Source organism: Triturus cristatus, chromosome 5_2, assembly GCF_964204655.1.
Source record: "Triturus cristatus chromosome 5_2, aTriCri1.1, whole genome shotgun sequence".
Classification (NCBI taxonomy): Eukaryota; Metazoa; Chordata; class Amphibia; order Caudata; family Salamandridae; genus Triturus; species Triturus cristatus.
Genome location: NC_140588.1, coordinates 917950888 through 918239245, shown reverse-complemented (window position 1 = coordinate 918239245; position 288358 = coordinate 917950888). Strand labels below are relative to the sequence as shown.

Below are 288358 nucleotides of genomic sequence, written 5' to 3'. Positions count from 1 at the left end.
TACGCATCCCATTGGGTCAAAACGTTGACATGCTCGTGATAATCCTGATCCACTTTCTCCGCCCCACGTGAAACAGAAATTTAAAACCAAGCGGCGCAGAACTTTGTGTACCATGGGACGGATGTCTTTTGAATGACAAGTTTCATCATTTCGTACAGCACTGTATCTATCCTGTTCACATTCAGCACTTTTTTCACACCTTCTTTCATCATATCACTTGCACCGTTGGAACAAATTGTATGTTCATGAACTTTGACACCTATCTTATTGTGGGGCACATTCCTGAGCCTCTTTGTTTTGGCGCAGTGCAGCGCAGCAATATTCTTTGTGGGCTGTCCAGTCCCAAAACCTCTGAAATGAGGCCCCAAGTGTTTGCACCAATTTTAAGTCCAGCTATTTTCTGGTCTTATAAAACTGCGTCTAACTGATTTTAGAGGCAGTTTTTGGGGGCTTGCACCATACAAGCAATTCCTTGTGACTATCGCAAAGTGGGGTTAGCAGCAGCTTTTTCACAGGAACGCCCACTTTGCCTCTCATTTTCGCTAACTCTCGCTAACAGAAGTGGCGATCTTTAAAATTCACATTTTCACCAGAAAAGTGCCGCTGACTCCAGTCAAAAAATGGACGCTAAGGATGCTTTAAGTTCTTTTTAATATGCCCCCAAGTTTCCCATTTCACGTGCAGGCTACATCTTCTCCCAGTGAGCCTCAAAGTAAACAATTTCCTTAATATATAAGTTTAATAATTATTACAAAACAGAAAAGGCTTTGCTGCAGAGACTACTGCTTAGTTCGACAAAAGAGGGACCAGAGAACTTTTGATCTGACTAGCATTAACAGGCTTTACTTCAGACCCCCTTTTGACAGCTGTAAGAGCAGGTTTATAGAAAGGTTGCTAACCCCAGTTAATCTGATCCTCCATCTATGTTTTTTGAAGCAAGGTAACATTAGAGATAGTAAAAAACAAAAAAAATCTCCAGCCCGCTTTCATGAATATTCTATGAAAACCCACAATGTTCAACATTGTAGTGAGTGTTTTTTTTGGGGGGGGGGAAGTAATGCAGTCTACCATGGATGTTTGACATTTGGAAGTGGAATGTGATGCATTCCCTGTAAATAGGATCCTTTGCTGTATGTGGTATTGGGTGCCTCAAAGGTTTTTTGGCTTAGGCACTTTATCATCCTTCCTGCGTTCTAATCAAACTGTGGAATTTGTTTTGGTTTTAGCTTTTAATAAGGAAGCCTTTCAAAAAAATAAAAAAAGAAGGACCCCACTTACTTACTTATTGTATATGCTATCCATGATTTCCAGGCAAATGCAGCAGCTCAGGACGATACAATGTTATATAGTTAACGTTTTACAAAAGATTCATCACTATATACTAATACAAAAGATTCATCACTATATACTAAATACCTTCATGCTGTGTCGCAGGTTGTCTTTTGACAACGCAAGCTTGATGATTTGGGTTGTTGAAACCTTTCTAGAGTTTTAATTTCCCTGCCCTGATTTTTAGACTAGTTATTAGTAGGGACTAGCATAGACATAATTGGACTACCAAGATATTTAAGAGATTGATTATCATTGAAACTTCTCTGGTAAGATTAAACAATGTTTAAGGTCCACATTAACTGCTTCAATGGAAGTCACCTACCCTGCCATTGGACCATGCTCCTTCCTCAGACCAATAAATGATTATTTCCAAGCCTCTTTTTTCGCCACCTGTAATAGATTTTGTTATTGTCATTGATTGTGTGGGAGTTGGAGATACATTCTTGTAGGCTTATGTGTAATAGTATAAACTGTGTCAAGCCAGGTAGACTGATATCGTCCCCTGCGTTCCGCCCACCGCATTATGTTGCAATGGTCGGAGGCAGCATGCGGAGGGACCAACCGCTGAGATTCCTGAGCACGTTGGCCCAGTAGTCAAAATTTAGTCCCTACAATAGAGCGGTGCCTTCAAAGGCACCGCCGTTGGGATTATGATTACTCTTTCAGTCTACCTTTGCATGGCGGTCCGATCACCATAGAAAGGCAGAAGGAAACAGACTTTAGGGCCATTAGCCCTAATTACGATGCCGGTCAGACGAGCGTCCAACCGGCATCGTGTCAGAATAGAAACTGACCGACATGCAGTCGGTAGTTCCATTGGACGAATTTTGATGCAACCGCCCATGAGGCGGTTGTAAACATCCATTTACCTAATGCGGTTTGTGCAGTGGGTGGAAGACAGCTGATGCACAACCTGCATTAGGAAAATGGATGCTTGCAAACATCCATGCACCCTGTGGCAGGCACAACATGGTGCTTGGGGAGAGGATGTAGCCTTACGGCTAAAGTGGTCAACTTCAATGCTGTAAAGCAACTGATGCTCATGTAAAGCACGCTGATACCTTCAGGTCAAGATCACGCTACATAAAACTCCGGAAAGAAATACATTTAAAAAAAGGTGCATGGATGATTGGGGGGGCACCACAGAAGGGTGAGGAAGGATGGTGGCCCTGCTAGGGCCCCCAAAGCCCATTTCTGTTTGAAAGGTTTGTAAAGTTACTACTCCTAAACTGAGAAAAATCCTAACTTTAAGACTTTCGTTATTCACAGAAGGCATTTAGGAGTCCTAAAGTTAGGACTCCTAACTTCTGTGAATACCGAAATGAGTAAGTGCCTTCTGTGAATACCGAAATGATTAAGTGCCTTCTGTGAATACCAAAATGGTAGTAAGTTTAGGATTTTGTCTTAAGTTAGTTCTGTGAATCGGGCCCAGTGGGCCCAATGTCATTTAACTAATCAAGTCACCCCTTCCTAATCAGTGCATGTCATTGAGGGATGTATGACGTTACAACGCACACTTTTACAACGCATGCACTTACAACGCATTTTTTACAACGCATAATCCATTACAACGCATGACATTACAACGCATGACACTACAACGCATTTTTAAAAACTACCTTTACAACGCATTTCCATTACAACGCATAATACCTTTACAACGCATACCATTACAACGCATAATATTAAATTGCATTTAAGGTAAGTATTAGATAGTATAGGGGTAAAAGTTACTTTTCTAACTCCAGGGGGTGCAACAGTAGGGTAAGTGTTGGATAGTATAGGGGTAAAAATTACTATTCTAACTCCAGGGGGTGCAACAGTAGGGTAAGTGTTGGATAGTATAGGGGTAAAAATTACTATTCTAACTCCAGGGGGTGCAACAGTAGGGTAAGTGTTGGATAGTATAGGGGTAAAAATTACTATTCTAACTCCAGGAGGTGCAACAGTAGGGTAAGTGTTGGATAGTATAGGGGTAAAAATTACTATTCTAACTCCAGGGGGTGCAACAGTAGGGTAAGTGTTGGATAGTATAGGGGTAAAAATTACTATTCTAACTCCAGGGGGTGCAACAGTGGGGTAAGTGTTGGATAGTATAGGGGTAAAAATTACTATTCTAACTCCAGGGGGTGCAACAGTAGGGTAAGTGTTGGATAGTATAGGGGTAAAAATTACTATTCTAACTCCAGGGGGTGCAACAGTAGGGTAAGTGTTGGATAGTATAGGGGTAAAAATTACTATTCTAACTCCAGGGGGTGCAACAGTAGGGTAAGTGTTGGATAGTATAGGGGTAAAAATTACTATTCTAACTCCAAGGGGTGCAACAGTAGGGTAAGTGTTGGATAGTTTAGTGTAATATTATGCGTTGTAATGGTATGCGTTGTAATGGTAGTATGCGTTGTAATGGAATGCGTTGTAAAGGTAGTTTTTAAAGATGCGTTGTAGTGTCATGCGTTGTAATGTCATGCGTTGTAATGGATTATGCGTTGTAAAAAATGCGTTGTAAAGGTAGTGCGTTGTAAAAGTTGCGTTGTAAAGGTTGTTCCCCGTCATTGAGGATGGGACTTTAGATCTTCAAGTAAAAGCTTCTCATAATGCACTCAATTTCTTATTTTTTTGGAGAAAATATTTTTATTGGTTTTTACGAAATAAGTAACATTAGCTTGTGACAACTTACAGAGAGGTGCAATAATGCCGGACAGGATATCCATTCTGGTTCTGCCCGAGTGTTTAGCAAACAACATAGTGTCCATGTTATACGTTGAACTTAAGCAGCTGTAGATTGTAACAATGGGGCAACTGGGAACACGCATAGAAGTTGGGACGATACAGGCTTGCAGTGTGTGAAGTGCAAACCAGGCATTGTGACGGGGATGGGTGAAATGACATAAGGGGCTGTGGTAACGGTGTATGGGTGTGTAGAGGAGGACTGTGGCTAGGTGCTGGTGTAGCAACCTCCAAATGGGGAAGCGGTTATGGTGCATTTGGAGAGTACAAGGTGTGTTCATCATTTCCCACCGCCTACTGGAAGTGCATGAGTAAGTAAGTAAGTAAAGTCTTTATTTTCTTGATTACTTAAAACCATTCCATAGCAAAGCAGCAGTATTAAATTATCTCCAAATTCACAAAACCATGACTTGCATCTAAAAAAACCCTTATGTTTGTAAAACAGCAATATACAAATTGACTAAATTGAAACCTTTAGGCATGTGACAGTAAGTACAATTCGTTTTGTCCATTGTGTGTGTAAAACACTAATATACAAACAAACCATATTAAAACCTTTAGTCATGTGCCAGCATTTGCAGTTCATTTTGGCCAAGGCAGAGTTCTAAATTTTTTATCCAGTAGGTCCATTAAGTGCTGGTTTTTAGCTTTGTTCCTACAGCACCCATGAAACGGACCAGGCGGTGACTAGCTGGATATCACCTACTTCAAAGCATACTTTTACCCTGCCTACATGTTCTTATCCCCTCTTTCGTCAGGGCCACTAAATGTAGCACATCCTCTTTTGTTTCTATGCATAACAGACACTGAGTTGTTGACTGTGGTCGTTTCCATGGGGGCAGATGCAGCAATGATGGCATAATACCCAGCCTCATATTCAGAAATCTTTCCTTCATTGCTCTTGTGAAGCCTGGGCCTAGGTATGTTTGGGGGGAGCATCTGGAGTAACTCTGTATGACAAACCAACCGTGTGCCTTTTAATGTGGCTTTGTCCTCCACAAGGGACATAGGGGCAGATTTACAAGCCCCTTGCGACACTTTTGCAACGCCATTGCATCACTTTTGTGATGCAGCAACGGCGTAAAAAATGCGGCCAATCTACAACGTGACACATCTAGGGAGATGCGTTAAGTTGTAAAGCCCTGCGTCACATTATACTTGCTTCAGGTATAATGTATGCAGGGTGGTCATTCCCACACAGAAGAGCCTTGTAAAAGTGACGCAGTGAAATCCACAAAATTTCACTGCGTCACTTCTAGGACGCCACTTTGTCAAAACCTTACGCCTGCTTGAAGCAGGCGCAAGGAGTGACACAGTGAAGTGGGTATAAGCCTCAAAATGCATTGATGGAGTTGTGTTGTGCTAGCACCCCGACTCCAGCAATGCGTGACTTTTCCCCCTATAGATGCGTCAGAATTTCGGATGCATCTGTCAATCCTTGCGACATGGTGCGCTGTATTGTAAATACGGGGCATCCATGGTGGCTGAAGTGTTTCTCAGTGTGGCGCAGGAAAGTGACTCATCTCTACAGATGAGTCACTTTCTTGTAAATCTGCCCCATAGTTTTTACCATTCTATTTACAAGTTTTTTAAACCTTTTGTGGGACTCAACGTTCTCCAAAGGATCACGTAAGACCTGACTGTCTATTGAAGTTTATAAGTAGGTCATGGCCTCGCTCTCTTTTTTTTGCTTAAGCTCGTTCCAAAGATACGCATTCAAAGTCCCTGATCATCTCCCTTTATTTTGTGCTGTTTGTTGGTTCTGTAGACACAACTTTAATCTTATTTGTGCCGGGAGGTATACTCCAGAAGGTTGAATATTATTCTCATTGACCTGGATACTGTATTGTCCAGAATGCCTGCATCTGTTCCTCTTAGGCACTTGCTTCCGTAGTTAATAGTGGGAGGAGCCTTGCTTGAATCACCTGCAACGTGGGCATTCAATCTGTGCCTTGGAAAAGTAGGGGTTTTGTCGAGCCGGGGTTAATTATGCCCTATGGAGTAGAAAGAGCTGTATATTCTTAAAATGGTAATTATGAGAGACCAGTTTGGGAAAATTGAGCACCCAATTCCATCCCTGTTATGCAGCACCCTCCCAAAGTCATCCTCCCAATTTCGTCACAATGCAATGAGGGGAGAGTCCGCATGCTCGTGAATGGCTTTAGAAAGCCAGGTAATAAGGTGACGGCTGTCACCCATGGCGAAGATGGTCCGTAGAACCGGCTGTGGGGCAGGTCCCCACTCCGAGAATTCCCAAATGGTGTGGCAAGGATGACTGACTGGGTCCTGTCCGTGAGTGAGATACCCCACTCTCGAACCTCCCGGTACAGTCGTATGGCAAGGGGTTCCATTTCAAACCTGGATAGCAGCGGGGCAACCGGTAAGAGGGCTGAGACAAGGCGACCCAGGAGAATCAGTGAGATGGGATTGGAGTACAGTAGTCGAGTGTAGGCTAGAAGCCTGGGCCCAATACCCATACGGGTGGGTATTGTGAAAGGATAATGCCATGTTAGAGTATCGAACGCCTTTGACAGATCGAGAATGAGACAGGCTGTTTGTGGGACCCATCCTCTTACTTCATCTTGTACATGAAAGAGACAGCAGATGTTCTGAGAGGTGCTACAGCCAGGAACAAAGACATTTTGGTCTGTGTTGAGGTTCTGGACTTTTTAAGAGTCCAGAGGTGTCAGGGAAACAACACCCAAAGACCCCTGAGTTCCTTCCTGCCTTGGTGCACAAATAAACAGAGACGCGGGCTTCTCGATGGTGGCGTCAAAGACCAAGATTTATTTACTGCAGGGACACAGAAGTCATAGGAACCACACAAAGGCAGAATCTACGAGACTGTTCAAATTGCAAGAAGTGGGTTGCTCCTTAAATACACGAAATATGTCTTTAGGCAACATTACACGAATATTTTTCATGCCCAACCCGGTATCCCAAACAAACAATAAACAGACATCAAACAATAATTAGTCGTAGGTTTTCGGTATTCGATCAAGTCTCTTTGTCAGTTTTCCATTCTTTGCCCGATCCTCCCCATCATAAAAATCGTATCCTCCCCATTGTAAAAGCCCGGAAGGAGAGGAGCAGAGCCAGGTGCAAGGGATTGAAAAGCAGGATAAGAGGTGTTTATGGATCGTAAACGGGCACGGCTACCGTATTCGGCCTCTCGATCAGGACAATGGACACGAGAACCAGTATAGCAGGGCTGGCCTCAGGCAGGGGAGGCAGCTTGATTCTGCCTAGTCACGCAGCGTCAGCTTCCTCGGGCTTGAGCTTACGTGTCCTAAACAAGGTGATTCTGCCGGGGTCATCGCTCGTCCATTGACTATGTGAGGGCAAGAAACAAAATGGGTGCCGTATCCAAAATGGATGCCATGATATTACAACAGAATGCCCTATTTCTCAGTGAATTCATGCTCGTAGTGCGGCGAAAACACTGTCATGTATTAAATGGATCATTTACGGTTCTTTGGTACCAAAATCGTGTCAGTACTACGATACCGAATACACGGGTTCGGATCGCTACAGAACCTCAGACCGCCCTTTTGCCCTTACATAGGCAATAACTTACTCTACATCAGAGTCCATCTCTATGTTCATCAGGTCACTGATATGTTGCTGGAGCATTATTCTATCTCGTGGCGTATCTCCAAAAACAGGTGGTCTTCTTACGCATGTTGAAACACAAAGGCCACATAAGGCAGGACCACACTGAACAATGAGACAGCACGAGAACAAAAATACCAACGCAACACCAGCGACCATCAGAACTTTCCATCCCCACGCAGATAACAGATTCCAGAACCATCCCATTAGTGACCAGTCACCTTCCTCTACATGAATAGAGATTTTGTGTAACTTAGAAATGGCCTTATATACCGTTGGCGCATTATCTGGGATAAAAACACAGCAACTCGATTGGATCATCTTACATACCCCACCTCGATCTGCAAGTAATACATCAAGGACCATACGGTTCTGTAACGTCATGAGGCGATCCGCTTGAAGTTCAGCTGTCAGGTTACTAAGGGCACCCGCAGTTTCGGTAATAGTGGATTCAACTACCCGTGTTAGTTGACGTAAGTTTCTACTGTTGGCCATAGGCCCCCAGAACGGAAGGAAACCTTTGAAGAAGTCTCCTGCCTCTTGGCCAGCAGTATCTTCCTTATTAAAAACACCTCTCACAACTCTAGTTTTGTGATAATCCGGTGCAGCAGTGTATGTCGGAGGCAGCAGTTGAGCAATATAACATGAGCCTGAAAAGTCAGCAGGCAGCCATGTATATGCTCTGTCTTTGCAAACAAAATAGGTGCCCTTAGCAGCTAAGAATGCAGGAGAAGACTGTGACGGGAAAACGTATGTTTCGGTACAGTCACTCTTCCCTAGTCGAGCTTTCAGATTCCTCCCATTTCCTTGCAAACAGACCTGACCTTGGTGGGGTACGACCCAGATCGGAGTCGAGCTCTTACGTTTGTTCTCACCCAAAGTAATGCCGTATTCCGTAACATTCCAACCCATGTAAACTCGCAATTCATCCTTGGGAATAAACGGAGTGTTATTGACGTCTCTAACCATGTCAGTAATTCCCTTTACCAAGGCTCTATTAGCGGAGTTATACCTAGTGGAACGCGGAGGTCGTGGGGGATAGGTCTCTAGAGCATAGACGAACATGGTCTGAAATGCCCAGAATGATCCATTATAACTAAAAGGCAGAACCAGATAAGGGATACCCTTGTCCATGGTATGTGGTATTAAGCCACACACCCAGCAGTTCGTTGTGTTTACCACTAGTTGGTGTTGGTGCAAAAGCTGAATGAAAGTGTTATTTATAAACTCGGAGCGTCTAGCTTGCTCATGTGCAGGAAAAGGATGGAAAGAATGAAAAGAAACAACAGTCGGAGAAACAGAAACATGGGGAGATACTGTAGATGTAACAGGTGCAAAGATCAGTTTAATACCAAAAATAATTCCGCCTACCAGCGTCATTAAAACAATCAGAAATGTCAAGGCACATTGCATTAGGAAACATTTGCTATACAATATTTCATACAGTTTTGTCTTGCGGGCATTTATGACAGTAGCCCGTCGCAGTTCATGAAGCTCCATCTTCTACAACCGTTCGCAACGGATGGTTTGTACCCGTTAAAAAATTGCCTCTGTCTACCCTGGGAGTTCCCAAAATAAACAGAAGAAACCGACCTTGTGTCTGGTTCCCTGCAAGTTAAAACAAGGCACACGTTACGACCCTACGGTAACCCAGATGGCAAGGTGAGAGAACAACAAAAAAAGGATAAAATTATAGAGCGAACTTCCTGACTGAATGGAATGCGATAAGATCAAAACAGTTTTCAAATAGCAATGTCATTGGTTCATAGAATGAGAACGTAGGTTATATCTGTACTTTCCGGGTCTTGTCTGATCTTGAAACAATTCTTCTACAGGTACAGTAATGTTCGAGTCCACAGGTGACGAATGTTCGCCTTATATGACACTCTGTTCAGGGTTCGAAGGCACAGTTCCTGGTGGGGTATCAGAGTTCTGTGTTTCAGTTTGTTTGTCCGTTATGTACTCTGCATCACTGAAGGGAATGAGCCTAGGAACAGGTTCTGTCTCGGATACACCAAATCCCTGTCTAACCCAGTTGTCGTAGGGGAGTGGGAGAGGGACACGCTTCGTATGGCTAGCGTGCACCCAATTCTTCCTTCCAGCTAGGCGTACAGCAGTTCTTGTGGCCAGTAGCACCTGAAACGGGCCCACGAATCTTGGCTGGAGGTTCCGGGTTCGTTCAAAATTCCGCACCACAACTTGATCACCGGGTTTCAATGTATGACCTGGACTCTCTGGCAGTTTAGGCAAGGATTCAAATACCTGTTGATGAATAAGGCTCAATTTAGCAGTCAGGTCAAAAAGGTAATCAATCAACATTGGATATTCGATCTGTTTGAATTCCTTTGGCCTAGGGACTCCCCAAACATTAGCAGGACGACCAAACACAATCTCATATGGGCTAAGCCCTACTCGAGAGTGTACAGTCGCTCTGGTGGACAGTAAAGCTAAAGGCAGTGCGTCTGGCCAAGATAGACCAGTGGAAGCTTGAATTTTAGCAAGTTTCAGCTTCAAAGTACTATTGTACCCTTCAACCAAACCTGCTGACTGTGGGTGATTTGCACTGTGGAATTTCTGGGTGATTCCCAGACCCGCACACACACTCTTTATAACTTTCCCTACAAACTCACTTCCATTGTCCGACCAAACAATCCGTGGCATACCATACCTGGGGAAGTACTCTTTGAGGAGGATTTTGGCAGTAGACATAGCAGTGTTATCCTTTAACGGATACGCTTCAATCCATCTTGAAAAGGCACAGACTACCACTAGGACATATTTGAGATTATTACACCTGTCCATGTGGATAAAATCCAACTGAATCACTTCAAAGGGACAAGAAGGGGAGCAAAGTGACCAGTTGGGGTTGGGGTTCCCTTGCCAGGATTATGCATCAGGCATATCATGCAATTTTTCACCACTCATTCCGCACACTTAGTAATTCCATCGTTCTTCCATACTGGAGCTAACATTTTACAGATCCCTTTCGAACTAATGTGCGCCACTCCATGCGCCATCGTGACTACCGCAAGCACATACGCATCAGGTAACATCCAACGCTGCTGCTTAGACAAATCAACCCAACATCCACTTGAATCCATTTTACCCGTTTTCTCCTTCCATTCATTCTTCTCGTTTTTAGTTGCTTCATTCTGGATTGCCTTCACACTTTCAATCGTATTCTCACACATCCCTGATTCAGCAATCCATCTCGCAGATGTTGCAATGTACATTCGACTCATCATGTTCTTGGCCGTCTCTTTGGCGACCTCATCAGCAAACGCATTTCCACGGCCAACATCATCCGTAATCTTTCGATGTGCACTGCATTTCACAATCGCAACTTCATTCGGTAGGATCAGAGATTCCAACAGGTCGTTGACTAACTGTCCATGTTGGATCTTAGTCCCATGGGACGTGAGAAAACCTCTTTCTTTCCACAGACGTCCAAAACTATGTGCTACGCCAAAGGCGTATTGGCTATCAGTAAACACATTCACTCTCTTTCCCTCAGCTAAAACACACGCTCTTGTTAATGCAATTAATTCTGCAGCTTGGGCAGAATTCTGACTCACTCTTGCGGTCTCAACAATCGTACTCAAAGTCGTAACTGCATACGCGGCCGTCACATCACCATTCTGTAGTTTAAAACATGACCCATCGACGTACAAAGTGCCATCTGGATCTAGTAACGGAGTATCTTTTAAATCAATCCTACCTTTTGTCTCTTCCTCAGTTCTAAAACAACAATCATGAGGCTCTGAATCACTCGACTCTTGAGTAGTCGGCAACAGCGTTGCTGGATTCAATATGTTGCATTGCTTGATCTGAATGTGACTTGCCAAAAGTGTCAGCTCATAGCCTGATAGTCTAGCACTGGTGAGGTGCTGAGTTTTCGTTCGATTCATGAGTGTATCCACAGCATGTGGAACCATGACTACTAACATGTTGTTCATGACTGTCGAATAGACACTGCGGCTGCTGCTGTAGCTCTCAAACAACTTGGCAATGCTCTGGCTACCGGATCTAATGTGGATGAGAAATACGCACAAGGTCGCTGTTTGTCACCAAATTGTTGCGTTAATACACTCAATGCACAACCTTCTCTTTCATGGACATATAAAGTAAACGGCTTACTGTAGTCAGGAGTACCCAACACAGGAGCTGAACACAGCGCATCACGTAAGTCGGAGAAGCTCTGTTGACATTCATCAGACCATGGCAAAGGGCTCGGAACACCTTTTCCAGTCAGGGCTACCAATGGTTTTGCCATGAGAGAAAAATTTGGGATCCATTGCCTGCAGTATGATGTAATACCCAAAAACGCACGCACTTCTCTCTGTGTGCTTGGTACATTCATCTGCGAAATTGCTTTGATTCTCTCTGGGGTCAACCTTCTTCCCTCCTTTGACAAAAGATGACCTAAGTAGGTCACTTCTTGGCAACAATATTGCAGTTTAGAAGGTGAAACCTTGTGATGTAAGTCTGACAAATGACGTAATAAAGAAATTGTAGCTGTTTTGCAAGTTTCCTTGTCATCAGCAGCCAGTAAAAGATCATCTACGTATTGGATCAGAGCAACACCAGGAGGAAGTACAAGAGCATCTAATTGACTTTTCAATGCTTGGCTGTAAATTGAAGGGCTCTCACAACAACCTTGTGGAGCGCGCTTGAACCTGAAACTGCGACCTCCTAAGGAGAAACCAAAAATGTCTCTACTTTCCTCGGCTATCGGAATGCTGAAAAAGGCATTCTTCAAGTCGATCACCGTAAACCATGTGGCTGAGGCAGGAATCAATGTCAATAATGCAGTGATATCTGGTACCACAGGAAACTGCGGAATCACTATTTTGTTAACCTCTCTGAGGTCAATCACAAATCTGTATATTGGAGGTTTGGAAGGGTCAGTGCGTTTCAAAATCGGCAGAACAGGACTATTGCAGACATTTCCTCTAGTTTTCTCTATCACATCTTTCTGTATTAAGTCCTTCACGATCAGTATAAGTGCACGTTCACCTTCATTTGAAATCCGATACTGTGGGATTCGTGGGAATTTAACATTCGCTTTCAGACTTACCACATAAGGGGGAATTTCCAAAAGACCTACATCATTAGGACCAGTCGCCCAAAGAGTATCAGGGAGAGAACGCAGCTCCGGTGGGAGCTTATTCATTGACAGGTACATTGGAGAAATGACTCTCTTACCTAATGTGAGCTGTACTCCCGAAGGAGAACAGTACAGTGTTGCATGCAGGCGTTTCAACAGATCTAGACCAAGCAGATTTTCATTACAACCAGTTGTTAGAATCAGGGGTGCTTCTAGTTCGCATGGCCCAACAGAAATTGTCAAAGGACTAGAAACAGGATTGTGAACAGGGGCGCCTGAGAAACCTACTGAAGTGTTCGTTAAGCCAGACAAAGGTGCGCCAGGGAGTTTCGCATGCATAATTGAACTTTTTGCCGCACCAGTATCCAACAGAAACGGTTCGACCACGCCTGATGTAACTACTGCGACATAAGGTCCACTCTGATCAACTGGAACTGATACTACTCCCTCTCTTTGCCTGTGGCTGTCCTAGTAATCACTTTTCTGAATCTCTTCATTATTTTCATAGTAATCCTCAACATGATACTGTGGAGATCTACCTAGGTGTGTAGGTTGTACATTTCGCTGATCAAAATAATTTGATGGGCGATCAGCCTGTGGAGTCATTGTACCACGTCCTCTACCTCTAGGAGCTTGCATAAACCCACCATTACCTCTCTGAGCTGGGACACCACTGGTCTGTGCGTGCAGTACTGGACACTCGTTCTTATAATGGCCCTCCTTTTTACAATAGGCACACTGATTCCATGCTAACTGTTGTCGAGGAAATCCATAATTAAATCTTTGGGACGTCCCTTGTTGGAATTGTGGCTGTTGCTGAAAATGGGGTCGCTGCTGTGAATCTGACTGAATTGAGCGAGGCGGATACGCCTGTTGCAAAAGAACTTTAGTCTTCAAATCTTTTGTCTTCTTTTCTGACTTTTCCTTCTCTTCTTTCTCTCTATTCTTGTAATACTGAGCAGTTGCAAGTATTTGTGCTGTCGTCGACACTGCCCATGCACTCTCAGAATCCTTTAACTTGTTACTAAGCTCAGGCAGTAAATTAAACACAAACTTGTTGACAAACAACCTCTGACCTCCCTCAGTACTCATATCTTGCCCACTGTGGCCTACGAAGGTCTCTTCAAATCTAGTGAAGAAGTCAGAGACGCTTTCGTCCTTCTTTTGCTTGCATGCTGATAATTTATCCCAGTTGACCCGTAACACTGGCATCTGAGTTTTCATCAGATTAATTATTCTGCCAGGTAAAGCAGCAATCAGAGGCTCAGGTTTAGCACCACCAACTTGTTGCGCGTCTGCCGCTATAATAGCTGCTCAATCACCTCCTAGGGCGACTGGGTGGTTCTCTTGCCGAATATTTGCCCATATAGGCTGTGGCACTACATTGCCAAATAGCATTTCAATGTCTGCCAAATTCATGACACACGCTTGAACTGTCTGCGTTAACTCTTTATAATAACCAGCAGGATTTTTACGCGGGTCCGGCAATGCCTGTTTTACTGCTAATACTTCTGCTCGCTTCCAAGGGATGTGTATCCACACTCTATGGAAATGTGCCGGAGCAGCTGCAATACCATTAACCGCATCAGCTTGAACTGCTTCGCGCCATATGGGTGGAAGTTCCCTCATCGGATACTGACCTCGTCTTTTCCTAGTAATCGGTGAACCATCAGAACCCCTTAGAGACTGAAGAGGAGAGTCATACCTATAAGCTAAAATCAGTTCTATCGCTTCCCTTACTTCTGAACCTATCACCATTCCTGCGGCGAACTTTTGCTGAATATTTATCAAATCAGAGGGGACGGAATCTGAGTCATCATCGTCCCATTCCTCACGCACAAGAGAACACATCACGTCAAAGACATAACGTTGAGTTGGTTCATTCCATTGCATAAATGTATCTGGCACTCTTCGTGCATCATACTTCGCAGCTTTCGACATCCACCTAAGAGCTGTCGAATCTAACATTTCTCGTTCCTGGGGACCAGGAAACTGGCTACGTCTCTGTGTAGAGTCAGAAACGGGGGTCCCAATTAAAGACCTGTAGAGAGGAGTTAAGATATTAGTTACAGAGTCGGTTATTTTCCGACGAACAGAAAGTGGAGTCAGAATGTTTACAGAGTTCGGGAACAGGGCAGCCGGAGCAGATGAAATGGTAAGGGTGGGAGTAGCAGGTAAAGCAGTTTGCGAAACGACAGGCAAAGGCGGAATAGGCGACCCAGGAAGAGGGGGTGCCGAGGGAACATTAACCACAGGAAGGACAGGAGCTTGAATCAAAGGAAGTGGAGCACCTATTCCAGGCTGACCAGCAGCTGGCTGCACAACAGGTAGTAACTGTGGTGCTGTAATACCCTGTGCATACGGTGGAGGTGATCTCAACAGATAAGACAACATGGGATCCTTTTCAGGGTCCTCTATCGGCTTAGCAGGACAAGCTGGCAAGACAGGGTAGCATTTGTCAATCGCCAAATTATGTTTTCTATTCGCCATCTCCATTGCTTTCTCAGTCTCGTTGACATGCAACTGCCTAGCAGACTCCATTAATGTCAACCCTTTCTCTTTCTGTTCCTTCTTCGTCTTCCTAATTTCTCTCTGTTTAGCTTCTTTACGCCACACACGAAAAGAATCAAACATTGCCGGCCGGGCTTTCTTTTTAAACAACTTCATTTCTAGATTGTCTAGAATTTCAATTTCAAAGCTACCATGCGGTGGCCAACTAAGGACACCATCTTTTCTGGTATAGCGGACCCACACTTCATTATAAGCGATAGGACCTACACCATGTTTACAATAGAGCTCATATGTAGGAGTTCCAATCGGAGGAACCGAACACGGATCCTCCAACCGGGAATCCCCGTTGCAACTTAACCAGGACAGGAAACAATTACTACTGTTAGTCATTATAAACTAAGGACAAATTCCAACCAAAATGCGCAAAAACTTAGGCCTACCAAATGAACCAATACCAAAATAAAGATTATCTAAACAAGAGCAACCAATGATAATCTACGAATTCAAAAACAAACGTATCCAGAGAGCAAAACAAGAGCAACAAAGAACAACCAAACTGAGCGCAACCCACTTAATACTTAACTGAAATGTGGAAGACGTCACCAAGGAGAACCCGTCTACGTCTCGCCGTACTAAGGTCTGCACCTCGGGTCCAAGACAGGGCAACAGTCAGGGCAGCGGTCCTCTGTAGCCGTCTGAGAACGGGAACCCTCGTGGAAGAGATCGTCGGGCCACTTTTACGACATACAGGGATCGATGAAGCGGGGTACCTCCCTCCGGAATCTTCACACGAAGCTCCTCGAAATTTTTAGGCTTTGGACCGGTACCGGATGACGTCGCCCCACGTTGGGCGCCAATTTGAGGTTCTGGACTTTTTAAGAGTCCAGAGGTGTCAGGGAAACAACACCCAATGACCCCTGAGTTCCTTCCTGCCTTGGTGCACAAATAAACAGAGACGCGGGCTTCTCGATGGTGGCGTCAAAGACCAAGATTTATTTACTGCAGGGACACAGAAGTCATAGGAACCACACAAAGGCAGAATCTACGAGACTGTTCAAATTGCAAGAAGTGGGTTGCTCCTTAAATACACGAAATATGTCTTTAGGCAACATTACACGAATATTTTTCATGCCCAACCCGGTATCCCAAACAAACAATAAACAGACATCAAACAATAATTAGTCGTAGGTTTTCGGTATTCGATCAAGTCTCTTTGTCAGTTTTCCATTCTTTGCCCGATCCTCCCCATCATAAAAATCGTATCCTCCCCATTGTAAAAGCCCGGAAGGAGAGGAGCAGAGCCAGGTGCAAGGGATTGAAAAGCAGGATAAGAGGTGTTTATGGATCGTAAACGGGCACGGCTACCGTATTCGGCCTCTCGATCAGGACAATGGACACGAGAACCAGTATAGCAGGGCTGGCCTCAGGCAGGGGAGGCAGCTTGATTCTGCCTAGTCACGCAGCGTCAGCTTCCTCGGGCTTGAGCTTACGTGTCCTAAACAAGGTGATTCTGCCGGGGTCATCGCTCGTCCATTGACTATGTGAGGGCAAGAAACAAAATGGGTGCCGTATCCAAAATGGATGCCATGATATTACAACAGAATGCCCTATTTCTCAGTGAATTCATGCTCGTAGTGCGGTGAAAACACTGTCATGTATTAAATGGATCATTTACGGTTCATTGGTACCAAAATCGTGTCAGTACTACGATACCGAATACACGGGTTCGGATCGCTACAGAACCTCAGTGTGTGCAAGTTCTGGGAGGATTTATGTGGAACATTCTGCGACGACTTTTCCCAAGATTGTATATTCCGCTCAAAGTATGGCTATGGGTCTGTAAGATGTCAGCAGTGTGTGGTCTCTATTTGGGTTAGAAAGGGAGATGAAGAGGGTCTCCCGGACTGGTGCTTAATGCAGCATCAGACATTTCTGCAGGGCGTGGTGCCAAGAATGAAGAGAAAGTGTTGTAATATTTCAGGGGTAGACCATACGGTTCCAGTGTTTTGTTCCTGGCAAGGTTATGAATCACTTGTTCCACATCAGTTGCTGTTATCGCCGTATCTAGGGAGAGTTGAGCTGAAGTTGAAATACGCTGGAGAGTAATGGCTGCAAGGAATGCATCAGGATGACCCACTGAGCCATCCGGTGGTGACCTGTAAATGAGCTGATAGTAATTGTTGAAGGCCTGTAAAATGTCAGTTTGTGTGCAGGCGGTAGTGCACATGAGGGTGACCACTTCAAGGATGGGGTGAGCTTTGGACCCCTGCCTGACTAGCTAGGCCAGCAGTCTGCCAGATTTGTCACTTTCCCTATAGACTTTTTCCACGTGATCCATAAAATTATAGTGTTGCAGGTTTTCTAGAAGGGAGGTTTAGGAGATGCATCGAACTTCTTATACCCACTTACATGCATTCGATTTTTCATACCTTAAGGCATGCTCAGGAAGCATCTTTGTACACCTCTTAAGCTCTTTATCACCTCTATGAATAAAGAGGTATACAGCTATAGACAAACATTGGTACTACTAAACTTAGCTGCCTGGGTGAATGAAATTGTATTACTTCTCAATTGTAGTGCTATTATTAAAATATTTTACTTTAAAATGGTTCCCTGTGGGAAATGTTACTATGCAGTTGACAGAAGTTCCTGAAGGTCTTGGACACCTTTGCCACTGTCAAAGTCTTTTATAAGGAAAACTTTCCAGGTGCTATTGTGTTTAGCTTGAGTGTCCTGGTAATAAATTAATGTTACCTACAAGTCATATCTGATTGTATGCTAACACTAGAGTGCTAACTCTATATAGTGTGTGTGTGTGTGTCAGGTGTAGGGCCTAGAAAGCAAAAATGTTTAATGGTAATTGTTGGTTCTGGCCTTTTGTGAAATGTCTCCCCCAGATTTGCGCCTTCTGTTGCTGATCCTGTTTTTGTTGACATTAGGACTCTGTGCACTTTTTCAATGCTCATCAGTGGGAAAGTCCTTGTGCTTTCTCCCTAAAACATGCTAAAATTGGCCTACACCTAATTGGCACTTGAATTGACCCGTAAGTGCAGTAGCGGCCCGTGGAAGGAGTTCTGCAGGGCGGTGGGGTGGGGTGGGGCGGTGGAGGGGCAGGGTGGGGGGTAGTAAACTCCGGCTCACGGCCGACCTGAGTAATGTAAAGAAATAAATAAATAAAACGGATTTCATTGCGCGCTCTGAAACGCCAAATGCGAGGGGCGAGGGAGGCTGTATATTTCAGATATTAGCAGCGAGGGAAATGAGGTGAGGCCTCTTTTCCTAGCAACTTTGTCCCGTTCCACGAGAGGGGCCTTAGTGATATGTGACAGGTATAGGCTTTTGGGGTGTGCCGATTTGGGAAGGAAGGGAATCTTCCATGGGGATTATTCCACCACTGTCCTGTCCATGAAAAGCCACTGCTTTTCAGATTCAGGGCATGACCACTTCACAAACTGAACTGCCTTAAAATGCTCCTGCAGATTTGGTACCCCCAGACCTCCCTCTTTCAGGGGCCTGTAACAAAGGTCACTGTGTAAGCGAGGCCTCTCTTCCGCTCATACAAAGTGGTCAATCTTTCATTGCATAGAGTGTAGAGACCTGGGAAGGGGGCTCCACTGGGAGAACTTGAAAAAGGAATAGTATCTTTGGTACTATAGCCACCTTAACTGCTGCCACCCGGCCCACAAATCAAGTTTTGAAGGAAATAAAAGGGCAGCATTCTCTTGCCTTCCTTATGCTTCTCTTACAGATGCACTGTTAGTGTCCCGGAGCAATGATATGACCGTCCTTGGAGGAGAAGGTAAAAAAGAGCACATAGGACTTGGGTTGGACAGACTCAAAGATTCATTGGTGGAGGGACATACTGGAATACCATTATTGGATGGCTCCATGAGCTATGCCTGGGTACTTACATAGCAAAACATATAAAGAGTTAAATAATTGTAATGCCAATTTTGGCTAGTCAATAACCATGAAGCTGATGACATATATATATATATATAGATAATAGGTAGGGACTAGAATAATCTTATGGAGAGAGTAAGAATGCGTGATGTAAAATGGCTGAGGGGAATCTAATATTCACCTTGTTTTAGATTGTGACTGCTGAGATTACTGTGATAAATACCATAATTAAGATACATACACTATATGCAAAAAAGTGGATTATAAATTAACTTCTATTATAAACTACTAACAACTGTGTGTGTCTACTATTTTTACAGTGGCCACCGTTGGAATCAGTACCTGTACACAATATCCTCCTGTAGATGTGCAGTACTCTGACATGGCTGTCTTATTCCTAACACTTCTTATCCGTATAAACATAACTCATTGTGGTGAAGAGTGAGGAACAACTGACCATTCTTCTTTTCTCTAAGATGGTATGCTATATATTATTCCTCCTAGGAGATTTCCTAGGAAGATTTACATGGCTGTGACCCCCAATAAATAAATCGGGTTCACAACAGGGTGACGTGTCAAATTAATTGAATGTACCAAATATTGTCACGTGAGATAATGGGCATGTAAAGTTTACCTGATATGCCCTTGATTAGCTTCTTTACTATTGAGTAGCAGAAAAGCAGCCAATATGGTTAGAGTTTGAACGACGTTGCTGTAAGGGAGGATCAGTTTTCATCAGATTGAGTTTGGTGCACCCCATTGGGACAGACAAGTGTATATGGGTATTCCATTTGATTATCCAAAGATACGTATCTCAGAAAAATTATGACAGCAACAATTCAGCCTGCAGCAATTAGTAATTTTAACAACATATTGATGTAGTCCCGGATTTACTATGATTTTGCATCAGAGTTGAGTCAATTTTGTAGATGCAAAACAAAGGGTATGGGGTAAATACAAGTGCACCTATCTCAATATTGGAAATAGTATTATCTTACAAGGGTGCAAGGAATCAGAGGTTCACTCGCCCTTAAACCTCCTAGGATATAAATCCTATAGCATTACAACAGAAAAAATGATTCAGCACTCCATCATGTGAAGGAATTAATAAATTCTACAAGTACAAATCAAGTGGAAAGAAGAAGAAGCACATCAATTCCGCAGGTACATATTTCTTTGTTTCTTTATTGGATAAAATCTTCTTAAAAAACGACTGTAGCCAGCGCGTTTTGACCCAGAAGGTCTTCTTCAAGGCATTAACAATAACAATAGTCACTCTTGGTTCATTAAGATTTCTTATTTTCTTTCTTTTTTTCACTAAATGCGAGTGCTCACTAGACCTCTTATTCTTTTAAGTGCACCAACAAATTAAATATCGCTTGTTCAGTGATTTCTTCATGACCTATTGCAAATAGTTAATTTCAGTGCAGACATTGGTTTTTAACACATCTCTATTTGTTGTCTGTATGAGAACGCTCCCACCGTGTAGTCAGAACCGTCACAATCAAGTTATTTTGCCAATTTTGTGGCGCTACCCCGATGAAAAATAATTTTTGGCATTTACTAAATCAAGCAAAGCCACTCTGCAGTACACATGGGAAGAGAAATATGCCTCAAAGGATTAATTTTGTTCAGGAAAATGTCCCTTCCAGCACCAAAGTAATCCTGTTGATAATGCAAGCACCCTTGTGATGCAAGGGTGCCTGCATTGGCGCTAGGTTGCACATAGTGCGCAAGTGCATGGAGAAAGCAGAAATCGTCTATATCTTTGGAAATCTGGAGAAATTCTGCACTCTCAACACAGCGCAGCACGTTCCCTAGCTGTGATGCGTTGCATGAAATAATAGTAAATGTGCCCCATAATTACTATGACACCAAATATATCTCAATATACATGTTGTGTCTTACAGCTAGGACCACACTGGTCCACCTCTAATTAGGACAGGGTCAAAAAAATATAATCTGGAAAATGTGCTTTAGACCAGTAACGTTCTGAATACATTTCTGAAGGGACCCTACATTGGAAGTTTATCTTGAAGCTATTAAAGTGGCATTACAGAGTTGTGTGAAACTCCTATGGTTCATATGTATACAAAATGATCAATGTGATTGGTTTGTGGATATTCTTGCACAAGCAATCTTTAAATGGGCAAAAGGTCATTCTTGTTCAAAACTACTGTGCTCAGATTTGGTCAGATTAACTTGCCACCTTCCAGTTCAGGAGGCAGGCTTAAAAATCTAATACACAATGGCAAGGTAAAGACCATAATGCTATGTACAATATAATGTTCTAAAGAAAGTCATAATTTGACACAGTATCAAAGACAATTATTGACTTCCATTGGTTCTGATTTGACCATCATCATTTAGAAATAATGAAGACCACTGACTATATTTGGAAGCAAACAGACATCTGAAGCTGTATAAAGATCATGCTTGGGTTTCCAGAATAAATGGGGGGATTATTCGAGGGCCACAATGATGATTATCTCATCAGTAGAGGAGAGAGATTCCTTGTACATCTTATATCAAGTCATTCTGACTTTGCAACCTCTTCCAGGCATGATTATAAAAATCATTGTATCTTTGTGATAACAACCTCAATGGTCATTGTGAAGGAACTATTGCATGAGTTGAAGGATGCTAGAAGTTACATATGCTTGCGTTGCTCTGGTGATATGGTAGATGGTTTGTTTTTGATTTGGGATTGAGGGAACGAAAACAGAGAGTGTGTATGAAAATGCATTGAGAGGAACTGCCATCTACTACTAAACCCTGACCATTGTGAAGGTGAATAGTTTAACATAACTCTCACTATACATCACAATAAGGTAGAAATATGTATTTAACCAGACATTTCTCACAGTGAGTTCTTTCTTGTTGGTTAGTATAGCTTGGAACTATGAGCATGGTTTGTCTCTTTTTGAACTGAGCTGTCTGAAAATAATGCACTAACCAGGAGGAATAGCAGGTTAAATTAACTGACTTTATACACAGAATAAGATATTCTCAAGAACGTGTGATAACCATCGCAAAAGTAACTTAACACAGCCTTCAACATCGCAGTCCATCGCGGGAAACTTACGCCATGTTAACCAAGTATTCACAACACGGCGGTACCATGCGATAGTCTCCAAATAACGCGTCAAATGGCCGCGTTAAAATCAACGCCACACTGCAAAAATGCGAAACACGAATGCAAAAAAAGCTGCGATGTGGCCAATCGCGATACAAAAATCAGCGAAAACCAGCTACAGGCCTGCAATTCACACGCATCAGGCAGGAACAATCACAATAAAAGTATTTTTAAAAAATGACAAACAAATGTCAAACAACAGCGAAGCACAATGGACGTTTCCGGAGCAAGTACGGAGGAGAACCAGAACCCCACAAGCCCCCCGGAGGACTAGCCTGGGACCTCGGGAAGAAAATGTTCAGTCTGTAGGAAAACAGGATTCTGATAACAGAGGTGACAGAACACCATCAACTACTGTTCGTCACCTCCACTGTGTCATTGGCAACAAAAAATGGACTATGGCAGTGCATCATAGACAAGGTGAATGCAGTCAGAGTGCTGAAGAGAACAATGGAAGAGGTCAAGAGGCGCTGGAATGATGTCAAGCGAAGAACCAAGCTGAAACTCACCAACAACCGGAAGGCAGAAATGCAGACTGGAGGTGGGAGCCCAGCACCACAGGAGGAGCTGGACGACATGGAGGAAATGGTGGCCACTGTCAGCAGTGGGGAGACGGTTTCAGGAGCTGGGGGCCTGGACACTGCACAACAGGACCGGACACAACAGCAACAAGGTGAGTAACGACCGGAGCCTGGGGGTACGGGGGAGATGGGCACAATGGCACACATGCACAAGTAAGCATAGCACATCTTCAGACAAACCATGCCCCAGACCACCAACTCCTACCAAGAGACCAATGTACCCAAGTATGCAATATGTCAGCACTGTACAAGCACAGAAGCCAAAGGCTGCAGGGGCGCCTCCCCCAAAATGGGGCACACACACATTACATGCAGAGCACATCAACATTGATAACTATGTGGTACAAACTGCAACATGTCCACAACAGAACAGAGGACACAACTGGTGCCGCTTGGGTGCAGACACTGGCCAATCACATTTGGCATTGCAGGGAAATGTGAGTTGATAATGCACAAGTACAAACACACACACGTCTGTTGTCGAAATGTCCACTGTCTCCAATCAAATAGGCAGCTCCTCCCAAACAGCCACAATGTACCCAGTCATGATGTCTGAAAACATGTACAATGTGACAACATACATGTGGACACATCGTTAAACTGCATCTCCCCTTCACATTGCAGAGGGCAAATCAACACCTCCTGCAGAGCAGCCCGACCCTCTCTTCTCTGATGACGAATAGTACCACTACAGCTTTGAATCTGATGCCCTCCAACTGCTCGTGGAGATCCTGTGCAGCCCACTTCCAGGAGCTTGGCAGCCCAGCTGCTATGAGGAGAGCCCACCCCCTGCGCAGAACACACAGCAGGCAGCACACCCCACCACGGCTGCCCTCCAGGACCTCCATGATGAACACATGGCCCTCCAACTCCATGTGTTGGGGTGCCAGGAGAATCTGGCAGAACAGGTGCGGGTGGGCTTCGATCGCATGGCAGACAAAGTAGATGCCATACGTGGGTGTCTAATTTCTATCAGGGACCACTCACGGTCCCTAACGGACATCCACAGTGCGCTCCATGCACTCCAATGGACCATGGCTGACATAGCTGGAGCCCTGACTCAGAGAATAGAACAACTGTCTAGTCAGAGTGTCTCTAACGATGTCACACGGGAGTTGGGAAACATGCGAAGGTTAATGGAGACCATGGAGCGGGCAAATGCGGAAAGTGCGGCTGCCACAGGTGCACACCAGCGAGAGGTAGCTGGGTTCCTCAATGACCTCAGGACCATCCTCATGGCATTGCTGCCACAAGGCCTGGCACTGATAAATGCTGCTGCTACCACTCCATCCACATCTCCGCTCCTGAAGTGTCAGTGCCACACAGTGCTGGAGACAGAACACCACCACCCACACGTGAGGCACATGAAACAGCAGAGGACGAAGATGCGGATGATTCCTCCCTCGTGGTCAGAAGGACGCAGTAGCATGCATCTTCGCTATAGGGCCGGCTTCAGCTTGGTTCTGCCCTCTGCATCATCACATCCCACTGTCCTCAGATGCACTTTGCGACACTTGCCTTGAACCTTGACATGGACTGCCATATGCTGTTTGATCGCTAATGACACAGCAATCAGATTGTGGAGTGAACTCTTCCTCTTCCTTTGGACTCGTCATTCCCTGAAGGACTCTTACTGGCCCTTCACGGGCCAACATCGTCATGTGGAGTTTGCATGGCCCTGTACTGCTCCAGAAGCAACACTCCACTGAATGTGCATTAAACATTCATATTCACACAGATGTGTCATGTCTATGGTCTTTCAAGTGTGGAAGTATGGATGAATGTAGGCTCACTGGACTCCTCTTGTGTCCATGTGGCTCATGTCATAGAACAGGGGTCACAGAGTGACACATTGCCAAATGCGGTCCAGGTGGCGCTGCCACAACAACAGGGACAAATGCATTGTTACTTCCTACTCCATCCCAGTACGGAACCACGCCCAGGGCCCTGGGGTTATTTACAAACCCTTAAACAGGACTTGCGACGCCAGAACAGCCCACTCCGCTTAAGCTCACAGGGGGGACGGCAACGCTACATGTCCCGGGTCTGCCCTGTAGTAATCTGCTGATCACAGGTCTAGTTGTCATCATGCCACAGCCACTGCCTCATGGCTGGTACACTACACCCATCCAGCACACGCGTCACAGGACATGTGACCCTGCCAATAAAAAGGGCCGGGCGCACGTGCTCGATGCCATTTCCACTCTCTATATGGGTGCATCCGTGTGGTGTTGTATGTAGGCATGAGGGCCTCGTGCCCTGCAGCATCACATTCCCCAGGACTAGAGGTGTCATGATGGCGTCCGCAACACGATACCCAATCATACAGGGTCAATGACTGTGGGGGCACAGACATTGTGGCACCAGATACATTGTGTCCGGCACAGGCACAAAGCCACAGGACGGTGAATTTGGGTGCACTGAGGTAGGGGCACCTTAAGTGCTGAGCGGGTGTGCAGCCTGCGATGATGCCCCGTCCAGGCTGTCTGGACTGCTCAGGATTTGTGTGCCCTGCTGGACCGCAGTGTAGGCCAGAGCCAGCGGGCAGCGTGGGCCTACCTCCACGTGGTGTCGCATCACGGATTACAGATTTAGTGGCACCTCAAGGGCTGAGCGGGTGTGCAGCCTGCGATAAGGCCGGTTGCACTGGTATTTCCTCTGCCATGGCGAAAATCTGACCCAGAATCAAATGTGAGACCTGGTGGCTTGCGGGGCGGGGCTGCATGATGTGGAGGGTGCCATGTCCACGGGCCACGTGCATCTGGCTTGCAGCGGCACGTGGTGGGCCCTCATTGCTATACTGTATACAAAAAGACCTGTTCACAATGTGAACACTTGTTTAATATATCCGTTTTAATTATCATAAATTTTAGACACTGTTTTAGCTTGCGATTATTTCGTCTAAGCTGTTAAACGGTATGGTTCACTTCAGAAAGAAAGAAAGAGAAATTTTGCATACGAGGTAAGTTAAACTAACTATCAGTGTGTCTTAAGCTTATGTCTCCAACACCCAATGTGGTGAAAAAAAGAGTGAGGAGGAGTGTTGGTGCCTCACGGTAGCGCCACCAGAGAGGGTTAAGCAGGATGGTACTCGCCTGCTACCTCAAAATCTCATCATCAGCTACCAACACTCCAAAAGCATGAAAATTGTGTGGAGAAAACAATAATTAGCTGTACAGGTGCTAAGGTGTGTGATTGAAGATGAAAAAGAAATAAAGAACTGTGCTCTACTGTGTGCACCGTATCGAACCCCATAAAGATATACACTGATATCGTAAAAAGAGCTAATTCACACTGGCTTGCATATTTTATTCTAAGCTGCGTGATGGCTCATATGTTTAAAATGCCGATATGTTTCATTGCCACTGGACAAAACTCACGGCAATTTCTTCAGGGCGTGGGGTTTGTTCGTTTCACCCTGCACCTCAATTTATCAATTAAAAACAGTTCTGTAGGAGACAAAAGAAAACATACACAGACATAACAACACAGATCAAACTTGGTTGGTAACCTGTTAACTTAGGACAAATGTCCTATGTATTGTGTTACAGAACACGCATTAACATATTTACCGGGATCTTGCCCACCATGGGCATACCTTTACCCTCTAGTCCTTGCAGCTATATGTACGCGTTCAAGGCTCTACGTATTCCACATCACTCGTAAATCTGTAATATATAATGTACAGTGAGGATAGCATGATTGACAGTATTTGGTGTCTCAATCATTATTAGTGCGGAAGTATCTCCCTCCTGTTTCAAGTGGTTCCCCCCATCTCGGGATTTGAATAACAAATGTCTCGTGTTTGGCATCCTATTAAAAAAATGTTGAAAATGTTAAAAAATGTTCCCTTTAATATGGCAGACCCTTTATGAAGTTGTAACCTGGCCCATTAAACTTCCAAGACTCCCGCTCTAACCTTGGTGTCCCAAACTGCCTGCTCTTTGGCCTGAATCAAAACTAATTCCCCGATTGAGAACCGTCTCTCGAGACTCACCGTGATAGTGTTCGTAACTGGCGTTGACTCAGCCCAGCAACAACACGGGCATTCAATTGCGCAGTTTAAAAACGTCATTGCGTGTACCACGTGACTAGCCTACGTGGGACCCATTCAAACACAAGGCTTGATGTGCTGTAAAAAGGGGTTGCCATCTTGGAATGGGAAATGCCGTATTATGCCTATCCCCATCGATCTACGCAGACAAACTCCTGCATGTATTTATTAACCAGTGTATAATGATAATCACTGTATATACCCCCCCCTTTATTGACGGCCTTCCAAGACACCAAAATGGTGTATTTCATGGGGCGCTCCTACACGTGTGTGTCTCTATGTAGTTTTTCATTTGAGGTATTACGTGATTGGATGTCACGGATACCATTCAGAAGGCTTGGTGTAGTATGAAGGAAGTTGCCATCTTAAAATGGGGAATATCGTGTTATGTCTGTTCCCATTGTTTTGCAAAAACGTACTACTGCTAGTATCGGCTACTTCCCAGTGAAGGGTACTGAGGAATGTGTGTACCTCAACCAATTTACCACCTTAAAAGCACCCGAGGTAACGTATTTTCCTAAGATGTTCCTACAAGTATATGTCCTTATGTAGTTTTCCATTGGGAACTATCCGAGTCATAAGTATGGTTAATCCACCCTGTTTGGTAACCCTCGTGTGTAAACGGCTAATACATTGCTCATGGCTTGGCACTGAAGACTGGTGACTCTCAATGATATGGAGGAAGGGGTCCATGAATCATACGTTCACCTTGCTCCATTCAATAAGGTCATTTAGTCCATTTTGGTCCACACCCTCTTGATAAATCCACCGTGCTTCCCTGCTACTCAGTCTGGATTCAATATTAAACTGGTCGCCTGTAACTCTTTCTAGCACTGTCCAGCGCACTTCTTGAGCAGTATGTTTTTTTGTTTGAAAATGTTGTACCAGTTTGGTACTCAATTTACCTGCACGGGGTTGGTGGTTGGTGACCAGGGTTCATCATAAGTCAACAGACAAAAACTCCCTCTTACATTACAGACCCTACCATCCTAGGGCCCTCCGTGACAATCTGCCCGTAGGACAGTTTTTAAGATATCGTCGAAACTGCTCTGCCATACAGGAATATTCTGCACAATCCAATGTATTGGCTACCAAGCTACAAGATCGAGCATATCCCAGGAAGGTCATAAGACAGGCAAAAAAACAAGCATACAACACGCCCCGTGCAGCCCTGTTGGAAAAGACCTCTAGGGAAAAAGGTGAATGTATTCCAGTGGTCACTACCTTTGGACCACTTTCAACCAAAATCAGGCAGATTATCCGTAGGCATTGGCATCTGCTTAGCACTACCAATATGCAAATGCCTCCACCCCGTTTTGCATTCAAAAGATCTGCGAACATCCGGGACCGGCTGGTCCACACCAGACCTAAAATAACTCCACGTGAGACAAACATCCCCCCGGGGCATTACCCTTGTGGAAATTGCTCTGTGTGCGCATTTACATCGCCCACTAAAAATGTTACTCTTGCAAACAACAAGATCTGGTTTTTAAACAAATTCAGCAACTGTAACACCTCGCATGTTATTTATAGACTAACATGCCCCTGCGACCTTCACTATATCGGCCTTACCACCAGGAAGGTAAAAACAAGAATACAAGAACATCTAAGCACACTCCGTGCAGGTAAATTGAGTACCAAACTGGTACAACATTTTCAAACAAAAAAACATACTGCTCAAGAAGTGCGCTGGACAGTGCTAGAAAGAGTTACAGGCGACCAGTTTAATATTGAATCCAGACTGAGTAGCAGGGAAGCACGGTGGATTTATCAAGAGGGTGTGGACCAAAATGGACTAAATGACCTTATTGAATGGAGCAAGGTGAACGTATGATTCATGGACCCCTTCCTCCATATCATTGAGAGTCACCAGTCTTCAGTGCCAAGCCATGAGCAATGTATTAGCCGTTTACACACGAGGGTTACCAAACAGGGTGGATTAACCATACTTATGACTCGGATAGTTCCCAATGGAAAACTACATAAGGACATATACTTGTAGGAACATCTTAGGAAAATATGTTACCTCGGGTGCTTTTAAGGTGGTAAATTGGTTGAGGTACACACATTCCTCAGTACCCTTCACTGGGAAGTAGCCGATACTAGCAGTAGTACGTTTTTGCAAAACAATGGGAACAGACATAACACGATATTCCCCATTTTAAGATGGCAACTTCCTTCATACCACACCAAGCCTTCTGAATGGTATCCGTGACATCCAATCACGTAATACCTCAAATGAAAAACTACATAGAGACACACACGTGTAGGAGCGCCCCATGAAATACACCATTTTGGTGTCTTGGAAGGCCGTCAATAAAGGGGGGGGTATATACAGTGATTATCATTATACACTGGTTAATAAATACATGCAGGAGTTTGTCTGCGTAGATCGATGGGGATAGGCATAATACGGCATTTCCCATTCCAAGATGGCAACCCCTTTTTACAGCACATCAAGCCTTGTGTTTGAATGGGTCCCACGTAGGCTAGTCACGTGGTACACGCAATGACGTTTTTAAACTGCGCAATTGAATGCCCGTGTTGTTGCTGGGCTGAGTCAACGCCAGTTACGAACACTATCACGGTGAGTCTCGAGAGACGGTTCTCAATCGGGGAATTAGTTTTGATTCAGGCCAAAGAGCAGGCAGTTTGGGACACCAAGGTTAGAGCGGGAGTCTTGGAAGTTTAATGGGCCAGGTTACAACTTCATAAAGGGTCTGCCATATTAAAGGGAACATTTTTTAACATTTTCAACATTTTTTTAATAGGATGCCAAACACGAGACATTTGTTATTCAAATCCCGAGATGGGGGGAACCACTTGAAACAGGAGGGAGATACTTCCGCACTAATAATGATTGAGACACCAAATACTGTCAATCATGCTATCCTCACTGTACATTATATATTACAGATTTACGAGTGATGTGGAATACGTAGAGCCTTGAACGCGTACATATAGCCGCAAGGACTAAAGGGTAAAGGTATGCCCATGGTGGGCAAGATCCCGGTAAATATGTTAATGCGTGTTCTGTAACACAATACATAGGACATTTGTCCTAAGTTAACAGGTTACCAACCAAGTTTGATCTGTGTTGTTATGTCTGTGTATGTTTTCTTTTGTCTCCTACAGAACTGTTTTTAATTGATAAATTGAGGTGCAGGGTGAAACTAACAAACCCCACGCCCTGAAGAAATTGCCGTGAGTTTTGTCAAGTGGCAATGAAACATGTCGGCATTTTAAACATATGAGCCATCACGCAGCTTAGAATAAAATATGCAAGCCAGTGTGAATTAGCTCTTTTTACGATATCAGTGTATATCTTTATGGGGTTCGATACGGTGCACACAGTAGAGCACAGTTCTTTATTTCTTTTTCATCTTCAATCACACACCTTAGCACCTGTACAGCTAATTATTGTTTTCTCCACACAATTTTCATGCTTTTGGAGTGTTGGTAGCTGATGATGAGATTTTGAGGTAGCAGGCGAGTACCATCCTGCTTAACCCTCTCTGGTGGCGCTACCGTGAGGCACCAACACTCCTCCTCACTCTTTTTTTCACCACATTGGGTGTTGGAGACATAAGCTTAAGACACACTGATAGTTAGTTTAACTTATCTCGTATGCAAAATTTCTCTTTCTTTCTTTCTGAAGTGAACCATACCGTTTAACAGCTTAGACGAAATAATCGCAAGCTAAAACAGTGTCTAAAATTTATGATAATTAAAACGGATATATTAAACAAGTGTTCACATTGTGAACAGGTCTTTTTGTATACAGTATATTGAGTGGGGGATGACCTGTTCTCTGCCCCTTTAGCTCCTTATTGTAGACTGCTCCCCTCATTGCTATACGCCAAGGGCAGAAGGTGAGCAGTGAGGCCTGGGTGTGCAGGGGTGGGCATGCACCGCGGGGTGGCGGGAGGGGCTGGGGTGCATCTGCCTGGGTGCGCAGGGGCAGTCAGTCGATGATGTCTTGTGCAATTGTATGTACTTTGCCATTCATGAATCTGGACTCTGTTTCAGATGACGGGTCTGTTTCAAATGTGTGACCTGGTGCAATGCACTACATACCGGCATGTGGTTGGAGACACACCGGTGGCAGCAGGTGAGCAGTGTGGCGGGGTGCGCATTGTCGGCACTCTCTCTTCCTGTCCATCTCCTCTGTTATCTGTGTCTCACTCCCCCTCTCTGTCCGACTTTCTCTTGCTACCCCTCTCTGTCTGTCTTTTTCTCGCTCCCCGTCTCTGTCCGTCTTTCTCACGCTCCTTCTCTCTGTCTGTCTTTCTCTCGCTCCCCCTCTCTGTCCGTTTTTCTCTCGCTCCCCCTCTCTGTCCGTCTTTCACATGCCACCCCCTTTCTGTCCGTCTTTCACATGCCCACCCCTGTCTGTCCGTCTTTTTCCCACTCCCCCTCTCTGTCCATCTGTCTCTCGCTCCCCCTCTCTGTCCGTCTTTCTCTCGCTCCCCCTCTCTGTCCATCTTTTTCTCGCTCCCCCTCTCTCTCTCTCTCCTTTGCCTTCTCTCTGACCTTTGATGTGTGCAAAACACACCTTCTCATCATGATTGTTGTTTTGCAGGCTGTGACCTACAGATTGTCCCGAGGGGAGCTGCCATGTGTCTTCATTTCTGTTCTGTGTTTATTTGAATACATTTTCTTTTGTTACATCAAAGGTGGATGTGTGATGCTCATTTTTGTGATGACACATGCATGTCACCAAATGTGGTTGTGCGACATCAGGCAGAATATTTGTTACATGATTCCGTTTAGTTGATGTGGCATGTGTTTGGCCGGGGGGTGCCCAGTGATGGGGGGGTCCTGGGTGTGGTGGGTGTTGTGGCCCTTTTTGGGGCTCAGAGCTGCATGATCAGTGGCTCCATGACATCTGTTGCCCATCAGGTGTGGCTCTGGGCTGGGCTCCATTTTGTGGTGCAGGCAGTGGTCCGACTGTTAATTTCTTGCAGCTAACGCACCTTATCGCGATAGCTGCGGGGGTCATCTGTGGCGATGTTTTTTGCTGGTGCTATCGCGGGTAAACTGGTGTTATGGGCTGTGAACACCAGCCAGTGAATGGGGCGATAAATTTATCGCAACTTTGGCTGCGATAAAGTGCCGTTAACTCGGCGATAGCTCCTTGAGAATATGCCCCAGTGTTGCTTAAGATGTGAGCTTGGCTTTCCACTGAGTTAGGAAAGCCCATCATGATATGACTCTTAACAAGGCTCAAAGGAAATTAATGTAATCCAACATCTCTATGAGTTACTGCTTTATTTTCAGATAGTGTAGCTCAGAAACTGTGAGTAAGGCATTAAATCAAATCAAATCAAATCAAGGAGCATTTATTTAGCGCACACATCACCCGAAGGTCTCTAGGCGCTGACGGACGACTCCCCTGTTATCAGCAAAAAAAAGAGACAGAGCTAGTGTTCAAACAGCCAAGTTTTTAAATTCCGGCGGAAACAATTATGGTACATCTGAATGCAATTTGTTCCATAGAGTGGGAGCAAGAAAAGAAAATCCCGACCCCCATTTCTGACAGTACGTATTGAGTGGAGTGAGAAGAGATTTGTTACAGGATCTCAAAGGCCTACTTGGCTGGTACCAGCTAAGTTTTTGTTTCCAGTAGCCTGGACCCCTACCATACATATTTTTATGTGTTAGGCATAAGATCTTAAAACATTTTCTCTTCTTCACAGGTAACCAATGAAGATGTCTAATGCTAGGCACTGAGGGGGTTCTAGATGGAAGGTTTAACACCAGCCTGGCTGCAGTGTTCTGCAAGACCTGGAGTCTAGAAAAGAGGTCTGCATTTAATTCTGACAGCAGAGCATTACCGTAGTCCATACGGCTGACAATCAGTCCCTGTACGAGTGGTTTCCTAGCTTCTAGCGGGATCCACTTAAATACCTTACGCAGATTGCGCATAATACCAAAACAGGTACCAATTATGTGGTTAACCTGTTTTTTCATTGATAACTGATTATCAATTTGGATTCCCAAATTCCTCACTGTCTGCTTAGGGGAAGGACAAGAGCCCAGATTTTGGGGCCACCAATCATCTGACCAATGCTCATGGGCTTTACCAAAGAGTACAATCTCGGTTTTACTTCCGGCTTGCCTCTCACATTTTCAGCTGTGCTTTCTGTCTGAAAAAAACATCAGTGGGACAGAAAAATATTGGATTGATTGAATTCACTTTACTTGTCCAAAAGGTGGGAGGAAGAGGAAAAAGACTGGGTTCACCCTATCCGCAATTATGTACTCAACAAATAGAAAAAAAACAGTCAAGGAGAGGTAGCTAAAATCTCCACCTCTATGGAAAAGATCAGTAAAAACGTAGTTTTTCCTGTAGAACCCGCACCCACCAGGGTTGTCCTTTGGTGGCATGCTTCATCATTGGGGTTCATCTCCAATTTTATGTGAATTGCGCATTGCATGTAAAACTTACTGATCCTATAAGAGGACAGCACGGGTTGGCACCAGTAGGAACAGGTTTCCTATCGGTCCTGAAGAAGAGCCATAAGGGGAAAGGCTTGAAACATGTTTACCACCTTGAAGAGTTAAACCCATTACAATTACCTCTTCAAACAGCACCCCCTGTTTTTAACTATACTGACTAGAGGCAGGAATAGAGTAAGGGTCCTACTAGTCAGGAATTTTTAACCTGTTAGCACCTCTTCCCCACTCCCTTCACCAATACAGTCTTTATCATAGATGTTATCTCTATAGTACGCATGCGTATATTTTTGGTTGTAGCACGCCTCGATCCGCAGCGGATCGGGCTAAACCCCAATGATGAAGCATGCCACCAAGTGGCGACCGTGGTGGGTAAGGGTTCTTTAGGAAAAACTATGTTTTTTCTGATCTTTTCCTTAGCAATAGAGGTTTTTGCTCCCTTTCCCTGAATTCACTCTAAGCACTGCGGGCGCATAAAACAGGCACTTGGCTCTGAGCTGCACCACAAAGCCCATCTTGAAACGTCCTCTGTGTGTTGTACTGATATGCAAACCCAATGTTTTCTTTCTTCTGTATAAAAGAAAGAACAATTTTACTTCTGGCAAGGTGTGTTAGCCCTCATGTACTCTCACATGAATCAGACTTTGAAAGGCAGGAATGTGTTCTGTGCTCGGCCATGCGGCGCGCACACAGAACCGCATCAGTATGACGCTTGTGAGAGAAAATAGAGTTACTCATCCCTGAAATCTCCATTATGTACCATCTGAGAAAACATGTATATGTGTCAGACATCTAATTTCTAATGCGACAACGAATAAAATATCCCTTTTTCCTTCCTTGTTGCTGATGGGATTTCAACCAAAATTATCCAGATCACTGAAAACTCAAAGTGCAAATAATTGCTCGATTACACCACACCGCACCCCGGTACATTAGTCATGCTTTGCAAAATACAAAAATGGAAATGCGAACAGGCTATTAGTCATGACACTAGAGAAAGGATGATCTATGGATCTCGAATGGGTACAATATCAAACATGCAAGAGCTATTCAAGCACACATGACCTTAAAACGTCAGAACAAACTAGGAAAGAATGTTTCCATTTAAACATGAGTCAAGCATTTTAACTCCATTTAGTAAACTATATTATTACTGATAAATTTGTGATTTGGAGCAAGCAAAGTCCTCTTTGTTAACCAAAAAGAGATTAATACTGAACGTACATCTATTCAGCGGATGATTTACCTGCAGAGATAGTGGCTGATCTGAAGGTCGCTTGTTCAGCACCATGGCACTGACGTCACCCCAACATGTTCACTCTGGAATACCCATGTATGTGGTTGGAAAAATGAGCGCCCCTGAGATGGGTCAAAGCATCGCTCACAGACCTTTGCCTTTGCAGTGTGCACTGGTTATTACTACAGCCCCAGCACATGTTAGAGACGTTCTATGTGCATGAACATCTTTGCTCGCTTGATATGGAATCTGCCTTTGGGCTCTGCAAGAAGAATACAACCTGTTAGGCACATTCATTGAAATCTTCGGCTATCTCCACTTTGCAGAATTCCTGCTGGGGCTGCCACGGTGCTGATTCTGGGCATGACTCCTAGAGGCAAACTTACACTTTTGACTAAATTAAACAAAAAAATCAAATTTGTTCATTTAGATTACAACTGGGGATTGACAAATGCGATCAAACCCATGTTGAAAGTGGTGAAATCAAATTCTGTTACCAAGTTAATCGTAATTTTGGGATATGAAATATAAGCATCCTGAAACAGCCCCAATGTCGTCCTCTAGGATACACTTTTTTGCCTTAAGGGAAAACACTTGAGACTTTTTAACGAGCTCACTCTCCAATCCGGAGGTTGAGGGGCACACACAGTATCAATGCCATTCAGCATGTAATAGGTATAGATAGACATGGGTATGTCAAGGGAACATCTGTGAGTAAGTGAATGGATCCAGGAACATCACCTTCTGTTGAGAGAAGAGGACAAAGCAGTTACAAGTGCCTTTTCCATGTGAAAGACCAAAAACAAAGGCTAGATGAGTATTGTTTTGGATATCAGATGGCACACCTGGAAACTTCATGGGAGGAGTTGAGAGGCAAAGGTGAAGCTGCACAGAACTGTTACAAATATTTTGCACCACACATCACTTTAACAGAAGAGGACACATGCCATACTGCTGTGAAAGTGGAAGTTTGAGGTTCTTTGAATTTGGTGGAAAATGGATTAGGGACCACCACCAATGATTGTCACAATCTGACTGTCAAATGTAATGTTTGAGCTGTAGGTTGGGAAGAATCTGTTTGGAATTTTAGAGGGAGGACTCTCCATTTCCAGTGCCATGGGTCAGAGGCATTACATTTTGGGATCTGTTCGTCACCAGTTACTTTCTATCTTTACATGAAACTGCTGGTAGCCCTACTGGTAGACCTGGATATAAACATCCACCAATACACAAAAGGCACACAAATATACATAAGAATCACTTAACATCACAATAGTACCTTTATTTATTTATTTTATATATTTTCTGAGTTTTATATAGCGCTTACAAGACCCGGGGGGATCAGAGCGCTTTACAACATAAATGAATAGAAAAACATAAACAAAGACAAAAACGGTACAGCGAGTATCATTTGTGATTTGGTGGGCAAGAAGATCTAGGTCATTGGCAAATGGCGGTTGAGGAGAAGTTCTTTTAGTTGTCTCTTGAAGATCGTGAAGGAGGGATTAGTCCTGATGTGGGTAGGGAGAGAGTTCCAGATTTTTGGGGCATTCCCAGAGAAAGAGCGGGAGAGGGCTTTTTGTTTGTGTCTCTTGGGGGGGATTAGGAGGAGCGAGTTGGAGCTTCTTAGGTTTCTTGATTGTCCAGCTTTTGTGAGTTTGGCAGCTAGGTAGTCCGGTTTGCCTGTGTGCAGGGCTTTATGGGTGAGACAGGCAGTTTTGAAGGCGCAGCGTGCTTCGATGGGTAGCTATTTTAGGGCCTGTAGTGCAGGGGTGATGTGGTTGTGTTTCTTGGTACCTGAGACCATTCTTGCTGCTGCATTTATGGTGGCTCTCAAGGGGGCTGTATGTGTTTTTGCTGTCCCCGTTAGTGTGGCATTGCCATAGTCAAGTCTGGACAGAACTAGGGATTGGGTTGCAGTTTTTAGGACATTGGGGGGTATGAAAGGTTTGATTTTGTTGAGGAGTTTTAGGTTGTATAGGGCGCCTTTTGCTGTGGATTTGATGTGCGAGCTCATGTTGAGGCTTGAGTCTAGAGAGATTCCTAGTGATTTGACTGTGTTTGCTGGAGTGAGTTTACAGTTTAGGGAGTCAAGGTTGTTTTACCATTCTTGGATCTGGGGTGGTTGTTCGTGATTGGAGAAGACAAGGATTTCGGTTTTGTCTTGGTTGAGTTTGAGGTGATTAATAGTTAGCCAATTTTCTACTTTTGAAAGGGTGGAGTTGAGGCGGAGGATGTCATTGAGGGAGGAGATCTCGAGGTAGAGCTGGGTGTCATCAGCATAGAGGTGGTAGGCAATGCTAGCTTGTTTTAGAATGGCAGTGAGCGGTTCCATGTAAATGTTGAAGAGTGTGGGGGAGAGGTCTGAGCCTTGAGGGACACCTCGAGTTGAGGAGGAGGTGTCAGACATTGAGTTTTTGATTTTTATGAGTTGGGAGCAGTTATGTAGAAATGAGTAGGGGTGGGTGGAATATGCGAAATCCACTTTCGCAAATTATTGCGAAAATGTTAAAAATTATCGCAAACACGCAGAAATATCGCGAAGATGCGGAAGTTTTTTTCCCGCATGTTCGCGAGATTTTCTGCATGGTTGCGGCTCGCCAACTTACCCATGTTGTTGCTCGCGGGCGCGGCCATCTTGTTTTCAGTTGTCTCGCGGTGCATGATCGCGAGAAGAAAGACGTGATCGCGCGACGCATGACGTCACTGCGGGCGCGAACTGTCGCGAGACAGCGCAAATGGCTAAAAACAATACAACATCTCAAGCAGAACGCAACCGGATCAAGAAAACTTGTCGGCGAACGCAGGGATTCAGGTAAGGCGATCGCGCGCGCGCGAGAATGTATTATTTTATAGCGCGAGCAAGAACCAAATTATCGCTAAGGTGCGGAATGCGGAAATTTTGACATTTTCGCGCTTTCCGCGGAACGCGAAAATGTCAAATTATCGCAATTTCCGCGAACGGAACGAAATTTTAGCCCAGGCCTAGAAATGAGGAGAACCATCTGCTCCGACACGTTTTTGTAGGGCATCTAGGAGAAGTTTGTGATCAACCGTGTCAAAAGCAGCTGAAAGGTCGAGGAGGACAAGTAGGCAGCATCTGTTCAGTGCTGCATCCCTTCCTAAACCCGGATTGGTGTGAGTCAAGTAGGTTGTTAGATTCCAGGTGTTGGTTCAGTTGGGAGAGAACACATTTCTCCAGGATTTTGGCTAGGAAAGGAAGGTTGGTGATGGGCCTAAAGTTTTTGAGGTCATTTGGGTCAGCATCCGTTTTTTTTAGAAGGGGGTTGACTTGGCCTTGTTTGAGGCAGTCGGGCATCAGTCCGTTGTTTAGTGAGCTGTTGATAATCTTAGTCCAGAGAGGGGTTAGGGTGAGGTTGAGCTTTTTAGCTAAGGAGGCGGGCAGAGGGTCTGCGTGATGGTTGGAGGGTTTGGAGTTGCAAATCACATTGGAGGTGTCCTCTTCGGAGAGAGGATTGAAGTCTTTCCAACGCTTGGGAGGGGATGGGGGAAACAGAGGAGCGGTCTCGGCTACAGGGAGCGTGTTGTGAGCAGGAGAAGGGTGAGGTTCCATAAGGGGGGAGGATTTGCCGTGTTGTGATTGAGGGTGGTGGTCTAGGGAGAGCTCAATATTGGAGATTTTGTCATCGAAGAATTTGGCCAGGTTGTCACACTGGAGTTTGGAGGCGGGGGTTAGCTTTGGTGGTCTTGGAGGTCTGTTTCTAGATGATGTTGAAAAGTTCTTTGGGGCGGTTTTTAGCTTTGTCTAGTGCGTTCCGGAAGAAGGAGGCTTTCTCCTTGATTATGTGTTTTTTGTAATTACTGCGTTCTTTCCTGAGCTGGGAGAGGTTGATTGTGGATGGGTTCCCTCTCCAGAGTCAATCAGCCGCTCTTACTTTTCTTCGTTCGGAGTTGAGGTCATTATTGAACCAAGCACGGGAGGGTATGTCTCTGACTCTTTTTGTTTTTAGGGGGGCTAGTTGGTCGAGGGCAGTTGTCATTGTCGTGTTGTACAGTGTAGTGAGCTCAACCGTGTTGAGGTTGTCTGTACAGGTTGGGAGCAGTGATGTTATGGTATCTTGAGGGGCAGGGAGGGGGATGTCATGGAAGTTTCTGGTCCGTTGGTGGGTGAATTGAATTTTGATTGGTGGAGCTACTGATTGATTGATGTTGAATAAAATGATGTGGTTGTCTGACCAGTCGAGAGGGAGAATGTTGTTTATGGTAATGGTTTCGCTTTTGGCTATGATAGCATCTAAGGTAGAGCCCTTGTTTTGAGTTTGACCCTTGCAGTGTTGGGTGAGATCATTTGCGAGAAGGAGTTCATTTAGGGAATGTATAACAGTGTCATTTACATTGTTCCAGGGGAGGTTGAAGTCACCCAGGATGATGTTGTCAGAGTTTGATAGGGAGCATTGGGTTAGTAGGTCCGAGATTTGATCACTGAAAGCAGGAGAATTACCTGGGGGGTGGTAGATGAGATGGCATTTTGTTACTTTGTTGTTTGGGTGTGGTATGTTGGTGTTGAGGTATTCGAAGGTTGGGAAGGAGTGAGTTTTGAGTTCAGATATATTGATGTTGTTCTTATGGATGACGGCAATGCCGCCGCCGCGTTGGTCTTTTCTGTCTTTTTTCGTTTCGTTAAACTTTATTTTCGCAATTATAGCCATAAAAGTCAAGACAAGAGGTAAATACAACATACATATATACAGTTCACGATTAATGAATAAGATATAATTCACACAGTTGGCACGAAATATTTGATTATTACCATGATTAAGTAATACTGCATATAAAAATATAAATAACAGTCATTAAATTAATTAAAAGCCAGAGATTATAAGATTAGTTAATTAGGATTGAAGGAACAGTGCATCATATACCTATACAAGGAAGGGAAGGGGCGGGCCACCTATTAGAATATTACATTTTGTAACCAAGTCGTTTTCTGATAAGGTACACATTATCTTTTTTGATGATGGAGAAGCCAGGTGGTACTAGGAGGTCAAGGAGCGGGTATGATGTTTCATTTAGCCAGGTTTCGGTGAGGAACGCGATGTCAGTGTTGTTACTCAGTATGGCATCAGCCAGCTCTATTGCATGCTTAGCTGCGGATCTGCAGTTTATGAGCATGCAGTTTACCGTATTTCTGTTGGAGTGGGTTTGGGAGGGGGGTGGAGCTTGGGAGATGCTTGTGCGTTGGGAGGGACGTTTTGTGGGCCGAGGTTGGTTGTTGTCTCCACCTATTCCGGTGATTACTTGAATGTTGGAGGGGGGTGTTTGAGTTTCTCTGGGGTCATAGGTTTTAGCGAGTGTTATTGCCTCTCTCAGGGACATATCAGGGATCGTGCTATTTGGTCTGAGGGATTGGGTGTTGCGAGGGGAGGAGCGCCAGCTGGGCGTCTGGAGATTAGGTTGTTGAGGAGGCTCACAGGTGTTTAAGAGGGAGGGGGGTATAAGGTGTTTGGTGGGGAAGGAGGGCACAGTGGTGTTGAGGAGGATTTTGTTGATGGCCTGGGTGATGGTGTTGAGTTGGCTGTGTAGTAGGGACAGGTTATCGGTGATGGTTGAGAGTTGGGGCAGGGTCCTAGGTAAGAGGAAGTTGAGTTGTGTTTCTATGCGTGAGAGGCGCTCAGTTATTACCCCCATGTCGCCGGGGAGTGGGGATGAGTGGGTGGCAGATCCAATTGAGGTCGGGTGTAGGTTAGGCGGGTACTCGAGTTAGTGATAGTAGGGAGGATTATTTGAGAGGGCTCAGGGGGGGAGGGGCAGGAGGCTGGTTCTTGGGGCGGGAGGTGTGGTGGGGGGGGTGAGAGTAGGGGGTAAAGGGCAGTCTGGGCTGGGGGAGGGGGGCAAGTCTGTGGAGTTAGGTAGTTGAGGGCTTGGGGCAGGATTTGTGTCCAGTCTTTCTTGGGTTGAGATCTGGGGGTCAAGGTCAGGATGGATAGGGCAGTTAGGTGGGGTCAGGATGGAGTTTCGCAGCTTGGGGAAGGTGAGATCAAATTGGTGTAGGTTGAAGTCGTTGGCTTGGACCATGACTTTGCCATTTCTGTATAGTGTTATGGTGGTGTTAATTGTGAGTGGGGAAGACTTGGAGATAGTTAGTCTTTGGCCGTGCGGGATGTTGGTAGTTTTGGTAACTTGCAGGTGGTTAGGTAGGTTATTTCTCCATTTGGCTTGGTGGGTGGTGTAGAAGATAAGGTCTGTTTTAGTCTTGCCATTGAGGGAGTTGTGGTAGAGGTCGGCTAGGAGTGTTTCAGGGTGTTGCTTGAGTAGATTATGTTTGAAAAGTTTAGTGGCATTAGCTGAGAGGTTGGATGACCCGCCTTGTTGCCATCAAAGCCAGGTTCTCCAAGACCTAGATCAGGATGAATCCAACAAAGTAAGAGTCGATCCTATCATGAATGCCATCAAACACCACCTGAATGAAAGATAGGTTGTGGAGATGAACCTGGAAAACTTACATGTCAACAGTGACCACAACTTCAAAACACACATTACACACAGGGCTGGCTTCAGTTTTGGTGGTACCCGGTTTGACAATCTTTTTTAGCGCCCCCCCCCCATGACCTCCTCCTCAGATTCTCTCACTACCACACAGCAAAAGTGCCCCTCATCTCTCTGTTGCAAATCTCTCACATACATTTCATTGGTTTTAAAGTGCTGGTAAAGGCTAGCTTAACCTATCCGCGCAGCTATCCATTTAAAAGACAGATCTGTTCTTTGCAGCAGGCATATTAATCCTCTGTGCTACTTAATAGCTAGCCAAAACTGCCACTACCACAAAACTCTCATCTCTCTCTATAGCAGGAACAGTAATCGCAAGAGTTATCTTGACATTTTTATTGGTGACTGAAATCTGAATGCACCAGGAAATCTACATCAGCTGTTTTTAATTTATAAGTTATTGATAAACACAGCAGCCCCACCTAAGGTCAGTGCACATCCTCCAGGTCAGCTCCCAGTGTGGCAGCACTGGTTGCACTGCCCCAAAGCCGACCCTGGTTACACATTAAACCCAATTCGCATGGAATCAACTTTGCCTCCTTCGTAGAGTGAAGCAGCCACGGCCGCTGCAGCTAAGAGCGGTGGGGCCAGCTGGAGGGGATTTCGAGAGACGACTGCAAGAGAACATTAATTATTTATTTCATTTTCTCTTGTGGTCGTCTCTCGAAATCCTCGCAGCCGGCCCCACTGCCCCACCGCTCCTACCTGCTGCAACAACGGCTGGAGTGAAGACGTTCCTGCCAAAAGATACATTTACAATCATCATACAATAGAGATAATCCCCTACAACATGCAGAACTAGTCCCCAGCAAATTGTCTGTTACACTGGCGCAATCTTGCTTAATTTCCAAATATTTGCATTGCACTAGTGAAACACAATTCCTAATATTATGCTATTACACCACATTGCATAATTATGTGCCATATCCAGCAAAACCTGAGCGTAAGTGCATCAAAATAACACAAACTACCAGAATGTGAGTGGCTGATGATTGCATCGCTTGTGTTTTTGCACATTTTGTACTGCAAAATGCATCCTTGACTACAGATGCTGTATTTTCCGCTAGAAAGAGGCGCAAAATGGTGCTTTCCATCTTATATAATTATCTGCAATTCGGGTTATTATTCAAAAATTGTATGTAAATACACAATGCATATCACATAAATTGTGCACACCCCCAGCCATAACATCACCTGTCCTCACTGAAAACTTGGGGGCATATTTACAAGGGCTTTATCTCTGCTTTTTCGGTTTTTAAAGCCAAAAAAGCAGAGATAAAACTATCGCCCTATTAACAAGAGGGTACTAACATGCATTAGCGCATGTTAGCACCCTTTTACCCAACTCCTCCCTTTGCATCTCCAATGAGATGCAAAGTGGGCATTACTGGGCGTACCCCGGATGGACTACCTTGCAAATATCGCTGATGTGTACATCACAATATTTACAAGGCAGCCCACATGATTTTACCAAAATCTAACGTCTGCTAAAATCCTGACTTAGCCATCCCTAACATAGGGGGTGGATTATGCTGATACGACCCTGCGGGTCGTATGAGCAAGGTTATCGCCGTTTTGCAGGGAACATCGCTGGAAAACCAGCGATGTTCCCTGCAAAAGGGCAATAACCTCGCTACCTCTGGAATTCTTATCGCCCAGGAGAAACGCGTTGTTAATAACGCGCTACCAGGGCGATAAATTCCAGAGATAGCCTGCGATAATATTATTAACGCTAAGCACGGCCAGCGATAATTATCGCTGGCCGTTGATAATATGCCCCTTGTTTCTTTCTGTATCACGCCTTTTCAATGTGCCCAAATGACAGAAAAATGCCTAGGCTCAAAGGCATTCACCTGCTTCTTCCACGAGCCAACGACCTCTTCAAAACAAACTGTAAGCAAGCGTGGTATAAAATAGGGTGGGCCAAATTACAGATTTTTTCCGAAAATTTCTGGATAATTATATGAACTTATGCAAAGTGTGTTTTTCTGTTATCCTGCATGACATTTTTTCACAAATGCGTAATTTGTGTCCAAATGTCACAGGAGACAAAGGAGTTCAAGAGTGGTTTGTACAGAACATATCGCTTGGCCCTGGATTTACCTCTCCCGCAGCAAGGTTCCTGCTCAATCCAATGCAAAATTATATAATTTGAGAGGGTTTACGAGCACCACTATTATTTTTTGCAGTCCTATTGCTAAATCGTACCTGACTTTTGAAATCAAAATATCAGGAAGTCTCCTTAAAAACAGCTACAACAATGTATGCAGGTGGAGTAGCGCAATTCAGACTCCATCCCTTAGACATCATCATTGTGCAATTTGCATTTATATTTTGACATTACATTTTCTGTGTGCCTTAATAATATTAACTTGTGTGACCATAAAAACACATTAATGAAATGTATTTGCGGTAGAGTTTTATAAACATGTGCAATAATGTTCAGTTTAATTAGAAGATGTATTTTGTATTGACGCTGGCAATTATCCTGTAAGTCACATTTGCATGCATTCTGAAAGTCCTATTTGAAAGTGTACTCATGTATGCTTTTACTCACGTTTACATTTGTTATTGAGTTACATGTGCAAAAGTATAACCATGTTTTTGAAATAGACATTTGAGGGCGGATTATGATGTTGGTTGAAGTTGCCTCTGACCGACATCATGGCAGAATTGGGACCGACCGACCTCCGGTCGGAGGTCCTGACCACCTAATTACAATTTGATCGCACATGGTGCAGTTGCATACTCACATTTCCCTATGGGAGGTTGTGTTCACCCCTGCGCCATGTGGCAGGCACCTAAGGATGCCTGCAACATGGTGCAGAGATCAACAGGGCCCCCAACTAGAGACTGCATAGAGAAGGGGGCCCTGCTAGGGGCCCCCAAACTCACTTTCTACCTGGCTTTCTGTGTCGGAAAGCCCGGCATTGAAAGCCTGTCGGAAACTGAGCTTCGTAATCCCAACAGCGGAAATGCCATTGTTAGACTTGGCATCTTTGGTGTGCTTTACCCTGACTTTTTGCCTCTACCGCCGATATTTTTGATGCTGTGCCAGATTTTATTTTTGCTGGTTTAGATGCTTTGGGCACTTTGCCACTGCTGATCAGTGTCAAAGTGCAAGTGTTCCTTGTCTAAATTGTTGTTACAATTGGTTCTCCTTAATTGGCATATTTGATTTACTGGTAAGTCCCTAGTAAAGTGCACTGAGTGTGCCAGGGCCTGTAGATCAAATGCTACTAGTGGGCCTGCAGCACTTATTGTGCCACCCACATGAGTAGCCCTGAAAAGGTATCTTAGACCGCCACTGCAGTGTCTGTGCACAGTTTGTTAACTGACATGTCACCCTGGCAAGGGCACCCATTTGCCAGGCCCAAAACCTTCCCTTTTTGTACATGTAAGGCACCCCAATGGTAGACCAAAGGTACCCCCCTGGGCAGGGTGCAGTGTATGTTAAAGGTAGGACATGTACTGGTGAGTGTGACATGTCCTGATAGTAAAATACTGTCAATTTTGTTTTTCACTATTAGAAGGCTATAAGTCCCATGCAATAGAATGGGAAGTACTTGCTAACATCTTACAAGTATAACTTCTCATTGGGACGAGATAGAGAAATAAAGTTTAGTCTCTCTGAACTCAGAATTCATAACACATCTTTTAGTAAAGATGACTTTCAAATTGTGTGTTTGAAAATGCCACTATTAGAAAGTAAGATATGTGGGAGAGTGCACACCTTCCCTTATTCATTATTCATTCACTAGTTATTTGTTTTATCACATGGAGATGCAAGACACTTTTAGCGCGGGGGGATTAAGGATGTTCACAGGTTTACATGAGTTAGAGGGTATTGTTTAAATGATGAGGCTGGGGTAGGTAAAGAGGGTCGTTTTGGGTGAAGAATTGAGTTCAGTAACATTTTATATTACCTAATATGTGTGAATTGAGCAGTGAGTTGAGTTGTTTTTTTCATGTGTTGCAGTGACCCCTGACGAAGGGCCAGCAAGGCTCGAAATGCATTGGGTATAACACAAAGAGCTTTCTTCAAAAAATGGTTGAGCTCACGTGTCACTGTTGAAAGCTTGGATGAGCGGCAGGTGGCATTTGAAACTGGTGAATAAAGCATTCAGGCGCAACCATTCTGTCTCCGTGGTGACTAAATGTGAAAAAACATTGGTAGAAGCGATTTGTATAAAATTTGGTATAAAGTCATTAAAAAATGGTGAACTTTGGAGGAATTGGTTTACGTGGAGGGATTATCTCCCATCTTAGCAGAGCAACAGTTGGGCTTGTGAATAATGTGCCCGTTTTTTGAATCTTTTTATGTTACTGGGACCTGGGACGGTTCCCAGCAGCTGTGTGCACGCACTACAAGAGCATCATAAAAATACTGAAGAAGTAATGAATAATAAGGGAAGGTGTGCACTCTCCCACATATCTTGGTTTTGCATCGCAATTTATCGTCCCACTGAGAGTTGCACCCCACAGTGTTCAAATTGGACCTTTTAATAATTAGGACAGAGTTGAGAACTACGGAGACAGTGGAAAAAGAAAGACTTGTGGTGGATTTTAAACACGGAACAACTTTCATGTGAACAATAAGATTAGATCAAATACGACAGCTGAACTCTGACTGCTTGTGTGGTTTCTGTCAACAATTTTCATTTCATTTTAATAGTATTGGATTCATTTATGAACTGTGAGCACGTTACTGGTGAGCACTGAAGTGACATTATTTTTCACAGATTATTTTTTCATTTTTATGTTTTCAAGTTATTGGCTTCTGTTAGGGCGGGTTTGACCGGGGTAGAATACGTGGGTTCTTTAGGCATTTTATTTGGTTTGGTGACGCTAGTGAAGTGCATTGTGGGATTTAGAGTTTACATCATTATGTTTACTCACACAGGCATAGACGTAGGAGGAATAGATGATTGGGTCAGTTTAAACTAGCAAATCAGGATGTAGGAAGGGGCACACGTGGGAGAACACACTTTAAATAATGGCTTGAACAGCAGGTAGGGTGTACTGGTTCTTGAAGATGCAGTGAAGTGCACGAGGTTGATCAGGCTCCCGATTGAGGCTCTGAAGAGGTAACTTGGTTTAGTATAGATTTAGTGTAACATGGGGCAGTCAGGCTGTTATGGAAAGTGGGGTTGAGTCACTGTTGTAAGAGTGGCAATTAATAGAGATTAGAGTATTCTTTTTTTTTTTTAAACGGGGTGTTTGAGTCGTGTTTTTTTTTGTTTCACTCTCACTAGTTATTTGTTTTATCACATGGAGATGCACGGCACTTTTAGCGCGGGGGGATTGAGGATGTTCACAGGTTTACATTAGTTAGAGGGTATTGTTTAAATGATGAGGCTGGGGTAGGTAAAGAGGGTCGTTTTGGGTGAAGAATTGAGTTCAGTAACATTTTATTTTACCTAATATGTGTGAATTGAGCAGTGAGTTGAGTTGTTTTTTTCATGTGTTGCAGTGACCCCTGACGAAGAGCCAGCAAGGCTCGAAATGCATTGGGTATAACACAAAGAGCTTTCTTCAAAAAATGGTTGACCTCACGTGCCACTGTTGAAAGCTTGGATGAGCAGCAGGCGGCATTTGAAACTGGTGAATAAAGCATTCAGGCGCAACCATTCTGTCTCCGTGGTGACTAAATGTGAAAGAACTTTGGAGGAATTGCTTTACGTGGAGGGATTATCTCCCATCTTAGCAGTGCAACAGTTGGGCTTGTGAATAATGTGCCCGTTTTTTAAAACTATTAGAAAGTAGGCATTTTCTTCTTTAACCATTCTGTGTGCCTCGGCCTGTTTGTGTATTGACTATCTGGTTTTGGAGTGACAAGGGCTAGGGATGTGCATTCACTTTAGACAGCCACTGGGGGTGGTTGAGGTGTGCCTGGCCCTTCCTGGATGACTCAGAGCTGAGGTGAATAGACCTTGGGGGACGTTAGAGGAGATTTCCTTGCACCTGAATAGGGCCTGTCTCCCTTGCACCCCTGTGGTCAAACTGAACCAGCGAGGTCAGAACTGGTTTGGACTGGGCTCAGAGACCCTTGCACAAAGAGAAAAAAGACTTTTGGGGGTATAAGTATTACTCCTGAAACCCCAGAACTTTGGATTACTTCTGGACTCAAGAGGAACCTTTGACAAAGAGAAAAGCTGAAGAGGTGTGTGGAGGAGAATTGCCCCTTTGCTGTGTGCTGTGTGGGATTGGCTTGCAGTTGCTGTTTCGGCAAAAGAGAGGACAAAGACTGGAACTTTGCTTTGAACTTGATTGAAGAAGATCTCCAAGGGCCTGAAGTGTGCTGGCCTCCTGTTTGGAAGTCTCTGGGACACACAGACCTCACCCCTAGCTCCCCTGAACCTTCTTGCTGGGAGTTCAGACCTGCCAGGAGGTGCTTATTCCAGATTTGGGCCTCTGGAGGTTGTTCCCACTGTTGGGAGCTGGAAGAAACTTAAAAGAAGCAAGAAAACCTGTTTTCAACACTGTCAGCAACGTTTCTCAGATGCCGCGACCTGCACCAAGGCCCGGGCCACCGCTCGTCAAGTGAACGACACACTGCCCAGCCTGCTCCACAGCTCTGACACTCTTTGATGCCCACCAAAACCTGAAGTTATCGCCCATGCCCGACATCAGCGCTCACACTGACTCCGTCACTGCCTGCATCCTGATACCTCACTGCCGACGCAACCGTCTTCCCCTTTCCTAGACTCAACACGTTGCCTCCTTGTGGACATGACACCTCTCCTTCCTCGTGGCAGCCAGGAAGATGGCCTCGACCTCAACACCGACGCCTCACCTCCACGATGCATAGACTTCGTTTCCAAGGTACTGTTTGTTGGGGGTCTATGTGACTCGATGCTGGACGTCCCCCTCTTTGAGGTCGGAGTCGTACTTTGCTGTCACAACATCGTAATAGTCCCAGGTGGAGCTGTTTGTTTTCTACAAGCTTTATTTTTTCCAGAACTGTTCTAAAGTCATATTTTATCACCTGTATGTTGGATTTTTGTCGTTTTGGTCTTGTTGAGTTTAGTTAAAAATACTTTATTTTTCTAAACTAGTGTGGTGTCCATTTGTGGTGTTATCAATGTATTACTGTGTGTGTTGAGTACAAATACTTAACACATTGCCTTTGGCATAAGTCTGTCAGCTTGTGCCAAGCTACCCAAGGTGTGAGCAGGGGTTATCTAAACTGTGTATACCCCTTACACTGACTAGAAGCAAGGGTCCATATTTGGACAAAGCTACCTACTTCTGCCAACTAGAGACCCCCATTTCTAACAGTAAATGGCCAGGACCCAGGGGATGGGGTCTCTGAGACCAAAATCAACCTCAGGAGGGGTCCGGCGTGTCCCCTCCCTTTTTATTTTATTTAAAAAAATAAAAAATGGGTCAGGACTTGGGGAATTTGGGGTCCCTGGGGCCCAAAAGGGTCAAGTGAAGAAGTGCCACACAACCCCCCTTCCTAAAATAAAAAAAGAAAACAATAACTCGCAGGAGACCCCACTCCTTCTCTGCACTACACTGCAAACATGCCTCCTGGTGTGCTCTGGGCTGTGGGATGAAGTCCCCTTCACTGCTGAGGGTCATTAGGGGACAACTATCACACCAGGTACCTGCAATAAGCCCCACACAGTTGGATTGGTGGGAGGTGGTAGGAGGCCACACCCCTGTTTACACCACTCTACATGCGCTCCTCTTGGCACACTGCTGATGGGGCGATGACGTCCTCTTGTGTCTGGAGGACCTCAGGACTAAAGTGGACTTCATCCCCCAAGCAGCAATGTGTCAAGAGGCATGTTTGCAGAGTGATGTAAAAAGGGCGTGTGACCTCTGACCACCTCTCAGCAATCCAGCTGTGTGGGGCATACTGGAGGTAACAGAAGGGCTAGTTGGCCCCCAGTGACCCTCTAGAGGCAAGGGGATTTCATACCTCAACCAAGAGCTTGCCAGGATCCGCGTTTACAGAGTGGTGGACTCAGCAATCCTGCTGTGTAGGACTTACTGGAGGTAATAGGAGGGGAAGTTGGCCCTCAAGGTCGTCCTTGGGGGCCAACTACCTCTCCTGTTACCTCCAGTAAGTCCCACACAGTGGGATTGCTAAGAGGTCTTCGGAGGCCACGCCCCCCTTTCTCCACCACTCTGCAAACATGCCTCCTGGCACACTACTGACTGGAGGATGAAGTCCACTTTACTCCTGAGGGACTTTGGGGGCCAAGATGCCCTCTTGGTACCTCCTGTTAGTCCTATGCAGCAGAATTCCTGTGCACTGGTTGGAGGCCCAGCCCCCTTTCTCCACCACTCTGTAAACTCAACTACCAGTTAAAAAAGCATTTGCAATGCAATAGGACTCGCATTTGTGAGAGTTAGAGCTTTTGGCAATGTAAATGTAAAAGTTTTTTACTGATGTTTTTTGTAGTGGAGTCAATGTACTTTGTATGTAGTAGTATCTTGTGTATAGGAATTATGTGGAGTTGTATTATGTGTTATGGAGAGTAATTATGTGTTATGGTAGTCTGTGTTGCAGAGTGGTAACCTCAGGTTTGGTCTTCCTCATTTCCATGGAAGCTAAATTGTAAACTCAATGAGACACACAAAAAGAAGCAACCTCAGAGGAGCACTTCTGGATCTAGTCAGAGGTATGAGCATGGCCATTGGATTTAAGTGACTGTTCGGCCACGCCGATTTTTGCAGAATTACACATTTTCTGCCTTTGCCACATTATCCATCATCAGCTGCACAGTCTGCAGATTAGAACAAAAAAACTTGTTTGTAGCTCAAACGGCTCAACCGTTACCAAAAATGCAGACACATGTTATAGCATGGTGGAAGGCCCTTTGCAAAGCTGGAATGGTCTCCTATTTCTTATTGCTAAATGTGGGTGTTAAATAAGCCTGGGCAAAGCACTACGCTATGCTCGCGTAGTTTGCGAAGTTCGCGCTACTTTGCACTACGCGAATTGCACGTAGCACAGTGCGAACACGCGTAGCGTAGTGCTGCGGTCATATTTTGCTTGCTCGCGGTCCTCAACGTCAAGTTGGCGACCGCGAGCAAGCAAAATGACATCCCGGCGAGACTTTTTCCTTGTTCGCGATCAGCAACATCAAGTTGGCTATCGCGAGCATGGAAAATAAACCTCCCGGCGAGATTCCCAACGCGAGGAGGTCAGGTTTCTCATTGCGAGTGGTCGCGATGAGAAACTACCAGTTCGCGTTGAGAAAGCTGCCGCTCGAGTAAAAATCTACTCGAGCAGCAGAAAACTACAGCTCGCACTGTGCAATATGCCATTTTCAATGATTGCACAGTGCCGGTTGCTTGTCCGCACTGTGCAATCATTGAAAACGACATCTGTGACAGTGCGAACAAGGTACTACGCAGTTCGCGAAGTGCTATGCGTAGCTCGCGTAGTGCGAAGTGCACTTTGCGTAGCTTCGCGAAGTGCTACTTCGCGAACTACGCCCAGGGTTAGTGTTAAATTGGTACTAATGGTGCACAAACTTCTCTTGCCTCTTTCTGCACCACACTTGCCTCTTTCCACACTTCTCTTGCCACTTTCTTCACCCCACTCTCTTTCTTCATCTCACTTGCCTCATTCTGTACCTCACTCTCTTCTTTCTGCACCTCTGTATCCTCTTTCTGTACCTCTCTTGCCTCTTTCTGCACCTCACTTGCCTCTTTCTGTGCCTCACTCTCTTCTTTTTACGCTTCTCTTGTTTCTTTTCTGCAACTCACTTGCCTCTTTCTCTACGTCTCTTGCCTCTTTCTGCACCTCATTTGCCTCTTTCTGTACCTTACATGCCTCTTTTTGCACCTCACTCTCTTCTTTTTGCACCTCACCTGCCTCTTTCTGTACCTTACATGCCTCTTTTTGCACCTCACTCTATTCTTTCTGCACCTTACTTCTGCACCTCTTTCTCTATCTATCCTGCCTCTTTCTGCCCTTCCCTTGCCTCTTTCTGCACCTCACATGCCTCTTTCTTTAACTCTTGCCTCTTTCTGCACCTCACTTGCCTCTTTCTGTACATCAATTGCCTCTTTCTGCACCCCACTTGCCTCTTTCTATACCTCCTTTGCCTCTTTCGCCACTTGTCTTGCCTCTTTCTGCACTTCTCTTGCATCTTTCTGCTTCCCACTCTCTTTTTTCTGCACCTCACTTGCCTCTTTCTGCACCTCACTCTCTTCTTTCTGCACCTCTCTAGCCTCTTTTTGCACTTCTCTTCCCTCTTTTTGTACTTCTCTTGCCTCTTCATGTACCTCTCTTACATCTTTCTGGAACTCACTTGCCTTTTCTGCACTTCTCTTTGCCTCTTTCTACACTTCTGCCTCTTTCCGTACTTCTCTTGCCACTTTGTGCACTTCTCTTGCCTCATTCTATACCTGGCTTGGACCTTTCTGCACTTCACTTGCCTCTTTCTGTACCTCACCTGCCTCTTTCTGCACATCTCTTGCCTCTTCCTGCAATTCTCTTCCCTCTTTCTGCATCTCTCTTGCCCCTTTCTGCACCTCACTCTCTTCTTTCTGCACCTCTCTAGCCTCTTCTGGCACTTCTCCTGCCTCTTCCTGTACCTCTCTTGCATCTTTCTGCACCTCACTTTCCTTTTCTGCATTTCTATTGCCTCTTTCTACACTTCTCTTGCCTCTTTCTGAACCTCTCTTGGCTCTTTCTGCACTTCTCTTGCCCTTCTGCACCTCACTTGTCTCTTTCTGCACTTCCCTTGCCTCTTTCTGCACTTCTCTTGCCTCTTTCTGTACCTTGCTTGCCTCTTTCTGCACCTCACCAGCCTCTTTCTGCACCTCAATCTCTTCTTTCTGCACCTCTCCTTCTTCTTTCTGCCCTTCTCTTGCCTCTTTTCTGCACCTCACTTGCCTCTTTCTCTACCTCCGCTACATTTTTCTGCCCTTCTCTTTCCTCCTTCTGTACCTTACTTGCCTCTTTCATTAACTCTTGCCTCATTCGGCAACTCACTTGCCTCTTTCTGTACCTCACTCTCTTCTTTCTGCACCTCTCTTGCCTCTTTTTGCATTTCTCTTGCCTCTTTATGCACCTCAATTGTCTCTTTCTGTACCTCTCTTACATCTTTCTGCAATTCACTCGCCTTTTCTGCACTTCTCTTGCCTCTTTCGACACTTCTCTTGCCTCTTTCGGTACCTCTCTTGGCTCTTACTGCACTTCACTTGCCTCTTTATGCACATTACTTGCTTCTTTCTGCACATCTCTTGCCTCTGTCTGCAATTCCCTTGCCTCTTTCTATACCTCTCTTCCCTCTTTCTGTATCTCTCTTGCCTCTTTCTTCATCTCACTGTCTTCTCTCTGCACCGCTCTTGCCTCTTTCTGTACCTCTCTTGCCTCTTTCTGCACCTCACTTGCCTCTTTATGTACTTCTCTTGCCTCTTTCTGTACTTCTCTTGCCTATTTCTACACCTCTTGTGCCTCTTTCTGCACCTCACATGTTTACTCATCTCACTTCCTTTTCATGTCACTATTATGTCACAATGGTTGGTCCTGTTAATTGTCTCACATTTTAATATATGTAACACCCTTTTACTTCCAGATAAATGATTCAAGATACCTATTAAGGTATCGTATATGTGCATTGGGAATCGATGTGCACATTGTTTTTATTTTCACGAATACACCTGTCTATTGAAGATCAGTGTAATTCACACACCACATAAACTAGTGAGTGTATATAGGGATCTGTTAAGTCCTGAAGAAGAAGCCTGGGGGGCTTCAAAACATGCTGACTAACCCTGGAGGCATAGCTCATTGAGGCATACACACCTCCGTCCCCACATTTTTAATAATACCAGCGCACATGTATATTAAAAATTATTTTCTAACTGACGAGCCAGGTATTTTTTAACCTCACCCTCCCATTCATTCCTGACCATCCCACTCACACCCCTACGCGACACATAGTCTTCTCATAACAACAGTGCTCCCGCGTATCCGTAGGTCGTAGCATGCCCCGTCCCGTAGAGGGGCGGGAAGACCCCCATGATGAAGCATGACACCAAGGGCCCTTTTGGTGTTTGAGGGGTATTTAAAACACTGCGTGTATTTCCCACCATTGTAGGAAACATGCCCAACCTGGGAGGACACGGCTTTTGAAACTGTTTGAGGGTGTATCTTTGTGGTATACAGACTATATGGATGGACACAGACTTTACAAAATGGCCCCAGGCCACAAGGGAAGTCTCAGCCAAGGAAAATGCTGGCCTACTATTACAAGCACACTCACACACTGGCCAGACAAAGGAGGCATGCTAAACAAAATTACTTTAATGCAACAATGCCAAAACGAAAATCCACAGGGCTAGAAAAGGTCTGCAAGTTACACAACAACCACACATGGAAAAAGTGATATACCAACAAAAACAGGTTTGCAATTCAATCCAATGCCATCCATGCCCTAAATGATGTTTAAATTCAACAGACACCACATAAACAGTTGTTTCATGCACACATGAGCACCTCTGGGCCTACTGGCTGAAAGGCCTATTGACAGACTACTGGGCTAGTGAATTAAATGAATATTGCAAATTGATTTTAAAAGTTGAAGAAAAAGTAGTTAACTGTGCAACATTTTTCCTTTATAAAAGAAGAAAAATTACTTACACAGAAACAGCTAGACCCGTACTGAAACTAGAGGCCACCCACCACAATAAATTTTAAAAAAAGAGGTAAATTAAAAAAATGTAGGCGCAATGCCCCAATCAAAGAAATAGCACCAATTTTCCTACTTACTTGTTTTTTTATTTATTTATTTATTTATTTTTAGAGTTTTATAGAGCGCGAACCAGACCCGAGAGGGTATCAGAGCGCTTTACAGGATTGAACAGGTGGTATACAAAAGGCTCAGGAGGGGAGGATACAATTGGGATAAAAACAGGTAGATACATTATACAAGAAAAACAAGCAGTCACAAATCCCGGATACATGTGATAAAAACGGGTCGATACATTATACAAGAAAACAAACAGTCCCAGATCTCGGGAAGGATACCCAGAAGTGCCCGGTAGGTATCAACGGAAAAACCACGGATAATGCCATAATGGTAGGTGGAATAGAGGCGCTGAGGTGGTTGTAATGCGAGTGTCAGGAGAGGAATTTGCCCCTTAGGAAAGTTTTGGCCTCCTTTTTAAAGCATGCCAAAGACGGAAGTCTTCTGATGGCAGGTGGGAGTGAGTTCCATATTCTTGGAGGGACTCCAGAGAAGGCCCCAATGTATATTTTTTTTTCCCGCAAGCGTGCTGGTTGGAGCAAAAGTTCTCTGGCTGATCGGAAGTTTCTGGTTCCTCCGGACACCATGATTTTCTGGGCGAGAAATGCAGGGAAATTGGAGTATAGAACCTTGTGAGTAATGCAAGCCAGCTCAAGTTGGATTCTGGCCTCAAGGGGAAGCCAGTCCAGAGCTTTAAGGTGGGGAGAGATGTGGTTGAATGTCTTTGAACCTGTTAGGAGTGTAGCAGTGGCATTGAGGCAGGCTTTAATGGGGCCAAGTAGTTCTTGGGTAGACCTGCGAGGGTAGAGCAACCATATTCTAGTCTAGAGATGACTAGCGCCTGGATTGCCATTTTTAGGTCAGGAGTGTTGAGTAAAGGTTTCAGGTTTCTTAGGTAGCTCAAGTGAAGTCTGGCAGTTTTGGCCATTGATATGGCCACGCATGTTCAAGCTGCCATCTAGGGTTATTCCAAGGGATTTCGCAGAGTCCACAACGGTAGGAGGGCAGTTTAACGCTTTGATAGTCTTGATCCATTCCTGAATGTCTGAATTGGTTTTGGGTGGGGAGATTAGAAGAAACTCAGTTTTTTTGCGTTAAGTTTGAGCTGGTTAGAGGTGAGCCAGTGAAGAGTCAGCATCAAGGTCTCATTCAGGGCGAGAATGTCCTCAGAAGAATAGATTTTAATGTAGAGCTGTGTGTCGTCGGCATATATGTGGTAGGAGAAGTTGAGTGGTTCAATGTAAAGATTGAAGAGGTTAGGAGACAGGGTTGATCCTTGGGGGACTCCAACCGTGATCGGCGAAGGAGCGGATAAGGTACCATTGATTAGGACTCTGTTTAAGCGATTCTGGAGGAAGGACCTAAACCATTCAAGAACGGTGCCATCCAGTCCCATCCTGAATTTGAGGCGTTCAACGAGTGTTTCGTGGTCGACCGTATCGAAAGTCGAGGATAGGTCTAGGACAGGTGTGCTCATAGTAGGGCCCGCGGGCCGCCTGCGGCCCGGCAAGCCTTTCTTGGCGGCCCGCGGACCTTGCAGACATCATACTGTTGTTTTTTTTATTTTTTTTAACAGTGTCAGCAAACACAGACTCTGCTCTGTGGGGGCCCGGGGATTCAAGCGATAGTCCGAGTGGAGCTGCTGGGGCGCTAAGAGGTGAAATAGAACAAAGCCTCGTTATCATGCAAATGGTCTCTTAAAGACCTGTTAAGTACTCGGGTGGGGCTATGTGTGTGCCCTGGAAGGGAAGCTGCCTCAGCTGCCACACAAGTGAAGGGGGGGGAGAGGTGACAAAGAATGACAAGAGAACAGCAGGGTGTGAGAGTCGGGTAAGGGGACAGAGGGTGACAGAGGGCAGTAGGGAGAGACAGGTACAGACAGACAGATAGAGATAGAGACTAACAGAGACAGGGACAGACAGAGACAGATAGGCAGAGACAGGGACAGACAGATAGAGGCAGAGACAGACAGAGAGGCAAAGAGACAGACGGAGAGGGAGACGGAGAGGGAGACGGAGAGGGAGGGCGACAGAGAGAGAGGGAGACAGAGAGAGAGAGAGGGAGACGGGGAGAGAGAGGGAGACAGGGAGAGGGAGGGAGACGGGGAGAGGGAGGGAGATGGAGAGGGAGGGAGACAGGGAGAGGGAGGGAGACGGAGAGGGAGGGAGACTGAGAGGGAGGGAGACAGAGGGAGAGAGACTGAGAGGGAGGGAGACAGGGAGAGGGAGGGAGACGGAGAGGCAGGGAGAGAGGGGGAGAGGGGGAGGGAGGGAGGGAGATGGAGAGGGTGGGAGACGGAGAGAGAGAGAGGGGGAGAGAGGGAAAGAGAGAGGGAGGGAGAGAGAGAGGGAGGGAGACAGGGAGGGAGGGAGACAGCGGGGGGAGACAGAGAGGGGGAGACAGAGAGGGGGAGACAGAGAGGGGGAGACAGAGAGGGGGGAGACAGAGAGGGGGGAGACAGAGAGAGACGGAGAGGGAGGGAGAGGGAGAGAGGGAGAGAGAGAGGGGGAGAGAGAGGGAGGGAGAGAGACAGGGAGGGAGGGAGACAGAGGGGGGAGGGAGACAGAGGGGGGAGGGAGACAGAGGCGGGAGGGAGACAGAGGGGGGAGACAGAGAGGGGGAGACAGAGGGAGACAGAGAGGGAGGGAGATGGAGAGGGAGGGAGAGGGAGAGAGACAGAGAGGGAAGGAGAGAGACAGAGAGGGAGGGAGAGAGACAGAGAGAGGGAGGGAGACGGAGGAGGGAGGGAGACGGAGGAGGGAGGGAGACGGAGGAGGGAGGGAGACAGAGGATGGAGGGAGAGGGAAGGAGACAGAGGACGGACGGAGGACGGAGGGAGACAGAGAGAGACGGAGAGGGAAGGAGAGGGAGGGAGGGGGAGGGAGGGAGAGGGAGACAGAGAGGGAGGGAGACAGAGAGAGAGGGAGACAGAGAGGGGGAGACGGAGAGAGACGGAGAGGGAGAGAGACAGATAGAAGGAGAGAGAGAGGGAGACGGAGGAGGGAGGGAGATGGAGGAGGGAGGGAGATGGAGGAGGGAGGGAGAGGGAGGAAGACGGAGGGAGAGGGAGGGAGACGGAGGGAGAGGGAGGGAGACAGAGGACGGAGGGAGACGGAGGAGGGAGGGAGATGGAGGAGGCAGGGAGGGAGATAGAGAGAGGGAGAGAGAGAGATATGTGTATGCTGGGTCCGGTGGCCGCTGCAGGGACCTGTGTTCCACCTCATGGTCACAGTTTTTTTTTGTTGCTCTAGCCCTGCACCCTCCCCAATGACCCGCCCCCAAGGTACGGCCCTCCGCCACAAACCACACTGTAAATTTGGCCCCCAAGAGAAAGTTTGTGAGTACCCCTGGTCTAGGAGGATTAGGAGACAGGTTTTGCCTTGGTCAAGGGCTTGGAGGGCATCATCCACGATGTGGAGGAGGGTGGTTTCAGTGCTGTGTCCAGGTCTGAATCTGGATTGGAAGTCGTCAAGTAGGTGGAAGTTGGAGATGTGTTGGCTCAGCTGCTGTTGCACACATTTCTCCAGAACTTTAGCTAGGAGTGAGATGTTAGATATAGGTCTATAGTTGTCAGGGGAGGCAGGCTCCAGCGTAGTTTTTTTTAGGATGGGGATGACTTGGCTGGCTTTAAGAGAGTCAGGTATTGATCCCTGTAAGAGGGCAGTGTTGATTATTGTAGTCCAAGAAGGGATGATAGCCTGAGAGGCGGCGGCGGCTAATCAGTTAGAGGGGAGAGGATCATTGAAGTGATTGTTCAGTTTTAAGGAGGATAGAATTTTCAAGACAGAGTGTTCATCATAGACTTTGAAGTTGGACCAGTGCACTTGGTTTTTGGGTGAGGTCCGCGGAGCAGAGAGAAGAGGTAGAGCCGAAGGAGTTTGGTGGTAATTGGCGGATTTAAGTTTGTTTCTTAGTGCAGAGATTTTGTCACAGAAGGAGGAAAATTCCTTGCATGATATTAGAGATTTTTGGATTTCTTTGGAGGTTTTTGCCAGTTTGTTGGATTGGTGTTTGACCATATGAAATAGCTTGCAAGGTTTGTTTTTTGCATTCTCCAGTTCTGTTCTGGAGAATTCTTTTATTGAGTTGAGGATTTTCCTATTGTAGGCATTTCTGGACTGGTGGAGAAGTTTTAGATGGGTTGCTGATGGGTGCTGTTTCCAGTTGCGTTCAGTCTTGTGGAGACATCTCCTCTCATTGTTGAGGGATCTGTTGAACCAGGGGTTGCTGTCTTTGATCTGGGTTCTTTTTAGTTTTAGCGCAGCAAGTTCATCGAGAATGTTGGATATGGTTGTGGAATAATGTTCAGTGAGGTTGTTGACCGCAGTGACATGAGGGGGGGGGGTCAGTCTCACAGCGAGCAGCCAGTTTCCCGTGATTCTTAGTCTTGGTGCCACTAACCCAACATTTGGGAATCACGGGTTGTGGTGTCAATGTCTTGTGGGTGTCAGGCAGATGGAAGGTGATAGCGTGGTGGTCAGACCAATCGCATGGGTCTATAGAGATAAGTTTGACCGCTGATTCCTTAGCGATGATCCAGTCTAGAGTGAAATCTCAAATTCAAAAGTCCTCCAATCCAATGATATATGATGCAGCAGACACAAAGAGTGATCCTTCCAGCTCCAAATCCTAAAGAAAAGTGAACAGGAGATAGACAAAGCACTGGGAGAAGCCTGTTGGACAGGAACATGAAGTTGGAGACTCTGAGGCACTTCCTTCCACTTAAAAAAAAAAGTAAAAAAAGAAAAATTACATCTTGCACAAAAAGGTACAGCCAAATGTCAAGTTGAGGAGTTTTTTTAATCCAAATCATCATTTCAAGAAGGTTTTTGTCATGCTCGGGAGAGAACCTTTGCCAGATTGCAGATCTGCAGGTTTGGGATTGCGTTCTTCACAAAACTTCCGCCGGAAGTCCGATGGCGCACCAAAATGTCGTGTTTGTAATCGCATGCACTTATGGGGCCGTGCGGGCATCTACCAAATCTTGTGGCGCTCGCGAACGGATGGGAAATCTTGTCAGCGATTGCAGATACTCAGTAAGTCGCTCCCGCCCATGGGAAAACGCATTTTGAGCATGCAAACACAAAATAAACTGTGCTCCGTTGCGGAGTTTTCCGGCAACTCCGCGTTCTGTGAGTTGCCAAAAATCCACTACATCGCAGAGCGGAGTTTTACCCCCAGGATTACTTCTTGTAGTATGTGTTGTTTTGCCATAAACTAAAGTGTTTTTACTGTTACAATTCTTCTTTTCCTTCTTTCTTCAACTGTTTTAATAAACTGAGAAAAATAAGCTTAGACAGTGGAACCCTACAGAAAAATAGCACCTGAACTGCTTTCCCTAATTATTATGCATATACTAGGAAGTACCCAAGGTTCTGTGTGCACACTGTTAGCGCATCCACTTTCACGGTGCAATCCAATACTGGAATATAACAATTTCTAACAAGAGAAAAGGTGCACCATTAAGAGATAAACAAACACACATCAAAGTATCAGATCCGTGTCCAGAGATGTTTCTTAAGTTCTTCGTTTATTCAAAAAGTTAAAAGCGATCAGGTTGAAATAAACAGCCAACGCGTTTCGTCCATACAAATGTAGTTCTTCAGGGCTGTTGAAGACACCGACTGCATGAGTATGAAATTATGGTGGGTTCATGGTAATTAAGGACCTAGAATGGTTGCGAGCAGCCTTAAGACACATTACTTGTCAAAGGTATTAATAGGGTCAACTTATAAGAGAAAGGAAATTCTCAGTGTTATCCAAAATACAACAGACAGCGGTAAGAACAAAACAGTAGAGAGGGAGTAGGAATACCAAAAGCGCAAACAGGTAGAGAGAGAAAACAGTGTGAATGGAAATGAAAAAGTAGACATAAAGAAATAAACATAATGTGTACAGAAGCTCGTTTTCAAATTTGGAGCGCATGCTACAAAGCCAGATCCATAAGGTGCTGCACCATAATGTGTGAATATGTGTATAGATTGTAAGAACAATTTAGCCAGGAATCTACTTATAGCAAATAATGATAGTGTACATGGTATTTCCAGAGGTAAACATGGCAATCCATGTGAATCCTATACATATTTTCGAATGTGAGGAGCAGTGGTAAACATGCAGAGTTTGGGGGAAGAACCGTAGTTTCACAGAAAATAATGCAATTCTTTGTCACTGTTATGGCCAAGTTCTACACTGCGGAGTTTGTAAATCCAGCCCGCTTTGTTCTTTCTTAGAGATAGTTCCCTATCCCCCCTCTAGGGTTGGCCGGTGTTGGAAACAGCCCACTCCCACTCCGCAGGGTGGTGGTGGACTCCTCGAACACACACTGTGGTAGCTTGGCTCGAGTGGTCAGGAAACAGGCGCAGTGCTAAGCATACAATATACCCATACAATAACCATGCGTGCATCCGTTCCAAAAACGACTCTACACCGTAAAAATTATGAAAATATTCTTCTTTATCTTTTTCTCTTAGTTGCTGATTGGGAAAATAAATAACAATCACAATATACAAATTCTTAAATAGAGCAGGTCAAATAAATATTTGCTGTTCGCTGAAATAAATAGGGGTGATCATAAATAACAGGACATAAATACAAGTGCAATATATACAGACAATTAAATACTTTGAGGTAATAAATACTGTACCAATAAATACTGTACCAATAAATACTGTACACCAACAAGTCCTGTGGACCTATAAATACAGTGCAGCAATAAATAGATAAGAACTTAATAAATACAGTATCCCCAATAAATAATTAGAAGTATACAGCAACACTCATGAATCAGATGACACTTCAATTCTGAAGGGCTGATTTGGCCCAGGCACAGCTTGTAGGGTTGTGGTAGGCTTGAGGGGTACTACTTCCTGGCTGAGGCAAAGGCTGAGGCCTAAACTGAGGTAGATCAAAGGGGGGGGGAAATTCCAATGCCCTGGCTTCCCTCTCCACACAACCTCTCTAGGTTAGTCCCAGTTCACCCCAGGCACAGTCAGGTGGGATTCAGCACCTCCCTAGCCCCTTAGAGTAGTCTCTCAGGTCTCCACAGGGCCTAAGGCGCCCTCTACTCCACTTACTGCCCTTTTCTGATGTTCCGACGCCGCTGGAGTCGTGTCGACGCCGTGAGGCGGTTCCGGTTCGGTCTCGGCGGCCTCGGCACAATGTCAGTTCTTTGACGACGCCGGCAGGCGGTTCCGGTCCGATGTCGGTGGCCTCGGTTCGACCTCTACCTTCGATTCGACGGCGTCGGGCAGTCTCCACACGATGTCGACTTCGGGCGGCTCCGGTCCGATGGCGCTCTCGGCTCCGATGACGTCGGCCGGCCTGGCCTCGTTGTCGACTTCCGGCGACTCCGGGGTGCGATCCTCACCCCCGACCTCCGGTGCTCCTCCTCACAGGTTCCGGGCGACTCCGGAGTGCGATCCTCACTCCCGACCTCCGGTGCTCCTCTACCTCGGTCTCCGACGACTCCGGAGGGCGGACTTCACCCTTCCGATGACGCCGCTCACTCGACCTCGGTTCACTTCCTTCTCGACCCTTGGTATTCCTCTCGACCTCCGTCGGCGCCCTCTTACGACCTCAGGCGGCTCCGGGTACGACGTCTGCTACCTCAGTCAGCGCCGCTTCTCCACCTCGGGCTCCAGGTCTTCGGCTACTCGACGCCAGACTCCAGGGAAACCAGTTCTCAGGTCAGAATCTTGCTGCTTTCTTGGTTCTAAGGACTGTTCCTGCTGTCCAGGTCCTTAGGATGGTTTTCTTCTGACTTCTTCCCACACAGGGCTATAGGCTGGGATCCACCAGTAGGGACAAGTATCAAGGGTGGGTTTATGGACCCCACTCCAGGCACAAGTTTCCACCCCTGCTGCTTCACTCCTTCCTCCTTCACTGTTGTGCTCCTCTCTCTTCACCAGTCAGGTGCCAACTGCCAGCTCCAACTGCCAACACTCTGTCTTAACCTTCCAACATTCTAAACGGTTTCCAACTGTCACACAGTTCTGGAATCTCCTGGAAGGTTCTGGAAGGTGCTGGTAGGTTCCAGTGGATGCTGGTGATGTCACAGGAGGCCACCATTTTGTGCTTCAGGCCCTCAGACAGAAGTTTCAGGGGTAGCTAAAATGGCTCCCTGAATCTGTAGCAACACTAAAAAGTCTGGTGGTTCCCAAAAAGGAAAAATTCACACAGGGTTTGAGGCAAAAGTGGGACAAAATAAATAATGATGAGGAGGGACCACCCAAAGGGCTGACAGGTCTAACACGCGTCCCCCCCAGCTGAAAGTGGGGAGAGCTACCCAACCCCTTGGGAGTTCTCATCACTAAGGCGGAAATACCTTGAGAGACCGTCTGCATTGGCGTGGTCCACTCCAGGCCGATGTTCCACCTGAAAGTCCATCCCCTGTAGGGAAATAGACCACCTCAACAACTTGGGATTCTCCCCCTTCATTTGCATCAGCCAACGAAGGGGTCTGTGGTCGGTCTGAACCAGGAAGTGCGAGCCAAACAGGTATGGCCGCAACTTCTTCAGAGCCCATACCACTGCAAAGGCTTCACGCTCTATTGCACTCCACTTCTGTTCCCTGGGAAGTAGTCTCCTGGATAGGAAGACCACGGGTTGATCCAGACCCTCTTCGTTGAGTTGCGATAACACTGCCCCAATGCCATGTTCTGATGCATCTGTCTGGACAATGAACTTCTTGGAAAAGTCTGGGGCCCGTAAGACCGGGGCCTCGCACATGGCTTTCTTCAATCTCTCAAAGGCTTGCTGACAAGCCTCCGTCCAGATTACCCGTCGAGGTTGTTTCTTGGACGTGAGCTCCGTGAGAGGGGCTACGATGGTACCGTACCCCTTCACGAAGCGGCGATAGTATCCCGTGAGGCCCAAAAATGCTCGGACCTCAGTCTGTGTCTTGGGGGGTTCCCAGGCCATGATGGCCTCGATCTTCGCCTGGAGGGGTTGCACCGTTCCCCTACCCACCAAGTGTCCAAGGTACACTACCGACCCCTGCCCGATCTGGCACTTGCTGGCCTTGATCGTCAATCCAGCTTGTCTCAGGGCCTGGAGAACGGCTTGCAGGTGATGCAAGTGATCCTCCCAGCTGTTACTGAAGACGGCTATGTCATCCAGATAAGCAGCAGAGAAACTCTCCATTCCGGTGAGGATCTGGTTTACCAGGCGCTGAAACGTGGCAGGTGCGTTCTTGAGCCCAAAGGGCATCACACAGAACTGGTAGTGGCCATTGGGCGTGGAGAAGGCTGACCTTTCCCTTGCTCCATCAGTCAAAGAGATCTGCCAGTACCCAGAAGTAAGGTCAAAGGTACTTAGATATTGGGCAGCTCCCAGCCGGTCAATTAATTCATCCGCCCTAGGGATCGGATGAGCATCAGTCTTTGTCACTGAATTCAGTCCCCGGTAGTCCACACAGAACCTCAGTTCTGGTTGGGCACCCGGTGGTGCAGCTTTCGGTACTAACACCACCGGACTGGACCAGGGGCTGCTAGAAGGTTCAATCACTCCTAGCTCCAGCATCTTAGTGACTTCACTATGAATGCTGGCCTTCACCTTGTCTGACATCCGGTAGATCTTGGACTTCACAGGTGGGCTGTCTCCTGTGTCCACGTCATGGACGCACAGGTGAGTCCTACCCGGGACAAGGGAGAACAACGAAGAGTACTGCCCCAGGACCTGGCGACAGTCCTCCTGCTGTTCAGGAGTTAGAGATGGGGAGAGAATCACTCCCTCCACCGACCCATCCTTTTCCTGAGACGCAAACAGATCAGGGAGAGGCTCGCTTTCCACGTCCTCTCCTCCGTCAGTCACCATCATCAAGATGACTTCGGGCCTCTCGTGGTGGGGTTTGAGGCGGTTGGCATGCAGCACCCGCAGGGGCTGACGAGGGGTCTTCAGGTCCACCAAGTAGGTAGCCTTACCCTTCTTCTCCAACACCTCAAAGGGTCCTGACCAGCGATCCTGGAGGGCACTAAGCTCTCCTGGTTCGATCACCCACACCTTCTGGCCAGGCTCCAACTCCACCGGGTGAGCGTTGTGGTCATACCACGCCTTCATCACTGCTTGGCTGGCTTCCAAGTTGTCAGAAGCTTGCTTCCACAACTTAGCCATTTGGCTCCGGAAGGCCAGCATGTAGCTCACCACATCCTGGGGGAGCTTTCTGGGAGTTCTTTCCCATCCGTCTCTCACCAGGTTAAGAGGTCCGCGTACAGGGTGCCCATACAGAAGCTCGAAGGGGCTGAAGCCCACTCCCTTCTGTGGCACTTCCCTGTAAGAAAAGAGCAAACAGGGTAGGAGGACGTCCCATTTCCTCCGCAGGCTTTCAGGCAGACTTCTGATCATGCCTTTCAAGGTTTTATTAAACCTCTCCACCAGACCATTGGTCTGGGGGTGGTAAGGAGTTGTGAACCGGTAGGTCACTCCACACTCCTTCCACATTGCCCGCATATATGCTGACATGAAGTTGGTCCCCCTGTCGGACACAACTTCCTTGGGAAAACCCACTCGGGTAAAGATTCCCATCAGGGCCCTAGCCACAACAGGTGCTGTTATGGTCCTCAGAGGTATTGCCTCTGGGTACCGTGTGGCATGATCCACCAGAACCAGGATAAACCTGTGACCAGCTGTAGTCGGTGGATCTAATGGACCCACAATGTCGATGCCCACCCTTTCAAAGGGGGTGCTAACGACAGGAAGTGGTTCCAGGGGAGCTTTCAGCTTCACCCCTGTTTTCCCACTGGCTTGGCAAGACACACATGTCCGGCAGTAAGTATCGGACGACACTTTCATCTGAGGCCAATAAAAGTGTGGGACAAGACGGGCGAAGGTCTTGTCTTGCCCCAGGTGTCCTGCCAATGGTATCTCGTGAGCCAACTCTAAAAGGAAGGCTCGATAACGTTGAGGGACTACCAAGGCTCGTGACGATCCATGTAGGGGTGCCTTGGGTTCACTGTAGAGGAGGCCATCCTCCCAGTAAACACTGTAGTTCCCTTCAACGTTCCCTGCTGCCTGGGCTTCGGCCTGTCGCCTCAGCCCCTCAAGGGTAGGGCACTCCCTCTGGCCCTGGCAGAATTCCTCCCTGGACGGGCCTCCCTCCACGTGCCACTCGGCCGGGATGGGTAGGTCCTCCAGGTTGGTAACGTCCCCCTCCGCAGACTCCTGGTCCACCACCTCCGGTGGCCTATCCGTCCTACGGGGTGGAGACGCCGAGGCAGGCTCCTCCTGTCCTCGGTTCTTCCCTTGACTGGCAGCTGGCTGGGCCTTTGTTCCAGGCTCCAGCCGGAATGAACTCCCTCTTCGGGTATTCACGGACCTTGTGCTAACACAGGCCCAGTCAGGTGTACCCAGCATCTCGGTATGAGTCCGGTATTCCACCTCCTTCCAAGCGTTGTGCTCCATGTCATTGCCCAGCAGACAATCGACTGGCACGGCAGGGCTTACGGCAACTCGAAGTGAACCTGCAACCCCCCCCCATTCAAAGGGAACCTCGGCCACGGGATAGTGGCCTGTTCTGCCGTCAGCCATCGCGGCTGGGTGGAGTACATCGGGAATTACCTGCTCTGGAGACACCAGTTGGCTACGCACCATAGTCATACTGGCTCCTGTGTCTCTCAGAGCCTCCCCTCTTTGGCCGTTGATGGTGATCCATTGCCCATACTTTGCAGTATTTGCGGGCACCTGGATCTTAGGAACCATCTCCCGTTCTCCCAGGGACACTAAAGTGACTCCCGCCCACTCCCTTCCCTTAGTTAAGGGCATCTCCTCCCCGAGCACTACACTAGCTACTCCGGGGGGCTTTCCTCCAGTGGGAGGGGGTGATCGTTTCTGACACTTCGGATCTCCTTTATAGTGTCCAACGCCACCGCACTCGTAGCAATGGACAACCCTTGGCTGCTGACTCTGGCCAGGATTAGGGTTTCTGGGTGGGTTAGCCTTAGAGGTGAATCCTGTTCCCTTCCCTTGGAAGTTATTTTGGGGGCCTTTGGAGAACTCCTTTTTCTTTTCCCCTCCCTCTTTCTTCTGGGGGGCGCCCTGTCCGGCCTTTTGAGTATCCCCTCCAGTCCCCCTTGTGGACACCCGGGTACTAGCCCAAATGTCCGCCTCCTCAGCAAGCTTCCGGGGACTGGTCAGCTTGCTATCCACCAGGTGTTGCCGCAGTTCAGGGAAACATTTCTCGAGTAGGTGTTCCTTCAATACTAGGTCAAACAGCTCCTCGTAGTTCCTTACTTCACTGCCCTGAATCCAACCTTCCAGTGCCTTCTTTGCATAGTCCAGGAAGTCCACCCAATTCTGTGTGCCCAGCTTGTGACTACCCCTGAACTTCTGTCTGTACTTTTCAGGTGTTAGTCCAAACTTTCTGATGAGCGCCAGTTTCATGGTGGGGTAGTGGGTCTGCTCATCCTCTTCGAGGGCCAATAAAGCATCCCTACCAGCTGGAGGCATGTACTTGTACAATCCCCCTCCCCAGTACTTCTCCGGAACCCCATGGGCCCTCAGTGAGACCTCATAGGCCGCTAGCCACTTGGCGATATCGTCGCCCACTCCATAGCTAGCCACTATGTCCTTTGGCAGGTAAGGTTTGGATTCCCTGGTGTTCTCTTGGGTTTGGCTGCCACCATTAGGAACAGGTTGTGCCCCGATTCTCAAAATCTGAAGATCTATTTCTTTCAGTCGCAATTCATGGGCCATCCTCTGCTCCTCTTTCTCCTTTTCCAGCCTTGCTAAGTCCCATGTGAGCTGTCTCTTCTCTCTCCGGTCTGCTAACTCCACTTCGGATAAGCCCCCACTAGAGACAGTGCTACCCTTCCTAGAAAGTGTCCTGGGCCCTGCGGACAGGTTCCCCACCTCAGGTTGGTACATCTCAGCCCCCTCAGGGTCAGGCTCTCCATCCCTGTCTTCTTCCTCAGCCTTGCTTTCCCTGCGTGCCTCCCCCCAAGCCCTTAAGCTGGTTTGGAGTGCACCCTTCTTTGCTCCTGGGGGACAGTACACCCCCTCTCGCTGGCAAAACTCCCTGAGTTGGGCCACAGTGTACGTGTCTAGATTTTCAAGAACAAACTCCATCTTGCCCACTCAGGTTAGAGGACAGGTTTTGTGTAGTAACACTGCAGGGGGGTACCTTTAGTAATACCTCCTCCCACCACCAGAGTAAATTTGGAAAAAACAAAAACCCACAATTAGGAAGGCCGCTTTGAGAAAACTCCCGGTGTAGGCCTATGGACTACCCACAGTTATTGTTGAGTATACGTAGGCACAGCTCTATCCCACCGCTGCCACCAATTTATGTTGGAAACAGCCCACTCCCACTCCGCAGGGTGGTGGTGGACTCCTCGAACACACACTGTGGTAGCTTGGCTCGAGTGGTCAGGAAACAGGCGCAGTGCTAAGCATACAATATACCCATACAATAACCATGCGTGCATCCGTTCCAAAAACGACTCTACACCGTAAAAATTATGAAAATATTCTTCTTTATCTTTTTCTCTTAGTTGCTGATTGGGAAAATAAATAACAATCACAATATACAAATTCTTAAATAGAGCAGGTCAAATAAATATTTGCTGTTCGCTGAAATAAATAGGGGTGATCATAAATAACAGGACATAAATACAAGTGCAATATATACAGACAATTAAATACTTTGAGGTAATAAATACTGTACCAATAAATACTGTACCAATAAATACTGTACACCAACAAGTCCTGTGGACCTATAAATACAGTGCAGCAATAAATAGATAAGAACTTAATAAATACAGTATCCCCAATAAATAATTAGAAGTATACAGCAACACTCATGAATCAGATGACACTTCAATTCTGAAGGGCTGATTTGGCCCAGGCACAGCTTGTAGGGTTGTGGTAGGCTTGAGGGGTACTACTCCCTGGCTGAGGCAAAGGCTGAGGCCTAAACTGAGGTAGATCAAAGGGGGGGGGGAAATTCCAATGCCCTGGCTTCCCTCTCCACACAACCTCTCTAGGTTAGTCCCAGTTCACCCCAGGCACAGTCAGGTGGGATTCAGCACCTCCCTAGCCCCTTAGAGTAGTCTCTCAGGTCTCCACAGGGCCTAAGGCGCCCTCTACTCCACTTACTGCCCTTTTCTGATGTTCCGACGCCGCTGGAGTCGTGTCGACGCCGTGAGGCGGTTCCGGTTCGGTCTCGGCGGCCTCGGCACAATGTCAGTTCTTTGACGACGCCGGCAGGCGGTTCCGGTCCGATGTCGGTGGCCTCGGTTCGACCTCTACCTTCGATTCGACGGCGTCGGGCAGTCTCCACACGATGTCGACTTCGGGCGGCTCCGGTCCGATGGCGCTCTCGGCTCCGATGACGTCGGCCGGCCTGGCCTCGTTGTCGACTTCCGGCGACTCCGGGGTGCGATCCTCACCCCCGACCTCCGGTGCTCCTCCTCACAGGTTCCGGGCGACTCCGGAGTGCGATCCTCACTCCCGACCTCCGGTGCTCCTCTACCTCGGTCTCCGACGACTCCGGAGGGCGGACTTCACCCTTCCGATGACGCCGCTCACTCGACCTCGGTTCACTTCCTTCTCGACCCTTGGTATTCCTCTCGACCTCCGTCGGCGCCCTCTTACGACCTCAGGCGGCTCCGGGTACGACGTCTGCTACCTCAGTCAGCGCCGCTTCTCCACCTCGGGCTCCAGGTCTTCGGCTACTCGACGCCAGACTCCAGGGAAACCAGTTCTCAGGTCAGAATCTTGCTGCTTTCTTGGTTCTAAGGCCTGTTCCTGCTGTCCAGGTCCTTAGGATGGTTTTCTTCTGACTTCTTCCCACACAGGGCTATAGGCTGGGATCCACCAGTAGGGACAAGTATCAAGGGTGGGTTTATGGACCCCACTCCAGGCACAAGTTTCCACCCCTGCTGCTTCACTCCTTCCTCCTTCACTGTTGTGCTCCTCTCTCTTCACCAGTCAGGTGCCAACTGCCAGCTCCAACTGCCAACACTCTGTCTTAACCTTCCAACATTCTAAACGGTTTCCAACTGTCACACAGTTCTGGAATCTCCTGGAAGGTTCTGGAAGGTGCTGGTAGGTTCCAGTGGATGCTGGTGATGTCACAGGAGGCCACCATTTTGTGCTTCAGGCCCTCAGACAGAAGTTTCAGGGGTAGCTAAAATGGCTCCCTGAATCTGTAGCAACACTAAAAAGTCTGGTGGTTCCCAAAAAGGAAAAATTCACACAGGGTTTGAGGCAAAAGTGGGACAAAATAAATAATGATGAGGAGGGACCACCCAAAGGGCTGACAGGTCTAACAGCCGGTATATGGTCAATACCCATAAACCAAATCTCATTACCGGCGGTATGGTTTTCTTGCATGTGAAAGGTTAGGCATATTTGAGATCACCATTGCGTATTGCATGCAGATGTTCCTGTATTCTTATTTTCAGAGGACTTACGGTGCTGCAAATGTAGATCTTATTGCATGAGCAGCTCAAAATATACGTGACATATTTCGTTTTACAGTTGATCAGATGGTTAATGTCGTATACACGACCAGTGTTAAAACTAAATGTTTTAGTTTTGTCTTTTCCCAGTCTGCAAACATTACAGTTTTTGCAAGTGTAATAGCCCTTAGTTGTATGGGCCAACCAGTTTTCCATCTTTGGTGTGGTGACATAACTGGGGTATAACAGATTTCTCAGGTTCTTCCCCCTTCTGTCTGTCACTCTAGGCCTAGGGGCTATAGTCTACTTTAGGCCGGGTATGTTGGTGAGAAGGTGCCAGTGTTTCCTCAATACATTATACAACCTATTGCTCCGATAATTATATTGTGTATTAAAAGAAAGTGGAGCCTTCTTAGTTTTGATAAGGGTCTTAGAATTCAAGGTAGTTTCTCTGGGCATTTTGGCAATCTTCCTTTCTGCTTTTTGCAGATTGTCGGGGAGATATCCCCTCGCTAAGAAGCATTTATTTAGTCTCATTGATATTCTTAGTAAAGTTCTCATCTGTGCTACAATTCCTCCTCAAGCGTACCATTTCTCCTTATGGGATGTTATTAATTAAATGACGAGGATGTGTACTACAAAAGTGAAGGGTGCTGTTACAGGCAGTACTCTTACGATGAGTCGAACTCTGTATGCAGTTATTTTGCACAAAAAAGTTAATGTCCAAAAAATCAATCTGTTCCCCACTGAAGTTGATGGTAAACCATACGTTAATCGGATTTTCATTTAAGAACGCATGTTATTTCAACAGTTCTGAGGAAGGTCCATCCCAGAGCATAATGACATCACCGATGTACCTGTCCCAGAAATTGATGTGTTCTGTCCAGTTGGCAGCACGACGGCCCCAGGCACGCTCCCGCTTGTACCAGCCCATAAAGAGCCCGGCATAAGCGGGAGCAAACCTGGAGCACATTGCAGTGCCCTGTATCTGTTGGTACTATTAGGCATAGTACAGAAAAAAGTTTTTAGACAGAATGATATCTGTTAGTTCTTTTAGTACCTCATTATGCATATAATGGTCTACAGTTCTCTGTCCCAGAAAGAATTCCAATGCTTCCACCCCAAATTCCTTTTGGATACAGGTGTATAAACTGGCCACATCCATGTTGAAAAAAGGAGGTTCACAGACCAAGTCAGGCCCTCAAATTTATTGAGGATATCTTTCCTATCTTTAATGTAGGCAGGCAAATTGTGGACCAAAGGTTGTAGGAATTGGTCCATGTATTCAGACAGCTTTTCTGTGGGGGAGTTAACCCCCAAGATGATTGGTCATCCCGGTGGGAATGGGCCCCCCTTATGTATTTTGGGGAGTACATATATGCAGGCGAACGAGGGTTCTCTAACCGTCAGATAGTTAAACTCTTCATCACTTATCAAGCCACTCTCCCGCCACTCCACTAGTCTCATGTTGATGTGAGTACTAAGTGCCTTAGTTGGATTTCCTGAAAGCTTTGTGTAGAAGGCTGTATCAGCTAGCTTGTGGTCGATTTCCTGCATTTAACTCACCCTGTCCATAACCACCACATTCCCCCCTTGTCCGCTTCCCTGATTACAATGGAGGGGTCAGATCTCAAACCTTTCGGGGCCTTATTTTCTGCCACAGACAGGTTGCAGTTGATTTTATGATGGGTAGTGTGAAGTTCCAAGAGTTTATGAAAGCCCTGTGTCACCTTCTCTCTGAAGAGATAAATATTTGGATGTGTTCCTACCGTGATGTATTTAGAACGAGATTTCAGACCACCATCAATTTCCCTGTTCTCCTGAATGTTCAATTCAGCTCTTAGCATATTAATATCGACCGTTGGTTCATCCTGTAGTGACATCAACAATTGTAATACATGTAAATCAGAGACAGTGTGCGTCGGTGGTATACATTCTCCAATGTTCTTAGTACACACAGACGAATTACGAGTAAAGTGATCTTTTAACTTTAATAGCCGTGTAAATTTATACAGATCAATAAAAATGTCAACATAATTTCCAAATTGAGTTGGGCAAAAGCCCAAGCCTTGCTCAGGACAGACAAATCAGTTTTAGACAACATTCTGCTAGAGAGGTTCACAATCATAAGTTCCTGTGTCGTACCTCCAGCACCACCCTCAAATACCGCATGTCCTAGGTCTTTTTGGACCTGGTGGTCATTGCAATGGTCTCATTCCGTACTCTCTTGTTTCTGCCTGTATTTTTGCCATCACCCCCCTTCTTGTTTTTGGTCTTTACTCGTGGTTTTGACGTCCAGTCTGAGCCTCTCCAATTCTACTAAAAAGGTAGAATGATTTTCTGTGTCTGATGTGCCTGGTGTCTCCTCAGTAGGAACTGAGCTAGCTACCGAAGATAGGGAGTTAATACTACTAGCAGATGCTAATTCTGCAGTGTCCTCTCGTTGTCTCTTTCCTTCCCCAGATACTTTTAGGTTGTCGCACATTGCAGTGCAAATGTATAGATCCTCCCGTCTCTATAATCCTTGTTATCCCTTTTGATTTTTTTTACTTTTTTGTCTCTCAGATAAATTTGGTAGTCTTCTGGTATTTTATCCAGGATATCATATTTTTTTCACTGTATCTTTTAATTCTGAGGATTCAATCTATGTCTCTAGTTCCTCAATCTCTGAATGTAGCTTACAGCCTTTCTTCTCCGCATTTTTTATTAATATGCGCATCATATTAAATGAAGCATCACAGAGGTTCTCCTCCCACTCCTTGAGTGATTCATGATTCAGGTCCTCAAAAGTTAGGAAAATTAAAATTCTGAGGCATCTCTGTATTTTTTCTTTCTCCATATATTTTGCCAAAGTGGTGCCGTCCCACCACCTGGACATTTCTTGTTTTTTCATTTTCTCAAGTTTCTGAAATTTAGTTTTTAGGCCCTCTGTCTTAGGGGCACCAGTTGTTGTTCCTCCCACATTCTGTTTAGGTGAGAACAAATCTTGAGCAAGTTCTGGTCTTTTTTCTTTGAAACTTGGCATGTCTATCGTTTGGGAAAAAGTTGGGTGCTGAGGAAGTAGGGCAAGTCAGTGCAAAACAGGGAGTGAGTTATTGAGAAAAATAAGCTTAGGCAGTGGAACCCTACAGAAAAATAGCAATTGACCTAATCCCTAATCTAATTATCCCTAATTATTATGCATATGCTGGGAAATACTCAAGGTTCTGTGTGCACACTGTTAGCGCACCCACTGTCACGGTGCAATATAATACTGGAATATAACAATTTCTAAGAAGAGCAAAGGTGCACCACTAAGAGATAAACAAACACACATCAAAGTATCAGATCTGTGTCCAGAGATGTTTCTTTAAGTTCTTCATTTATTCAAAAAGTTAAAAGTGATCAGGTTGAAATGAACTGCCAACGCATTTCGTCCATACAAATGGACTTCTTCAGGGCTGTTGATTTAACAGATACATATACACACATCAATATGGTAAAATACAAAACAACAAAAGAAACGTGACATTTATACAATATTACTCAAACAGTAAACAACATTATGACAGGACTGCTATATACAGAAGTTTCCACCCATTAGTAACCACATATAAAAACTCACCAAGACATAACATTTGACATCCATATATTTGCCAAGACTGTACATAGAATAATAAACATGGCATAATAAATAGCATCTTTAACACCCTATAAAAGAGAGAAAAGGAATAGTGAAGGTAAAATGAAGTGAGAAAGGATCAAGCAAGATATAGGAGATATCCTTATGCACAGAAGCATCACTACAGGGAAATTGTTTTAAGAAACTGTTTAGTGCTTTTACCAGAAGAGATTTTTACCTAAGTAACGTTTTGGTCTTTTTCTAATGTACTCTTTTTACTTTTCTTTAAGTAATACTATTCTCTTTGTTCTCTTCTCTGTTCATGTTTTCTTGCCATCTTCAATTTGTGAACCAAATTAAGAACATTTCTAAGAAACAAAGAACAGTTTCAAACGTTTGTTACATTAATTAAATAAATTACATATTAATATTCATAATAACCACTAAGCAATTACTTTCAATTTCATTGCTATTCTCTTCATCACATATAAAGAAAGAGAAGTGTGGAAATAAGAAAGACAACTGCAGAGAGAGGAATAAATGTGCTGAAAGAGAAAAAAAGGTGGAAAAAGAAAAAGAAAGGTGCAGAAAGAGAGATGCACAAAGAAGCAACAGAGGTACAGAAAGAAGAGAGTGAAGTGCAGAAATACGCAAGAGAGCTGCAGAAAGAGGAAAGAGGTGCAGAAAGAACCAACAAAGTAGCAGAAAGGGGCAAGAGATATACTGAAAGAGGCAAGACAGGTACATAAAGAAGCAAGAGGGATTCAGAAACAGACAAAAGAAGTGCAGAAAGTGTCAAGAAAAGTGCAGAACATGGCAACAGATGTACAGAAAGACACAAGAGAAGTCCAGAAATGTGGAAGAGAGGTGTAGAAAGAGGCAAGAGGAGTATAGAAAGAGACAAGACAGGTGCACAAACAGGCAAAAGAGATGCACAAAGAGTGAAGAAGACTGCAAAAAGAGAGAAGAGTAGTGCAGAAAGAAGCAATAGAGCTCCATAAAAAGGCAGGAGAACTGCAGAAAGAAGCAAGAGAGGTACATAAATTAGTGAAAGAGATGTAGAAAGAGGTAAGGAAGGTTCGGAAAGAGACAAGAGAGTTTTCAAAAGAGGCAAGAGACGTGCATAAAGAGACAAGAGAGGTACAGAAACAGAAAAAGAAGTGCAGAAAAAGGCAAGAGAGGTACAGAAAGTGGCAAGAGACATATAGAAGGATACAAGAGGCAAGAGTGGTACAAAAAGGAGGCAAGGCAGGTGCACAAACAGGCAAAAGAGATGCACAAAGAGTGAAGAAAGGTGCACAAAGGTAGAAAAGGAGAACAGAAAGAAGCTAAGGAGGTGCAGAAAAAGCCAAGAGAGGTGCAGAAAGAGGCAAAGAGGTGCAGTAAATGACAAGAGAGGTGCAGAAATAGGTAAGGGAGGTGCAGAAAGAGACAAGAGAGCTGTAGAAAGAGGCAGGAGGGGTGCAAAAAGCCTCAAGAGAGGTGCACAAACAGGCAACAGAGGTGCAGAACAAGAGAACGAGGGTGCATAAAGAGGCAAGAGGAGTGCAGAAAGAAGCAATAGAGGTGCAGAAAGAGGCAAACAAGTGCAGTGAATGACAAGAGAGGTGCAGAAATAGGTAAGGGAGGTGCAGAGAGAAAAGAGAGGTGTAGAAAGAGGCAGGAGGGGTGCATAAAGACTCAAGAGAGGTGCACAAACAGGCAACAGAGGTGCAGAACAAGAGAACGAGGGTGCATAAAGAGGCAAGAGGAGTGCAGAAAGAAGCAATAGAGGTACAGAAAGGACCAACAGAACTGCACAAAAAAGCAATGGAGGAGCACAAAGAGAAGACAAGTACAGAAAGAACCAAGAGAACTCCAGAGATTTAAAGCACCAATGCTCCCCATGTCACTGTTGTACGTCACATCAGATTCCTGGCATCAAACATAAAGGAAACATACAAATTGTTGTATGCCTGTGTTTCAAACATCTAGCATCTTTAGATGCATTACATGGGTGAGAATACATCTACAATTAGACACATACCTCAGTCAGAAGAACATGCAGATCTTTAAACTTGACAGACTGTACTTCCCATTTCAAATACACAACATGTACAAATACACATATACCTCAGTCACGGTAGCACAGACACCTTTAAACTTGACTCAGTGCACTTCTTATATCAAACAGAGACATACATTTATACACCGTACTTCAAGTACACCTTTCCACAGACTCATAGAAAGGAACATAATCAGTAATCCCTCTGCTAACATCTTTTAAGCCTCAGTTTTCTACTGCATCTTCATTTTTTACTGACTGCTCAGAATGTCAGACCTACCAAATTTAAAACAGCAATCCTTCCCATGTTACTGTTGTAAGCCGCACCCTCTTCCTGGGGGCATGCATGCATGTGTCTGTTCCTTTTTGCTAGTGGCATCATACATAAAAAGAAACATACAAATACTTGAATACTTGTCTGTCAAATGTCTATCATATGCAGACGCATAACACATGTGAGAATACATGTATACGTAGAGACATACCTCAGTCACAAGACCATGCAGATCTCTAAACTTGACAGACTGCACTTACCATTTCAAGCAGTCACCTAAATTTATACTGTGTAGTTCAAGTGTACCTTTCCTGAGACTCATACACAGTACCCAAATCACTAATCTCGCTACTAACATGTCTTAAAGCTCACTTTTCTTTTGCAGCTTCAGTTTTCACCAACTCTTGAGAATATTGGGCCTACCAAAATTTAAAACAGCAATCCTTCCCATGTCACTCTTGTAAGTCTCACCATATTCCTGAAACCATGCATGCATGTGTCTGAGCCATTTGCTAGTGGCGTCATACATAAAAACAAACATGCAAATTGTTGAATACCTGTGTTTCAAATGTTTAGCATCTTCAGATGTATAACATATGTGAGAATACATGTATAAGTAGAGACATACCTCAGTCACAAGACCATCAGACCTTTAAACTTGACAGACTGCACTTACCATTTCAAGCAGACACATACATGTATATGGTCTACTTCAAGTGTACCTTTCCAGAGACTCATAGAAAGTACCCTAATCACTCAACCAACATGTCTTAAAGCTCTCTTTTCCTTTGTAGTTTCAGTTTTCACTCAGTCCTGAGAATGTTGTGCCTAGCTAATTTTAAAACAGTAATCTTTTCCATGTCACTGTTGTAAGTCTTACCATATTCCTAAAACCAGGCACCCTTGCCTTTTGCTAGTGGCATCAGACCTAAAAAGAAACATACAAATCTTGTATACCTGTCTGTCAAACGTCTAACATATTCAGATGTGTAACACATGTGAGAATACATGTTATGTTATGCTAGATCTACTTATACAGCGCACGACTCACCCGGGGGCATCTCGGCGCTGCTTAGAGACAGACCTGAATCTGGGAAATCAGACCATTCAAACTTAAAATAGGTAAGCTTTTAGTTGTTTCCTAAATATACTGTAGATAGAAATTTCACACAGAGGAATAGGTAGTTTATTCCAGTATCTAGGAGCAAGGTAAGAAAAAGCTTTACCTCCTGTACGACTGACGTATTCGGGGCACCTGTAGAAGAGCTAGTTTACTGGATCTAAGATTTCGACAAGGTACATGTTTTGTGAGTTCCTTTTGCATATAGCAGGGACCTTTGCCTTTCAAGGCATTGTAGGTAAGACAGCAGATTTTGAAATATAATCGCTTCCTCACTGGTAGCCAGTGTAACTCTCTCAACAGGGGGCCAGAGGGAGAGCCAGCTGGGCGATTCAGAATCATTCTTGCCGCGGTGTTCTGAATCACCTGTAACTTAGCAAGCAAGGTCTCTCCTACTTCAGCCAGCAGAGCGTTCCCGTAATCCAATCTGCTAATCAGCATGGCTTGAACCAGGGTTCTACGACAATTTATGGGCAGGTAAGGAAAGATCCTGCGCCAGACGCAGGCTATAATAGCAGGAACTAGTTGTGGCAGCAATATGTTCTTTCATTGTTAATGTCTGATCAAGTTTTGCATGTACAAGTAGACACATACCTCAGTCACAAGAACTCGCAGACCTTGAAACTTGACAGACTGCACATCCCATTGTAAGCAGACACCTACATTTATACAACCTACATTAAGTGTGCCTTTTTGGAGACTCATACAAAGTAGCCTAATCCCTAATCCTTCTGCCAACATATTTTAACCACACTTTTCTAGCCAGCTTCACTATTCGCCAACTGCTTAGCTTGTTGGGTCTACCCATCATCATCATTTAACTTTATTTGAATGCTTTTTCGATTCATAAAAGTACAAAATCTTATTTTTGATGTATACGTTACATAATTTTACATTTAAACCTTCATAATATTACATTTAGATCTTCATCTGTGCACATTACCTTGTTGTCCCAATTAATGTTGCTACTTTTTTGGCCAGGGGTCATCCTTCATTCAGTTTCATAAACTAATCGATATAAGAATATAAGGGATTTCTTTCTTTGTATGGCCCGGCTTAGAAAACCAACAGCAGCACAACAGGCTAGTTCATTATCAAGAGTACAGACGAAATTCATAGCTTCTTCACGAAAAAAATATTTCTGTGCAATAAAAATTGGCCGTAAATTTATTTTTCTAATATCTTGATAAAACCTACAAAACAGCATAAAACGCATCGTGGACTGGTTCGCTTTCCCATCACCTGGGCATTTATGTGCTATTTTTTGCAATTTTTCAAGTTTTTGCGAAAGCCAGCAGTTCATAGACTGTGCCCGGCCACAGTCTTGTCAGATAAAATCTATCTTGGGTATTCGTAACTTTTACCAAGTAATTTGGTAGACCAGTCAGCTCAATACTAGCCATATATCTTAATACATGGGTAAAAACACAAGAGTTGTAGTAATGTATGGCGGATCGCACCTCAGGAAACAATATATAATCAGGTTGAGCAGTTCATATGTTTTTCTTAATTTCCTAATTTACACATAGCAATGAAGCAATTTGTTGTGGTGCCACTGGGGATGACAAATGCACCTTACTACCTTAGGTACACAAATACATAGATCCTGTAAACAGTCACTATGTGAAACAATATAATATACAAGTATCCTGGCACTCTAAAGTAATGTCCTATTCTAACCTGTATACGGCCATTATGGACAAACTACATCACTGGCAAAAAATCAATACATCACTGGCAAAAAACACAGATGAGTTTATACAAAAAATACTCTTTTTAATATAAACAAGACATTGTAAAAAACATCACAATTTTTCAAATACGACCATAAAAACCCATTGTCCCTAGACAAGCATAGCATCTAGGAGACTATTCATAGAGGTTATTTTGTAGGTTTACAGTCTTGATCCGAATACGCAACAGCCGACACATGTTGCGTCACACCAAGTGACTTTCTCAAGGCTTATCGAAAGTATTCTTTTCTGTGACTATAACGTTCCTATTGCTCCAAAGTGATTTGCCATTCACAGTCCAGATTTGACCAATATTTTCCTAGTTTGCTAGCGATGTCCGCATATCCCAAATGTTAGGATACCAGAAATTCACCTAAATCAGTGGTTCCAAAAGTATGTCACATAGATCTCTGTTTACATGTCTGTTTTTTCTATGTTTGGCGTGCGTTTTCAGAGCCCGAAAGGACAGATTTAAGTTTGTGTTTACCCCTTTTAAGAACTCCTCTTTTTGTAGTTCTATTACCAAAGGTATATGTAGCCTTTAAAATGTCCTATATACAGCAGCCATTTTTGAATTCCTAATAGGCTATAATAGGCCCACGCAGTTGCTGCGTAGATAGCTTCACCTCAACCTGGCGATAGCTCAGGGAAGGTGGCACCACTTTCTCCGTCAGTACCCCGTGAGTACCCTGAGTGGGGGAATCTGCCTCCAACGCCCTGAAGCCACTGCATTTAACAACAGCTAACCCATATGGAGTGGAGACATATTGCTCATAGTGTGTGTGTGTGTGTGTGTGCATGAAAAACACACTTAACACTACTTTTTGGAATGTTATTCCAGACCTAGGCGCTACACGATTGGCCCTTCACTCATAAGCAGGGCTTTAAGTGGGATGAAAAAACTGAGGGGAGTTCTCTCAAATGGGTGTGGTCGATGTAATTAAGGGCTTGCCTTCAAAACACAAACTACATTTTGAGCTTAGCATAGTGTGTCGCCTAACTGGTATTTTACTGCTTCTGTTATTGCCTCCACATATATAACACAACAAGTAAAATTACACCTACCACAAGCCAGGAGTATAGGCTTTGTCACTGACTGTTAGTTGCATAAGATAAATAAACAACACCTATGGCATTGTTGTATATAATATGAAAATCCTTCAGTTACGAAATGATGAGACCGAGAAAGAACTAAAACAAGTCTCTTTTGAGTTACATCAAAGGCAGTGAAGGGTGGCATGGCTATAGAGTTAAGATTTGTTTTCTTCCTGATGGTGAGGGTAAAAATGGAGAACCAGAGAGCGACCCGTCTCAGCACCTGCTTCACTGGCAGGACCCGGCCCACTTAAAGCACTGTTCATAAAGATGTCTGTTAGCCACCTCTGCCCCCAACCCAGCCCTCTTCGTACCCCTCTTGCACTTCCCAAGGACTTTCATCTAAACCCAACGTTTATGAAAAGACTGATGTGTCTAAATATATATTGATATAATCAACAAAGGCCAAGCTCATTGAAGCAGCTTTTGGAGACATGAGCGCTGCACAATTAACCTACAATGCATCTATACATATGTTTGCACAAAAGTCCCTTAGCTCTGAGAAGAGCACATGGGTTCAGCCATGGTAGAGGACAGCGCTCATACCTTATGCAGACAGCCACGGGTGTCCCCTAGAAAGGCGATTGTGTGTTTGTGCTCCACGTGCACCTCTACAGCAATCAGGCGGGTGTCTTGGCACTCCAAAATGGCAGCTGCCTCCAGAGCGATGCGCTGGACCATCTGACTGGGAGTGTGTTCGGAACCTCGGAGTACATGTCCAGCATCCCCGAGGGCAGATGTTCATAGCACCATCTGGAAAGTAATAAAAATATTAAAAACAGCAACGGGCAGAAACCAATTACTAAAAAACTTTGAAGGGCAAGAAACAGTTAATAAAAAGAGCGGCAGGGAAAAGTAACTAATAGAGGCACAGTTAACACGCCTAACCTAAATTAAGGAACAGCATCCCACAAGTCGAGTCGACTTCATCAACCACGACCTATGGTCTTGCACACCTCTGCTTGGGGGCCCATAAACCAAGCACTTAATTTCCCATGTTCTTGTAGCTCACACTTCCACCAACCTGGCAGCTTCAACTTCCAAGCTCCTATTCTCTTTTCAAGTGGGCATGTATACAACTAGTATCACAATTATTTCCACTTCCTTCAGGCTCCTATTAAGGCTTCATGCCACAACACTACCACTGTTTTCAACCACTTTCATTCTGCACAGACTACATAAGGAGCCCAACTAAAATGGGACCAACCAAACTGTGACTTCTATCCCTGCCTTGGGTCATTTAAAAAACTACAATTATCGAACAGCTCTTCATGTACTTTTAACTCCTTGAGTGACTTCTAGCTGATTTCCACCTGTGATGTGGAAAGATTAGAAAAGGCCCAGCCTTGGACATGAACTAGGACCAACTTTGTGCCTTTGCAACTGCTCCATATCATTTGGCACAGTGTACCACAAAACAGCTTGCCGTCACAAAAAATGTCTGAGTAGAAGGTGAAATTGCCAACCAGTGAAGTCCTTTCTCTTGCATAACACAGACAAATAGGAAATCTTGGCCTTTTCTTCAAGTACCATCCACCATCACCCATAGAAAGTTCCCGATCCCTGGAACCCCACCCCATCTACTAACTTATTACAACCCCAACGGTCTAGACAAAGGCATTATACATACACAGACACACACTTATATCACACCAACAATGAGAAACTAACAAGCAAATGAAGTATTAAGCCACTGACCTCAGCTTAGTGCAATACCATGCAGAAGTCAGATCCAGGACAAGCCAAGCGTCTGGAATTAATTAAAACAATTCACAGAAATAGCGCAGGGGGCGGGGCAGAGGGATTAAAAGAGATTGTCTTCACTGGAGTGGGGGAGGTGTCAAGAATTGTCCAACGCTCAGAAAACACAACAAATCTTGATTACAGGGGAAATCATCGGCGACGGAAGTGCTGCTTACAGGGAGTGTGCACAATCCAACTGGTATTTTGCGGTTTCTGCATCTAGATATATGATACAACAAGTAACATTATACCTACAACAAGTCAGGACTATTGGCGTGGCCAATATATGTTAGTTACATACGCAAAAACTATGGCTTTGTTGTATGGAATATTGAAAATGCTTCAGTTCTGAAATGATGACACTGTGAAAGCACTAAAACAAATCTCTTTGAAGTGCAGTGGTACTGCTGCAAAGTTGAGATGTTTGTATCACCCTGAAGGGAGGGCAAACACTGAGAGCCCGATAGGGATCCATCTCAGTGCCTCCTTATAAGAATTTCCAGTAATGAGCACCAGCAGGACCCGGCCCACTTAAAGTCCTGCTCAAAGTTAACTCTGTGGCAATTTAAATTTTTACAGTGCGCACTGGGTAACAGTCAGGCATGAAGTAACCTATCAAAGGTTTTTTCTTGAAGAGAAGAAGGCTGCACCTCTTTGAGTGTTAACCAGGCCTCGTTTGAGGAATGGGGTACTATACAAAGCGCTATTGGTCTGTCTGTGCTCCAGAGACATTATTAACTATTCGTGTTTCCTTACTAAATATATTGAAATGGTTGTTTTTAAAGTGTGTAATACTGAAGCATCCAGAAATGTGACAATAGGCAGTTTTCTCATGGATCGAACAGCTAAAGCAAGCTCGGGATTCAAGGGTGGGGTATGCAGCCTTTTTGTGACACTGCTTACCTGGGGTTTCCTTGCATGCACAGCCCCAGTGGCAGTCCATCCACAACATCTGAACTGCAAGAAAACAGACTTCAAACTAGCCGGCATTTAGTGTGCTTATCAGGAAGCTGGAATACCCCACCAGGCAGCAGAGAGATGGGCACTGGAACCCAGCTAAAACCATCACCTCATCACGTGAGGAGGTGGACCACCTACATGAAAGAAAATGTCGGATAGTGGCGCAGGTATATTACAGAACTTTTCACTGGCGCACAGAAGTACAACTTTCTCCAGCCTTACCAAATGAAATGAAGCGTGCAGGAATAACTTCTATTTCATTTCAATGCTTTGTTCACCACGACTGTGTAGCATTATGGTCACCGGATAGTGATTAGTGACACGGACATCACTGACTAAGGGTGGGTGTCAAATTCCGTTCCACTCGCGGAATTTGCGATATTTTGACATTTTCGCGATCCGCGGAGAGCGTGAAAATGCCAAAACTTTCGCGATTTGCAGTGTTGCGAAGATTTTTTTCATGTTCGCGCTTTGAAAATGCGTTCTCGTGCACGCGATCGCCTTACCGGGATCCCCGCGTTCGCCGACAAGTTTTCCAATCCGTTCATGTGCTCCATGAGATGTTGATAGCCGGCTGCGCTTACCGCGAGAGTTCGCGATTGCGTCATTCGCCTCGCCATCAGACACCGCGAGAGTCTGAGATCGCGAACACGTCAATTTCTACCGCAAGAGAGAGCCTGAGGTCGCGAACACGTCAATCTCCACCGCGACAGAGAGCATGAGATTGCGAACACGTCATTTTGGACGCGTCATCGCCATCCAGCGGAAGTGTGGTGAAGTTCGCGATCGCGAACACGCCAAATGTTCAATCTGGAGAAGAATATTATCTCTAGCAGCATAAAACCTTCTGTAAATGATGATTTGGATAAAAAAACTCCTCAGATTGACATTTGGCTGTCCTTTTTTGTGCAAGGAGTCATTTTTGGGGGGAGAGGGAGGAAGTGCCACAGAGTCTCCAACTTCCTGTTCCTGTCCAGCAGGCTTCTCCCAGTGCTTTGTCCATCTTCTGTTCATTCTGCCTCTGGATTTTGAGCTGGAAGGATCACTCTTTGTGTCTGCTGCATCATTATCATTGGATTTGAGGACTTTTGAATTTGATATTTACAAGTAAGTTGGTGTTGTGTCTGTTTGATTGGGGGCATTGCAGTTGTTGCAACTACAATTTTGGTACTTATCATTCTTTTTTTTTTTTAAATTGTTGGGGACAGCCAGTAGGCCCAGAGCTAGTCATGGGTGGGTGCATGATGAAGCAACTGTTCCTTTTTGGGGGGGTATTTCTGGTTTTGGGTGTGTGTTAAAGAAACACCTTTGTTGTGTGTGCCTGGTGTGTTGGTGTGCACCCTGCAGACCTTGTTTTGCCCTGTGGATTTTCATTTTTGCATTTTATTGCATTAAGAAGGCAAAGCAGTGTGGTTTAGCATGCATCTTTTGCCTGGCTTCTTTTATAGGCCTTTTGTCAGTTCATTGTTTCCCAGGCCTCCTGCTTGTTGCTTGTGATTTATGAGTGTCCATGTGGCTGGTGGCCTTTTCTGGTGGGAGTTATTATTAGTGTGCTACAATGGTTCTGTTGGGTGAAAAAAGCCTCTTTACACAGATAGCATAAGTCATGCGTTATTCAAAGTTTGCAATTAGTCATAGGCAACACACCAAACAAACTGTAGGGTATTCTGAGATTTTTATATAAATTGCGTCATTCGTATACATACCCAAAAGCATTTAAAAAGCCGTCAAGGTTCAAAGTGATAACAATTTATGACAAGGTGACAAGTGGTGCTCAGTGATAAAGTGCGTGATATGTACAAAGTGGTTGAAAAGGTTGAAAAAATTCTGATGGCCAGAAAACAAGTATTTATAGTAGTCAATAAGTTTTTTCGCAGGCTCTAGTTACTGGTCCAGGGGATAGTGTCGACGTTTCAACCCAGATACTGCACTACTATAAAGTCAGTGCGGGTCTTCATCAGGACAGGGACAGGGGGTGACGGCCTAAGGATAGTTCAAAGTTTAACGTGTTTGGCTCACACCTAAACCATCCTTATAACAGTCAAATCGGGACATCCGATGTAAATCTCAGGATGAAGGCATTATGAGAAGCGTTCCAGTTAATAATCACTTCTGGTAATGTGTCTTTGTTGATTGTAAGTTAGAGGAAGTGGGCAGTCATTATTTCAGGCGCTTCATTAATCTGTCTTTGTCAGAAGTCAAGTGCCGGATGCTGAATCACGGGCGGCAGGCATAAGTCCTGGCTCGTCTGTATAGATTTATAGAACTTTTGTCAGTTCATTGTTTCCCAGGCCTCCTGCTTGTTGCTTGTGATTTGTAAGTGTCCATGTGGCTGGTGGCCTTTTCTGGTGGGAGTTATTATTAGTGTGCTGCTTTTGCCATACAGGCCTGCATGGTTTTTCTATTGGCTTACTGCTTCCATCCATCCCCTTTGCCAGCAGCAGCTCCCTTCCATTACATTTGTATGTTGGTTGTTGTTCTTATTCTTTCCTATCCTTCCTGAGAGTGTAGTGTGTACACTGTACACAGTAAGTAGTATACCATAGCCCTTGTTGCCAAAGTCTCACAAATGGCTACACTATATCTTTTATTTGTTTGTTTGTACTAGTAGTAATTGAACCACAACAATAAATGCACAAAAAGACAGAGGAGGAGGTAACTATCAACATCATCCGTTGTACTGCCAGACAGAAGTCCTGCTGCGCACCACATCATGTCCACGTGTGACCACAGACATCTCTGCAACTTGTGCACCTGCGTCCTGTCTGACATCTGAAGAAGATGGCCCCAAAGAAAGGTACCAGGTCCTCCAGTACCAAGAAAGTTGCCGGTGAGAAGAAGGAACAGAAAAAGGAAGAGGCACTAACCACGACTGGTGTGCCGGCAAATGTGTTTTTGGGGACCAAAAAAATTACGCCTGCAGCAGCATTGTCCGGGAATCAAGCTGGGAGCAGCACCTCCGCACCAGCGGGCCCACCCCACCAACCTAGGCCCAAGCCCATGAGCGTCGCAGAGGTAGCCAGTCTACTAATGAACAGCGATGTTGAAATGTCATTATCGCAAAGTAGTACACAATCAACGCAGGCGAAAAATCAGCAGATAAGTGCGCAGCAGCAGGCGCAGCCGCAAGAACAGTCACAAGAACAGCAGCAGCCGCAAGAACAGCAGCCGCCACAAGAACAGCAGCAGCCACAACAACAGCCCACAATGGTAGTTGTACCTCCTGAAGTAGGGGCATTTCAGGAAATCGAGCTTCCTGCAGACAAAGTGGAGCAAACCACTGTTTCAAAAGATCCATTGTCTTCCAGACCCCCACCAAGGAAAATGAGGGTTAGTCCATCATCTTCTTCTTCAAGCAGTGCTTCTGATGATCTTGATGCCACTTGGAAGCCACCAGCTCAGTCTGACAGTGATTCACGCCACAAGACAAGGCTAATGAAATGGTAGGTTCCAGAAAGACTTAGATTTATGGAGGTAGATGTACAAGAGGGGTATGATGATGATGAGCCAGTCATCACGGACTTCACTCCTGGCCCAAAGAAAATGGAGGCCAACATTATTACCCTATACAAAATGGCTGCAAGGGATGTAGCACGGATACCACCAACACAGGTAACACCACCACGACCTCCAACTTCATTATTTTCATTTGCAAAGGAAAGGCAGGGACCTACATCCAGCTCAACCACCACCTCAGTAGGTAGTGGTAGAAGTCACAGTGTAGCAGCACAGAGTCACATTCAAAGCACACCCTCCAGTTCATCTGGTATTGAAAGTGGTGCATCCAGCAGCACCAGAAAGTTCTCCTCCCCAGTTTGGGACTTCTTTTCGGTTAGCAGTAAGGAGGAGAACATTGCTATATGCTAAATTTGTCGACATGCTTTTAGGCGGGGGGGGGAAAAGAAGCATATGAGTTGGTGGGGAGCTCAGCCCATCGCTTAGCTGACAATACAAGGGTGCAAAATAAGATTTTCTCACAAAAACAATACATTTGTGCCACAATTCTGGATCCACGGACAAAATGGGCACTGAAGACATTAATTCCTTTTTCAGGAATGGATGTGGCCCGGTTTAAAACTTGGATAGCTGAGTCAGCGAGTAAGTTGGAAAATGAACGCCTGCTAATTAAAATCCCGCTAGATAAACCCACAACAAGTACTGCAGCAGGGCATCCGGCTTCAAGTTCAACTTCGGAGCCTGAGGGCAGTGCGTTTGGCTCAGAACACTCATCAACACTATCAACAACAGCAAGAACTGGATCATTAGGCCCAGTAAAATCGTTACACGATTGGTATTTACAGCAAGGCATTGGTAAGTCCAGTGCTGATGAAACGATAAAAGAGCCCAGACAAAAGTTTAGCACCCCTGAAAATTGAGCGGATTCTCCAGGCCTATCTGGACAACCCAACAGGGGTGTACATTGATCAAAACCCATTGCAGTATTGGTATGGGAAAAGGGGCCAATGGCCACTGCTCAGCAGGCTGGCGATACACTATCTGGCTTGCCCTGTCGCAAGTGTCTCTTCTGAATGTGTTTTCAGTGCTGCTGGTTCTATTGTAACAGTGAGAAGGACCAGTCTCTCACCCAAAAACGTGGAGAGGTTAACCATTAACAAAATGAATCAGCACTTTATACCACTGAATCACACAATACATGAATCAAGGAAGATGAGGACAGCGGCTCAGGTGACGGAAGTGGTGTGTTAGATGAAGATTACCTACTTATGGTTGAACTCCCAGAGTTTGAGGATGAGCTATACTTCCCTGACACTTAGGCTTGCACTTCTTACTGTCTTCGTCCCTTATTTTCTTTTATTTGTGTGTCTTTCTTTCTGGTTAGAAACTTCGAATCACAGCAAATCCATCACCACCGTCTTCTACTCGATTTATTGCCATATACAAGTTTCAGCTGTCTGCATTTCACAGTACACTCCTCCGAATCCTGCTCCTCCATCCTCCTGAATCTCCCTAAATCCATTGCCCTCAAGAAGACAGATGATGATTGGATGATGCAAAAGAGAAGAAAAAAGAAAATCTTTCCTAGTCCCTTCAAAAGAAATGGAACATGATTGATGATGACTACTATAGCTATCCTCTTTTCTGATCCGAGAGAGCCTGCCCATTAACTGAAGATGAGAAGGAACAGGTAATGAATGATGCCATGCATTGGACGCTGACTGAGTGATTTTGTTGTTGTTTGTTGTGCATGACGTCACTTCATTGTGTACTTTATGTAATAATCTACACACTAAAAGTAACTCAAGTCATTTTTTCCCTTTTTGTATTTTTAATAACATATTTATACTTCTACTGCAGGCCGATACATTGCATTTTTGAATATGGAATTTGGACTCACTCGGTACACTGCAGACTGAGTTGAACAACACCATCATGATGACCACAGTGAATGGAATAAGTCAGGGCATTTTATGAGTGGCATAAAAGGTAAACAAGTAAACAACAAACACAGCAGACCTAAATGTCTGTGTAGCGGTGGAGTCAAGTGTAGCGGTGGTATGACTGAGGTGCATTGATTTAGTCACTTAAATTATAAAATGCTATGTTGCTGGATATGTGCTTTGTCCAACTCTTTCAAAAAATGTACACTAAATGGAGGATGTGCAAAGGGTGCCGTCACCGTGGTCCTGCTCTGTCCTGTTGGTGTTGTAGGTTAATTCTGCAAACAGACTAGAGTAGAGATGATGCCTCCATGCCGCCTCGGAAAGTATTCTTGTTGCACTACACCATAACTTGTGCATTTTTTTCAACTTGGTTTCTCAATATCCCTTTTATTTTTCCATCTACAGTTACAGGCCGGGCCTTACCCTGTGCTATACTTGGGAAAACAATGCACACTTACCTTATCAATGAATCTACACCTGCCAGGCAGGCAGTGGCGTCACCCAAGATTGATGGACGGTGCATCCATGGAAGGGAGGACCAAGAGAAATGCCGAGATTCAACTCCCCATTTGACCAGGATAACACAGTAATAGTATCAACTTTCATCATCTTTTAAATAATGTGATTCATTTTTTTGTCTACAATCATTACAACAGTGTGTTCTTGTTGTTATGATTATCATTAGGTTTGCTCTCTGTTTATAATTCATCCCTACAGATATTTGAACATTTTCTTTGCTATCTGTAAAAGTAAGCCCGGTAACACTGAACACAAACTGTATGTAATCCGGGTCTCCTTATCATCATCATGCATGCATTTCCTTTTTCTCCCTTAACATATTGATATGGATATGGTAGTCTACAAAGATTCTGTCGTTTGTTGTTTGTCCATGCATACTGTTTTTCTTTCTCAAACCTTTCCCCAAACCTCCCTTCGCAACCATTTGACAAACCCTAACTCTCTTCCCCCGGGCTGTGTGACTTATTGAGGTATGACTAAATTAAATGTACACCAATAATTTACCACACGCTTGCTGGGGCGGATGTGGCAAAGGCAACAGTACTTCAATTTGAAGGCAGGGTGGGGATCTTCTTCTGCTTGCCCACCCATGAGCAGTATATTTGTGAGGTAATTTTTTTACCAAAGGAACCTAATACATCAGCATTAATTGCCGGCATTGATTGGATTAATGGATTTGTTGTCATCCTCCTACACAACACTAACAGTTACGCTTCTGTCCAGTGTACTGTAGGCCTAGTCAAGTGACTCGACACAACTAGAGTTTATAACTCTGTGTACTACTAGGCTATCCCCACCACCACTATGTTTTGTTGTATTTTTGCATATTATTGTTTGGCAGTAAGTTCTGTACTGTACTTCATTCTACTACTCCTCAAAGAGTCTCTCTCAGGCTACTGACTGTCTCATTTCCGTTTTTTGCAAATGCTGCTGCTAATGTCCACTACTGCTACTACCACCACAACCATGGCATGTTAGGAAAGAAAACCATCATCACCATGCAGCCATCGCAGTGCCTAAGTTAAGCATCAAGCAAAGGTAAGAGAAGTTTGGGGGACGGCATAATTAATAATGGACATGTTTTCAATAATTCAATTTCACACACTTCTTTGAGTCCAGTTGCAGAATGCCTAGAGTAGAAGAGACTGACAGTACTAGTAGGACAAGTCACTCAGTGAGGGGTGCCACATCTATCTGTTTGTGTCTTACAAAGTCAGCAAATTATTAAAATCAAACACTGGCTGTGGGCGGCCCTGCACCAGCAAGGAAACAGTTTGATGTAAAACAGTAACCCCACCCAGGAAACATTAACAACATCGTATGTAAAGTAGAAATATATTATTTAATACCCTAACAAAAATAAACTATGTAAAAAAAATCCCACAACACCTGACCCACCCCTCTCCCTAACCCCAACCAATGTCCGTAAAGAAAAAGTCCAGCATAATGTCCAATTGTCCAATGAAAAGATAAAACCCAATGCCCGATTCCCACCCACCAAAAGAATAAGTAAAAAAGGGGCAATGAACAGGGTCTTTTGTTCGGCGGGCTTGACTCTGGAGGACACGTACTTGCTCCACTAGGCGGGCAACATGGCGCTTCAATGCGCTTCAGTTGCATCCATGGGGGGTGGCACTGATGGAGGGGCGTCAGCGGGCGGCTGCCAGATGGTATCACCGTACCACTGGAGGGCGGTGGCTGAGGCCCGGGGCATTGGAGGAGGCTGCAGCTGCTGCCGCCTCCTCCTCTTCCAGAACCACCAGCCGACGGTATTCACGCTGTATGGCCTCCAGCTTCCGGCACCGGGCCTTGGCTGCCAACTCCTTCCTGTCAGGTTTCCCCTTGGAAGGAGTAGCTATATATCAAGACGAAAAAACAAGACTATTGTAAAATATACTCTTAGCAAAGCAGTAAGACAAATTAATTCTACACATAGTGGCACGGTAGCACTAGCAAGCACAGTACATAACATTTGTGGTATGTATCTATCCTCCCACTTTCTTGGACTTTAACATTTGTGGGAGTTTCAGGCATTCAACCAACCATGCATCTGATTCCTATCAGCCACCTATGCATGCATGCATCCCACGTATCCTTCTCTGCTAGTCATAAATATAAAATTTCGCCCGTCCTTCTTCCTTCCACTCTTCTTTCCCTTTTTGTCAACCCATCCATCAAGGTCATCTGATCTGACTTTTAGTCTTCTCCATAAAACTTTCACAGCTGAGTTGAAATCAGATAGAAGAGGCCATTGGTTACTCAACAATCCCGCCGCTAATGCTATTACTAATGCTAAGTAAAGGGTGTCTTCAACCGTTCACAACAACTTCTTACTTAGTAAGTCTCAATTGTACAGTATACAGTACACCCCTGCAGTGAGTGTAATGCAATAAGTAAGGATTAGGAATCTAACTTACCACCGCCCGCCACTGCTGCTGGCTCACCCCCTGCAGCTCCTCCTGCAACTGCCGCATCCTCTCCTCCGTCAGCAGCTGCGTCGCCTTCGCCGCTGGCCCCGGCACTGGTGGTTGGTAGTGCGCCTTGAAAAAACATTACACATTTTTTAGGTGTCATATACACCTCCCCCTATTTTTCACTAGCAAGATTGAAAAATGAGTTAATAGTAATACATACATATAGAACATACGTCACTAGTACAACTCAGGTAGTCGTAGAGTAGGCACTAGGAGTTATATGGTCCCTAGGGTCATTCTAGTCTTTGCTTAGTTAGCCCGAGCCATGATAGCATTTTACCTTTGTGTCTTTTATTTTAGCACACGTGTAGTTACCTCGCAGCTTGTTGTATAAAGAGTGACGCGTTTGAGCCCACATGAGCTCATACTGCTACTGTCTAAGCGCTGTGTACAAGGTCAAACAAAACAAGCCACTTTGTTATGGAGTTCTGGTGTTAGTCCATATTGCTTATCCATAAAAATGCTACACTTTTTGGCTCGACTGAGAAATGCTTGCAATACACTAACGTGCACCATTTTTCTCATAACAGAAAGAAGATTCCGTTTTATGAAGCAGAGCTTTGCAGAGCTTATGATGTAACCAGTACTAGGTTCTTCTAAGGGGAGGGGTCCACAGAATTCGCTCAGAGATCTTCATTTATAATTTTATATAAACTATATTCCTACAAAGGGGATGGTTGTGCTTCCACCACTGTTCAGTTATCATGATTTCACATTTTTCTTTCTTCGTTCTATGGACTTGTATTTGTTGTAAGTGTAACTAAGTGTAACAATGTTTATAGTTTTAATCTTATGCATTTTGCTGTTGGTGCTGCATTATAGAACAACGGACAGAGCTTGTCAGTTGCAAATAAAACTTTTGAATTTACATAGACTCGGTGGTATTTGGTGCGGATGGACTTACACGAGTGAGCGAGCGAAAGGAAGGGTGTACATGTGCATTGCTTCCACGACTGAGAGGTCAGGAGTGTTATGTTCTGGGTTGTCTACTCATTGGGTATCTTGGGGGGGGTTCGGAGAGTTAATAGTAATGAAACACTACTACAACAATATTTCAGAAAAAATATGGTGCAGTAAAGGTTGGTGAATAAGAATTATTAATATTAAAAACAGGAAGACTTACTGGGGCCAGCAGAAGACCCCTCGTTCTGGTCCTCCTCGCCTTGGTGTTGTTGAACTGCTCCCGCCGACTCTGACCCCGTCTTCTTGCCCCTGGGTGCTGATCATGAAAGATATAAGAAAGAAAGAGACAAACATTGATGATTGGTGTGAAACAAATAAAATACTTTAAAAAGACGGTCAAAAAAACATTCATGTAAACAACAATTGCAATAAAATTGACCTATCTAATCTGGTCGACAAGTAGTATCGGGGGATTCGCGGACCGACCAGTTATTATTTATCAACACTAATCCAGTGTTCCATTCTGATTCCAGAATACTAACTAAGCCTAAGTAGTACGTACCACCTGACCTAGCCCACATATTCCATGCGTGCCAATTGTACATTAAGTAAGCATTTCCACTTCTTTTAGTCCTCAAAAATGCATAAATGGAGGACACATGCCTACATTTTTGCATACACCAAATTGTTGGTTGGTTGATGCAGATGTTCTGCTAGTGCTAAGCCTATTACCACTCACTGAACAAACTACAAAAGGTTCTACTAAGGACTGGGGTAAGCACTAGCAGCACTCAGCAGCATGTGACGTAACAGAGGAGGCTAGAATACAAAAGGCGGGACTAGAGAGGCCGTTTACCACCCACGAGTGAGTGGGAGGTCCAACAGGAACAAAGGCCCCTAATACAGTAGTAACAACAAGTGTTCCTATAGTTCCTCAAAAAAGGAGAGTGGTGTCAGCAAGAAGGCTGACGTAAATTAGAAGCACCGTGTAGACCTAATTGGAAAATCCATATGTCGGATTTGAATGCCCTCACACACCCTTGCAGGTGTCATGCTTCATCATTTGGGCTGCTCCTCGTCGGGCCGGCGGTGCAATGCCAGACGGGCTCCCTCGAAGGGGCACTTTAGCGGAGATCTTTAATCCAACTGCCGTATTGGTGAAGTGCGGGTGTGGGGCCTGTTAGATGTAGATATAAGGTAGTGTGGTTAAAAAGAGGTGAGGAGTGCCTAGTGAGAACGAATTTTATTCTGGTGGCCTCCTACCTGGGATTAAAAACGTGTGTACATAGCACTTATACGGGTGTAATGTCCCTGATTAAAGTGGCATATAACTGTCAGAAGTTGGTCAACATGTTTCTCACAAAGAGTATCTCTACTCGCGATTCTTCAGGACCTTATCAAAGGTGAAAAGAAAAAGGTATGGTCAAATATTAAAACAAGTGCTTCCGGTATAAAATGGTTCGTATGACAGCCTTCAATGTGACTCACACTCTGTGACTTAAGTAAAATGTGGTGCAGAGTCGCAGCATCCATCAAACTTTATAAAACGACGAAGTGGTGGATCCCTTGGTGAGCTAAAGTGACTACTCGCCAAAGTGGAACATCTATCAAAAGCAGCAGGGATCCGTACATTGAAGACTCACCCTAATCGGTTATAAGCCTGTCATCAACAGTACTCGGTGGACTGTACATGGGATTGTGTTCCTCAAAGTCATAGGACTAAATTGAAACGAGAGTTGCATAAATCATGTGGTCTGATGTGATAGTTTGTATTGAGCAAAAAGAGGATAAAACACTACAAAGTGGTATGTTAAGCGAAAAAGGGCTGATGTGGGAGGGGCTTCCATGAGCAATAATAAAATACATGGAAACTACCTCTTGTACACAGTGTCTGAAGACAGTTGGGCCTCATATCAACTTAGTTTTTAGTCCCTCCGAGTCTCAGAACACACACATGAACAGTTGATATGAGGCCCAACTGTCTTCAGACACTGTGTACAAGAGGTAGTTTCCATGTATTTTATTATTGCTCATGGAAGCCCCTCCCACATCAGCCCTTTTTCGCTTAACATACCACTTTGTAGTGTAGTGCCAGACTGTGAATAGGCACCCATTACACCAGAGCCTAGCTCTGTGCAGCCTGTGCAGAAGTGTTCATGCACGGCGCCCGTGCACATAACAGTTATGCACATGGCGGGCGCAATAGTATTCAAATCAGCGATCGATTATGCTGAAGCAGTTAGCTTAACAGAAATTGCAACATGCTGCTGCCCACTAGCACCTCCTCATGCACCCAAATGCAGGCAAATGAAATAGTGCCTTGTCCTCTGGTTTGGTAGCAAACACAGATATAACTGTGGCTACCAAAACACCCAACCCCACACACGGAGGCACGTAGACCACACGGCGGGTACGCACCCATCTGCCCCCACAGAACAGAAAAGAAACCCTAGTGAGAGCAGGTGGCGCCATGTGCAGAGAAGCGTAGAACAGGAGGAATTGTGTTGTTGCAGTCTAGTGCTTACTAGACACGTGACAAGCGCAGTGCCTCATGGGATACTGGAAGCGCGCGCTGCATCAGTGAGAGTGCAATTGTATGGGGACACTGTAGAGAGCACCTCCAACGCTCTCCCTCTGTTGAAGGAAATAAAACTTGAGTTACACCACCCGCGGCTCCTGTGATCATTACTGGGGCACTTTGTGTACACCACAGACTGGCGACGAGTCTGTACGGACCTTGCCGGCCCTGCTTTAGAAGATCGCCTTTCCTGCAGCACCCGGTCACCGCAACACAGAGGGATAGCGTCGCACACGCCTGCGGCCACCCACGAGGGTGTGGCTACATTCCAGCGCCCTGTGCATCGAGACTGGAGGTAGGGGAGCAGCGCTCCAGCAACGAGCACACCTATGCATGCTCTGAGCCCTGCAGCCTGCCACTGAAGCCCCATACAGCCTTCCTGCGCACATGAGAGGGGTGCAAGCACATGGTGCACCCTCCATGCACTCCAGCCAATGAGTGCTACATGCTCCTGCTACCACTACGCCTCCACCAGCCGGCACACTGTGTCCTGCACCTACCAGCACAGTGCCTGAGTACTGGTGCCTACCTGGGCAACGCCCTTCTGCCCATCTCCTGCCCTGGACAAGTCAGAGGTTGCAGCACTTCCACGCCACCACTGCGGCCCAGACTCACTAACTGACCTTCAGAGACACCATAGGGAGTGGTCAACGGGCGAGTCCCCTAGCTACCCCGTCATAATCCAACGCTACCAGCCAGGTACCCCAGTGATGTTTATCATCAGCGGACACCTGCAAGTTCCTCACAATGTGTGCCCAGACCTTCTCATTGACCAACCCGGTACCGTTCATTCCCAAGTTAGGCGAGCCAGCCATGAAATGGGCAGATTGGAAAGGGTACTTCCTCAACTATTTATCGGCGTTGGAGGATGAAGGGGAAGAAGAGTTCTCCAGCAAACGCAGGAAGAAAATACTACTTAATCTCGGCCCAGAGGGGTTACAAGTCTACGAGAACATGGTCAAGAAACTGAGAGCGGCAACGGATGAAGACGTGTTTCAACATGCATTGGATGACCTAGATGGTCATTACCAGCCGGTCATTTGCACGGCCATAGATAGATACAACTTCTTCCAACGGAAACAAAGTGACACTGAGACAGTAGAGGGCTACTCAAAAAGCGAACTGTAAATTGCAAGTTCGGCCATCTATACGATGACTTGGTAAGAGATCAGATAATAATGCACACAGTCAACAACAGCATGCAGGAAAAGTTGTGGGTGAGTGGAGAAGCGGCCCTCCTTGAGATCATAGCGATCGTCAAAACGTCTGAACTGTCCAAACGATGTGCTGCAGCTGCCAAAAAAGACAACGAGGTCAAGCCAACAGTGTGCAAAGTGAGCGGCAAGACCACTCCCAGGGACAAACCAAGCCCCACCACAGGACATAAATAGGGCCGACATCCCATGAAACCCTCTGCTGGGCCTCACAGGCCTTCCACTGACTCGAAAAGCTCCTGTTACAGATGTGGCAGCCAGACGCACATGGCCAATGACAAAAGATGTCCTGCCTTCCACGTAAAGTGTTCCTTTTGTGGGGTGACCGAACACTTTGGCAAAGTTGGCAGGCGGAGACCCAACAGCAAGGCTGTTAAGTGTGTAATGTATGACTCAGAACCCAAAGCCAGGGAAGAAGAGGGTGACAACGATTGCATTTTGTGCACAGATGAACAAGTTTTAGGCTTTGAGTGCAGCTCCAGGAGGAACCATCCTGTCTCTTAACCATCAGGGGGGTCCAGATTACCATGGTAGCAGACTCAGATTCCCCATTCACAATCATACAGAATGGCATGTGGGACAGGGATTTTGCCAAAGCCATAGGCTACTACCTATACCCTACTGACGTACATCCTGTCACCTTCAGAGGGGAAAAAATCCCCATGGTAGAGTTCCGACCGCTACAGTTCGAGTTCAAGAGGCGAAAGACAACGGTAAAAGTATATGTGGCCGAAACCGGTCCCTCGGTCCTCGGATGGGTCAACCAAGGAGCACTGGGCATCCAACTCAACCCCAGCAGAGAAACGCAGGTACTAATGATTGATGACACTCCCAAACAGGAGGTAGCCAACCTGCGCAAAGAATTCACCGATGTCTTTGGTGGGACCATCGGGCAACTGTCGAAGTTTACACACAAAATACAGCTGAAGGACGGCGCAGTATCGGTCAGCCACAAAGTGAGGAACATCCCGTTCAACTGCAGGGAAGCTGTATAACTGGAACTGCAAAGCCTGGAAGACAACGGCGTAATAGAACCCATCGAAAGCACAGTAGTAGTGCCCTTGGTAGTGGTGCGCAAGCGTAACAGCAAAGTACGCCTTTGCAACGACCTTCAAGAGCTTAACAAAAACATACTACTGGACAAATTCCCACTACCGCAGATCTACGACGTGCTAGCCCAAACCACCGGAATCAAGTGGTTTTCGACAATCGCTTTAACGGCCGCATACCATCAAATATTGCTTCACCCGTCGTCAATGAAGTTGACGTCCTTCATTACCCAGTTTGGCTGCTACCGATTTCGGCGACTGCCCTTTGGACTGGCATCCACAGCGTTCGTGTTCCAGAAGCTCATGCACAAGTTGTTCAAAGACTGCTGTGATATCTTATACTTCCAGGACCATAGATGCACAACTCAAAGTTGAGTGGTGTCCCTCTGGCAGCACAGCTTACAATGGTGCGAAAAAATCGCTGAGACTCCAAACAAAGTTTAATGAAGATAAACTTGAAAATGTATTCGAGCCAACATATTCATTGTCGTCATGAATACTGGAACAATAAAGTTACTTAGGCAATTCCAATCATTTTAGAAAAAACCAAAGGAAAAAATCCCCAAGGCATTTCGGGTGGGTAACCCTTCGTCAGGAGGAATCCTAAAGGATATGAAGACAGGAGAAAGTGTCACTACCCCTTGGCTAATACAAGCTTATACTGAAAAAACATGTATGTTCTCTGTGGTGAAAACTGAAACAAGAAACCAAGATAAAGAATAGAATCGAGAAACAAAGGAGGAAAAATCCACCCTGGTGAAACCATCAAAGGTCGAGTGCATGATGATCATTAACTAAAGAACATAACGCGCGTCTAAAACGTGGCAAGTGCGCTGGCGGGAGTCGACATGATGGATAAAAAATCCATTTAACCAACAATTATATAGAAAAATCACCGTGATTACCAAAAATACAAATTAATAGATAGAACCGGAAGATTACGTTTCAAAGCAACCAAACCACCGTAAAACACAAGGATGCGAGAGTTACAACTAAAGTAATGCCGCTAACTTCTAGTTTTTACCTCTGGTGTAAATCACAAGCGGACATGCATCGTGTCCGCACGAGTCGAGTAACCAGTGCTAACAGCATATCCCTCATTTATAAACAAAGAAGACGGGCAGTTAATGTAACGCCAAAGTGGCAGCCATCATGGAATGGGAATACCAACAATTGAACGCCACTCACATCGTTTAGTCAAAGAAAACGGACAGTTGATTTAACGCCATCCTAAAATGGAAATATCAACATTGCTCACATCGTTAGTCATAATAGGTTACAATGCATAAACGTGAACGAAAGGAAAGTTTACCGTAACCTGTCAAAATAAAATGAAATAAATCAGAGGATTGGCTGTAAGGGCTAAGAGGAACAAAACAAACAAACAAACCATGTGTGCTTATTAAAGTTTCAAAAAGAAAAAAGTTGTGAAATGTTAATAAAAAGAAAATAGTTATTATAAAAAGGATAGTGGTGAGTGAAAAAAAGAGAACAACAGAGTAAGTGGGAAGTTAACAGAAAAATAAGTAAAACTAATAATGCTTGATATAAGGCATAGTGTATGGCACAATACAAATTCACATGAAGCAACTGAGTTCGATGCGATCATTGAGTCCATCAGGTGCCATGGAGTTCATTTTATAAATCCAAGCTGTTTCACGTTGGATTAAAAAATTTCTGTTGTCTCTGCCCTCTTGTAACAGGACAATTTCACAAACAAGAAAACGTAGTTGGTTGATGTTGTGGTTATGTTCATTGAAATGTACAGCTACTGTGGATTTCAAGTTGTTATTCCTGATGTTACTTTTATGTTCATTCAAACGCGTTTTGATCTTCCTTTCTGTTTTGCCGATATATGCTAAACCACATGGGCATTTCAACATATATACTAGATTTTTCGAGTCACATGTAGCAGAAATAAAAAGTTTGATGTTATAACCACGGGTAGGATGTTGAACAATATTCCCTTTGATGATACTGCTACAATTTCCGCAATTATAACAAGGCATCGTGCCCTTGAAAGATGAAGATGACTGCTTTTCAACAGGTGATTTCAGTAATTCCATCAAATTTTTACTCCTTTCATATGCGAACAATGGTCTTTCTGAAAAACTTTGGTTGAAATCAGGTTCAACTTTTAGCATAGGCCAATGCCTGAGAATGGCTTTTTTAAAACTGAAACTTTCCGTGGAAAATTTGGTGACAATGACGGATCTAGAAGTTGATTTGATGTTCATCTGAGGTTGATCCAATAGCTGTATCCTCTGTTTTGTAGAGGTTTTGTCAATGGCCTTTACAAGAACTTCAGGTGGATAGCAACTGTCTAGAAAATGACGTTCCATGTTTGAGATTTGTTGTGTTAGGTGAGTGGATTCCGAAATAATGCATTTAATCCTTAGAATTTGAGAATATGGTAAATGATTTTTAAGAGAAGGCTGGTGAAAGCTGGTGAAATGCAACAGATTGTTTCGGTCAGTGTCCTTTCTGTACAGATTAGTTTGTATTTGATTGTCTTTGATGTAGATAAACACATCCAAGAAATTGATTTGAGATTCATTGATGTCAAACGTGAACTTTAACCTTTCATTGATCTGGTTGAGTTGATCGATGGCTTGCGTCAACAGGTTTTTAGGACCACGCCAAATTAGAAAAATATCGTCAATGTAACGTAACACTCATCATTATACTTCCAGGACGACATCCTAGTGATGGGTAAAACCAAGACAGAACATGATGAGATCCTCTGCACAGTACTGCAAACCCTCTCAACCAATGGCCTCACCGCCGAACTGGAAAAGTGGCGGTTCAGTTTATGCTCCATCACGTATTCGGGGCATGAGATCGACGAAGACGGAATATCTCCGAAGAAAGCCAATGTCGAAGCCATCAGGTCGGCGCCCAGACCCCGAACCAAAGACGAAGTATGCTGGTTTCTTGGACTGGCAGAGTTCTATAGCAAATTTGTCAGGAACTTTGTGACAAAGACTCACAATTTGCGCCAGCGGCTGAAGGAAAATACACGTTCCACTGGTCGACGGCATCTGCTGCAGAGTTTGAGACCATCAAAAGCGACATCTGCGATGCCATTCCCCCGCAAGGGTTTGACAGCTCAGCCCCCAGCATACTGACGACTGATGCCAGTGAGAAGGGCTTAGGGGCGGTTCTATCGCAGCACTCCAAGTATGGCACGGAAGTTACCATTAGGTTCTCATCCCGCTCCCTTGCGCCTAATGAGGATAAAGTCAGCATCATTGAGAAGGAAATGCTGGCTTCCATCTGGGCCATGGAGAAATTTCGGCAATATCTCTGGGGCTCCAAGTTCACACTCCGCATAGACCACAAACCGCTGATCAAGGTCTTCACATCCAGCGGGCACTCTAAAGCCACCCCATGCATCTCCAAAATGATGCCCCGACTCCTCGATCTCATCTACGAAGTGGAATACCTGCCTGGCCATAAGAACAAAGTAGCTGACTTTCTCAGCCGTTCTGCTGTGATGGAAATTGCCCCACACGCTGACAGCTGGGAAGAATATCAAGTGGCACTCACAGCAGATCAAGAGTCAATCATCAGTGCGCAAGAGTGGCAAACGGCCTACAAACGTGACGCAGATCCCTCCAAAGTAAAGACTTTCGTTACCCAGGGCTGGCCAGAGAAGAAGCACTTGTAGGACGATCTCAGGAAGTATTGGGAAGTGCGCGATGAGTTATCTCTCAGCGAAGATGCCACTTTCCTCCTCAGAGGGGACAAGGTTGTTCCCCCCAAGGATTTGCGGGACCGCCTCCTCAGAATACTGCATGAAGGCCATCTGGGCATCGTCAAATCCAAACTCAGGGCGAAGCAGTCATACTGGTGGCCAGCGATAGACAACGCGGTGGAAAGATTTGTCCCGGCATGCCAACATTGCGCCAATGCAGTTAAAGTGCACAAGCTGTTGAGACCCCCAATGGGAGAATTCACCACACCCACAAACCCATGGGAAGAACTGCCAGTGGACATCCTGGGCCCAATCCTGGACACATGGGGAGTACCAAAATACATAATAGTCCTTGTCGACCAGTACTCGAAATGGTCAGAAGTAGACATTTGCGACTCAGCAGACGCCGATGCCGTCATCACATTCTTGACAAACACATTCTTAAGGGAAGGTATTCCGAGAATCATCACAAGCAACAACGGTCACCAATTCACTGGATCGCTTTCCTCAGGAGAAATGGCATCAAGAACAAACACACTCAGGCAGTGGTCAAGCAGAGCGGTTCAACCGAGTGATCATGGGGTCAATCCAGGCCGCCATTGGCGCAGGCAAGAACTGGGAGACGGAAATAAAAAACACAGTGTGGGCCTATCGCATCACTCCCACACTCACAGAGTACAGCCCATTCTGAATATTGCGAGGAGTGGAACCATTCACGAGAGACAATCTGGTATGGATGGACTTAAAATTGCAAAGTAAATGGTAACCGGCAGTGGTCTGAAGCAACATCCTGAAAGCTCAAATGATCTACAAAGACCATTACGACAAGAGGCATGGAGTGCGGGAAGTCTCTTTAGCCCGAGGAGACTGGGTGCGAGTGAGATTGGGTCACCACGGAAAGAAAGGCAACAGTAAATTCACCCAGCCTCTCCAAATCAGAGACCTGTATTCTCGATCTGCATTACTGAGTGACAGAAAAGTGTGGTCCCAAAGCCGGATGGCGAAGTGCAACAAGGTCTTGCAGTGGAAGACAAATCGCTCAACCTCCACAGTTGGATTCCAAGGTGAGACTGTGGTTCTGGATGACGACGCCTGCAACGACGGCACCAGGACTGGTGCCCCGAAGGAGGGGACAGGTGGCAGTCCTGAGTCCACAGCAGTACAGGACAACCACGCCTTCGCAAAACATACACCAACCCAGATGCCTGACCACACAGACACCGAGACACATACACCCGAGGAATAAGACAGAGAGCATCCACTTCACACGGTAACAGCCTGGAGGGAGAAACATACGAGAAACAGACCTTCGGCACACGCACCCGCACAGGTAGATTAGTGGTGTGACCAAATAGGTACAACAACTTTACCACATAGACACGCTAGGGGCCTTCCCTCCCATCCCTCCCCTGAAGCCCTAGCCAGAGCACATATGCCCCCCAACCATCACGTCCTTTCCCCACCCTGCACTCCACTAGCAACCACAGCTTCCAGCAGACAGCAGCAACGTGACTACAGGGCTCCTCCGCTGAGGAGTCACCATGCAAAGATTTTGTGTTGACTAACCCATGCACAATCATTGTTCCTGTAAGCGTGGGTAGTTGTTTGGACACACATTTGTAATGTTGTTAAAAGGGGGAGATTTGTGGTGTCGCAGTGTAGTGCTTGTTAGACACATGACAAGCGCAGTGCCTCATTGGATGCTAGAGGCGCGTGCAGCGTTAGTGAGAGCGCAATTGTACAGGGACACTGTAGAGAGCACCTCCAACGCTCTCCCTCTGTTGAAGGAAATAAACCATGAGTTATACCACCCGCGGCTCCTGTGATCATTACTGGGGCACTTTGTGTACACCATAGGAATCAGGAGTGGTCTGAATATCTGTTGGCGTGTTTATTGGCAGAACGTGTGAGCTCGCAAGAAGGCAGCGACCCCTCCCCTCAGCCCAAAGGTTTGTTTTACTTACAACAATAACGTTTCTCCATCCAGCTCGTGTGTGTAAACCGCTGTACAGTTGCGCGCGAAGCACCTCGGAGGTGGCAGTACTGAAAATAAAGAATATAGTGCTTACTTCGGTTCTTACACAGTAAACCGGCCAGTAGCTATGGCCGTACTAAGGCAGGACTAACAAGCCTATTAAGGAATCAGAGGCCAGCATTTACGAAGGACAAAGACACAAGCCTATGAAAAATGTGGGTGGGGCTTCTCCTCCATACAGTACCTACCCCAGATCGCCAGAGCAGCGTTTGCGCACTGGCTCAGGCTCGACCTAAAAATCGCCTCTTTGTTTCTGATGAATTTGAGTCAAGACTGGTCTATTTGATAAGCCCAATTACTGTTAAAAGAGTATAAAATACCAAGATAAGAGAAATTCTTGACTTCTGTTAACTTGTAGTTCCTAACAAAGTGGGACTTTCTCTTGGCCCTGCCTTGACCACAGATCATCACGAAAGTTTTGGAAAGGTTTCATTTTAAATCTCTCTGCTTCATGTATGAGGCGAAGCTTTCAATTAGTTTTTGTAGTCTGTTTGCAGTTCTCAAAGTTAGAACTACAGCATCTGCATACAGTAGCAGCGGGGTTGGTCTCGTGCCTATTTTCGTGACATCTGTATTTAGATTCTGGAGGGTCTTATTGTTTCCATTTATAACTCATCACTACACCAACACACAGAGCAGAACACACCCTTGATCCCATCTTCGCTGCAGGTAACAGTGTCCACTTCAGCCACACAACGCAACCACCATGGACCGACCACCACTGCGTACACTTCACCGTCTACAGACCCAAGGCACCAAAAGCAGGCCTGCTGTAAGAAAGTGGCTCTGTATATACTGCACCAAAGTAAGGTTCAGTGTGCACAGAGTCCACAGTCCCCAGAGGTTTGGCAGAGGTTAAAGTTAGATATAACCTTACTCTCTAAAGTGGTAGCTTGGTAGAGCAGTAAGGCAGTATCAGAGGACAGTGTAAAGCATTTGTTGTACACACTAAGTCAGCAAATGGTCTCACACACTCAAGAACTGAACTCTAGGCCAATTGTTTTGTATATAAAAATATATAGTTGTTTTATTTTAGAACCACAAGTAGGTATCAAAATACTTTCTCAGAATGAGATGCTTTAGTTAAATACTTTCAATAAGCAATAGACTTTTAAATGCAATAGTTACAGTTGTTGCAATAGGTAACACAAGTTAAACACAATTATAAGATTGAGTTCAATGGGAATTTTTAAGTAAAGGCAATATAAATTACTTTGCATAGGATTTACTTACTCAGGGCTGGATCCTGGATTCAGCCCTGGTGCATCTCCTGTAAACAGTTGAAAGAAATCGTTTTTATTACACAGGCAATTTTTAAGGAATATTTGTATGTTTCAAAAATCGACACTTAGAAGAATTTCTGGCAAAAACCAGGCAATGGTATCCTATGGAGGAAAGTTTGGTTATCAGAAAATCACAGTTGTAATTGCTTTGTAGGGTCAGTGCTCGGCACAAAGATCCAGCACTTGGATCTCTCCTGATAACGGGTGAGTAATTTCGTTCTCGTTGATCGGGTGATTTTTAGTGAATATTTCAAAGTTTCAAAACTCGACACTTAGAAGAAATTCCAAGTGAAAGCCAGTCAATGTTACCCTATGGAGAAAATGTGAGTTATCGGCTTTCAGGTAAGTACTTGACTGGCAAAGTTAAGGTTCTGGGGATAGACTCAGGGGTCTCCCAGGGTCAGGTAGGTACAGTTGCTACACCCTCAGCGGCACAGGGGCAGCCGGGTGAAGGGAGAGTAGGCCCAATGTTAGCCAATGGCAGGTAGGGGTGCTTTTGGTTGGTGGCTGCTAGCAGGCAGACCACGTGGCTGTGGGAGCTGAGCTCCTGGTCACTTACACAGGGCAAGTGGGGAAGTAGAATAGGACAGATGCTGCACTTCCAGGGGCACTCGGGCGGCTGGGTGCAGGGTGCTTTTGAGCCGTCGGGCGCTCAATGTATTTCAATGGGAAAGCTGCAAGATGAACAAAAGCTGCAAGCTCGGGGACGGAGGTTCTTCAGGTGCGACCACCACTTCGAGAGGTAAGTTGGGGAGCTGTAGATTAGGTAGGCACCCAGGAGTTGGGCACAGGGGGCCACAGGGCTCCGGGTGCAGGGGTGTCTTTTGGCGTCAGGGAAATCTTACCCTCTGCTGGTCGCGGTTGGGGGGGTCCCTGGTTGTACGGCTGCAGGCATCATCAGGAGTGTCGAGGAGGGTCCTTGGCTGCTGGATTCTTGGTCACAGTCACCGGGGGGACGTCCTCGTGGTCTTTGTTCACTCAGGCACAGGCCGGGCTCGGCGGGTGCAGAGTGTGCTGGATTTGCGGTTCCTGGCTGGCACCAGGGGTTGTTGCTTGTTTGAGCAGGACCACTGCTCGTGGAAGTCCCAGTCTTTAGATGAGCAAGGCAGTCAGGTCATCCAGGGTTTTCGAGGTTGCTGACCACTGGAGACTCCGGGGTTTAGCAGGAGCAGGTTCGAGGGTCAACAGGCCTGTAGGGCTGGGGCCAAGTCAGTTGGTGTCGTCCTCTTGGTAGCAGCTGCACGGCAGGTCTTCTTTCTTCTTGTTCTTCTTCTTGTTTCGGAATCGGGATCTGAGGAAGGAATGTTCAGGGTGCCCCTAAATACTAAATTTAGGGGTGTTACAGGTAGGGAAAGGTCAGGGACCTATGGGTCCCTTGCCTGGGGTGGGTACACCCCCTATCCTGCCACTCTCCAGTGGGAGGGGGGCAGGAGCCTAGTCCTGAATTGGTAGGGCTCCCCATCCTCAAGATGGTGAGAGCCTGGATTTGTGCTTTACCTCGCCTCCCCCACCTGAGGGGTGGGGTTGGCAGAGGCTGGCACACCCCCTTTCCTCCCTTGGGTTTTCCCACCAGTTTTTCCACCAGAGTGGGGGTCAGAACCAGTGGGGACCTGTTGCTGAGTACAGCAAGTGGTCTGGAGAGGCTCACAAAGGCGGCATGCCTTTGAAACTTCCCCTGCCCATCCTGGGGGAGGAGGCGTGGCATCTCGCACCAGGATGTGGATTGTTGCAGGCCCATGAGAGCGGATGGCTCTCTACCCAGGGGGCCAGCTACCTGTCTGCTGGGTGGCACCCTATGCAACCTCTCAGTAAGGACACAGGTTGTTGGTTAGTTTCAGGGGCAACTCTAAGTTGCCCTCTGTCATGCATTTTACTATAAATCCCACACTGGCATCAGTGTGGGTTTAATGTGCTGAGAAGTTTGATACCAAACTTCTCAGTCTTCAGTGTAGCCATCATGGTGCTGTGGAGTTCTTAATGACAACCTCCCAGCCCCTTATACTCTTGATGGCAGCACTGCACTTACAGTGCCCAGGAATGGACCTGGGTACAGTAGGGGTATGGGGCTCATGCACCTGTACCCACACCACTGGCATAGTGCACCCAGCTAGAGGGGTGACTGAGGTATGCCAGTACAGTGTGTTTGTGGGCATGGCACAAAGGAATGTGTGCCATGTCGACTCTCTGTTATGTTCTGCACCAAGACACTCAGCCTGCAAAGGCAGTGTGTGTGTGTCAGGGTACAGGGCCTCTAAGAGTGGCACAATAAGTGCTGCAGCCCTTAGGGGCCTTCTCTGGTCACAGGGCCCTGGGTACCTAGGGTACCATTTACCAGGGGCTGACATGTGGCCAGAGATGCCAATTGGGTTTAGGCTTCAATGCAGTTTTAGGGAAGGAAGGAACACAGGCCCTGGGCACCTGATTGGCAGGAGCCCAGGGCACACTCAGTCAAAGTACATCAGCAATTCAGCAAAAAGTGGGGGCATACCATGCAAGAAAAATGGCACTTTCTCACACCCGCCCTCCACAAAGGAACTGGGGCAAGATTACCAATGAACAACTGAACACCACCCGAGACAACCACCCCAGGGCACCCGACACAAACATTGCAGCCAGAGACCTCAACACCTGGCTCTCCAACTGCGCTGACTAGCTCGCCCCACTACGCAACCCCGGCAAATAGCACCCCAGGAAAGCCGCCTGGCTCACCACCAATCTCTAAGAAGCCAGGCACAACTGCAGATGACGCAAGAAGAACTGGAGGAACTCCAAGACAACCAACAACTACTCCACCAACAAGGACGCCAGGACCGAATACCAAGACCAAATCAGAACTACCAAAAGGAACTTCATGTACAACAAAATGCTTGCCAACTCCGCCAATACAAAGGACTTTTCAGTGTCATCCAGGAATTCACCAACCCACGCAGTGAAGCCACAGACATCACCCCATCCCAAAACCTCTGCGACAAGCTGGAAACCTACTTCCACCTCAAGATCAGAACACTCTACGATAATTTCATCAACCACCTGCAAGACGCCACAGCCGAACTCCCCCCCGCACGAAACTCCTGCCAGCCCACCATCCTCAACTGGACCCCGATCAAGACCGAAGATACCACGTCAACCATGAAAAGCATCCACTCGGGGGGCCCCCACTGACCCCTGCCCCCGCACACCTACCACAAAGCCACGGATGCCATTGCACCTGAACTGCAACACACCATCAACACCACCTTCACAACAGGCACCTTCCCAGACGACTGGAAGTGTGCAGAAGTCAGACCTCTGCTCAAGAAGCCCACAGCCAACCCCACCAACCTCAAGAACTACCGGCCCATCTCGCTCCTCCCCTTCGCAGTCAAAGTAGCAGAGAAAACAGTCAACAGGAAACTGACACGATACAACGAAGAGATCAACGTCCTTGACCCATCCCAGTGCGGATTTCGAAGCAACCACAGCACAGAGACTGTCCGACTAGCCACCACAGACAATGTCTGCTCCATCCTGGACCAAGGCCACTCCACAGCCCTCATCCTCCTCGACCTATCTGCAGCCTTCAACACCGTCTCTCATCGCACACTAATCTCCAGACTACAAGACACAGGCATACAGGGAACAGCCCTGGACTGGATCTGATCGTTCCTCACCGGAAGAAGCCAAAGGATCAGACTACCACCCTTCCTCTCAGCCCCCACGGATATCAGCTGCAGAGTACCACAGGGGTCATCTCCGAGCCCGACCCGCTTCAACACTTACATAGCCCCCCTCGCAGCCTTCATCCGGCAACACGGCCTCAACATCGTATTCTACGCGGACGACACCCAGCACATCCTCTCCCTCACCAGAGACCCCTCCACCACAAAACTCAACTTCCAGAAAGGAATGCAAGATGTGGCAGTCTGGATGACCAACAGCTGTCTAAAACTCAACGCAGAGAAGACAGAATTCCTCGTCCTTGGAACCACCCCTTCAGCATGGGACAACACCTGGTGGCCCACTGGCCTCCGAAGCCCACCGACCCCCTCGGACCACACCAAAAACCTTGGCATTATACTTGACTCAACCCTCGCCATGAACAGACAGGTCAACTCCGTCATCTCCAGCTGCTTCAACATCCTACGCATGCTTTGCAAGACCTTCAAATGGATCCTTCCGGAGTCCAAGAAGTCAGTCAGCCACGCACTCATCACCAGCAGACTGGATTACGGAAATGCTCTCTACGCCGGCATAAACAAGTCCCTACTCCGAAAACGCCAAACAATACAGAACACCGCGGCCAGACTTGTCCTAGGCATCCCCCGGCTCGAACACATCAGCCAACACCTGCAGAGACTCCACTGGCTCCCCGTGGAGAAGAGAATAACCTTCAAAATCCTCACCCATGCCTATAAATGCCTACACAACACCGGACCCAAATACCTCAATGACAGAATACATTTTCACGTACCCAAAAGAAACCTCTGATCTTCAAACCTCACACTGGCTGAAACCTCTCGCATCCACAGAGCCAGAGCAGGTGGAAGAGCACATCTCCCACATCGCAGCCACAATCTGGAACGAGCTACCAGTAGACATCAGACACACCCCTCCTTGAACACCTTCAGGAAGACTCTCAAGATCTGGCTCTTTGTCTGAACGGATCTGCAAACCACCCCCAACGCCTTGAGACCCTCACAGGTGAGTAGAGTGTGATCGATTGATTGATGTTTTAAAAATACACCACTTCTAAACATAGTACTGATTTGGGAAAACTTACTTTAGCACCATATCACTTATAAGTTAGCATTTCACATTTTAAAACCACAGTTAAGTTTCAAACCTTTCCCCATTTTGTTTAATCCTAGTTTCCATAGTAACACTTTCTGCAACATTCAACTGTACCAGAAGGGCGCAAGTTCACCATATTTTAAAGTTCAGCACGCTAGCTTACAAATGCAAATAGCAGTTGTGGTTGACTTTTGCAAAATATCACCTTATCCAATCTACTGTACCTTTCAAACATTTTTCAATAACCAGTCAGAAACATGCTTGTTCAGGAATGTAACATGCATCCTATTCTTTAAGTGCACAATGTTTATGACCAACCAATCAGTTATCTGCTGTTTGTAAAACAGCACCATCTCCATCATTTTAGATCCCTCTCATTCCACCAACCAACTTACTCAGCTAGAGATGTCTTTTGATTCCTTCTACACATCCCTTCAAAATGCTTACAGTATGGATTGTAGGCCACAGCTATGTGTTCTGGGACAAATGGTATGCCGAACACAGAGGTATTGACAAAGAGTTACGGTTGCAAAATGTGGATATTAAATGGTTTGCATTAAGAGGGTTAAAGTGGCACCAATTGCTGCCTTTGGTTAGAACCCTTTGGCATCTCCAACCCCCTCACATCATGATTGTGCACTGTAGTGGCAGTGACCTAGGCACATTGACTGGGGTAGGGCTGGATATCATGATGAAGGATACCTTTGCACAACTTATGTTGCTTTTCCCTCAAACTGTCTTTGTATACTCTAGCATATGCCAAAGACAGAAATGGAAGTGGTCAAATCAATTCTGTCCACAGATTTAGAAAGCCAGAAAGAATGTCAATAAAGCTGTTTCTGCTTACCTCAGAGACCATAGAATGGGCTCCATCTATACCAACAATCTACGTTTTGATATGCATGACATCTACAGAAGTGATGGAGTTCACTTCACAGATGAAGGGAACAGAGTGTTTCTCAACAACCTTAAGCTGTGCATCCGCACTTACATGTATCTTCAACAAAGTCATAATAAACACAACGGCTCTTGTTAGAGCCACCCTATAACTCAACAGTGAATCATATATTTTTTAACATATACACTCTTTATAAATATTTTCCACAATACGTTTTACTTTTCATGTTTAACTATTAATTTATATTTTGTATATTATTTTTAACTCAATCAATTTTAATGTGATTAGTAACCTCAATCTCACTAGCTCTATAAAAAAGTTCACAACTGCAACACTACCTTCTGAATTGTATACTATTTAATTATTTATTTAAGGTGGAAAAGCAAATCCACCGCAACATTATACTGGGGGCCCGTGCTGAGAGTTGCGACAGGGTTGTGACTCCTACCACGAGAGGAAAAAAAATATTTAATGCCCCCCAAATCCATAGGCCGATTTCGGCCCGAGGACCCCTTCCCCCAAAGCATGCTTTCTATTTATTATATACAACATTTTTGTAGGGGGTCGTGCGGCATCCCTCCTGAGGCCGATATAGCCCCGGGGACCCCATCCCCCTGGGCATGGCCTATCCTTTATTTTCTCTCTCTTTTTTTTTTTTTTTTTAATCGGTAGTGGGGCCTTCGCAGCCCCCCTACCCGTGCCCATTTTGGCCCCTGGGAACACATCCAATGGGGCTTGGCCTCATGTTGGGGACCACAGGGGAGTCCCAATGCCACGACGGTCCCTTCCGGCTCTTTGCCTCCTGCGGGAGCCGGCATTGCTTTTGGGCAAAGGGAGCTTCTGACATGCAGCTCCCTTTGCCCAAAAGCAATTCTGCTTAGCTTCATGGAAGCAAGAGCAGTTTTCCTGCTCTCGCTTGCATGAAGCAAAGCAGAAGTTTACTATGGGATGGCGGGAGGCAAACTGCAATGTCCCAGGGGTGGGAACTCCAGGACATTGCTGGAGCCGGCATGGGGATGGCAGTCCCCAGGGCCATGAAGGGCTTCATGAGGGGGGGCCACACAGCCCCCTCCTATCTTGTACATAGCCCTGTGGAGATGGTAGTCCCCAGGGGTCCACAAGGGAACCCCACATTTTAATTAATGTATGCCCAGGGAGGTGGTGGTCCCCAGGGCTCAAACCCCCCACACTTCAATTTTATAGATGGCACCGGAGAGGTGATGGTTCCCGGAGCTGTGGGGGACCACGTGGCCCCCCCAAACTTAATCATTGAAGCCCTGGGGCTGCAGGGGTGCCACGTGCTCCACCGCATTTATTGAATATCTGCCCAGGGAGGACCCTCCACTTCAAATTCTGACATTGCCCCCAGGACCTGGTCCATCTGGCAGCTTTAAGAAAATGAAGGCCGGCAGCCAGCCTTTCATATTTATTTTGTTTTATGCCGGATTCGCGGACCCTATGTGAATCCTGACGATAATTGTAAAAAATATGCTTTTTTGGCCCTCAGAGTCCCTGTGGAACCCCCTGAGCAGGCTTAGTGGGTCAGGGTGTTTCTACCCTGCCCCCTTTTTACATTTGTTCACCTTTTTTCTTGTGACTCAGTTCAACCGAGTCACAAGATGGCTGCCAACACTTCCTGCTTGGAACTGTTGGCAGCCAATCAGATTGCAAGGCTCGAGATCCTCCGCCTCCCCAGTTGTATATCTGTAAATATTTAATTTTCTTAAAAACTACCGAACGGATTTATACCATTTAACAGAAAGAGTGCTCTCTGCACCAAGAGCTACCTTTCAGCCAAATTTGGTGTAATTTCATGTAACAGTTTGGGCTGTAGCTGCATCACCAGTTTCTCATGGAAATGAGCATGGAGAAAATGCATTTTAGGACACCCTTTTTTCTCGGCCCTCACTTCACGAATCTCCCCAAACCTTTCAAGGCAGCAGTTGACCTAAGTACCCCATTAGTTTTAAAAATTCACGAAGATTCGTCAAATGGAGCCAAAGATATTGGCAAAAGAAAAAACGCTTTTTGAATAGAAACAAGGTCCTACCTATCACTACCTGCTGGTGACCGCCAACATGTAATATATACATAATTACCTAAAAATACAAAGGTCACAGGGATGTTATAGTTAGGAAAGGGAATTTAAAAAACCTTAAAAATTCACTGAAACAAACAAAGGTTATAGGAACAATATTGTTTGGTTCAGGTTTAACTCATAGAAAACCAATGATATTCAGTGGTTATAATTAGATGAGTTAACTATTACTTGTGCCCCAGCAATACAGTGCTTTTGACCTCACATATTACTTCACTCATGACATGGTCTTTGACATCACTGATGGCATCACTGATCTTACTCTGCCCCTTTCCTTCTTCTTAGGTGTTTCGTGGCACTCTGTTCAACATAGTCCCAAGATGGCTGGCAGCAATTCCTGGTTGAAGTTATAGCAGCCAATCAAATTTCTGTGAGGTTTCAGTAAGCGCTTGGGCTCCGAGATATCTATATTTGTTAACTTATATTTACACCAAATCACAAAAAGCAAACCTTCTGGACCAACATCTAGCTTTCTGCCAAATGTGGTGTAATTCTGTTCAATGGTTCGGGCTGCAGTCGTGTTAAAAAAATGAAAAATCACATACATGGGGAAAACAAGTTTTGGGACCACCCTTTTTTCTCAACACCCAATTGAGAGATCACACCGCAACTTACAACACAGCAGCTAAACCAAAGAAGGGAAGTTTTGTGAAAAGATTGTGAAGATTAGTCAAGTAGTGCCAAAGTTATTGGCAAAACAAAAAACGCTTTTTCTATGCAAACTTTGATCCTAAGTACCTAACTATACCTACCTACTGGTGACTATTTATATATCACCTCCTGGCGGTCATCAGTGATGCCATGAGTGATGTCACTGACATATCATGAGTTATGAAATATGTGAGGTCATAAGCAGTCCATTGCGGAGCGCAACCTATAGTTAGCTGAGCTAACTCTAAATGCTGAATTTCTCTGGTTTTGTACAAGTGAAATATCAGCCTAACTATAACGTCACTGTAACTTTTGTTTTTCTTCAGTGAATTTCTATGGGCCCGATTCACAGAACTAACTTAAGGCAAAATCCTAAACTTACTACCATTTTGGTATTCAAAGAATGTACTTACTGCTTTTGGTATTTAGAGAATGCATTTACTACTTTTGGTATTCACAGAATGGATTTACGACTACTAACTTTACGTCCGCACTCGGGCCGGAAATTTCAGTCCGGAGGCGGAGCTTCCGGCCCAGAGGCGGGGCTTCCGGCCCGGAGGCGGAGCTTCCGGCCCAGAGGTGGAGCTTCCGGCCCAGAGGTGGAGATTTTGGCCATGGCTAAATCTCCGCCACTGGCCGGAATCCCCACCTCCGGCCCGGAAGCACCGCCTCCGGCCCGGAAGCCCCGCCTCCAGCCCGGAAGCTCCACCTCCAGGCCGGAAGCTCCGCCTCCAGGCCGGAATTTCCGGCCCGAGTGCGGACGTAAAGTTAGTAGTCGTAAATCCATTCTGTGAATACCCAAAAGTAGTAAGTGCATTCTGTGAATACCAAAAGTAGTAAGTGCATTCTGTGAATACCAAAAGTAGTAACTTTAGGATTTTGTCTTAAGTTAATTCTGTGAATCGGGTCCTATGTTTTTTATATGATATTTCCTAACTATAACGTCCCTGTAACCTTTTTTTTTTTTTCAGTGAATGTCTAAGTTTTTTAAAATTGGATTTCTTAATTGTAACGTCCATGTTTTTTTTAAGTGAGCCTCTAAGATTTTCGTATTTTCTTTCTATCATTGTATATTGTATATTATATCTATACTATATTCCACTAATTTTTTGATTTGGCCTGTGCTTATCAGAAAGTACATTAATAACTGGTTTTATTTTTAACAATTTTTTTGAGTCAGCCCAACATTGTCGCATTTATTGTGGAGAATCTGCGATCAGTAAATATATTTCACATACGGAAAAATACACTTAAAGACATTTTTTATCTGAAGTTTGAGTCTAAATATTTAGTAAGATATTGTATTAAGTTTTCTTTCTGTGATCAATTTAGGAGAAGACCACCTTTACAAAACAAATTAAATTCGCGACTAGCGATGTCATTGCAGTGCCATTGGTAGTCGTGAAGAACGCGTTGCTTGTACAATGTGTAAAAACTTACATATAGACAAATTCTACAGAATACTTGCCATTAGAGCATTTTATAACTGTACTTTTAAAACTCATATTTTCATAGTGAGTTTCCAGAAAACTCGTCTTCAAAGACTATTTTCCGTTTTTGCAGTAACGCTGTGCGTCGCAAAATGACAAAACAAATGCAGATATTCAAAAGCCGCCACCGCATTCAAAGCTTATAACCGCAAAATTATTGTAATGCACACATTAAACACATTATTATCTAAATGAATGTAGAATAGCACATACAACTCCCTTAATACCTTTATAACACAGTGCATAACTTTTTTTTATGTAATCCATGACTGCATGTATCACTGCATCACTGTATCGCTAAGTCTCTCATTCACTGTATAAATACTTGAGAGGATCTGTGAGATGGTGCATTAGTCTAACAATACTTCAGTAACAAAATGCTTGACTGCCTCAGTAAATCTATGAGTGGGTGCATCGGTTTCACAATTGGTCTGTGATTGGTTGCATAAGTCTTTCACTCAATCTGGTTATGGGCATGAGTGCCTTTGTGCAATTGTAATTAAGTATATAACTGTCTGACTGGATCTGTGAGTGGATACATCAGTATCTAAGTGGGAGTCTGGGTGGGTGGGTGACTGGGTGCATGAGTATCTGAGTGGATCTGTGAGTGAGTGCATGAGTCTCAGTGGGGCTATGAGTGGCTGTGAGAGTGACTGTATTGGTGTGTGAGTGTCTGAGTAGGTCCATGAGTGATGTATAAGTGAGTGGATCTGTGAGTGGTTGTATGGGTATCTCAATGGGTCTGTGAGTGAGAGCATGTCTTGGAGTGGGTGAGTGAATGGGTGCATGCATGCATGTCTGAGTGGGTCTGTGACTGGAAGGGTGAGTGTCTGGATGGGTCTGTGAGTGGATGCATGGGCCTTGACTGGTTGAGTGAGTGGGTGCATGTATATCTGATTGAGTTTGTGAGTGGGTGTGTGGGTTTCGGAGTGTATGAGTGACTGACTAAGTCCATACGTCTCTGAGAGAATCTGTGACCGAGTGTGGGATTGACTGTATGGGTATGTGAGTGGGTGTAGGAGAGTCTCAGTGGATCTCTGAGTGGCTCTGAAAGTGAGTGAATGAATCTCTGAGTGGGTCTGTACATGAGGGGCCGGAACCTCTGAGTGAGTCTGTAAGTGGGTGCATGAGTGTCTGAGTAGGTCTCTGAGTGGGTGCATGAGTGTCCAGGTGTGTCTGTGAGTGGGTGCAAGAGTCTTTAAGTGGATATTAAACTGTACACATGAGTTTATGACTCTCTAAGAAGGTGCATGGGTCTCTGAGTGGGTCCGTACATGGGTGCATCACTTTCTGAGTGAGTCTGCAAGTGGGTGCATAAGAACCTGAATGGGTATGTGAGTGGGTACATGAGTATCTGAGTGGGTATGTGACTGGATGTATAAGTGTGTGAGGGGGTTGTGAGTGGGTGTTATGAGTGTGTGAGTAGATATGTGAGTAGATACATAGGTCTGTGACAGTGACCAGTGAGTGTGTACACATACAAATATATATATTTTAATATTTCCCCCGATATTCGAGATAGTCATGCAATCCCTGTGGCAGTACATGGATGCCATGCTAGTGGTCACCGTGTATTCACGATTAAAAAAAATCTATTTTGGACACATAACATGTGTCACTAACACACTCATTTCTAAAACATGGGGTCAGAGTATCTCCACCCTGACCACTTATGACCACACAAATTTTCAACCCTAGGAACTATTTCCAGATGATAAAATGATGGCTGCAACTTTCTGTTCAGCCAATCAGAGCATTCCCGTTGGCGCGCGCATTTGCGATTCATTGCGCAACCATCGCGAAATATCTGCAGCCAGAGATATATCTATACGTTTTAGCTTAAAATTCTCAAAAACTACTGGACAGATTTGCACCAAATAACAAAAAGCACAATCTGCATAACAACATCTACCTTTTGGCCCAATTTGGTGTAATTCTGTACAGTGGTTCAGGATTTAGGTTCAACAAAGCGCTCCTATGGGAATTAACATTACAAATGCACCCTTTTTTTGCTCCCCTATTTCTCTGTGCCCACTGCACGAATCACCCACAAACTTTCCATGACAACATAGGACCTACTTTGATACCTTTTTTGGGGAAATTTCATGAAGATTGGTCAAACAACACCAGAGTTATAGGCAAATCAATAAATGCTTTTCCTATGGAAACTAGGTGCTAAATATAACTACCTACAGGTGACCCCCAACATATATATGTACTTGGGCTAGTACCTACGCCTGATGCCTGCTACACACGGAAACACACAGTTGGGTCCGGACCACATTTTCCCTGCAGCAGTGCCCGTAGTGTATCCCACCAATCGCAAGGGATCACTGTGTTTTTAAACTGAGGGCGGCAAACAGTTCACTATACTACGGCATCTGAGGAAGTTCGCCAGAACGAAACGCGTCATGCCGAGTGTTCTAATTAAAGCGCTGTTTCTGAAAGCCCCGTGTGTGCTCAGCTTCTTGCCGACAGCGAAGGAGTTTGGTGTGGATGTTTTGGGTGCAGCCACTAGCATCCAGTGAGCGCCAACCTTACAAGTGACCCAGCAGATTTTGTGGCAATTTGGTGTATCAAAAACTTTTTGAACGAGCTGGATCTCCGCTTACCTGGAACAGTGAATGTTGCCATAAACCAATGGACTGCGACTTCGCAGGAGGTGATCGCTTACTTAGGTGGTGCCTTTCGATCCTGTTCCGGGACTCTAGCGGTGAGGTGAGGGGCCAGAGAAACTGCAGCCTGTATAAACATCACGCCCCAGAAGAACTTTGGCAAGCGGGGAAAAGTAGCAGACACCGCCCACTTGGGCTAGTACCTACGCCTGATGCCTGCTACACACGGAAACACACAGTTGGGTCCGGACCACATTTTCCCTGCAGCAGTGCCCGTAGTGTATCCCACCAATCGCAAGGGATCACTGTGTTTTTAAACTGAGGGCGGCAAACAGTTCACTATACTACGGCATCTGAGGAAGTTCGCCAGAACGAAACGCGTCATGCCGAGTGTTCTAATTAAAGCGCTGTTTCTGAAAGCTCCGTGTGTGCTCAGCTTCTTGCCGACAGCGAAGGAGTTTGGTGTGGATATATATATATATATATATATATATATATATATATCGAAAGTTCCAACTCCTACTACTTCCACACAGCGGCGGCGAGGAAGGAGACTCAGACCCCGCTGGACTTCAGGTAAAGTATTTATTTATTTTCGAATTGCAACCCACGCACGACGCGTTTCGGGCTTCAGGAGCCCTTGATCACATGCGAGTTCTAAATCGCCATTACAATTTTTATGTGTTTGCTTAGTGTCCACCTACTTCCACCCTTCTGCATCACGTGGTAATAGACATAACAAAAAGACTTGCGATATGCACTGAATTATGCAGGGTCCATTGTGAGGATGTTTTGCTTTTACATTTATCTTTATGTAATAAATATACTTTCAGGATAAATCCATCAGAACATAAAATATAGCAGCAAGTCTTAAAAAAAAAACGGGCTCATTTGCTGGATAAATCCAGTTTTACCACAGCAGAAAAAAGTGCATATGTGCAATAGAAGCAAGGGAAAAAAAAATTTGATTGGTATTAATGTGCAAAATAGTGCAAAATGTGCAAAATATGTCAATATACAGTGCAATAGACAATGTACCAAGGAAAACCAATTACAGTATAATAAATATGTAAACAATCATAAATATTGATAACAGTAAAATTCCATTCTTAAAATATACTGTTAAAAGACATAATATAAGATTGTACATAAAAGAAAAAACATTTTTTCTTTTTATACTAGAAAAAGGTTTGGATTTAGGGAAAAGAAACCATTTTAAAATGTTTTTTTTTATATATGTGTATGGCGACAGGTATTCTCTTTCTTTGTCAAGCATACATTTTATATTTTTCATCTGTGTAATCTACATTAATCTTATTGATGATTATTGAGTTAAAACCTGGATCATGACAAGATTGTGATGTTATTCTCCCACTTTCTTTCTTATCTTATGGAGTGGCCCTATACTGCAAATACAAAATATCATCTTATCTTATTACTGATATTAAACATTTCTTCTTCTTCTCTTATTTAATGTACCCATTCATAAAAAATTATGCATATCCTCTGTGTTATTCAACCCGTTAGGCCACTTGCTGTCGAACTCCAGGATGATCCTAGTTTCCAACTGTCTTAGCTGACGCTCCCTATTTCCACCCCTCCGTGGCTTCGGGACAGCGTTGATAACATAATATGTGAGACAGTTAATATCATTAGCATGGGTTCGCTTAAAATGCCGTGCCACCGGGTAAGCCGGATCGCTATGTAGAATGGCCCTAATATGCTGCAATATCCTGACGTGCACCTGCAGCTTCGTGCTCCCAATGTAGTTAAGGCCGCAGGTGCACGTCAGGACATATACAGCATACTCAGTTTTGCAGTTATAGTGGCCATGGATTGGAATTGGGGACTCACTGAATGGAGTAGAATAATGGGTCTTATTGCAGCCAAATTTGCAGGCTCTGCAAGTTGCACATTTTCTAAAACCGTTACTAGGCTGTAACCAGCCAACAGTTTTTCTGGTCTCTGGGGAACTTTTGTCAAGAATGGATCCCATCGTTTTGCCTCTTCTAAATGTGATCATGGGAGTTTCTGTTAGCCTATTGCAGAGCACATTGTCAGTCATCACTATGGGCCAATGTTTTTTGACAATGGCTCTAATTTTACGTTCTTCATTGCAATAGGTCGTAATTAATCTTGGAGTATCCACCTTGTATACTCTTGTATCTGATTCACATTGTGTCTCAATGTTGGCATTTTTGAAAAGACTATGTCTAGGTCGTGTGCTGGCTTTACTGATAGCCTCGCCTATGATTTTATCGCTGTACCCTCTAGCTTTTAACCTTCCCATCATTTCGTTAGTGCATGTATTGAAATCTGACTCATTGTTGCAGATCCTTTTGAGTCTCAGGATTTCTCCATATGGGATACTTGCAATTAGATGCCTGGGATGCGAACTTTTAGCATGTAGCATAATGTTCCCTGATGTTGGCTTTCTGTATAATGTAGTAGCAAGTTTACCTTCCTTGATATGCACTAACACATCCAAAAATTCAATTTGTGTCTTATGAATGTGGGATGTAAAGTCTAGGTTCATAGTATTTTTATTGATGTCTTCAATAAATTGATGGGCTTCTGTCTCGTTCCCTTTCCACAATATAAAGACATCATCTATGTATCTCAAGTATGTAGCTATGTGTGACTCAACTGTTGCCTGGTGTGCCATGTTAAGGACCTGTTCCTCCCACCAGCCAACATGCAAGCATGCGTAGCTGGGGGAGAAACAGGCCCCCATCGCTATGCCTCGTTGTTGTTTGATACATATATATTTTAAATGCTAATTTCTAACTATAACGTGCCTGAAACCTATGTTTTTTTCAGTGAAAATATATATATATATATATATATATATATATATATATATATTATCTACTGGCGGTCGCCAGTAGTAGATAGTTATAGCTATAACTCGCGCGACCGCCACTCTATCACAAGGATGATGTCATCAGTGATGTCATGAGTGATGCCACTGACCATGTCATGAGTGATGTAATATGTGACGTCATGAGCAGAAGATTGCGGGCGCACGAGTTATAGTTATCTCAACTAACTATAACGGGGGAATTTCATTGGTTTTTTATGAGTGAAATATCCACCTAACTATAACATGTGTGAAACCTATGGTTTTTTAAGTGAATTTGCAAGGTTTTTTAAATGCTAATTCCTAACTATAACGTGTTTGAAACCTATGGTTTTTTCAGTGACATTTTTTCAGGCACATTATAATTAGAAATTAGCATTTAAAAAACCTTTGAAATTCACTGAAAAAAACATAGGTTTTAGGGAAAGTTATAGTTAGTTGGACATTTCACTCGTACAAAACCATAGAAATTCCCCGTTATAGTTAGTACAGCTAACTATAACTCGCGCCCCCGCAATTCACTGCTGATGACGTCACATATTACATCACTCATGACATGGTCAGTGACATCACTGATGACATCACAGATGACATCTCAAATGACATCACTGATGACATCATCCATGTGATAATTAGACACATCTTCTCAAACCCTAATATAACCTTTGATAAACCTACTCTAAATTACAGACTGCCATTCTCAAAACCATAGACACTCCATCACCAATAACTACATACCCACTCACTGATTCTTAGGTTTACATACACATCCACTCACTCACCCGTACAGTCATTCATACTTATGGTCACTCAGTACAGGACTATCATATACACTCATACACCTATATAGACACTCACACACCACCACTCATCCATAGAGGTACTCACACACCTATGGTTTTTTCAATGAATTTCAAAGGTTTTTTACATGCTAATTTCTAACTATAACATGCCTGAAACCTATGGTTTTTGAGTAAATTTCAAAGGTTTTTTAAATGCTAGTTTCTAACTATGTCTACAGAGGTAGGACATGTGAAGAAAGAAGAAGAATCGCACAGATAGAAGCAAAAGAAATGCAGAAAGAAGCAACAGAAGTCCACAAAGACGAAGAAAAGTGCAGGAAAAAGCAAGACATGTGCAGAAAGAAGCAACAGAGGAGCAGAAAGAGGACTTGTTGAAAAATCGTCCTGTGCCCACAACTTTTTCAGACGGATACTGGCGGTAACTGACTCTGACTAACCAGGCCTAGAGCCAGTGCTATGCTAAAAGACACTTAGAATACAGTGAAAACACCTACATACACTAGTGAATACTATGCGTTGGGGTACACCTGTGATTAGCATGACCTCCTCTGTAAGGCCCTAGTACATAATAGGGCAGGGGGATTAAAACTACCTCTTAAAACGCGCTACCGGGCGTGTTTACACAGTGGTGAAGGGAGGTGGGGGCCAGAGGTGACATGTGTGCAAACACGCCCTGTGGCCATTTTAAGTTGGGAGATTAAGTCCCCTTGAATCCTAAGGGTCCCTGGGGTCCAACTAGCCCACCAGGTACCTAAGCGCCACAGAGCTGCATTGAGAGGTGTAAAAAGGGGCATGGCCTGGACCACTTCTCTACAACACAGTGCAGTGGCGCTTACTGGAAGCACCTGGTGGGCTAGTTGGCCCCCAGGGGCCCTCAGGATTGAAATGGAATTAATTCCCCAACTTTAAATGTGCCACAGGGCGTGTTTGCAATCATGGCACCTCAGGCCACGCCCACTCCCTTCCCACTGTGCAAATGCGCCCCGTGGTGCGTTTTAAGTTGAGGGATAAAGTCCCCTTCAATCCTGAGGGCCCCTGGGGGCCAACTAGCCTACCAGGTGCCTCCAGTAAGCGCCACAGAGCTGCGTTGCAGAGAGGTGTAAAAAGGGGCATGGCCTGGACCACCTCTCTGCAACGCAGCGCAGTGGCACTTACTGGAAGCACCTGGTGGGCTAGTTGTCCCCAGGGGCACTCAGGATTGAAAGGGAATTAATTCCCAAACTTTAAACGTGCCACAGGGCGTGTCTGCACACATGACTCCTCAGTCCCCGCCCCCTCCCTTCACCACTGTGAAAAAGCGCCCGTGGCACGTTTTAAGTTGGGAGATTAAGTCTCCTTGAATCCTGGGGGTCCCTGGGGTCCAACTAGCCCACGAGGCACCTCCAGTAAGGGCCACAGAGCTGCGTTGCAGAGAGGTGTAAAAAGGGGCGTAGCCTCTGAACACCTCTCTGCAATGCAGCTCTCTGGCGCATACTGGAAGTACCTGGTGGGCTAGTTGGCCCCCAGAGACCCTCAGTATTCAAGGGGAATTAATTCCCCAACTTACAACGAGCCAGGGGGTGCATTTGCACAGTGGTGAAGGGAGGGTACGGGACCTGAGGTGACATGTGTGCAAACATGCCCTGTGGGTCCTTGTGGGACCTCCTGAGCAGGCCTATGGGGTCAGGGTGTTTCTACCCTGCCCCTTTTCTTTTTTTTTGCGTTTGTTTCCCTGCTTCCTTGTGCCTCGGTTCTACCGAGGCACAAGATGGCTGCCAACACTTCCTGGTTTGAAGTGTTGACAGCCAATTAAAATGGAACTCCTGATCGGCAGGGTGCGCGGTTCCACTGAGGCCATAGATATCGAAACTTTTATTTTTTGATTTTCTCAGCAACTACTCAACGGATTTACACCATTTAAAAAAAGGGCGCTTTCTGAACCAAGCACTACCTTTTTGCCAAATATGGTGTAATTCCGTTCAGCAGTTTTGGCTGCAACCATGTCTAAAGTTTCCTATGAGAAATTGATTTTTTTACCTCTATTTTTTTATTTTCTCCACAACTACTGAACGGATTTACACCATTTTAAAAAAATGTGACTTTCTGAACCAAGCACTACCTTTTTGCCAAATTTGGTGTAATTCCGTTATGCAGTTTGGGCTGTAGTCGTGTCTAAAGTTTCCTATGGGAATTACCATGGAGAAAACACGTTTTTGGGACCCCCCCTCTTTTCTCGGCCCCTGCTTGCTGAATCACCCCGAAATTTTTAAGACAGGAGCTGACCAGAGCGCCCCACTAGTTTTGAAAATTTCACGATGATTCGTCATCCGGCGCCAAAGTTATTGGGAAAATAAAAAAGGCTTATCCTATGGAAACTAGGTCCTAAATATAACTACCTACTGGCGACCGCCAGTAGGTAATATGTGTGTATATATAATTATAATAATTTGGAAAAAAGCTAAAACTTTACTCTGAAAGCATGCTTTTTGTGATGTGGTGTAAATCTGTTCATACTGGAAAAAAGACGGGGCCCCTGGAATTGGGATACAACCCTACCAAGGAAATTACTGGTTTGAAAAAGAAGAGGAAAACACCAAATACAATTCTGTATTACAAAAGAAGGGCATGTGTACTCTATATATCCAATTGCTAGAACTGTATGTCAATATCATGAAAAATAGAGACACTTTGATCATGTATTTGGTGTTTTCCTCTTCTTTTTCAAACGTGTAAATCTGTTCAGCAATTTTTGAGGAATTTGCATTTAAAGAAGGGTTTGGTGGGCTTGAAGGGGTTAAAAAGTCAGGTATATATGAACTGTTGGTCCTGCAGTATCTGTGGAAGTCCCAGGGTACTGTACATTTAAAAAATGGGACTAGATTGCCTACGAAGCTTTCCCACCCATGGGCCATTTTGGTACCATGGTACCATCATACCCTGTAATCTGATTGGCTGGCCACAACTGGATTCAAATATTTCCTTTAGAAAGGTGTACTTTAAAAAAAGTTACAAAATTACCCCCAACACAATTTGGGGTGCAGGCCCCTGGTATTGAGGGACCCAGTGCAACATTCCCTGTGCTACCAAAAAGCCTACAAAAAGGGTCTGGTGTATCACCACAACAGTGAAGGGCATAGGCCATATACAATGGCATTTGACTGCTTACAGTGGGTTGGACGAAGGGTCAACACACCTCTACATACTACCAAAGGCAATGTGCAGCAGATGGTTGGTGCCCGTGCATGGTTGGGCAATCCAAGGATAGAGAAGAACCTGCCCACTCCATTTCTTTTAAATCAGTATAACTCTTTTTTTATTTCAAAAGATTCTATTGAACATTTTCAAAGGTAAATGAAGTGAGAAGGTAGAAACAACAAAGGAATACTTAAAGTGTCCAGACCTGGTATAGAGGAACGGGGATAGTCGGTTAACATAGGAAATCATGAACATAAAATAAATCTAATGCGGTGTCTTGCCTGGTCTGCTCAAAATACTACCACTCCCACATGATGGCCGAAAAACCCAGAGGCAGAAGACATAAAACACAACACCTAGAAAGAGGTTTCACTTTACAAAATGAAAAGACTCTCTTTTTAGAATAAGGCTTGGTTTTTTTTTTATGCAATGCTCTCCAACAGAAAGGCTTTCCAGATGCCAAATTAACAACATTCAAATGTATATATATATATATATATATATATATATATATATATTCACTGAAAAAACCATAGGTTTCACACATGTTATAGTTAGCTGGACATTTTACTGATAAAAAACCAATGAAATTCCCCCGTTATAGTTAGTGCAGGCAACTATAACTCACGCGACCGCAATCCTCTGCTGATGACATATGTGTCTTTATGAAAAAAAAATATTTGTAATATATGTATAGCTAAAATTTAATGGAAGAAGACATGGGCAAATAAGTGTCTAAATACAGTATTAGCATCAGCAGAGGATTGCGGTCGCGTGAGTTATAGTTGCCTGCACTAACTATAACGGGGGAATTTCATTGGTTTTTTATCAGTAAAATGTCCAGCTAACTATAACATGTGTGAAACCTATGGTTTTTTCAGTGAATTTGCAAGGTTTTTTAAATGCTAATTCCTAACTATAACGTGTGTGAAACCTATGGTTTTTTCAGTGAATTTGTACGTTTTTTTAAATGCTAAGTTACTTTACGCCATTCGTGGCGTGCGTGCCCAGTTAACGCAGTTCGTTCCGTGCGCGCACAGTGAGCACGCGGTGCGCTTCGTGCACCGCGCGTCCACTTTACGCAGTTAGTGCCGTGCACGCACGGTGGTCACGCGGTGCGCTGCGCGCACCGCGTGCCCACGTTACGCTGGATGGGCCATGTACGCAAGATGCGCTTCGCGCACCGTGCGCACATGGAGGACATCTTATGCGCTTCCTTTTGAAAGGTAATCGTTTATATTTTCATATCTTATATATATATATTACCTACTATTACCTACTGGCGGTCGCCAGTAGGTAGTTATAGTTAGGACCCTCTTACCATAGGAAATCCGCAACATTCTATTTGGTATAACTTTTGCGCCGGTCGACGAATCCTCGCAAAATTCTCAAAATAGGTGGGGCGCTACGCTCCGCTCCTACCCTGAAAGTCTCGGGGGGATTCGTCAAGCGGGGGCTGAGAAAAAAAGGGGGTCCCAAAACCCGTTTTTCACATGCATTTTTCCATAGGACCTTTAGACACAGCTACAGCCCGAACGGCTGAACAGAGTTACTTGAAATTTGGCAGAGAGGTAGTCCTCAGGTCAAGGAAGTGCCTTTTGTAGGTCTGGTGTAAATCTGTTCAGTAGTTCCTAAGAAAATAGCATTTAAATCAATATATATATCTGAGCCAGCTTACGGTGCGCTTACCGTGCGCTTACTGTAAGCTTACCGTACGCGTACGGTGCCGTGCGCGATTCTGATTGGCTGTTAGATCTTAGTAAACATTCGAATCGTTCGAAACCAGGAAGCGGCGGCCGCCATTTTCTCTCTCGCACTCTGAGGGGGGGAGGAAAAACAAAGGCAAAAAACATGTAAAGGGACTGTTTAGACAGCTCCTAACCACCTAGCCTTGATACATGTATCCCAAAGAACCCCCAAGGCCAAAAAATCATTTTTAATTTTTTTTTTTAAATCGCCGATTACGCTTACCGTACGTGTACGGTAAAAATTATATTTAAAAAAAAAATTATCCACACTCTCCCCACCCCGTGTGCAAATGGTGGCCGAAGAACACCATTAGTGCATGGCATATAATATACCAGAAAATTCAAAAGCTTACCTTTCACAACGAAGCGCATAATATGTCCTCCATGTGCGCACGGTGGGCAAAGTGCATCGTGCGTACATGGCCCATCCAGCGTAACGTGGGCACGCGGTGCGCGTAGCGCACCGCGTGCCCACCGTGCGTGCACGGCACTAACTGCGTAAAGTGGGCGCACGGCGCGCGAAGCGCACCGTGCGCGCACGGAACGAACTGCGTTAAGTGGGCGCGCACGCCACGAATGGCGTAAAGTAACATAGCATTTAAAAAAACGTACAAATTCACTGAAAAAACCATAGGTTTCACACACGTTATAGTTAGGAATTAGCATTTAAAAAACCTTGCAAATTCAGTGAAAAAACCATAGGTTTCGCACATGTTATAGTTAGCTGGACATTTTACTGATAAAAAACCAATGAAATTCCCCCGTTATAGTTAGTGCAGGCAACTATAACTCACGCGACCGCAATCCTCTGCTGATGACATATGTGTCTTTATGAAAAAAAAATATTTGTAATATATGTATAGCTAAAATTTAATGGAAGAAGACATGGGCAAATAAGTGTCTAAATACAGTATTAGCATCAGCAGAGGATTGCGGTCGCGTGAGTTATAGTTGCCTGCACTAACTATAACGGGGGAATTTCATTGGTTTTTTATCAGTAAAATGTCCAGCTAACTATAACATGTGTGAAACCTATGGTTTTTTCACTGAATTTGCAAGGTTTTTTAAATGCTAATTCCTAACTATAACGTGTGTGAAACCTATGGTTTTTTCAGTGAATATATATATATATATATATATATATATATATATATATATATAGATAAGCAATAATAACACACTTGGTAAATGCAACAGTTAATTGCATGAATAATAATAATGATTAAACTACCAGCAAATAATACTAGACCTCCTGCAAGAAGTCAGAAATATATATACAATAAATACTTTGGATGTGCACTCTGACTCACTCACATATCACTAAGAAAATACCTCAAATGATCATAGCCGCTGGCCACATATCATAATGGCAATACTCAAAACTCAAACACTTCACCTGGTGCAAACACTGCATCTTAGCCCACTCCAGACCGGGGTATTTACAGCCGGAGATAAGAGCCTCAGCAACCAGGGTTCCGCTGTACCAAAGAAGATGCGTCCATTCCCATTCGGATTCCAAAATCTTGGTTTGTATATCAACAACCCTCAGCTTTATAGTCTCAATACACACTAGAAGGTCTGAGAGTCTTTCCCTCTGCGCCACGGAAACTTACTGGAACTGGCCAGCTTCCATGCAAGCATTCCAGGGCAGAAGGAGTTCCCACGTTCCCACTACATTCTCACATGTTGCAGCCTTTATCTTAACGAAGCTTACGAATGCCTTCCAGGGTACATTAAACAATCTCTCACAAAACAACCTTGAACGTGATTAACCCAAACAACTTGAAAACACTCTGGGGGCCTGTCTGTGCATGCAGAAAAGCTCAAGCAAGGCAGAGTCAGAATTCACAGTGACATGAGGCCATGTCAAAGCAAATAGTAAGAACTTTATAATACTTCCCAATGTACAACACAAAGCACATTTGTGCACCACTGCCTACAGCATCTCATACTTCATCTGCCAATGTATAACACAATGCACATTTGCGCACCACTGCTCATAACACTGCACTTCGAGACCATAAAGTACATTCTATACCCCTCTCTCTCTCACATGCTTTTAAATGCACATCCCACATGTTCTGTTCTTGGCAAGGCTGTTCTATTCTGTGACAGCTCCCACTTCAAAACTATGAGAATAATTTTTCAAGAGAAACAAGGCATATGCAGGACGTACATTCATTCTAGGGTAAAGTAAATCACCAAAGTCAATTAAAATGATGGTAGTTAAAGGTCATCACGCGGTGTCAAACCATAAGAGTGCCTCTAGCACTACAGGCGGGTAGCATCAAATCAGAACAGTATAAAAGTCCTGCACTCAACAAAACAGTATGTATAAATTATAATAAAAATTAAACAAATAATAATCTGATAACAGTAGGCAATTGAGTGAAAAGCGATGTAAAGAGAGAATCAGCATACATAAAATACATGGTACATGGTGTCAGGTATCTTGCAGTGAATAGCATAGCATGAGTCAGGTAAATAGAACAGAGACAGAGATAGAGGAAGATAGTGTCAGCCAGAATTGAGGAACAGATAGAATGCCTGCTCAGGGCAGATACATGCATGATGCAATAGGCAGCAAGGAATAGATCCAGCTACTCGCACAAAAGGTTTTTAAGGAGGTTAGATAGAGGCAAAGTAGTTGTCGAGGGATGTCCACATGGAGGTATTGCCGACTATCCATGGAGAGTTTTGGAGGGAGATGTTTTCAGCACATCTCAAGAAGGAGACCTAGTTTAACCAAGATCGGAAAGAGGTGGTTGCTGTGTTTTTCCAGTTAGCAAGTACTGTTTTGCAGGCAGCTGTTAGGAGAATGTCAATCAAGAGCCTCTCACCACAGGAGGCGATTTGTGGATCCAGGAATCCTTGGACCAGGGATAAGAAGTTCTTTTCTAGTTGGACCCCACATAGGGTGTGAATGAAGTTGAACACCAAGTGCCAGAATGGAGTTACTACCCTACAGTGGAAGAGGAGGTGGGGGAGGTAATCTGTCAAGTTATTACAATTCCAGCACAATGGATTATCTCTGAGGGATAGCTTGTGAAGATGGTACGGTGTCAAGAAGGTTCTGTGCAGTAACCAGAATTTCACCTGGGAGAGAGATGGAGAGATTTTGTGGGAGACTACTGACTTCCAAATTAGGTTCCAGGTTTCTGGAGCGAGAGCCCCAGAGGGTCCCATTTTGCCTGAGTGCACGAGACTAGGTTATGGGATTTCAGTTTCAAGAGGAGACAGAACTTAGAGGCTAAGTGCCCAGACTTATTAAATGTCATAATGGCATTGGGTAGAGATGGCTCACTAGGAGGAAGATTAAGTTTAGACAGACTGTCTTTAAGTTTGAGGAAGTCATATAGATCTAAGTCCTGTAGGTCGAAGTGAGATCACAGTTCTCAGAAAGAGGCTGGGAGTTGTAGAGATCCAAGATTTTTAAAGAAATGAATACCTTAGAGGCCCAATTTGGCCAAAAGACTGGCACGCCTTGGATTCTAATTTTAGGATTATTCCAAAGGGAGATCATATTAGATTTAGAGATCGGTACCTCAACAAGCTTATCTATTTTCAGGAGGGCTCTTTTGGTGGTGTTAAGAATGTATTTTCCAGAAGCAGTGAGTTTTGGGGCACTGGTTAGGAGGGAAATAGGGTGGAGGTCACCCATTAGTTCCCTCTCAATTGATAACCAAGAAGGGGTGTAGTCCAACAGTTGGTAGAACCAGAGGGAGCATTGACCAGCGAGGAAAGCTGTCTGGCATTTTCTGAAGTCAGCCAGGTTCACACCCTGAAGATGGAGAGGAATGCAAAGTTTTTTCATAGAACTTCTGGTGTGTTTGTTCTGCCATAAGAATTTGTTTAATAATCTATCAACTTTTTGGAGAAATCCAATAGAGCCAATGGAAGCATATTCATGAGGTAGTTGATTATGAGGGTTATCATCATTTTTCACCATGTAAGAAATTTGGGATTCCAACACTTCAGGAGCGATTCGCTTTTCTTCAACATTAGGTTCTCGTTGTGGCAAAGGGAATCGAATAAGTCTGAGTTGAACTCCAGGCCCAAGTATTTAATAAACATTAGTTGCCAGGTTAGGCCTGTATTTGCAAAGCACAGATTATTCAGGGCAAGGATTTCTAATTTGTCTTTATTTAATTTATAATTTGAAACTCAGGCATATTCTTCTATGGTTTAGAGTAGAGTAGGAATAGACTGTGAAGCTTCTTTGGTCATTATTAAAATATCATCGACATAGGCTGCAAGCATCACTGTATACTTATTGAAGGAGCCACAGTGAATGTGGGGATTGGATCTAATCTAGTGGAGAAGGTGTTCAAGGCTCAGGATGAAAATGGTTGGGGAGAGGGGGCAGCCCTGTCTTGTACCTCTCTTTAGGTTAAACTCTGATGAGAGTAGGCCCCCAGATCTGGCGTTAGCTGATGGACCACTGTAGAGAGCCCTGAACATTTTAGTAAAAGATTCTCCCAGATTAAATTTCAGTGAGGACTCATGTAGAAAGGTCCAGGTGACCCTATCAAAAGCTTTTTTAGCATCAAGAGTAACAGCTACACTTTCAGTATGGGACGATTTGGCTCTTTCAATGACGTGGCATAGAAGTCGGGTATTATCTTTGGATAGCTTATACTTCCTGAAACCCACCTGTGAGCGATCAATCAGCCGGGGAAGGAGAGGTTTGAGTCTCCTATAACGTATTTTAGCATCCAGATTAATTAGGAAAATTGGTCTTAAATTCTTAACCTGCGTTGGGTCTTGTTTTGGGATTACAACTATGGTGGCCTCGCTAGTAGCGCCGGAGAGGGATCTAGAGTCAGCAAAGTGTTGATGCAGGGATAACAGAGTTGGTTTTATTAAGTGAGGGAAGGTTTTAAAGAAGTTAGCTGAGAAGCCATCAGAACCTTAAAGGGTTTTAAGGAACGTATTGCAGAGTCAAGTTCTGCAATCGAGAATGGGGAGCTAAGAGTCAGCTTCTCTGAGATGACCAAATCATCTTTATATAGCGTTTGATTAAAATCCTTAAGAATTTCCCCAAAATTTTGAGGACTGGCGTGGGTAACATTTATTAGCGAGAGAATCAATACCCTTGCTTGTACCTTGTCTTTTAGATAGGAGGCTAGAAGTTTGCCTGCTTTAATTGCGTCACAGAGTTTCAGGCTTTTATGTTTGTTGATCCGTGCACCTGCTGTTTCTCTCAAAATTCTATTATATTCATACTTTTTGTTGGCGAGGATGGAAAGAGTTTGAGGGTTTGAGTCGGAGATGTGCGAAGATTCCAGAGTTTTAATATCTTATTTTAGATCTATCAGGTCTTTATTGCGATCCTTGTTAATTTTGGCTTGGATGTTTTTAAGGGTACCCCTGACCGTAGCCTTCAGTGCAACCCAGTGATTGGAGGCAGAGATATTGTCAATTGAGTTGTCTTCTAAGTAGTTTATTATGGTTTTCTCAATCACCTCCCTGGAGGCAGCATCCCCAACTGATTCATCATTGAACCTCCAAATTTTGTCAGGGGAATAGACATTAGTACCGTTAAGGGAGAGAGTAGTGGCAGAATGATCAGAGATTATTCTCGTCAGAATGTCTGTCTGATCTATCAGGTGAATATGAGTTTTGGAGATCAATAAGTAGTCTATTCTGAAATAAGGCCTGTGAGGAATGGAAAAAAGGTGTAAAACCCAGCATCTGGGTGTTGGAGTCTCCAAGAGTCAAGAAGGCTGAATCAAGTTTGTGGAATGAACTGTGGGATCTATAGGGCTGAAGGGGAGACCTGGACTGTCTGTTGATGGTTACATAAAAAGGAAGATTAAAGTCACATCCCATGAGTATGAGATCATCACTTGGTATTTGGGACAGTGGGAGGGGTAAGGAGTCCCTGAAATATGGGACATCAGTATTCGGACCATAAACATTGAGAATGCGAAAGTGGCAGGAGTTTTTAGAACATTTTGAGAGAATCCATCTTCCGTTGTCATCTGCTAAGTGCAAAATAGTGGATAGGCCTGAATTCTTGGAGATCAAGGTTGCCTCCCCACCCTTGTTGCGATCCATGGAAGAGCAGAGGATGTCTGCAAACCAGATCCTCCCAAATCTTGCAAACCCCTCATTGTTAATTTTTGTCTCCTGTAGTAGAATAACGTCAGGCTTCAATTTAAATAGGTAGTTTTCTATTTTTTGGTTTGTGATCGGGTGGTTAAGCCCTTTGACGTTTAAGGGGACAATGTTTCAGTTGCTATCTAGTGGGAATTATTCATATCGTGGAGGAGAGACTTTGGCAATGTGGGGAAGATATTGTACCATGGGCTGACTGTGAGATGACGAGAGCCCACTCAGGAAAAGAACTGCAAACAGAAGGTAAGTGCAAAGTGGAACAGAAGCTAAACCAGGAAGGACAGCAAAGGTTAGACCTAAGCCTACAGGTAAGAATAAAAAATAAATGAACAATAGGGGGAAAAAACATAAACCCGTCCCCCCCTCAGTCGCCTAACCACCCCACCCCACCCCACCCATCCATCCCAAACCTTTTAAGTGAGGGAGACGACAGCGGGTGGAACCTGCCGTTGCTGGCTCATGAAAAACAGCAAGTAAAATGTATTGTTAGAAACATGCGACCAGTAAGTAAGAGCATGAATAATAAACTTATGTGTGAACGGTGGAGGGCTGTAAGCCCCAACTCTCAGACATCTTAAGGCACTTGGTCCCAAGTATCAAAGGAAGCAAAAGCTATGTGAGTCAGGTACGAAAGGAATAGAATTAGGAAAGTAGTTATACGCCAGCATCTCTCTACAAGCAAGGAGTACCCAGAGTGCTGGACCATAAGGTGAATCAGTGAGTTTAGTTGGAAGCCCAACACAGGAGCGGTAAGACTGGAGGCACACCTGAGGAGCCGAATAGGGTCAATAAATGTAATGAGACCATGTTGAAGAAAGGGAATTAGAAGTGTGGGAGAAGGGGCTAAGGAAAAGACCATGTTCTCTACGAACTGCGTATAAACAACGTAAAGATTGAATATGCGGTAGAGTACACTGCACTGTCAAACAAATTTTAAGACACTGTAATTAGATGAAATTCTACACTCATATGCAGAGAAGTAACAGGATGCACAAGTGCTGCGAAGTATCGTAAGACTAACTAGAAACACAAATGCATTGGAGTCTCCAGAGTCTAGAAACTGTAGACCAAGACAAACAACAGGGAAGGACATACGCCTCAAGCCTTGTCTTGGATAGGATCAGAAGTTGGAACTAGAGGCAGGAGCCAACAGTGCATCCATCATGCTACTGGACCCCTGTTCTCTAAGAACATCTGAAGAACTTTTAGGTTGTTGAAGATGCAAAACTTCCCATTCTCTGTCATTTTGAATTTTGCTGGGCCAAAGTGAGAAAAAATTGCATATTAGATGCTCTGAGTCTAGTGCAGAGGGCCAGGAAACCTTTCCTTGCTTCAACAGTGGAACTGGAATGGCCCTGAGAGACAAATATCTTGTGGCCCTTCCAACGGATGTGGTTGTTTTTACTGAATATAAACAAGGTAAAGACTGAATACGCAGTAGGGTACACTGGGTACAGTATAACTCTTACATATACACATTCAAAGTTAGATCTCAAGGCCATCAAAATTAACAGAAACAACTTGACCATAAAACATTACATTTATTAAGTGTTATTTCTTCTTTAAGTTGCTTTCTTCAAACAAATAATAACACAATATTTAGTAAATAAGTACACTTAAAGTTATAGAAAAAATCGGTATCAGAGCAAATACATATACATGATACAAAACAATCATATATAGTCTCAATGTTGCTCAACCTGTCACCCCATTCATACTAAAACCTTGAACACAACATTATTCATGTCACATTCATATCTCATGCGTTCAACATCCATCAACAAAAACACCCATTAAAAGACCTTATTTAAGAACACCAGACAAGACCAAAAAATTTAGCGATTACAGACGGATGTTCAAAAAATATATAAAGAAAATTATTTTTCTTTACAATGTATATATTGTGTATTGAAACTCAACTGTGTTGAGTCTATCCAGATATTTCATCATATACATTTATCAACATATCCAACTTGTTTTCTTGTGATGTGAGTCTTCTTAGAGATCCCTCAGGCTAATGTGTTGTTATGAGGTTGTCTAGTTTAACATTAAATCTTTACAAGCACAGACGTGTGTTTCGGTGCAAAACCTGATGTGGTCTACCACCTTATTCAGTTGCAAAGCAAAAAGCAAAAATAAAGTTAGAAATTTAAGTGGAGAGGTGGACAGAGGACAAACTAATAGACAACAGGTCTGAAATAGAAGAAAAGGGCTCAAATTACTAACAATCACTCATATTCAATAGAAATGTTGTACTCATTAGAAGCATAAGAATACCAAAAGAAATGGTCAGCATATTGCCTGGCCTCTAGCTAGTACCTATCGTCAATCCCTGTTGTGCATGGCCAAAGTCATGTGTGTTCGGTGTTGCCACCCGCAGGAATTGGTGGTCATGGAGGGTTGGGTGCAGGGTCTGCCCTGTGGCTGTGATGCCAACCCTCCACGACATACAGCTGAAGGCAATGCACAGTGGGGAGTTGGCTGAATACGATCAACAAACCCCAGAAACTCACTAAAACAAATCACAGGTTAAAGTGGCGTTATAGCTCGGTGAGGTAATAAGATCACACATTAAAAAAATCACAGAAATTCACTGAAAACAACAAAGGTATGTGATGTTATAAAATTAGTGTGATTTATGAGTTAGAGTTTACTGAGCTAACTCTAAATTTCATCCCATTCATGCTCTGCTTATGTCCTCAAATGCTACACCACTCATAGCATGGTAAATTACATCATTGACAACATCACTGTTAGACCTGTCAGCCTTAGGGTGGACATCCCTCAAACGTTTTGCCTTACTTCTTTGTTTTTGCTGCTCTAGTTTTTGTTGGCCTTAGGACTCTGTGCAGTTTACCACAACTAATCAGTGCTAAATTGCCTGCTCTCTCTTCTAACTGAGGTAAAATTGTGTTACTCCAAATTGGCACATTTAATTTACTTGTACATCCCCAGTAAAGTGGTACTTTATGTACCAAGGACCTGTAAATTAAATACTACTAAGTGGCCTGCAGCACTTAAAGTGCTATACGCTTGAGTAGTCCTTTAAACATGTCTCAGTCCTGCCATTGCAGCCTGTGTATGCAGTTTTAAACTGTCTGACAATTAAAACCTTTTGCCAGACCTATAACTTCATTTTTATTACGTATGTCACTTCTAGAGCAGGCCCTAAACAGCCTATAGGGCAGGGTGCAGTCTATTTAAAAAGTTGGACATGTACTGTTCACTCCAATATGTCATGTGTCATGCCACTCACCTGCCTCTTGTCTGCAGAGACTATACTGGACCTCCAATCTCTCCTAGGATGGCGTTTGATCAGGGAATTGTGATTGTGAATCAACTGCCGCCCCAGAAGGGAAGGGCGGTTGGGATGAAATAACCAACGGAGAGACTTGCCTGCCTTCGAGAGCAGCCACTGTCTTCTTGGAGTCGTACATATGTCTCTTCTCATTCCTGGAAAGCGCCATTGTGATATGTGTGTAATGTAGTGTGTGGTGAGCTGTACTGCAAATAGAAGTAGAGAGTTTATTACAAAAATTAGTACTTGTGAAATATTCCCTCCCGCCTTTGATGTGTCTACTAACAGTCACGCGATAATTAATCTATTGCTGCATAGACTTCCAATAATCAACTGTTACCCTTGGAGTTGTGGAGTTTCCAGCAGAAGATATATCGTCATCACACATAAGGTACACCTTGTTTGTTCTATACTAGGCACAAGGTGCTCAAGAGTGTGCTTTTGGATTCACAGACTACAGCACAATAAGGAATGGCACATAACAATGTCACTGGGCACTAATACCAAGGCCTACATGCGGGTTTAATTAATACCCAAAATGTCTCACTGTTCAAGAGTTGGCCTGTTTTCTGATTTCATAAAAACAAGTCTTTAGTTGATACGTTAGTCGTTGGTTGTTTCGTTAGTGGACTAACCTTAACCCCTTCAGTGCCCATGACGAGATGGTCTCGTCATGGGCCGCGGTTGCGCTGTGCCCATAACGAGACCATCTCGTCATGAACCCCGTCCGCTAATGAAACACCCGGCACAGGGCGTGGAAAGGGCGGGGCACTGAAGAGGTTAAGGATGGCATTTAACCCTGCTTTCACCTTTTAATTTGTAGGTGCGGCGTTGCAGGGCTGATCTTCGCTGCATCGCTGGATTCGCAGTGGAGAAGATGTCTGCAGGATTGGAGATTCACAGTAGAGCCACAATGCAGAAGAAGCTCTGCTGGATCGTAGAGATGTTCAGGTGATTGGGATCACTCTTTAACCTTGTGCAAGCCAAGCACTGCTTCGTGGTATGGGTGCGGTACAAATACCCTTACAAAATCTGAGATGGCAAGGCAATCTGAACGTGAGCCTCCCTGGGGACTATGAGTCAACCCAAATATCACCATAGTCATGTGCCTATGAGTCAGGCCAAATATCACCATAGTCATGTGCCTATGAGTCAGGCCAAATATCACTTTAGTCACGATGAGTCTGCCCAAATATCATCATAGTCATAATGAGTCAGCCTGAAGGGCAAGGGAGATGTTACTGTTTGTGCTTTGGTGTGTCATGGCTTGGTGACATAATTACCATGCCGAGAATGTTGTCAAGCCTGCAGGGCAATGAGTCCCATAAACATCCAGGGAGTCAGTGGGACTGTGCTCGATCGTGCAAGACCACACACACAAGGTACATTAAGAGTAAGAACACAAGGAAGTCAGGGTCATGACAGTTTCCCCCTCAAAGAAGTGCTGACTGGGTGGGGTTTGTTGGGATGGCTTGCATGAAAGAGGCGAACCATATGGGTCATGAATGCTGACATCTAATTCCCATGTGTGATCACCTAGATCATAACCTTTCCAGTCTGTGAAGTAATATAAAGGCTCTTTCACTCTTTTGGCATCAAGGATCGGCTGAACCTCAAATTCCAGCTGTCCGTCGATAGCTATAGGAGCGGGTGGAGGTGCTGTGCGGGTCTGGGCACAGTAGGATTTTAGGAGGAAGACATGGAATACTGGATGAACAGGTAAGTCATTGTGTAATAGGAGGTGTATGGCTACAGGATTGATTATACTGTCCATAGGGAAGGGACCCACATATCGAGGTTGTAATATATGGTCCCTGGAGCTGCAGATATTCTCTGGAGGGCCAAAGCTGATTCCCTTTCTTATAATTAGGGGCTTGTACGTGATGTTTATTGGCCTGCTTCATCAGGAATGTTTTTGATTGTTTAAGATGTTTGAGTATTTCTTGTTGATGTAGGGACAAATGCATTATTAATTCCTGTACAGTGGGTACAGGCCCAGTCTGGCTCTCAGGTGACATACATGCGTTTACCCAAGTTAAACATTAAGGGGCGATACTCCGGTAGCGGTGTGACTGGAATTACTGTATGCAAATTCTGCCAACTGTAGGAAGGTCTTCCATGTAGTGAGATTGGTTGTTAATAAATACCTCAGGGCTGTTTCCAGGGCCTCAGTTACACGTTTGGTCTGCCCATCAGTTTTTGGATGATATGCAGACGAGAGTTGAGTGTCAATGTCCAAAAAAGTGCACAGGTGGCGCCAAAATCAGGAAACAAATTGTGGGCCACTGTCTGATACAATGACAGAGGAGAGTCCATACAAAGGCAATATGTGTTGAACAAAGAAAAGGGAGAGGGTTTTGGCAGTAGGTATCCGTTTTAAGGAAACATAATGCACCATTTTTTAAAACAGATCTACGATCACCCATATGGTAGTATATCCACTGGAAGTAGTTAAATCAGTGATTAAGTCCTTGCTGATGGTATGCCATGGTTGTGGAGGGACTGGCAATGGGCGCAATAAAACTGCAGGAGCAGAGTGGGATGTATTATTCTGGGGAAACAACCTTCACAATGCTGCCATTACCTAGCACTACCTTTACAACGCAGTCATTACATCGCAACATCCTTTAAATCACATGTCATTACAACACAGCCATCACATCACATGTCACTACAACACATTTCATTACAACGCATGTCACTCCAACGCAGGCATTACATTGCAAGTCATTACAACACATACCATTACAAAGCATAGTAGCCTTACACTATCCAACACTTACCCTACTGTTGCACTCACTGGAGTTAGAATTGTAATGATTACCCCTACATTATCCAACACTTACTTTAAATTTGATGTAATGGTATGCGTTTTAATGATATAATGCGATGTAATGGAATGCGTTGTAAAGGTAGTTTCTAAAAATGCAATGTAATGGCAAGCGATGTAAAAGAATGCTTTGTAAAGGATGTTGCAATGTAAAAACTGTGTTGTAAAGGCAAGCGTTGTAAATGTATGCGTTGTAACATCATACATTCACTATTCTGGGTACCCATAGTCATGCTTAGACATGATTGTGCACGTCTTTGGACAACGTTTACCACCAAAACCACTGTTTGCAGTTTCGCTAGTGTTTTTTTGTATCCCAGGGTGCCCTGCTAATGGAGTGTTGTGGCACTAGGTCAAGGCTTCCTGTCTCAGAGCATTACTGGGGATATACAATGTAGCGCCATGATAAAACAACCCATCACACATGTAATTGTTTTCTTTGTCCAACCACTTGTCTATGTCTGTTTGTTTAGTGCATTGGCTGACTTTGTCTAGAAATGGGTCTTGGTCGCACAGCCCAGTGATGTGCTCCAGAGTTTGGATGTTTTGCGGAGGTGCCAAACTTGTGTCCTGGCCGTCATGTCCCCATCAGGATAATAAATCAGCTTTAGTCTGTTCGGCTCCATGTCTGTATGTGATCACGAAATTGAACTCACTAAAGAAAAGGAACCACCTGATTTGTCATGGAGCAAGGCCTTAAAGGATCTGAAATACCGAAGGTTTTTATGATCCGTGTGTATGGTGATGGTGTGTTGTGTTGTGCTTCGGTTAAGTATGCTTCCATTCCTCAAAACAGAGTTTAATGGCAAGCAACTTGCATACAGCCACTGTGTAATTCTACTTGGTGGGCAGCAGGTTTTTGTCAATGAAGTGAATGTGTCCTGTAGAAAAGGTGTGTTATGATAATATTCCACCTACTGCCACCTGTGAGGCACCTGCCTTCACAATTATGGTTTTGTGGGATTAGGGTGTTTCACTATTGGGGCTGATGTGAATTCCTGTTTCAATGAACAGAAGGCTTGTTCCACCTCATGCAACAAAATGAAGGGTACTTTCTTCATCAATAACTTTGTAATGGAGCTTACAAATGTCGGAGAAGTTAGTTTTGGAAGTTGGCATCAGTTTTAAGGCAACAAAATGCGCCATTTGTGAAAGTAGATCTACAATTCCCATATGGTAGTATAACCATTGGGAACAGGTAAATCAGTGAGGAAGTCAATGCTGATGGTATGCCATGGTTGTGGGTGCACTGGAATTGATGTGTTCTGGATCTAGGATGTTTTGTGGAGGTGCCTAAATGTATGACATTGCCTCTCTTCCCTGGTGGACCCCTATACATTGATACTGATTTTATTTCTCTCACTATATTGCTCTCTGTAAATCTGTAAAGTGCTCTGATACCGGCAAGGGTCAATTTCATGCTATAAACAGTTATCTAAATAAAATTATATAAAAATAACTCATGTCCTGGCCGTCATGTTCCAATCGCGATAATAAATCAGCTTTAGTTTGTTGGATCTACGTCAGTACGTGATCACAAAGATGAACTCACTGAAGAATAGGAGCCGCCTGATTTGTCGTGGGGTCAAGGCCTTCAAGGATGTGCTCCAGAGTTTGGATGTTTTGCGGAGGTGCCTACCTTGTGTCCTGGCCTTCATGTCCCCATCAGGATAATAAATCAGCTTTAGTCTGTTCGGCTCCATGTCTGTATGTGATAACGAAATTGAACTCACTAAAGAAAAGGAACCACCTGATTTGTCATGGAGCAAGGCCTTCAAGGATCTGAAAAACTGAAGGTTTTTATGATCCATGTGTATGGTGACGGTGTGTTGTGCTCTTAGTAAGTACTATTGGCATTCCTGAAAGCAGAGTTTAATGGTGAGCAACTCGCATTGAGCTGCTGTGTAATTCTGTTTGGTGGGCAGTAACTTCTTGGAAAAGTAGGCAATAGGTTACATATGTCCGGTAGAATGTCGCGTTGTGATAAGATGCCACCTACTGCACCAGTGAGGCATCTGCCTCCACGAAGTATGATTGCGTGGAATCAGGGTCTTTCATTATGGGGGCTGGGGTGAATTTCTGTTTCAATGAACAGAAGGCGTGTTCTGCCTCCTGCAACCAAATGAAGGGTACATTCTTCTTCAATAATTTTGTTATTGGGCTTACAATGTTGGAGACGTCAGTGATGAACCTCCCATAAAAATTGGCAAAGCAGAAGAAACTTTGTACCACTTTAATGAAGGTTGGGGCTGGCCAATCCAGAATTGCCTTTACCTTTTTTGTATCCATGGTTATTCCTTTAGGTGATAGGATGTAGCCTAAAAACTCGACTCTTGAGTGTGAAATGTGCACTTCTCTACCTTGACGAACAGGACATGGTCACTGAGGCATTGTAAGACTGTTTGTACATGAGTGATATGATCAGTAATGTTTTGAAACAGATGAGGATGTCATTGATATACATGATGATGCATACTTCAAACGGATCATGTAGGACCTCATTGATAAATAATTGAAATGCGGCAGGAGCATTACTCAGGCCCTGTGGCATATTGGAATATTCAAATAAGCCAAACTTGGTTCGAAAAGCCATCTTCCATTCAGCCCTGTTCTTCACCCTAATGAGGAGATACTTTCCATGCAAATTGAGTTTCTTGTATACTGTAGAGTCGCGAACGAGCATTAATGGCAACATGGTGTTTATTGTTACCTTTTTCATTACCCTATAGTCAATGCAGGCCTGAAACTCATGAGTTTTTGTGGGACAAAGAAGACTGGAGAAAATATAGGAGAGGCAGAATGCCTAATGAACGCTAATGCAAGGAGCTCATCCAGGTAACTTTTTAGATGCTTGGTCTCAGGATTCGACAAGTATAGATGTGGCTACAGAGGAGGACTGTGCCTGGCAGTAAGTCTATTCGGCAGTAGAATTCTCGATGAGGGGGTAATTGTGTTTCCTTTTGTTTATCCAATACATCCTGGAAATCCTGGAATTTGATAGGTCGGGAAGCTACAGCTCCTTTTTCAAGTGCCGCACAACTTAAGGATGATATTAGATCCTGTGCTGTGGAATATCAATGGATTCGAAAATAGTGTGACCCCAGAGTTACCACACGTAAGGCCCAATCAATATCAGTGTTGTGGAGCTGGAGCAAAGGTACTCCTTATATAGCCCCGAACATGTGTGTGTCGATCAGGTCAAAGGTCAGAGTCTTGGTATGTCTGTTTTCACATACCAGACCTATTGGTGCTGTCTGTTATTCAAGCATGCCCAAAGAGAGTTTGGAGCCATCCACCACTCTAACAAGTTCAGGTTCTGCCTTTTTAATCCTAGGAATCTTCAAGGAGCTAGCAAGGTTGAGGTATAAAAAATGGCCAGTCGCCCCAGTGTCGAGGAGCATGGGCAAGATTTTCTGCTTTTGTGGAAAGATAATCATAGTTACGGATATGGTTATGTGCCGTGGGATGTTACTGAAGGTATTTGCCAAATAGCGTGAGGTCTTATCTAGGTTGGCACCCGATCTGTTGACCTCTACGCATGCTGAATCTCTCAGTTTTTCTGTAATGCATCAGTGGTGGCATGTGACAGGATACCTCAGCATACAGAAAGGCACAACAGAAAGAATATGCATTTTTAAATCGCCCATTCATTATGCCCAAGGGCCAAATGACTGACATTCATGTCCAAGTAAATTGATACTAATGATGGGCAGATTTGTGGCAGGCTACTGACACATGCATAGCCATTATCACTCATTTGGGATGCAAAATTCACTTCTTGCTCACTGTTGGTCTTTACTTCATTATTGGGCAAGCATGTTCTCTATGTGGGGGGCACAGCCTCAATGATCAATATGATGGCTTCACTGAGAACATGGGGCTGAAAGCTGATTGATCTAACACATTTTTTAGCGTAACATAGTTCTCTATCTTTCCATTGATAGTGGACTCCAGTACCCCCATGAACTCCACCGAGGTCCTTATATGTCCTATAATAATGTTATGTACTTTCTCCATGTGCAATTGTTCATGGAGAAAGAGTCAGCCCTCTTTGTTACAAGTACTCACTACAGTCTGTTTGTCTAAGAGCTCTTTCATACAAACCGAAGTGTCAGCAACGGTGTCTATTTTGTTATCAATGGTGACCAGTTTATGCAATTGAGATACTATACACCACCTCTAGCTCTTGAATCTGGATCTCCTGTGATTAATCCCCCCTAATTAGGGGGTCTTGACTGTTCATTCTCATTAATTGTTTGGCATCAAATACAAGCTTAGCCTGCTTTGAGGTTTGGTTGCCCAGTACAGCTTATGACACACCAGTGATGCACTCAATGCAATGATCTGAGCAGATGGAGGCGTGTTGAAAAAGTGGGGTATAAAACTGGATCTGTGGCTCTGTGGGCACAGTCTTCTCTCTCAGAGTCCAAGCCACTGTCCCCCGTATCACAGGAGGACTGACTGTCTGAAGTTATCATTGGGGCTGGAACGGCACTACCAGCTGACAGCAGGCAGCTTTAGGTCCATCTACCAGACGTGGGTCACCATCCTGGGCATCATCACTGAAGGGGGACTGCAGAGAGCAAGGCAGGATATCAATGAATTGCTCCCTGGAGCCACTAACTCGAGATTCATTTGAATGAGTGTCCCACCTTTTCCCTCCTGCTGTCTGACGTGCACAGATAGGAGGCATGACCAGACCACAGAGAATCACCTTTTGTCAGGAATCATCAAAGAATCAGGAATTAGAGGATGGCTATGAGAACACATGTGAGGCATATCTGCCTGGGACCAGCCTACGGCAGCTGCGGCTGTGTAGGGAACAAGCCAGCCTGGGTCAAGGGTGGGGTTTCTGTGTCACGGCAGACACCAGCAGTATTAAAAAACCATGAAGACATTAGGAAGCTGTCTGTCAACACTTGTGTTGAACAGGCTTTTTACTTATCACTAGTTCGTTCATCTATTCCCATCCCTCGTCTTTGTAATTTTCCCCTTTTACACTTCCTTGGTATTCTGACCTATAGGTCTGTTACTGTGATCTTGCTCTTCACATTCTGTTTTGACTTATTAGTGGGTTTACACTTTATCTTCCCTCAACATCCTTACCTGTTGTGCTGACCTTGCTGTTTGGACTATGGCTTTGTCATATTGCTGTGCTTTCCATTTTTCACTTCACTGCTCAGATGAGACTCAGTACATTTCCTGAGTTTGCAAATTACTGGCTTTGTTTTCTGTTAGCTTAATATATTGTACTTATTAAATGTTTACTTTGAATATTAGGTGTTTTTCATTAATAGCTGAATTCAGCATGTACCTTCTCTGATTAGTGGTTCATTCTATCATTGGACAGTCTCTGTGCCTAGCTGTACTGCAAACAGACATAACACCAGAGAGAGCTATGCTGCAGAAGACTTGGGTATGCTGTTTGTCTCTCTCACTCAAGGTCATCCTCATTTCCCTCTGATGTTTGATGCTGTCTGGTACATTCTACACCCTACTTTCTGGGGACATAGACACACTCTGGGTAGTTAAATAGATTGTCATCAGAACATGTTTTATAACGTTCACAAAGGCTGACATCTCCCAGCAGTGCTTAATGGGGTTAATGGATCCTGTCCCGTAGTGCAGTCTCCATATATGAGCATATGACAGCATCAAGCATCCCAGCAGGTATTGTAGTGTCTTGCGAGTAAGCAATGATGGAACACTTTTGACTCCTGATGGACTCTATAGATCTGTGACGTAAGTGTTACAGCGGAATGCAAAGAAGGCAGGTTTAGAATGTTGAGTTTGCAGTTACTGTCAGGTGAATAAAGATGTGTTATACTAAGGTCTGTGTGTGGAGTTGTCAGTGTCGAGTGCCCAAGCTGGAAGGATGCAGTAGGTAGTATTGAAAAGCTGCAAATAACCCGGGATTGTCCTGTTCGCAATAGCCTGCACTGTCAGGCAGAGGCGGATGGTGATTATGGGCACAAGGAGCATTGCGCTACCATTCTGAGGGGAGATGCAAGGAGAAAATTAAACCATGCCAAGCAGCTGAAAGAAATGACTAAGTGCTGAGTGCTTTCTTACTTTTAATGGGGTGGATGTGATAAACAGCAGATATCCTGCTGCCCATGTGCCCGCCCTGCGAGGACTTCTTCGACCTGCAGGCACAAGCTACAACAGTGACATCATGGCAGAGGGTGTGCTTAGTTAAAATGCAGTGGATAAGGCTTCTTTTCGGGTGCTTTACACAACGGCCTTTGGAGGAGTTCACATAACTCTATTCATTTCAATGGCAGGCGGCAGGGCAGGCTGAGAGGGAGAATGAGGTAGCGGGTGGTAACAAATAGTCACAACAAGAGGGGGTGAGCCTTAGGAGGGGTGCTGCTGGCTGCTCACTTCGTTCCTTTCCTCTCGAGTTGTGTGCTTTCACTTCTGAAAGCATTATGTAGCTCAAGCGGAGCCAGGGCCGGACTGGCTACCGGGCTTTCCTTCATAAACAATGCAAAACAAATGTTTTAAAAAGTAGGCTTTAAAGCTATTTGTTTTGCATTGTTCTTTTGGAAGCTCCTGCAGCTCCCCAGCAATAAAAACAGCCCCTCTGCAGTGAACCTGGGCCCCACCCTGCCACCCCAGCAAAAACCGCCCAGTAGCCAGTCCCGCCCTGAGCGGAGCCCTTGTTTGTTGCAGCACAGGTCCAAAATAATGCAGGTTAATATTTACCTATTGAACCATTAAGCTGCAATTATTACGTTTTGTGGAGGATTTCCGTGCATTTGAGCTGACTCGTGGTGTTTAGTTTGCAAACTCAAACCAAAGGTATTGGTGTGCATTACATGAGCGCCCTGGCTGCATTACACACGGTCCGATATTTTTAGGCACCAGGAGGCCAAGCGTTTGCCTAGAATCACAGGATACTATGCATGAGATATTGAACTGCTTCCCAAGAGAGTTGCCAGATTGAGGGCAAACATCCTCCAACTTGACAGGTTAGATAAAGTGCCTTGTTTCCAGGACCTGCAGCCGGGTGCGACGCTGCCAGCAGACGATAAACTCTGCCACGATGTTCCTGCTGCCCGAGTTATCATGTGATTTTTGCATATCAGCATGGGCATAGGAAGTGTGGGGGACGTGGGGGATATATCCCCCAGATTTTAGAGTGGGGAGATATGGGGGCAAGAGTGGGGGGGCAAATGGACAAAATAATTTTCCCTCTCCCTTCCGTGATTTGCAGGGCCATTAGCAAACCCTGCACTTGACCTGTGACCTGCCTCCAGTCAGAGAGGCCACCCACCATGTGCCCTTTGTTCTGCTGCACCCCTGCATGAATTCCTTCTCACCTCACTACCACAGCTGCCTAAGGTCAGCAGGACCCTTTGAATAACAAGCAAGGTTTGGGAATTGGGAATACATTATTGGTCTAGGCAGCACTACTCATGCAGCAAGTGTTGGATGCCGTCCAAGCCCTTGGACTGGCAATCTACCACTAACCTAGCATTTTTGTTTATCCTTCATCCGTTGATGTTTTTCGGCATTGTCAGTGCTTTTATTGTCCTTATGGTAATGGGTGTTTTCCATCATCCAAGTGCTGGCTGTTTGCTGACGCTCCACTTTATCCACGTCATCCCGCCAGTGATCGAAGTGGGCGGGATTGACAGTATACAGTATTCCCCTACTTTTTAGGTCTCGCCTAGCGATGCAGCGCATGCGCACTGCACGCCTTAGCAAGATCTATTGTTGCCGCTTTCTGTGCCGAAGGGACACAGGAGATGGCACGCGCGGACAGTAGATATGCACACGTACGGACAGGAGATGTGCACTCCGTACGCGTACACATCTCCTGTCCCCGGAGGCTGGCGTTACACAGCAGTGATTTCATTGCTCGTTAACAGCACTTTTTTCTTCACATTAGGCTTTGGCCAAGTCAGCCGCGTGTTTATTTTCGCACCGCGCTTTCACTTGCGAAAATAAACACGCGGCTGCCTTTGCGGTACCATGCTTGTTTTGTGTTGCATTTCTCGTTCTTTGTGAGGCATACCGTCAGTGGGGTTACATAGTTTGCCAGTGAAGCCCTACTTCTTTTTAGGTCTCGCCTGACCCAGCGCATGCGCTGGTCTGGCGCGACTTATTGAGAGGGCTCCAAAAAGTGCTACCAGGCCAGCCTAGAGCTGCAGTGCATGTGCGCGGGCGCTCACGCCGTGCTTGACCATGATTACTTTCACATTCGCGGCCGCTCGTTTACTCTCTTTCTTGTGAGTTGCTCTCCCCTTACACTTGCTCTCCGAGTTGCTTCCCCCACCTAATCCCCTTCCCATTTGGCATGTTTTTGAAATTAATTTATTTAAACCATCCCTACGTTCTATCCCTTGCTGGTGCCACTGAATGGCTGACTCTCCCCGTCCCGTCCACTGTTTTTCCCGGGATATCGCAGGCACCTCAACTCGCTTTATCCGGGAGCTTCCTTTTTCTATGCATTGTCCCCTATACCGCAAGTCACGTGACGAATAATACTGCGCCTAGCAACAGATAAGAGATGTAGCGGTCCTAGTCAGGAGGCCCGGTGACCCCTCTGGAGCTAAGCGGTGTCCAGGCCAGAAGGTCATCCTGCGCCGGCCGCGACCCTTGCCTGGGAATCGAGCGGCGTCCTTCCTCGTGATGAAATCTGAAAATGAATTTAATTTTGCAGTGAATGGCCTCGCGCAGGCAAATGCGGGATCATGACCCAGGCACAAATGTAATGCGTGCATTCCTGCTCCGAGAGCGTAATTCAGCCCTCTGCCCAGCTAATGGCAAAGAAGGGCCTAATGTTAAGATAAGGGCGCAGGTGTGCTGCCCCGCCGGTGCATATATCACAGGTTTGAATGAGAATAGGCCCTGCCTCTGCCAGGGCTCAGAGGCAGTGCTCGTCAAATGCCGTGCAGAGGTTTTTTTTAAGTTTGTGTCACGTTACACGCGATATTTGAGTCTGCGCCAGATTTCCGAGACTGCGCAGCCCAGCAGCAGCCTGCATTTGAAATGCTGTTTTGAAGCTTCTCTCTTGGACACATTAGCTCATGATTTGAGGTTGACACTGTCCCCTGATCCACCTAAAGTTTGGAAGTGCTATTGAGAGATATATTTTCTCGGGGTACATCGCACCCACACAGGTCTATTTTTTCCCCATTCTTCTTAGGGCAACATTAAGTTAGATAACAGCAAGTCTCTGTTATTCAGCAGTGCAATGCCAACAAGCATTGAAAATGCAATAGGTCTCGCCTTTGATTAACTTAAAGCCATTTGCTTTGCTATACAATACCATTAGCAAAGCAAATGGCTTTAACTTAATCAAAGGTGAGACCTATTGCATTTTCAATGCTTGTTATCTTCTCTCTATGAGCAACATTTTTGGCCCAGGGTGGGTAAGTGCACTATTCCTGGAAGGACTGCAATATCTGGTTGATGGCGTGGAGTGGAAAACATTTAATGTGATCCTTTTCAACTGTTTTAATTATTTTAGTTTATAAAATGTGTACCACGGCTCTTGTAAGGATATAAGCAATGGACCTTGAAACAGGTTCTTTCCAGGCCCTGTAGTCATGTCCTGAACTTTTTAGGCAAAATCACTCACTGATTTCTGAATAATGAGTGTAAACATGTTAAGGCGACCATGCTGTTCTGCTTACATTTCGTATCCTTTCATTCCCGATGACTGTTTGATTTTTCCAGGATGTTATTACTTTTTTTCAGGCAGGATATTACTCTTGTCTAGTGCATAATTTGAATTGAGTTGCAGGCCATGTTCCCGCCCTGCAAGGTCTTCTTCGATCTGCAGGCGCAAGCTACAACAGTGACATCATGGCAGAGGGTGTGCCCAGTTAAAATTGCCGTGGATAAGGCTTCTTTTCGGGTGCTTTATACAACAGCCTTTGGAGGAGTTCACAGAACTCTATTCATTTTAATGGCAGGTGGCAGGGCAGCCTGATAGGGAGAATAAGGTAGCGGGTGGTAACAAATAGTCACAACAAGAGGGGGCGGGAAGTAGGAGGGGTGCTGCTGGCTGCTCTCTTTGTTCCTTTCCTCTCGTGTTGTGTCCTTTCACTTTTGAAAGCATTATATAGCTCAAGCGGAGCCTCTGTTTGTTGCAGCACAGGTCCAAAAGAGTGCAGGTTAATATCTACCTATTGTCCCATTAAGCTGCAATTATTACGATTAATGTGATACTTTTCAACTATTTTAATTATTTTATTTTATAAAATGTGTACCACGGCTCTGGGAAGTGGTCTTCTTAAACCATGCTGCTTACGTTTTGTAAGGATATAAGCAATGGACATTGAAACAGGTGCTTTCCAGGCCCTGTAGTCAGGTTCTGAACTTTTTAGGCAAAATCACTCACTGATTTCTGAATAATGAGTGTAAACATGTTCAGGCGACCATGCTGTTCTGCTTACATTTCGTATCCTTGCATTCTCGATGAGTGTTTGATTTTTCCAGGATGTTATGACTTTTTTACTACAATTGGGTTGTAGCTGATGGTAGTGCGAGTTTCTCTCAGTAGGGCACTCTGGCCAGAGCTGCCAGATTTGGAACTAGAGAAGCAGGTTCATCCTTCATGAACAGTCCACCAGACCACTCACCTGACAAAGCATATTCCTGTGCTAGGCGTTAGAAGGCCCTGCCAGACCTTAGAAGCCCTGGTGTCTTAGCACCAGCAGGTGGACCCTAGCTGTGGCAAGTGTTGGTTAACCTTGAAGGCCTGTCCACCACTATCCATACTGAAGTTCACCTCCTGTCTGGCAGGCAGGCAGGCTTACAAAACAGCACACCCTAGAGAGACAGTTACTCTGTCATTGAGGTCACAAGACCCTTGGGGCCAGTCCACCTCACCCGTTGGTACCTCCATTGGCCTTTTTCAGCAGTAGTAGTGCAACTCAACAGGGATCGGCAATGCAGGATTTGCTTGCACACCAAACTAAGTTTGCAAAGTTCATGGTCTCTCTGCTTCATGTACAAGCACTTTTAACATGTGCTACCTGCTTTCGAGCCACTGCAATTATGCAGCAATGGAGGACAAAATATGTCGGAGTGTTGACTAAATTATGCAGCAAAAGCAAGGCTGCAGGGTAATGCAGTACATTTTATGATACTTTATTATTTTGACATTTTTATATATACGAATAGCCTTTGCAAAGATTTTCCCTCATTAGTACCTGTGTAATATACAAATGCAGCAGTGAGAAAGGTGACCAGTCAACCTTTGCAAAGGGCCCTCCACTTCGCAGCAACATAAATCAATTTTGTTTAGTAATTTTTGATCTGTTTGAGCTACAAACATTTTTTTTGTTGAAATTGTTAGATTATGCAGCGCATGCTGTATTATGTGACAAATATGATACAGCCATAATTAAGTGGAAAACATTTGCAAACTAGGATATTTTGACATTCATGTTTGACCTGCTCTTGTGACAAAAGGGAGGAGAAGTGCTGATGACAGACACTGCATGGCTCGGAAACAAATGGCTTGTGATTCCACTTTTAAGCCTATTTGTCTTGTGTATCTATTGGTTGAATTCAATAACTTAATACATTGTAACTGGTCAGTGAAGTGCTGCTCTTTCTGGCCACACCTCTGTCTCCGCCCACAGACCCAAATCTCCGGTTATTCTCAGCCTCTGATTCTCCGCCCACAGTTCTCCTACATTTTTTTCTCCACTTCGACCAAAGCTTCCTGCTTATTGTGTTTTGAATGTCCAAGCCTCACAAACTGAAGTATTATCAGAGCCTGACCGTGGGGTTGAGCACAGCAGTTGCAGATCACAGTTGGCTCAGGTGGGAGCTGTGGCTTGAAATGAGGAATCACAGACTGCATAGGGCACTTTCCCTGTGACTTCCCACTTCACCAATGAAGCCTAGTAAAGGTGCCAGATGACACTGTATCAGGCAAAAAAATGCTATTTGACTTTCCTTAAGCACAATAATGCATTCTAGGATATGTAGTATTGCACTGCATTAGCTTAATCAAGTGGACTAATACACCTGAGAGAAAAGTCAGGAAAAGGGAAAGCCTGACAGCTGTGTCTCTAATGTTACCAGAGGACTCTATAATATCATCAAAGGTAAGCCATGCTTATTCTGGCAGTACCACTCTGAACCCGGATAGAAATAGGAGGGCCCTCTTTGCAGGCATGCCAAGTGGCCCCATTATAAAGTCTATACCAATAATGGCCTGACAATGTTCCCTACTCAAAAGCCCAATTTTCCCACTGAGGCCTGCTGTGCTTGTGTTTGTGAGTCACCAAAAGTGTAAGAGATTTACTCACAGTATTGCACCAACATTTGAAATGTGAGTAGCCCTTATGATCCCAGGGCACCAGTTGGTGTCCCGTCCACCTTTAGAAATCTGAGGCTTGCTAGGGCATCTTATTGATAAAATGTGTGCAAAGTGCTTTAGCACCACATGCCCTCTATGCTATTTCTTTGTGTTTGTCTGTGACAGCTGTGGGTCTTCTTGAATTAGGGAGACTCACGTGGACTTTCAAAGAAAAACTATGCTTTTGAAGACTGTACAAATTAGATTTTTAGCAGAGTGACTTTAATTGTTAAATCTCCAAGTGGAAAAGAATCATAGAAGAGGTCATCAGCCGGTTGTTACTCTTTAGCCAGCAGCCCTTTGCATTCTCGAACTTGTAGTTTTACGCTTTCTTATAGGCATGGACATTGAAATCCAGGCATGCCAAGTACAGTGGGCCAAAAATCCAGAATGGCCTAAAGGGCCTACATTTGACCTGTGGCCAATTGGCAGCTAGGAGTGTCACAGCTCTAGTCATGAAGCTGAGTCCAGGATGACATAGGGATAATGGTTCTCAAAGAATGCAATCTGTGGAATTCACTTGTCAACAAGTGGGGTCAGCATGACTAATTCAGGATTGCATATCGGGGTGCAAACTCAGCAGACAGTTGTAAGTTCAGTACACATCACTGCTGAGGGGCTCATCTGCCGTATTGGGCCCAGTCATGGAGGTCACATCTAATAGACAATGCAAAGTCATCAACGGGCCAGTCACGACATATTCAGACACCTTCATTCAGGGGGACAAAGACGTGCAAGAACCAGTAAAACAACGAGGAAACAGACCTTCCCCATCCACACAATCAGGGTCTGTAATTACATCCCTGTATCCATAAGGACAACCCCAAGGATGCTCCAAGTTAGGAAGGAGCTGAAGATGCATATTTTCAAAGAACACTACATCACAACACAGTAAAGAGTCCACCTCCTTTTGCAGAACCCAGGATCTCCCACCCAGATTCACTTTCTGGTTGGAGTTCTGCCTTTGAACATGTACAGCACTCTGTTGCCTTTCAATTATGTGCGCACTTTAGAAATACCGTCAATGCGAAAAGGATGGCATTCTGTGCAGGCAACAAGTCCTGCCTGTGGAGGCTCTATATTCTTGCATACCAGGGAGGGTACATGGAGGGAGGCATGAATGAGAAAGAGCAGAAGCTGTACACAGTGCAGTTGGCAAGCATGTTTTACTAGTGGAACCCTCCAACAATTCACAGACAAGAGACTGGTAGCTGGTGATGCTCTGACGCAGCATTCACTCTGATGGAAATAGTAATGTAAGCATCCCATCAGAAGTAACAAGGCTAGGAGAAGATATATTAAAATGTGCGCGGATTAACGCCAGAGTCAGTTGTGCTGAGTAAGAACAGTAAACTTGGGAGAAGGTTTTGGGTAGAAAGGGGCTCCGAGATGAGGTTGACCCTGTGGCCCTTATTTTTGGTCATATGTAATGTTTCTGTGCTACGCGATGGGGAAGGAAAAGGCTGGGGCCTTGTGTCTTGCAGAAAGGAGAGAAATTGTGTATCTGCTCTTTAGGCAGGAGATAAAATGCAGAAAGGGTCAGACTAGCCACTCTGGCATTTCCTTCGTGGGCTGCAACCTAAGGATGCTTCATTTAAGCTGGTTGCTGCAGGTGGAGCCCAACCACATTCTTTTTTAGAGACAGGTACATGTTTTAAACCGTCAGACTGTAAAACAGAACAAGAAAGAGAAAGGCATCAAAGGATGCGGGCAGAAGGTGGAAGGGAAATATGGAAAACAGTGAAAAGGAAGAAAGCAAAGATGAGAAAGAACCTGTAGGAGTGAGAAAATGTGAATGGAGAATATGTTGGTGGATAAAAGAGCCAGGAGCCGAAATCGAGTAGACAACCTTGGTATTCAACAACCCAGCTCAGCCACGGATTCCCTCACTACCACCCTTTAACAATGCCCCTTAAGTCTACATTATCACTCCCTCAAATGCATTTAATTAGTTATATAGTGCCGCTCATAGCAGTGTAGAGTGTCTGAGCACTTTACATCACACACACTACACAGAGATAATCAATCATAAGCGTGTAAATCAGTGTATAGGAAATGTTACATAAGACTTAGGTATACAAGGTGCAGGATTTTCATGTCATCCATGCCTGTAGACAGTACAGTTTAAGAGTGCTTGGTTTGGAATTGCACACACTCAGAATTTAAAACGTAACTAATGCCTCTGGGAACAGGGCTCGTGTAGCAGTTGTGGGGCTATGATGCAATAGGCAAGGTTGGAACGTGGGGTCTAGTTTGTGTAAAGATTGTCTAAAGCTCTGGCTACCCTCCTCTGGCTGCCAGCGGAAAACAGGATCACCTGCAAAGCTATGTATTACTGACACAGAATTCTCTAGAAAAGAGGTCCTAGTTATTTCCACCCTATAATAACCTCCTATAGTCCTGTCCACAATCCTTGATCGACGAGATCCCACCTGGTCCGAGTACCGAAATTTAAAAGGGCCAGAATGGGGGCACGATCCTTCAGCTATCAGGTTGCCAAAAAGTGGAATACTTTACCACTGACTCTGAAAGCCGAACCCACTGAAAGCATCTTTCGCAAAGGCCTAAATCCTAGTTATTTCCTCCCTAAATTGGACTCACTGTATGCCTTTTCTTTAATAACCTTTGTTCCCGCTTTTTTAGCTGCTCCCTCTTTCTTTTCCTCTGTTTTTTTTTTAATCCTAGCGCAGGGACACACCGTGTGGTGTAACTAGACGCTTTAATAATGGAATTATTATTATTTATTATCATTAGTTGGTCACGGTCTTGATCGCGGGCTGATCGATGCTTTATATTTTAATGAAGCTTTCTTTTTCTCACAAATATCTGTGTGCCCTTACTTGTGGATATAGGACTTTTCAGTAACACCATGGTTTGGGGTTCTCTTTAATAATCAGAATTGATTTCTATCCAAATGAAACCATTTTCCAACATTAGGATTTCATGTAGGTCTTTGATGGCGGTTAATAGCTCACTGTTCTGTTAGGATTTTAACTTATAAACTGTAAGTAACAAAAGAATCTCTCAGACAAAAGCAGAAATACACTGACCTATTTACATCATATGCACGTTGTAATCTGCATGGTACACTTTCTTTGCAGCAGGCGTATTAACCCACTGTGGCTACCTTACCATGAGTCAAAAATTCCACTAGCCAAACCTTCAATCTCTCTCAATGAAGAACATTAATCACCGGAGTTATGTTAACATTTTTATTGTTGCCTGACAATTGCTGGAGACCAGGAATGCAGCAGCAGGTACTTTTCAAAGCATAATGCACTCGAAAAGATGACGCCCCAACCCGAAGTCGTTGACCTTTGTTTGCTTGGTGCATGAAGAGGCAAGATTCATATACATGTTTTTTCACATTTGGTCTAATTACTATGTGAATGTAAATACCAATAAAGCATACTTGCAAACTGTGACTACATGCCTGCCTTTTTCAATATTTCACTTCAAAACTATGCGATTGTATTTGTTTAACGGGCGTACGGTCTCACACAACGGGTAATTTGTATAGGGTAACTGGAAAGCCCAGAAGGTTGTCCCTGTCCCCCCCTCCCCCCCCCCCCCCCAGAATGTTAGTGTCTCCTATGCTCCTGCATAACAGCACACACCTAGGCACTAACCAAGTGGAAGTTGAGTTCGGTTGGCAAGGTCCAATAAGCACATTTTTTAACTTTGACCAGGTCGCTTGCCGCAGACGTTTTCTATATTAAAAACATTTTTGCAAGACAGCTTTCTTGATAAACGTTTTTGTGTTTTTTTAGTTCTGCAAGCAGTAATCTTGTCAAATGTTTTCACAAGTTGTTTGCATCTTTAACAATACTTTCCAACATGCTGGAGTGTTAGAAGAACATTTTAAACTTTCTGTAGTTGAGGAAGGAAGACCTTGGCAACTTGCCCTTTGTCGTCTGCTGGAGGGCACTGAGTGACAGAGGGCCCCCATACACATGGTTGCAGCTCAGCGTGCTGGTCGCTTTTGTCTATAGTAGGACCATAAGTCCGCCTTTGTCCCCTCAGCACTGCTGCGGTAGGGCCTCTCCCCTCCTACAACGGTGCAGGACCAATGGGTCCAAAGAGATTCCGCCTTGGGGCCGGAAACAGCCAAGCTGGCACACACAGACTCCCCCGTGGCACACCTTCGAAGGGCTTCGGGGGTTGCTGGTGTGCAGATTCAAGAGACTCAAACAGCGCGTAGTGCTTTTTTCAATTGTATTTTCCTTGAACCCTCTGTTCGCCTCGTGTGCTACATGCATACATATTTTTACAGTAGAGAACTATAGTCGCCGGAACCTCCACATTCTTTCCATTTATAATCAAAAATGGAAAATAAAGTTGTCAGCTCAAGCACTCTTTGTCTATGAGACTTTCCATTATCTTCCTCGCCCCCTTGAACACGAGCAGCGCTTCCTATCGCTCGATCTGCTTCGTGATCACTGTTGAGCTCCGGTGTTTGTTTCAGTTTAATGCTGGCAGTGTGCGTTTATATGGCAACGGAGATGAGATCAAACTCTGCCATAATCTGACTATAAACGAGAAGCTTCATGAATTGAAAATAGCAGAAGGCAATGTGGACTGAGAAGGGGACTTCTCATGAGGAATGCAGCGGCCCCTGTCTTCGCAGGAAGGAAACTGCAGCTTAGCAACTCTCGTGTGTCACGCAGCCAGCCACCCAGCTCTCAACTAGCCTAGCAGTTACTACAGTGCGGACCTGATTGGTGGTTTATACATGAGAGTCATCATGAGAGGTGGAAAGCACATTTCTAGGTCTAACTAGAGAGTTTTAGAAGTCTGAAAAGACCTCATGTGCGTACACAATATACACTATACAAGAGGCTCTTGTGTCCACTCAGGTATGATAGCACCGCAAAGCTCCCCAGCTCCTGGTGTACACACTGATTCTGTTGAACTAATCAATATTTCATTGTGCAGAAGAACCCACCTAGCAAAAACCCTTTCTGTTGGTCCAGTTTGTGCACTTCTCAAGCTTGCGATGTAGCACTTACACCCAACTTTTACACCCCACCTCTTTCAAATGTCACCAATTGCCACTGCAGTCAGTCGATAGGGGGGTGCGGCTTCTGCTTCATCTGTAGTCAGAGCCTGCGGGTCCCGCTTCAGGCTGTGCTTCCTCCTGTTCTGGAACCTGGATCCACCAGGTGGTTTTTGAGAGCCCATAATGCACCAAGTCTGCATCCAGCCAGCCTGCACCGCCCGTCTGTCCTCTGTGTTCCCCACTATTCTCTACAGCTTTGCCTTGGATCTTGGTTCTTGCAGGTTTGATTTCTCCCCCGAGTGCCCCAGGCAGGGGGCTTCAAACTGGGGGTTGGTCCCCCAAAGGGGGGGGCTCAAGTGATCTAGAGGGGGCACCTGGTTCTGGCTAGAAGTATTTTTATGCTTATAACAGTGCTTTGTTTTAAGAACAAACAATGAGCAACAGCCACTATGTAAGGAGCGATCACTAACATCTTTTGTCATTTATATCCCAGCTGGGAGCACGTGTTACAAGGAAAGGGGATTCCAAATATTATTTTTAAACCCCCCCATTTCTAATAATCACACTGTGGATACTTTTATCCACAGTAAGACCTGCCTGGCCCGAATAGTATGTTGGACGTCATGTATTTGATCGCATTTTTAAAACGGTAACAGAACTTAGCTGCAATGCTGAAATAATCTATACCTAATGAAGGGGGGAAAAAGAGCTAATATTTATAGAGGTCCTGTACCCATGCTCCTCAATAAGTGTATGTGAGACATTTTAAAGGTAACCAGTTCCTCTCTTATAGTATATTAGGCATATACGTGCAAGCTATCACTGCATGCCTGACACTCTATGTCGCTGGGAGATCTGAATTTCAGATCATGTTGCCCTCACACACCTTTTTAGGGGTGTCATGCTTCATCATAGGGCGCTCCTCGTCGGACCGGCGCTGCAATGTCCAACGGGCCTGGTGGCTACTTTGGCGGAGTTCTTTTGATCTGTAAAACGCCGTATGAAAAGGGTGTATATGGGCAATCAGCATTATGTGTAGTAACATGAATGAGTGATGTAAAAAAGGCTCAAGATCTATTGAATTTTCGTTTATTCAGTATTGGAGCTGGGTCTCAGCAAAAACAGTGATGCCACCAGCAGGGCTTGAGGTACCAAGGTGGCAAAAATGGAGTGTATCAGGTCGACATGTTCCGTGTCATAAATGCTCCAGGTACGAGCGACACTTCTTCAGGACCTATGATGTATGCTGATGGATCCCCATGTGATGCGTCATGCAAAAAAGCCTCCAGAGTCGGAAGAGGTAATAGGATGAAAGGGGAATCCCGAATAGGGACATCACCCTTCCTTTCCTTTCCACCTAAGTCACAAGGGAGACAAAAGGGGAGGGGGCGGATGGGGAGGACAAAGAGAGGCGACATAAATGAGTACAGTTCAAAGAAGACGAGTGCTTCAATTAGAAGTATGACATCTGTTTTAAAATAATTAAAGTGATAAGGCTGGAAACCTCTTCACAGCCAATAGGATATAATCCGCTATAGATATATAGTGAAAAAGCTAACATTAAGTAGTTCATATGCATATAACAAACACCTTAAAAACAGACACCAAAAGACCACCCAGTCTGAAGTGATAATCCAAGCTAGGTGATACCATAGCTTTTCAGAAACACCAAAAGAGGTGTAATTCTTACCTTAATTAAGGCAGCGGGGTAAACCACATGGAGGAAGGGGGGGAGTCAACTCAATATACTAAAAGGTTGCCGACTAAAAACAAGGCAAAAAGAAGGAAGAAAGAAAGAAAGAAAGAAAGGCAGAGAGACAACCATTAGAAATACTTCCCAAACTAGGATAATGATGACAACCTAATCTAGAATGGTGTCCATCACTAGAGATAAATATGCTCTAAATGAGCGCTGTAGGTAGCGTGTAGGAGTCCGTCAAAACCAGTGGCAACAAGCACAAGGTAACAAGATGTGGTAACCGGGACCCATGATATAGAGAGGGGAGACTCACCGAGGTTAACGGCGACTCTAGGAGTGTAAAAGGACACCGAAAATGACATATGAGGGCAATTCAGAGATCTATACACGGAAAGCGAGACCACTCGAACGTAGAGCGGAATCGGGACCTGAATAAAACCGGCGTGCCAAAAATACAGATATATGGGGCCGGCAGTGTGTCCCAAAGCGAACATTGGCACATAACATAATGCATACTATGGGAACTATAGCATGGGTTATGCGGTGGAACCGTGCTCGAAGATCAGCAACACTCACCGACTAGCCCGAGGGCAAACGCTCCTCTGTCAGGTATCCGCCGTATCCTCTGTATGTGTATGCTGCAGTGGCCGCCATAAGTATAGATGGAAACACGGAACGCGACCCTGCGTGAGAGGGGCGCGATGACGGAATAGGGGGCGTGGTTGCCTGCCATCTTAGCCCCTGATCATTGCCTGACTGTGTTGAAATAGAAGAGGGTGGACGGCAGGAATAGGAAGACACAACATAACAAACGATGTGTCTAATAAGAAAGGTATTTATTAATAAGCAATTCATCGCTGCCTTAATGTGAAAGCGTGGCATTAGAATTAGTAGGTGAACAATGGGCGCCTCCGCAAATGCGAGTGCGTAGTCAAAGTTGGACGTGGGGTTATACGTTTGCATGTCCTCGAGTCACTGCCGGTAGCACGTGAAATCGTGTGCGAGGAAAAGATATAAAATATATAAAAAAATATATAGATATATAATATCTCATATGGGACGTGTATGAGAGAGGGGTAGATGAGAAACACCTCATACCTTAGGTATGCAGATATATTGGAGGCAGACTACGAATTAGTCATGAAAACAAGAAAGTGTCAAAAAGTATGTATGATGCAGCGGTGTATGAAGTAGTTGTAAATAATACTTTGTCATGTAGTGTAGGGAAAAGGTTAGTACACGACAGACATGGTTAATACACGAATCGTATATTGTTCCGAGTTGATGTGGAGCCATAATATGACTTAGTGGTCGGTCCGCATCTCAGACCAAGGAATAGCATCGTTCAATCCCTTCTTTTGAGTGGAAAGACGGAAAATACACCTTTGTTCTGTCTCAAACAGTTTACCAGTTGACCAGTTGGTATTGCTTTTAATTATTGTCCATACCATCTCATCTGCCCCATGAGGGTGGGACAGGAAATGGGTACTCATTTTTGTTGATGATCTACCGCATCGTATGTATGTTGCTGCGGTGCTCCATTATCCTGGTTTTAACGGGGCGCGTAGTCATACCCATGTATTGTAAATTGCAAGGACACTTGATAAGATATACACAGTTCTTTGTGTTGCAGTTTGTATGTGACCTCTGTACCCCAGTCTTTCCTTCTTCCAGGTGGAGTTCCTTGGTAGTCCTGGTAAAGGGACAAACTCCACACTGTCCACATGGGTAATGTCCCTGCACAGGGGTTGTGTTCCAGAGGGTGCCTTGTATGCTTAAATAATCTAGACATGTTTAAATATTGCAGATTTAATAGAACAATTGTGAACATTTCTTGGGGGGTCCTGATAATTATTTCCCCACTGGGAGGGCGCAGCATTAAAATGTTTGAAGACCACTTGCCTCAGGGTATTGGGGTAACATCGCCAGCACTGCCCGGCTGTCATGTACAGTCATTCACATGATGCTTCCCTGATTGACCCTCGGGTGAACACGCCTCATGAGAGTGCGGCCATCGTGCATGCCTGCACTTTGGCTCCCCACACGGATTTGACTGAGGTTTGAATTTGTTTTTGGAGTCAGACATTCTGTTTTGGCTCTCCTAATTATTTTGATATACTTGGCACAAGTGTACTGAAATAGATTTGGTCCGATTGACAATTAAATCTCGTCTCCAATTGTGCTCTGGTTTTTTGCATTGCTGCCTTAATAGCACCACCCCTATTGGAAACCCTGGTTCTGAAGGTCAGAAACGGGGGTGGTATAAATGCATCTTGTGGTCTATTAAGTCTAGAATGTTTTTAACCAAGAATCATAATTATGATTGTAATTTAATGTGGTGACATCTCCACATCTTAAGTGGTCTTACTCCATGGTTTGCCTTGAACCCCTAATTGTAAGTTAATATATTTTGATTGAATCCTTGATTCGCATGCCGCTGCATATCTCGCCTCCTCTATGTGATCAGTATTTTTAGTCGATTCTCCATTTCATTTTGTTAGGTCACTTAATCGAGTGCTGTATAGAAAATCAACAGCACAACAAAACACAACAAACAATCCTCAGGGCATTTACATCCATCCTCAGTGGGCCTGCTATCGAGGGCGCATATGTGTCCTTCATATGTCTTTTGCATCCTCCATAGAGCGTTCTCTTGCACGTCACATTTCAGTGCAGAAAGGTCGGTGGGATGCAGTGGTCGAAGTGGGGAAAAAAAAGTAGGGGAACTGTGGGCGGAGACTCAGGGGGCGGGAATAACCAAAGGATTGGATTAGTGGGCGGAGTCAGAGGTGTGGCTAGAAATAGCAAAACATACCAATTTTTGAACGTTTGGCATTTCACTGACCAGTTACAGCTTATAACGTTATTTAATTCAAAGAATCAATAAACATGTTTATTTGAGGTTTAATATATAAGTTGTTTATATTTAATTCATTTACAATGTGGGACATGTTTCCAATCACAGAATATTCCAAATACTCTTATAAGTGGAATCATAAGCCATTTGTCTCCGAGCCATGCAGTTTCTTTCATCTGCACTTCTCCTCCCTTTTTCTAACCATTTCTGAACATAAAATTCAGGTTTAAATTCTATGACAGGTGGCCCCACGATATTTATGAACATTGTAGAAGACAGACGATTGATTGATATTCTGTTCCGCAGTGGTGTGAGCACATCATTCATTATACCAAAGCCCGTTCACATTCAGCAGTTGAGGTACAAAAGGTGTTTATAATGTGCATTAATGGTTTCAGGCTTTCAGAGATGCAATTTTTATTTTGTTTGTACTCTCTGAAACCAAGGATGTACTGCCTGGTATCAAATACATGCAACCTGCTTCAAAGGTTTTGTAATTCTCCCTCACCGTATAAGATGTCTACTGGATCTGGCCAATAAACTGGTTGTAGGAGTTTCATTCTATGTACTAACTCTTTGTATTCTATTTCATCATTGTTTGTGGTTGTGCATCTAGAAACATTTGATGCATTAGACATTGTCATCCTTTTTCTCAGGTTATTTGCTAAGCTCCTAAAGAACTGTGCCCTATTGATGCTAACACAGCCTTTGTTCTGTTGCAGTCCTACACCAGCAAACTGCATCCGTTCAGCAGCATCTAATGCAGTTGTAGCAAACAAAGGGCCCAGGTGCATCAGCCATTGATTCAAACACTAAAATCTGCATCTGTATTGAACGATCGGCCTCATATATGGTCATATCACGCCGCTGCAGCCTTCTGGATAGGTCACCCAATTCTGTGAGAGCATCATATAAAATGCCCATATTTTCAACAAACACCAGGGAGGTTAATAAACGGTTTAAACCAGCATATTTCCTCTGCTCAATGTCACTCCTCGTTGAGTCTTCGGAAGATTCCATGAAATGTTTAATAAGTCCTTTGTAGTTATTCCAAACAGCTCTCACAGATCTTTCACTTGTGGACACCCAACGTACATCTAGCACCTTTCCAATTGCCAGAAGTCTTACTTCTACCTCCAGAGCACATTCCCCAAGCTCTCTCTGATTTTTCGGAGAGGCATGGTAGGTGGTATATAGTTTATCCCAAAAAAATTTGAGCTGATTAATGCCTGCGACTTCTTTACAAACATCACCCACAGCAAGCTCCAGCTTGTGGTTAGCACAGTGCCATACACTCAACTGTGGATATTTCAGTTTCAGAAGAGTTGCCACACCAGATTTCCTACCTATCATATTGGAAGCACCATCTGTTACAAGCTGAACCAAATGACTTTTTAAATACTCATCAGTAAAACCGTGTCTCTAAGCATGCAAGTAAGGCATCTAAGATTAGATCTGCTGCTGTGCTTGGCAACTCAACAAGGTCCAAGAAAAATGTCAGTGGCTCATTGTGTTTATCAATACATGCTCTTACACAGATAATTAGTGTGGTCAATTTACTATTTGTGAGCTTAGGGACATATTTATGGGAATGGTGGCGCAGGGCAGCACAGCAAGTTACTTTGCTGCGCTGCCCAGCGTCACAGGGAAAGGGCGGGAATGTGCCGTATTTATCCAATATGGTGCATTCCGGTCTTTTCCTCCAGCACTGGCGCCATTTCGACAGCCTAGCTTCAACGCAGGCACACTTGCCCCATGGTGCAAGGGTGCCGCCTTTGCATGCAAGATTGTTTTTAAACAATCTTGAGAGGCTTTTTCATCCTTCTATGTGGGCTGCAGAATAAAGCACAGTTTGAAAGAGGAAAAAGCAAGGAGAAATAGATATTTCTCCTAGTTATGCCTCCTCTGGGGCAGCGCAAGATTTTGCCGCATTCCCAGGATTACAAGTCCTTGTAAATCTATGAATGCGTCAAAAACCGTGGGGGTTGTGTGGGAGACTTTTATTATTGCAGGAAAACTACTGCGTGACAAAGCCACTGCTGCTCTAGGGTGTGCTGCTTTGTAGACCTGCCCGCAAGACTGGTGGTGAACCTGGGTATGAATTGTGGTGGACAGGGCTTCAAGTTTACCCAACTGGCCGCCGGTAGGGTTCACCTGCTGGTGCTAAGAGACCAGGGCTTCTACGGTCTAGTGGGGCCTTCTAAAGTCTATCATGGGTGCTCCCTCAGGAGTGGTCTGATGGACAAGGCATGAAGGCTGAACCAGGTTCCCCAGTTCCAAATTTGGTAGCTCTGGCCATAATGCCACATCCTATCCCCACCGAGCACCCTTCTGCCCCACTGAGTGAAACTCGCACTGTCTTCACCTACAACCCAATTCTGCCCCATTATAAGCACCTGGATGGGACTCATTTCAAATTAGGCAGTGCCTGAAAAAAAGTAAGAACATTCTGGGAAAAGCAAATACTCATAGGGAATGCAGGATTATGTAAAGCATGCAAAATATAAGCAGGAACGACATGTTACCTTAACGCTTTTACTCTTGTTCAGAAATCAATGAGTATTTTTTGTCTCAAACATTGAGGACATGAATATAGGGCTCCTCCTGTACACATGTGTTAAGCAGGGCTCAGAGACAAAGGAACTCTTCAAGAGAATCTGATCTGACTCACGGAAACCCACAAGGGCTCCTTCTTATCCACAAATTGTGCACTCTTGATTGTCAGCACCAGGATGCCTGTTAGGTGAAAGTGCGCTTTACAAGTGAGATAAATAAATAAATAATTCTTATTCATGTCAGCCAGCTAGCTGCTCAAACATAGTATAGCACATATGTATTCAAGTGTCCTGCAAAGAAGAATGAGTGCGAGTAAGTAAATGTGGGTGTGAATGATTGAGTGCCTGAATGTAACTGAGCATGAGTGAAAGAGTGTATGTCGATGAAAGTGAGAGAAAGTGAGTGAGAAGGAGTCACGTAGAGTAAGTGAAACTGTAAGTTAGAATGAGGTAATCAGAGTAGGAAAAAGTGGTGAGACTGAGTGAGTGAGAATTTGATACCGAATGTTGAAGAGTGAGTGCAAGTGAGCAATTTTGAGTAAAAGGGAAAGTAAATGAGAATGAATAATGGGGGTAGTGAGCCTGAGTGAGATAACATGTGAGCAAGCAGGACAAAACACAGGCCTTGGCAAAGTGGAGGTAAATATTTACTTATGGGAGGAACATATTGTGTATCTTGAAAAAAAATGTGGTCAACTCCTGGGGATGTTGTCCTGGCACAGTAATGGCTTTTGAGAGAATTTGTGTAAAAATGGGGTGTTGAAAATAAAATGCAGTATTTGACCCTATAGTTTTTTTTTCAAAATTATCTTGGGAGTAGCAACACCCAGACTGCAAATCCTCCGGGCCCTCCTTTATCTCTTCTTAGTCTTACAAGGCCCAGTAAATCGCACTCTTTTCCAAATCTCTTTCTAAATATTATCACTCTCAAAAACTGTTTTTTCTATGTAATTTTCCTTTGATGGGAAGAGGAGGTTTCTGAGGTGGTAGTATCAGGCAAGTGACACTACTTGGGCTCCCTCTGTTCGAGCCTTCATGGAGGATCCCTCTTCATTGCTACCTCCACCTGACCTCAGACTCCGCAACGCACTCCCTTACAGGCTTGATTATCCACTACTCCTCTCCAGTGCACCTTATCTCACAGCTGACCTTGGGCCCCAGCCCCATATCAGGCACCATCGGGCTCCACTTTCATTTTTCCCGGTAAAAACATTAGTAAAATCACCTTCAAACTTAAAACATTGAATATAGCAGTAAATATAATTAGCACATACTTTAAAGTATGTTCCACAGTAGCCCTTATGACCCGACTGCTAATTAAATAACCAAAACAGAAAGGCCATGACAAGGCCGGCTTTAGGCCATGACAAGGCCGGCTTTAGCGCTGATGCGAAAGTCTTTTTTGGCGCAACACCAATAATCACTGCCATACGCCACAAGTGCTCCTCATCTCCCCATAGCCCCTCCCCCTCATGACCTCCTCCTCGGATTCCCTCACTGCCACCCTCCACCAGTGCCCCTCATTTCGCTGTAGCCCCTCCCCCTCATGACCTTCTCCTCAGAATCCCTCACTACCATCCTCCAGCAGTGCCCCTCATCTCTCCCTAGCTCCCCCCTCCCCCCCATGACCTCTTCCTCGGATTCCCTCACTGCCACCCTCCAACAGTGCCCCTCATCGCTCCATAGCCACTCCCACTACCTCCTCCTCGGATTCCCTCACTGCCACCCTCCAACAGTGCCCCTCATCTTTATGTAGCCCCTCTCTCATATGCATTTCATTTGTTGTGTAGCGCTACTCATATCAGTGTAGTGTGTGTCAGTACTTTACACCACGCACACATTATACAGAGACAACGAATCATACAAGTATGTAAATCAGCCTACAGGGAATGTCACATAAGCCAATGAGGATTACAAGGTGTATGAATCACATGTCATCCATACTGGTGGGCAGTTATTTTAAGAGGGTTTGGTCTGGAGAAGCACAAACTCAGGATTTAAAGAGTACTCCAGTGGTTAGGTGTTGGCTTTACTGATAAAAATGTATATCTGCCCAAAGATACTCATTTTAGCAACATTAGAATAATGAAAGACTGGGGAAGTTCTAACTAAATCACAAAACAAAAAACGCGAAGTTCTAACTATATCATTCAGGTTTGCATGCAGCTCTTTGATGACAGTTCATTGGTCACTGTCCTATGTTAGGATTGTAACTTCTGAACTGCACGTAACACAAGGATCTCTGTCACAATGACAGTAACCCACTGAGCTTCCACATAAAATACAGTTCATCTGCACTTAACTACTAACAGAGAAATGATTGCTCTCCAGCAGGATCATTAATACCCAGCGTTATCTGGGCATTTTTTTATTGTCCTATTGTTGTTCTGCATCAGCCATGATAACGATAAAAACGGATTAAATGAAGCACACACAAAGTACATGTCCTGCTGCGCCTGTGCAGAATTTAAAAAGAAAAAACAAATAGTGACACATTCTCCTACCTACTCCATTAGTCAATCTTAGTGTCGCAGCCTGAAGTGATGAGCAGCTGCAGGGGTTGGGAAAGGTGAATCAAAATAAACAAACTTCTTTTCTCCTGCGCTGCGTAGAAAAAGAATATCCACGCAGCAGGACAGTAGGCAAAGGTTACCGCAGCCAAAGAAAGGATTTCTCGCCTTTCGCCATGCCCCTGTTGGAGATGAAGGTGTGAAAAAATAAACAAAGCCTCGTTAACATGTAAATGGTCTTTTAAAGACCTGTGAAGTACTCAGGTACGGCTGCGATAATCTCTGAAACTGTCTGTGTGTGCGCGCCCGGGCTTTGAAGCACTTTGAGCCCCATGGCATTTCGCGCCTGCCTTCAAGCCCTTACTAGAACCGGGCCTGAATTAGGGCAGTCCCGGGACGCTTTTTTTAAATCAAGAAGTAGGGGAACGGACTAGCATAATTTTTAAAAGTAGGGGCACGCCGTGCCCTTCCGTCCCCCCCCACTTCTAACACTGGTGGGATGTCAAAGTGAGGGATGGGAATAAAGGTGTCTTCTGAGTATTAGTGAGGCTCTGTCTTTGCAAGGCTTCATTGCCAAGAGATCTCATTCTATGTTTTTACCATCATTATGTAAACACGATCTGCTCGATTTTCGTGTCTGTCTGCCAAACACAGATTTGATGGAACGTGACAATCATGAGTGTGAGAAACACACAATGTATGTCCCACGCGTACCCCTAACCTACCTGGAGATAATGTGCACCAGGCATCTAACAATGCAAATGTATTTATTGTTGTGAGTTCAGGCAGCCTTTCCCCACAAATGCGCCAACACACAAGAAATCCAAGCTGCTATTTTCAAAATGCTTTTTTCCAAGCTAAGTTTAGTGCAGGAAAAATGAAACAAGATACATGCAGAAATCAGTAAAATCATAACGAGACAGTAAGCAATAAATGAATATACTATGAAGCCAGGCAACATGTTATATATGATGGGTTTTTATGAATGTTTACATGCTTAATCTTTGAGCATTAAAACTATTTCAATAGAATCAACATATGTAGTCATTACTGAACTTCATAAGTTCACGGAGTATTTGCGCTTCTCTTGTGTGACATGTATGCAGAGAAGTGAGCCTTCAGTCGGGACTTACTCACGCAGGGTGGTATGGGCAGCCACAAAGGTGACCTTAAGGGCCTAACTCATGGAGGATGCTGCCATACCCAACAAACAGATGGCACCTTGTCAGACTGAACTGGAGGAGCAGGTGGCCTCCCTCGCCCGCTTATACTCCTCCCACCCCACACTGCCAAACCTCCGCCATTTGGAACAGGTGCAAATGGCTCTCAACGGCCTCTTTACATCCAAAGCTGAATATTCCGTCCAACATCTGAAGGGGAGCCGCTACGAGCAAGGAGAGAAGTGGGGTCATCTACTGATAGCTCAACTGCAGCAACGGGAGTCTGCCATGGCCATCCCTGCCATCCACACTGTGGGTGGGGAAGTCCTCACCCACGTCTAGGATATAGTCAAAGAGTTTGCGACATTCTACAAGGCGCTGTACACCCTGGAGGAACCAGCCAGTGATGAACGGGTGGCCGCCTCCTTGGAGATCGTGGACCTACCACACCTGTTGGACAAGGGTAGGGAGCTCCTATCTGGAGAGATTAGCAAAGAGGAGATCGCAATGGCCATCTCCAAATTACCCTACCATAAATTCCCAGGAGAGGATGGCTTCCAAGGAGAATTTTACAGGTGGCCAGGAGAGGAGGTGGTCACCTCCCTGCATTCTGCCTTACAGGAGGTGGAACAGACGGCTGCTTTGGGGCCCCTCTCTAACAGGGCAGTGATTGCAGTCCTGCTCAATCCTGGTAGGGACCCTTTACTCTGCGGCGGCCACAGACCTATTTCACTTTTGAATGGCAATATCAAACTCCTCTCCAGCATTCTGGCAGCACGACTTGGGAATGTAATACCCTCCCTGATTCACCACACGCAGGTCAACTTTGTGTCTGGCGGCTCTTCTAGGAACCATCTCCCATACCCTCTGGGCTGCCAAGGACCTGCCGGTCAACGCAGTGGCCCTACCCTAGACACTGAGAAGGCATTTGACTGCATTGAGCGAGGATACCTCTTTGCCACCATGCAACGGTTCGATCTGGGTGAGCAATTTATAGCTAAAGTACAACTGCTGTCTGATTGCCCAATGGTCAACTGTGGGGGGTTCCTCTCTGACCCCTTGCAGATCCAAAGGGGCACCCGTAAGAGTTGCCCACTCTCCCCCCTCCTGCTGTAAGCCCTCTCAACTCAAATACCTGGGGAAACTGGTTAACAGAGGGTTGGATGGAATGGTCACGGATAATCTGGACCCTTTGATTGCCCAGATGAAACTAGACTTTGAGAAGTTGTCCCTTCTGGGATTCTCCATGTAGCGCAGGGTGCAGGCGGTGAGGATGGTCACGCTGCTACACTTCACTTACATGCTGGGTATGCCACCTCTCGTTGTGCCTCTATCCACCTTATGCCTTATTGACTATCAGATTTGGATATTTGTGTGTGGATCCTCGTGGCCACCCTTGGCTACATCCAAATTCATTTTGTGCCACTCCTGTAGAGGCCTAGGCCTCACTTTTGTGGAACACTATGCACTCGCCCTCCACATATAGCACCTGGCCTACCTGTTTCCAGGTAGTGGACCCAAGTGGACCGGTTGCTTCTCTCTTGCAGTGATGGCCTCAGCCTTCTTTACGGTGACTGTGCACCCCAACTGCACCTTCTGCACCCAGTGCTTTAGGCCAGGGACAAAGCCTGGCAGCTCGGTCATCAACTACTAGGGTTGGACCACAGAGCGCATAACAAGGCATCTCTCTGGGGCAACAACAGTATCCGCATAGCTGGCCAGGTCCTCCATTAGACTTCATGGATGGAGGCGGGCATACGTACCCTGGACCAGATATTGCTTTATGGAAACATGAAACCCTTAGTCCAGCTAAGTGAAGAATTTGGCTTGCAACCATGGCAAGTCTGGCGCTATCTGCAGATACAACACTGCCTACAGCACTGCCTAGGTCCACGCCTGTGGTCCCTACAATCTTCTCCAGTTGCAACCTACCTAGTCTTCACGGGGCCACCACAAGGGTATGACGTCGGGACTCTATATCACATTATCAAGCCAGCTTTTCTCCCAACTCTCCCTATGCAGTCTCTGCACACAGTTGCAGGAGCTCCCGCAAATTTGCATTGGAGAGGAGGACGGGGTGGACATCTGGGAAGCCCTTAGAAGGGGTACCTGGGAGGTCCGCTTTAAATTCTGCCTCTTTAAAACACTTCATAATGGCACTTGACCCAGACAAAACTGCATAGTGCTGCCCTCCTCTCCTGCACAAACTGCCCATCGCGACTTCACCCACATTCTTTGTGAATGCTTCCCGGTCCGAACCTTTTGGTCTCATGTTGTCTCATGTTGGAGACACCTTGAGAGCCTACATGTCACTGCCACTCCCACTTACCCCACCTTTTATTCTCCTTCATGATATTGGAGATTCCCCGGACCTCCCTAGCCAGCAGCGTCACCTCCTCCACACGTCCCTGGCTATGGCCAAGATCAGTATTCTCCGGCACTGGAGGTAACCCACCCCCCTCACAGGAAGATTGGGCAGTGGCGATGATACAGACAGCATCACATGAGCACGTCACTTAAAATTTGCAGACCCAAGCGGATGTGTTCACACAGATGTGGGCCCCCTTACTCCGGTCGCCCCATCGGGGAGATATTAACCCTACCCCCCACCTGTTACCCACCTAATGTGCCAGAACTGGCTCGACTGGGGGCCATGCGGATTACACTGAACGTCTCTTCGAGAGGCTTCCCACTATACTGCCCACACCACATCATCCAAATTCGGGTGTGCACCATCCCTATTTTGCAACCCCAGTCCTCTCTGCATTAATGGCCTTCCCCCTTCCTTCCTATCTCTCCCCTACCTCCAGCCACACCTGCCATCCCGTGCTCATCCTCTCACCTGTCTCCCCATGCCCCTTCCCTACCCCCCAGGATTAGCATTCCTTCTATTATTATGTTCCCCCATACATGTAGCCTTTCCCCTTCTTCCTTCCTCCTGCCCTTCCTCCCCCTCTTACTCCGCCACCCCCTCTTATCTGCTCGTTTCTCCTCCTCACCCTGGTACATGCAGATAAGCGGATGCCCCATTGGTGGATTGCCACTACTGCACCCCCGCTACCCCTTCCCTGTAGTCCCTCCAAGGTTCCACCTTCTGCTCCCCACTGGCAGCCCTGGTCCTCTTCAGCTTGACACTACATGGCTCTCTTCCTTGCCTCACCAGGATGTAACCCACCCTCCTACTGTATAGCACATGAGCGCAGAGGGGCCGGCCGCCCCCTCAGCCCCATTAGGGAGGTTGTGTCCTCCCTCCCTCTGCACATCCCCAACAGGAACAGCGGCCCTCTACGTCCCCCCTATCTGACCCTCATGGGACCACAGTCTGCTGGTTCCTTGACAATTGCTGAGCTGGGAGACACCCAAGGCACACCAGCCAGACCTTTCGACTCTTCTGCGTTACGTACCATCTCCTCTTGCCTTTCCCCTGCTCATCTCCACCTTCTCTCCTTTCTCCTACCCTCCCCCTACATCAGTAGCATTTGACTGCACTGTTTCTTCCTCCCTGTACCATATTGTGACTATATCAAATAATTTTACTTCAATAAAAAATAACAACACAAAAAAAAGATATGAATCTCCTCTGACGATATTCTGGGACTTTTACTAATTTTATATCAGGTTTGCCTACACTGACATATATAGATAACAAAAATGTATAATTGAAGAGAGGCACCAAACTGTGAATCTTCAATTCTACATTCTTTACAGACATTCTGAAATAGGTAGTACATTGTTTATATCAGGAGATTTTAACTCACCTTTCGAACCCTTAGATATCCTCTATTCTCTTACTGTTCAGGAGGAGGAAGAAAGTGTAATTTCCTTCCTTGAAATTCCACCTGTGAAGAGATGGTCAGCAGTTGCATTATGGTTAGTTTTGCTTACCTTAGCATGGGGCCTAAGGCAAAACAATGGGCATAATACTTCTGACAGAAAGAGAGCATGCATGGTTAGAAGGGTCCACAGAAGAACTACCATTGATTCTATTTTATTGCAAAACTTTGTCCTGATGATGGCCCTAGTCAAATCTACCTTTGAGCTTAAACATTGGCTTTTATTCAACTAATATGGACTGCTGAAAGTTTTTTCTGAGACTGCATATCTTCAATGGTTTTGTTCTCATATTCAACTACCTTTGTTTCATTGCTGTTGAATCAGCAGCAGCTAATTATTTTGTATATTTTATATCAGCATTCTGTGTTTTGGTTAGAATTATCTGCTCTTACTACAAAGAAATTCTGTATACTCTATATCAGCCCTATGGTTCCACTTATGAGTTTGGTGGTTTTCCTCTAGGACTGCCACGGTCCCTGGAAAATTGCCAAGCCATCCGTATCCATGCCTGCCCAATTATGATTATTTAGCTGGGCTAGTGAGGCCACACTGGTGATCCCACGGTGGCAGCATGCTTTGGCTGAGGATTACAGTCAGCATTCATGCCACTGCCATGGGACCGCTGCCACGTCAGGTGCACTGTGTGGCATGTTGTCCACACAGTGCACGCACAAAGGTGTAATTCCAAGGGTCCCCGCATGCATCCCCATGGGCAGATTCACCCGGGGGCCCTGTTAGGAACCACTTACTTGCATTTCCTACACTGTTTTCATGGCGGGGTCCCCACCATGAAATGGGCGGTGGAAATGCAGGTCAAAATCTGCTTGGCTGCAACGGTATCAGCATTGTCACAATTTTCTGCCTCTTTTAACACCTCTGCCACAGCGGGATCCTGGATCCTAGTAGAGAATGTGTGGTGTTCTTATTGCCACCATCGTAACACGGTGGTCAGGCTGTGGGGGTGGTGGCGGTCAGACCGCCACTGCGAGTACTACGGCCCCAGTAATGCCATACTCGTAATTAGGCCCTATGCATGCTGCTTTAGAATTTTCTGCTCTGATTAAAAAATATTTTGTGCCTGACCAACATTTGATATCTCATACGTAAAGCTTAGTGGCTGGGATTAATTGGGCAAGAATGAAAAAAAATATTGTATAACTTTACTGTTTACTATTTGGTATTGCATTACTTCTGGTGGTTGATGCTAGTGAACCATAGTCATTTGTTCTATATAATTATCCTGGTTCTTAGGGTTACTAGGGTGACTCTGTAAGTTGATACCATTCATGGTTATGAAGGCAACATTTGAACTATTTCCAAAAGATTTACCATGGGCAAAATCAAAATCCTATGCTATCCCTAAAATACTTCTTTCCATTCTAATGTGACTTCACAAGGATACATATGCAGAAGTGGGGTGGGGAAGTGCAGGGGATATAAGCAAATCCATAATGGTAGATAGATTGATTGACAGGGTTGTGTACCGATCCCGAACCTATTTTTACTGTAAATTAATGGAGTAATTGACTATTTAGACTTCCCCTGGAATGATGCTCCAAGGATAGCAGGACAGAGAATGCTAGCACTGATGTTTGCAATCGACACACTTCAGAGATTAAACACTACTATGGATCTACAAACTGTTCTAAATAGGTTGTCAGAATTGTGCTTTCTACGTGGATTAGAAATCAAAACAGACTAAATGTATGGTGCTGAACCCAAACAAGTCATTCAAAGGATGCCTGGAGATGGGCAATGAGCCATTAGAAACAGTTAGTAACTTTGAGCTCCTGTGGGTCAAGATAATTTACACTTTATTATGGGACCTACAAAATCAGGAAAAGCAAAATGTTACTAACACATGAAGTGTATGCACTAACCAGGAAGTTCAAGCTAACGACAAGACAAATGTCACCAGTTCTTAAAATACAGTAGGTCAAGGGCATTAGTGTACCTCTATACAGTGCTGAACTGTGGTACTATGGCAACCTCGCCCCTTTCATTTTAGCTGAGAATTCCTTCATAAGGTCACTTTTAAACTTACCAAGTAGTGTTTAACTCCTTTCCCTGCATTTTCAACTAGCCCTGAACAGAGTGTCAGACGTAGCCTAATTTAAATCATTATTATATTGGATTTGTGTCTGGGCAGTGGGTAAATTGGAGTCCTATTGCGAATCATTTAAGAAATTGATTAAGCAGGATAAAGTGTCTGTCTGTCGGTGTCTGTGTGTGTGTGTGTGTGTCTGTGTGTAGATATATATATATATATATATATATATATATATATATATATATATATGTGTATATATATATATATATATTCACTGAAAAAAACATAGGTTTCACACATGTTATAGTTAGCTGGACATTTTACTCATAAAAAACCAATGAAATTCCCCCGTTATAGTTAGTGCAGGCAACTATAACTCACGCGACCGCAATCCTCTGCTGATGCTAATACTGTATTTAGACACTTATTTGCCCATGTCTTCTTCCATTAAATTTTAGCTATACATATATTACAAATATTTTTTTTTCATAAAGACACATATGTCATCAGCAGAGGATTGCGGTCGCGTGAGTTATAGTTGCCTGCACTAACTATAACGGGGGAATTTCATTGGTTTTTTATGAGTAAAATGTCCAGCTAACTATAACATGTGTGAAACCTATGGTTTTTTCAGTGAATTTGCAAGGTTTTTTAAATGCTAATTCCTAACTATAACGTGTGTGAAACCTATGGTTTTTTCAGTGAATTTGTACGTTTTTTTAAATGCTAAGTTACTTTACGCCGTTTGTGGCGTGCGCGCCCACTTAATGCACTGTGCGCGCACAGTGAGCACGCGGTGCGCTTCGCGCACCGCGCGCCCACTTTACGCAGTTAGTGCCGTGCACGCACGGTGGGCACGCGATGCGATACGCGCACCGCGTGCCCACGTTACGCTGGATGGGCCATGTACGCACGATGCGCTTCGCGCACCGTCCGCACACGGAGGACGTATTATGCGCTTCGTTGTGAAAGGTAATCTATTAAACGTTCCATTCAATGATATGCCATGCACAAAAGGTGCCATGTGGACCCCTTTTGCACACGGGGGTGGGAAAATGTGGATAGTTTTTTTTATATAATTAATTTTTATCGTACGCGTTCGGTAAGCGTAATCGGCGTTTTTTCGAAAAAAAAATAAAATTGAATTTTTTGCCTTGGGGGTTCTTTTGGGACACCTTAATCAAGGCTAGGTGGTTAGGAGCTGTCTAACCTGCCCCTTTACATGTTTTCAACCTTTGTTTTTCCTCCCCCCCTCAGAGTGCGAGAGAGAAAATGGCGGCCGCCGCTTCCTGGTTTCGACCGATTCGAATGTTTACTAAGATCTAACAGCCAATCAGAATCGCGCTCGCGCACGGCACCCTACGCGTACGGTAAGCTTACCGTAAGCGCACGGTAAGCGCACCGTAAGCTGCCACAGATATATATATTGATTTAAATGCTATTTTCTCAGGAACTACTAAACAGATTTACACCAGACCTACAAAAGGCACTTCCTTGACCTGTAGACTACCTCTCTGCCAAATTTCAAGTAACTCTGTTCAGCCGTTCGGGCTGTAGCTGTGTCTAAAGGTCCTATGGAAAAATGCATGGGAAAAATGCGTTTTGGGACCCCCCTTTTTTCTCAGCCCCTGCTTGATGAATCCCCCCGAGACTTTCAGGGTAGGAGCGGAGCGTAGCGCCCCATTAGTTTTGAAAATTTCGCGAGGATTCGTCGACCGGCGCCAAAGTTATTCCAAATAGAATGTTGCGGTTTTCCTATGGAAACAGGGTCCTAACTATAACTACCTACTGGCGACCGCCAGTAGGTAATATATATATATATATATATATATATATATATATATATATATATATATATATATATTACCTACTGGCGGTCGCCAGTAGGTAGTTATAGTTAGGACCTGTTTTCCATAGGAAATCTGCAACATTCTGTTCCCAATAAGTCTGGCGCCGGTTGACGAATCTTCGTAAAATTGTCCAAACTTTTGGCCAGCTCCGGTCCGCTCCTATCCTGAAAGTTTTGTGGTGATTTGTTAAGCGGGGGCTGAGAAAAAAGCAGGGTCCCAAAACGCTTTTTCCCCATGCAATTTCCCATAGGACCTGTTGACGCAGCTACAGCCCGAACTGCTGAACGGAATTACACCAAATTTGGCAGAAAGGTAGACCTTGGTTCAGAGTCGTGCCTTTTGCTTAAATGGTGTAAATCCGTTCAGAAGTTCCTGAGAAAATCAAAAGTAAAATCACATATATATCTGGGCGGAGCCTAACCACACATCTCATCGTGAGATCTGATTGGCTGTCAGCACTTCCTCCAAGAAGTGTTGGCAGCCATCTTGGGACCATTATACATGATAGCACCTCATTAAAAAGCATTGCAGTTAATAGAAGGTTTAAGACTCTAGTTACATTATAAATCATTTGTTGATGGTACCATACTCATTTTAGGAATTGTGGTATGTTCTAAGGTGATTTTACCATGTGAAAAAGCCTTCTGCTGGGATATCATGAATCATGTTTGAGAGAAAACTATTATCACATGCTTTTCCCACAGAGGTTTGGAAGGTGATCTATAAGTTAAACTGAGAGCATATTTTCTGTAAATTCACATTATCTTTCTTAGTCATGTGAGAGTGAAGTCTGACATTCTCAGTAAAATATGTACATCCAACAAGGGCAGAGACTGTCAGTTGATTCCTTTGTGTTCTACTGCAGCTTCCCAGAGTGTTCCAAAGAACAACTAGAGCGCTAACACTCCTACTTATGATAAACGTGTTGCACACCTGAAGCCATCTTGATTGGAATAAGTGGTAACTCTTAAAACATTTAATTGAAAAAGGAACAAAATGAGGGGGTTCATTTTGCCATAGAATGTATGATTAGTGCTGCAGAAAGAAAAATTAGGGCATATTTTGAGAGACTTCTCAAATCCTCTTCTATTTCATTAAAGAATTCTGACATGCAGACTGAAACATGCACTTTCAATACCAGCAGCAGACTTCCCTGGTGAGCAGTAGCTTTACTACAGTGATCTAATGAGGAACTACACATCTGAAAGCCATCTTGATGGAACCAAAGTAAACAAGGATTGAAAATGCAATAGGTCTCGCCCTCATTTAAGTTAAAGCAATTCTGTTTGTAATTAGGTGGCTTTTTAGCTTTGCTTTTATTAGTGTTTTTCAAAATTTCATGTACATAACATGCATATACGTATATGTATGCATGCATTTATATTTGTATTTATATAGATATGCAGATTATATATATGTTTATATATGTATGTATATATATATACACATACATTTATATAAATGCATATGCATATATGTGCATATGTGTGCATGTAGAGAGAGGTAGAGAGAGGTAGAGAGGTAGAGGTGTAGAGGTAGAGAGGTAGAGGTAGAGAGGTAGAGGTAGAGAGTTAGAGAGTAGTAGAGAGAGAGGTAGAGAGAGGTAGAGGGGTAGAGAGTAGAGGATGAGTAATAGATAGTAGAGAGTAGAGAGAGAGTAGTAGAGAGTAGTAGAGAGAGTAGCAGAGAGTGAGTAGGAGAGAGTAGTAGAGTGAGTAGTAGAGAGTGAGTAGTAGAAAGTAGTAGAGAGTGAGAAGTAGAGATTAGTAGAGAGTAGTAAAGAGTGAGTAGTAGAGTGAGTAGTAGAGAGTAGTAGAGAGTGAGTAGTAGAGAGTGAGTATTAGAGAGTGAGTAGTAGAGAGTAGTAGAGAGTGAGCAGTGGAGACAGTAGTAGAGAGTAGTAGAGAGAGAGAGTAGTACAGAGTTAGTAGTAGAGAGTGATTAGTAGAGAGTAGTGGAGTAGTAGAGAGTGAGTAGTAGAGAGTAGTTGAGAGTGAGTAGTAGAGTGAGTAGTAGGGAGTAGTAGAGAGTGAGTAGTAGAGTGAGTAGTAGAGAGCAAGTAGTAGAGAGTGTGTAGTAGAGAGAGAGTAGTAGATAGTAGATAGTGAGTAGTAGAGAGTGAGTAGTAGAGAGAGTAGTAGAGAGTAGTAGAGTAGTAGAGAGTGAGTAGTAGAGTGAGTAGTAGAGTAGTAGAGAGTGAGTAGTAGAGAGTGGGTAGAAGAGAGAGAGCAGTAGAGAGTAGTAGAGTGAGTAGTAGAGAGTGAGTAGTAGAGAGAGAGTAGTAGAGAGTAGTAGAGAGTGAGTAGTAGAGTAGTAGAGAGTGAGTGGTAGAGAGTAGTAGAGTGAGTAGTAGAGAGTAGTAGAGAGTGAGTAGTAGAGAGAGTTGTAGAGAGTGAGTAGTTGAGAGTGAGTAGTAGAGAGTGAGTAGTAGAGAGTAGTAGAGTAGTAGAGAGTGAGTAGTAGAGAGTGAGTAGTAGAGAGTAGTAGAGTGAGTAGTAGAGAGGGAGTAGTAGAGAGAGAGTAGTAGAGAGTAGTAGAGAGTGAGTAGTAGAGTAGTAGAGAGTGAGTGGTAGAGAGTAGTAGAGAGCAGTAGAGTGAGTAGTAGAGAGTAGTAGAGAGTGAGTAGTAGAGAGTGAGTAGTAGAGAGTAGTAGTAGAGAGTAGTGAAGAGTAGTAGAGAGAGAGTAGTAGAGAGTGAGTAGTAGAAAGTAGTAGCGAGTGAGTAGTAGAGAGTGAGTAGTTTAATTTAAAAGGAACACAATGAGGAGGTTCATTTTGCCATAGAAATTATGATTAGAGCGGAAAAAAGAAAATTAGAGCACATTTTGAGTGACTTCTCAAATCCTCTTCTATTTCATTAAAAAATTCTGACATGCAGACTGAAACATGCACTTTCAATACCAGCAGCAGACTTCCCTGGTGAGCAGTAGCTGTACTACAGTGATCTAATAAGCAACTAGAGTGCTAACATTCCGAATTTATGGCAAATGTGTGACACATCTGAATGCCTTCTTGATGGAATGAAAGTAAAAGACCTGAAAGTATTTCCTACTGAGGAGACTGTTGTAAATGAGGAAATTAGGAAACTTCAAAACAAATAAGTCTCCCAAGATGGCCACCAGAGACAAAAGAGCCCAAATGTAGCACAAATATCACCGAGATGTAGCCCAATTATAGCCCAATGACAGAATGTCCCAGAGTGTTTTAAAGAACAACTAGAGCGCTAACAGTCTTACTTATGACAAAAGTATGGCACACCTGATGCCATCTTGATTGGAATAAAGTGGTAACACTTAAAACATTTAATTTGCAAAGGAACAAAATGAGGGGGTTCATTTTGCCATAGAAATTATGATTAGTGCTGCAGAAAGAAAGATTAGGGCACATTTTGACTTCTCAAATCCTCTTCCGTTTCATAAAAAAATTCTGACATGCAGACTGAAACATGCACTTTGAATACCAGCAGCAGACTTCCCTGGCTTTACTACAGTGATCTAATGAGCAACTAGAGTGCTGCCATTCAGAATTTATGGAAAACGTGTGACACATCTGAATGCCTTCTTGATGGAATCAAAGTAAACAAGCATTTAAAATGCAATAGGTCTTGCCCTCGTTTAAGTTAAAGCAATTCTGTTTGTAATTAGGTGGCTTTTTAGCTTTGCTTGTATTAGAGTTTTTCAAACTTTCATGTACATACCATGCATATGTATGCATATATGTATATGTTTACATGCATTTATATTTATATAGATATGCAGATTATATTTATATGTTTATATATGTATATATATATATACACATACATATATAAATGCATTTGCATATATATGCATATATATATGTGCATATGTGTGCATGTACAGAGAGGTAGAGAGGTAGAGGTGTATAGGTAGAGGTGTAGAGGTAGAGAGGTAGAGAGTAGTAGAGAGAGAGGTAGAGAGAGGTGGAGAGGTAGAGAGTAGAGAGCGAGTAATAGAGAGTATAGAGTGAGGAGTAGAGAGTAGTAGAGAGTAGTAGAGAGTAGTAGAGAAAGTGTCAGATAGTGAGTAGTAGAAAGTAGTAAAGTGAGTAGTAGAGAGTGAGTAGTAGAGAGTGAGTAGTAGAGAGTGAGTAGTAGAGAGTAGTAGAGAGTGAGTAGTAGCGAGTAATAGAGAGTGGTAGAGAGTGAGTAGTAGAGAGTAGTCGAGAGTAAGTAGTAGAGAGTGAGAAGTAGAGAGTAGTAGAGAGTGAGTAGTAGAGAGTGAGTAGTAGAGAGTGGTAGAGAGTGAGTAGTAGAGAGTAGTAGAGGGAGAGTAGTAGAGAGTGAGTAGTAGAGAGTAGTAGAGAGTAGTAGAGAGTGAGTAGAAGAGAGTGAGTAGTAGAGAGTAGTAGAGAGTAGTATAGAGTGAGTAGTGTAGAGTAGTAGAGAGTGAGTAGTAGAGAGTGAGTAGTAGAGAGTGAGTAGTAGAGAGTAGTAGAGAGTGAGTAGTAGAGAGTAGTAGAGAGAGAGTAGTAGAAGGTGAGTAGTAGAGAGTAGTAGAGAGTGAGTAGTAGAGAGTGAGTAGTAGAGAAAGCGTAGTAGAGAGCAGTAGAGTAGTAGATAGTGAGTAGTAGAGAGTGAGTAGTAGAGAGTAGTGGAGAAGTAGAGAGTAGTAGAGAGTGAGTAGTAGAGTGAGTACTAGAGAGTAGTATAGAGCGAGTAGCAGAGAGTAAGTAGTAGAGAGTGTGTAGTAGAGAGTGAGTAGTAGAGAGTAGTAGAGAGAGAGTAGTAGAGAGTGAGAAGTAGAGAGAGTAGTAGAGTAGTAGAGAGTGAGTAGTAGAGTGAGTAGTAGAGAGTAGTTGAGAGCGAGTAGTAGAGAATGAGTAGTGGAGAGTGAGCAGTAGAGAGTAGTAGAGAGTGAGTAGTACAGAGTGAGTAGTACAGGAGTGAGTAGTAGAGAGTAGTAGAGAGTGAGTAGTAGAGAGAAGTAGAGTGAGTAGTAGAGAGTGAGTAGTAGAGAGAGAGTAGTAGAGAGTGAGTAGTAGAGTAGTAGAGAGTGAGTGGTAGAGAGTAGGAGAGAGTAGTAGAGTGAGTAGTAGAGAATAGTAGAGAGTGAGTAGTAGAGCGAGTAGTAGAGAGTAGTAGAGTAGTAGAGAGTGAGTAGTAGAGAGTGAGTAGCAGAGAGAGTAGTAGAGAGTAGTAGAGAGTGAGTAGTAGAGAGTGAGTAGTAGAGAGTAGTAGAGAGCGAGTAGTGGAGAGTGAGTAGTAGAGAGCGAGTAGTAGAGAGTGAGTAGTAGAGAGTGAATAGTAGAGAGTGAGTAGTTAGAGTGAGTAGTAGAGAGTAGTAGAGAGAGAGTAGTAGAGAGTGAGTAGTAGAGAGAGAGGAGTAGAGTAGTAGAGAGTGAGTGGCAGAGAGCAGCAGAGAGTGGTAGAGTGAGTAGTAGAGAGTAGTAGAGAGTGAGTAATAGAGAGTGAATAGTAGAGAGTAGTATTAGAGAGTAGTAGAGAGAGAGAGTAGTAGAGAGTGTAGTAGAGAGTGAGTAGTAGAGAGTAGTAGCGAGTGAGTAGTAGAGAGTAGTAGAGAGTGAGTAGCAGAGTAGTAGAGAGTGAGTGGTAGAGAGTAGTAGAAAGTATTAGAGTGAGTAGTAGAGAGTGAGTAGTAGAGAGTAAATAGTAGAGAGTAGTAGAGAGTGAGTAGTAGAGAGAGTAGTAGTAGACAGTTAGTAGTAGAGAGTAGTAGAGCGTGAGTAGTAGAGAGTGAGTAGTAGAGAGTGAGTAGTAGAGAGTAGTAGCAAGTGAGTAGTAGAGAGTGAGTAGTAGAGTAGTAGAGAGTGAGTAGTTGAGAGTGAGTAGTAGAGAGTGAGTAGTAGAGAGTAGTAGAGTAGTAGAGAGTGAGTACTAGAGAGTAGTAGAGAGTGAATAGTAGAGAGTGAGTAGTAGAGAGAGAGAGAGTAGTAGAGAGTCAGTAATAGAGTAGTAGAGAGTAGTCAGTCAGTGTCAGTCAGTGTCAGTCAGTGTCAGTCAGTCAGTGTCAGTCAGTCAGTCAGTGTCAGTCAATCAGTGTCAGTCAGTGTCAGTCAATCAGTGTCAGTCAGTCAGTGTTAGTCAATCAGTGTCAGTCAGTGTCAATCAGTGTCAGTCAGTGTCAGTCAGTCAGTGTCAGTCAGTCAGTGTCAGTCAATCAGTGTCAGTCAGTGTCAGTGTCAGTCAATCTGTGTCAGTCAGTGTCAATCAGTCAGTGTCAGTCAGTCAGTGTCAGTCAGTCAGTGTCAGCTAGAGCAGCTCTGCTGACCTGGTTCTCTGGCTCTAAAGCAGCTCCGCTGACCTGGTTCTCTCTCTCTAAAGCAGCTCTGCTGACCTGGATTCTCTGGCTCTACAGCAGGTCTGCTGACCTGGTTCTCTGGCTCTAGAGCAGCTCTGCTGGCCTAGTTCTCATGCTACAGAGCAGCTCTGCTGATCTAGTTCTCTGGCTTTACAACAGCTCTGCTGACCTGGTTCTCTGGCTCTAAAGCAGCGCCGCTGACCCAGTTCTATGGCTCTGAAGCAGTTCTGCTGACATGGTTCTCTGGCTCTAGAGCAGCTCTGCTGACCTAGTTCTCTCCATCTAAAGCAGCTCTACTGACCTGGTTTCTCTGGCTCTGCAGCAGCTCTGCAGAACTGATTCTCTGGCTCTAGAGCAGCTCCGTTGACCTGGTTCTTAGGCTCTAGAGCAGCTCTACTGACTTGGTTCTCTGGCTCTAAAGCAGCTCTGCTGACCTGGTTCTATGGCTCTAAAGCAGCTCTGCTGATTCGGTTCTCTGGCTCTAGAGTAGCTCTGCTGACCTGGTTCTCTGGCTCTACAGCAGCTCTGCTGACCTGGTTTTCTGCACTCACGATGCACGCACCCGACTTCGCGAAAATATATTTAAAAATAATATAAGTTTATTATAAGTACAAATATATTATTGTGATGAATATCTTACATAATCTATTGCCTTAATATGTATATTAAAGACACATACATATCATTTTGGACATACATTTTTTTTGCGGGAGTCGCGCACCCAGCGAGCCCCAGCACGTATATGACCCACAACCCGCAAACATCTCGTACCGTAATGCGCATGTGTCGCAAATGCACGGGAGCAGGAGTCGCACACTGGTCGCATATCAATCGCGCATATCACGTGATATTAAATGTATATGATGTAACTGAAAAACACGCAGCCGTCGCACACCATACGTGGATCCTTTATGACTTTTCTAAAATGGCGGCTAGAATGCGCGCACCCACCGTGATGTGTACACTTTGAGTGCGCGACTCCAAAAAAAATTGGATTTTTAAAAAAAGAAAATAATATAAATATATTAAAATATAAATAAATATAAGAAAATTAATCAATATTTCAGTTTTAATAAAAAAAAAATGGTGTGCAATTTTCAGAAAAATATATAATGTTATTTAATGAATAAAATATTTATAAATAAACAGTTAAAAAACTGTAGAAAATCACTACAAAAAATAGATATAACTACTATCACACTTAAAAGCTAGCATTTAAAAAACCTTTGAAATTCACTGAAAAAAAACATTGGTTTCAGAGACGTTATGAGATGTCATCAGTGATGTCATCAGTGATGTCACTGACCAGGTCATGAATGATGCAATATGTGACATCATCAGCAGTGCATTGCAGGCGCGTGAGTTATAGTTAGCAGAACTAACTATAACGGAGGAATTTCTATGGTTTTGTATGAGTGAAATGGGCAGCTAACTATAACACCCCTGAAACCTATGGTTTTTTCTGTGAATTTCTAAGGTTTTTTAAATGCTAATTTCTAACTATAATGTCTCTGAAACCTATGTGTTTTTTTCAGTGAATATATATATATATACATATATAAATATATAATCCAGGAGATCAGGGTTATAAATTCTCAACACATCAATCAACCGTCTTAAAAAGGAGCATTTTATTTGGAATTTACTTTGTTTTAATGTTTCTGTCATTAAAAGGATCCAATAATTGATTGCAAAATATGTATTGAATTCAGAAGTGGCAACAGTTTGGATACTATAAATTCCCAAAAGTTATGTCAATGCCATGAGACCATCAAGATTGGAATGGAAAATGATACATTATTAATTTTCTAAGTTAAAGATAACCGTCTGCCATTATCATCATCTTCTGTTTGATAATTTCCAGGTTCATAGCTTAGTGAAAAAGAACAACGACTCCCTTTTTGTCATTAATAGTGGGGAATAAAAAATATAACCTATGCAATTGTTTTGTACCAGAGTAATCATCTGTATCCGTTAAATGGATTCCCTGAAGTACAGCTACTTTACACTTTAATGCAAACAAATAGGTAATGACCCTCTGTCTTTTAGTGGGATTACAAAGGCAATTGACATGCCAAGAAATAGAAAATGAAAAATTATTGACAAAAACTGGAGCATAGAATATATGTAACATATAAAAGACATTTGAATTCGAATTATTAACACTTAGACAAAATGGGAAAAAAATTGTAGATCTTAAAATCATATACAATTCTTCCAAAGTGAAATGGGAGGGAATAAAAATGGGAGTAAAGGTATAGGGCAGGAAAGTGTGAAAGTTAACCCAATTGATATAAGAGTGAAAAAGACCATACTCACAACATAGCACATAGTGGTAAAGAGGTAAAGGAAATAATAAAAATTGAAAGTGATGAACCACCTGACCCAAAGGCCAATGAAATTTGATGTACACCCAAGATAAGAGAAATGGAACGGTAAATTATACAATGGGGGAAATATTTGAAGGAAAGCACACTATAGAACAAAATGACAATTAAGTAGCTATGAAAGCACTTACCCCAACAAAGTAGGAGGAGATGGGGTTGCCTATAGGTGGACAGCAACATGTAATGACAAGAAAAAGATGTACATTCAGAATACAACCATCCAAGGTTTCATAATAAACTTGAAAAGGAAGAACACAATGAGCTCAGAGTGCCACAACAGCAATGTAAACACATAGAACATGATCAGGAATGTGAAAAACCACAATAAGTAAATTAGATGGTCAATTTTCATGTAGTGAATTGGAGTGACTTTTGAGAAGTTACATTTTAGCACCTTCTATATCCTCTCCTTTGAGAAAACAAATTGATCAGGATTTTCAGAAGTAGTTGTGTTTTCCTTATAGGTGTATGTGAAGTAGCAAGGATAGATCAAACCAAATATAACATTCATCAATATAAGATAAGGTTGGATACTCAGAAATGATTTTCTCCTTCTTGCTATACATCTTTAGACATCCTGTGAGAGAAATATTTATTTACCATACTAAAGAATTGATTTTGTTGCTTTGTAGCAAGACATTTTTCAGTAGGTGTGTAGATTGCAAAAAGAGAACTATAATTCCTCTAGATGGTTAGGAGTTATGCAATTTTGATCTTTGCACTAATTTGATGAAATCCTCAAATGCTAAAAGGAGGGCTGTCTAATAAGCCAACCAGCTTAGAGATATTGTTTTGAGAAATATAAGAAACCTAGGGGCATATTCACAAGCCCTTATCGCCACCACAACACCACTTTCAGTGACGTTGTCATGGCAATACGGGCGTCGCCTTATACACAAGGCAGTGTTAAGTCACTTAACGTGGCTTAACGCTGCCTTGTGAATAAGGCACCCTTTCATGGTGTATTTAGCGTGAAAGTAGAGGGTAATGGGTTTTGCGGTGGACGTTCCACCGCAACATCCATTGCTTTTGATGCTGCCCCCTATTCACAAGGGCAGGGTAAAGAGGAGTCAGCACCAACATTAGGACCATGAAAGTCCTGGTCTTAAACAAGCAAAACAAGGGGAAATGATTTATTTCTCCTCGTTTTTGCTTTTTCCATGTTTCCTGCCTTGTGCAGCACATATGGAAAAAGCAAATTGCCATGTTTTGTGAATGTACAGGAAGGTGTCCCTTCCTGTATATAAACAATGCTTTTTTAAAAATGCCATTCTGTCACTTTCATGTTTGCTGCATAAAGCAGCACACATGAAAGTGAGAGGATTGCATTTAGGATTGTTTATGTGCAGGAAGGTACACCTTCCTACATGGCACTTCTTTTGTGTAAACAAAAATATATTAAAACAAAAATTATGCATTTTGTTCTTCACATTTACGGGAATGGTCTGCTTGGGTAAAAAAAAGTTAACACAAAATTACTTTTCAAGTTATTTCATCAGTGCCTGTGTGAAAGAAATACTGCTTGCATTTGTGTCAATCACATTTGTTGCTGTGTGTTGATCAAATTGTTTTCATGCTCTTGCAAGGGATTTATTCCACAAACATATGTTTTTTGTACGTTATATGGTGTAATGGTGTAATCCCAGGCATTGTGCATTATTTTATCAATGTGATATTCCCAAAATGATACCAAATAACACCGGTGTAACGGAAATAACGCCTGGGCCTAGCATGAAAACAAAGTTAACCAAAGTTGTGATTGTTACATTAATCATCATTTACAGATTAATCAAGCCGCCTTCAAAGATGAAATACATGCTGAAGAGGTGAAACTTAATAACATGACAACGTTCATGATTGCAATGCCTTCTACAACGTTCTATAATTATTATACATAAGAGATTTCCAATCCCATTTACATTTTCTTCCAAACATTTGCCAAGACAATTGATGGCACAGAGAAAGCAATCTGTATTCAAAACCAGCAGACAATTTATCAGATTGAGTGACAGTTGCACTACACTACAGTTTCAGCCATCTAAATTTAATTTAAGTTCTACTAAAAATACATCAATAGACAAGGCAAATGACAGCATGTTCAGTATGCTTAGTTACCTTTCTTGCTTGTATCTGACATGTTCTTGACTGTTGAACACTCGTCTAAACTTCAGAGAAATGTTGATCACTCAACTTGTTAATAAAATTTAGAAACACAAAAGCAGTTTTTCAAGATGCATGTTTCCACAAGGTTCATTACACTTCCTTATGCTACATTGAACTACAAGGTTCTTCTTTTGAAGCTTTGTTTCTCTCTTCTTTTGAAGCTTTGTTTCTCAAAAGAGTAGATAATGTCAAGGAAACATACATGGCGATAGTGAGTACTGAAGGGATATAATTGAATAGGAAAAAAATACAAAGAATCAAATTTGCACATGAACAGCTAACATTATATCCATAGTCATTTTTTTCTGCAAAATCTAGGTTAAGGGAGCTGGCTTCACACAGCCTCTGAACCTCCAGCAGGGATGTTTCCTTGCCCCACCCTTAGCCACAGACAACCCTCTATTTGTTGGGGAGAGGCTAACAGAAGAGCAAGGTTTAGAAGCTACAGAAGGCAAACAGGCCACTTGGATCACTACTGGCTACAGCTTTTCCTACTGCTGCCTTCAAGACACCAGTGGAAGGAAGGGAACGACCAGGGGAACCAAGTAAAATATTAGTAGTAGTTACTGCTATGACACGCTACTCATAATTACATACATAGATGCATTCACCCACACAGTTGTATCCACTGCAGTTATAATATCTGACTCTATTGCTATAGGATAAAACATATCTGGGTCTGCTCATTGTTTTATTCTTCCTCAGTCAATAAAATGAGTAACATTGAGTTGTATGACAATAAACATCTTGTATATGTCAATAGTGCCGAGAAACTCCATCAAGGTAAATGTGAGATCTACAAATTCCTTTGCAATGCTATGTGACCTACAATCACGGATACAGAAGTTTCAGATTCATAAACATCAACACGATGAGCTTTATAGTTCCCTACAAGAGGAGCCATGTGAACACCAATAAGATGCAACTAAGTGCTGCGGTACTCATACATTGTGAAAAAAGTCAAACAAAAGCTGCACTTGCTTATTCACACATCTCAGAGTGTATGTAATGTACATATTACATATACTTCAAGTGGCAGATCTACAATTGGATATTAAATGCCAATCAGGGCCCAAGTCCTAACTTAGAAATTTCAGTCCTTGTCTCATCATTATTTTCTTACTCTGAATCTGCTTCTCTATTTCTTTGGAGTATGACTGAGAATGGGCGACATGTTGGTGTAGGACTGCAGGACAGCCGTATATCTTTAAAATAAACAATGCAAACAAAATTGTAACTTCATAGCCAAGTTTATTAAGCAGCTCTTTAGTGTGTGGGCTCAGGATAGCCTGACTGGTTGGTTGAATGGTCATTTTAGCTCACTTCTCCTACACAATCATAAACATTTTGCTAAAACCAAAGTAGAGGATCAGGAGTTATAAAAAGGGAGATAAATGTGTGTTCTCATTAAGTTTAGCCGGACACACACAGTTTTCAGGTCATGATAACCTGTCGGAGATTACTGTGGCAACATACTCTTCCAGCTGTACGGCTTGTGTTGGTCAAAAGAGTTCCTAGCCCAATACCTTAATTTCAGTTACATGAGAGGCGCATGGCAAGCCGTCTCCCATTTAGGCTTGTGGTTATAGAAGACACAGTGCTAGAAAATCTTTGTACACCAAATGAAGCCATGAAAACTACCCACAATCCATGAAGTTAAATCAAAGACACGTTTTCTGCTTAGAGGGGCTTTTCCTCTGCCTGTGATTTCAAAAATGATTTCAATGGTATTCTATTAAGGTGTGCAAAATGTGGATAATTTGCTTTCACATATTTACAGAAAATTAGCGCAATGTTATGCAAAATGCTGCACAATTATGTGAAATACAAATTTGCCACTTTGCTCTATATTTTAGTTTGAAATGCATCCTCTCATCAATTGTTGGTTGTGGTAATGCATTTTAACAACAACACAGGAAACAACAGCCAGTCACATTCTGTTGTTCCTGTGTCTCTGCAGTAAATTGTTATCGGCCGTTACCACAAATTGCATTAATTGCTGTAAACTTTTGTCACAATGTGGGCTAATGAAGACATTTCTTGAATTTTTAATTTGACGTCACTGTAGGTAAAATTTTGCCCTGGCCTAGGATTCTACCACAATATTGTCCTGCCAAACGATTAGTGACAAATGTATTATTGTGAAGCTAAATATAGATCTTTTTATTCTTATCACTTAAATGCCTTGATGCTAGATGTATACATATATATGTATTCACTTAAAAAACCATAGGTTTCACACATGTTATAGTTAGGTGGATATTTCACTCGTAAAAAACCAATGAAATTCCCCCGTTATATATAGTTCAGATATCTATAACTCGCGCGCTCGCAATCCACTGCTCATGACGTCACATATTCCATCACTCATGACATGGTCAGTGGCATCACTCATGACATCACTGATGACATCATCCTTGTGATAGAGTGGCGGTCGCGCGAGTTATAGTTATCTGAACTAACTATAACGGGGGAATTTCATTGGTTTTTTGCGAGTGAAATATCCACCTAACTATAACATGTGTGAAACCTATGGTTTTTTCAGTGAATATATATATATATATATATATATATATTACCTGAAAAAACCATAGGTTTCAGGGGTGTTATAGTTAGCTGGACTTTTCACTTGTACAAAACTATTGAAATTCCCCCGTTATAGTTAGTTCAGCTAACTATAACTCGCGCGCCCGCAATGCACTGCTGATGACGTCACATATTACATCACTCATGACATGGTCAGTGACATCACTCATGACATCACTGATGACATCTCAAATGACATCACTGATGACATCACTGATGACATCATCCAGTGAATGTGTATTTTTCTGAAAATTAAATATGTTTTATATATGTATATCTCAAGGTCGATGGAAGAATAAATGGGTATATAAGTGTCTAAATGGATGATTTGTTTTTGAAAAATTGATTGTGTAACTGACTGATTAAGTGTATCATAGTGAATACATGGCTTAGTGAGTAATGTTTAAATATGTAAATATCTGTATCAGTCTCTCACTTTGTGTATAAGTGGCTGCATGGGTAAGTGAGTAGCTACATGGGTGTCTATATAGGTTATTAGTTGGTTTTTTGAGTATCAGTCTGAGTGTCTGCATGGTTCGGTGGGGGTATTACGTAGTGCATAGGTGCATGAATGAGTGACTCACTGTTTGTATGTGTTGAAGACAGCATGTGTGCAGGACTGTATGGGTGGATGAGTGTGTGTATGGGTGTGTTAGTGAGTGAATGACTGTCTCAATAGTGTCTTTATGAGTAACTACATATGTTTTAAACTAGTATATGTGACTATTGGTGTATATAAGTGAGTATATGTGAGAGTGAGAGATTGAAAGAGTTCCTGTATGAATAAGTATGTGTTTCTATAAGTGATTGTTTAAAAGACTAAGTATGTGTAAGTTTCCGTAGAAGTAAGTGTGGTGGTGTGTGTATAACTGTATATGCAAGTAAATGTATGTTTGATTCTTTATTAGCATGAGTGACTATGTGTGTGAGTAACTCTATGGATGAGTGGCATTGTGTAACAGGATGTATAGGTGTATGAGTACATATGATGAGTGAGTACATGTATGAGTGACTGTATAGGACTGTTGGTGAATGAGTAGATGTGTATGTGGATCTTAGAATTACTGAAGAGCTTGTTGTAACTGGTATTGGTATGTCCATTGTTTTGAAAATTTTAGTCTCTATTTTTAAATGTGTGTATCAAAGGTTATATTAGGGTGAGAGGAGGTCTGCCACTCTATCACAAGGATGATGTCATCAGTGATGTCATCAGTGATGTCATTTGAGATGTCATCAGTGATGTCATGAGTGATGTCACTGACCATGTCATGAGTGATGTAATATGTGACGTCATCAGCAGTGCATTGCGGGCGCGCGAGTTATAGTTAGATGAACTAACTATAACGGGGGAATTTCAATGGTTTTGTACAAGTGAAAAGTCCAGCTAACTATAACACCCCTGAAACGTATGGTTTTTTCAGTGAATTTCTGAGGTTTTTTAAATGCTAATTCCTAACTATAACGTGCCTGAAACCTATGTTTTTTTCTGTGAATTTCAAAGGTTTTTTAAATGCTAATTTCTAACTATGCCTACAGAGATAGGACATGTGAAGAAAGAAGAAAAAATGCACAGAAAGAAAAAAAAGAAGTGCAGAAAGAAGCAACAGAAGTCCTCAAAGACGAAGAAAAGTGCAGGAAGAAGGATAATGTGCAGAAAGAACAAAAAGAAGAGCAGAAAGAAGCCTTGTTGCAAAATCATCCTGTACCCTCAACTTTTTCAGATGGATACTGGTGGTAACTGAGTCTGACTAACCAGTCCTAGAGCCAGTGCTATGTTAAAAGACACTTAGAATACAGTGAAAACACCTACATACACTAGGGAATATTATGCGTTGGGGTCCCCCTGTGATTAGCATGACCTCCTCTGTAAGCCCCTAGTATATAATAGGGCAGGGGGATTAAAACTACCTCTCAAAACAGGCCACAGGGCATTTTTGCACACGTTAACTCAGGCCCCGTCCCCTCCCTTCACCACTGTGTAAACACGCCCTGTGTCCGTTTTTAGTTGGGAGATTAAGTTCATTTGAATCCTGAGGGTCCCTAGGGTCCAACTAGCCCACTAGGTACCTCCAGTAAGTGCCACAGAGCTGCGTTGCAGAGAGGTGTAAAAAGTGGCACGGCCTGGACCACCTCTCTGTGCAGCTCAGTGGCACTTACTGGAAGCACTTGGTGGGCTAGTTAGCCCCCAGGGGCCCTCAGTATTGAAGGGAAATTATATCCCCAATTTAAAACGTGCCATAGTGCGTGTTTGCACACGTGACCTCAGGCCCCGTCCCCTCCCTTCACCACTGTGTAAACGCGCCCTGTGGCTGTTCTAAGTTGAGAGATTAAGTCCCCTTGAATCCTAAGGGTCCCTAGGGTCAAACTAGACCACTAGGTACCTCCAGTAAGTGCCACAGAGCTGCGTTGCAGATAGGTGTAAAAAGGGGTTCGGCCTCAGAACACCTGTCTGCAGCGCAGCTCCCTGGTGCATACTAGAGATGCCTGTTGGGCTAGTTGGCCCTTAGGGACCCTCAGTATTGAAGAGGAATTAATTCCCCAACTTACAACTCACCAGGGGGCCCGTTTGCAGAGTGCTGCAAGGAGGGGGCGTGGCCTCCGGCACGATGCCAGTCTTTTATTTATTTAAATTTTTTTTAGAAGGGGGGCTGTGTGGTTCCCCTTCTTATTCTAATTTATTGGCCCTGATGACCCCATCCCCCAGGGCCTGTCTCCTAATTATATTTGTTTGACCCCAATCCCCAGGGCCGGCCACTGTTTTTTATTATTTTAAAAAAATATATAATTATAGACACACCTAGGACATGCTTGACAAACTGTACGTACCTATCACCATGACAATTTGCGTGATATTCATTAAAAGGCGACTATGCATACAATGAATCCACGTGGAATGTATTTACACCACTAGTGAAGCTCTGACATGTCTGATGCCCTACCGTGCCTAATCCCGGTAGACACCCTTGTCGTTTATTTATACAAACATGGGTAGCAATTGACGGGCACATTTAATACACATGCACACCAAGCCATTCAAAGGGGATTCCACAAAAATTTGACCAAAACTATGCAAGAAACCTCCCTCATGGTTAATAAAATACACATCCACTGCCGGATGTGTAATACTTTTTATTTAACTCTCTGGCAAGGGGACGAACATCACTTGAGAGTCACAGCGCGCTCCTGGCAGAGCCCAATGTTGTGTTACACCCACCATTGCCTGCTGAGTGCCACACACCTCTGTGTTGTATTCCACCAGCTAGTGCATATGCTATGACACTCTCTAGCCCATGTGCACTGTAACACCACCCCGTGAATATGTCATGCCACACTTGTCTTCGCACGGGTTATATTGCCCCATCTAACGTGCCTTCCTCGATGCCTATGTTATAACGCACAGTGCTATGCCATACATATTACAATCTGGGATCCATATCTTTGTCACAGTGGATGTGCAACGTTACACTCCCCAGCACATATTTTATATTACAACTTTAGAGACTAGTTAGGTTACACAACACTGTCCTGTGCATATTACACTCCAAGGCGCATATCGCATAGCACGCGCTAGTGCCTGTGCTATCTCGCGCTCTACAATGAATCTGTCATTGCGCACAATGTATTGCATATTATATTTCACGCCCGGTTCATCTTATATCACACTTTTTGGTGCATAGTTTATACCATACACTATATCTAGTTTTCATTTTCAATCATGCTCTCAGGACTATGTTCTATATAACACTGTGTTCACCTACCCTTTTCACGGGCATTACATTTTGCGATAGGGGGTGGAGGGTCAGGGGGTGTTTCTGCCAAGTGAGCCCGGAGTCACAGTCACAAACGTCCTCTTCTTCCTGAATAAAAGTGAGATTATGCTGCATACTTGTTCATATTTTAAGTAGTTCGCACAGACACAAGTTTTAAAAACAATAAAGTTCCTAATACCCGCCTTCTCGGAACAGATACCTTGCTGCCCCATCCCCCTCCTCCCTATCCTCTGTTGTGTGAATCCATGGACTAGCCTCCTCCCTCCTGCCATGCATGGTCTGATGTGCTGCCACTGCCCTCAATTTAGTATGATGTACCAGTCCACTCCTCCTGCCCTCCATTGCCCAATTATATGCACCATCATTGACCTCCTGCTTAAACTCTGTGCTTAGCTTGCTGCCCCTATTCTCCTTCCCCCTCGCCTCCGATGTCTTTGTGCATGCCCCTGCGCCATCCTTTTTGCCCACCATGTTCCATGGAACTGCCACTCCTATCTACTCTGAGTGTTCTGTTGAGCTGCCACTCCCCTCCCACCTGCCTAGCATTGTCAGATGACTGTAACCTGTCCCTGCCACCTCCACCCTGCCTGTCCACATGCCATGCCCCTATCCTCTTCCTCCTTTCCTACATGGTCCATTGTACTGCCACACCCTTCTGCCCTCCCTGGTCTGCTGTGCTGCAACTGCTCCTCCTGCCTGCCCCGTGCAGTCTGTTCGTGAGGCCCCTTCCCCTGAACTTTCTTGTCTGTGCACAGGTCCTGACCCTCCCTTCTATCCTCCATCGTCCTTTGTGCATGCCCCTGCACCCTCCTTCTTGCCCATCATAGCCATTGTGCTGCCACTAACCCTCCCATTTGCCATGCATGGTCTTCTGTGCTGCCATGGCCCCTCCCACCTTCCCTGTGTGGTCAGTTAGCTGCCCCTGACCCCCTCCCACCTTCCCTCCATGGTCTGTGTGTATTCCATCACAGTCTCACTGTTGCTCTTCATGGTGTGTCTTGCTTCTAGTGCCCATCCTGCCTGACCTCCATGGCTATCTTGCTGCTCCTGCCCTGCCCCCTTGCCCCCAGCCCTCTGTTTACATGTTCAGACCCCTACTCCCTCCCTCCTGGCTTGTCTGTTCCATTGTCATGCCCCTGATCCGTCCCTCCTGCCCTTTATGGTCTGTTATGCTGCAGCTTTCTCTCCTGTCTGTCCATTATGGTCAGCTAGCTACCATTGCCTCTTTCCCCTCTCTTCTCTTTTGTCCATGTGCATGGTCCTGTCCCCTCCCTCTTGCTTTCTATGGATTGTTGTGCTGCACTCCCGTCCCGCATGCCCTGTGTGGTGTATTGTGCTGCTGCAAACCCTTATGCCTGCCCTGCAGGGTCAGTTTGGTGCATCTCTCCATGTCCCTCCTGTCCTCTGTTATCAAAGTCCATGTCCCTACCCCATTTCCTTCCATGATCCAATGTACCATACTTGCGAACATTTTGAACTTGGTAAGAGGGAGATTTTGAAAAAGAACTGGGGTATGGATTTTCCCCTTTGAGTTACATTGAAAGAGAGGAGATTGTAGACAGGAAACAGATCAAATAAAGCCCATTTGAGCTTTAAAACATTGGACGTTTCCTGGCTGGATCGGGTCTGTTGGCATGTATGGTTGTACTACCATTGCCTCTTCCTTCTGCCCACAATGGTCTATTACATTGCCACAGCCTCTCTTGCAAGTCCTGTATTGTTGGTTTGTTGCCCCTGCCCCCCTTTCCACTGCCCTCCATAGTCTGTTGTGCTGCCATGGCCCTTCCTGCCTGCTCAGTGTGGTTAAATTGTTGCCTTTGCACCCTCCTACCTGCCTTCAATTTTCAGAGTCCGTGCCCCTGGCCTCTGCCTCTCAACAGTATCCTAATGAACAACTAGATTCCTAACATTCTATATTTATTACAAAAGTGTGGAACGCCTGACGTCATCTTGATGTAATCAAAACTGTAAGACCTAGAGCATTTCCTTTAGAAATTACATATATGAGAGGGTCTTATTGGCATCAAAATTATGGTTAATGCTCTAAAAGACTAAAATAAGGACATATTTTCTGAGTTTTCAAATAGCGAGAAAGCACTTTTAAATTATTTGTTACCTTTATGTTTTTTTATCCAGTTGACCACTTGATTAACTGTTGCACTTAGGGGAGAGGATGTGGTGTTACTTCCAGAACTGCAGACTTTGCAACTGGGGAACCAGGTTGGAGTTTCTGCTTCAGCTCGACATTCTGTGATTCTGGTCAAATCACTTAGTCTCCCCATGTCTACAACCAAAATGAATTTGTTCTTGTGTGATGTAACCAATGCTCATGTAAAGCACTCCAATACCTGACAAGTCTGCACTATATAACACTGCAAAATCACAAAATAATAAGTGTTTTGCACACTTCTGTCATTGGGCTATATTTGGGCTACATCTGGGTGATTTTGGGCTACATTTGGGCTCTTTTGTCTCCGGTGGCCATCTTGGGAGATTAATTTGTTATGAAGTTTCCTAATTTCCTCATGTACTGCAGTCTCCTCAGTAGGAAATGCTTTCAGTTTTTTACTTTGATTCCATCATGAAGGTATTCAGATATGTCACACATTTGCCATAAATTCTGAATGTTAGCACTCTAGTTGCTCATTAGATCACTGTAGTAAAACTACTGTTCACCATGGAAGTCTGCTCCTGGTATTAAAAGTGCATGTTTCAATCTGCATGTCAGAATTTTTAAATGAAATAGAAGAGGATTTGAGAAGTCACTCAAAATGTGCCCTCATTTTCATTCTTCAGCATTAATCATAATTTCTATGGCAAAATTAACCCCCTCATTGTGTTCCTTTTTAAATTAAATGTTTTAAGTGTTACCAGTTTATTCCAATCAAGATGGCTTCAGGTGTGCCATACTTTTGTCATAATGAAGACAGTAAGCGCTCTAATTGTTTTTAAGAACACTCTGGGACATTCTGTCATTGGGCTATACTTGGGCTACATCTTGGTGATATTTGGGCTACATTTGGGCTCTTTTGTCTCTGGTGGCCATCTTGGGAGACTTATTTGTTATGAAGTTTCCTAATTTCCTCATTTACTGCAGTCTCCTCAGTAGGAAATACTTTCAGTTTTTTACTTTGATTCCTTCAAGAAGGCATTCAGATGTGTCACACATTTGCCATAAATTCAGAATGTTAGCACTCATTAGATCACTGTAGTAAAGCTACTGCTCACCAGGGAAAACTGCTGCTGGTATTGAAAGTGCATGTTTCAGTCTGCATGTCAGAATTTGTTTATGAAATAGAAGAGGATTTGAGAAGTCAAAATGTGCCCTAATTTTTCTTTCTGCAGCACTAATCATAATTTCTATGGCAAAATGAATCCCCTCATTGTGTTCCTTTGTAAATTAAATGTTTTAAGTGTTACCACTTTATTCCAATGAAGATGGCTTCAGGTGTGCCATACGTTTATCATAAGTAGGACTGTTAGCGCTCTAGTTGTTCTTTGGAACACTCTGGGAAGCTGCAGTAGAACACAAAGGAATCAACTGACAGTCTCTGCCCTTGTTGGATGTACATGTTTTACTGAGAATGTCAGACTTCATTCTCACATGACTGAGAAAGATAATGTGAATTTACAGAAAATAAGCTCTCAGTTTAGCTTATAGATCACCTTCCAAACCTCTGTGGGAAAAGCATGAGAAAATATTTTTCTCTCAATCATGATATCCCAGCAGAAGGCTTTTTCTTATGGTGAAATCACCTTAGAACATACCACAATTCCTAAAATGAGTATGGTACCATCAACAAATGATTTATAATGTAACTAAAGTCTTAAAACCTTCTATTAACTGCAATGCTTTCTAATGAGGTGCTATCATGTATATTGGTCCCAAGATGGCTGCCAACACTTCTTGGATGAAGTGCTGACAGCCAATCAGATCTCAGGATGAGATGTGTGGTTAGGCTCTACCCACATATATATATGATTTTACTTTTGATTTTCTCAGGAACTACTGAACAGATTGACACCAGACCTGCAAAAGGCACATCCCTGACCTGAGGACTACCTCTCTGCCAAATTTCAAGTAATTCTGTTCAGCCGTTCGGGCTGTACCTTGGACTAAAGGTCCCTATGGAAAATTGCATGGGGAAAACGCGTTTTGGGACCCCCCTTTTTTCTCAGCCCACGCTTGACGAATCCCCCCGAGACTTTCAGGGTAGGAGCGGAGCGGAGCGCCCCACCTATTTTGAAAATTTTGCGAGGATTCGTCAACCGTCGCCAAAGTTATTCCAAATAGAATGTTGCGGATTTCCTATGGAGACACGGTCCTAACTATAACTATCTACTGGCGACCGCCAGTAGATAATATATATATATATCAGCTCGGCGGGGAATGTCCACAAAGTAAACCGCACTCAGCAACGAGAAGCTTTCCCCAAAGCTTTATTGACAGGTATGAGTAGTCGATATCACCAGAAAATTATTATAGCATCAGGCCACAGTCCGACGCGTTTCGAGTTGCCTCTTCTTCCAAGGAAATGCAGCCTTCAAGCGCTTGAATGGCTCCGCCTCTTAAGTAGGGCTTCTATCGCCTGCCGAAATCGGCACACTGTATGTATGGCATTGCATTATGGGAGACAGAGTCATGAATAATGTCCACAGATGGAAGCGCTTGTAATTACTTGCCGATAAAAAGCTCCACATGAGCCCCAGTGAACTTGACTGTTCTAATCCTTTACTCGTTGCTCCACAAACTGAGGCCTCTATTCAAAAAGGCCCGTGGCCCCCCAACAAGGGGTGGTGCAGGTTCAGCGGCAGGACAGACGCTAAATATATCAGCTCGGCGGGGAATGTCCACAAAGTAAACCGCACTCAGCAACGAGAAGCTTTCCCCAAAGCTTTATTGACAGGTATGAGTAGTCGATATCACCAGAAAATTATTATTGCATCAGGCCGCAGTCCGACGCGTTTCGAGTTGCCTCTTCTTCCAAGGAAATGCAGCCTTCAAGCGCTTGAATGGCTCCGCCTCTTAAGTAGTGCTTCTATCGCCTGCCGAAATCGGCACACTGTATGTATGGCGTTGCATTATGGGAGACAGAGTCATGAATAATGTCCACAGATGGAAGCGCTTGTAATTACTTGCCGATAAAAAGCTCCACATGAGCCCCAGTGAACTCGACTGTTTTAATCCTTTTCTCGTTGCTCCACAAACTGAGCCCTCTATCTCAGTACAGCACAACTCATGCACCCTTTCTTATACAATATTTTGTGTATAATTTCACATCTGCTGTCCTACCTCAGTGTATCACAAGTCATGAACCCTTTACGATAGAATCTTTTCTGTATGATTTCATATCTGGTACCAGTACCTTAGTGCAGCACAAATCATTGACCCTTTATGATTGAATCTCTGTGTCTGATCCAATGATTACTGTTGTACTTGTTGCCAGCACCAACCATTCCCGGAGGGTTGGCTTACAATCACCCCACACACATCCACCACCGACGTCACTGGACATTTGACCCTGGTAATAAAAAGGAGTCGAGCGCACGTGCCCGTACCCAGTTCCACTATCTATCTGTGTCTTTATTACGTATGCAACATGCTGCCCCTAGGCCCTACCGCAGTACATAGCGCTCTGGACAGCGTATGTAACCATCTTACCTTTGACAGTGGGGAAAACTTTAGTTATGTAACTTAGAGTACTGCAAGCAGAGTGTATAGTGAATTTATAAGTGCGTGAGGATCGTCGCAGTGATTGCATAAGTACATATGTTGGCGCAGCCTAACTCTGACAATGAGCTTGTCTCTAATTGGCTGCCCTCCATGTGCCAAAAACTGAAACTTCAACTTTCCATGGCCCTGTATTGCTACAGCTACAACACTCCACTGAATGTGCAAGAAACATTCATATCCACACAGATGTCTCATGTCCACTATCTTTCTTGTGTGGAACTATGGATGAATATAGGGTCAGTAATTCCCCGTGCCTAGCATGTTGGCCATATTGTTGGACTTGGCTCACAGAGTGACACTTTGGCTTTTGCAACCCGGGTGACGGAAGCACTCTAACACGGACACCCGCATCCAGTGTTGTCAGATTTTTTAAGCTTTCTATAGCTCAAAGCCAACCAAAAAGTAGCCCAAAGTAGTCCAATATTGCTACTTTAGGGAAGGAGGGGCAGGGACAGCATCAAGCAGGCGGTGAAAATGCATTGGAATTGATGTTGCAGCAGGATGCCAAGTAAATATTTGTCTAATAAAGCACATTAACATACTACTTTGCTGGAGCGCTGTATATATATTTATAATCTGGCAACTAGCACAAACCAACATTTTACCACACAACCGTCAAAATATAGCCCAATTGTGCGTGATCTAGCCCAATCTGGTAACACTGATGCCACAGCCACTCCCTCACGGCTGGTAGACACCCACACCACACCCATCCAGCACAGGCGCCACAGGACACGTGACCCTACTAATAAAAAAGAACGGGCGCACATGCTCTACGCCATTTTAGAGTTGCTCGCAGCGCATGCACTGCGGCCGGCACATTCACACCGCCACAGTGATGGCCCGTCCCTGTGGTACGGACACTTGATGTTTTGTGTGCTCTGCTGCACCGCAGTGTAGGCCTGAGCCCAACAGCGAGGGCCTACCACCACATCTGTGGCCTCACATCTCACTGAGTTAGTAGCACCGCTTGCACTGAGCGGGTGTACAACCTGCGATGATGATAGGTGCACTAGTATGTCCTCTGCCATGGCGATATCAAGACTCACTACCAAATGTGAGACCTATTAGCTTGCAGAACGGAGCTGCATGATGTGGAGGGTGCCGTGACCAGGAAAAGGTGAGCAGTGAGGCCTTGATGCACAGCGTTGGGCAGATACCTCTGGGCAGCGGGAGTGGATGGGGTACAGCAGCCTGAATGCAGAAAGACGGCAGAGCGATTTAGGCGTACGCACTCGTATATACTCTGCCACAGCGTCGGATTGGTAACGCGGGCACTGGTGCAATGCCCGAGGAGCCGGTGCCGAGTTCCAACTGTGGGCTGCTTTTTGGAGCAGTCTGGGGGCAGATTTGGGCGGTGTTGCTGTTGTTTGGATACAGCCAGCGGCCTAGTGGGTGTCTGAATGGCCTTTCTAAAGACAGATGGGCGTCATCACCTCACGTTTAGCTACAGGCAGAGGTGTCCCTTTCTTTCTCTCGCAGGGCCGCCCATTAATGTATGCATACCTAGCATGGCAGGGGGCCTGAGCAGAAGTGGCCTCACTTGTTTTTAAATCACCAGTGTAAAAGAATCCGTGCATTTTTTTGTTTCTCCCCCCAACCCCCTTTTTTTAAATAAAATTTTGCCGAAGCAGTGTTTAGAGGAAAGGCAATATGCAAATGTGGGCCACTTTGTTTTTTTAGCATGCCCAGGCCGATTTTGAATCCTAATCCAACCCTGCTCTGCCATTACTAATTCTGTACTGTCTTTCAGATGTGGGAGCTTGAGAGTCTAGGTCGCAGCACGTAGTTGGAGACAGAGCGGTGGCGTAAAGGTAAGCTGTGACGGTTTTGTACACAGTGTGGGCACTCAGTGTCCCTCATCTCTTCCTTTCTCTCCCTCACACTCTTTCTATCTCCCTCTTCCTCTTACACTGTCTCTTTCTCTCTCTCTATCTTCCTCTCTCTCAGTGTTTCTCCCTCTCTCTTCATCTTTCTCACTCTTTCTCTCTGCCTTCTTCTCACTTTCTTTCTTTTCCTCTCTCTCTTTCTCTCACTCTCACTGTTTCTCTCTTTCTCTCTGTCTTCTGCTCACTCTTTCTTTCTTTTTATCTCTCTCTTCCACTCTCCGTTGATGGACGCATGACGAACAATCTTATTTTGTTTTTTATCTAACAGGCTGTGAATCACAAATCGAGGTTTACCCCCCCAACACCACCAAAGCTGAACGTGTGAAAAATCTGCGATGATGCATGGCCATCCTGAACGCATGACAAAGTTGCATCCGCATGTGGTGGACCCTCTTACACACACGCCGGTGGCGGAAGATGAGCAGAGAGACTTCTTTCCGCAGCAGCGGACAGTCACCTCTGGGCGGTGGGAGTGGATAGTGTGCAGCAGTCTGGGCGCACAAGAACGCATAGACACCTCCGAGCAGTGGGAGTAGATGGGGTGCACCAGCCTCATTGCGCATTTGCGAAACAGAGAATTACGTGTGTGCAGTTGTATGTACTCTGCAATTACTAATTCTATACGATCTTTCAGATCACTAAACTTGAGGGCTACACTATCTCCCGGGATGTGGTTGGAGACACAACGGTGGCACAAAGGTGAGCTGCGAAGATTTTCTCCAGTGTCAACACTCCCTCTTCAGCTCTTCCTTTCTCTCTCTCACACTGTCTCTCTTTCTATGTCTCTTACTCTCTCTCTCATTCTTTCTTTCTCCTTTCCTCTCTCTCAATCTCTCTCGTTTCCTCTCTCACACTATTTATCTCTCTCTTCCTCTCTCTCTCACACTGTTACTCTCTTTCTATCTTCCTTGTATCTTACTCTTACTCTCTTTTTCGGTCACTCTTTCTCCTCTCTCTCAATTACTCTTTGTCTCTTTGTCTGTCTTCCTCTCTCTCACTCTTTCTCTCTTCCTCTCTCACTTTTTCTCTCTCTCTTCCTCACTCTCACTTTTCTCTCTCTCTCTCGCTGTTTCTCTCTTTCTCTCTTGAAACAGAGAATTACGCATGTGCAGTTGTATGTACTCTGCAATAACTAAATCTATACTATCTTTCAGATACTAAACTTGATGGTGCACTATGTCCCGGCACATGGTTGGAGACACACCGGTGGCACAAAGGTGAGCTGCGAAGATTTTTTCCAGTGTCAACACTCCCTTTCCATCTCTTCCTTTCTCTCTCTCACACTTTCTCTGTCTCTTCCTCTCTCTCATTCTTTCCTTCTCTCTTCCTCTCTCTTGCTCTTTTTCTCTATCCCTCTCTCACTTTCTCTCTCTCTTTCCTCTCTCTCTTTATCTCTCTCTTCCTCTCTCTCACCTGTTTCTCTCGTTGTCTTCCTCTCTGTCTCACTCTTTCTCTCTTTGTCTGGCTTCCTCTCTCACTCTTTCTCTCTACCTCTCTCACTCTTCCTCTCTCTCTTCCTCTCTCTCACACTGATTCTCTCTTTCTCTCTTCCTCGTATCTCACTCTTTCTCTGTCTTCCTCTCTCTCACACTGTTTCTCTATTCCTTGTAGCTCCCTCTTTCTCTCTTCCTCTTCCTCTCTCTCACTCTTTCTCTCTCTCTCTTCCTCTCTCTCTCAGTCTTCCTTTCTCTCACACTTTCTCTTTCTCTCTTCCTTGTATCTTACTCTTTCTCTCTCTACTCAATCTCTCTTTCTCTGTCTTCCTCCCTCTCACTCTTCCTCTCTCTCTCTTCCTCTCTCTCATTCTTTCTCTCTCTATCTCCTTTGCTGGATGCACGACGCACCATCTTATCTTTCTTTTTGTCTTGCAGGCTGTGAATCACAAATGGAATAGCGATGACATGCCACGGCTGTACATAGATTTATTTGTTGTTGTTTTGTTTTAATCAAATGCTTTATATGTAAATCTATACATGATTAAGATTCTTATTTCCCCAACCTCACAAGCATCTTTGTATTAATAGTTTGAAGAGGGGCACTTCCGGGCCCAAGAAGATTGTTGGGGGTATGCTGGTGATGTGGGAAGAGGGTGCGTTACCTGCTAATGTGGAGAGATGCAGCCAGAAAGGGGTATCTCTCACAGAAAGAGCTCCAGTATGTTTTCAGAAAAGCTTCGGACAAATGCCAGCTGACGGACTGAATCACAAAATGGCTTTTCAATGCTCATATAGTGTGACTTACAAACAGTTCGTACCCAGGCTCACAGAGGGACAACTGTGGCCCGTCGGCTCGACTCACAGAGGCAGAACTATGAACCGTCTGCTCCCAAAGGAACAGTAGCATAGTAGCTCGCAGAGGTAGAGACACAGCGGCGTACTAGCTCGCAAAGGTAGACAGCTGCGAGCCGACGGACTGGCTTCTAAAGGCATAGCTGCGAAGTGGTGATGTTGGGCACAGGGTGCGTGAAAGGGTTATCTTCCTACTGGTGTCCTGGAGTGGAAGTCGCGCTGCCTGGTGCTCACCTGTTTCTCCTTTATTGTTAATAAATCTTAAACCTTCACTGCATCCAAATCATCATTACACAGAGCTCCGCTATATTAAATTGCCCCCGGAACCTTTCTTTTATATTTTCACTCCATGCGAGGCTGCTAACAGTTCCTGGTTTGAAGTGTTAGCAGCCAATCAGAGGACACTTCCTGCTTTGTAGTGTTAGCAGCCAATCAGAGGAAAGCTCGGAGTTAGGCACCGACCAGATACATATATATATATATATACATACACAAATATACAAAACCGCGCTTTCTGGACCAAGACCTTTCTCCCTGCCAAATTTGGCGTAATTCCGTTCAGCAGTTTGACCTGTAGCCTTGTCTAAAGTTTCCTATGGAAAATGCATTGAGAAAACATTTTTTCGGACCCCCCTTTTTTCTCAGCTCCCCCTTGACCAATCACCCCTAAACTTTCAAGACAGGAGCTGATCAAAAAAGAGAAACGTTTTGGAAAATTTCGTACAGAATTGTCAAACAACGCCAAAGTTATAAGCAGATGGAGGGCTCCTGGAGGGGGGCTGGGCAATCCCCTCCCATCATGCGTGAACCCCGAGACTGCGGGGTCCCCAGCAGCCCCCGCAGACCCAGCGAGCCCTCGCTATTATTTTTTAAGAAATGCCCCCAGGACCTAACCCACCGCGGGGTCTCATTAAAATAAAACACAGGAACCCGCGATCCCAGCGCGAATGGGCCGATTTCTTTTTTTAATGTATCTTTTGGCCCTGGGGTTCCTTCTCGGACTCCCTGAGCAGGTCTAGGGGTCAGGGTGTTTCTACCCTGCCCCCTTCTCTTGTTTTCTACCTTTGTTACTCTGTTTTCTAGCAACTCACTTCTACCGAGCCACAAGATGGCTGCCAACACTTCCTGGTTTGGAGAGTTGGCAGCCAATCACAGTGAAGCTCATGCATGGGACTTAGGCTCTGCCCAGATATCGAAACTTTTATTTTTCTAATTTCTCAGCAACTACTGAATGGATTTACACCATTTAAAAAAAAAGTCGCTTTCTGACCCACGCATTACCTTTGTGCCAAATGTGGGGTAATTTCGTTCAGTAGTTTCAGCTGTAGCCTTTTACAAAGTTTCCTATGAGAAATTGATTTTTGACTCTTATCTTTTGAATTTATCAAAAACGACTGAACAGATTTACACCATAAAAAAAAAAGGTCGCTTTCTGAACCAAGCTCTACCTTTCTGCCACATTTGGGGAAATTCCGTTCAGCGGTTTAGGCTGTAGCTCGTTGCAAAAACTGTGTTTTGGGACCCCCTTCTTTCTCAGCCCCCCCTTGACGAATCACCCCCAAACTTTCAGGATAGGAGCTGACCTGGATAGACCTTTTTTTGGAGAATTTCGTAAAGATTCGTTAAACGACGCCAAAGTTATTAGCAAATCAAAAAATTATTTTCCTATGGAAACTAGGTTGTAACTATAACTACCTACTGGTGACCGCCAGTAGGTAATATATATATATATTATATATATGTTCACTGAAAAAAACAAAGGTTACAGGGACGTTATAGTTAGGCTGAGATTTCACTCGTACAAAACCAGTGAAATTCAGCAGTTATAGTTAACTGAGCTAACACTGCTTCTGATCTCACATATTACATCACTCATGACATGGTCAGTGACATCACTGATGACATCCTCCAATGACCTCTCAGCAATCCCGCTGTGTGGGACTTGCTGATGGCAGCAGGAGGTCTTGCCAGCTCCAAAGGACCCTGAACATCCAAGGGAACTTCATCCCCCAACCAAGAGGTGAGTTTGCAGAGTGGTGGAGAAAAAGGGCATGTCCTCCAAAGAATTCTCACCAATCCCACTGTGTGGGACTTCCTTGAGGTAACAGGAGGGCGTGTTGGCCCCCAAGGACCCTCTAGACCCAAGGAGACTTCATTCCCCAGCCAGCAGTGAGCCAGGAGGTGCATTTGCAGAGTGGTGGAGAAAGGGGCAGAGCCTCTGGCGACTTGACGGTCTTTTTATTTATTTGGTGAGGGGCGCCGTGCCAATTATAGCTGCGGGGATCCTGTCCCCTCAGGGCCAGGCCTATTTTAAAAAGGGGTGGGGCCACATGGCCCCCCCTCCCCATTCTAATTTCGACCGAGGCACGGTCTTTAAAAAAAAAATGTTTACTTCATTAAAGGGAGAAGGGCCATCCCCGGGCCCAGTCTTTGCAATTTCTTTTTTAAATACATAGACAATGGGGAGGGGGTCTGCGCAATCCCCCTCCTGGGCCGATCCACTACTCTGAGGCACGGCCTCTAATGTGGGTGTCCTTCTGATCACGGAGGAGCTTGAAGGCACACGTGGATCTTACGGGTTTCCCACCTCCTGCGAAAGCCAGCATGCAGGTCCCTGTGTATAAAAGCAAGTGTGCCCTGTTTTGAGCAAGCGAGAGCAAAATGCTCCTGCTTACTCAAAGTGGAGCACAGTTTATGCTGGCTTGGCAGGGTTGTGAGGCCCCCCATATAAAAAATGAAAAGCCCCGGGGAGGAGGTGGTCCCCAGGGTAGGGGAGTCCATGGGGCCCCCCCATTAAATTAGTCTTGGGGAGGTGGTGGTTTTTTGGGGAGGCCATATGGACCTCCCACACATGAATTTGGTAAATAGCCATGGGGAGGAGGGCTGGGGGGAGGCCGTATGGGCACCACCCACATATTTTTAGAAACGTGCCCCTGGGATTTAGCCGACCTGGGGACTTTTTATAAAATACATTAGTCCACCTGCAAATTTGCAGCCACATTTTGCAAAAAATACTTTCAGGAAAACTTTTTTGATATCATATTGCTATAGGGATGAAGCTTGAGCAGTGGCTCGCTCAGAAGTACTGGAGAACCTTTTTAAATGCAAATTTCTCAAAAATGGCTGAACAGATTACACCAGAAGGCATGCTTTCTGAGTTAAGTTCTAACTTTTTCCCAAATTTAATATAATGCTGCTCAGCCATCATGCAGAAGCCGAGTAGATCCAAAGATATCAGCACAACAAAAAACACTCTTTCTGATGAAATTCTGACCGAATTATAATCCTACAATTTGAGGAGCTGTAGCGTTAAAATAGTAAATGTATACTAACCTACAGATACTTACCTTCACAATATTGTGGTAATCTATTTTCTTGACTTGATGTTTTAATAGGACAATAGTCTGGCACTCAATAACGTGGCATGCAGTCATTTCATTGCTGTTGCTCTACCCGTTTTCATCCTTTTGAATTTCAAATTCCGCATTGCGATGGGCAGCAAAGTTTTTTGCACCCTTAATTTATAAAATAGAATAACTCCCTGCTGGAACTTGAGTCAGAAACTCAAGTCCGACAAAACAAAACATTTCAACCAGGCCCCCCAAAAAAGAAAAGTACAGTGGGTTAAAGGCACATACCTTTGGAATTCATTGGGCCTCACTTGCAGGGCCTGACTGGCCACTGACTGCGCAGGGCAAATCCAAGGGCTGAAGGATTGTTGTGAGGTTACATAGGCCCTGGAAACAAAACACTTCCATTTTACGTGTTAATGTTTAAAGTTGACATCTTTTTAAATGATTACTTTTAACTAGGCCTGGGCTAAAATTTCGTTTCGTTCGCGGAAATTGCGATAATTTGACATTTTCACGTTCCGCTGAAAGCGCGAAAATGTAAAAATTTCCGCATTCCGCAGCTTGGCGATAATTTGTTTCTTGCTCGCGCTGTGAAATAATACATTCTCGCGCGCGCGCGATCGCCTTACCTGAATCCCTGCGTTCGCCGACAAGTTTTCTTGATCCGGTCGCGTTCTCCATGAGATGCTGTATTGTTTTTAGCCATTTGCGCTGTCTCGCGACAGTTCGCGACCGCAGTGACGTCATGCGTCGCGCGATCACGTCTTTCTTCTCGCGATCATGCACCGCGAGACAACTGAAAACAAGATGGCCGCGCCCGCGAGCAACCACATGGGTAAATTGGCGAGCCGCAACCATGCAGAAAATCTCGCGCACTTGCGGGAAAAAAACTTCCGCATCTTCGCGATATTTCCCACCCCTACTTTTAACACACATTTGCTTGCACAGCCTTGTGAGATGATGTACTCAGAAATCTTTTGCTTACAGTTACACTTCTTCATGGCACAATATCATGCCTTAGAGCATTCTGCACAAGGACTTAGTACACTGTGCAAAATGTTGTTGTTTGTTAGCGTCCATTTGGCGACAGCTCTGGGTGGGTAGAAACAACAATGACAACCGGACCTGAGCTCTGCCACAGAACAAATGTGTCCAGTTTATTATATAAACTGCACAAGCCTTTGTTTAGACCGAGGAGCAACTCGATGGATTGTTGATGGTCGTGTCATGCCAGAATTCTAGCCCAGCTGAATACCAACACTATCCTGAGAGGAATGGCGGCCTAGTCTACGACAAGACTGGCTATCAGATGACACAGGACCACAGGTAAATGGGGGGTAAAACCACTGTATGGTATTCTGGCAGACCCACACACACTATGCTAACTACGATAAGAAGCACTAGGTGTGTATTCATATAATCAATGTAACAGCACAATTGTTGAATTATTTATCTTCTTCACCATTCTCAAAATGCTGGTTGCTCAGTATTGTTTCCTTCTAATAATCATTGCAGCACAGGTGTTTTACACAAGAGCCCAATTGCTTCAATATATATTTGAAATTACAATTTGTTTACGTCTTGTATCTCCCTATGGGCATGCCTGAATTACTAACGAAAGTATGAAGAACTATTTCCACAATGTCCCTGGTGGGGATTTGGGGTAAAAGTTCTGAGGTTACAAACACCATCTGGTACCTTGTAAGGTTTAGAAGTCCAGCTGGCGTACTGTGATCTAACCAGGAACTAGCTCAACATATTCGGATGGTATACATTGATTCAGTCACACATAGTTAAGATGGTTATGATTCCCAAATGCACAGTCTTACTGAAATAGTAGGAACCGTACAACAGGATATGGAAGCTTCTTTTAGGAGGCTGTGGGTAGAGCTGGACAGACCCTTATCTTAGCAGCTTCTGGGGGTTGTTGTTCCATGCCTGCCTTGTTGCACTTTCTTTAAGCAGTCCGGTTACTCCTGTTTCTGCATCACAGATGTGTTGGTATTGAATGTATTGTCAGTGTAACTGACTTCTCTTTGCAAGTTCATTTTTTTTTAAATGGGAAAGTAGCACTCAGCAGTTGTCACATGCTAGGAAGCCTGAGTCAGAACTTCCTATGAAACAGCACTTTTCCCTCCTAAAGCACCCCACACCAGCAGCGAAACGTTGAATGACCTGATTAGCGATCATCAACCACACACAAGATGGTTTCAGTCAGGGACTCGGACATGCTAACAGCACACCTGCCTTCCTCTCCAATAAACACCCCATCTACACATTTCTCTGTTACTGCCCTTGGCCATGACTGATGTGACCTGCTGTAAGAGCAATGGCCATGCTCAAGTCTTGCAGTACTTCCCTTGTCATGAGCGAAACCTGCAAACATGAACAAGAAAGCGTTTGAAGTCTTGAGACTCCCCATGCTGTCCTTTCCCGTGAGCTTTCTTGTTTCCAACAGGTAACAAAGTGCTTAATGCCCAGTGTTGATAAAAGACAAATGCATTTGAATAGAGTCATCTGCAATCTGAAAGGTAATTAGAAGTGTTCTGAGACAGCTTTAGCACATTTTCTTGAATAACAAAACAAGTGCAAAAAACTTAAAATAATGAGACGTGTTATAAAGGTACCTACCTTAAAGGTACGACGTGTAGTAGTTGGGCTTTTACATGGATTTCAAAAGTTTTCTCTATAAATATATTGCATTGGAAAGTAGATAGTTTAGTGGGTTAAAACATCTGCTTCAGAACAATGTGGGTATCCAGCAAGGCTTAGTTCATAATTCTAGCAGACATGCATATGTGATTAATGCACTTGCTGTAGAACATCCGTGTATAATCCAGAGAAGCAACAAACATTGGCACCATGGGTGAATTTGCACCTCTTCCGAGAGTTTTAAAGGGACACTAGTTGTATAATCATAGATTTATTATACTATGGAGCTAGGGTTCAAGAGTGGAGACATCGTCTTGATTCCTTTAAGGCCCACAACACTCATGCTATATCATTGGTTACATTCTTAGTTTCAAGCATCAATCATCATAAAATATCTTAGAGGCTAATAAGCTTGCTGCAGAACAGAGGGACCTATTCACAAAGGTAAACTTACACATGAGTAAATCTACACATGTAGTAATTTGAATGCTGTTGGCTATTCACCAATTACAAATGTAAAGTCACTCAAATGTTTAGACTTTCATGTCTCCACCACCTAAATTAGGGAGTGGAGCCAAATTGTGTAACGGTACTACTGCCAAAAAGGAGCAGTACTAAGCCCAGCAACATTGATGGGTTGATTCCGATCCGGGTCGGACAGCCCTCTGAGAGGTGTCCATAGCCTTACCTTGCGACCGACTCGTACCGGGAGCCGGTCTGTCCGGACGACGAAGTAAGATGCACAATAGTGCCACAATTCCGTCCGACACGTAGGCTGCCATTCCAGCAGCATTTCCCATACGAGCCGAACCTCCGAACGCCGATTCGAGTCGCCCGGAAGCAGTTCCCACAGGAGTTTCCGGACGGACAAGTACGATGCCCAAATCCTATGCACCGGACTTGTCACCACTAGCAGCACGTCACAGCATCCGGTAGAGCTGCATATCAGGTCCGATTCACACCACAACATGATCCACGGCTACAAGACGGACAAACTCTCAACGTGTACGAGATAGAGCAACGACCAGCAAGTACGAGACGAAGCAATGATGAATCCCTTTGCGCAGGTCATCCCAGTATTGTACATCTATGACCGGATCATGAACAGACGCGCACATCGCAGACGGTAAGTCAGACACCCCCACAAACCAACGTCACGCACACACAAAATGCTACACACACATAGCGGGGTGACATCCCTTGCACCAGCAACAGCAATGCCACAGGGGTAGTATGGTCCTCACTACCAGCGGTCACCACACCTGGGGGGGTGCCCATCATCACTACCATCTCCACCATAGGGGGCTGGAGGACCTGCACCACTACCCCAACTCATAGGGGGCTGGATGTCCTGCACCATTAACATCCTAACTCATAGGGGACTGGATGCCTATCACCACTACCCTCTCCACTCATAGGGGGCTGCATGACCTGCACCACTACCCCCAACTCATAGGGGGCTGGATGCCGTGCACCACTACCATCCCCACTCATAGGGGGATGGATGGCCATCACCACTACCCTTGCCTCTCATACGGGGCTTGATGCCCTGCACTACTACCACCCCAACTCATAGGGGGCTGGATGCCCTGCACCACTACCCCCAACTCATAGGGGGCTGGATGCCCTGCACCACTACCATCCCCACTCATGGGAGCTGGATGCCCTGCACCACTACCATCCCCACTCATAGGGGGTTGGGTGCCCTGCACTACTACCATCCCCAACTCTTAGGGGGCTGGATGCCATGCACCACTACCTCCAACTCATAGGGGGCTAGATGCCCTGCACCACCACCATCCCCACTCATAGGGGGCTGTATGCCCTGCACCACTACCACCCCAACTCATAGGGGGCTGGATGCCCTGCACCACTACCCCCAACTTATAGGGGGCTGGATGCCCTGCACCACTACCATCCCCACTCATGGGGGCTGGATGCCCTGCACCACTACCATCCCCACTCATAGGGGGTTGGGTGCCCTGCACCACTACCATCCCCACTCATAGGGGGCTGTATGCCCTGCACCACTACTACCAACTCATAGAGGGCTATATGCCCTGAACCACCACCATCCCCACTCATAGGGGGCTGTATGCCCTGCACCACTACCATCCCCACTCATAGGGGGGTGTATGCCCTGCACCACTACCACCAACTCATAGGGGGCTATATGCCCTGAACCACCACCATCCTCACTCATAGGGGGCTGAATGCCCTGCACCACTACCATCCCCACTCCTAGGGGGCTGTAAGCCCTGCACCACTACCATCAACTTGTAGGGGTCTGGATGCCCTGCACCACTACCTCCAACTTATAGGGGGCTGGATGCCCAGCACTACCAACATCCCCACTCATAGGTTGACCAAGCAAACCACCCCCTAGCATCTTGGCAAGAATATATGTTTGTGTGTGCAAAATGCCCACAACACAGATCCTGACAGTGAACATGCAATGTGTCTCCCATCACATGTCTGCCCATAAGGTTGTTGTGGGGTTCCAAAAAACAGATTTATAGGATCATTGTGGTAATGGGGTGTAAACCCCACATCACTACAGTGAGCAAAAGGTGAGTGTGGGGTCCAGAAATCTAGCATTGTAGGATCATTGTGGCAAAGGGGTCTAAAACCCCCATCACCACAGTGACCAAATGGTGAGTGTGGACATAACAATAGCAACATCACCAGACCAGCATTTGTGACTACTGGACCCAACACCACAACCAATGTAGTGGCAATGTGGTGATTGTGTCACATACAAACATAGATTTGAGAGGCAAAGAATGCTGTGTATCACAAGAACTCCCCCCTGCCATGTGCAGACAAGCATTGGCCATGACCCCTGACAATGCCGACAGTGTCCAATTAGACTATGTGAAAAGTGAGCATCATGATGCTCACTCACATATCTCTACGAACAGACACACAAACTGCGGATTCCTGAGAAGACTGTCGATGTTATGTGACAAAGTCACATACCATGGCAGCAATGGGACATACCAAACATGATCTATGTGCAGGATGATGAGCTACAATACGCATGGACACTAGGGACAAACACCCAAACAACATCCCCCAATGGAACGCTAAAGCCATACCAATGCTGAGGCACAGATGCACAAACACAGACAGGCAGCCACACACTGCATATCATACACAACACGTGTGTGTCTCAGTGTCCCCAGGCTAGTACACAACACATGACGGTGGGCTGAACTACAATGACACACATGTGTACACAGTGCCATACAAAAGTAACTCATTAACTGGGCACACTTTTGTGGGCAAGCAGGCATTGTCAGATGAGTGGGGTCACAAAGGATTCATGTGACACAAGCTGGGTGGAACAGAAACCAACACAGTAAGAGACAGACCCAACACAGCACTACCCTCTAGTACACTAATTTGCGGTGACATTAGCCTGTACGCCAATCCCACTGTGATGATAAAGCTAGGTCTACACCATACTGTGTAGCATAGTCAGATGTGCGTCCTGGGTCATGTGTCCTGAACAACAAACACACATCACTCCTCTAGAAACACTTATCACTGGCCATGGCCTGCAAACAATGGGCAAAAAGTAGGTAGGGGCCTAGACACGAAACAACTCCCATTTGGCTACCCTCAACACCACAAACCTTGACCTGCAACAATGGGCATCAGCTAGGCACACAGGTACAAGTGGTTTTTCTCATGTACACATGACAATCCCAGGGGTGGTGGGGGATCTAAGGTACCCACAAATCCTCACATGGGCTGTCAACAACACCTGTGAAGGTCTGCCACACTGCCCAGCATGCGGCACATCGGCATAACGTGCAAACTGCACAACTCATTTGGAACCCTGCCAAATACCTACACCAATGTTGAACCAAAGGAGAGCCACAACAAACAAATGTCGACACCTTCCAACATAGCAGCAATGACCCTGATGATAGGGAGTAGTCACACACACATACAAGTGAGCCTCTCACTGACAGATACCACATAGGGAAAACAACATGATGTTGGTAACACATAAGTGCCAATGGTAATCCAAAATGTGTCCCACGTCCGTTGGACAACATCCCTGGAATTTACCACTGAAACAGCCAGGGATGACACGCTAATGACCAGTAGTTTATCATGCATCTACAACCCAGAAAAGGCAGGGCAAAGAAGTTGGATGAACACAGGCCAAGTCAGCAAGTCCACAAAACAGGTACATCTCTCTGGAACACAGGCTGCGTCCAAAAAAGGGAAGGGAACACACACAGACATGCTCACACAACACACACCATGTGCCCATGCAATGTCACGGAATGACAAAATGCCATGAGATGACTCCACTCCTGGGGAAGGTCAGCTGTGCCAAACGTTGTCTGTGCAGGCTTCTGTCATGCCAGCACAACACTCGCCCAGTGAGCCAACAATTACAACACAAGAAAAGCTCTGGTCACAGCAACCTGTGTATGGGAGTCTTCCCTCTGTCATCTGCACATACGCAATACACATGTAGAGCAAGTTGGACTGATGACACAGATGACTTGTGTAACATGGATGCACAAACATGCCTGTCCAGTGGAGATGGTCCAAGTCAGGGAATCTTACTATGTGCCCAAATGCAAGCACAACCTATGTGCAACAGTGTATGTAAAAGATGTGAAGTAGCACTAGCAGACCCAAAGAGAAAATCCTGGTCACAACATTTTGCCATCATTACACCTTGAAATAGCAGATAAGGATGTCATTGATACATATCAGAAAAGTACACATATTCCAGGGACCACATGGAGTACATCACAACAACAAATCATTCTGCTCTACCTTAAAAACACCTGTACAACAGCAAGTCCCTGACACTCATCATAAACCTCATGTACATTTGATGCAACAACACTGGATAACAACAATTGGCTTTATTGGGCACACAACTCTTTAAAACTGTTTAGTCCACAATGTCAAAACGCCAATGGCTAGTCCATTTCAGGAGTCCTCCCAGGGTGAGATGTGACAAGTTGTCACCCATTGCTTGCCCGAACTTCTACGGGCAGGGGACATCTCCCTTGGAGGGGCATACACAATGGCAGGCCAGACACCGCAGGGACAGGATCAGGGGACAGCAGAATGGCGCAGGGGAGGGCTGGTGAGTGCAGGAGTGTCACTGGCAACTGCAGTGGAGGTGTCTGACACAGTGGGCGCCATCGCCATGGCAGGGTCTAAGTCAGATGTGGTGGGTGCAGTCACCACTGCAGGGCTCAAGTCAGACGGGGTTGTTACCGGTACCACTTCAGTGGGCAAGTCAGATGGTTGGGACGGGGTCTCCACTGCAGTGCCACACTCCAAAGGAGTGTCACGGGGCTCAGGTGAGGTGGGCAGGACAGAGGGGGGGGGACACAGTCTCCAAATCAGTGGCAGGAACAGGCTGAGTGTGTGTTGTGGGGGTGGAAGTGCATGTGGTAGGGGGCAGGGCCTAAGCATTTTGGGGATGTAGTATCAGTGTGTGGGGAAACCAGGGGCAGGATGTGGCGAGGGGACCTGTGGAGTGGTGGCCTTGGGGCTGCAGGACACAGACTGTTACTTTGAGCGGCGGGATTGGGAGGGGTCTTACTCTTCCTGTTCCGGGGGGACTTGCGGATGGGGGCCTCAGTGTCCGCACACCTGGGGGAGGGTGTCTGTGTGGCAGGGAAACTTCCCCTGTGCGTGGTGACTTCCTCTTCCCCTTGTGCATCGGAGCAGATGGATCGGTGGGGAAGAGGCCAAGGTCACAGAGGAAGAGCTGCTTGGAAGGGGTGATTGCAGGTGAGGCAGGGTAAGGGCTTTTGGAGGGAGAGGTATCTGAGGTCTGCAGAGTGCTTGTGGATGCCTGTGTGTGCATCTGTGACCCATCCCCTGTGTGTGTGCCATCAGTCCCCGGAGTGTGCATGCCTGTGGCTTTTGAGTTTGACTTGTGTGGCTGTGTGCTGCTTGGGTCTGTTGTGGTGCATGCCGGTGTGTGTGTGCATTGGACAGGTAGGACAGTGGGGACTGTGGATGTGGCAGAGGTAGGAGGGGTGAGGGACTGGCGTAGGAGTGACACTGCTGTCGTCTGTGTGGAGGCCATGGACTGAATGGTCCGATGTAGGGCAGACATGTTTGATGAGATGCCCTCCATGAAGGACACCAGTTGAGTCAACAGAGTGGTGTGGGAATGGCGGACACTCAGCATTGCTGTCTGTCCTACATGGAGCTGCTTCAGTAAGTCCACAGACTCCACACTGAGGGCAGCAGGGGAGACAGGGGCAGGAGGTGCGGTGCCTGGACCAAAGGAGACATGTTCCCTTACACGGGGGCCTCCACGGACATCGGAGCAGATGGGAGGGTGGAGATGGTGTAGGTGGCGGGGACAGACTCACTAGGTGTTGTCTGTGGTCTGCTGACACCCGCCTCCACAAGGGAGTCCTCACTGGAGATGCTGAGTTCCTCAGCCGAGGTGGTTGTAGCTGAGGTCTCCTCAGTGTGGCTCCCCTCACCCTCTGTGCCACTGGGTCCCTCCAACTCCTCTGAAGCAGACCCAGTCTGGCCTTGTGGCTCCTCTTGGTCCATGGAGCTGTCTCCTCCAGTAGCCGTAGATGTATCTGTAATCAATCAGGTTAAACAGATCCACATCAGTCACCCATTTCACCTGACACATCACAGTCAGTACAGCACATCATAGAGGATGCCTTTGCATAAAGTGCCAAATATTGCAAAAAGTTCATACATTTTTTAGAAATGACACCTGTCAGTCTGCCAGTCAACCATGCCCCTCATATCCTGCCCCTCAATTTACCCATCTGTCTGGTGCATGTAGTATGCCACTTCTCATATGTGTCCACATAGACATATCTCTGAACTGCAGAAATCATGATTAAAATGTGCCAGTACACACATATCCCATCTCCTGCCACTGACTCAGCACATGTGTCAGGATAAGCGATGGTCAAAATCATTGTCAGTAAAATGGATATGCTTCATTCACAAGACACCATGAGGTGCCCATGTCTTGATGGTCAATGCCACAATAGAGTGCATGCTGTACAACTGACATTACTGCGGGATACACATCAGCATGTGTCATATCATGCTACGGCCCAGTATGGCTAATCAGCCATAACTGCTTTCAGTCTCAGGGGCAGTGCACCCAAAAATAAACAGTCTGCACTGTGTCACAATCATTAACATTTATGTGAATGTAAGCCCTGCAGCTGTCAAGTGCACAGGTACACCCACTGCTACCCACATCTTCAGCCATCTGATGATCACACGTAATATAAATGCAACATTTCAGTGACTGAAAGCCCCAATATATAAACATGATAACATCACAGCATGATTAAAATGAATTGAGGCTGCCTGCACTCTGATGTATAATACAACATTATGCACCGTCAAGTGATTACACACCTACGTATTAACCCATTATGATGATCCATTAGCCACACCTCAGCTAGCTGCCCAAACCAAAATGACCAACACCACAGGAGTCTAAGAGGCTAGGCCACTCCACAATGACACCGAGGCAGACACCATATTGAACATTTCACAATACACTAAATGTAGGCTGACACACAGGAGTAGAAGAACAGAGTGTACTTCATGTCCGGAGTAGGCATACCTGTCCAGGAACATGTGCAACATGGGATTACCCCAGACATCAGGCATGGGTTCATGCATGTGTGAAACACATGATGTACATTCTTCTGATGCCCCTACATTGTCGTACCTGCTGCGTGGCCGTGTGGCAAATACCCCTGGCACATATGGTGTGCCAAAACATCAATTGGAACACATATCAATTGCCCACACTGGGTACATGTCTGATTTCTGGCAATGTGCAGATACATGGAAATCATTAGCCTCACCCATGAAGACAAAACAATGCACTGGTAGCAGATGCTGTTTACAAACTTAAGTTTGGACAACAGCAGGGACACATAACCCAAGTTACACAACTCAGAGACTGAAAGGGGCACACCTGTCCATCAGATGAGGATGGGCCATTACCTAATTTGGGCACATGACTCCTGTACAAGCAAACAGGAGATCTGTGGAAGTGTAACCAGGATGAAGGAGTGAAAAGAGCATGTGAGACATATTACACAGAAAATGCCTGCACGTACCCCCTTCTTGCTGTTGTCTGGCCTTTAACTGCCCATGCAGGTCCAGGAAGACCACCTCCAGAATCAGGAGCATGTGGGGGGTCAGTGTCCATCGTCCGCCCCTTCTGCGAGGAGGCGTCAGCTTCAGCTGAACTCTGGCAATCCTCCGGGTCCAGCCCCAAAGGTCCTGCCAACTCTTCTGGCAGTTGCGGATGCGGCGTCTGTAGACCCCCACAGAACGAACAGCCCGGGCAATGGTCAGCCAGATCTCCTGCTTCTGGTGGGCATCAACCTGTGAGAATGACAAGGATGAAAAAGTCCATTACCACACATGTCACATGTTTGTGCATCACACAGTTGGATATACATGTCTTTCTTGCAAGGGCATATGATGGACACAGGTAGTGCAACTATGATGATTGACAGTTGTCCTGCATTTTCAACATGGAAACATTGCCTGAGTATTCCAACCGTGTAAAAAAATGCACTTTTCATGCACAGTACTTGTCCACTACAGGTACCTACACACTTTAGGGGTAACAACTACTCAGTGAGCATGCTAGACACTGGTAAACACAATGTCATTAGTGCCAGTCAGACAACATACACAATGAAAAAGGGATGTAGAGTGCACACTCACCTGCTCCCCTGGTTTCCCATACAGCTTGCTGTACTGTGGAAGGAGGCAGTCCAGCAGGGCCTTGTTCTCCTCCTCTGTGAAGGCTGAGGCCCTCTCCACAGTACGTGCCATTCTTGGAGCCAGAGGATGCAGAGACAGCAGCAGTGGTAGCAGTGAATGCAATCTGGGGCATGTAGTGCAGGGAAGTGAGCTCTCAGGGGAACAGACAGCCTTATATCTGTGCTGCAGAGGCAGATTCTGTCCCATGCGTCAAAAGCGATAGGTCCAACTTGTTTGCATCCTATGAATCTGGCCAATCCATCGCATTGCACGCCTCGTACATGCCTTCCGCATCGTTTGAAAAATTCTAAAGCATCGCACTAACGAGTATGATACATTGTTGCAGGCAGCCAATGGATTTTCAAGAAACCGATTCGTACCACGCTCGAATCTGCGTTGGTCCCCATTGAAGTCACTGTGCAAGGCGTGCGTGCAAGGCGTGCGTGCGGCTCCTTCCTTGAGTTTCCGATGCGTCTTTCGAATTGGTCACCCGCGTCAGACCCCATTAAAGCCACTGTGCAAGGCGTGCGTGCAAGGCGTGCATGCGGCTCCTTCCCTGGGTGTCCGACTCGTCTTTCGAATTGGTCACCTGCGTCAGTCTCCATTGAAGTCACCGTGCAAGGTGTGCGTGCGGCTCCTTCCCTGGGTGTCTGACGCATCTTTCGAATTGGTCACCTGCGTCAGTCCCCATTGAAGTCACTGTGCAAGGCGTGCGTGCAAGGCGCGCGAGCGGCTCCTTCCCTGGGTGTCCTACGCGTCTTTCGAATTGGTCACCCGCATCAGTCCCCATTGAAGTCAATATGCAAGGCGTGCATGCAAGGCGTGCATGCAGCTCCTTCCCTGGGTGTCCGACGTGTCTTTCGAATTGGTCACCCACGTCAGTCCCCATTGAAGTCAATGTGCAAGGCGTGCCACACACCATAGCTTGCCATGGACCCATGGGCACACCAACAACAATACAGTCTGTGACACAGAATCTCAAAGTGCATGTCAGGCTGCATTACCTGTGTGTGTATGTGGGCAAATATGTGATTTTGTATGTTTCAGTTAGTGGCACCCACTCCCAGGCAGGGCAAGGTGTCATGGGGACAGATACAATAGTGGCCTGGACACATAAACACTGTGGTTGACAACAGTACATTTCAGTGCATGAGGCATGTACACAGTTCCCGGTGTATATTGTGTATGTCATGTGACATACAACCTGACTCTTTGGTGGAATGGTATGTGTCTCACAGGGTGTCACAGTGCCACATATGTGATGTTCATCCACAGTATGTGTGCATTTCCATGCATGGATGACTCAGATCTCATGTGCTCAATGTCAAACGATCACAACATCCATGTATATTGTCAATGTGAGTTGATGTTGCATCTGTGTGTCACAGACATCCATGTGTGAGCTGGCAAGAAATCAGGGGGCACTACATGTGTGTGTCATGTGTGCGTTGTGGTTTGCATATGAGATGCTACATCAGGATGGTATCCTTGTTGCGACACAAGGTCCCTGTGTGTGTCTGTCAAAAACCTGTGATGTGGGGTAGACATCTGTCCTCACTAGTCACTGTGGTGTGTGTCTGGTATGTGACATTCATACTGATGTACTGTAACAGAGCCCATTGATTGCTCACAGCACAACATGGACCTTGTTGTGTGGACCTGTAGAGCTGAGATGTCAGTTGATGGACATGTATCTGATATGTGTGCCCATACCCAACAGCACACACATCATGTTCTTGTGTCCTGTAATGTGGTTTCATGTGCTATTTGTCATGAACACTGTTACATAGACAGGGGGAATGACAAACTGTCTTTGCTTATCTATGTACTGCAGGAGACCAGCTGTCCACAGACCGTTCCCTGACCTTGAAACCATGGTTGAACTTGACTGCATTCGACGGTAGCGCTTCACCAGGCCACTAATTGAAGCATTGGCGGAGTAGTTGGCCCCACATTTGCAACCTGGCCGGACATACCCTACAGTGCTGACCCCCAATGTGAAGGTGATGGCAGCCCTACACTTTTTTGCCACCGGTACTTTCCAGCACACTGTTGCTACTGCTGGTGGGATGTCACAGACTATGTTCAGCAGTGTGCTTCGAGATGTGTTGGAGGCTATGTTGCATTTCCTCAACCAGTACATCCATTTCCCCCAAAGCACAATGACTCGCTGACATCAAGGGGGACTTCTATGCCCTGGGCAGGATGCCATATGTCATTGGCTCCATTGATGGAACACATGTGGCTTTGGTACCACCACAGGCACATGAGCAGATGTACCGGAACAGGAAGCATTTCCACTCTATAAATGCTCTTGTGGTTTGTTTGGCGGACATAACCATTTCCCATGTGTGTGCACGGTTCCCGGGCTCAGCGCACGACGCTTTCATAATGAGGAGTAGTCTCATTTCAACGATGATGTCACAGATGCAGGACCAGCGGTCCTGGCTTGTCCATGTGTACTGACTGTTTACCATTGGATGCGTGTGCTAAAGTTGATTAGAACCCTATTTTCACACTCAACTAATGTGCAATTGTCTCTATGTAGGTGCCGCCAGATACCCCAACATGCCGTGGTACTGACACCCCTCAGGAACCCTGTGACACTGGTGGAGATGCGCTACAATGAGGCACACGGTCGAACCAGGAGAGTGATCAAGCGGACATTTGGCCTCCTGAAAAGCAGATTCCGCTGCCTGGCCAAGACAGGAGTGGCCCTCCCATATGCACCTGTGAAGGTGTGCAGGATCATCATAGTGTGCTGCATGCTACACAACCTGGCAGTGAGGAAGCTGTTGCCTCTCATCCAGGATGACGATGACCAACCTCCGCCAGCCGTGAAGGATCCTGGCCTGGGAAACACATGATGCCAGTGATGATGAGGGTGATGGTGATGTTCGGAGACAGCTGATCCAGAATTTCTTCACATGAATGTCAGTATACACGTATGTGTTGTCAAAGTATTGTGTTTGCCTGACATATGTTGGTGGTGCACTAGTGCTGATTGAGTGTGGCTGTATGCTACTTGTCAGGATGCTTGCTGTGATATGTTCTTTCTGGTAGTCTGTACTCCCAAACAGTGTTTACATGATTGTTAGGTTGTGTCTAGGTAGTTAGTATTTTTTTTTGGGTATGTATATTGTTGTTGTCTGCTGTTAGTCTGTGTTTTTGATTGTGTTTTCTGTCTATCCTTCACAGGGTACTTTGGATGCTCTATGTTGCGGTCTGAACCCCAAGACCCAGATCCTTGTTCCAGAGTGCAAGTATTTGTTTTCCCAACCAATGATGTGTCATATACCCCTGGACTTTCATTGTTCACCACATGTTAGATTTTTGCTCACTGTCACGTGAGGTTAACTTGAATCAGTTGTGGAATTCTCACATTGTGAATATTTAATAAACCTGTGCTTCACTTTGGGATGTGCTCTGTGTGTGTCCACACATCCGACAGTCATTCGCATCCTGTACCTGTGGGCTGCTTGCCACTGACTCAGGATGGGTGTTGTGCATGTGCATTCCACTGTATTTCCTGTTAACATCATTGTTGACGACGAATTAGATAGCCATGGTGAGTATGCGTTGTGGTGCCATAGTAGTGTGTCTCCCTCATAAGTGTCACATTCCCATGACTCACATAACGGTGTTCACATGGCTTTAGTAGTTTGCATGCACAGTGTTCCTTAGCAGATCATCATCGCCATGGCACAAACCAAGTATAAATCATGACAGACGCAAGTATCGTGTGATTGTGATTTTATTTCCACACATGTGTAAGGATGGTGAACCGAATTTGAAGTGCTGTACAATGTGATGGTAATCCAAAGTTCACAGGTGAGTTGGTAGTCTTGGGATTTTACATGTGTAGAGTAGACTCCACAGTGATTTGGTGCATTGTCACAACTTTGACCCTCCATGTCAAGTGGTTGATTCGGATGTAAGTCAACAAGGTTAAATGGTTTGCACACAAAGGATGATATCAAGACCAGGTGTTGGGTACCTGGGGGATATGCATGGCCATCAGTGTCTCAATTGCCCTTCTTCGGATGACCCCTCTTCTTCCTGGGGGGACCCTCATGTGCAGGCTGCGGCGGTGCCGAGGACTCTCCGCCAGAGTCCTCCTCCCTCCCTGTGGCTGTTGCGTATTTTGTGGCAACAGATGTTGTGGGCGCACAGTAGGGGTGGGCGGAATTTGCGAAATTAACTTTCGCAAACTATCGCGAAAATGCTGAAAATCTCCGCAAACACGCCGGAAATATCGCGAAGACGCGGAAGTTTTTTTCCCGCTTGTTCGCGGTATTTTTTGCGTGATCGCGGGTCGCCAACTTACCCATGCGGTTGCTCACGGGCGTGGCCATCTTGTTTTCACTTGTCCCGCCCTCTCGCGATGCTTACTTCCTGTTCCGGGTCGCGCAATGCATGTTCGCGCCCGTTCGCGGTCGATATTTCCTGTTCGCGACCGCTTTTACTTGATCGCGTTGCTTTTTGCTTGCTCGGGAGAAAATATTGCACGAACTTGCGCACGTGGTCGCAATGGGCGCGGCCATCTTGTTTTTCACTCTATTGCATGGTTCTGGGGCCTGATTTTGAATCCTCCCAAAATCTTTTCAATCCTTTGTTTATAGCCACTTTTTTTGGATCTTTATTACTTATTATTTCTCTAACTATTTTCCTGCCTCTATATTTTTTGTTTTTGTCTACTTTTTTTTTGTTTTTTAGCTACTTTTTCTCTTTCTATTGCCTGCTATTTATTTCCTTTACTCCTTTATTTATTTTACCTTTTCTTTCCTGCCCCGTCCCCAGAACCATGTCCAAGGGTAGGGCTGTTCGCCGGCCCAGCCAGAGCCGTGACCGCCTCCCTTGCGGAAGGCGGCGCCCACAAGGGGTGCAGGCACGGGCCTTATTTGGGGAGGTGGAGTTGGCTGCACTAATTTTCTTTGTGCAGCGCCACCTCCCCTCAACCCTGGCAGCAGGTGGCAGGCCTGGGTCCGGGTACGGCCTCCGGGAGCGTTGGCAGCGGTGGGGGAAGGTGCGCCGGGCAGTGTCACGCTTCTCTGGTGTTTGGCGCACCCAGGCGCAGCTGACGCACCGGTGGTCCGACATCTTGGACCGTGAGCAGGACCTGCTGGACCTGCTGGGAGTGGAGGTCCCGGGGCTTGGTGAGTACCTATTTAATTATTACTACTTTGTGTCTGTTCTTCTGCTCTGCGTTATATATTGCGAATATCTTTTTTTTCTTCCAACCAGGTAGAATGTTGCTGCTTACATTCCAGGTTAATTATGTTTAAAAGTCTGTGATTTTTTTGACACAGGTGCTCTTCTGCACTACTACTAATCTTACTTGTTTGCAGCTTTGCGTTTGCGCTTGCTTAGCGTGATTCTTTACGAGTTTATTTTAGAGAAATTAAGTTACGTAATGCTACAGTGACTCTAGTCCACTCCTTACTTTGTCCTGTCACTAATAGATAGGGGCGGATTGATACTTCGGTTTAGGTACTTTGTATGAGCTTCTAATTTGTTAGTGGTATGCGTGATGCCCCCTCACTCAGTTACGTGACGTGCTGGTAGTACGGATGTCTTTATTAGAACCTTTTCTAGTTTGTTCAATGAGTGGTGGTAGGCTTAGCAGTTACTTAGCACTAGCAGATCAGCATCAATCAATCAAACCCAAATTTGGTGTATACAAAACATGTAGTCATGTTCATGTGTCCTCCATGATTTAACCATATGCATTGTTGAGGAATACAGTGGAAATGCATACTTAATGTACATTTGGCATGCCTGGAATAGGTGGGCTAGGTTGGGTGGTACGTTGTACTTAGGCTTAGTTGTAACTTGGTATTCTGGAATCAGAATGGAAGACTGGATTACTGTTGATAAATAGTAACTTAAGTAGTCGAACTGCGAATCCCCCGATATTACTTGTTGACCAGATGAGATCGGTCAATTTAGTTATTGCAATTGTTGTTTACATAAGTGTTTTTTGACCGTTGTAGAAAAATATTGTATTTGTTTGACACCATCCATCAATGTTTGTCTCTTTCTTATATCTTTCCTGTTCATCAGCACCCAGGGGCAGACCGACAGGGACCGGGCAGTCGGCGGGACACACAGAACACCACCAGGAGGACACCGCTGAGGGCTCCTCTGCTGGCCCCAGTAAGTCTTCTTGTTTTTAATAATATTTCTTATTCCATAGCTTGTACTGCCCCATATTTTTCCCGAACTATTGTTTGTTTCCAAATGCTATTTTTTTACCACCAATTATCCTTCGATCTGTACGGTTTCAAAAATCTTATCCCTGCCTCCGCTATGATGACTCTGAGTACTACTACTACTACATACTATCAGTCTGTCTGTACTGTAGTAGCTAGTCTTGCCCAGTTGGCCAGTGCCACTCTTTGTGAAAGGTTGTAATATAAAACTCATACTCACCAGTGGCTCGAGCCATTGAGTCCAATCCGTTGGGTTGTTGTCTTGTACTACTTTTACTCTTATAGATCTTGAGGCTTTGAAAATTCACAGCAACAGCCCTACCAGATTTATTACTATTTTGAAATGATACCCTATAGGACATACTACTGTTGTAGGGATCTTGCACATACACAGACATTTGCACCAGAAAATAGGATGTTGGTGATGATAGGTTGGACCTTCCTTGCACACCTCAATCAGAAATTCCACACCCACCACAATTCCACTGCTTGACTATAGTACTGTCTTGTCATAACTATTAGGTCTCGGAACCCTCCCCCCAAGATACTCAACAAGTAGACAACCCAGAACATAACACACCCAACCTCTCAGCCGTGGAAGCAATTCACATGCACACCCTTACTTTAATTTGCTCACTTGTGTAAGTTAGTCCACACCAAATACCACCAAGTCTATGTAAGTTCAAAATGTTTATTTCAATTTGAGAAGGTCTGTACACTGTTTTCTTATAAATGCAGCACCAACCGGAAAATCAATAACATTAAAACAATATACATTGTTACACTTATACAGTTGGGAATTAAATCATGATAACTGAACAGTGGTGGAAGGCAGCACCACCATCCCATAGCAATTTAGTTTATATAAATTCATAAATGAAGATGTGAGTGAAGGGACCCCTCACCTTAGAAGAACCTAGTACTGGTAGTTGTTGCATCATTCAGAAGCTCTGGTTCGTAGAAGGGAATCTCGCGTCTGTAATGCGAAAAATGAAATGGTGTGCGTTAGTATATTGCAACATACAGTTGCAAGCATTTCTCAGCCGTGCCAAAAAGTGTAGCATTTACGGATAAGCAATATGGACTAACAGTAACAGTAGTACACCAGTACTTCCTAAAAAAGTGGCTTGTTAATGTTTGTTGACCGCTTGTACGCAGCACATAGACTAGACAGTAGCAGTGTGAGGCAGGTCATGCGGTCTCAAAGGTGTCTTAAGCTGCAAGGTAAAGGTAACGTCACATGTGCAAAAATAAAAGACACAAAGGTACAATGGTAGCATGGCTAGGGCTAATTAAGCAAAGGCTACAATGATCATATATAACTATTAGTGTCTACTCTACTACTACCTGATTTGTACTAGTAATGTATGTTAGTATTAACTCATTTTTCAACCTTGCTACTGATCAATAGGGGGGAGGTGTATATGACGCCTAATAAATGTGTAATGTTTTCTAGGCGCACTACCGACCACCATTGCCGGGGCCAGCGAACAAGGCGACGCGGAGGGCGAGGATGCGGCAGTTGCTGCCGATACCGACGATGGAGCGGTAAGGGGAGTGGCAGCACCAGTGGCAGGCGGTGGTAAGTTAGATTCATAATCCTTAACTATTGTTGAACTTGACAGTACACTCACTGCAAGGGTGTACTGTATGTATATGTATGCTGTACAGTTGTGATGACTTAGGGCCCCATTAGGATGGTGGGCGTATTGCCCCCGCTGGGCCGGATGGAATTCACTGCCGACATCGCAGGAGCAAACCTCCCGCCATCCCTGTAGAAAATATTCAAACCCCCCACATGTCGACCAGGCGGAAAATGGTTAAATATGCCGGTGGTGTCTCTCTGAACGCACCGCCAGCCATATAATCTGCATTTTGGAATGCCTTTGCGTGGCGGCATTGCCGTCCGCCACGGAAAGGCATGCAGACATTGCAGAGTATGCTTGGGTGCCCCCATGGAGGGTACCTACCTATGCTATGGTACCCCCCCGCCTTTCAAAGCAAAACGTGACAGGCTCCGTGCGGGGCCCGTCATGTTGTGCTTGGAAAAGCAGCATAACATTTTAGCATTGCTTTCAGCAAAGCCAACCAGGATGTAAAAAAAAAACAAAGGATGCGCCCGCCACTGTGCCGGGCGCATAATCCTAATTAATTGTCCCCACGGGACCCCCACCCTTTTTAGCATAAGGATGGCGGGCGGACAAAGTCCGCCCACTATCCGATGTCGTAAGTAAGTATGAGTTGTTGGGGACGTTTGAAGAGTGAACTAGAAGACTAGAATTCCCTTTAATTGACATAGGAGCCGGAGTATTGAGTAACCAATGGCCTCATCTATCTGATTTCAACTCAGCTTTGAAAGTTTTATGGAGAAGAGCACCTGGTGCACTGTTCAACTACAAAGTGAAAGACGGGTGGAAGGAAGAAGGACGGGCGACATTTAAATTTTATGTACTACCGTGCTACTCTACCATGCCACTATGTGTATAAATAATTACCTTGTCCTACTGTTTTTCTAAGAGTATATTTTACAATTTTCTTGTTTTTTTCTTTTTGATACACAGCTACTCCGAAACAAAATCGGAAGGAGTTGGCCGCCAAGGCACGGCGCCGGAAGCTGGAGGCAATCCAGCGAGAATACCGGCGGCTGGTGGTCTTAGCCGAGGAGGAGGCGGAGACTGCGGCTGCAATTGTTGAAGCCTCCTCACGTGGCCCGGGCCCCAGCCACCGCCCTCCAGCGGTACGGCGCCACAGTCTGGCGGCTGCACGCCGCCACCGTTCCATCTCCGGTGCCCCCCCACTGTGGCTGCAACTGCTGCACCCTTAGACACCACGTCGCCCGTTTAGAGGGTGAGATGCGCGAGATGCGTGTCCTCCTGGAGTCCCGCCCCACCACTTAGTCCCTGTCATCCTGTTCTGCCCCTTTTTTAATTCTTGTTTGGGTGGGTGGGTGGGAACTTGTTTGGGTGTTACGGACTTCTATGGACATTGGTTGGGGTTAGGGAGGGGGGTGGGTCAGCTTTTGTGGGTTTAGTTTATTTGTTAGGATAAATTAAATATATTTTTCTATATGACATGCAACAGCCTAACAGTTAGTGCTGTATATGAGGAATGACAAGAAACAAATCCAATCAATGCCGGCAATTCATGCGGAGGTATATGTTCCTTTGTTAAAAAAAATAACCTCTGAAATATCCTACTCATGGGTGGCCAAGCAGAAGAAGATCATCGCTCTGCCTTGAAATTGAAGTAGTGTTGCTTTCACCACATCCGCCCCAGCAAGTGTGTGATTAAGTATTGGTGTACATTTAAGTTAGTTACACCTCGACAATAAGTCACACAGCCCGGGGGAAGAGGGTTAGGGTTTGTTGAATGGATGGGAAGGGGGTTTTTGGGAAAGGTTTGACATAGAAAAACAGTATGCATACATAGACAAACAAACGACAATCATTGAAGACTACCATATCCATATGTTAAGGCAATGCATGCATGATGATGAGAGACCCGTATTACATACACTTCTAGTTCTTGTTCTGTTGTTCCGGCCTTAATACTTTAACAGATAGCAAATAGAAATTTTAAATATTGGAAGGGAAGAATCTTAAACACAGAGCAAACCTAATGATGATTGATAATAACAACTCCAAGAACACACTGTTGTAAAGATTGTATACAAGATATTAATCAAATTATTTAAAAGAAGATAAAAGTGGATACTGTTACTGTCTTATCCTGGTCAAAAATGTGGACTGGATTTTTGCATCTTGGCATTCCTCTTGCTCCTCTCGTCCATCAATCTTGGGTGTGTTGCCTCGCCACTCGCCACTGCCCGGCTGGAAAAAAAAAGGTGATTGATTGGTAAGGTAATTAATATGCATTGTAATGTTTTACAAAGTTTCGGGCAAGGCCCGGCCTGTAATTGTAGATTGAAAACCAAAGGGGATATTGAGAAAGAAAGTTAAAACAAATGCACAAGTGATGGTGTAGTGCAACAAGAACACTTTCCGAGGTGGCATCTATGCATCATCTGATCTCTACTCTAGTCTGTTTCCAGCATTGACCTTCAACAGTAACAGGAGAGAGCAGGCCCACAGTGCTTAGCATTAGCACATCCTACGTTAACACTTAAAATTCTTTTTTTTTCTCTCAAAGAGTTGGACAAACGCAAAGCACATTATCCATTCCAAACATAGCATTTTACAGTTTAAGTTAGTAAAATCAATGCACTGCAGTCATCCCACCGCTACACTCTATTCAACTTCTACACAGACATTTGGGTCTGCTGTGGTTGTTGTGGTTGACGTGTTTACCTTTTGGCCTTTCCGTTTTATGCCACTCATGAAACGTCCTCCTGAGTCCTGACTTAATCATCATCATCTCTGATACTTTTACTGACTGACTGTGAAGATCGGCCTGCAGTATAAGTAAAATTTTTATAACACAACAAGAGTAGAAATATAAATATTACTGACTTGAGTCATTCTTTATTGTGTACAGAAAGTTAGATTACTAGTACACTTTGACATCACTTTGTGCACAACAAACAAACAACGCAAACACAAAGACCAATAGCTTAGAGTCAGGTGTCCAATGCATGCCATTAATTTTCATCATTACCTGTTCCTTCTCATCTTAAGTTAACGGGCCGTCTATTTCGCCATCATCATGATGGACGGTGCTGTTGTGTCAATCATACTCATTGCGCAGATTGAGTGAGTCCCCTTCCTGTATTGAATTAAAAGCAATGGGTCACCAAGCTGCAGGAGAAGTACCAATTTCTTATTTGCAAGAAGGGGGAAATTAGTGTGTTCTGTAGAAAGTTGATTAGTGGCAGTGAACAATTCCATAAATTCATGCACAACAAACACAACAAAATCTAAATCATTCAGTCTGCGACTCTGCGTCCAATGCATGGCATCAATCATTACCTGTTCCATCTTATTTTCAGTTAATGGCCAGTCTCTCTCGGCTCTGAAAGGAGGATAGCTATAGTAGTCATCTGATTCATGGTCCACTTCTTTTGGAAGGACTAGGAAAGTTTTAATTTGTTGTTACCATCATCCAATCATCATTCATGAGGGAAATGGAATTGAGCAGGAGATTCAGTATGATGGAGCGGAGGAGCTGGATTCGGAGGACTGTACTGTCAAATAGCAGACACCTGAAAATTGTATATTAAATTAGAAGAGTAGAAGACGGTGGTAATGGATTTGTTGTGATTCACAAGTTTATAACCGGAACGACAGACACATAAACAAAGGGGGAAAAAAGGGAGGAAGACAGTAAGTGCGAGCCTAATTGTCAGGGAAGTATAGCTCGTCCTCAAACTCTGGGGGGTCAGCCAGTAGTAGGTAATCATCTGACACAATACTTCCGTCACCTGAGCCGCTGTCCTCATCTTCCTCCGTTGATTCATGTATTGTGTAATTCGGTGGTATGAAGTGCTGATTCATTTTGATCATTGTTAACCTCTCCACGTTTTTTGGAGATAGACTGGTCCTTCTCAATGTTACAATGGAACCAGCAGCACTGAAAACACGTTCGGAAGAGACACTTGTGACAGGGTAAGCCAGATAGCTTATCGCCAGCCTGCTGAGCTGTGGCCATTCAGACCTTTTCCTATACCAATACTGCAATGGGTTTTGATCAACGTACACCTCTGTTGGGTCGTCCAGATAGGCCTGGACCATCCGCTCAATGTTCAGGGTTGCTGCTGGTAAGCTTTTGTGCTGTTTTTTCTGTGCATCAGCACTGTGCTTACAATAGCCCATATTTACATACCAATCCTGTAATGATAATGATTGTACTCGGCCTAATGATCCAGTTATTGTTTCTGTAGTCGATAGTGATGGTGAGTGTTGTGATTGTGAGCCAACCGCACTGCCCTCAGCCGACGAAGTTGCACTTGATTCTGCATGGCCTGCTTCAGTATCAGTACTTGTTGTGGGTTGATCTTGCGGGCTTTTAATTAGCAGCCATTCGTTTTCCAACTTAATGGCTGCTCCAGCTATACAACTTTTGTAGCGGGCAACATCATTGTCGGAAAAAGCAAGGAATGTCTTCAGTAGTCCCAATTTTGCACGTGGATCCAGAATTGTGGCACAAATGTAATGTTCTTGTGACAAAATTTTATTTTGTAACCTTACATTTTCAGTTAAGCGCCGGGATAAGCTCTCCACCAAGTCATGGGCTTGCCTTCTGTCCTCTACACCTTTGTATGATTCAGACACATTATTCAGCTCATACTCTACCATTTACAATAATGGGATAGCTTGGCCCATTCCTCAAAAGGAGAAAGCATCTCAGTCAGGCATTTAATTAGGCTCCACTGCTCCATGTCAAGGTTCATGCTTTTATCAGTAGCACTAGCATCCCCTCTTCTTTTCCAGACATATTCATGGAGTGACATGTGCTGTTCGTACAGACAATCAAGCATGTAATTCGTTGAGTTCCAACGTGTTGCCACCTCCTGGATGAGTGCCTTGACTGGCATCCTAAATTCACGTTGGATGATCCTCAGCTGCTTCCGAGCTTTAAAAGAATGGCTGAAATGAGTGCATATTCTTCGGCAGATGGCCAGTAAATTGCTGACTATGGGTTCTTTTTTCAGAAAGTCTTGAACTATAATGTTTATGCAGTGCGCTAAACACGGAACCCTGAAATAGGAACCAAGTTCCATGGCCTTAAGTACATTACTGCCATTGTCTGTGACAACAAAACCAATACGAAGCCCTCTGTGCCGCAGCCATTCCAAAACCTTGGTGCGAAACCCGTGTAAAATGTTTTCAGCCGTATGAGATTTCTCCATGGCGAACATGGCTACAGTTGCATGTTTCCGAGTACCTTTAAAAATCGCAGCTGTGTCAACAACACCTCGTGCAGATAGTTTATCTTCAACCCCCACAAAAGAGATCCAGTGTGCAGTGATGCACATGTAATCTGTGGCTTGGCAACTCCTCCACATGTCTGTTGTCAGATGGATATTGTGCAAAGCACTCTTCTGCAAAGCTTGTCCAACCAATTCCAGCACATCATGATGTAGTGCCGGAACAGCAATTCTTGCGAAATAGGACCGGCTGGGAACTTTTCATTTCGGGCAGATGGCAGACACAAATTCAAGGAAACCCACCCCTTCCACAAATGAAAAAGGAAGAAGGTCCAGCGCTAACATTTTAGCCAGCTTCGCATTGTACAATCGTGCCGTTGGGTGGTTGCGTTGGAACTGCCCCTCCAACCTAAACATGCTCTCAATGGTAGGCTGGCTTACTTTCCTTAGTGGTGCTGTTTTCATTAACCAACTACGGCTCAACGACACAGATTGTCTCATTGAGGTACTCGCCGGTCGCCTTGGTGTCTCACCCAGACTATGAGTATGGCTCTTACTGCGGTGCCACTCTGATGTTACTGAGGAAGATGTGGGCGTTACCACTGCACGACTGGGGACAGGGCTAGAAATGCCTCCCTCTTCTTCACCTGCCACCACAATAATATCGCTCCCTGATTCATCCTGACCAACTGCAATGAGTTGAGTTTTTCTACTTACTTTTAACTTAAGTAGGTGATCCTCCCACACAATACTGTGGTGTATTTTTAGATGACTTGCTTGTCCTCCGGTACCATAGTTTGTACCAAGCTTACCACGCCGAACACCTTGCCGACAAATTGAGCATATAGCAACGTTCTCCTTCTTGGCGCTAACAGAAAAGAAGTCCCAAACTGGGGAGGAGAACTTTCTGGCACTGCTGGATGTGCCACTTTCAACACCAGATGAACTTGAGGGGGTGCTTGAAAATATGTGACCCTGTGCACCTACACTGTGACTTTTACTGCCACTACCTACTGAGATGGTTGAGCTGGATGTAGGTCCCTGCCGGGCCTTGGAAAATATGGCAGCTGGAGGTAGTGGTGGTGTAACCTGTGTTGGTGAGATCCGTGCTACATCCCGCTCAGTAGCAGCCTTTCTGGATAGGGTGAGAATGTCGGTCTCCAATCCCTTTGGGGCGGGAGTGATGTGCGTGATGACTGGCTCGTCTTCATTAACATCATCACCCCCTCTTCTACATCTACCTCCATAACTCTAAGTTTTTCTGGGACCTTCCTTTTCAGAAGCATTGTCTTGTGGCGTATATCACTCTCAGACCGAGCTGGTGGGACCCAAGTGTCATCACGATCATCAGAAGCGGGGCTTGAAGAAGAAGAGGATGGACTAAGCCTCCTTTTCCTTGCTGGTGGTCTGGAAGACAATAGATCTTCTGAAACAGTGGTTTGAATTTGCTCCACTTTGTCTGCAGGAAGCTCGATTTCCTGAAATGCCCCTACGTCAGGAGCAACAACTACTATGGTGGGCTGTTGCGGCGACTGCTGCTGTTCTTGTTGCGGCGGCTGCTGCTGTTCTTGTTGCGGCGGCTGCTGCTGTTCTTGTTGCGGCGGCTGCTGCTGTTCTTGTTGCGGGGGCTGATGCTGTTCTTGTTACGGCGGCTGCTGCTGTTCTTGTTGCGGCGGCTGCTGCTGTTCTTGTTGCGGCGGCTGCTGCTGTTCTTGTTGCGGTGGCTGCTGCTGTTCTTGATGCGGCGGCTGCTGCTGTTCTTGTTGCGGCGGCTGCACACTGATCTGCTGAGTTTGCACCTGCGTTGAACTTGATTGTGTACTACTTTGCGGTAATGACATTTCTTCAACATCACTGCTCGTTAGTAGACTGGCTACCTCTGCGACACTAAAGCCCTTGGGCCTAGGTTGGTGGGGTTGGACCACTGTGCTGCTCCCAGCTTGGTTCCCGGACAACGCTTTGGTGCCAAAAAAAACATTGGCCGGCACACCACCAGTCGTGGTTAATGGCACTTCCTTTTTCTGTTCCTTCTTCTCACCGGCAACTTTCTTGGTACTGGACCTGGTACCTTTCTTTGGGGCCATCTTCTTCAGATGTCAGGCAGGATGCAGATGCACAACAGGTTCTGGTCACATGTGGACGTGATGTGCAGCAGGACTTCTGTCTGGCTGGCAGTACAACGGGTAGCCGGGTGATGCTGATGACACCTCCTACTCTGTCTTTTGTGCACCTAAAAGCAAATAAGACAGGAGAAGAATATCAGTGAAATGTTGCATTGGTTGTTGTGGTTCAGTTACTTAGTACTGTACTAGTGCAAACAAAAGATAGTCTAGCCATTTATGACTTTATTTTTTTAACTAGAGCTATGTTATACTACTGTGTACAGCCACACACTACACTCTCAGGAAGGATAGGAAAGTTAATAATAACCACCAAAATAAAAATGTAATGAAAGTGGGGTGGACCCTATTTGCCATTAAATTATTTGAGCATCTCAGCATCCATGGAGCTGCTGCTGGCAAAGGGGGTGGATGGATGGAAGCAGTAAGCCAAATAGCCAATAGAAAAACCATGCAGGCCACTAATAACTCACAGTCCAAACACCAAAAAAGGCCACCACCCACATGGACACTCACAAATCACAAACAAGCCGGGGGCCTGGGAAACACCAGGAGCTGACAAAAGGCCTATAAAAGCCAGGTAAAGTATGCATGCTAAAGCACACTGCTCTGCCTTTTTAATGCAACAAAATGTAAATACGAACATTCACAGGCCCCAAAAAGCTCTGCAGGGTGCATGCATTGCACACCAACACACCAGTGACCAGACACATACAAAAAAGCATGTCTTTAAGACAACCAACATCAGAAAGGCCACCCCCAAAAAGCACACTTCCCCAACTCAATCCAATACCATCCATGCCCTAAATGATGTCTAAATTCAACAGATCACACAGAAAACACTTGATTAATAAAGCTGTGGCTACCTGCTCTGATCCTAGTGGATGAAAAAGCAGGCCTGTTGGCAGACAAGGCCAGGCAAGCTTGCAGGCCTAGGCTTCAAAATGGCCACCAGCCACATGGCCAGGCCAAACAACATCACAAAGGCCACCTCCAAAAAACACACTTCCCAACTCAATCCAATGCCATCCATGCCCTAAATGATGTCTAAATTCAACAGATCACACAGAAAACACTTGATTAATAAAGCTGTGGCTATCTGCTCTCATCCTAGGGGATGAAAAAGCAGGCCTGTTGGCAGACAAGGCCAGGCAAGCTTGCAGGCCTAGGCTTCAAAATGGCCACCAGCCACATGGCCAGGCCCAACCACATCACAAAGGCCACCCCCAAAAAACACACTTCCCCAACTCAATCCAATGCCATCCATGCCCTAAATGATGTCTAAATTCAACAGATCACACAGAAAACACTTGATCAATAAAGCTGTGGCTACCTGCTCTGAACCTAGTGGATGAAAAAGCAGGCCTGTTGGCAGACAAGGCCAGGCAAGCTTGCAGGCCTAGGCTTCAAAATGGCCACCAGCCACATGGCCAGGCCCAACAACATCACAAAGGCCACCCACAAAAAGCACACTTCCCCAACTCAATCCAATGCCATCCATGCCCTAAATGATGTCTAAATTCAACAGATCACACAGAAAACACTTGATTAATAAAGCTGTGGCTACCTGCTCTGATCCTAGTGGATGAAAAAGCAGGCCTGTTGGCAGACAAGGCCAGGCAAGCTTGCAGGCCTAGGCTTCAAAATGGCCACCAGCCACATGGCCAGGCCCAACAACATCACAAAGGCCACCCCCAAAAACACACTTCCCCAACTCAATCCAATGCCATCCATGACCTAAATGATGTCTAAATTCAACAGATCACACAGAAAACATTTGATCAATAAAGCTGTGGCTACCTGCTCTGATCCTAGTGGATGAAAAAGCAGGCCTGTTGGCAGACAAGGCCAGGCAAGCTTGCAGGCCTAGGCTTCAAAATGGCCACCAGCCACATGGCCAGGCCCAACAACATCACAAAGGCCACCCCCAAAAAACACACTTCCCTAACTCAATCCAATGCCATCCATGCCCTAAATGTGCTTGAAAATGAAATACATTAAAAAAACAACAAAAGGAACAGTTGCTTCGTCATGAACACACCCATGAGGCCATGCCCATGGTTAGCTCGGGCCTACTACTACTACCCACAAAATGTAAAAAAAAAAAAAGGAATGATGATAATTACTTATCAAAAATAAATTGTAGTTACAACAACTGCAATGCCCACAATCAAACAGACACAACAACCACTTACTTGTAAAATGTCCTATTCGAAAAATCCTCAAATCCAATTGCAATGATGCAGCAGACAAAAAGAGTGATCTTTCCAGCTCCAAATCCAAAGGCAGAATGAGCAGGAGATGGACAAAGCACTGGGAGGAGCCTGCTGGACAGGCACAGGAAGTTGGAGATTCTGAGTCACTTCCTCCCTCTCTCCACCTTTAAAAAAAGGACTCCTTGCACAAAAAAGGACAGCCAAATGTCAATGTAAGGAGTTGTTTTCATCCAAAATCAGCATTTGCAGAAGGTTTCATGCTGCTAGGGCAGATATTCCTCTCCAAATTGAAAATTTTACATGTTCGAGTTCTCGAGCTTCACATTACTTCCGCCGGCGTGTCGAAAATAACATGATCGCGTTCTCTTTGTACCTGTCGCGTTGGATATGACGTGTTCGGGGTCTCTTTCTCCTGTTCGTGTTCGATTAGGCGTGCCCGCGTCCTCACCCTCTCGCTCGCGATGTAGAATGACGTGTTCGAGATCTCAATCTTCTCATACTCGCACGGTGCATGATCGCAAGAAGAAAGACGCGATCGCGCGACAAATGACGTGATCGCGCGACAAATGACGTTAATGCGCCCGCGAACTGTCGCGAGACAGCGTAAAATGGCTACCAACAATCCAACATCTCGTGAAGAACGCGACCGGGTCGGGAAAACTTGTCGGCGAACGCGGGGATTCAGGTAAGGCGATCGCGCGCACGCGAGAATGTATTTTTTTACAGCGCGAGCAAGAAACAAATTATCGCTAAGCTGCGGAATGCGGACATTTTTACATTTTCGCGCTTTCCGCGGAACGCAAAAATGCCAAAATATCACAATTTCCGCAAACGGAACGGAATTTTGGCCCAGGCCTAGTGCACAGGGAGGTGTGGTCATGTTGGTGCTGATCTGGCGGAGGCATGTCTGTATGTCCCTATGCACCGCTGTTAGTTCATCCAATTTGTCCCACTTGGACTCCACCCGGGACATGTGGGAGTCCAAGCGGGCATGATGGGCAGCCTGCTGTTCTTTGAGTTCCTTGAGGATCCCCACTACCTGTCCAAACCCTCCGGTGCTTTCCTGGTATGCATTTATGATGCATTCCAGGTGAGGCTCATCATGTAGTCCAGCCCCCTCTGCAGGCCGTATCCTCTGCCTGCCCACTCTCCCACTGCCCCTACCCACACGGGCAGGACCTGCCGTGGCCGGCACAGGAGACACTGGGCCCCCTTGAGTGTAGGCACTGGTGGTGTTGTCCCTTGCTTCCAGGGTGCCCTGTGTACCTGTTCCATTGTTGTTCTGTGGCCTCGTCCTCTCCGTGTTGGCAGGGGTACTCTGTCTGGTGTCAGATGTGGCAGGAGTGCTTGCCGGTGGTGCTGATGTTACTGCTGCTGGGGCTGCACGATGACTCACACCGGAGGTGCCAGGTCGTTCAGGGTCGTTGTCCGAAAAGGACAGAGACTGAATCCCCACCGGAGAGCTCAGGGTCCACCAGAGTCTGAGACTGGGACTCTTCTTCAAGTCCTGCTGTGTCCCCAGCATCCTCTGTGTTTGGAGGAGACACACAATGCATGTTCTGTTTCTACCGATATCAAAGTTGCACACACATGACAGTTGCCATTGTACATCATTATGAGAGTCTATACATTGCATTGTCCTAAGTTGTGACAGACATTGGTTGATATTGTGGAAGCACTTTGTAAAGGCAACCAGAATCATTTTGATGTGCACGTCAAGCTATGTGCATGACCAGCTCAGGTATTGATCAATAGTCTGTAGATGGCCATTGCTACTCAGGTTCCATCACATGCCTGGCACAGCTGTATTATCCCTGTCCACATTTGTGCTTTATCAATGACATATGTACAATTACACTTTGGGGATGTAGCAAACTTGGGGCATGTGTTGTGTGATTCCTTTCTTTCCTCTGTGCGTCACATTGGTGTGTCTGTGCAACATGTTCACAGTCCGTGTTGCCTGAGATACTGATTTGTTATCTGTGTTCCTAGTTCACATCTCATTTCATACAAGTCATGGGGTTAGCGTAGCTAATGAAGTTGGTGCTGACTTTTGTAAGTGCAAACGTCTTCTATCTTGTCAATTTCATCCATGGTGAGAGGGATTGGGCACAGAAGCACTCTCTTGCTTTTACATGCTCATGACAGTGATGGGCAGAAGTGTGTGTGTTACAGCTCTGCTGCTGTGAGTTGCATGCCTCCTCCGATGCAGTCCATGTTAGTCATTGTGTTTTGGGTGTCTATGTCAGTGAATGATGTGTTGTGTGAATGTTGCATATAACACAGACAGATGTGGAATTGAAATGCAGCTCACAACGGCACATTTTGTGAATGACACCATGCTACAGTGTCAGCTACATGTGTGTGTCCATTCTAGTCACTGTCAGGTGTCCACTGTCAATGATGTATAGGCGACATTGCATGTGCTTGGTGCTATGTACTATGTCTAAATCTCCCCAGTTGTCATCTACGAGACACACCTTCACAGCCAGTTCAGGGGACACCACAGGGACACTTCATCTCCAGAGAGTGGGAGGATACCTACAGTTCCAATGGCTGTGAGTGTAGATGTGTTTGAGTTGGCCAGTGCATAGGTGTGACTTGCAGCCAATTCATACATAATGACCATGTGTCAGCCATCTTGCAAAGGCATTTACTTTTGGAGTGACTGGTCCCAAAGGTGCACTTTGTTCGGGCTGAGAAGGTGTGCTTTGAGGCGGCATTGATGGCATTTGGAGTCATTGCAGGACCTCCTTCACCCACAGAGGCCAGCTAATCCCCCATGTGTCATGCTTCCATTGCAGGCTTTCAGGCATTGGTGTCATTTAGAGCCCAAGGGCAGGGCCTTGTGCTCCCCACAGCAGAGCCTAGTTTTAGCCATCGTGGCAGTACTTTTGCACTCCCTGTAAGGTGAGCATGGTTCAGTTTGGGCTTCCTGGGACATGTGGGTGGGGGACTGGTGGTGGCTGTGACTGCAACTCCCATCATGCTTTGGGCTCCACCCACCTTCCCACAATACCTAATCTTCCTTCCTGTGACTCTGCTTCCACGTGAGTTATTGAGAAAGCAATGGCAAGATGACTGACAGTGGTATACAGTTGTTTGTTTGTGCACAATTTCAAAGCAGGGCCCTGTCCTCCCCACAGCGTAGCCCATTGTCAGGGTTCTTGGTAGAGACTTTTCACTGACTCTCTTGTGGTGCATAATCCCAGGTGAGTATGTTGGTGTTGGTGGGAGGGGAGTGTGTGACAGGGGCTGCTGGTAGATGTAGTCAGAGCTGTCAGTCCTCCTCCCCTGTCCCTACATCCCACCAAGCAGCATGCTTCCATTGCAGGGAGTAGTAGTTACCTTTCAGGCTGTCAGGCATGGGGTCCTGTTGTCATTTGGAGCCCAAGGCCCAGCAGGGCCTTGTGCTCCCCACAGCAGGGCCTAGTTTCAGCCATCTTGGCAGTACTTTTGCACTCCCTGTGAGGTGAGCATGCTTCAGTGTGGGCTTGCTGGGACGTGTGGGTGGGGGACTGGTGGAAGTGACTGCAACTCCCATCATGCTTTGGGCTCCACCCACCTTCCCACAACACCTGAGCTTCCTTCCTGTAAATCTTTTCCCTATGTGGTGGTGTGCCTGTGCTGACAAGTTGGCAGGCAGTGGTGTCCTGGTGTTTGTTTGCACTCAAGTCCCGACAAGCCCATGTCCTTCACACAGCAGAACCCAGTGTGGTAAATCTTTGTGGGATATTTAAATGGATTCTGAGTGAATGCATAGGAACAGGTGGGTTGGGTTTAGTTTGTGTTAAGGGGGAGAGGAGGGTGTGCAAGTGCCTGTTGGTAGATGTAGTCAGAGCTGGCAGTCCCCCTCCCCCAGTCCCGACATCCCACCATGCAGCATGCTTCCATTGCAGGGAGTAGTAGTTAGCTTTCAGGCTGTCAGGCATTGGAGTCCTGTTGTCAGTTAGAGCCCAAGGCCCAGCAGGGCCTTGTGCTCCCGACAACAGGGCCTAGTGTCAGCCATCTTGGCAGTACTTTTGCACTCTCTGTGAGGTGAGCATCGTTCAGTGTGAGCTTGCAGGGACATGTGGGTGGGGAACTGGTGGCTGTGAATGCAACTCCCATCATGCTTTCTGCTGCATGCACATTCCCAGCAGCCATACCTTCCTTCATTTTGACTCAGCTTTCCTGTCAGGTGGTGTGACAGTGGTGGCAAAATGGATGACAGTGCTTGTTGGTTATTTATGGTCATTCCTTGCAGTATTAGTCTTTAGGTTTGTACATTGTAGAACGTAGTTCCATATTACTGTGGGATGGCAAGTATTGTGTTGTGTAACTGATATTCACGTCACAGGATACTTGCCTTTCCTTTGCTATGGCTTTGCTGGCAGTAGTTAGTTTCACAGTCCCCTAGACAGTTCTATATGCGTATTGCCACACATATTTGAGTAAATTGGTTGTGTACTCTCACCAGGCTCTGGTATTCCTGTTAATCCATGGATGCTCTCCGGTGGTAGGATGGCCCGCACCTTCTCCTCCCAGAACCAGAAGTGCATTGGTTTAGAGGAGGGCCACCGCCAGTCTGCCTGCTCAGGGTGTGTTCCAGGTCGATGAGCTTCTTGACCCTCCTGCACACATCATAATACCTGTTCTGTATATCGTCCTTTGTGCACAAACAAGGTGCTTGTGCATTGACCTTGTCGACAATCCTCTCCCACATCTTGGTTTTCTGTGACATGGGGGTCTGTTGGACCAATGTGCCAAACAACTGTGGCTCTACCATGAGTATTTTGTTAATCATGACTTCCAACTCACTATCTGTGAACTTTGGATTCTTCTTGGGGGGCATGGTGCTGGGTGGTTGTGGATATTGATGTGTGTGGGGTATATGTGAGTGTGGTGGGTGTGAGTTTGTCAGTTAATATGTGATTTAGTTTTTGAGTAATGCAAATGGTGTAGTTGTTGTGTGTCTCTGCAGTGTGGTGGTGGTGGTGTCTGCTGTCCTATGCCTGTAGTTTGCAAAGGATCATGGTAGGGATTTTGTGCCTTTATATAGGTGGAGTTGTGGGTGTGTCTTTGTTCCTTTTTTTTAATTTATTTTTTATTGGCTTTGTGATTTGTTTTTTGCTGCTTTTATTATGTAATTTCCTTTGCTTTTGTTGTGCATGATAGAGACGTTAGTTTGACCGTGTCGGATGCTGCCAGTGGCTCGCGCGGGGTAACCCGAGACTGACATTTCGCTGTTTTTTTACGTTGGCGTACGCGTCCAACGCAAAGGGGTCTGTTGTTTGCTAGTCACTATTTGCTGTTCGTCTTGGTTTTCATGAATGTGCTCCATGCGAGTCGTTCTCAATTCACAAGTATTGCATTGTACTGCGCGGCTCGTTCATCGCGGGTACGTTTCGGTCACCTCAATTCCTGATGAGTGTCGGTCGGTACAATTCATTTTATGGGCAAATCACTGTTTTGCTTATGGTTCGGTCGTGCGGCTCGTGTTCCGTGCGAGTGGATTGTAATTCACACGCGTTGCATTGTACTGCGCGGGTCGTATGGCGCCGGTCCGTGTCGGTCGATCTCCGTTTCCGGTCCGTGTCGGTCGGGACGTTTTACGGCCGGAATCAGAATCGACCCCTGAATGTTAAAAAATATTTTTTTACCAAATTAATATTATTTAAGGATAAAGTACTTTAAAAACCTTTTCTATTTAAAAATAAATGTAACTTCTATTTTTATTAACAAAATCATTTCAATTAATTCAATGCATACTTTTTGCAATTGTAATACGTTAATACAAACCTTTCATATATTTTATTAAACATGGTTACATTTAAATTTTGTTAATTTAATATAATTGAATTAATTAAATATGTAATATAAAATAAAATTAGTGCTGTAGCATTTTGCATTTTGTTCTGCATTTAAAAAAATATGTAACATATGTTTTCATTATTATTTACCATAAAAGGTATTTTTACTATTCTGTTTAATGTTTGATAAACTATAACATTTTCCTGTGCTTTACCCTAGGGGAATCATCATCCCAGATCTCTAATTTAAAGTACCATAATTTCATTGATTTTAAGTCAACTTTCATTGCCTAACAAAACAAATGAAGGTGTCCATCTGTAACGAAACTGGTGCTCATGTAAAGTGCTCTCATACCTTCGGGTTGAGTTCATGTTATATAAAACTCTATTAAAAAAATGTTTTTTATAGAAGGTGTTATAGTACCTGTGTGTAAGGAAACAGGCTTTTTCCAGGGTCCCCCCACATTTTGTTTCTTCAATGTTGATGGTTTTGACTCTGAAAGTGCACTGAGCCCTGCGATCCAGTCCCCATTGCCATTTGCCTCTCCCTAAAATATGATCACTGGGAATTGGTAACCACAATTAGCAAGAACATTAACCCCCTTATAAGTCCCTGATAAGTAGTACCAGTGGTACCCAGGGTAGGAGAGTTAAAGGGGTAACCAGGGGCTGAAGCACTGCTTGTGCTACCCTGAGTGACCCAATTAAACAGATGACAGCAGGCCTGCCATTGCAAACTGCAAGAGCAGTGCAAACAGCTCAGACCCGACTTTATCCTCACCATGAGTGGCAAGGTCACACCACTATTTTTATTATATGTCAGTCACCCCTAAGGTAGGCTTCCTGTGCCCAGGAGGCAGGGCACATTATATTAAAGGTGTGGACATATAAGTGCACGTTTTTATGTCCCCATAGTAACCTCCTTTCATTAGGTTCTACTGTAAGGGTTCAGGCGGCCATAGGCTAACATGGGCTGGCATCTGGGCACCCCGAGCTTCCCAGCTACATTATGGTCCCACTGAAATATGTCATGTTTGGTATCAAACAGCTTGTCCTATCAAACCCAACCCTTTTAAAAATTCTGATATAATGTGCTATGCACATTACCTTAGAGGTTGCCCACCTGATTGCCCAATCCTTTCCTGTGCCCTGGCTGACTGCCTACAGCTGCTGCTGCCAAGACATAAATCTGACCCCCTGCTAAGAGATGTGAACACTCTCAGGTGGCATAAACAAAGGCCTGCCTGGGCAGGATGTGTCACCTCCCTCCCTAACAGGATGGATAGTAAAGTGGCACATCAGATTGGTGAGCTTCTAAGCTCCCACCTTCTCTGATCTGAATCAGACTTCCTCCCAGAGGATGAAAAAGCCAACCACCAGCCTAGGTACGTTTGCAGCCTGGGCAGGTGGACAATTATTTAGTCATGTGGAATACACCCCAGGAAGGCTAGCCACACCCCTATAGTGTGCTGCTTGGTCTATACAGCCAAAGAAGGGTGCTTCCTTTTTTGGAAGTGGCAGAATAGAGGTTTCTGGGTAAAAGAAGTGTGACTCTCCACTGGAAGTAGTCACCTCAGGGGCAGATTAGCTACTGTTGCTAGCAGCCCATTGGCTGGTAGCACCCTCACCCCTAACACCCCACAATCTAGGATTTAAGGGTCCCCCCTTACACCAGAACCTCCGATCTGATCAACTTGCAACCAAGGACGTAGTAGAGCCCCGAGTCTGTGAGGACTTCTAGACCTGCACAAAGCAAAGGCATGATAAACTATACCTGTGGCAACCACTCTACAACTGCAAGACTTTGAATTGTCCCAGCCCAGAGACCTGTTCCAAAGGAAAGAGGAATCTCTCTGAGAACTAAAGGCAACACCAGAACTTCCTGTAGCTGGAGGTACTAATCCCATGCAGCCTATAGGTAAAGCTTGCTCCTGTAAATAAAGAATCACCAGCCATAGGGCTCGCCAAGTGATTACCTAAAAGTAAAAATGGTCTAGTCCATTGAGGGCAACCTAGTGATGACTCCGGTTGGTTTCAGGCAGCTACTGTTTTCCCTAGACTTCAGGACGTTGAAGTAACCCATGACTGAGCTTGCCGCCACCAAGGCTTGTTGGTGGCCAGTCCGGCTACCACTACCTTTGAGTGACAAAATGCCTCAAAGAAACCTCACAGCGTCTTCAACCCAATCCCTCAGTGACCCCGTTGTCCAGGTGATGCACCCCTTAACTCACCAGCGCCACCTAAGTGGTAAAACAAGCACACCTGCGGCTCCCATTTCAGCACTGTGGACAGCCAGGATAACTCTGAACCTGAGTCCTACAAGCCAGGTAAAGTTTAACTGACTATTGGACCGTGGTCTTGGGACCTATATCACCTTTGCACTGAACCCGACATGCAGGTGAACGATTGTCACTAATGTTCTCCCCCTTATACGCAACTTTATCGTTTTGCAAGAGTGAAATACACTGATTTATTTTCCTTAAAAATCCATACCTCTAGTTATACTCATCTGATTGTTTTTGCTTTGGTGTATAAGTTATATACAAATCTGCTTTATTTTTGTAAATTGTTGTTGGATTTCTTTGGAGGTGTGTCAAGTACTTATCACCTATGTTGGTACTCGGTAATGATTAACAAATGTTCCTATAGTAAAGCCTGACTGCACTGTATCACACTACCAGGACTGAGCTAGGGATTTATTAGTGGAAATCTGAAGGACCTATTTTGGGCAACGTGAAGGTATTGCATAGTGAAGCCTAACCATACTCACTACATACTACCCCACTTTTCTACACTGTGGGTGGCTAGATGTGGTGATGTACCGACTCCAGGTCTGAGGTGGAGTAAAAGTACTATGTAATTGCAACTTACAAGTAGATTTAGAAGTGCAGTTTGTAAATAGCAGTGGGATTACACTTTTTTTGGTTAGGTGTCCGTCTGTCCTTCCCTAAACTCCTTTTTAACCTTCCTTACCCACAGCACACTACTCCCTAAACACAACCTATTTTGTAGTAAGCACACCTTATTTTTCAACTACTACCCTTGTCCCTCACACATTTTCTACTAAGGGCCTGATTCCGATCTCGTAAGGAAGGCCTCCAAATTCCGATTTGGAGCCTATTTTTCGGCACAACTCATCCCCCTTTCCTAATGATCAAGTACGATGTGAGTATCCTGTATGCGCCGTGCGAATCGTTTACAAACCCGACGCTGTCCGTCCGTAGTCGGATTGTGCCGTGCAATGGAACCGTTTTCTAACCGTTTGACGATGCACAAATCTGACAGCTCTATTGCTTCGGTCTCATCGAGACAAAACGGCTGACTGAGGCGGACTTCGGGGGGCTATAGCAGGCCCCCCTTTACCCGGAGCCCTCTAATTCGGTCAAGGGGGTGAGCATGGGTCCCCCTAATCCAAGCATGCACAGTGTGGCGGGCAACATGGGGTGCCCGCCACAAGGTGCACGCTTTTCCTCACCTACCTCATTTTTGCTATGGGAGCCTGGGTACGCGTCTGTACACGGGCTCCCATAGAGTTCAATTGGAATCCAACTGAGCTGAGACCGTATGCATAAACTAGCATCGTACTCGCTTGTTAGGACTCCGGAGCACGTCTCGATCGGAAGGTCCTCCAGATTTCCTTATGAGATCAGAATCGGGCCCTAAGTAAGATAGGAGATGTGGGGGTAGGGCTTTACACTTGTAGGTCTGTGAATAGCATTTTGCAGTACGTGAGTAGTACTGGTGTAGTTGTAGTACTAAGAAATGTACTATAAAGTGCAGTTTGTAACTAGGCCTCTTGGTGTTTAAATTGTAGATCGAAGATGTGTCATATAACTCTGATGCCTAATGTGTTTATTGCAGAGATACTCCTATATCCAAAAGTTCATACTTTGCAGTGTGGCTGAAATAGCTATATTGCTCATGATCTAACAACAGCAAAAGCAATTTTCTTTGTAATGCATTTTAAGCAATTTGGTGACGAATGGTGCTATTACACATACACATTCACATTCATGCACCTCAAATTCCCACAAACCAAAGACAGATGATTGTATCCTTCAGAGCATAAAAAACACTTTGTAATGACTGTTTATCACCTGGCAATTTGCTTAGTGGCATGGTGAGTGTGTTTTTGTATCCTCCTGATGGGGATATGGGCTGAGTGTTGTTGTTTATTCTGTCTGAATATAGAATCCAGGGAGAAGGGGATAGAACTACTCTGAATCTTTTTGTAGGACACACCAATCCAGAACACATTGATTTTCAATTCCAATTCAGAGAGTTGGTCCAGCTTTGACTCTAGGAACAGTGCAAAATACAAGGCAAACATCAGAAACTATTTTTATCAACAGATGCCACCACAAATATATTATTTGCATAGTTTGTATGGACTACCCCCCCCCCCCATGGCCCACTTCTACATCCCACATTCTTTCAAGGAAACCACACTTTTTTAGGTGAGGATGTTGGAGGGAAAAAAAGATCACAACAATAAGCAGAGCAGAGTAAAGGACAACCAACCAGGGATGAGTGAGATGTCTGGCAGTCAATCTGATACCAATCACGATTACCCCAGATGAGGATAGTGTTCTGAACAAGAATTAGGCTTTGTCCCAACCATTACCATGAATAAACCTAAGGTCAGATGTGAGCTGGTTGTATTCTTTAGAAAAATAAGAGTCAAAGCTTATTTTAGAAACACACCAGAAATTTTAAAATTACCATAAACAAAGAGATCTAAGGTCAAATTGTTCTTTTTACCTCCAGAAGCATTCATCCCACCAGAGGTAGAAGTCTTTGACCAAGCATTGCGAAGCCTGTTACAATATTGAAAGAATTATTTAGTGCTCAAACAAGAACCGACAAGGGAATTACAGAATGAAATTAACAAACTAGTTGCAGAGAGGTGAACAAGAGACTGGACATCAAAACTGGAAGCAGATTTTCCTAACAACAGAGAATCCTAGGAGGACTCCTCTGAGCCGCCCTTTAGTGTTTGAAATAGGCTCTGAACTAGAGACCCTTTCAACATTTGTGAATTAGTTTCCTCAACCTTGGTAGTTAAGATGCCATCCTACATAAAAGATTCAAAAGACATGTTAAAAAACATACAACACATTACTTTTGATCCTACAGCTGAGTTAATGATCCTTCTAGATGTGGAAGCGCTGTATACAAACATACAGCAAGAAGAAAGCTTGCAACCATTTCAGAACTGCTGTATGAAAGGGAGTGGCCATTTAAAACACTATAGGAAATTGTGTTTTTGTTTGAAGGTATGTTAACTCTCTCAAGCAACAACCACAATCCCTGCCAGGGTGAATCACAAAAAAAAAACAAAAAAAACCCGCTAAATTAATCTTTGCCTAACCCTCCGCAAACTTGGTAGAAATGCAGTCAGGCTTAACTTAGAGGCAATGCATTAAGTATTTATGCAGCACACACACAGAAATAAATTGAACAACCCACAGCAAAGTAGAAAAGTAGAGAAAAATGTAAAAAATTATTTGACACCAAAAAAATCTAAATCAAATCAACAGAAACACGGTTATTATTGAGTAAGGTTTTAGTAAAAGTCTGCACCTAAATGACCAAAGAGGCAACCGCGGGCTTCTAGTTGCTTGAGACTGGGGCAAAGTCCAAAGTTATGGCCGACCTCAATGGAGTATGATTTAAATGCACAAAGTGGACTGGACCCGGCCTCAGCTTACCTTCAGACTTAAGAAACAATTTAAAAGATAAAATGCCTGAGAAGGTAAAATTGTCGTAGAGGACTTTCTGGAAAGTCACAGTAAAGATATCTAAGTTCAGCCTTTGTAACTATTGTAGAAGTCGAAAATCTCCAGCAGGACAAAGCTGCAGTCTGTAACAAATGAGGGATCCACGACGCTGGAGGAGCTGCTTAACCGGATTTGGTGCTGCAGAGAAGAATGTAGCAGAAACTACAGTGAAGTCAGACCAAATTGCTATGCACATTGGGCTGATCGTTGAGCAGGTAGGTTCCATTCTCCTGGTGGATCTAAGGCCACTTTTTGGTGGAAAAGTTTTGAAGTGCCAAGTTTCAATTTGTGGCTGTTTGGGCACCTGTAGAGCCATATCCTAAGGTTTACCACTGTTGGGGCACCACTTAGAGGGCAGGACTCATTTCAAGCAGTGACCAGGTAAAGGCTCAAGGTTGTTGGAGCTTGTTGTGTCCCTGTAGCTCAGAACAGGAGACCAGCCAACTAGCACTTGGAGTCACTCTGATGTCCTGATCTGAAGTAGCAAGACAGGCCTCGAGCAGCATGGCAGACTCACACCCCTATACAGCCTCTCATACACCTACTCAAACACCCACACAACCACTCGCATATATATTCGCAGGCCTATACAAGTACTCACACAACTACTCACTACTCACTCACTCCTCCGAAGAGCCACTCAGAAAATGACTCACTCCATCATATAGCCACTTACACAACCATAGATTCACCCATACAACTACTCACACACAGACTTATTCGCCTATATAGCTACTCACACACTTACATATTCAGCCCTGCAGCCTCTCAGCATAGCCACTCACTCAACCATATGAGCATTCACACACCTACACAGCCACTTACTTATCCATTCACACATCCATGCAAACACTCCCATATCTGCTCATTCATCCATACCATCATTCACACAGACACTCACCCACCTACACAGCTACTCACTCACACATACAGCCACTGACACACCCACTCATACACCCATGCAGCCACTCACACAGAGTTCCTGTATGAATAAGTATGTGTTTCTATAAATGATTGTTTAAAAGACTAAGTATGTGTACGTTTCTGTAGAAGTAAGTGTGGTGGTGTGTGTATAACTGTATATGCAAGTAAATGGATGTTTGATTCTTCATTAGCATGAGTGACTATGTGTGTGAGTAACTCTGGATGAGAGGCGTTGTGTAACAGGATGTATAGGTGTATGAGTACATATGAGGAGTGAGTACATGTATGAGTGACTGTATAGGACTGTTGGTGAAGGAGTGGATGTGTATGTGGATCTTAGAATTACTGAATAGGTTGTTGTAACTGGTATTGGTATGTCCATTGTTTTGAACATTGTAGTTTCTATTTTTAAATGTGTGTATCAAAGGTTATATTAGGGGGAGAGGAGGTCTGCCACTCTATCACAAGGATGATGTCATCAGTGATGTCATCAGTGATGTCATTTGAGATGTCATCAGTGATGTCATGAGTGATGTCACTGACCATGTCATGAGTGATGTAATATGTGACGTCATCATCAGTGCATTGCGGGCGCACGAGTTATAGTTAGCGGAACTAACTATAACGGGGGAATTTCAATGGGTTTGTACGAGTGAAAAGTCCAGCTAACTATAAAGCCCCTGAAACCTATGGTTTTTTCAGTGAATTTCTAAGGTTTTTTAAATGCTAATTCCTAACTATACGGTGCCTGAAACCTATGTTTTTTTCAGTGAATTTCAAAGGTTTTTTAAATGATAATTTCTAACTATGCCTACAGAGATAGGACATGTGAAGAAAGAAGAAAAATGCACAGAAAGAAAAAAAAGAAATGCAGAAAGAAGCAACAGAAGTCCTCAAAGACGAAGAAAAGTGCAGGAAGAAGGATAACGTGCAGAAAGAACAAACAGAAGAGCAGAAAGAAGCCTTGGGTTCGAGTCTGATGGGGTGGGCCTTGGCTCAGGGGGGTCAAGGGTGGGATGTTTTTTGGGGAGGGGGGTGGGTACTTGGTGCACTCAAAAAAGGGAAAAAGCTTGATAAATTGAATAGTTCTCATCATGGTGTCGTCGTTATTATAATCATTATAGTCATTTTGTGTATTGTATTGTTGTGTTAAGGATTAGATGCCAGTGGGTAAAATTTGTATAGCAACATGGAATGTTTGTGGCCTCAATGATGGGAAGAAGAGAGCATTATTTTTGAGGGTTGTTCAGGCTTTACATTTAGAGATAGTATGTCTGCAGGAGACACACATTCCGTGGAACAACCGTGATCAATTGAAAATTCCTGGGTTTGACTTAATTGGTTGTTCTCGACAGTCTTCTATGATTAGAGGGGTGGCAATTTTGGCAAAACGGGGACTAGGTTCTTGTGTTAGAACTTCCCAAGATAAAGGGGGGGGCTGGGCTATCTCCGAGCTTCTAATTAATGGTAGACCTCTGACCGTTTGTACTGTATACAGCTCAAATGTTGATGACCCCGCAGTCTTGCATTATTTAAATGTAGAATTAGCTTCCTGGCCCCATCCTATTTGTCTTTGCGGTGATTTTAATATTAATCTTCCCGCCGACTTTAACCTTATGGGAGGCCAAATAAAATATGTGGGCAAGAAACCCAAAGTATTTAGTGCACTACAAGCATTGGTTCAGGAGCATTCAATGATTGATTTGTGGTTTTTTACCATAAGAAACACTTGGATGGCTACACATACTTTTCGGCCCCCCATAAAAAAATGGTCCGTTTGGATTATGTTTTCTTTTCTGATCAATTTGTAGACAATATTTCGATCTCAATTTCGCCTCATATAATATCTGATCATAACCCGTTGATCATTGATGTTGTTTTTAACTCCTACTCGAAGCCTCTTAGAGTATGGACTTTCGAGAGAAAGCTCTTGTCCGAACAACTTTACTTAGACCATATGAGTCCATGGGTGTCTGAGTTTTTAGACCTGAATAGGGGTTCGGCACCGAGTAATAGTACTTGGGATACATTCAAGGCAGCAATTCGAGGTGAAACAAAAAGTTTCTCATATTCTTGGCAGAGGCGAATGCATGACCAGACTAATGAGCGGGTCAACGCATTAAGGCGCGCAGAGGTCCTTCTTATCGACGCAATTAGGGAGGGCCGTGATATAACATATAGCCAAACTCAGGTTGCTCTTATCAAGGCTTCTCTGCTGGAGTTTTTTGGACAGGACCTGGCTGCTAAATATATTCAGTATCGTCAGATGATGTTCGAGTTTGGTGAACAATCTGGTAGGGTCCTTGCCAAACGACTTCAGCAGCAGGCACACTCCAATCGTATTGTTAAGATCAAAGATACCCAGGGCCATATTCAGGATACTCCTGAGGGATTTTTGGCTGTTTTATCCGAGTTCTATAGCTCCCTATACACCAAGGAACTTAATGATAATAATGCAGATAATGAGTTTGCCACTTTTGTAAATGATCTTAATACTCCAAAAGTAATAGCTCAGCAGAATATTATTTTGGCAGCCCCAATAGAATGGGATGAAGTGGAACTGGCATTGAATTCGCTAGCCAAGGGTAAGGCGGCCGGTCCGGACTCCATTCCTTTGGAGTTTTACTCCACATTTCGCACCGAGATACGGGAGGACTTTCTAACAATCCTCAGAAATGCACAATTGGGCTGTATCCCAGACTCCTGGCGTTCTACAACTATTATTCTTTTTAAAAAGAAGAATAAGCCAGAGCTAAATCCTGCATCGTTCCGGCCGATATCATTGATTAATACTGACAATAAGATCCTCGCAAAAATCTTAGCTACAAGGTTAGCATCAGTGATATCACCGTTAGTGTCTATCCGCCAACATGGTTTCATCCCTGGTAGAGACACGACGGACCATGTTCGTCGGGTTATAGCATTGTTGGACTGGGCACAAGTCACGGGTTCCCCCCTCGGTGCAATCCTGTTAGACGCCAAAAAAGCGTTTGACAGGGTTGCCTGGGGGTTCCTTTGGAAAGTTCTGCATTGGAAGGGGTTTTGTTCTGAGTTTATCTACGCCCTGCAGTCATTATACATTAAACCTCTCGCAACCCTATCTATATCAGGGCTTATATCAAGACCGTTTGATATTAGTAGGGGCACTAGGCAGGGCTGTCCCTGCTCACCCCTCCTATTTGCACTTTATATAGACCCGTTCTTGTGCAAACTCGAGCTCTCTTTAAATATTTCTCTGGTTAGGATTAATATGTATGAGTTTAAAATTTTGGCATACGCCGATGATATTTTGGTATTGACTAGTGATGTTTCCACTGCATTCTCTGCTATTAAGAATTTAGCACAACAGTTTGGTCGGTGCTCGGGCTATAAACTTAATGCCCAGAAAACGCAGGTGGTACAATCTACAGCAATGGCCCCCTCTGATGCTCCAGTGGTTCAAAGCGCTTTGTATTTAGGGATAATAATTACATCATCAGTTGATAAGCTACCTGATATGAACATCTTGCCTATTATAGATACTCTTGACCTGACTCTACAAAGATTAGATCATTTACATCTATCAATCTTTGGTAGAAGGAATGTCCTAAAGATGCTAATCTTACCTAAATTTCTTTATTTATTTAGGACTATCCCATTAGAATTTGCTCAGTCTAGTCTTGTCCGTGCGGAGAGATGCTGTAGTAGATTTCTTTGGGGATACCGCCAGCCTCGTAGGGCAGCTAAATGGATGCAACTACCATTGCATAGGGGTGGGTGGTCTGTCCCTAATTTGTTGTTATATAGTTGGACAACTCTATTGCAACATCTGGCTGTCCCACTGTTCGGCGACAGAGCAACACTTCCGCTATGGCGTGCACCTTCTATATTTGAAATTGGATTGGGAGAGGAGGCCAAGGGAATTCTATTGTCAGTTCTCGAACCCAGCTACAACAAAAAAACTAAGTTTAAAGTGATTATCTCAATGTATTCAGTGCGGAGGAAGGTACGGCGTAGATGGTCTATTGCTAATGTTAATTATTTCACCCCTTTGTCGTCGGCTAGACTGCTACCCTCTATCTTCCAAGATCAAATTACATTTCGGTGGAGGCAACTTGGTATTACTATTTTGGGCGATTTAGCATATGAGGGCACTATGGCATCTTTTCTTTTATTAAAAAATAAGTTTAGTCTGGATACGCATGAATTTTTTAAGTACTTGCAGCTTCGGTCCTATTTAGTTAAACTTTTACACAATATACCTACTTTGTTTGTTAAGCACAATCTTATGGACCTGATCCTGAAGAACTCGAGGATAGGGCCGCTTTATCAAAGTTTATTGCTAGGCCTTCCCGATGATCTCTCCCTCTATAATATCAAATGGGGAACTAAGTTAGGCAAGGCTAGTATAGATATTACTCATTCATTAGAGCTGTCCAGTACGGTTTTAATTTCAGGGAGCTTACGCTCCCAAAGTTATATGGCCCTATTCGACCATTACTACACCCCAGCTAAAATATCTAAATGGGCTGGTAGGGGCCTGCATAGCTGCCCGAGATGTGGTTTAGTGGCAGCTAGCGATATACACATGTTTTTTACCTGCTCAAAATTGGTTCAGTTTCTTCAAGATGTTCAGGCATTTATGAATACAAGCCTTAAAATTCCAGTGGAGCTATCTGCCGAATTAGTTATATTAGGATGTGAGACAGATCCTTTGGTACTAAGAGCGAGCCACATTACAGCTCTAATATTTATTGCTATGTCTGTCACACGATTGTGTATTACATCGGAATGGGTTAGCTCTGCTCCACCTACCTTTTTGAATTGGAGAGCAAGGATGTTAGCTCTCCATAATTTAGAATTAGCTGTGTTTATGAGGGGTGGTAGGAGGAGACGTGAAAGGGGGGTAAGAATTTGGGCACCCGTAACGCAATGGTTGAATGGTTGATGGAAATATTCAGCCCCGTCACTGGGCAATCACATTCTTTTTTTTCCCCCTTTTCCAACGTTTTTTTTTCTTTTTTCTTTTAATCCTTATTTATGCCTAATGACACCTATGATGTATTAATATGTGATGAATCATTACATTACTTTCAAGCTGCTTAATAAAAAAAAAATTAAAAGAAAGAAGCAACAGAAGTCCTCAAAGACGAAGAAAAGTGCAGGAAGAAGGATAACGTGCAGAAAGAACAAACAGAAGAGCAGACAGAAGCCTTGTTGCAAAATCATCCTGTACCCTCAACTTTTTCAGACGGATACTGGTGGTAACTGAGTCTGACTAACCAGTCCTAGAGCCAGTGCTATGTTAAAAGACACTCAGAATACAGTGAAAACACCTACATACACTAGGGAACACTATGCGTTGGGGTCCCCCTGTGATTAGCATGACCTCCTCTGTAAGCCCCTAGTACATAATAGGGCAGGGGACTAAAACTACCTCTTAAAACACGCCACAGAGCGTGTTTGCACACGTCACCTCAGGCCCCGTCCCCTCCCTTCCTCGCTGTGTAAACACGCCCTGTGGCCGTTTTAAGTTGGGAGTTTAGGTCCCCTTGAATCCTGAGGGTCCCTAGGGTCCAACTAGACCACTAGGTACCTCCAGTAAGCGCCACAGAGCTGCGTTGCAGAGAGATGTAAAAAGGGGCACGGCCTAGACCACCTCTCTGCAACGCAGCGCAGTGGCGCTTACTGGAAGCACCTGGTGGGCTAGTTGGCCCCCAGGGTCCCTCAGGATTGAAGGGGAATTATTTCCCCAACTTAAAATGCGCCACAGGGCGTGTTTGCACACGTTAACTCAGGCCCCGTCCCCTCCCTTCACCACTGTGTAAACACGCCCTGTGGCCGTTTTTAGTTGAAGATTAAGTTCATTTGAATCCTGAGGGTCCCTAGGGTCCAACTAGCCCACTAGGTACCTCCAGTAAGCGCCACAGAGCTGCATTGCAGAGAGGTGTAAGAAGTGGCACGGCCTGGACCACCTCTCTGCAACGCAGCTCAGTGGCGCTTACTGGAAGCACCTGGTGGGCTAGTTATCCCCCAGGGGCCCTCAGGATTGAAGGGAAATTATTTCCCAAACTTAAAACGCGCCATAAGGCGTGTTTGCACACGTCACCTCAGGCCCCATCCCCTCCCTTCCCCACTGTGTAAACACGCCCTGTGGACGTTTTAAGTTGGGAGATTAAGTCCCCTTGAATCCTGAGGGTCCCTAGGGACAAAATAGCCCACTAGGTACGTCCAGTAAGCGCCATTGCAGAGAGGTGTAAAAAGGGGCACGGCCTGCACCACCTCTCTGCAACGCAGAGTAGTGGCGCTTACTGGAAGCACCTGGTAGGCTAGTTGGCCCCCAGGGTCCCTTAGGATTGAAAGGGAATTATTTCCCCATCTTAAAACGCACCACAGGGCGTGTTTGCACACGTCACCTCAGGCCCCGTCCCTGTGGCCGTTCTAAGTTGAGAGATTAAGTCCCCTTGAATCCTAAGGGGCCCTAGGGTCAAACTAGCCCACTAGGTACCTCCAGTAAGTGCCACAGAGCTGCCTTGCATAGAGGTGTAAAAAGGGGCGTGGCCACAGAACACCTGTCTGCAACGCAGCTCCCTGGCGCATACTGGAGATACCTGTTGGGCTAGTTGGCCCTCAGGGACCCTCAGTATTGAAGGGGAATTCATTCCCCAACTTACAACTGGCCGTCGGGTGTGTTTGCAGAGTGCTGCAAGGAGGGGGCGTGGCCTCCGTCGCAATGCCTGTCTTTTATTTATTTTATTTTTTTAAGAAGGAGGATTGTGTAGCCTCCCTTCTTTTTCTAAATTATTGGCCCTGGGGACCCCATCCCTCAGGGCCTGAACCCTAATTTTTTTTGTTGAAAAAAATAAATTTGGAAGGGGGCCGCATGGCCCCTCTCCCAAGGCCTTAATCGGCCCCAGGGACCCCAACCCCGGGGTCATGGCCTTTTAAAAAAAAAATATTTAGGAGGGGGGCTGCGTTGCCCCCCTCCTCAGGCCACTTATGGCCCCGGGGACCCCATCCCCCGGGGCCGGCCTTTGTTTTTTATTATTTAAAAAATATATATATTTATAGAAACACCTAGGACATGCTGGACAAACCGTATGTACCTATCACCATGATGATTTGCGTGATATTCATTAAAAGGCGACTATGCATACAATGAATCCACTTGGAATGTATTTACACTGCTAGTGAAGCTCTGACGTGTCTGACGCCCTACCATGCCTAATCCCGGTGCCCCCGCCGGTGGGTACTCTCTAAGTAGACACCCTTGTCGTTTATTTATACAAACATGGGTAGCTATTGACGGGCACATTTAATAAACACGCACACCAAGCCATTCAAAGGGGATTCGACAAAAATTCGACCAAACTATGCAAGAAACCCCCCTCACGGTTAATAAAACAAACATCCACCGCCGGATGTGTAATACTTTTTATTTTACTCTCTGGAAAGGAGACGAACCTCACTTGAGAGTCACAGTGTGCTCCTGGCTGAGACCAATGCTGTGTTACACCCACCAGTGCCCGCCGAGTGCCACACACCTCTGTGTTGTACTCCACCAGCTAGTGCGTATGCTATGACACTCTTTAGTCCATGTGCACTGTAACACCACCCCGTGAACATGTCATGCCACACTTGCCTTCGCACGGGTTATATTGCCCCATCTAATGTGCCTTCCTCGATGCCTATGTTATAACGCACAGTGCTATGCCATACATATTACAATCTGGGATCCATATCTTTGTCACAGTGCATATGCCACGTTACACTCCCCAGCACATATTTTATATTACAACTTTAGAGACTAGTTAGGTTACACAACACTGCCCTGTGCATATTACACTCCAAGGAGCATATCGCATAGCACGCGCTAGTGCCTGTGCTATCTCGCGCTCTCCAATGAATCTGTCATTGCGCACAATGTATTGCATATTATATTTGACCCCCCGGTTCATCTTATATCACACTTTTTGGTGCATAGTTTATACCATATACTATATCTAGTTTTCATTTTCAATCGTGCTCTCAGGACTATGTTCTATATAACACTGCGTCCACCTACCCTTTTCACGGGCATTACATTTTGCGATGGGGGGTGTTTCTGCCAAGTGAGCCCAGAGTCACAGTCACAAACGTCCTCTTCTTCCTGAAGAAAAGTGAGATTATGCTCCATACTTGTTCATATTTTAGGTAGTTCGCACAGACACACATTTTAAAAACAATAAAGTTCCTAATACCCACCTTCTCTGAACAGTTAGCTTGCTGCCCCATCCACCTCCTCCATATCCTCTGTTGTCTGAATCCATGGACTAGCCTCCTCCCTCCTGCCATGCATGGTCTGATGTGCTGCCACTGCCCTCCATTTAGCATGATGTACCAGTCCACTCCTCCTGCCCTCCATTGTCCAATTCTATGGCCCATTTTGACCTCCTGCTTAGCCTCTGTGCTTAGCTTGCTTCCCCCTGCCCTCCGATGTCTTTGTGCATGCCCCTGCTCTATCCTTTTTGCCCACCATGTTCCATGGACCTGCCACTCCTATCTACTCTGAGTGTTCTGTTGAGCTGCCACTCCCCTCCCACCTGCCTAGCATTGTCAGATGACTGTAAACTGTCCCTGCCACCTCCACCCTGCCTGTCCACATGCCATATCCCTATCCCCTTCCTCCTGTCCTCCATGGTCCATTTTACTTCTACACCCTTCTGCCCTCCCTGGTCTGTTGTGCTGCAACTGCTCCTCCTGCCTGCCCTGCGTGGTCTGTTGTGAGGCCCCTTCCCCTGAAGTCTCTTGTCTGTGCCCAGTTCCTGACCCTCCCTTCTATCCTCCATGGTTCTTTGTGCATGCCCCTACACCCTCCTTCTTGCCCATCATAGCCATTGTGCTGCCACTAACCCTCCCGCATGCCATGCATGGTCTTCTGTGCTGCCATGGCCCCTCCCACCTTCCCTGTGTGGTCAGCTAGCTGCCCCTGACCCCCTCCCACCTTCCCTTCATGGTCTGTGTGTTTGCCATCATAGTGTCACTGTTGCTCTCCATGGTGTGTCTTGTTTCTAGTGCCCATCCTGCCTGACCTCCATAGTCATCTTGCTGCTCCGGCCCTACCCCCTTGCCCCCAGCCCTCTGTTTCCATGTGCAGACCCCTATTCTCTCCCGCCTGGCTTGTCTGTTCCATTGTAATGCCCCTGATCCGTCCCTCCTTCCCTTTATGGTCTGTTATGCTGCAGCTTTCTCTCCTGTCTGTCCATTATGGTCAGCTAGCTACCATTGCCTCTTTCCCCTCTGTTCTCTTTTGTCCATGTGCATGGTCCTGTCCCCTCCCTATTGCTTTCTATGGATTGTTGTGCTGCACTCCCGTCCCACATGCCCTCTGTGGTGTATTGTGCTGCTGCAAACCCTGATGCCAGCCCTGTAGGGTCAGTTTGGTGCACCTCTCCATGTCCCTCCTGTCCTCTGTTATCCGAGTCCATGTCCCTACCCCAACTTCTCCTGCCTACCATGATCCAACGTACCATACTTGCGAACATTTTGAACTTGGTAAGAGGGAGATTTTGAAAAAAAACTGGGGTATTGATTTTCCCCTTTGAGTTTAATTGAAAAAGAGGAGATTGTAGACAGGAGACAGATCAAATAAAGCCCCTTTGAGCTTAAAAACATTGGACGTATCCTGGCTGAAACGGGTCTGTTGGCATGTATGGTTGTACTACCACTGCCTCTTCCTTCTGCCCACAATGGTCTATTATATTGCCACAGCATCTCTTGCCAGTCCTGTATTGTTGGTTTGTTGCCCCTGCCCCCCTTTCCACTGCCCTCCATAGTCTGTTGTGCTGCCACTGCCCTTCCTGCCTGCCCAGTGTGGTCAAATTGTTGCCTCTGCACTCTCCTACCTGCCTTAAATTTTCAGACTCCGTGCCCCTGGCCTCTGCCTCTCAACAGTATCCCAATGAATAACTAGATTGCTAACATTCTATATTTATTACAAAAGTGTGGAACAACTGACGTCATCTTGATGTAATCAAAACTGTAATACCTAGAGCACTTCCTTTAGAAATTACATTTATGAGAGGGTCTTATTTGCATCAAAATTATGGTTAGTGCTCTAAAAAACTAAAATGAGGACATATTTTCTGAGTTTTCAAATAGCGACAAAGAACTTTTAAATTATTTGTAATCTTTATGTTTTTTTATCCAGTTGACCACTTGATTAAATGTTGCACTTAGGGGAGAGGATGTGGTGTTACTTCCAGAGCTGCAGACTTTGCTACTGGGGAACTAGGTTGGAGTTTCTGCTTCAGCTCAAAATTCTGGTGCCGATTCCGATCTGTAAAAAAAATTTACCGTCCGACTCGTATCCGTATTTTTTTACGTATGAGTCGTACAAGTACCGTACAAACTGCCAAGTACGATTCGTACGTGAAAAATACATACGAATTGCGTCGGGAAAATGGTCCGAGAGGGAGCCGTAAATTTTTACGTCCGAATAGCGTCGGGAAAAGTGTCCGATAGGGAGCTGGCCATTTTTACGTGCAAACCGTAAAACAGAAGTCCGAGCGCGCAAGTACGATCCGTACCGCCCGTCCGAATACACAACCGCATGTAAAAGGCCCTGTACAGAGCGAACGCTGTAGCCTACATGTACACGGGTAAACTTGTGCCCGGATACGAGTCGTACAGCCACCCTCACCCCGCACATGTCAGCACCGTACCCCCATATGTCAGCACTGTACCCCCTCTGCACCGTACCCCAACACCGTACCCCAGCCCCCCACCTGTACGCGCCACACCCCAGGCCCGTAGCCCAGCCCTGTACCTGTATGCACCGTACCCCAACACCGTAGCCCAGCCCCGTACCTGTACGCACCATACTCCAACAACGTAGCCCAGCCCCATACCTGTACGCACCGTACCCCACCCCCCGTAGGTACGCGCTGTCCCCCCACCTCCCCGTAGGTACGCGCCCTACCCCCACCCCGTAGGTACGCGCCGTACCCCCACCCCCGTAGGTACGTGCCGTACACTGGGGGTACGGCACGTACCTACGGGGGTGGGGGTATGCCACGTACCTACGAAGGGTGGGGGTATGCCGCGTAACTATGGGGTGGGGGTACGGTGCGTACCTACGGGGGTGGGGGTACAGCACGTACCTACGGGGGGTGGGGGTACAGCACATACCTACGGGGGTGGGGGTACGGCGCGTACCTACGTGGGGTGGGGGTACGGCGCGTACCTACGGGGGTGGGGGTATGGCGTGTACCTGCGGGGGTGGGGGTACGGCGCGTACCTACAGGGGGGTGGGGGTACAGCATGTACCTAAAGGGGTGGGGGTACGGCGCGTACCTATGGGGGGGTGGGGGTACGATACGTACCTACAGGGCTGGGGGTATGGCACGTCCCTACGGGGGGGGTGGGGGTATGGCGCGTACCTACGGGGGTGGGGGGTAGGCACGTTCCTATGGGGGTGGGGGGACGGCGCGTACCTACGTGGGTGGGGGGGACGGCACGTACCTATGGGGGTGGGGGTACAGCGTGTACCGGGCCTCTTTTTCCTCGTGCATCGCGGCGTACTTAGCTTTTCCGGCACTTTTTGGCTCCCGTAAAAATTAGGCCTGAGCGAAAATTTCGTTCCGTTCGCGGAAATTGCGATAATTTGACATTTTCGCGTTCCGCGGAGAGCGCGAATATGTCAAAAATTCCGGTTTCCCCAGCTTGGCGATAATTTGTTTCTTGCTCGCGCTGTAAAATAATACATTCTCGCGCGTGCGCGATCGCCTTACCTGAATCCCTGCATTCGCCGACAAGTTTTCTTGATCCGGTCGCGTTCTCCATGAGATGTTGTATTGTTTTTAGCCATTTGCGCTGTCTCGCGACAGTTCGCGCCCGCAGTGACGTCATGCGTTGCGCGATCATGTCTTTCTTCTCGCGATCATGCACCGCGAGACAACTCAAAACAAGATGGCCGCGCCCGTAAGCAACCACATGGGTAAGTTGGCGACCCGCAACCATGCAGAAAATCTCGCAAACATGCCGGAAAAAAACTTCCGCATCTTCGCGATATTTCCGCTTGTTTGCGATAATTTTAAACATTTTCGCGATAATTTGCGAAAGTTAATTTCGCAAATTCCTAGTAAAAATATAGCCGTGCGGAGTGCTGTGGGTACGAATCGTACTTGCTGGTACGTAAAACGCTGCCTGACTCTATGCGGACGTCGCGTACGCGCTGTCCAGGATCGGAATTGTATGTATTTTTTAGCCGCACGGTGTTTTTTACGATTCATACGGAAATGGTATTTCTGTACGAATCATACTTGCTGGTTTGTACAGTGGATTTCCCGGGTACGAGTCGTACTGAGAAAACGCTCTGTACGACCATTTGTACCCGGGTTTTAAAGGATCGGAATCGGCACCTCTGTGATTCTGGTCAAATCACTTAATCTCCCCAGGCCCGATTCACAGAACTAACTTAAGACAAAATCCTAAACTTACTACCATTTTGGTATTCACAGAAGGCACTTACTCATTTTGGTATTCACAGAAGGCACTTACTCATTTCGGTATTCACAGAAGTTAGGAGTCCTAACTTTAGGACTCCTAAATGCCTTCTGTGAATACCGAAAGTCTTAAAGTTAGGATTTTTCTCAGTTTAGGAATTGTAAAGTTAGGACTCCTAACTTTACTACTCCTACACTGAGAAAAATCCTAACTTTAAGACTTTCTGTATTCACAGAAGGCATTTCGGAGTCCTAAAGTTAGGAGTCCTAACTTTACTACTCCTAAACCGAGAAAAATCCTAACTTTAAGACTTTCGGTATTCACAGAAGGCATTTAGGAGTCCTAAAGTTAGGAGTCCTAACTTTAGTACTCCTAAACTGAAAAAAATCCTAACTTTAAGACTTTCGGTATTCACAGAAGGCATTTAGGAGTCCTAAAGTTAGGACTCCTAACTTCTGTGAATACCGAAATGAGTAAGTGCCTTCTGTGAATACCAAAATGAGTAAGTGCCTTCTGTAAATACCAAAATGGTACTAAGTTTAAGGATTTTGTCTTATGTTAGTTCTGTGAATTGGGCCCCCCATGTCTACAACCAAAATGAATTTGATCTTGTGTGATGTAACCAAAGCTCATGTAAAGCACTCCAATACCTGACAATTCTGCACTACATAAAACTGGAAAAGCACAAAAAATAAGTGTTTTGCACACTTCTGTCATTTGGCTACATGTGGGCTACATCTGGGTGATATTTGTGCTGCATTTGGGCTCTTTTGTCTCTGGTGGCCATCTTGGGAGATTTATTTGTTACGAAGTTTCCTAATTTCCTCATTTACTGCAGTCTCCTCAGTAGGAAATGCTTTCAGTTTTTTACTTTGATTCCATCAAGAAGGTATTCAGATATGTCACACATTTGCCATAAATTCTGAATGTTAGCACTCTAGTTGCTCATTAGATCACTGTAGTAAAGCTACTGCTCACCACGGAAGTCTGCTGCTGGTATTAAAAGTGCATATCAGAATATTTTAATGAAATAGAAGAGGATTTGAGAGGTCACTCAAAATGTGCCCTCATTTTTCTTTCTTCAGCACTAATCATAATTTCTATGGCAAAATGAATCCCCTCATCGTGTTCCTTTTTAAATTAAATGTTTTAAGTGTTACCAGTTTATTCCAATCAAGATGGCTTCAGGTGTGCCATACTTTTGTCATAAGTAAGACAGTAAGCGCTCTAGTTGTTCTTAAGAACACTCTGGGAAATTCTGTCATTGGGATATACTTGGGCTACATCTGGGTGATATTTGGGCTACATTTGGGCTCTTTTGTCTCTGTTGGCCATCTTGGGAGATTTATTTGTTATGAAATTTCCTAATTTCCTCATTTACTGCAGTCTCCTCAGTGGGAAATACTTTCAGTTTTTTACTTTGGTTCCATCAAGAAGGCATGCAGATGTGTCACACATTTGCCATAAATTCTAAATGTTAGCACTCTAGTTGCTCATTAGATCACTGTAGTGAAGCTACTGCTCACCAGTGAAGTCTGCTGCTGGTATTCAAAGTGCATGTTTCAGTCTGCATGTCAGAATTTTTTTATGAAATAGAAGAGAATTTGAGAAGTCACTCAAAATGTGCCCTAATTTATCTTTCTGCAGCACTAATCATACTTTCTATGGCAAAATGAACCTCCTCATTTTGTTCCGTTTTAAATTAAATGTTTTAAGAGTTACCACTTTATTCCAATCAAGATGGCTTCAGGTGTGCAATATGTTTGTCATAAGTAGGACTGTTAGTGCTCTAGTTGTTCTTTAGAACACTCTGGGAAGCTGCAGTAGAACACAAATGAATCAACTGACAGTCTCGGCCTTTGTTGGATGTACATGTTTTACTGAGAATGTCAGACTTCATTCTCACATGACTGAGAAAGATAATGTGAATTTACAGCAAATATGCTCTCAGTTTAGCTTATAGATCACCTTCCAAACCTCTGTGGGAAAAGCATGAGAAAATAGTTTAGCCAGTACAACAACAAGAAAAGGTACAAAGTTTAAATAATTTTGTACACAACTTTGTTTGCAATTTATACACAGCTATCCATTCAGTAATGGCTGACACTCTGACTGAAGAAAGTCGAGTAGTCCTCTGTCTATGTCAAATGCTACCTCTGTATTTAAATCTCTGTCATGCCGGCGCCGGCCTCTATTGACAAAGGCGGCAAGCCGAAACGCGTCTGAGTGTGTATACATTATCCGATTAAATTTTGGATTTATACGTTCCTGTGAGTGCTGGTATTTTGAAAATATATATATATATATATATATATATATATATATATATATATATATATATATATTACCTACTGGCAGCCGGCAGATTATCGAATAGCACCTCTGCTGCAGCCTCCCGGTCATGTTAGGCGATGAAAGTTTAAGGAAGGCTTGAAACTGCTAAACAAATATATATATATATCAAAGGAAAATATTACCAATGTAATATGTACGGTAATTAGCAGTGCATAGTGAGGTCCTTGAGCAACCTCCCATCATGCAGCCAGACCCACATTAATGGAGAGGGGGGCATGCAGCCCCCTACCAGGGACGATTTATGGCACTGGGGACCCCATCTTTTGGGCTCAGCTATAACCTACCTGGGGCTTTAATTTTTTTTAAATGCAGGGGCAGCGTGGCCCCCTGCTGACCTGGGGTCCCCCATGTATCCGGGGCATAAGTTTAAATAGAATGCAGGTTGGCCACGCACCCCCGTTCAGCCCCAGGGATCACTACTTCCAAGGGGCAAATTAGAAGATGGGAGAGAGGGCTACATGACCCACCTCCTGGAGCCCTAGATGGCCCTGGGGACTGCCACCTCCCAGGGCTGGCTCATGCAATGTCCCGGGTTGCCACCCCCTCAGACATTGCTGTTCACTATTAGCAAATACTTCTCTCCTTCTAGTAAGTGAGTGCAGAAAATGCTCTCGCGCACTAGAAGTGGAGCAGAATTTCTTTTACACAGCAGCACTTGCATGTTAGCAGCTCCTTATGTGTAAAAGCAATTCCTGCACCCGGAAAAGGGTGGGAAGCCAGCAGGGACCATGGGGGCCTGGAGTCCCTCCCATCAGTCCCAAACCTTTAAAAGGTTGGTGCCCTGGGTGGGACTATAGCACCCACACTACAGGTCAGGCCCCCTTCCCTTTTACAAAAAAAGAAGGGGCAGGACCGGGGATGGAGTCCCTCAGGCCAGATATGGCCCGGGAAGGGGGCAGCTCCCTTTAAAATTCAATCATTTGCAATGCAATACATCTTGCATTTGAAAGACTTAGAACAATGTTATATTGTAATTGTAATTGCATTTATATAGTGCTTACTACCTCTTATGAGGCATAAAATCACTTTTCGGCAAGCTACTGCATTTAATCTCAAACGATATACTTTACTTGTAAGTGAGAATGCAGCAGACTGTCTTCTATTTTCATTATCTCAGAGGACATCTGGATGAAGACAGTAGTAGCCTAGTGCCTGAATTTAAAGCCAATAATGACATCAGTTACCATGAAGTGGAAGTACAGAAGTCTTTCTTCTCTGCTTATTCTGGGTGAGTATGTCATGTTGCTGACAGTGCACCAGCTACAGAATCACATAATTCTAGTGGCCCTGCCTATACCATGCCAACTGTAGCTTGCAGTGAGGGAGCGCAAGCAGGGTCTGCACTAATACCACCCATGTTTGAAGGACTATTTCTGTACTTGGTTGACATATTTAAGTAAATGTGCTGGTATGGAACTGCCTGCTATATTATCTCTATGGCTGTCTAAATGTGTATGTAAGTGATTATCCAAATACTTTAGTATCTGTGTTAGGCATTAGAGAGCTATGTAGGTGTCACTGCAAATACCTTTGAGTCTGGTGGATGCATAAATAGTTTCTGGCAAATGGCTAAAAGCATAAGATCTTTTGCAGCTGTCTCTATACCTGAAAGACAGACTCCATGCTTTTGTGAAAATGTATGTCAATTGTTTTAGAGATGGCATACTCTATGTAGTACTTGCATAGAGGCTTGCAAGTGCACAAGTAACTTATTCAACTAAAAATGACATCACTCAATCTCTTAAGCACAAAACATCATCCTTTAATGCATACCTACAGCATGTCTTAGAAGTGTATTATATGCACCCAAAATTGGGTTTGATTTGATGTCAATTTTGTTAAGTGTTGCATTTGGCCTAAGACGTCTTTGCGCTGCCTATAGTGTGAAGGAGGAAGCCATCATATAAGAAGTCTAAAGGAGGAAAGTAAACAACCAAGATTTTAGTGACTTTCTAAAAGCAAGGAAGTTAGATATATTCTTTAGGTGCTCTGGCACTCAATTCAAGAGGTGGGAGGGGTCTTAGGAGAAGCTCTGCCTCCCCAAGATGCCTTGGGAATGAATGGGACAGACTCTTTTTTGGCTGCTGCTGAGCGCAGAGATCTATTTGGAATGTTACACGAAAATTTGTTTCTAGGAAATCAGGGCCATGATGATAAAGTGATCAATGCACTATACAGAGCGCCTTTCACGCAACTCTCTTTTTAAAAGGTAGCCAATGGAGTTCCTCTCTAGCTTTGGAGATGGGTTCAAATAATTTTTGTCTTTTTCAGAACCCAGACTGCTACATTTTTCAGTCTCTGGAGTCTTCCCTAAACACATTGCTGGACTCCTACATAGAGGGCATTTTTGTATTGTAACTTTGATAGTGCCAGAGAAGTAACCAATGTCTTCTGCGGGTAGGATGGTAAGAATGGGAGAATTTTCCTCAAAACTTTTAAAGTGTGAAACATGAGGAAGTCAAATGGTTGGTTTGGTCCCTAAAATAGAGATGAATGTAGAAAATGATTCCAAGATTTCCCGTTTTAAACCCCTGGGATTTGAAGAGAGCCAAGGGCTTGTGGCCACCAGGAATTGTTCAAGATGGAGGTATCTCGCCTGAAAAGGAGAACCTCTGTCTTTATCAAATTTAATTTCACACAGTGGGAACTCAGCCAGTTGAAAATGGCAAAGCATTTGTTGAAACAAGAAGCCATCTCTTCTGTATCATTATTTATGGGGACGATCATTTGGGTGTCGACCAAATAAGACACTGTAGAAAAACTGAACAACCTTATCAGTCCCATAAGGGGAGCTACATATATATTAAATAATGTCGGGCTCAATGGAGAACCTTGCTAAACACCACAAGGCAGACAGAATGGCTTAGAACAAATATCTTCCATATTGAATGGTTGCTCCCTATTGTCCAGAAAGGAGCAGAACAGCTTGAAACTAGAACTTCGGACACCTCTCTCCACCAATGGCTGATTCAGGATCTCATGGCTTACTGTGCCAAAGGCTGCGAATAGGTCCAAAGGGACCACCCCTACCTTATCTCCATTGTGTACAATCACACTGACTTCCTGCAACCAACGCAGTTTAGGTACTGTTGACTTTCCTAAAGCCAAACTGGGAATTATCCAGAATACCATTCTGTTCCACAAAAGTAGAGAGGGAGATGTTAAGATGTGTTTCTAGTACTTTCACTAGAAATGGAAGTCTCAATATCGGGCGGTAATTCTTTTCTTCCGCTGGGACAAAAGTTTCCTTTCTGAGAAGTGGCAGAATGGAGGCCTATTTCTATTCAGTAGGGAAACACCCAGTTTTTAAAATGTTGTTAAGGAGCGAGGACAGTGGGGGTGCGATAAAGTCTGCTATATTGTGCAACACTCTAGTGGAGAAAGGGTCTGAAGGAGCTCCAGACTTCGTTATTCTTATAAGTTCTAAGATATGTGTTGTAATAAATCTCCAGGCAAATCCAAGTGATAGGAAGAAGCTTTATTTACACATCCCAAAGTGCCTAGCCTGCGCCCTCAGTCACCTCAACATTCCAAGGTGCACTCCTCGTCCCTAACCAGGCTATACCAAAGACCCAAAGGGGAGGGGGGGGAACATGGAAGATACCAAAAGGAAATTTACAGAAACAGGGTATAATTATAACACATCTCCTTTCCCATAGAAAATTCATGGACAGGAGTGGAGGCACAAAAGAGAGAATGCAAAATGACAAAGATATTGTACAAAAGCACATCCCAAAAGACACCTTACATTCCCCACAATTGTGTAGAAACATCGATTTCACCGTACCCTGAAGGTTTATTTCATGACATAGTCCCTATGCCAACTGGGAGGTTTCATGTTCCTGTCACTGTGTTTAACTACAGGATTACTGTCATGTATTCTGTTTCCTGCGTCTGATTTGTTAACATAACTTTTTTCTGAATAAGGAACTAATCTATCCTTACTCCACATTTTCTCATCAGACATGGTAACTACATTTTTCTTGACATCCTTTATCCTGTTTGGCCCATAATATCTATTGTACCTGTTGGTACCATCCAAAGGTCTTTTAACATAAACCAATTGACCAGCTTCCCAATCACGTGACTTAGCTCCCCATCTGCGATCATACTCACTTTTGTACTTATTTTGGTTGCACTCAATTTTTTGTTTGATTGCAAGGTCTTCTTTTACAAAAGAGCTGTCTTCAAATAACCAGTTGGGACTTAGTTTTGATCCTGGTTTGCGACCTCTTAGCAGACAAAAAGGGGAATACCCCGATACACTGTTAGGAGTGATGTGGTATGACCAGATCATGTCTTTGATGGACTGAACAATAGGTTTACTTGCAGCCATGGCCAATTGTATGGACTCTTTGATCATTCTGTTACACCGTTCCACCAATCCATTACAGAAACAGGGTATAATTATAACACATCTCCTTTCCCATAGAAAATTCATGGACAGGAGTGGAGGCACAAAAGAGAGAATGCAAAATGACAAAGATATTGTACAAAAGCACATCCCAAAAGACACCTTACATTCCCCACAATTGTGTAGAAACATCGATTTCACCGTACCCTGAAGGTTTATTTCATGACATAGTCCCTATGCCAACTGGGAGGTTTCATGTTCCTGTCACTGTGTTTAACTACAGGATTACTGTCATGTATTCTGTTTCCTGCGTCTGATTTGTTAACATAACTTTTTTCTGAATAAGGAACTAATCTATCCTTACTCCACATTTTCTCATCAGACATGGTAACTACATTTTTCTTGACATCCTTTATCCTGTTTGGCCCATAATATCTATTGTACCTGTTGGTACCATCCAAAGGTCTTTTAACATAAACCAATTGACCAGCTTCCCAATCACGTGACTTAGCTCCCCATCTGCGATCATACTCACTTTTGTACTTATTTTGGTTGCACTCAATTTTTTGTTTGATTGCAAGGTCATCTTTTACAAAAGAGCTGTCTTCAAATAACCAGTTGGGACTTAGTTTTGATCCTGGTTTGCGACCTCTTAGCAGACAAAAAGGGGAATACCCCGATACACTGTTAGGAGTGATGTGGTATGACCAGATCATGTCTTTGATGGACTGAACAATAGGTTTACTTGCAGCCATGGCCAATTGTATGGACTCTTTGATCATTCTGTTACACCGTTCCACCAATCCATTAGCGCGTGGACAGTATAAAGGGGTACGGATATGACTTATTGCCAGACTGGTAAGAAAATGTTGCATTTCTTCAGAAACCAGCTGTACCCCATTATCCGTGATGAGGGTATGGGGAATCCCTTCATTGGCAAACACATCCGACATGAAGAGTATGATTGATTTAGTGTCTACCTTGTTGACAAACTTAAGATTTATCCATTTAGAAAAATAATCTACTAGCACAATGATAAACCTCTCTTGCAACCCTTGAATATGCAGTGGGCCAATAATATCCATACCTACTTTCTCCCACGCTTTTATGGGCACATGAACCGGTTCCAAGGGTGTTTTCCTTGTGCTCTTGGTTTTATCACTGAGACCACAAGCATGACATCCTTTGACCAACTCTTCAATGGAGTTGTCCATGCCTGGAAACCAATATCCTGAACGAAGTTTGCTTTTGGTAAGGCTCCTACCCAGGTGGCTCTCGTGAGCTATTCCACAGATGCGTTCTCTCAGCTCTCCCGGGGGAACAACCTTGTCTGCTTTGAGCACATTGATGCCTGTAATGGATAACTCATCCCTTACATTCCAAAATGGTTGTAACTCACTAGGCAGGTCACTACATTTCTTGGGCCACCCCTTCATAATCTTTTCCTTAACCTGTTTTAAAGTGCCATCCTTAGACATTAGCCTGTTCCAATCCTCTTCTAGAATGGCAGGAATGTTTACTTGTAGTATATCACAATTCCCATTGCTATCATCAACATGTTTATCTAAAGGTAACCGTGAAAGACAATCGGCTACCTGATTCTTGTTGCCTGGAACATGTTCAATCCTAAAATTGAAATTTTGTAGTGAAACTAACCATTTACCAATACGAGGAGTGGTTTTTTCAATGTCTTTAGATGAAAATATTGACACCAGGGGTTTGTGGTCTGTCCTGAGCACAAACGGTATACCCCAAAGAAAATATTTGAAATGGTTAGTAGCCCAAAAACAAGACAATGCCTCTTTCTCTATAGTTGAATAATTAATTTCTGCATCTTTGAGTGTCCTAGACGCAAAAGCTATTATTTTCTCCTTTCCTCCTTGCATCTGAGAAAGGGTAGCTCCAATGCCTCTGTTGCTGGCATCAGTAGTAAGAACTGTATCTTTGGTGCTGTCAAAACTACCTATGCACGGTGCTGTGACAATGGCCTCCTTTATTTCTTTGAATGTCTTATTTTGGCACGATCCCCACTCAAACTTACATTCTTTTTTTAAAAGATCTCTGATGGGTTGTGCAAGCTGCGAAAAGTTCTTAATGAATTTAGACATGTATTCTGCCAATCCTAAAAAAGATTTAATTTCTTCTTTGTTGGCAGGAATGGGAGCCTCACTTACAGCTTCTATGAGATTCATCTTAGGCCTCATTCCTTCATTGGATAACGTATGCCCTAAAAATTCAACTGATGCCACTCCAATTTTGCACTTGTCCTTTTTTATGGTGAAACCTGCTTCACTAAGTTTGGTGCATAGCTTCCTTAGATTGTGGTTATGTTCTTCTTCATCCGCTCCATACACTAAAATGTCATCTTGGAAACAGATGGATTTCTCTAAGTCCTTAAGCACATGCTGCATTATTCTCTGAAAAGTGGCTGCAGCCGAGGCTAACCCAAACGGCATTCTTAAAAATTAGTATGTACCAAAAGGTGTGGTGAATGCTGTGGGAATTTGGGATTCTGGATGTAATGCCACTTGGTGATATGCCGAAGTAAGATCCAGCACTGAAAAGAACTTGGCATTGTTTATTACTGACAACATTTCATTTATTTTGGGAAGTGGGTACCTGTCTACCCAAATGTTGGCATTGAGACTCCTGAGGTCCACACACATGCGAATTTCATTACTTTCTTTTTTTGAAGTGATAACAATGGGGGCCAACCATTCTGAACTCTCTACTGCCTGAATAATTCCCAAACCTTCTAGTTTCTCCAACTCTTTTTTTAATGGTTCCCGCATCACCAAAGGAATGGACCTTGTCTTATGGTTGACTGGAATGGCATCTTTTTTTAGTTTAATTCTGTGCATATAATTTTTTAACAACCCAACTCGTTCAGTAAACACTTCTGGGAATTCACTACATACCTCCTTTCCTGTGAGTGACCTATCAACCAACATTACTTGTTCTGTATTATTAGGGTCTAGTCTGATTCCTAACTCTTTTTGGTGTTTCCACCCCAATAAATTACTGCCTTTTTTTGTAATGTAAATTTTGCCACACGTATGTCTATCTTTAAATGATATACGCATCTTCACCATTCCTACCAAGGGAATGGGGTCTTTGTTGTACCCTCCCGGATGTACATCTGGATCCTCTAATACATATTCTCTTCCCTTAAACATACTGTGAAAAGTTTTTTCCTCTATGAGAGTATACGGTGAACAGGAATCGGCAAAAGCTTTAACCTCTTTACCATCCAATTGTATCTCACACATGGGATAGCTGATAGACTCGTCGCCAATTTCTGTTGTAATATATCTCCAGGCAAATCCAAGTGATAGGAAGAAGCTTTATTTACACATCCCAAAGTGCCTAGCCTGCGCCCTCAGTCACCTCAACATTCCAAGGTGCACTCCTCGTCCCTAACCAGGCTATACCAAAGACCCAAAGGGGAGGGGGGGGAACATGGAAGATACCAAAAGGAAATTTACAGAAACAGGGTATAATTATAACACAATGTTCCGAGGGGCTGACTGGAAGCTCACAAAGAGCCGGATCGTTTTGATACTTGAGAAAGACCTATAACATGCCAAGTAAAGCTTGGAGTAAGAATACACAGACAGGGTGTGCACTTGTAGCTATCACCCATGATTCACAAACTATTTCTCTGCATGGTTTAGAAGGTTGTATTAGTACTTTCCTGCATGTGTAAGTGAGTGTAGCAGTACACCTGTATGAGTGCCATAAGATGTTTAAGTAAATGTGCTGGTATGTGACTGGGTGTGTTAGTAGTTGTAGAGCTGTCTAAATGTGTTTGTAAGTGGCAGCACAAATACTTCTGTGGCTCTGTAAGGGAATAGAGGGCTGTGAACTGTGACTGCAACTACCTTTGACTCTGCTGAAGGCATAAGTAGTTTCGAGTAAGTGACTGAATGTGCTTCTGTAGGTGTCTGATTAGGTTGCACAAACTGTCTATGTTTTTGTGAACATGTATATCAGTTGCTTTAGGTATGCATATTCTATATAATACTTCTCATAGGGGCCTACAAGTGCTTAAGTAACCTATTCAACTCAAAAGGACACCTATAGATTTTGTATGCACAAAACAGCATCCTTTATGGCATATGTACAGCATATCATTATGTGCACTAAAACATGGGTTTGACACTTCAGAAACACCTATAACATGTGCAGTGAACCTTGCAGTGCCAGTGCACTGACAGTGTCTGCACTAGTAGCCACCACCTATTTTTAAATGCTATTTATTTAACAGTTGAGAAGATTGTGTCAGTACTTGCCTACATATCTGAGAGAGTGTAGAATTACAACTCTATCAGTGCCATGAAATGTTTAAGTATATGTACCTGCTATAATACTTCTATGGCTGTTTAAATGTGTATGTAAGTGGATGCAAAAATACCTCAGTGCCTGTGTTATTCAATACAGACCTATGTAGGTGTGACTGTGACTATCTTTGAGTCTGCTGCATGCCTTAATAGTTTCTGGTTAGTAACTGAAAGTATACGTGCTTCTGTAGCTGCCTCAATAGCTACAACAGATGCTTTATGTTTTTCTGAACATGTATGTCAGTTGCTTTAGGGATGGCATACTCTATGTAGTGCTTGACATAGGAGCATGCAAGTGCACAAGTAACTTAGTTAACTGAAAAGAACATCTCTCTCCTTTTATGCACAAACCTGCATGCTTTATAGCATACTTGCAGCATATCTCACATGTGACTTGCACATACTGAAACTTGGATTTCAGACTTGACAAACAGCTTGTACATGCCAAATTAAGCTACAAGTCAAAGTGCTCTCATTGGGCCTGTACTACCAAGCATCATCCATGTTTGAAAGAGTAGTTCTCTATCTACATGAATGAGAAGACTGTCAGTACTTGCCAACATATCTGAGACATTGTAGGAGTACACCTGTAGCAAGCAGTGCCATGAAATGTTTAAGTGAATGTGCTGGTTTGTGACTGTCTATTTTAGTATCTCTATGACTCTCTAAATATCTATGTAAGTGGCTATAAACAAACACCTTAGTGCCTGTTTTACGGAAAAGAGAGCAACATAGATGTGACTGCAACTATGTGTGAATCTGCTACATGCATAAGTAGTTTCTGGGTAAGCGGAAGAATGTATAAGTGCTTCTGTTTCTGTTTGACAAAGCAGTGTAATTCTCAGAATTCAAGGAAAAACACTCTTTGAGAACAGCACATCATATATACACATGTAAATATTTCCACATTATTAATACCTTGCTAAATAAACGTGTTACTCTTAATCCACAGTTTGTTTACTAACAATTACACCATTTTGTAAGCAGCAAATGTACAACATACTAATTCAAAGCAACAGATTGTGAACCAACTTCTCTCACACCTAGTCTGAAAATCAGACAAACTGCCACATTCGAATACACTCATAAAGCATCTTACTCACCTGTTATTATACATACAAAGCGACTCACAAAACCACTAATCAATTTCCTCACATAGGGGCTCATTAGGATGGCGGAAGGACCGCCACTGCCGGGCCGGCAGCGGTGCTCCGTCCGCCATCACACAGGATAATCCCACCCCCAAATTAGGATGTCGGTGGGAATCCCACTCTTTCCCCGGCAGACGTAAAATCAGTCCGCCACAGTTATGCAAGACGGCCCTTTTCCGCCCGCCTTGCGGAACCAAAACACAGGCAGCAAGGCACCGCCATAGGGATTAGGATATCCCTTTCCGTCTGTCTTTTCGTGGTGGTCATCCCACCGTGAAAACACAGGCAGGGGCTGGATTCGGGGGCCTGTTACGGGCCCCCTATGTGTTGGGGTGAACTGGGGGTACCCATGGTACCCCCCTGCATTTCCCTGCACTGCGTGGCAGGAACCGCGTGGTGCCATGTTTTAAGTTTTATCAGTTTGATTCAATCAAGATGGCTTCAAGTGGGCCAGATCTTTGTCATAAGTAAGACTGTCTGCAATCTATTTGTTCTTTAGAACACTATGGGAGGCTGCAGTAGAACACACGGAAATCAACTGACAGTCTGCTACTTTTAGAAATACATGTTTTACTGAGAATGTCAGACTTCATTCTCATATGGCTGAAAAACATAGGTGCCGATCACGATCCGGTAAAAACCGGGTACGAACCGTCGGATGGAGCATATTCTCTGTCCGACGCGTACCCGGTCGTCAAAATACAACATGGAAACACCATTTCCGTACGAATCGTACAAAACCCCGACCGACGAAACTAAACGTACAAATGCGATCCGGGAAAGCGCCGACGTGACGTCGGGACGCACGCAGCCTGCCATTCATGAACCAGGAATTACGATTCGCACCGACGTCATCCCGCACGGTGAATATTTTCCGGCTGCCAAAAACTGCCGGGAAATCAGGACGACGCGAACAAGGAGTACCGGTACGCGACGGACAGACAGGACGACGCGAACAAGGAGTACCCGTACGCGACGGACAGACATGGACCCGAACCTACGTGTCATCCCGGCCCTCATAGCAGTCGACCTCCTCTACAGGTTCCGACGCAGACGCCGCAGAAGGTCAGAACAACTAAGGGAGGGGAGAAAGGGGGGGGGTGTCAGGACCAGGGCAGGCCACAAAACCCCCACCAAAGCCACACAGCACACATGCCCTGGACATACCTGACCCTCAGGCCCTGGCCACTACGAGGGGGTGGGGGCGTGTCCAGCTAAGCCAGCGACCGCCACAATGGAAGTTCTTGGCGACGCGAACCGGCAACACAACCAGACAGGTACGTCCCGTACCCACGCCTTAAGAGCGTGGGTACGAGTCGTACCACGCCCACACCTACGTCACCCCAACAATGGCGGGACGGCTCGTACCCACGTGGCAAAGGCCTGGGTACGGCCCGCACAAGCATCACATAGCGTGGGGACGGATATGTACGGACCGTACCCCCACCCCGTATGCATGGAGCGTACCCCCAACCCCAACAGTGTAAGTACGACACGTACCCCCACCCGCGTACGTATGGAGCGTACCCCCAACCCCAACAGTGGAAGTACGACACGTACCCCCACCACCGTATGCATGGAGCGTACCTCCACCCCAACAGTGTAAGTACGACCCGTACCCTCACCCGCAGACGTATGGAGCGTACCCCCACCCCAACAGTGTAAGTACGACCCGTACCCTCACCCGCGTACGTATGGAGCGTACCCCCACCCCAACAGTGTAAGTATGACCCGTACCCCCACCACCGTATGCATGGAGCGTACCTCCACCCCAACAGTGTAAGTACGACCCGTACCCTCACCCGCGGACGTATGGAGCGTACCCCCACCCCAACAGTGTAAGTACGACCCGTACCCTCACCCGCGTACGTATGGAGCGTACCCCCACCCCAACAGTGTAAGTACGACCCGTACCCTCACCCACGGACGTATGGAGCGTAACCCCCACCCCAACAGTGTAAGTACGACCCGTACCCTCACCCGCGGACATATGGAGCATACCCCCCACCCCAACAGTGTAAGTACGACCCGTACCCCCACCAGCGTACGTATGGAGCGTACCTCCACCACAACAGTGTAAGTACGACCCGTACCCTCACCCGCGGACGTATGGAGCGTACCCCCCACCCCAACAGTGTAAGTATGACCCGTACCCTCACCCGCGGACGTATGGAGTGTACCCCCCACCCCAACAGTGTAAGTACGACCCGTACCCTCATCCGCAGACGTATGGAGCGTACCCCCCACCCCAACAGTGTAAGTACGACCCGTACCCCCATGGAGCGAACCCACACATGTGTATGGACTAAGCGTACATATTGTTAAATAGGAGGGGTGTGTGCCAATCACTCCCAGCAGTGCCCAGAGGCAGGAGGGGTGTGTGCCTATCACTCCCAGCAGTGCCCAGAGGCAGGAGGGGTGTGTGCAGAGTCCTCCCAGCAGTGCCCAGAGTCAGGAGGAGTGTGTGCCTATCACTCCCAGCAGTGCCCAGAGACAGGAGGGGTGTGTGCAGAGTCCTCCCAGCAGTGCCCAGAGTCAGGAGGGGTGTGTGCCTATCACTCCCAGCAGTGCCCAGAGGCAGGAGGGGTGTGTGCAGAGTCCTCCCAGCAGTGCCCAGAGTCAGGAGGGGTGTGTGCCTATCACTCCCAGCAGTGCCCAGAGTCAGGAGGGGTGTGTGCCTATCACTCCCAGCAGTGCCCAGAGGCAGGAGGAGTGTGTGCAGAGTCCTCCCAGCAGTGCCCAGAGTCAGGAGGGATGTGTGCCTATCACTCCCAGCAGTGCCCAGAGACAGGAGGGGTGTGTGCAGAGGCCTCCCAGCAGTGCCCAGAGTCAGGAGGGGTGTGTGCAGAGTCCTCCCAGCAGTGCCCAGAGATAGGAGGGGTGGGTGCAGAGGCCTCCCAGCAGTGCCCAGAGTCAGGAGGGGTGTGTGCAGAGTCCTCCCAGCAGTGCCCAGAGTCAGGAGGGGTGTGTGCAGAGTCCACCCAGCAGTGCCCAGAGACAGGAGGGGTGTGTGCAGAGGCCTCCCAGCAGTGCCCAGACACAGGAGGGGTGGGTGCCTATCACTCCCAGCAGTGCCCAGAGGCAGGAGGGGTGGGTGCCTATCACTCCCAGCAGTGCCCAGAGACAGGAGGGGTGGGTGCAGAGTCCTCCCAGCAGTGCCCAGAGACAGGAGGGGTGTGTGCAGAGGCCTCCCAGCAGTGCCCAGAGACAGGAGGGGTGTGTGCCTATCACTCCCAGCAGTGCCCAGAGTCAGGAGGGGTGTGTGCAGAGTCCTCCCAGCAGTGCCCAGAGTCAGGAGGGGTGTGTGCCTATCACTCCCAGCAGTGCCCAGAGGCAGGAGGGGTGTGTGCAGAGTCCTCCCAGCAGTGCCCAGAGTCAGGAGGGGTGTGTGCCTATCACTCCCAGCAGTGCCCAGAGGCAGGAGGGGTGTGTGCAGAGTCCTCCCAGCAGTGCCCAGAGACAGGAGGGGTGTGTGCAGAGTCCACCCAGCAGTGCCCAGAGACAGGAGGGGTGGGTGCCTATCACTCCCAATAGTGCCCAGAGACAGGAGGGGTGGGTGCAGAGTCCTCCCAGCAGTGCCCAGAGACAGGAGGGGTGTGTGCAGAGGCCTCCCAGCAGTGCCCAGAGTCAGGAGGGGTGTGTGCAGAGGCCTCCCAGCAGTGCCCAGAGACAGGAGGGGTGTGTGCCTATCACTCTCAGCAGTGCCCAGAGTCAGGAGGGGTGTGTGCAGAGTCCTCCCAGCAGTGCCCAGAGTCAGGAGGGGTGTGTGCCTATCACTCCCAGCAGTGCCCAGAGGCAGGAGGGGTGTGTGCAGAGTCCTCCCAGCAGTGCCCAGAGTCAGGAGGGGTGTGCGCCTATCACTCCCAGCAGTGCCCAGAGGCAGGAGGGGTGTGTGCAGAGTCCTCCCAGCAGTGCCCAGAGACAGGAGGGGTGTGTGCCTAACACTCACAGCAGTGCCCATGAAACGCAAAGGGTGGAGTAGCCACAGATACCATGCCCACAAATTTCAGTCAGGTGCACAAAGACCCTGCAGTACATGTACCACATGTGTGCGAGGCTGGGAGTGTACGCATGCATAGCGCAGAAAATAAAACATGTACACATGAAGTCATGTCAATAGTCCACATACACAAGTACAATGACTACCAAGAATGCCACGAATGATGCAGGTGGAGACATCGCTCAGCATGCATGTGCAAAGTAGAAGGAGTCCGTCACACACCCAGCTAATGTACACACAGCTCTGCGCTAAATATTGGGAAAACCCTGCAGGGAAGATGTCAGGGTACACAGAGGAAGGAATACACCTTTGGACAATTTCACCATGCAGCAACTGCTTACATGAACACAGAAACCTAGCTAACACCGTGTGATGGCACACAGATCCCAGGGTCCCCCCTATGACCAGCACACTACTACATTTCCCACACAACCAACACATGATCACCACCCAAAATCATGTAGCAGCCCCACCAACAGCAATATCAGAAAAGCAGTAGTGTTCAAATGAAACAAAAATGGCTTTAATCAGCATGATCCAAAATTGTATGTTCGTAGAAAGTTCAATATTTACAAAGCCCATAGGGCAGTCCAGAAGTCACAGCTGGATGGGGGACACAGTGGGATGCGTGTCCCCTAGCTTGCCTGCCCAGTTTCATTCCGTCGTCTTCCACAGGGGTGAGGGCATCATGTGGGGGGGAAGAAACAGGCACCGCAGGGACAGGAGGGTGAAGGGTAGGCGTCGTGGGTGCAGGGATGGAGGACTCCACCACAGGGGGTGGGGCAGGGCCAAAGGTGGAGGCCAGGAGCTCGCTGCACACCTTAGCCAGGTCCGCCAGGGAATCCCCTGCACCCGAAGGAACCACAGGCCCCAAGGAGGGGGGGGGTCAGAGGGATGGGTCGCAGCGCCACTGGGGGAGGGTGTAGACAGGGGGGGGAATCAACCACCCTGACCGAGGACTTCCTTGACCGCTTGCGTGGTGGCGTCACTGTGGGGCTCAGGGACAGAGCGGCCATGAAGGAGTCTTTGGGGGAGATGTGGCCAGGAGAGCTGAGGGGAGGGGATTTGGAGGGAGTGGATTGGGTGGAATGCGGACTCCCACTCTGGCTGCGTGTCACACGTTTGCCCCCCGACCCAGTGGGTGTGCCTACTTCACCCTGTGTGTGCGTGTCAGGAGGTGTGCGGTGGACCTTCCCTGTTGGTGTGGTGCCTGTGTGTGTTGTGGTGGGCGCATGCTGACGTCTGGGTGTACGTGGGACAGGCATGGGAGTGGGAAGTGTGGATGGGGCAGGGGTAGGGGGTGGGACGTAGCGCTGCAGGAGACCCACTGCTGCAGTCAGTGTCGAGTCTATCGACCTCAGCAAGCTGCGTTGGTCAGCCTGCGATGTATGAATGCCCTCCAAGTATGCCTCCATGTTGTGCAGCACTTGGCTGTGGCCATGGAGGACATTAAGGATCGCAGCCTGACCAACCTGCAACTGCCGCTGGATGTCCACAGACTCGGCATTGGCGGCAGCAGTGGAGACAGGGGCAGGGGGTGCGGTGCCTGGCAGGAAGGAGACATGTGGTGACCGGGCACGTTGGGAAGGGACACGAGCAAGTGGGAGGCGGCTGATGGCAATGGAGGGGGCGGGGCGAGATGTAGTGCCGCTGTCAGCTGCTGGTGCAGCTGCCGCCCACTCGGAGAGATCATCCTCGGACCCGTCAGCTTCATACTCTGTTGTGCTAGTCGACAGGTCCCCGGCTTCACTCTCCTCCACCTCAGTCCCACTTGATGTGCCAGCCCCGATGTCACCGCTGGCACTGGTGCTCGGTCCCTCTGCTCCGTCTGTGCCCATGTCTCCCTCCGTGTCCCCCGACGATGCTGTGGGCAGGGTGAAGAGACAGAAATTAATCATACACCTGTATACATATGTCACATGAGTCCAATCTACATAGGTCACAGTGCATAGCCTGAAACAAAAGAAGAGTTACATCTACAAAACAAGGTACATATGTAGGGCATGCAAGACACAGTTGTTTGACCCACCATGCCACCGAAAAACTATGGAGAGCATGACACAATAGCAAATGAGATGGAATGGAATTTTGACTGAGGAGCAAGGCCCTGGGGACAATCCAGCACTGCATCTGCACCACACATCGTGGCAGGAAATAGGGATGAGCAGGGACCATATCCAGGAACAAGAGGCACATGCAGCATAGGTTATACTGAAAACATGCCCACCATGACTGGCCCACTGCACCTTGAGTGCATGTCCAGACAAACATCACACACTGGCCAGTCCTAGCAAGGAGATATCAGGTTGTGACATGAAGGCCATGCCCGCACCACCCACCCCCTACATGAGACTATTATTTGGAGACACAGGAAGCACTTACATCCCTTAGTCTGGGTGAAATACACATGGGATGCAACAAATCAAGGTTGCACACAAAATACCCAAGGTGCGCCTGTCCAAATATTCATGTACAAATGGGCATCATCAGATGATTGTAACAAGACACACAGGCAATGTCCACCGTGAGTATGTACAAGGAAAATCAGGTCAGTCTGTACAGTGGACACTTGTACTACAAATCACGTCAAAATACATTTGGCCAGGGGACAATGGCACAGAGCACAACCTATGCTGTAGACACAGAGATTGTCAACATATTCGGATTACACACATGATACCTAGGAAAATATGCCCCTGGGGACAGTAGTAGCCACACAACTCCATGCTCCTGAATGGGAATGACTGCAACACACGCTACCATCCCCGCACTATGCGTACCGCACACTCATGCACATCATGTCACAGGCCACCACATAGGACATGCGTGCTGTAAGGCCTCACACTTGAGAGACTAACTCCCATGTCTGGACTCAGCATTAGTGCCAACTGACATGGAACCCATAAGACCAGAACTGGACAGGGCACAGGCAAGGTCCCAAAACCTGTTACACACCACCCCCACACATGATGCTGCAGGCATTGTACACGTGGAGAAGGTGCCAGGCTACATAACCTTGTGACGGAGTGACTCCACACAGACCAGGGAACACATTGCAAGGAGGGGAAGGGAGGCATGAGAGCACTGCAATACTGTGGGTAACAGGATCTGCACAGCACCATTAAACCCTGGCAGTGCATCCATGGAACAGTGAACTTACAAATGCTGGTGAAACACAACAAACACACATGTACCTACCCTCTTCCTGCTGCTGCATCTCCTGTAAGCGCCTGTCCAAGTCTGGAAAGACCACCGCCAGCACACGCTTGTGGATGTGTGAGAGATGGCGGCGCCCGCGGTTCTTATGGCTCTCAGGTGAGTCCCCCAGCAGGACCCGTGCGATCCTCCGCGTCCAGCACCGGATATCCTGCCAGCGTTTCCTCACCTGGGACAGGCACAGCTTCCGACCATCCGCACTCCTCACGGCACTGACGGCGGTCAGCCAGATCTGCTCCTTGGCAGAGGCGCCTACCTGTGAGGATGAACAAGTGACACTACATCAATACACCTGCAACATGTCACAGAGACACATATGAGAACAAATTAGCTGGTTACAACAAGGCATGTCATGCAGCCAACGTATTGCACCTTTGCCATAGGGACATACTCCTCTGGGGAAGGGCAAAAGCAGCACGTGCCAGTGAAAGTACACAGGTGGAATGAGGGCAAAGACACAATCAATCATCAAGGCTCACACTGTGCATCACATCCACCCCTCCTGTCTCTGGGCACTGCTGGGAGTGATAGGCACCCACCCCTCCTGTCTCTGGGCACTGCTGGGAGTGATAGGCACCCACCCCTCCTGTCTCTGGGCACTGCTGGGAGGCCTCTGCACACACCCCTCCTGTCTCTGGGCACTGCTGGGAGACATCAGGCATTCCCCCCCCCTGGGATCCCCCCTACAGTACATAGCATGTGTGTCACACCTGGACACAATGACAGAAGTCACAGTCACAAAAAAAGGGACACAGTCTGTGCTAGTAGCTCTGCACTCACCTGATACCCTGGTCGCCCATACAGCAGGGGGTACTGTGGGAGGATCACATCCAGCAATTCCAGGTTCTCCTCCAGGGTGAATGGCTGTGACCTCTCCACAGACCTTGACATGGTTCCAGGGAATCAGGAGCAGCAGCAGTGTGGTAGAATCGAAATATGTGCAGGCAAGTGCTCCCTCATGGGACCTGGCTGCCTTATATCTGCCTTGCTGGCCTGTTTCATGCACAGGAGTACAGAGTGATTGGTCACTCACATTTGCATCCTATGTTTCCTCCAATCCCTTCAAACCTAGCACAGTCAGTGGGTTCTTATTGTGTTTTTTTCTTCAGCATGATGTCAACGCCACAAACACATTGCAACAAAGTAGATTCATTCCAACTGACTTCTGCTGTGCACCTTCCAGAACAAATTCAAACTTAAAACTTGGTCTCCATGACAACCAGCATGCATGTAGGCCTTAATACTTGTCCCTCATGTGTCCCCTATGTAAAATTGAGCTTCACCCACAGGTACGGTGCGTTCCGGGCCCCTAGGGCACCCCAAATGCATAGCAACGGCCCGTACACGCGTGCGTACGTTCACTATCACCATGGGTGTCCTCGCGTATGCGTACTCGTACTGGTACGGCCCGTACACACGCCTGTACGTTCACTATCACTACGAGTACGCATACGCGAGGACACCCATAGTGATAGTGAACGTACAGGCGTGTGTACGGTCCGTACCACTATGGGTGTTCTCGCGTATGCGTACTCGTAGTGATAGTGAACGTACAGGTGTGTGTACGGGCCGTACCAGTACGAGTACGCATACGCGAGAACACCCATAGTGGTACGGACCGTACACACGCCTGTACGTTCACTATCACTATGGGTGTCCTCGCGTATGCGTACTCGTAGTGATAGTGAACGTACAGGCGTGTGTACGGGCCGTACCACTATGGGTGTTCTCGCGTATGCATACTCGTACTGGTACGGCCCGTACACACGCCTGTACGTTCACTATCACTACGAGTACACATATGCGAGAACACCCATAGTGGTACGGACCGTACACACGCCTGTACGTTCACTATCACTATGGGTGTCCTCACGTATGCGTACTCGTAGTGATAGTGAACGTACAGGCATGTGTACGGGCCGTACCACTATGGGTGTTCTCGCGTATGCGTACTCGTAGTGATAGTGAACGTACAGGCGTGTGTACGGGCCGTACCAGTACGAGTACGCATACGCGAGGACACCCATGGTGATAGTGAACGTACAGGCGTGTGTACGGGCCGTACCAGTACGAGTACGCATACGCGAGGACACCCATGGTGATAGTGAACGTACAGGCGTGTGTACGGTCCGTACCACTATGGGTGTTCTCGCGTATGCGTACTCGTAGTGATAGTGAACGTACACACGCGTGTATGGGCTGTACCACTATGGTTGTTCTTGCGTATGCGTACTTACTGACCGTACACATGCCTGTACCCTCACCATCACTATGGGTACACATACGGCAGCACTCCCATAGTGATATGGGAATGTACACAGGCCCTCTTAGCAGCAGTACGGCGGTTTTCACACATCACAGTGGTGACAGGCAGCACACAGGAAGGAATAGGGCGGACATACTTGTCCATGGATGGACATCAAGGCATTGTCTGGGCAGTACTACATGTGTGGGGCACAGGTATGACAGGCTGTGATGTGGCACATTATTCCTGAGTCGAGAAGGCACCAGATGTATGATGAGATGTGTACAGATGTAATGTGTGACGGTGCAATGTGTGCCAGGCATGCCCTTGACTCCTTTGACATGTGTGCATGTCGTACTGCACACTTGGGATGAGCGACACTGGCATGGCACGGACACCAACACACTGAAGTGTCCCCTGATGCCCGGTACAGGGGTTACCACACCTGACTTGTCACTACCCACGGTGCACGATGTGACTATGTCATGTATGTGTGGGGGTTTCCCATTAGGTTGATGTTGGAGCACCCTCAAAAGCTGCAGCTGTTGCAGCAACCAACATGTGTCTGTGTGTAGATTGACATTGCACACTGTTCCGCACACCATGCCACATGTGGTATCGGATGTGAGGTGCGTATGTATGCATGGGACACGGAGTAGCGTAACAAGGACATGTCTGCATCCTCTCTATGAATGTGTGGTGAGTCATGACATGTGCACCTTCATGGCAAGGTGTGCTGGCTGTCCTAGTGTAATGTCATGTGACCTGTGGCTCTAGTGTTCCGCTACCAGTCTCTGCAATCGACATCCTACTTCTGCTGATGTGTGGGTGTATGTCACTCCTGTCTTGCGTCTGGCTGTTCACTTGCACTGGGACACAGCTAATCCCATGCCATGGCATGTGGAGGTTCTCAATCTCCGTGTGTAGCTGGGTCTTGGTAGGAGTGTCACCTGCCAGCCATACGTGTCCAGGGCATGTGGCACATACCTGACTCCGTATGTAGCATATGTGTATAGACAGATTAACATGTGCTCAGTACAAATTAATTGTTGTTGTGGTGCACTCACTCTTCCTTGTCACTTCCAAATTACTGCAGAGCGCCGCCTCTTCCCCGACCAATTCCGGACTTGGCTGCCATGCGGGAGAATGACTGTATCCGGTGCTACCGCTTCCCCCAACGGTTGATTCTGGATTTGACGGCGAGACTGGCACCACACCTGCAACCGCTGCACAGGTATCCTACGGCACTGACACCCAAGCTGAAGGTAATGGCAGCCCTACATTTTCTAGCCACGGGTACCTTTCAAAATACCATAGCTCATGTTGGTGGCATGTCCCAGAGCATGTTCTGCCGTGTGCTGCATGATTTCTTAGAGGCCATGTTGATTCACCTGGATGACTTCATACATTTTCCTACCCCAGAAATGTTGACTGGGGTCAAGCGTGGATTCTATGCCCTGGGAGGGATGCCCCATGTCATTGGGTCCATAGATGGGACACATGTTGCTTTGGTACCACCACAGGCACAGGAGGTAGCGTACCGGAATCGCAAGCACTACCACTCCATCAATGCCCTTGTGGTGTGTCTGTCCAACATGGTGATTTCACATGTCTGTGCTCGTTTTCCAGGATCAGCACACGATGCCTACATCATGAGGCGTAGCAGGGTGCCTGAAATGATGACGCAGCTGCGCAACGAACGAGCATGTGTTGTTGGTGGGTACAGTCTGTCTGTCCTGTATTTTGCGTAGACTTCCAGCACGACCGCTTCTCCTGTTCTAACGATGTCCATGTGCTTCCCATGTAGGGGACGCTGGCTATCCCAACATGCCATGGCTGATCACACCTCTCCGCAACCCCATCACGCCGGCCCAGCTCCGCTACAACACCGCCCATGGCCGGACAAGGCGAGTGATAGAGAGGACGTTTGGCCTGCTGAAGAACCGATTCAGGTGCCTACACAAGACCGGCGGCGCCCTCCCATATGCCCCGGCGAAGGTCTGCAAAATCTTCATGGTCTGCTGCATGCTGCAAAACATGGCAGTTGAGAAAGCTGTGCCACTCATCCTGGATCAAGATGACGAGGACCATCCACCCGTGGAGGACGAAGGGCTTGGCAATGGGGCTAGTGATGTGGAGGATGTGGAGCCGCAAGAGGACATCCGGACTCGGCTCATACGCGACTTCTTTGCTCAGTGGTGATTACCAGTGTCTGAGTGTGCACGCATTGGTCCCCGTGTGGCATGTGTTGTGATGTGTGTCTCCACCTGCATGTATGGCACGTGAGTCAGAGGTGTGTGTGGGTGTGTCACTGGAGTGATGGTGCCAGTGATGGTTGTATTTCCCCAGTCATAATTGTGACCTAGCATGTTATCATCCATACATGTGTCGAGTAAATGCACATGCAAGTGGCTGTGCTTTTTGTGGCTGACTTCTTGTGTGTCTCTCTTCCCCAGGTACTTGCGCATGCCGTCTGCTGCTTGCATTGTTGTGGCACTGCTATTCCTCATGGACACGTCATCGTGTGCTGACTCAGCGTTACAGGCATGGACACGTTTGGAAGTCTCCTTAGGTTAAGGGATGCATCAGGGGTGTATTGGGTGTGGCAGTTGTTCACGATGTATGCACACTGCCCCTGTCGATGTTTGGTTCCTCTGCAGACATGTTGCATCACCATGGTACACATGACATGCAGCTGGGCACACCTGAATAGATGGTCAGACTTGTTGACAGTCTTCAGTGATGGGATAGTGGATTGTGATGATGGCATCAATGTGTGTAACACTGCCCTCGGACACATACGGTTTGCATTGGCTTGACATGCTGTGGGACTTCCACATCAGCGGATCAATGGTGTATTGCAGGCTCTCCGTGAGCAGCTGTGGGTGTTTAGCTGTTAGCCGACACTTGTGTGCCACTTCCATGGCTATCATGCATTTGTGCTGCAGAACGGGGGTGCCAGTGTTGGACCCACATGTTACTCCACATGAAGTGTTCATGTGTACTTCAAGTTGCCTCTGCAACTCCGAAAACATGACTAATAAAGGTGTCCCTATGCCTCCAAGGTGCCTCTTCTCAGTCAATGCTGGTGTGTTGCCACGGTGCATCCAGCATGTCTGGCATGGTTTTCCCTGATAGTGGCTATATGTCTATGTGTCGAGTAGCAAGATGCAAGCTGTGTGTGTGGGATGAGACTGTGTATTGTGCATGATGTCCATGACTGTGTGGGTATTGTGACATGTGCCATCCCCATGCATCCAACGTTGGCCAGGCCCCCATTATCTGCATCCACCGGACTCAAGCTTGCAGGACATGGTTCTGCCACCTGTCTACACATACCTGGGTGCCCCCCAGGACACTGGACATGATCCCTGACCTCTGCGCATGACTGTTGCTGTACTCAATATGTCTGTCGGCACGGTTGTGCGGCCACCCCCTCAGCTGGTTGGGCCCATCACAGGTGTGTATGGTGCTCCATGTCTGTCTTGCCTAATACACTGTGACCCGTGTGTCCTGTGCCAGACTCAGGCCCCAGGGTGTGGATGGTTGAAGTCAAAAGAGAACTCAGGCATGTTTAGACTTTACAAGACACATGTAAGGTAATAATGCAACCAGCAGGCATCTTCTCTTCATGGTGTGACTTTTTATTTTAGTGGGGGGGGGTATGACATGAGGGGCTTTCCGGGTGTTTGGAATCCAAAGTTCAGTAGGGGAGTTGGAGTCCTTGCCATTTGAAATCCTCAGAGTCCATGCCACAGTCTTTGTCAACATTGGTCAGACAGTGACCAGCAAGGCCATGTGGCAGAGAATGTCTTTTGATGCTGTGCTGCTGTTGCTCCAGTGGGCCAGGTGCTAGGCCAGGTGTCCTGGGAGATGGTGCTGTAGCGCCGACCCTCACGGTCTTTTCCGTGGACGACCCGCCCTCCTGCGGGGACCCTCAGAAGCAGGCCGTGACGATGTTTGGGATGCTCCATCGGATGTTTCCACCTCCTCCTCCTGATCCCTCCCTGTGGGTGGTGATGTTCTACGCCTTCTGGCACAGGGAGGGTTGCCCATGTTGTCGGCCATCCGACGGAGTGTAGTGTGAATTCCCGTGTACACCGTCACAAGCTCAGCCTGTCCGTCCTCCATCCTCCGTTGGTGTTGCAGTAGACAGGCATGTAGCTCCGCATGTTGCTGGGCCTGCTGGGTCTTGATCCCCTCGAGGACGGACACAACCTGGGCCATGCCCGTGGTGTCCTGCCGGTATGTGTCCAGGATGTTTCGGACATGGGAATATACCGGCTCTTCAGCCAACTGGTCAGGCTGGCGCCTCCGCCGTCCTCCACTCCCACCACCCCTGCCCACTTGCACCTGGCCTGCCCTTGTGGGCACATTGGGTCTCCGGGAACCCTGAGGGGTGGCATTGGCGTTGTCGCCTGCCTCCTCCTGGGTGCCCGGGACACCGTGTCCCTCCTGGCCAGCCTGGCTGCTTTGTGGTGGTGGGGCAGGGATCCTGGGTGTCTCCTGGGATGTGGCAGGAGTGGGGGTGGTGGTTGGCCCCGTTGTACCTGACGCAGGTGCTGCAGGTCGTTGGACACCAGAGGGGCCAGGTTGGTCGGGGTCGTCCGCAGAGTGGTGAGAGTCGTCGCTGCCGGTGGGATCGGCCTCCCGCAGAGCCGGGTCCTGTGAGTCTTCCCCCCCAGTGTTGGGGGGTGAACCACGAGGTTGACCTGTGTGTGAGAGAGACAATGTTAATTTTGGTCCATGCAACATCCATGTTTCATCAGTTTCAAAGTTGGAACATTTCCTCTGGGAATTTGGATCTGTCTTGCATTCCACTCACAGTGCACTTGTGCATGGGTGTGTCCCTTGGGCACAGCTTTGGCGCATTTAACTATGTGTGGCACAGTCTTAGTTGCTGCGTCAAGTGTGACTGCAGTCAGCAGTGGAGTGGGCAGGTGTGGCGAGCCGTGCATTGGCGCCTTCCGTGTTGCACTGTACGTGGGCACATGAAGTTGTTCCACACACTTATATGATGCAGGTAGCTGTCGTTGTGCTCGTGCACAGGTTGTGACATGGCCCTGTGTTTTGCCATGGAGGAGAGGGGGGTGCTGGCACTGGCCACCCTTGTCTACATGCACGCAGTACACCTGCTGACGAGCAGACATTCCCACACACCACATGGCTGATTTGCTCTCCCTGTGTCTCCCTCCCTCTCTGTCCCCCTCTCCCTCCCTCTGTGTGTCAGCCTCCTCCCTCTGTCCGTCTTCCTGTGTCTCCCTCCCTCTCTGTCCCCCTCTCCCTCCCTCTCTGTCCCCCTCTCCCTCCCTCTGTGTGTCAGCCTCCTCCCTATGTCCGTCTTCCTGTGTCTCCCTCCCTCTCTGTCCCCCTCTCCCTCCCTCTCTGTCCCCCTCTTCCTCCCTCTGTGTGTCAGCCTCCTCCCTCTGTCCGTCTCCCTGTGTCTCCCTCCCTCTCTGTCCCCCTCTCCCTCCCTCTCTGTCCCCCTCTCCCTCCCTCTGTGTGTCACCCTCTGTCACCTCAGCCCAGCTTCCTGGGTACACACTGTTAGCAGATCCTTGAATGGCCCTTGGCTTGTTGATGTGAGTTTGTTTCTGATCTCCAGGCACCCATTGGGTGTAGTGTGTGTCTCTGCGCTGCTGCTGTGGTGGTGTGTGCTGCCACTCTTTCACAGTGTTGGCTGTTCATTAGCTGCTGTCATGTGCAAAACAGTGCCTTCACCCCCATGTGTTAATGCAAGGCGTCCGCCATTTGCTGGCGAGTCTTTCCTGTGTGGGACACACTGTTTGTCTTGCTGTGACCTAGGCCATATGGGCAGAGGGCATTGTTGTCTGCTTCTGAGTTGCACTATGTGATTTTTTGGGCCCACCCTCCCGCCATCCGGGTTACCGTGTAATGTGTTGGTGTCTTCTGTGGCCTGTGACTTGACATTGTCCAGCTGGGTGCATGGGGCATGGTGGCGCCAGTGGCATATGCGTGTTCATGGAGTGTGGTTGAGTCATGCGATAGCTTGGGGTGGTTGCGTGCCTGTTTGTGAGTTTGGTTGTGGATGACGTTCCCCCCATGTGAGGTGCGTTGTTTGTGTACTCACCCGGGTCTCGGAGTCCTCCTAATCCTTCGACTGCCTCCACCGGCAGTATGGCCATCACCCTCTCCTCCCAGGGATGGTAGTGTACGGGTCTGCGGGACGGCCCTCCTCCAGTGACGTTGGCCTGGTTGTGTTTATCCGTCATCTTGGCTCGGACCCTCCTCAGATCGTACCACCTGGCTTGGCATTCCTGCTTGTTCCTTCTGGTGTCCGCAACAGCATTCACAGCATCGACGATGGTCTGCCACATGGCTGTTTTTTCTGAAATGCTGGTCTGTCTGACCAATGTTCCAAAGAGGTGTGGCTCGACTCTGAGGATTTCATCGACAAGGACCTCCAACTCTCGGTTACTGAACTTTGGATTCTTGTTAGTGGGCATGGTGAGGGGTGTGGGTGTGGATGGTGGGGGGGGTGTGGATGGTTGTGGGTGTGTGGGTGTGGTTGTGCAGGTGTGTGTGTGAATGTGATGAGGGGGTGTTTGTGAAGGTGGTTGTGTGAAGGTGTGCAAGTGTAAGGTGTGGTAAAGCTTCTAGTTTGGTGCTGTAGGTTGTCTGTGGGGTCTGGCAGCAGTGAGTCTGTTGCAGAGGCTCATGGTTTGTGTGTGTGGGCCCTTTTTATTGGTCCATTGGTGGGTGTGGCTGTGTTTGAAGTTTGGGTGGGTGTGTTATAAGGAGTGGTGGTGTTTGGGGCCTCTGTTTGTTTTTGGCAGTTGCTGGTCAGTGAATGTGTTGTTTTAGTGGTTGTTGGACATGTTTAGTGGCTTTGTGCCATTCGAATGGTGTATTCTTGTGTTGTTTTGTTTTGTCCTGGTTGTGTACGTGCGGTTTTAGCATGTGTACGGGGTGTACATGGGCCATTTTGTTGTACAGTGCTGTCTTTGTGTGTGGCTTGGTACGACTCGTACATGCGGTTGTGATGTTGGGGCCTGGGGTGCGCTCCGTACTTAGGAGGTTGTGGTGGGGGTACGACTCTGACGTACACGGGTGTACATACACGGGTGGGGGTACGACTCTAATGTACACGGGTGCACATACACGGGTGGGGGTACGACACGTACAGGGGTGTACATACACAGGGGTACGACACGTACAGGGGTGTACATACATGGGGGTACGACACTTACAGGGGTGTACATACACGGGGGTACGACACGTACAGGGGTGTACATACACGGAGGGGTACGACACGTACACGGGTGTACATACACGGGTGGGGGTACGACTCTAATGTACACGGGTGCACATGCACGGGTGGGGGTACGACACGTACAGGGGTGTACATACACGGGTGGGGGTACGACACGTACAGGGGTGTACATACACGGGGGGTACGACACGTACAGGGGTGTACATACACGGGGGGTACGACACGTACAGGGGTGTACATACACGGAGGGGTACGACACGTACACGGGTGTTCATACACGGGTGGGGGTACGACTCTAATGTACAGGGGTGTACATACACGGGGGTACGACACGTACAGGGGTGTACATACACGGGGGTACGACACGTACAGGGGTGTACATACACGGGGGTACGACACGTACAGGGGTGTACATACTCGGAGGGGAACGACACGTACACGGGTGTACATACACGGGTGGGGGTATGACTCTAATGTACACGGGTGCACATACACGGGTGGGGGTACGACACGTACAGGGGTGTACATGCATGGGGGTACGACACGTACAGGGGTGTACATACACGGGGGGTACGACACGTACAGGGGTGTACATACACGGGGGTACGACACATGCACGGGTGTACATACACGGAGGGGTACGACACGTACACGGGTGTACATACACGGGGGGGTACGACACGTACACGGGTGTACATACACGGGGGTAGGACACGTACACGGGGGTACATACATGGGGGGTACGACACGTACACGGGTGTACATACACGGGGGGTACGACACGTACACGGGTGTACATACACGGGTGGGGGTGTACATACACGGGGGGTACGTCTCGAACGTTAGGGGGCTGGGGGGAGTGTTGGGCACGTATGCCGGCACATGTCTCCATGGTTGCTATGGGAGTTCGGTGCGGACGGTGTTTTTTCCATACGGTTGTAACATTGGACGCACGGGATGGATCGTGATTCCGCGGTCGGACTTCACTTTTCACATTTTTACGGTAAATCGTCCGAGGACGTGTCGGACACATTTTCCGACCCGAGGACGTGTGGGGAATAATTCCCAATGCGATTCGTATGGTCTTTTTCCCATGCGAATCGTAATTGGCAGTTTGTACGGCACTTGTACGATTCGTACGGTAAAAAGCCCGGATACGAGTCGTACGGGGAAAATTTTTACCGGATCGTGATCGGCACCATAGTGTGAATTTACAGAAAATATTCTCTCATTTTAGCTTCTGCCGCACCATCTATAATCTCTATAGGTAAATCATGAGAAAACTATTTTCTCTCAAACATGATCGATGTACTCCCAGGAGAAGGCTTTTTCACGGGTTAGGGTAAAATCAACTTAGAGCACATCACAATTCATAACATTAGTTTGGTACCAATAATAACAAATGGTTTCACCTTCTTGTGTCCCTCAGTACCCGCCAGTCACTAATTTGGGGCCGATTCCGATCCGGGTCGGAAGTGCACCGAACGCGATCCGGCCGGAAAAACTATGAGCCGTACGCGTGTTTTCCAGCCGACTTGTACAGCTGTATGAGCGAGCAAGTACGATGCAAGCTACGTGAAATTCACCAACCGAGTCGTTTCCGGGTCCGAACCGCTCAGTACGTCTCAGTCGTAAGCTAACCGTGGCGGCCAATGGATGCGATGTACGACCGAGCCAGTACGATGCACGCGTTGGACAGCCTGTGCGAGCCAGAGTGTCTTGCTCGCAAAACGTCCGGGTGGTTGCCTTTGGGGGTCCACGTCGGACCCTCTGACGCCCGCAGCCCTACGACTCGGACACAGGGGGAGACCCATGGGTCTCCCCAACACAGGCATGTAAGGTGCAGATGACACCGACGAATACCCACTGTAGGGGGCGCACTTGTCCGTGGCGTACCCATTCAGTCAATGGGAGCCCATGTACGTGTCGTACGACCGACTCCCATTGACTCCTATGGGAGTCCGACCGAACTGAGTCCGGCAGCATACGGCCGCATCGTACTCGCTCGGTCGGACTGCAGGCCTCCGGCTTGGTCGGATAACACTCCGGATCCAGCTCGGTCGGAGTGCTTTCCGACCTGGATCGGAATCGGCACCAATGTATTTCAGTAAGGTACTATCATGCATATTGGTCCCAAGATGACTACCAGCACTTTTTGATTGAAGTGCTGACAGCCAATCAGATCTCACCATGAAATATGTGCTTAGGCGCTGCCCAGATATCCTTATTTGTTTTCCCCTAATTTTTCAACAACTACTGAACAGATTTACACCAAATAACTCAAAGTGTGATCTGCAAACCAAAATCTACCATCCTGCCAAATTCGGAGTAATTCCATCCAGCAGTTGGAAAATCATTTTTTTACCCTCCCCCCCTTTTTCTCAACCCCTGCTTGACAGATCACCCAGAAACGTTCCTTGCACAACATGCCCACTTTGCCACTTTTTTTGGAAAATGTCGTGAAGATTGCTCAAATGACGCCAAAGACAGAGGCAAATCAAAAAATACTTTTTCTATTGAAGTATAGTCCTAACTATTGTTGTTGTAATAACTTTATTTCGGTCAACAGACCATAAAAAGTACAAAAAATTGAAGAAAAACAACGAATAAAACAATTAAGACAATTAAGTTAAAAAATTCTGCCTAATACGCCACATATATAACAGGTAGCGAGAAACCGCAAACACAATGGGAGGATGGGTATCGTAAGTCAGTATCCTACAAGCCTGTGTAAAGTGCAGGAAACCCAGGTTCCTGCAGATAGGGATCAGCCAACGTTTCCTATATACAGAGTAGGCAGGACAGAAAAACAGAACATGAGAAATATTCTCAGTATTATAGGTGCATGCGGGGCAGGCTACAATGTTCGATTTGGTCCACTTAGAAGTAAAAGATCTTATAGGAAGGGTCCCGTGTCTTAGCTGAATATACAACTTACGGGCAGCTGGAGGTTCAATTGAATCCATGAATTCCTCGGCCTTGGGCTCTGTTTTTATTAGGAGGAACTCAGATGACAGCCTACCCAATAAAGTAGAACTCATTAA

The 288358-nt window shown here is 45.5% G+C and overlaps 1 protein-coding gene and 1 long non-coding RNA gene across 13 annotated transcripts; one reads left to right on the top strand and one right to left on the bottom strand.

The window, feature by feature from the left end:
- Positions 1-72627: 72627 nt before the first annotated feature.
- Positions 72628-156139, bottom strand: LOC146829432 (uncharacterized). 12 transcript variants are annotated; one of them, XR_014962250.1, is made up of 9 exons: positions 155968-156124; positions 155383-155455; positions 101654-101732; positions 91372-91467; positions 90192-90314; positions 89346-89629; positions 79697-79903; positions 75209-75297; positions 72628-73252 (listed from the first exon to the last, which is right to left on the bottom strand). XR_014962250.1 is itself a non-coding variant. In XM_085608117.1 (4 exons), exons 1-4 carry the CDS (start codon positions 156122-156124, stop codon positions 89448-89450), a joined length of 558 nt encoding a protein of 185 aa, XP_085464243.1. In that variant the 5' UTR covers positions 156125-156139; the 3' UTR covers positions 89237-89447. The 12 variants fall into 12 exon arrangements, 1 of the variants encoding a protein (XP_085464243.1); XR_014962248.1 differs by lacking the exons at positions 101654-101732; positions 155383-155455 and having other exon boundaries at positions 72628-72723; positions 73123-73252; positions 155968-156139; XR_014962251.1 differs by lacking the exon at positions 155383-155455 and having other exon boundaries at positions 155968-156096.
- Positions 156140-156141: 2 nt separating this feature from the next.
- LOC146829431 (uncharacterized) lies at positions 156142-199575 on the top strand. The gene is made up of 5 exons (XR_014962257.1): positions 156142-156223; positions 196881-196941; positions 197285-197715; positions 198171-198233; positions 198888-199575. It is a non-coding gene; the product is annotated as an uncharacterized LOC146829431 (long non-coding RNA).
- Positions 199576-288358: the final 88783 nt, after the last annotated feature.

Excerpts from the sequence above, each read along its gene's own strand:
- LOC146829432 (XM_085608117.1), bottom strand. The coding sequence starts at position 156,124 with ATGGCAGGCAACCACGCCCCCTATTCCGTCATCGCGCCCCTCTCACGC. Across the intron at positions 91,468-155,967 it reads GTTTGCCCTCGGGCTAGTCG|CACCCAGGGGCAAGAAGACG; the intron begins GTGAGTGTTGCT and ends TTTCATGATCAG. Across the intron at positions 90,315-91,371 it reads GGGGTCTTCTGCTGGCCCCA|GCGCACTACCAACCACCAGT; the intron begins GTAAGTCTTCCT and ends TGTTTTTTCAAG.